Source organism: Salvelinus alpinus, chromosome 8, assembly GCF_045679555.1.
Source record: "Salvelinus alpinus chromosome 8, SLU_Salpinus.1, whole genome shotgun sequence".
NCBI lineage: Eukaryota > Metazoa > Chordata > Actinopteri > Salmoniformes > Salmonidae > Salvelinus > Salvelinus alpinus.
In genome coordinates, this window is record NC_092093.1 from 44,622,280 (window position 1) to 44,910,637 (window position 288,358).

The 288,358-nt window shown below is 42.9% G+C and overlaps 4 protein-coding genes across 6 annotated transcripts; 2 read left to right on the forward strand and 2 right to left on the reverse strand.

The window, feature by feature from the left end:
• The first annotated feature begins 15,327 nt into the window (after positions 1 to 15,327).
• On the forward strand, positions 15,328 to 72,903 carry LOC139583198 (radixin-like). 2 transcript variants are annotated; one of them, XM_071414029.1, is made up of 15 exons: positions 15,328 to 15,971; positions 20,750 to 20,855; positions 33,950 to 34,033; positions 51,882 to 51,977; positions 54,933 to 55,055; positions 55,138 to 55,289; positions 55,717 to 55,800; positions 56,106 to 56,252; positions 62,391 to 62,487; positions 63,893 to 64,056; positions 64,998 to 65,128; positions 66,545 to 66,705; positions 70,015 to 70,107; positions 70,351 to 70,635; positions 70,924 to 72,903. In XM_071414029.1, the coding sequence occupies exons 2-15, from the start codon at positions 20,844 to 20,846 to the stop codon at positions 71,086 to 71,088; spliced, it is 1,794 nt and encodes a 597-aa protein (XP_071270130.1). In that variant the 5' UTR covers positions 15,328 to 15,971; positions 20,750 to 20,843; the 3' UTR covers positions 71,089 to 72,903. The 2 variants fall into 2 exon arrangements, with proteins under 2 accessions (XP_071270130.1, XP_071270129.1); XM_071414028.1 differs by lacking the exon at positions 15,328 to 15,971 and adding an exon at positions 19,449 to 19,609.
• Positions 72,904 to 73,104: 201 nt separating this feature from the next.
• LOC139583199 (synaptotagmin-like protein 3) lies at positions 73,105 to 95,100 on the reverse strand. The gene is made up of 16 exons (XM_071414030.1): positions 94,978 to 95,100; positions 87,013 to 87,587; positions 86,484 to 86,699; positions 86,182 to 86,249; positions 79,957 to 80,008; positions 79,117 to 79,183; positions 78,931 to 79,009; positions 78,437 to 78,558; positions 77,946 to 78,068; positions 77,472 to 77,644; positions 76,789 to 76,891; positions 76,490 to 76,657; positions 76,244 to 76,352; positions 76,026 to 76,131; positions 75,466 to 75,671; positions 73,105 to 73,363 (listed from the first exon to the last, which is right to left on the reverse strand). Exons 2-16 carry the CDS (start codon positions 87,108 to 87,110, stop codon positions 73,275 to 73,277), a joined length of 1,779 nt encoding a protein of 592 aa, XP_071270131.1. The 5' UTR covers positions 87,111 to 87,587; positions 94,978 to 95,100; the 3' UTR covers positions 73,105 to 73,274.
• A 732-nt stretch (positions 95,101 to 95,832) lies between these two features.
• Positions 95,833 to 163,375, reverse strand: LOC139583200 (ectonucleotide pyrophosphatase/phosphodiesterase family member 1-like). Of its 2 annotated transcripts, none has more exons than XM_071414031.1 (25): positions 162,997 to 163,375; positions 152,207 to 152,279; positions 151,715 to 151,840; positions 150,471 to 150,596; positions 149,419 to 149,482; positions 148,086 to 148,183; positions 145,155 to 145,234; positions 144,582 to 144,701; positions 138,217 to 138,326; positions 137,947 to 138,012; positions 136,133 to 136,205; positions 128,240 to 128,348; positions 126,618 to 126,749; positions 122,299 to 122,330; positions 122,035 to 122,162; positions 118,613 to 118,682; positions 112,803 to 112,890; positions 112,163 to 112,347; positions 111,884 to 111,923; positions 111,637 to 111,791; positions 109,932 to 110,067; positions 109,609 to 109,683; positions 97,766 to 97,898; positions 97,438 to 97,582; positions 95,833 to 96,797 (listed from the first exon to the last, which is right to left on the reverse strand). In XM_071414031.1, exons 1-25 carry the CDS (start codon positions 163,132 to 163,134, stop codon positions 96,645 to 96,647), a joined length of 2,655 nt encoding a protein of 884 aa, XP_071270132.1. In that variant the 5' UTR covers positions 163,135 to 163,375; the 3' UTR covers positions 95,833 to 96,644. The 2 variants fall into 2 exon arrangements, with proteins under 2 accessions (XP_071270132.1, XP_071270133.1); XM_071414032.1 differs by lacking the exon at positions 162,997 to 163,375 and adding an exon at positions 162,481 to 162,704.
• Positions 163,376 to 232,725: 69,350 nt separating this feature from the next.
• On the forward strand, positions 232,726 to 280,298 carry LOC139583202 (potassium channel subfamily K member 3-like). The gene is made up of 2 exons (XM_071414033.1): positions 232,726 to 233,222; positions 277,677 to 280,298. The coding sequence occupies exons 1-2, from the start codon at positions 232,940 to 232,942 to the stop codon at positions 278,612 to 278,614; spliced, it is 1,221 nt and encodes a 406-aa protein (XP_071270134.1). The 5' UTR covers positions 232,726 to 232,939; the 3' UTR covers positions 278,615 to 280,298.
• Positions 280,299 to 288,358: the final 8,060 nt, after the last annotated feature.

Sequence of the window (288,358 nt, forward strand, 5' to 3'; positions counted from 1 at the left end):
AATTGCACAACAATTCCATGTGAATCTGACAACTATAATGTGTAGACTTTCCACTGTACCGTTTATGTTATCCTATCATTGATGAGAATGTCTCAGATGAAAACCGAACTGACATCATATTCATTAAGTACCAACGCATATGTTCAACTGGTTGGATTCCCAAAATATGGTTCATTTCCCCCCACCTTCTGATATTCCCAGAATCTCTGTTTAACAAAGGCTATTCAAGAGTCCCTCTGTAGACTCAAGAGAGAGGGAAGGGAGAAAGGTATTTATGGGGAGGGTCATAAACCTTACCCACAGGCCAACGTCATGACACTGCTATGAAAGTATCTGCCTGTCCATATTTCGCGTTTGCCTTCTGTGTGAGCGAGCCACTCACCCCCTCTCTCCACTGTGCGCATGGAGGAGGGAGAGATGCATTCTGATAAGCACAAGCATACACAGTACCAGTCAAAAGTTTGGACACACCTACTCATTCAAGGGTTTTTCTTTATTTTTACTATTTTTTACATTGTATAATATGGAATCATGTAGTAACCAAAAAATGGTTAAACAAATCAATATGGAATCATGTAGTAAGCAAAAAAGTGTTAAACAAATCAAAATATATTTGAGATTTGAGATTTTTCAAAGTAGCCACGCTTTGCCTTGATGACAGATTTGCACACTCTTGGCATTCTCTCAACCAGCTTCATGAGGTAGTCACCTGGAATGCATTTCAATTAACAGGTGTGCCTTGTTAAAAGTTCATTTGTGGAATTTCTTTCCAACTTAATGAGTTTGAGCCAATCAGTTGTGTTGTGACAAGGTAGGGGTGGTATACAGAAGATAGCCCTATTTGGTAAAAGACAAAGTCCATATTTGTCAGAAGGTGAGTGTAGCTGGTGCATGACGTCAGGCGCAGGAGAGCAAAATGAGTGAGCAACGTACTTTACTCAAAAATCAAAAGGCACCAGGTAAACAAATACACTTGACCAAAATACCAACGGTAAATATTACGCACGGGTGAACACAGCACCCGTCGAAAAACCAGCCATCATAAACCGAACTGAACATAGAAATAATCACGGACAACAAACATGGGGGAAACAGAGGGTTAAATACATGAACATGTAAATGGATAATGAAAACCAGGTGTGTAGAAAATAAAGACAAAACCAATGGAAAATTAAAGATGGATCAGCGATGGCTAGAAGACCGGTGACGTCGACCGCCGAACGCCGCCCTTCCAAGGAGAGGGACCGACCTCGGCGGAAGTTGTGACAATATTATGGCAAGAACAGCTCAAATAAGCAAAGAGAAACAACAGTCCATCCTTTAAGACATTTATTTTATATTTAACCTTTATTTAACCAACCTTTATTTAAGAACAAATTCATATTTAAAATGACAGCCTACACGATGCTGGGCCAATTGTGCGCCACCCCATCAAGGCCAGTTGTGATACAGCCTGGATTTGAACCAGAGTCTCTATAATGATGCTTCAAGCACTGAGATTCAGTGCCTTAGACCGCTGCGCCACTGGGGAGCCCAGTTAGCATTGACTGACATGAAGGTCAGATAATTTGAAGGTCAGAAAATTTCAAGAACTTTGAAAGGTTCTTAAAGTGCAGTCGCAAAAACCATCAAGCGCTATAATGAAACTGACTCTGATGAGGACTGCCACAGGAAAGAAAGACCCAGAGTTACGTCTGCTGCAGAGGATAAGATCAGTAGAGTTACCAGCCTCAGAAATTGCAGCCCCAAAAAATGCTTCACAGAGTTCAAGTAACAGACACATCTCAACATCAACTGTTCAGAGGAGACTGCAGGAATCAGGCCTTCATGGTTTAATTGATGCAAAGAAACCACTACTAAAGGACACCAATAAGACGAAGAGACTTGCTTGGGCCAAGAAACACGAGCAATGGAAATTAGACTTGTGGAAATCTGATGAGTCCAAATTTGCGATTTTACCACGTGTCTTTGTGAGATGCAGAGTAGGTGAACGGATGATCTCTGCATGTGTGGTTCCCACCGTGAAGCATGGAGGAAGAGGTGTGATAGTTTGGGGGTGCTTTGCTGGTGACACTGTTGGTGATTTATTTAGAATTCAACGCACACTTAACCAGCACGGCTACCACAGCATTCTGCAGCGATACGCCATCCCATCTGGTTTGCCCTTAGTGGGACTATCATTTGTTTTTCAACAGGACAATGACCCAACACACCTCCAGGCTGTGTAAGGGCTATTTGACCAATACGGAGAGTGACGGAATGCTGCATCAGATGACCTGGCCTCCACAATCACCCAACCTCAACCCAATTGAGATGGTTTGGGATGAGTTGGACAGCAGAGAGAAGGAAAAGCAGCCAATAAGTGCTCAGCATATGTGGGAACTCCTTCAAGACTGCTGTAAAAGCATTCCTCATGAAGGAATCCCGAGTGGCGCAGCGGTTTAAGGCACTTCATCTCAGTGCTAGATGGGTGTCACTACAGGGTGTCACTACATACACTCTGGTTTGATTCCAAATGGCCGTGATTGGGAGTCCCATAGGGCGGCGCACAATTGTCCCAGAGTTGTCCGGGTTTGGCCGGGGTAGTCCGTCATTTTAAATAAGAATTTGTTCTTAACTTCTCTGCGCTACGGATCCCTTTTACGGGATAATTTTCCTAAACAACCGCTGAATTGCAGGGCGCAAAATATTACTAAAAATATTTATAATCATGCAATCACAAGTGAAATATACCAAAACACAGCTTAGCTTGTTGTTAATCCACCTATGGTGTCAGATTTTGAAAATATGCTTTACAGCGAAAGAAATCCAAGCTTTTGTGAGTGTATCAATCAATGCTAGAACAGCTAGCCCCAAATTAGCATGGTCACGAAAGTCAGAAAAGCAATAAAATTAATCGCTTACCTTTGATAATCTTCGGATGTTTGCACTCACGAGACTCCCAGTTACACAACAAATGTTCTTTTTGTTCAATAAATATTACTTTTATAACAAAAAAAAGCCATTTGGGTTGCACGTTATGTTCAGAAAACCAAAGCCTCGTTCCGTTCGACAAAAATTCCAAAAAGTATCTGTAATGGTCGTAGAAACATGTCAAATGTTTTTATAATCAATCCTCAGGTTGTTTTTAACAAACATAATCGATAATATTTCAACCGGACCGTAACCTATTCAAAAAGAGAGAAAAAGAAAATGGAGAGCTACCTCTCGCGTGCAGAAACTAATCAGAGGACACCTGACTAGTTTTGAAAAATCTCGCTCATTTTTCAAAATAAAAGCCTGAAACTATGTCTAAAGCCTGGTCACAGCCTGAGGAAGCCATTGGAAAAGGAATCTGGTTGATACCCCTTTAAATGGAAGAAAGACGGGCCAGGAAACACAGATAAAAAATTAATAATTACTTCCGGGTTAGATTTTCTCAGGTTTTCGCCTGCAGAATCAGTTTTGTTATACTCACAGACAATATGTTGACAGTTTTGGAAACTTCGGAGTGTTTTCTATCCTAATCTGTAAATTATATGCATATTCTACAATCTGGACCTGAGAAATAGTCAGTTTACCTTGGGAACGTTATTTAAAAAAAAAAAAATAAATCTGACCCCTAGCGTCAAGAGGTTAACCTCTAACGAGCCTCAACCCCGGATCCGGGATCACCCCCCACCCCCCCCCCACACTGATTAGCATCGCTAGCATAGCGTCACAATTAAATAGTAGCATCTAAATATCATTAAATCACAAGTCCAAGACACCTAATGAAAGATACAGATCTTGTGAATAAAGCCACCATTTCAGATTTTTAAAATGTTTTACAGGGAAGACACAATATGTAAATCTATTAGCTAAACACGTTAGCAAAATACACAATTTCTTTGTCCACCATTTTTTCTCTCCACCAGTAGCTATCACCAATTCGGCTAAACTAAGATATTGATAGCCAATAACCAAGAACAAACCTCATCAGATGACAGTCTGATAACATATTTATGGTATAGGATAGGTTTTGTTAGAAAATGTGCATATTTCAGGTATAAATCATAGTTTGCCATTGCAGCCACCATCACAAATCTCACCAAAGCGACTAGAATTACTACAGAGAGCAACGTGTATTACCAATTTACTCATCATAAAACATTTCTTAAAAATAGACAAAGCATAGCATTGGAAAGACACAGATCTTGTGAATTCAGACAATATTTCAGATTTTCTAAGTGTTTTACGGCGAAAACACAATAAATCGTTATATTAGCATACCACATATGCAAACGTTACCCCAGCATGAATTCAAGCTAAAGAGAGCGATATCGTTATCATCGCCAAAATATATTAATTTTTTCACTAACCTTCTCAGAATTCTTCCGATGACACTCCAGTAACATCATTTTACAACATACATATAGAGTTTGTTCGAAAATGTGCATATTTAGCCATAAAAAAACGTGGTTATACAATGAAAATAGTAGCAAAACAAGCCTGGAAATGTCGGTCGCCATCTTTTAGTGATCTAGTTTAATCAAAAGCTAATCATATACTTGACTAAAAAATACAGGGTTGACAGGAATCGAAAGACAAATTAGTTCTTAATGCAATCGCTGATTTACATTTTTTAAATTATCCTTACTTTTCAATACAGGTTGCGCCAAGCGAAGCTATACAAAACAAAATGGCGACATAAGCGTTTAACATTTTTCGACAGAAACACGATTTATCATCATAAATTGTTCTTACTGTGAGCTGTTCTTCCATCAGAATCTTGGGCAAAGAATCCTTTCTTGGGTCTAATCGTCTTTTGGTCGAAAGCTGTCCTCTTGCCATGTGGAAATGCCCACTAACGTTCGGCATGAACTGGAAACGTGCCCAGCTGTTCAAAGTGCCTCAGAAATAAATGGGTCAAAATCGCACTAAACGGATATAAATTGCTATAAAACGGTTTAAATTAACTACCTTATGATGTTTTTAACACCTCTAACGAGTAAAAACATGACCAGAGAAATATTACTGGCTAAACAAACGCTTGGAAGGAGGCGAGTCCGACGTCCTCCGTGCGCAAGACGCAGGCAGCAAAGGGATGCTACTTCCGGTATTTGCTCTTTTATGCAGCCCCTGATTGCGCAATCGACTCCATTCAAAGCGTCATCACGTACTGACATCCAGGGGAAGACGTAAGACGTGTCTGTTTCTCCATAGCATTTACAGGGACCTTTAAACTGACTCCAGATCAGGGGCCAGGATGTCTGAAATCTGACTCCCTATCATGAAAAGTGCTGTAGATTGAGTTCTGTACCACTCAGAGACAAAATTCCAACGGCTATAGAAACTAGAGAGTGTTTTCTATCCAATAATAACAATAATATGCATATTGTACGAGCAAGAATTTATTAGGAAGCCGTTTAATCTGTTGAGCAAATTATGCTAATGCGAAACAGCACCCCCTATAGTGGCAAGATTAACTGACTCGCCTAGTTAAATTAATTAAGGTACAAAGCTGGTTGAAAGAATGTCAAGAGTGTGCAAAGCTGTCTTCAAGGCAAATGGTGGCTACTTTGAAGAATCTAAAATATATTTTGATTTGTTTTACACTTTTTTGGTTACTCCATGATTCCATATATGTTATTTCATAGTTTTGATGTCTTCTTCACTATTATTCTACAATGTAGAAAATAGTAAAAATAAAGAACAATCCTTGAATGAGAAGGTGTGTCCAAAATTATCTCTCTCTCTTTATATACAGTGGGGAGAACAAGTATTTGATACACTGCCGATTTTGAAGGTTTTCCTACTTACAAAGCATGTAGAGGTCTGTAATTTTTATCATAGGTACACTTCAACTGTGAGAGACGGAATCTAAAACAAAAATCCAGAAAATCACATTGTATGATTTTTAAGTAATTAAATTGCATTTTATTGCGTGACATAAGTATTTGATCACCTACCAACCAGTAAGAATTCCGGCTCTCACAGACCTGTTAGTTTTTCTTTTAGAAGCCCTCCTGTTCTCCACTCATTACCTGTATTAACTGCACCTGTTTGAACTTGTTACCTGTATAAAAGACACCTGTACACACACTCAATCAAACAGACTCCAATCTCTCCACAATGGCCAAGACCAGAGAGCTGTGTAAGGACATCAGGGATAAAATTGTAGACCTGCACAAGGCTGGGATGGGCTACAGGACAATAGGCAAGCAGCTTGGTGAGAAGGCAACAACTGTTGGCGCAATTATTAGAAAATGGAAGATGTTCAAGATGACGGTCAATCACCCTCGGTCTGGGGCTCCATGCAAGATCTCACCTCGTGGGGCATCAATGATCATGAGGAATGTGAGGGATCAGCCCAGAACTACACGGCAGGACCTGGTCAATGACCTGAAGAGAGCTGGGACCACAGTCTCAAAGAAAACCATTAGTAACACACTACGCCGTCATGGATTAAAATCCTGCAGCGCACGCAAGGTCCCCCTGCTCAAGCCAGCGCATGTCCAGGCCCGTCTGAAGTTTGCCAATGACCATCTGGATGATCCAGAGGAGGAATGGGAGAAGGTCATGTGGTCTGATGAGACAAAAATAGAGCTTTTTGCTCTAAACTCCACTCGCCGTGTTTGGAGGAATAGAAGGATGAGTACAACCCCAAGAACACCATCCCAACCGTGAAGCATGGAGGTGGAAACATCATTCTTTGGGGATGCTTTTCTGCAAAGGGGACAGGACGACTGCACCGTATTGAGGGGAGGATGGATGGGGCCATGTATCGCGAGATCTTGACCAACAACCTCCTTCCCTCAGTAAGAGCATTGAAGATGGGTCGTGGCTGGGTCTTCCAGCATGACAACGACCCGAAACACACAGCCAGGGCAACTAAGGAGTGGCTCCGTAAGAAGCATCTCAAGGTCCTGGAGTGGCCTAGCCAGTCTCCAGACCTGAACCCAATAGAAAATCTTTGGAGGGAGCCGAAAGTCCGTATTGCCCAGCGACAGCCCCGAAACCTGAAGGATCTGGAGAAGGTCTGTATGGAGGAGTGGGCCAAAATCCCTGCTGCAGTGTGTGCAAACCTGGTCAAGAACTACAGGAAACGTATGATCTCTGTAATTGCAAACTAAGGTTTCTGTACCAAATATTCAGTTCTGCTTTTCTGATGTATCAAATACTTATGTCAGGCAATAAAATGCAATTTAATTACTTAAAAATCATACAATGTGATTTTCTGGATTTTTGTTTTAGATTCCGTCTCTCACAGTTGAAGTGTACCTATGATAAAAATTACAGACCTCTACATGCTTTGTAAGTAGGAAAACCTTCAAAATCGGCAGTGTATCAAATACTTGTTCTCCCCACTGTATATATATATATATATATATATATTTGACTGTTGCTCAAATTGCAATTGCGGGAAAAATAAAATTTTCAAAGCAACCACTATTGTTCCAATTACAGAGAGGAGAGGCACAGATTTCTGTGGGTATATCATTTATTTCTTACCTTTATTTTGTATTGAGTTCATGGCACCACTTCACTGGCACCCCTTTCTACCGGTGTAGGCTATATAGTATGGTTTTGATGCACCCTCGGAGCCGAGCAGAGCGGCTATTTGCCGTGAATAGGCCATCAAGTAGCCTAGGACTGGCTCTGGAAAGATACATTTACTGATAGATTAGTCAATTAGCCTATTCATGGCTATCTAGCAAAAATATCATCTAGCTAAATGTTTTGAGTTCCCACTTCCTCAGGTGGTGAATAATAGGCTATAGCCTAGACAGTGGTGGAAAAAGTCCTCAATTGTCATACTTGAGTAAAAGTAAATATAAATATTTAATATAAAATTACTCAAGTAAAAGAGAAAGTCACCCAGTAAAATACTACTTGAGTAAAAGTCTAAAGTAAATGGAATTGCTCAAATGTACTTAAGTATCAAAAGTAAAAGTATAAATCATTTCAAATTCCTTATATTAACCAAACCAGAAGGCACAATTTTCTAGTTTTATTTTTTATTGACTGACGGATAGCCAGGGGCACACTCCAACACTCAGACATAATTTACAAACAAAGCATTTGTGTTTAGTGAGTCTGCCAGATCAGATGCAGTAGGGATGACCAGGGATGTTCTCTTGATAAGTGTGTGAATTGGACCATTTTCCTGTCAAAATGTAATGAGTACTTTTGGGTGTCAGGGAAAATGTATGGAGTAAAAAGCACATTATTTTCTTTAAGAATGTAGTGAAGTAAAAGTAAAAGTTGGCAAAAGTAAAGTACAGATAACTTTAAAAAACTACTTAACTAGTACTTTAAAGTATTTTTACTTAAGTACTTTAAACCACTGAGCCTAGGCCAATATGCACAAAGATGCCGGAAAATTAATATTTGATAAGCTAAAAATGAATCTGATAGCCTAATTTTGGATCCTATTTTGACAGGTTCCTTTTTAAATCATAGGCCAGGGTTTCCCAAACTCGGTCCTTGGGCATCGCCTGGGTGCTCGTTTTGGTTTTCGCCTTAGGACTACACAGCTGATTCAAATAACCAACTCATCACCAAGCTTTGATTTTTTAAATCAGCTGTGTAGTGCTAGGGCAAAAAACTAAACATGTACCCAGGGAGGCCCAGGACCGAGTTTGGGAAACCCTGTGACATAGGCTACCATCTGAGTTGTCTTACTTGACACGGGAAAAAATGGTCTATAGAGCCCTGCTGCTAATGTAAAGTAACTGTCCCTAAAAACATTTTATTGTTGCATTTATTGTTATCGAGCAATATAGTTACATTTATTGCAATATTACTTTTGGTCCATAACGGCCAGCCCTACAAGAGGTTGTTCAGTTTTAGCGAATCATTGAAATGCTGACCTTTGACTCCCCAGCCCAGACTGAGCTTGAAGATCCATGTATAGTTCAATATTGTCCAAGTACCAAAATACCAAATATTTTGTTCTCAAGATACATGGATATTTGCAGGGTTTAATATTCAATGTGCTTTTTGTGTGCGTGTCCTCTTATTATCTCCAGATATTGAGACTGGCTTCCTCCTGTGGCTGATGGCTCATGCCGGTAACACTTTGGAGAAGACCTAAGTGGCCAGAGCAGTAGTAAGTCGATGGAGGCACTTCTGAGATTTTTCAAAGATCAATACTTGACACGTCCAACCTGTGCAGTTATCATAGGCCTACCATGAAAGTGCATTTGCTGTGAGGCCCTCTGAGATTTAACTGGCCATAAACATTATTTTAGCACCATCTAATGGTCATTGTTTAATACTACAGAGGCCATTGTAAGTTAGAGAACCAGCCACCCTGGCATTGACATTGCTGCAGTGCTGAACTCAAATATCCTACAAAGACCACGATGCAGAAGCAACATATAACATGCCATTTTAAAGACATGTGTTATACCTATTTAATATCTGTGTGAAACCCACAAGAGTGCTAGACCCACAGGGGTTAAACCCACCAAGGTACTCATATGCAGACCAACATAGTTATAACATACAGCATAGAACAGAACTGAACCTCTTCGTCTTGGTTACAGTGCTCATCCATGATGTCACCCAGAAGAGGCTGGAGCTGTTCAAGCAGGTGGAGCCCCAGGACCCCTCGTTCCAATGAGAGCCTGTACCACTATGGTGGGACATACAGGTAATATCAGCAAATCCAAAATAACCAGCAATGGTATAAAAGCATGAATAAATCCACTGTCTGTATACTTATGTTAGTTATTTGTTTTAGTTTAGTTATTTGATATTGGAGCCAGAACCATTGATGCTGTGAGGGTGTTTTTGTTTTTTAAATGAAAGAGAGCTCCCCATTCTGTCAGGCCTGAATAACTCGAGTTTTCATACACATTTTTCATTCGTGATACATGCAAAAGTCAGACTTAAGAGCGCCCATCTCAAGTTTGGATTCAGCCGAACGACGGACGACAATGTTTCTCATGCTGGCCTACACCACTCAACAGCACCTCCCTCAAGAGTTGCAATCAAACTGATGATCGTAGGACGACATATATAGCTGTCTGAAATCACAGCCATGCATTTAGAGTTGGGCCATTGGGGTTTCTGCATTATGATGCATTTACACAAAACTGTATAAAGAATTCCATATGGAAGCCATTCTACTGGGCACAAACTGGTTAAATCAACCTTGTTTCAAGGTACATTTGTCAATGTATTGTGATGTGGACTCTACGTGGAAAATACATTGGATTTGAAAAAAGTAATCAATGTAAACTGTTTTGAGGGTAAAATTTAGTAGGTGGACACCCCAAAAGTAGGTGGACACCCCTTCTAATTAGAGGATTCGGTTATTTCAGCCACACCCGTTGCTGACAGGTGTATAAAATCGAGGACACCACCATGCAATCTCCATAGACAAACATTGGCAGTAGAATGGCCACATTGAAGAGCTCAGTGACTTGGCACCGTCATAGGACACCACCTTTCCAACAAGTCAGTTCGTCAAATTTTTGCCCTGCTAGAGCTGCCCCGGTCAACTGTAAGTGAGGTTATTGTGAAGTGTAAACAAACGTTTTGGAGCAACAACGGCTCAGCCGCGAAGTGGTAGGCCACACAAGGTCACAGAACGGGACCGCCGACTGCTGAAGTGCGTAAAAATCCTCTGTCCTCGGTTGCAACACTCACTACCGAGTTCTAAACTGCCTCTGGAAGCAACGTCAGCACAAGAACTGTTCGACAGGAACTTCATGAAATGGGTTTTCATGGCTGAGCAGCCGCACACTAGCCTAAGATCACCATGCGCAATGCCAAGCATCGGCTGAAGTGGTGTAAAGCTCGCAGCCATTGGACTCTGGAGCAGTGGAAACTCGTTCTCTGGGATGTTTGCTCCCCATGGCAAATATTGACCAATAGCAGATCATGCCATTTTCATGTGTAACTAAATTAGAATCCAAATTAGAGCCCTGCACGTGAATGAATTTTTAGCCCTACCCTACCCAGGCACGCTTGCTTCTGCCAAATTTAAGGCCTGGTCCTGCCTGAAGTACAAAATCAAAAATAACTTCCTCCATTAGTAAACCCATTAGCTGCTCCTCTCTGTCGGTCACTCGCTCTCTGCGTGAAGCTCGCTCTGCATGCGCTCTGCTCATGGCGGCTCTGAGCCTGAGTATCCATAGCAACGGCTCCGCTTGGAATGCTCTGCTCAATGAAGAGACATGAGACAGCATTTAGCTGTTAGCTACTTTTCATCACTCAACTCCGACAAAACTCAAGGAACATTATTTTCTGTGAAATAATCTCTCCTATCTTGTATTTTACGAGGGTGAAGCACTTCTGGCACCATGTTATGATCCTAGTCAGATATGACTAGACTGCACAGCAGAGCACGTGCAAATGGCTCAGCTTCAAAATGTTAGTGATCAATGTAGTAATACCCAAGCACTGCCCGTACCCTAGTTATTGATGGAAAAAACAGGACCTACCCGGGCCTAACCCGATGTATAATGTAGGGCTCGGGTCAGATAGCAGTGCTAATCTAAATCAAAGTTTTTAACCACACAATTCTGTAAAAAGTGGGGGAGGCTTTACAGCAGTCTTTACACCTGACAACACATGACAACTTTGCTATTGCATATACATAAACCATACTATTATAGCCATTCTAGTCTGCTCCTAGATCTGTTTGTGCTATCTAAAGCCTCAGTATTTTTGTATCTATTTGTATCAGCATGTTAATCCAAGGGTCCTGGCTAAATGCAAAAACACATCAGGATTACTGATTGAGCATTCCACTCCATTCAGACAATTCCATCACTCCTGTCTGCCCTTTTTACAAACAGAATTTAATTACATTATTGGTTGATATCCTGAATGAACACCATTGGATTATTACGGATCACTGAATGTTCCCTTTTTCAATGTTTAATCTAACCCAGGCAGCACAGCACCTTTTTAATGATATGCACCATACGTAATGTAATCCATTACAAAGTTAATCTCTGCTTCTGTGACCTGAATGTTAACACAAACCATTTGTTTTTTGTCCGTTTTCTTTACAGGGAATGGATTTCTATACTAAATATTTGTATTTTCTATTATGTTTAGATTCGATTTTTTTAGCTAGGCAAGTCAGTTAAGAACACATTCTTATTTAAATTGACGGCCTACCCCGGCCAAACCCGGATCACAGCTGGTTGTGATACAGCCTGGAATCAAACCAGGGTCTGTAATGACACCTCTTGCACTGAGATGAAGTGCCTTAGACCGCTGCGCCACTCGGGAGATTTAACTCTTACTTTTTTAAACAAATCCCATTAATCTATGGATTCGTGTACAGTGCTTTTATACTAGTTTCTTATCCTTACCCAAATCAAACTTTATTTGTCACATGCACCGAATACAACAAGTGTAGACCTTACCGTGAAATGCTTACTTACAAGCCCTTAACCAACAGTGCAGTTCAAGAAAGAGTTAAGAAAATATTTACCAAATAAAACGAGACTTTATTCAGGGAGTACCGGTACAGAGTCAATGTGCGGGGGTACAGGTTAACTTGTACATGTAGGTCGGGTTGAAGTGACTACGCATAGTTAATAAACAGCTCCTAGCAGCAGTGTAAAAAACAATGTAAATAGTCCGGTGGCCATTTGATTAATTGTTCAGCAGTCTTATTGTCACGCCCTGATCTGTTTCACCTGACCTTGTTCTTGTCTTCACCCCCCTCCAGGTGTCATCAATCTTCCCCACTTATCCCCTGGGTATTTATACCTGTGTTTTCTGTCTGTCTGTGCCAGTTCGTCTTATTTGTTCAAGTCAACCAGCGGGTTGTGTCTCAGGCTGCCTGACCCTGAGCATGCCTGTCACCTTTGCTGCTACTCTGGATTATTGACCCCTGCCTGCCTTGACCTGTCGTTTGCCTGCCCCTCTTGCAATAAACATTGTTTCTTCAAGTCTTACCTGAAACCTGATACTTATGGCTTGGGGGTTGAAGCTGTTAAGGAGCTTTTTTTGTCCTAGACTTGGTGCTCCGGTACCGCTTCCCGTGCGGTAGCAGAGAGAAGTCTATGACTTGGGTGACTGGAGTCTTTGATAATTTTTTGGGCTTTCCTCTGACACAGCCTAGTACAGTATATAGGTCCTGGATGGCAGGAAGCTTGGCCCCAGTGATGTACAGGGCCGTACACACTACCCTCTGTAGAGCCTTATGGTCAGAAACCCGAACAGTTGCCATACCAGGCGGTGATGCACCCGGTCAGGATGCTCTCGCTGGTGTAGCTGTATAACTTGGTGTTTTTGGACCATGATAGTTAGTTGGTGATTTGGACACCAAGGAACTTAACTCTCGACCCGCTCCGTTAATGTTTATGGGGCCTGTTTGGCCAGCCATTTCCTATAGTCCACGATCAGCTTTTTTTGTCTAGCTCACATTGAGGGAGAGGTTGTTGTCCTGGCACCACACTGCCAGGTCTCTGACCTCCTCCCTATAGGCTGTCTCATTGTTGTCGGTGATCAGGCCTACCACTGCTGTGTTGTCAGAATTTAATGTTGGTTTTGGAATCATGTTTGGTCGTGGGTGAACAGGAAGTACAGTAGGGACAAAGCACACACCTGAGGGGCCCCAGTGTTGACATGTTGCCTGATTTGTTGTAGGCTCATGTTTCAGTAGCCTATCATCTGCAACTGGTTGCTTGTTTTATTTTCCCACTGTTAGTCATTTTACCAAAATGCTGTTTGTATGTCTCTTTAAATGATGCTGGTGTTCAATCACTCAATTCCTGTTTCTTTTCACAACAGGTCTGTAAAACTTTAATTTTATAATTTCTCATACATCCTCAACAACTCTATTTGTACTAGCCTAGAGTTGAACGTTATCTGCTACCCTTTGCATTGATGAAAAGTAATGTTAAGGCCTACAGTGCTTGACATGGTCAGGAGCTCACTGGAGCTGAGTACCATCACCTCAAAGTGTCTACTGCTTGAGCTCCTGTTCCTCTTATCGAATATTAGCTCAAAGGTATTGTGGAGCTTCTGCTCCTAAATGTAAACAGTACCAGCACCCAAAATTAGTTCAGCCAACTATTTTAGTCCAAGTCAAGCACTGGATGTTTAAAACAAAATACAGTATGCTATATTTTAAAATGATAACAAAACCTTAGCCTTGGTCAGTCATTATGCTAAATCGTTTTTTTGGTCTTTTTCAAAACCGTAAGACATTTGCTGGAAAGTACATCTGGTTTCAGGACACATGTAGAGTATCTGTTTAAGAGAGTGCATCACTGCAATTTCTTCTTTACAAGTGGCCGTTTCTGTACATCAGACTACATGTGATGCGCTCTGACCTGTAGTTTCACTTCAGGATTTAACTCCGATATATAGTGTTCTATTTTAATCCTGCTCAACTATTGGTCGGTGTACAGTTATGAAACCTCCCCAACCCCGTTCACTGCGCCTCCTAGGTTGAGTTTATACAATGACGTGTGATTCTGACGCGCGCTATTCCTCAACTACACAAATAGAAACGAATGTCTGGTAATGCAAATATACACGTGCATTTAATATTTTGCTTTTGTTTTGGTTATGACACCCTGGCTATTTTGTTATGCCCCGTTTGTACTAGGAAGGGGCATTGCGCGGTGAAACATTGTAAACCATTGGGCTTGTTCAGCCCACGAAGTGAAGAATTTGTGTATGGAGGTCAATGATTGTTGAATTTGGTAAACAATTTTTTTTATTTCTCATTAGCTACGTGAGGCTTATTTGATCGAATAAAAGTTTGGTAATGGTTGGGTAGTTACAAATGCACTGATATAGGTGGACGCGCGTGTCATTTCGGCAACTTTGAAAAAACAACTGAGTTGTGCCGTTGTCAGAGAGAGGTCTCATGGATATAACCCGTATTAGCGTGGAGAATTCCCATTTAAGGGCTTCCATCATTTTATAGTAGTCAACTAGTTCAGGATTCCTATGAGTTTGGAGCAATCAACCAATTAAGAAGAAAATGGACTAGTTGAAAATGGAGATTGCCTTAATGGCACTTGCCCATGCTGTCACAGACGCTACAATAGCACAGATACAAAGATTAATCCTCTGTCTCTATGGTCTGTTTTTCACTCGGGTATCTGCCCTGTCATTGGCTAGAACTGTCCCACCTGATCTTGCCTCCTCCTGTCTGCCTTCCATCATTCAGGGCATATATTTCCATTGTTGAGCGGTCACGCGAATATCTTGTCAATATAATAGACCATCTTTGACTTGTTTTGTTGAATGAAGCAACCGACTGCAGACGAAAGTCGAGGAGTGAAGTCTGGGGAGGTGCGTCTGCTACAGCCGAAAGTCGGAGACTGTTGTGAGTTTTCCAACATCAAGGCTCAGTGCAACATGGCAGTGTTGCCATTGTTTCTAAAAATGTTTATTTGTAATGCCGAAATAAACATGTCTCCAACTACCATATCACACACACCATTTGTAAATATGTGTTTACATTGTACTACCAATTGGGGAGAGACTCATATCACATTCAATTTACATATCCACTGTATACATATGAATCGCAGCAAAGTTGCTTCCTGTTTCATTCACATCGTTGGTCCCGTTTGCATGGGTCAAACAAAAACACTAATGATTGGTTGAAAATGTGTGCCTACCAGAATGCAGGCGATGGCTGAGGGGCAACTGCAAAAAAATTGAAGTCAACTGCAGTTGAAACTAAATTACATTTGATCGCATGGATGTCATGCAGTCGACATGTAGGCACATTTCGGCCAATTGTTATCCCCATAATGTAACGAACTTTGAAAGGTGGCGACCAACGATGGTCACAGAGTTGACAAAAGTATCCGCTCGAACACACCCATTCACTTTCAATGGAAGGAAAGCAAGAGAAGCGGAGTGGGCGGGGACCATTGACAGAAGGTTTTCACCAACAACTAATTTGGCAGGAGAATTTACACCCCCATTCATTTTCAACAAGGGCACACGGAGAAATGTGCAGGGGATTATGGGAAGGTGAGCGGGAACCCTGCTAGCTGTAGAAAAAGGTGAGCTCTGCTCTATTTCATGCAAATTTCAAGCGAAGCATTGGTGCAAAGCATTTGTCAAGAGGAGGCCGCCTCTGGTCAAAACCCACTGTGGGCGATGCGAACAGGGGCGAGGGAACTGAACAGGGTGGGACTAAAGTTGGGAAAGCTGAACGTTATCTTCCTTAATATTGCGATGCTAGTGACCAATCGAAGCAAACCATAGATTCCAAACCCTACCTGATTTGTTGACACGTAGCACAGCCTAACATACTTGTTGATACCCACATGAGGGAGACTAGCAAAGCGAGTGGCGCTTCTGAGCATGATGAGCGAGAGGGCAGGACTAAAGTTGCAGAAAGCTGAACTTCATTCAAATCCTCTGCAATGTTGAGACGGAAGTTACCAATCATAGCTCACCATAGCTTCCAACCCCGACTGGATTGGCTGACAATGTTTGTTGACACTACCTAACTCGCTTACACAATATATACAGTGCATTCGGAAAGTATTCAGACCCCTTGAATTTTCCACATTTTGTTATGTTACAGCCTTATTCTAAAATGGATTCAATAGTTTTTCCCCTTTATCAATGTACACACAATACCCCATAATGACAAAGCAAAAACAGGTTTAGACATTTTTGCACATTTATTAAAAATAAAAAACTGATATCACATCTACATAAGTATTCAGACCCTTTACTATGATGTGCTCAGGTGCATCCTGTTTCCATTGAACATCTTTGAGATGTTTCTACAACTTGATTGGAGTCCACCTGTGGGGAATTCAGTTGATTGAACATGATTTTGAAAGGCACACACCTGTATATAGGGTCCCACAGTTGACAGTGCATGTCAGAGCGGAAACCAAGCCATGAGGTCGAAGGAATTGTCCGTAGAGCTCCGAGACAGGATTGTGTTGAGGCACAGATCTGAGGAAGGGTACCCAAAAAATTCTGCAGCATTGAAGGTCCCCAACAACACAGTGGCCTCCATCATTCTTAAATGGAAGAAGTTTGGAACCACCAAGACTCTTCCAAGAGCTGGCCACCCGGCCAAACTAAGCAATCGGGGGAGATGGGCCTTGGTCTGGGAGGTGATCAAGAACCTGATGGTCATTCTAACAGAGCTCCAGAGTTCCTCTTTGGAGATGGGAGAACCTTCCAGAAGGACAACCATCAGGCCTTTATGGTAGAGTGGCCAGACGGAAGCCAGTACTCAGTGGAGTTTGCCAAAAGACTCCTAAAGGACTCTCAGACCATGAGAAACAAGATTCTCTGGTCTGAAGAAACCAACATGGAACTCTTTGGCCTGAATGCCAAGCGTCACATCTGGAGGAAACCTGGCACCATCCCAAGCGGTGAAGCATGGTGGTGGCAGCAGCATGCTGTTGGGATGTTTTTTGGCGACAGAGACTGGGAGACTAGTCAGGATTAATGGAAAGGTGAACGGAGCAAAGTACAGAGAGATCCTTGATGAAAACCTGCTCCAGAACGCTCAGGACCTCAGACTGGTGTGATGGTTCATCTTCTATCAGGACAACGACCCCAAGCACACAGCCAAGACAACACGGGATTGGCTTCAGGACAAGTCTCTGAATGTCCTTGAGTGGCCCAGCCAGAGCCCGGACTTGAACCAAATCGAACATCTCTGGAGAGACCTGAAAATAGATATGTATCGAAGCGCCCCATCCAAGCTGCCAGAGCTTGAGAGGATCTGCAGAGAAGAATGGGAGAAACTCCCCAAATACAGGTGTGCCAAGCATGTAGCGTCATACCCAAGAACACTTGAGGCTGTAATCATGCCAAAGGTGCTTCATCAAAGTACTGAGTAAAGGGTCTGAATACTTACGTAAATGTGATATTTCAGTTTTTTGTTATTAATTCATTTGGAAATATTTCGCCAAACCAGTTTTTGCTTTGTTATTATGGGTTATTGTGTGTAGATTGACGAGGGGGAAAGCCCCCATTTAATCAATTTTAGAAAAAGGCTGTAACGTAACAAAATGTAGAAAAAGTCAAGCGGTCTGAATACTTTCCGAATGCACTGTATCACTCTTTGCCCTATCCCTCTGTACTGGTACAGATCTACTACTCACACCACTCCTTTAAGGATCCCTCCACCTTGACACATCTTTCTCTACTTTCTTCACTGTCTCAGCATACAACAATTTCTGCACAACTCTATAACCTTGAAACTCAATCTTCCTCTCTCGCACTGGACATTTCTGATCCCCAACCTCATGGGCACTCTTACAGTTAACACATACCACTACTTTCCCCAATGCTACACATTCCTTTGTCATGCCCTTTTATACACTTCTCACACCTAGGATCCTCCCTCCTACACACTGCTGCCACATTCCCATAAGCTTGACATCTGTAACAACGTAATTCCGGAACAAACGCTCGTACGGGATAACTTATATATCCTAACATCACTTTGGCGGGCAAAGACTCAACATCAAAACTCAAAAGAACAGACGACTTTTGTTTCACTACTCACGCTACCCTATCTGCGTTGCACTAAACGACGAGTATCATCTCCCCCTTCAGTTGATCAGCTTTCACATTTACAGCTACCCCAGTAATCACTCCTTTTCTTGAGAGCAAAACAATTCACATCTCTTGTCCCCATTTGTTTAACGCAGAGCACCTGCTCCCTCTGACCAGCAGAAACACAACAAATTATCACCAGACCACCTCTGGTTGCCTTCACCATTCCACAGCACCCAACTTTGTTTTCACCCACCATGAAACCACAAATGGATCAGCTGAAAGGCAAGGGTCCACTTTTTCAAAAAATGGCACTCCTCCCGTCACAGACTCATCTTTATCCTGACGCTCTGTGCAAGCCTCGGAACTTCATCACACCTACCCCTTCCAATCTCTTCCATCACACCTACCCCTCACTCACTCTCATTTCTCCTCCTGTCTTCGATCCGGCGTGCAGCTCACTCTGCTTAAACTTTCTACCATTCTTCTTTAACAAACCATCTCCCATTTTCCCACCATTTTTAACCGATTCAAGCTCACCCTCTTCCTCCCTCTCTCTCTTCGACCTCCTCTGCCTTTCTTTTCCCCACCATTCCTCCTCCATATTCCAAGAATTTGTCTCCTTATGATAATACTGCACTTCTCCTGACATACATCTTGTTATTGCCCTCTCAAGGGATGCAATTTTTTTGTGCTCAGCTCCTACTGTCTTTGCTAAGGCTAACGTCTGCCGGACTTTGTGGTTCATTATGAGCAGACATACACAGGTAGTCGAAACTTTGCGATTCTACCAGTGAAATGAAAATGTGCTAGTTCTAGCTTGTGGTTTGGATAATTCTAGGATAAAAACGTCTATGATAAACAGAGCCAGGCTGAAAATCCCCATTAAAAAAAAAAATGGAGTTGTTGGCATATCCCTACTGTAAATCATTTATGCACTTTTCTACAAGCTTGCATGACTTCAGTTCTTAGTACGTGTCATTGATGGGAGTTGCTGGAGTACGAATGACAAACAGGAACTCATGCAAGCAGGCGTTAATAGTGAGTGAGCGCTGAGGTGAGCGGTGCAGCCATATTGCCGCGCTTCGAGTTCAGCAGAGGGGAGTAACCGCGGCTGCAGCCTTGCCATAGAACCATCTCATCTCAAATCCCACTTGCTCTGGTAAGACATTCTACAAAGTAACAATGTATAGCGTTATCTATACATCGAATATTTATGTGAACGCGAGGCTGTTGAGCAGAATAGGGATGCTCACTACTTTGTTTCCGCACTTGTTGCAGTACTTCTGCTGCCTCTTCGCTATAAGGGGAAAAACATCTCCAACAGGTGTCTGGGATTATTATAGTGGGGATGTGGCTTGGTAGAAGGCTAGTAGTTGAAGGTTATATCGATTGCATGTGTAAAAATGTATCCTTGGTGTAACGGTTACATTTTTGTCGTATTTGTCCTCCAGAAGCCTATTCGAGTCATGTCAAATAATTCACTTTTCGATAATATCATGACATTTTACAAATAAGTGGCTATGCCAAATTCACTGATTAACCGAGTAAACCAGCTGTAGATTTGGGTTTGGTAGGTGGACTCAACATGTTTTCTTTGAACAGAACAAGCAAAAAAATCCCTACCATACGCGTTGAACATTGTATCTATTTTAACACACGTCGTGTAGCCTAACCGAGTCGGGTTTGTTACTTTTGAAATAGCTTAAACAGTTTTGGCTATTATTAAATACCCTAATATGCGTATCTTCTTCAGAAGTGAATCAAGCTCCTGGCTATCTTGTGATTCCAACTGATCAAGTTGTTACATTTGTAACAGACCCTAATCGCAACAAGTAGTTTTGTAAGTGTCTGTCCCTGGCGGATAGACCACTTTGTATCCACGTTACACCCAGTAGTAGCCAAGATGAAATTGGGAAATGTATCTGTTGTACACGGTGCAACATATAGGCTACATCGAACGTCCCCCCTCATCATTTTATCCAAGCAAGGTTCACACATTGATACAGTTGTGGTGCTGAAGTAAGGATCACACCTTGATGTAGTATTGGTGCTCAAGTAAGATATTTAGCGAGAAGGGTGGAGACTCCCAATGTATTACGGTGTTTTTGAGATTTATGGGATAGGCTCGTTTAATCTAAACAGCCATGTTTATTCATAATAATGACTCGTACGGCTGTACAAGGGCTGCGTCAACCAATCTATTTCGCAGCAGCGTTTCAAGAAGGAAGGGTAGTCCCATTTGACTAAGTATCACCCGGGTGGCTGAAACTCGTTTTTCCTCTTTCGCTCCCTCTGACAGGAAGGCACTGTGGAAACGTCATCTCGTAGGCTATCCGAGGTATTTGGAAACCAAAGGTACAGCTCCGCGCACAGACCCAGGAGAAGGAAACAAAATGCCTAAAGCTGTAAGTATTGCTGTAGTTTTATTTCAAAGCTTTTCATGTATTCCGAGTATTTCTGAGTTGCCTGAAACTATGCTTGGTAACTATGATACGTCGCCAGTCATGAGTCGAGATGGGAGTAACCCAGGCAAGCAAGAGACTTATTGCCACGATGTCTACACGTGATGAGAGGAGGTATTCATGGCAGTCTAGAGATACGGGCTATTTGTGCTGTAAACATGTATAATGTTTCTATTATTTAATTTGTAGTGTCACTTGTTGATGAAAATGAAAACGTTGTGCTCACTTACAGAAATACATTCTCCCGAATTGAGGATATTGAATATGCGAATAAGAATTTGGCCTCTTGTAAGTGATCACACTGTCTGAATATGTGGTTTCTCACATGAAGTTGAGTCATTTTTCACTAGTCTTACTCTCACAACCTCTTTATTTGACCTAATGTAATATCTTAGCAGTGACCTACCTAGGTACCTAGGTATACAACTGCCCAGCTTTTTGTTGAAAATGTGCCTTTGAAAGCAATTCCCACAAGTGTAGCAACACAATGGACTTTCATTACTTTAGCTAGAGAGGAAGTAAAGGATCATCTGACCATAATGGCCAGAGAAATAAAAAGTTTATTTGATTTCTATGGAATATCACACCAGCCTCTAAAATCACGTGCTGTGTTTCAACTGAGACATTTCTACTTTGCTTTTCCTGGAGTGCTAATAGCCGTAATGGTGTGCGATCCAGAGAGACGTTGATAGTTGAACAGTACACTGTATTGTATTCACAGTTAGTCCCCCACTTGTCCAAGACACCCCCTAGTCGAAGACTCGAGGAGTAATAAAGAGTGTTGGTTTGTTTTGCCCTGGGGTTGTTAAGAGCGTCACACTAAACTGGGAAGTAGTGACATCATCAGTGTGGTGCTGGCTGCATGACAGTTGCACTTTCTGTCACTCCTCTGTTAGGCAAGGTTTTCAAGTTTTGTGCCTAATGGCAGATTGTTTTCTTTTCCATGATTTCAATGAGGCGTAATCATTGATTTACTGCCACTGGCTCACTTCTCTCAACACGAATAACTGAAACTTAAGAGTTGGAGCAAGGCATTAAATATTACAATGGCAAGTTATTACTAAGTTTTAAGTCTGTTTTTAATGAACTTGGTCTTGCATTTTTTTTCTTTTGACGTCAATCGTTTTGCAACTCAAATTAATCCTCAAAATGCTGAGTTGTTTAATTCATAGCGTTGGTTGGTCAACATAGGTGTTTGTGTTTTGGCTGTGGCTGCTACACACTGACTGGAAGGGCTTTTGGGAAAACTGACAGGTAGAGTTTCACTGACATGATCTTATTGAGATTCTGTATTGTGCTTTGTGACACAAAATCCTTTTTACTGTGAAAGGTACACGTTAAACATTTCTCTATTATATAGAGCTAGTAGAGTAGGCCAGAGTTAATTTGGTTAAGAAGAGAAAGAAATCGGACAAAAGAAAGTTGAGCAGCTGAGATTGAGATCCTGGTTTGGTCTCACCTCTCTCTGGCTCGAGTTACACTTGTTAGAATAACACATTATCACCAAGTGTGGGACGGTGTTCACTCCTTGGCTTTCCCTAAATCCTCTTTCTGTGCAGTCGCGGCCCCCTTGAACGTCCATGTGACAGTCAGACAACACAGCCACGCAAGCCATGGCCATAACCAACGCATACTGTATGGGTGTTCCCTCCTCCTGTCCGAAACCCATTTCTAACAATGATTGATAATTCAATGATATAATGATGCCTGCTGTTACACCCTCTAGGCATGTCACTCTGAATAGTCGTCATGTTAGCACTTACCACATCATTATATATTTAGACATTATATCGTATTTAGTTCCTAATAGAAGTTAATACACTGTTTAGTCAACAAGTTGGCCAAGCTGAGATACTGGTCCCGGGTCTACAAAACGTATCCACATATTAGAGGTTTCAGTCCTAAATACCCTAATGAAAGGAGTGCAGTAGGCGTTTATACCACCCCCCCCTCGCCAGTCTCCATGGGACCTAGTGCAGGGAGGTAGTGCACTGCACGTCAGCAGGTTGCAACCAGCACATTGGTTGTTTATGGCTATATGGCTCCCATGACAACCCCACATTGCAACAGTCTCCTGTAAAGCAATGCAAACCATGCACGTGGTCGAATATTGAATGGTTCACAGCACAGGGGAATGCAGGTGGTGATCACCATTCGGGACCAACTCATTAACCAGTGAAGGGTGTTATATACTAGACAGTGGGGAAGTGAGAGCCACTGTAGTTACTTAATGGAGTGTTTGCTCCTGTAGGGCTATGCAGATGCAAACTGGTACTTGTTAGTTTGTTATAGGCAGGCAGGCATAGTTAAAAAGTTGGATAGCTCTTTGCATACAATATTAGTTGATTAATATATTTAGGTCCGTTTCGAGTCAGTTAGGAAGTTTGCTGTCATCAGCCTACTTCTCTTGTGGTTTCAGAATAAGAATTCAAATGTGGGTCTTTGTCCAGTTTATTTTTAGCATTAATGTCATGTTTTCTGGTAACGTTCTGAGTAGAGGTCGACCGATTATGATTTTTCAATGCCGATACCGATTATTGGAGTACCAAAAAAAGCCAATACCGATTTAATCGGACGATTGTTATTTGTAATAATGACAATTACAACAATACTGAATGAACACTTTTATTTTAACTTAATATAATACATAAATAAAATCAATTTAGTCTCAAATAAATAATGAAACATGTTCAATTTGGTTTAAATAATGCAAAAACACAGTGTTGGAGAAGAAAGTAAAAGTGCAATATGTGCCATGTAAAAAAGGCTAACGTTTAAGTTTCTTGCTTAGAACATATGAAAGCTGGTGGTTCCTTTTAACATGAGTCTTCAATATTCCCAGTTAAGAAGTATTAGGTTGTAGTTATTATGGGAATTATAGGACTATTTCTCTCTATACCATTTGTATTTCATATACCTTTGACTATTGGATGTTCTTATAGGCACTATAGTATTGCCAGCCTAATCTCGGGAGTTGATAGGCTTGAAGTCATAAACATAGTTATAGTTCTCTCACGTCACCCCGCTCCTCCGCTCTCTCCACTGGCTTCCAGTTGAAGCTCGCATCCGCTACAAGACCATGGTGCTTGCCTACGGAGCTGTGAGGGGAACGGCACCTCCGTACCTTCAGGCTCTGATCAGGCCCTACACCCAAACAAGGGCACTGCGTTCATCCACCTCTGGCCTGCTCGCCTCCCTACCTCTGAGGAAGTACAGTTCCCGCTCAGCCCAGTCAAAACTGTTCGCTGCTCTGGCACCCCAATGGTGGAACAAACTCCCTCACGACGCCAGGTCAGCGGAGTCAATCACCACCTTCCGGAGACACCTGAAACCCCACCTCTTTAAGGAATACCTAGGATAGGATAAAGTAATCCTTCTAATCCCCCCTTAAAAGAGTTAGATGCACTATTGTAAAGTGGTTGTTCCACTGGATATCATAAGGTGAATGCACCAATTTGTAAGTCGCTCTGGATAAGAGCGTCTGCTAAATGACTTAAATGTAATGTAAATGTAATAAACAGCTCAATGCTTGAAGCACAGCGAAGAGCTGCTGGCAAACGCAGGAAAGTGCTGTTTGAATGAATGCTTACGAGCCTGCTGCTGCCTACCACTGCTCAGTCAGACTGCTCTATCAAATATCAAATCATAGACTTAATTATAATATAATAAACACACAGAAATACCAGCTTTTGGTCATTAATATGGTAAAATCCGGAAACTATCATTTCGAAAACAAAATGTTTATTCTTTCAGTGAAATACGGAACCGTTCTGTATTTTATCGAACGGGTGGCATCCATAAGTCTAAATATTGCTGTTACATTGCACAACCTTCAATGTTATGTCATAATTATGTAAAATTCTGGCAAATTAATTAGGTCTTTGTTAGTAAGAAATGGTCTTCACACAGTTCGCAACAAGCCAGGCGGCCCAAACTGCAGCATATATCCTGACTCTGCTTGCAAGAGAAGTGACACAATTTCCCTAGTTAATATTGCCTGCTAACATGAATTTCTTTTAACTAAATATGCAGGTTTAAAAAAATACACTTGTGTATTGATTTTAAGAAAGGCATTGATGTTTATGGTTAGGTACATTGGTGCAACGATAGTGCTTTTTTCGCAAATGCGCTTTTGTTAAATCATCACCCTTCTGGCGAAGTAGGCTGTTATTCGATGATAAATTAACAGGCACCGCATTGATTGTATGCAACGCAGGACAAGCTACTTAAACTAGTAATATCATCAACCATGTGTAGTTAACTAGTGATTATGTTAAGATTCTTTGTTTTCTATAAGATAAGTTTAACGCTCGCTAGCAACTTACCTTGGCTCCTTGCTGCACTCGCGTAACAGGTGGTCAGCCTGCCACGCAGTCTCCTCGTGGATTGCAATGTTATCGGCCATAATCGGCATCCAAAAATGCTGATTTACCAATTGTTATGAAAATTTGAAATCATCCCTAATTAATCGGCCATGCCAATTAATCGGTCAACCTCTAGTTCTGGCTGAATGCCTTCACTGACTTGCATGAGATCAGATGTCAGTTTCAGTTTGCCTGTGTGTGCATGCATACGTACGTGTGTGTAGTGGTTCCCACTCGTTCCACTCTCTGTTAGTCTGGGCGTGTTATCTTAGGGTTTCCATGGCCGAGCAGCCGCACACAAGCTTAAGATGCACAATGCCAAACGTCAGCTGGAGTGGTGTAAAGCTCACAGCCATTGGACTCTGGAAACGTGTTCTCTGGAGTGATGAATCACTCTTCATCAAATGTTATCGGTCACATACATGTGTTTAGCAGACGTTATTGCGGGTGTAGCGAAATGCTTGTGTTTCTATCTCCAACAGTGCAGTAATATCTAACAATTTCACAACAGTAAACACAAATCTAAAGGAATGGAACTTTGTGGCAACAGTTTGGGGAAGGCCCTTTCCTGTCTCAGCATGACAATGCCCCTGTGCACAAAGCGAGATCCATACAGAAATGGCTTGTCGAGATTGGTGTGGAAGAACTTGACTGGCCAGCACAAAGCCATGACCTCAACCCCATCGAACAGCTTGGGATGAATTGGAACACCGACTGCGAGCCAGGCCTAGTCACCCAACATCAGTGCCCGACCTCACTGATGCTCTTGTGGCTGAATGGAAGCAAGTCCCCGCAGCAATCAGGGATGCACCGATATGACATTTTTTTTGTCCAATACTGACATCGGATATTTTCCTTGCCAAAAAAAACGATGCCGATAACCGATTATTTAACATTTTAGCATTCTTTTTTTAAGCTTTATAGTACAGTTAAATAGTTGAAACAAACAAAGTGTAATTTGTTCAGTTAGGAACAGATTGTTTAATAACTTGTAAATTAGAAAATCTACACATCATGAATGTGTTTTATCGCACAACAGATATTCCTGACACACATAGTTGAGCTGCCCCGCATTACAAAGATGGTTAAGTTGCTGGTGGCTCTTCTTACTATCCAATCTTGACTGTAAGGAGAAACTTAAATGATTTGAAATAAATATTGGTTTAAACTAAAATGCAGTTAATCATTTTAGCTTTAACTGTTTGAAAAAAATTCTGTCTCTAGGCTGTCATAAGCTGCTATAAATGGCACAACTTGCTCAACTGACGTGACTAGTAAAATGAAAGCAAAATTTCAACACCATTTCATCTTTCATTTAGGAAAAAAAAGACACAAAAAACACCTGCTTTGTTTTACATTAAATTAAAATCTTGACCTATACCGGCCATGAATGACTGTGGCCTCTTCTGTTGTGGGTCCTCTTCTTTAGTGCGCACTGTCGCTGTGTCTGTTTCCATCATGTCCAGCTGTGTCTGTTTCCATCATGTCCAGCTGTGTCTGTTTCCATCATGTCCAGCTGTGTCTGTTTCCATCATGTCCAGCTGTGTCTGTTTCCATCATGTCCAGCTGTGTCTGTTTCCATCATGTCCAGCTGTGTCTGTTTCCATCATGTCCAGCTGTGTCTGTTTCCATCATGTCCAGCTGTGTCTGTTTCCATCATGTCCAGCTGTGTCTGTTTCCATCATGTCCAGCTGTGTCTGTTTCCATCATGTCCAGCTGTGTCTGTTTCCATCATGTCCAGCTGTGTCTGTTTCCATCATGTCCAGCTGTGTCTGTTTCCATCATGTCCAGCTGTGTCTGTTTCCATCATGTCCAGCTGTGTCTGTTTCCATCATGTCCAGCTGTGTCTGTTTCCATCATGTCCAGCTGTGTCTGTTTCCATCATGTCCAGCTGTGTCTAACATTTCACGTAAACCTTTTCTTGTCTGCATGGAAGTAGCGATCCTTGTACCTAGCATCGATCCTTGTACCTAGCATCGATCCTTGTACCTAGCATCGATCCTTGTACCTAGCATCGATCCTTGTACCTAGCATCGAGCAGTAAAGAGGCTCAGAGAGAATGCCACCCAATCACTTGTTCACAGCGTCTAGTAGAGTACTTTTGCAAGTTTTAATCCCACGGTCTGTGTCGGCAGTTTTGCTGAGAAGGCGTTTCAATGCCATGACAGAGGGTATCACGTCTGCTGCAGATGCAGTTGAAGAGCTTATTTCTCGAGTCAGTTGTTCGAATGGAGCTAGGAGTGTGTTCATGTTTTCAATGAGAGTCCACTGATTTGTACTGATTGTTGCAGGTAACTCATAGTCAGCTGCGTACACGCCAAGCACTCGTTTTCGTTCCAGCAGGCTCTCTATGTAAAAAGTACTGATCCATCTGGTGGAAACGTCTTACTTAAGCCTTTTCGTCTTCACTCCAAGCTGCTCCTGTATTGCTTGCAGGCGGCTGTATGCTGAGTGTTTTTAAAATGACCCACTATCTTCCTACCTGTTGCCGCTCTGTCAGCTATGCTGCGTTGGGCCAAAACACCTTAAGTTCACAGCCAGTTGCAGCGTGTGTGCCATGCATGGCAAACTGGCGACTCCGCATTCTTCCAAAGCCTTTGTCATGTTACGCGCATTATCACGTAGCACAGCGTGTACTTTGTTCTTGGGGATTTTCCAAGTTTCAGACATTTTCTCAAATGCCATTTTAAATGGCAGCAGTGGTATGCGAACCAGCACATTCTTGAGCATGCAAAAGTTTTAGAACACCTACTTGTTCAAGGGTTTTTCTTTTGTTTTTACTATTTTCTACATTGTAGAATAAAGTGAAGACATCAAACTATGAAATAACACATACTGTATGGAATCATGTAGTAATCAAAGTGTTAAACAAATCAAAATGTATTTGAGATTCTAGAAGTAGCCACCCTTTGCCTTGATGGCAGCTTTGCACACCCTTGGCATTCTCTCAACCAGCTTCACCTGGAATGCTTTTCCAACTGTCTTGAAGGAGTTCCCACATATGCTGAGCACTTGTTGGCTGCTTTTCCTTCACTCTGCGGTCCAACTCATCCCAAACCATCTCAATTGGGTTGAGGTCTGGTGATTGTGGAGGCCAGGCCATCTGATGCAGCACTCCATCACTCTCCTTCTTGGTCAAATAGCTTTTACACAGCCTGGTTGTGTGTTTTGGGTCATTGTCCTGTTGAAAAACAAACGATAGTCCCACAAAATGCAAATGTTGAGATGTGTCTGTTACTTGAACTCTGTGAAGCATTTATTTGGGCTGCAATTTGAGACTGGTAATTCTAATTAACTTATCCTCTGCAGCAGAGGTAACTCTGGGTCTTACATTCCTGTAGCCGTCCTCATGAGAGCCAGTTTCATCATAGCGCTTGATCGTTTTTGCGACTACATTTTGAAGAAACTTTCAAAGCTCGAAAGGAAAGAAATTCCACAAATGTACTTTTAACAAGGCACACCTGTTAATTGAAATGCATTCCAGGTGACTACCTCATGAAGCTGGTTGAGAGAATGCCAAGAGTGTGCAAAGCTGTCATGGCAAAGGATGACTATTTTGAAGAACATCAAATATGAAAAAGATTTAGATTCGTTTAACACCTTTTTTGGTTACTACATGATTCCATATGTGTCATTTCATTTCATAGTTTTGATGTCTTCATTATTATTTTACAATGTAGAAATTAGTAAAAATAAAGAAACCCTTGAATGAGTAGGTGTGTCCGAACTTGACTAGTACTGTGTGTGTGTTATATTTATTTAAATTTTAGTCATTTGCAGATGGTCTTATCCAGAGCGACTTACATGAGTGAGTGCATACCTTGTCATACTTTTTTTTTTGTACTTGTCCCCCGTGGGAATCAAATACAGAACCCTGGCGCTGCAATTGCCATGTTCTACCAACTGAGCTAAACGGTACCGGATTTCAGTCCATTTCCCCCACTTAGCTGATCCGGTGTCAGTTGAACTTTGTCGTCACATGGAAGATTACGTTCTGGCTCCTTTACACAGCTGACCTGGAGTCAGTTTGACTCTGCAGTCTGGGAGCTGGGGTCCATTAAAATTCATAGTGGTGCAGGAGAGGGACCACTGGGGAGGCCCAGCTAAAAAGAGATCTTTGTTTTGCTGTGTAAATAGTTTTTTTCTTTTCCCCTCTCTTTTCCATTGCTATTTTGGATGCTGTTTCCCATAGGAGCTCCTCCCCTCCAGGTTTGGTGGTGATGATATCAGTCCTGGGTTGTGTTCAATATGGAAAAAAGCATTTTGAAATGGAGTGAAATGAGTAGGTACTTGCTAAATTTGTCTAACATGTTAATTTTCGGTTGCAACGCATTTTGCTAGTTTGCCCTACTGAACAACCCTTGAACTTCTACCACTCCTATTGTTTGGACTCCTACATGCAGACTAGCCCAGTCACAACTGCAAAATGGGGCTGCCCACAACAACAAAAAGAAACAACCATTTCATGCGCTTTTCTCTTGTAGTCAATTCACGTTCACTTTGAATTGTTCTTTTCTATGGAGTAATTCATTTGGCCATATCTACTGCCATAGTCAAGTCAGATATTATGTATAGGCTCAGTATGTAGCCTGAGGCAGCTAAACGTCATGGCAGTGAGTAAACAGTCCAGTCAGTCAGTTAGAGCCCAGGCCCCAGCCCAGAAGACATCCCGTCAGGACAGTTCCAGTGGGCGTCATTGAGTTTGCTCACTTCAATTTCACCAGACCAGCTGCTCGAGGAGGAAATGGTAGACTGCAGGCCTTGAGGCGAGTAGAGTACTGCCGAGGCGAACCATACTCCCTTGGCCTGCAGCCATCCTCCCTTGCCTCCTCCCTTGCCGCCGCCGAACACACTAGTACCACCTGGAGCAGATCAACAGAAAGAGACCAGACCATCACCACCAGAGGAGTGGAGGAAGGACCAAAGACACCAACCTACACCTGGAGTGAGCATCCCACAGAGGGGTGCCTCCATTAAGCTCTGTCACGGGCTACCAGGTGTGTCTGCTTGCTCTGAGGTTGTCCATCCTCCCCCTGCAGGACCGGAGCAGACCAGTGATCAGACAACCCCCAAGACCCAAACACTCAAACCGGACAGTTTTATCTCCATCTCGTCATTCAATGACTCAATCATGGACACTCTTACTGACAGTTGTGGCTGCTTCACGTGATATATTGTTGTCTCTACCTTCTTGCCCTTTGTGCTGTTGTCTGTGCCCAATAATGTTTGTACAATGTTTTGTGCTGCTACCGTGTTGTGCTGCTACCATGCTGTGTTGTCATGTGTTGCTGCCATGCTACTTACTGTATGTTATCCTAGGTTTCTCTTTATTTAGTGTTGTGGTGTCTCTTGTTGTGGTGTGTTTTGTTATGTATTTTTATTTTATTCTTAATTCCAGCCCCCGTCCCCGTAGGAGGCCCTTTGGCAGGTCGTCATAGTAAATAATAATTTGTTCTTAACTGATTTGCCTAGATAAATAAATAAAAAGAGCCTCAATGGCATTCACAATGGCCAGGAGATGACAGAATACACCAAAGACTCTGCTAGCAGCAGTCTCCCTCATTCCGGAGTCCACACACATCTCTATAGGGTTGTCAGTGCACACCAATAACCTGGGTAAATACTGTAGGCCTCGTTTTCTCAACTGAAACATTAGACCTAGAAGCGAAAGGTGTAGGACTAAGGTTTGTTAGTGAGCTTACAATGCTGATATTGTAATGAATATTATATATTGTAGCAGGAATTTAATAATGTGATGAGAACTAACCTACATGGAATTGAGTCTTTGAAAGACTACAATCTTGACGTCATGCCTGATTCATGGAAATCAGAGGGCACTCTCATTGCGACATACTATATTTAAAAAACGATTTACCTCAGTGGACCTCCTTAAGCAGGCAGTCATGCCAGGTTTTTTTCTGGGTCAAAAATGGGTATAGGTGGTGGGTGTGGCAATGGGCTCGCTGTATTTAAACATATTTTTTAATCCTGCAATTCTACACATTTCTCCATGAAGCTGAGATGCATTTTAGCATTTTTTAAGCTAATTTCCTGCAATTCTATGCATTCTGCCATGGAGCAGAAAAATGTTGCCGTTTTAAAGCAATTTTCCTGCGTTTTTATTTTTTATTTATTTATTTATTTATTTAAATTTATTTTTGCATTTTGCCATGACTTTGTTATTTTGCTTTAACATATAACAAAATCAGTACTGCTAAATTCATTGTTTTACAGACCGAAATAGCTCATGAAACATGTAACCAACACTTTACATGTAGCGTTTTATATTTTTGTTCAGTATCATTTATTTTATGTTTGTATCATTTATTTTATGACTTAGGAGTCCATAAACATTCCTGCATGCTCACCTCATAAGGCAGGCCTAAAAAATAAGGACTTGCCATGTTTGTGCGGCATACAGTAGGTCAGTCTTATCAATTATTAACCAAAGAACGGAATGGCATTTTCTCTCAAAACGGAAGTGAATGGATGGCCATTGTCAATACAGGCTTAACTCCTGTATCTCCACCTATCGCTATCTCCGTTAGGGATTCCCTTCTAAAATCAACCATGTTCCTTTCTACTGTAACTAACTACAGCTGCTATGGCACCCCTCAGAGCCGGTTTCCTCTCTCTAGGTTTCTTTCAATGTTCCTGCCTTCTAGGGAATTTTTCCTAGCCACTGTGCCGATACTCTGAGGTTTTAGGCTGGGTATCTGTGTAATGAACTTTGTGACAACTGCTGATGTAAAAAGGGCTTTATAAAATACATTTGATTGAATTTGACTATAGGCCTTCATGTGCAGTAGGGGTTTTCACAACCATACACCAGTTTACCACACTAGGTTAGTGTAAAATCTGAAGCAAGAGCCCAGGAGTAAGTATTTAAAGTGAAACGCCTTCGTGATTTTCACACTTAGTTCCCTCTGATCAGTCTTTCTGTCTATTACGAGGCACAGACCTTTTGTTTATTTATTTTAATTTGATTTAACTAGGCAAATAAACACATGGTCTGTTTAGTCTGTACATATCATCCCTTTTGAAGTACAGTACATTTATTTTTTTGTACATTACTCTACAGCTGCTCATTCATTGTTACTTCCTAAAGCATTTGAACACCTACAGTTGAAGTCGGAAGTTTACGTACACTTAGGTCGGAGTCATTAAAACTCGTTTTTCAACCACTCCACACATTTCTTGCTAACAAACTATAGATTTGGCAAGTCGGTTAGGACATCTACTTTGTGCATGACACAGGTCATTTTTCCAACAATTGTTTACAGACAGATTATTTCACTTATAATTCACTGTATCACAATTCCAGTAGGTCAGAAGTTCACATACACTAAGTTGACTGTGCCTTTAAACAACTTGGGAAATTCCAGAAAATGATGTTATGACTTTAGAAGCTTCTGATAGGCTAATTGACATAATTTGAGTCAATTGGAGGTGTACCTGTGGATGTATTTCAAGGCCTACCTTCAAACTCAATGCCTCTTTGTTTGACATCATGGGAAAATCAAAAGAAATGAGCCAAGACCTCAGAATTTTTGGGGGGACCTCGACAAGTCTGGTTCATCCTTGAGAGCAATTTCCAAACGCCTGAAGGTACCACGTTCATCTGTACAAACAATAGTGACAAGTATAAACACCATGGGACCATGCAGCCGTCATACCGCTCAGGAAGGAGACGTGTTCTGTCTCCTAGAGCTGATTGTACTTTGGTGTGAAAAGTGCAAATCAATCCCAGAACAACAGCAAAGGACCTTGTGAAGATGCTGGAGGAAACGGGTACAAAAGTATCTTTTATCCACAGTAAAACAAGTCCTATATCGACTTAACCTGAAAGGCCGCTCAGCAAGGAAGAAGCCACTGTTCCAAAACTGCCATAAAAAAGCCAGACTACGGTTTGCAACTGCACATGGGGACAAAGATCGTACTTTTTGGAGAAATGTCTTCTGGTCTGATGAAACAAAAACAGAACTGTTTCACCATAATGACCATTGTTATGTTTGGAGGAAAAAGGGTGAGGATTGCAAGCTGAAGAACACCATCCCAACTGTGAAGCACGGGGGTGGCAGCATCATGTTGTGGGGGTGCTTTGCTGCAGGAGGGACTGGTGCACTTCACAAAATGGATGGCATCATGAAGGAAAATTGTGGTTATATTGAAGCAACATAGAACATTTGTGGGCAGAACTGAAAAAGCAAGCGTGTGCACGCAAGGAGGCCTACAAACCTGACTCAGTTACACCAGCTCTGTCAGGACGAATGGGCCAAAACTTATTGTGGGAAGCTTGTTGAAGGCTACCCAAAACGTTTGACCCAAGTTAAACAATTTAAAGGCAATGCTACTAAATACTAATTGAGTGTATGTAAACTTCTGACCAACTGGGAATGTGATGAAATGAATAAAAGCTGAATTAAATCATTCCCTCTACTATTATTTTGACATTTGACATTCCTAAAATGAAGTGGTGATCCTAACTGACCTAAAACCTAAAACAATTTTTCCTTGGATTAAATGTCAGGAATTGTGAAACACCTTAGCCAAATACATTTCAACTCAGTTTATGTAAACTTCCAACTTCAACTGTATCTCTCTTTTACTAAATAGTAAATACTAATGTTTTTGTGTTACTAATGTCTTTCTGTCATGTCTCTCTCTCCTCAGGTCAATGTTCGCGTCACCACCATGGACGCTGAGCTGGAGTTTGCCGTTCAGCCCAGCACCACTGGCAAACAGCTCTTTGACCAGGTCAGGGTTAACAGTACACTAATGACTGTCATATTAACACAGATGTAGGATCTTAATTTGAGCCAGTTTGCTACAGCAGGGCAATAACCTTGCAGAAATGTGAATTATAATGTGGATTATAATTAATGGACTTTTATTTTAGGGGTCGATCATTTTCTTTCTTAAGGTAAAATCAAGTCTGAAATATCAAAGTGGAAATTACATACTACATGTTTTAAATGTCCTGCATTGCAGGAAAGTTCTCCTGCAACAGGGTAATCAAATTAAGATCCTACATCTGTAGCCATACGTTTAGTATTGTTATCAGTACTAACAAAACCCATACCAACACCACAAGTATGTATAGCAGGTTTCTGCTTTTGCAATAATTCTCCATTACTGTAATAAGACAATCCATTTAGTGAGGCTTTCTAGGTTGTGTGTGTGTGTGTGTTGGTCCTGCTCCAGTGACCCACCCTGAACCCTACTCCCCCACCTCTGTCTTCATACCTCCAGGCATGTCTTTCCCCACACACACTCATTAGTATGTTATCTCAAGGAAGGTTTCAAGAGATTTGAACTGTAACTGTTCTTATCAGACCTTCCCTTCTCTCCTGGAGCTATGACGACCATGACCAGGAATGGTGCTGTGCTAAGAGCCAAGAGTTTACTGGAAACTGATTAACGGTAGTGTGAGAAAATGGAGTATGATGGTCTTTATTTGGATCAGATTACAATATATCTGACAATATGATTGCCAAGTTGACAATATTTATGAAAGTGAATCTTCCCAACCATTGTCCTTCCTACGGAAGCCAGAAATATACCGTATCTGTTTGAGTCAGTTCCTGAACATCAAAGTCAGTTGACTTTGTACAGCATGTTTTCTGTACAACTTTTTGGAGTACAGCGTGTTTGTACGGTAAGTTCAGAGGGACAATAGGATAATGATGTATTGTCATCAGATTGCTGAGTACTGTGCCTTTTAGAAAGTATTCATACCCCTTGATTTATTCCACGTGTGACTCACCACCTGGATTTGGTCTTATGTAGCAAAATTAGATTTTTTTTTTTTTTTTTTACATTGGTAGGAAGTAGAGACTCAGAGCTACAAAATGGTATATCATATACTGCATTTTTTAGGAACAATGGGAAAGTAATTCTGCTTTGAAAGTTGATATACTTGTAACCTCACTTTTGAGAAAAGGGCCTTTTGAATGTTTTGGTACTTACTGGAGAGCCCTTTGTCTACAGCCATTCAGCATTGTTCACACCCTCTTAAGCCAGCCCCACACATCTCTTTAAGGATCCACATGTGAGGTCGTGTGCTGAACAGTGAGTAGTGTAGTAAAGATTAAGACTAAAAGTGGTAGTAGCCTACAATAAGGAACAATTCCAGGTCAACAGTGTCCAGATGTAAAGATACTTTTACTTCAGTCATTTTCTATGAAGGTAAGTCACCCATTAAAATACTACTTGAGTAAAAGTATTTGGTTTTAAAAATACTTAACTATCAAAAGTAAATGGAATTGCTAAAATGTACTTAAGTATCAAAAGTATAAATAATTTCAAATTCCTTAGACCAGACAGCCCAACTTTTTAAAAATATTTTTTTATTTATGGATAGCAAGGGGCACACTCCAACACTCAGACATAATTTACAAACAAAGCATTTGTATTTAGTGAGTCTGTGTGGTGTATGTCACAAAATAATGTTAAGACCACACATCAATATTCATTTTATATAATACTATTTTGCTAAGTGGATGGGTCTCTGCAGAAGGTGTCAACTGTACCGCCTATGGTTACTTGCATAGTAGCAATATCAGAAAGTGTTAATATAAATAAAATAATATACAGTATGTACATGAACAATATCAGTAATGATAGTGATAGATGAGGTAGTTGTATGCATACAATCAGGGGTAAAGTGGCTGAGCAGCAGGATAAAAAATGAATAGTAGCAGCAACGTATGGCGTGTGTGTATTAGGAGAGAGTCGTTTGAATAGAGGGACTGCAGATAGTGCTGATGACTGGTCCGTCCAAACCACGCATGAACAAGGGAATCTATATTCGGAGAGCCTGTTTCACTCCCGCCCTTGACTTTGGTGCAGGGCATGTGATGTCCATAGCCTCTTCGTCCCTGACCTCCCTGATCTTCTCAAAAATATAAACGTTCGTCTAGCTGTGTCCAGTCCAGGTGGTGCTTGTACAAGCAGACCATCTATGGGAGGAGGGATGTCAGCATTGCGCAGCAGCTGAAACCTGGTTCCGACCGAGTCGGAACGCTCCTTGGCGACAAAACCAGGCTCCAGGCATCAAAGCTGTTAAACAGGAAATAACAAAACAAAAATGGAAGACATTACAACTTTGCACAACATCAATTCACCTCCCAAGTTTAAAAGAAGAATAACCGCATAAAATGAAAATGTATTCACCTGAAGTGCTAGTAATGCTTGATCTGAAGCAGTGTCCTGAAGTACGGAGTCAGGTGTTGTTGCCAGCCATAGCTTTCCACCAGCACCGTACCATCCTCCAGTCCAACCAGCTGTGGGATGTTGACCCCTGTCACAGTGCTGTCCTTCACAACACCAGCTATCTCAGACAAGGTGTTCACTCTGGTCTTTCTGAAGCGCTGCTTGATGCGGCCGAAGCACAAGTTGGGGGGAAAACTTGGTGTGGCCTGTGATCAGGAAGTGAAGGTCTGGACTGTGGTGAAGCTTGTGCATGGTCCGCCAGGCACAATACCAGAGCACAAACTTGTTCTTGTTTTGGCCACTGCAGTTATCACAATTCAGGTCCACACGTGTTTCCCCAACTCCGTAGTTGGTGAAGAAATGGTGCATGTAGTTGACTGCGCTGGATGACATTCCTTCATCAATCAAGTAGTTGACTTGTTGTGGTATTCCTTCACAGCAGACACCAAACAAGCTACACTTGCGAGGAGTTAAAAAGTAGATGGGACCTGGCTGCATAGGGTCAGAAGGATAGTGCACCTGCAAACAACAAAGTAACATTAAGATAAATTACAACTAATTGTCTCACCCCTGTCAATCTGTCTTTACACCATTCAGTGAAATGTATTTGTTGCCTCCCATCCATCCATATATATATATATATCTCTTTCTCTCTCTCGGTCAAATGTTTTAGAACACATACTTGTTCAAGGGTTTTTCTTTATTTTTTACTATTTTCTACATTGTAGAATAATAGTGAAGACATCAAAACTATGAAATAAAGCATATGGAATTATGTAGTAACCAAAAAACTGTTAAACAAATCAAAATATATGAGATTCTTCAAATAGTCACCTTTTCCTTGATGACAGCTTGGCATTCTCTCAACCAGCTTCATTAGGTAGTCACCTGTAATGCATTTCAATTAACAGGTGTACCTTCTTAAAAGTGAATGTGTGGAATGTCTTTCCTTAATGCGTTTGAGCCAGTCAGTTGTGTTGTGACAAGGGTGGGATGGCGTATCGCTACAGAATGCTGTGGTAGCCATGCTGGTTAAGTATACACCCTTGGGGGTGTATACAGAAGATAGCCAGCCCTATTTGGTAAAATACCAAGTCCATATTATGGAAAGAACAGTTCAAATAAGCAAAAAGAAATGACAGGCCAACATTACTTTAAGACATGAAGGTCAGTCAATCTGGAACATTTCAAGAACTTTGAAATGTTCTTCAAGTGCAGTCGCAAAAACCATCAAGCGCTATGATGGAACAGGCTCTCATGAGGATCGCCACAGGAATGAAAGACCCAGAGTTACCTCTGCAGAGGATACGTTCATTAGAGTTACCAGCCTCAGAAATTGCAGCCAAGTAAATGCTTCAGAGTTCAAGTAACAGACACATCTCAACATCAACTGCTCAGAGGAGACTGGATCAGGCCTTCATGGTCGAATTGCTGCAAAGAAACCACTACTAAAGGACACCAATAAGAAGAAGAGACTTGCTTGGGCCAAGGAACACAAGCAATGGAAATTAGACCAGTGGAAATTTGTAATTTGGTCTGGAGTCCAAATTGGAGATTTTTGGTTCCAACCGACGTGTCTTTGTGAGACGCGGTGTGGGTGAACGGATGAACTCTGCATGTGTATTTCCCTACCGTAAAGCATGGAGGAGGAGGTGTTATGGTGTGGGGGTTCTTTGCTGGTGACACTTTCTGTGATTTATTTAGAATTCAAGGCACACTTAACCAGCATGGCTACCACAGCATTCTGTAGCGATACGCCATCCCATCTGGTTTGCCCTTAGTGGGACTATCATTTGTTTTTCAATGACCCAACACATCCTCAGGCTGTGTAAGGGCTATTTTACCAAGGAGAGTGATGGAGTGCTGCATCTAATGACCTGACCTCCACAATCCCCCGACCTCAACCAAATTGAGATGGTTTGGGATGAGTTGGACCGCAGAGTGAAGGAAAAGCAGCCAACAAGTGCTCAGCATATGTGGGAACTCCTTTAGGACTGTTGGAAAAGCATTCCAGGTGAAGCTGGTTGAGGGAATGCCAAGCGTGTGCAAAGCTGTCAAGGCAAAGGGTTTGTTTTGATTTGTTTAATACTTTTTTTGATTACTACATGATTCCATATGTGTTATTTCATAGTTTTGATGTCTTCACTATTTGTTTTGTTGAGTGTATATGTCCTTAATCAGTATAAAGGAGGAAATGTTGCTTACGTGTTGAGCAAAATCAAAGCTGTAGTCTATCCTGATGTCTTTGCTTGCTGGTTGTGGGGGCCCCCAGAGACAACTGCAGGTCTTGACAGGTGGTCTTGCAGTCAGCAACCATCTTCTGGTAGACAGACCGCTCACTCTGATCAAGCAGGAGATGCTGCTCTTGCTTCTTCAGCTTGGCTGACCTAACAGCTTCTGGCAGATTGGCAGATCTGAAGAGCCGATAGCACTTGTCTGTCCTCGGCTTGAGATCTGGGGCAGCAATTTTCTCCACAGATTCCTGAAGGAAGACAGCCCGACTACACGTACCTCTGGAAAATACAGAAAAAATGTGAGATCAATAAAAGTAGTGCCAATCATGTTGGAGGTCAATTAAATAGTCAAATGTGTTTATGCTTTACATACCAAGTGTTGTCATCGATTCCTTGTAGAGACGCCACAACGCTGCTTTTGTCACACGGGATGGCAGCAGCTTTCCACCAAAAGTGTTTGTCTTGGGTGGCATCCTGGTAATACTATTGCATTAACCTCTGTGTAGTTGAAGTTCACCACTAGCTGCAAGTCCTCATGCTTCAGGTGTAACCTGTGCTTGCTTGGGCCAGCTTTCTTTTTAGATGGGAGTCATTAGACCGTTCTCCTTGTATGACTGGTAGAGGAGAGTCGGGCGTGTTCTACTGATGCTGAAAGACAAATTCCAGATACAAACGTTACACACACACTTCATACATTAAGTTAATGTTAGCTAGCATGCCAGCCATCTAACGTTATCTAGCTAACAGCAAGCTTTAACTTGGGGTCTTTTGTTTAGACATGTAGCGTTAGCTAGCTAAAAAAATGAACTAAAATCCCAATCCATAGAGTAACATTAGCAAGCTAGCCATCGAACTCCAGCTGGGTTCAGCAATACAAACCGATTGTCATAGCTAGCTAAAGTTAACCAAAATGGGTTCAATGATAGATTCTTACCCGTATACATGGATGAAAGCTTCACGGCAGACTGCAACCCATTTTATTAAGACATCCTGTGTCTTTTCCCTTTAGTTTGAACAGCGTCTTTGGCCCATTGTGTCAAGTCACCCTGGTTCACACTGACCGTGTGCAATGCCATAAGAATCATCAGATCTTTCTCCCTCCGTCACCGATGCCATGGGGGTTTCCCCTCAGTCAACTTCTTCCGTGACAACAGCACTGTTGATTGTCACCTTTTCTTCTCCATCACTGTCATCAGAAGACTCTACAATGTCTTCTTCAATGAAAATGTTTTAACCTAAATCAGGGATTTCCTCATCGTCTGATTCATTTTCAGAGTCCAGAGAGAGTCAGCATGGCACGGTCGTCCTCCAGAAAGTAGTCCATCACAACTTTTTCCCACTGACCTTTGTCGATAGCGCCTGATTAAATTCAGGGCAGCAATGTTATTGAGAGCAGTAGCAACATATTTGCAGTTCTCCATGGCTAACGTTATATCTTTAAGAAACACTGCAGTAGAAAGGATTATCTACGCATTACGAGCAGCTCATTTTATAGACACAAGGTGCTACACCTCAGACCAATTCAAACTCATCTCTCGGAATGTTCAGCCCACTTATCTCTGCCAATCATGGTCGCTGTCTTTTTCTGTGGCTAAACCAACTAGGCTCATAGTTTTAAGTGTTTTATTCGTATTGACAGATGGCATACAAGTTTGATATTAAGGCACATGAAAGTTCACATGTTCGAGAAAGCATTTCTGCCAAAGAATGCATTTTGATTTTATTTTTTTTTTACGTTGAAACGGCTCTCCTGTGAAGTCGTGACTTGCGACATATGCCTAGTTTCCTGAATCGGGTCACATTTTGTTGTTACAGCCTGAATTCAAAATGGATTCAATAAAAACAAATCTCACCCATCTACACACAATACCCCATAATAACAAAGTGAAAACATGTTTTTAGAAAGTTTAGCAAATTTATTGAAAATGAAATGTAGAAATATCGAATTTACATAAGTATTCACATCCTTGAGTCAATACTTTGTAGATGCATCTTTGGCAATTATTACAGCTGTGAGTCTGGGTAAGTCTAAGAGCTTTCCACACTTGGATTGTGAAACATTTGCCCATTTATTATTTTCTAGATTATTTTAAGCTCTGTCAAATTGGTTGTTGATCATTGCTAGACAACCAATTTCAGGTTTTGCCATATTTCAAGTAGATTTAAGTCAAAACTGTAACTCGGCTGTTTAGGAACAATCATTATCTTCTTGGTAAGCAACTCCAGTGTAGATTTGGCTTTGTGTTTTAGGTTATTGTCCTGCTGAAAGGTGAATTCATTGCCCAGTGTCTGGTGGAAAGCAGACTGAACCAGGTTTTCCTGTAAAATTTGGTCTATGCTTGGCTCTGTTTCTTTTTTTTATCCTGAAAAACTCCCCAGTCCTTAATGATTACAAGCATACCCATAACATGATGCAACCACCACTGTGCTTGAAAATATGGAGAGTGGTACTCAATGTGCTGTATTGGATTTGCACCAAACATAACACTTTGTATTCAGGACAAAAAGTTAAATGCTTTGCCACATTTTTTTGCGGTATTACTTTAGTGCCATGCAAACAGGATGCATGTTTTGGAATATTTGTAATCTGTTCAGGTTTCCCTTTTCACTCTGCTGTGAGCGGACCAAGTAATTGGGCATCACTCTAAAGCGGAAAGGTGGAACAAACGAGTCAGTAGGTTTTCTTAATTGAACACAGTTCTCTATTGAGGGCATTTGGTCACCACAAACACTCCAACATAATCAATGAAAATCCCCCAAGGAAAAAAACATCTTCTTCTCCAGATCAACCAGGAACACAATATGATTATCTTTAAACTACAACAAAAGTCACGGGATTGTCACCGTCTTAGTGGTTCTTCATGGATAGATCCTCTGTCTCAGTGGCCATATTCCAGAGATAGTATTTTCCCCTGGTCTGCTGGTTCCATACTCTCTCTTATAGGGGAAGGAGAATATCTCATTAGTACCGTCAGCTGTGCTTGATTGCCTCTGGTTACCTTGTCTCCCATGCCTTGTTGGGCTACTATCCGTGAGCCCAGCCTGCCCTCTGGTGGTCCTTCCACACCGCCAATTAGGTTAGTATTGAGGAGTAACTACAATGTTGTTGATCCATCCTCAGTTTTCTCGTATTACAGCCATTCAACTATGACTCTTTTTAGAGTCACCATTGGTATCATGGTGAAATCCCTGAGCGGTTTCCATCCTCTCCGGCAACTGAGTTAGGAAGGAAGCCTGTATCTTTGTGGTGACTGGGTGTATTGATACTCCATCCAAAGTGTAATTAATAACTTCACCATGCTCAAAGGGATACTCAATGTATTTAAAAGAAAATGTTTTACCCATCTACCAATAAGTGCCCTTTGCGAGGCACTGGAAAACCACCCTGGTCTTTGTGGTTGAAACTGTGTTTGAAATTCACTGCTTGACTGAGGCACCTTACAGATAATTGTGTATATATGGGGTACAGAGATTAGGTAGTCATTTTAAAAATCATGTTAAACATTAAACACTATGTCACTGAGTGAGTCCATACAACTTATTATGTGACTTGTTAAGCACATTTTTACTCCTGAACTTATTTAGGCTTGCAATAGCAAAGGGGTTAAGTAATTGACTCAAGATATTTTAAATTCTTAATTTGTCTGAATTTTGAAAAACATGATTGCGCTTTAACATTATGGGGAGTATTGTGTGTGTGTGTGTGTAGGCCAGTGATGACAAATCAAGGGGTGTGAAGACTTTCTGAAGGCACAAGATCTTGTAGTATGTTGCTGGAACCTCTTATTGGTCAATCGGTGTACTATACTGTATGTTCTTATCTAATGGTTGAGTCCCATGGTGTCACATTCTGTAGCTACAGCGTGGACTGGATTCCAAAGGCACCATGGGATGTAGCAAGCCTCTAGTCCACCACGCAACGGGGAGAGGAAAGGCATTGTTTTGGCTTGCCATTTCCTGAATAACTTGTTTGTCAGTTGTGTGTACGTGCGTGGAAACATGACTAGGGAATTTGACCTTCAGGCCCTCTGCAGCGATATTAGCATTAGATTCTGTTGTTCAGGATTGTCAGCATTAGATTCAGACGTTCCACTTTAGTGTCACTAAGAATTCCTTTGTCTTGGCAATTTTCCATCTGGTAACCACCAGTAACCACAGGTGAAGTCCACTGACGTCTACTTCCTCTAGGTAGCAGTGTGTTTGTCAGCAGCCTGTGACCTAATTAGAAACCTGGCCTGGACGGCTGAAGTCGGTAGCAGAAATACCCTGCAGACACAGACGCACAGACTGACAGATAGGCACACACACACAGTCAGACTGGCGGTTGGAAATGCTGAGTAATACCAGTGGTGAGCTCATCCCTGGGGTGTTCCCCTGTTAAAGTGGCCTGGCTTGGGGCCCTTTCTGTGGTGGTCCCTGATCATAGCCTCGCTGCCTTAGGGCTGCACGTCGCTAACGGGACGAATTGCTTCTGGCCTGCCACTCTTCAACTCATACCCACTTTGATTTCCCATAGAAGTACTCAAAGGCTTTTTCCTTTTATATTTTCTCAGGATACTTTACAAATGTAACCATATTGTGGGCCCTGGTCAAAAGTAGTGCACTGAAAACATTTACAATGTAGTCATATAGCAGACTCTCTTAACCCTAATTCCTCCTGTAAGTCACTTTGGATAAGTGCCTTGTTCAAGCATATAATAGGGAATAGGGTGTGATTTGGAACACAACCTTAGATACTGTGTATGTCTACTTCCAGGACAGGCCACCTAAATAGAGGAAGGGGTAGTTCAATAGGTGGCACACTCATGCAGTAATAACACAATACCAGAAGACGGACTCGTCTTCAAACTGAGGATTTTAGTTGGTATCTCTGTCTCCACTCAATGCATGTGTGGTCAGGATAAATAGCTATACATTAGCCATTTATCCTTTGGCCTCTCTCTCTCACTGCCCATGTCTGAGTGTGCCCCTTCCCCTGAGTAATCTGGAACAATTAGTTGGAACTTTACGTGAGTCAGCGGATGCAGTGAGTAATGCCGTTTCGGAATGGTTGCATTCCTCTCTCTCTTTCATCACAGGGCTTGGGCCCTCATAAACACTTGGAAGACGGGCAGGCGTGGCGGCATTTGCGGCCCTGTATCACTGTTACGATACAGAGTACGGGATTCTTAAAAGGGATTCTCAATCGTTTTTGTATCCTCCAGTTTTATATACATCCTTTTGATAATACTGCACATTTTTATTGATGATCTGCACCCCAAAGCTAAAAAATGAGAGATTCTTTAGACGTCCTCCTGCGTGAAATAATTCTAGGACCCAGGTAACCTAGGTCTTTTGTGTTAGGTGAGAACAGGTAATCTACAGTTTGAGCTTACTTGACTCAACTGCAAATGTTTGTTTTAGATATGTTCAATGATTGGCTGATTTTGAAGTGGCCTGGCAGTGAGTGGCACACCTAGTTTGTAACTCTTTGGTGCGGCCTCTACTCAAAACAAAAGCCTTTTAACTCTTGGAATGTTGATTAGTTCATTCCAGTACTCACAGTGGGGATTAGCCCTTTCCCTTAAATACTGGTATTGTCCTCGATCAAAAATACTCTGATTTGATTAAATGCCGTTTCACCCATTCGTAGAGGGACATTTTCTGGCCTCAAAGGCCTCTCGTTGTACCAGAACTCCTGTAGCTTATCCCCCCTGGGAAAAGGAATCTTTCATTTAGAATCCCCCCCTTGTGTGGTTCCTGGATGCAAAAACACCATGAAAGGGTCTGTTTGTGTCCTGAAACCCTCAGGACTTTCATTCCAGGCGAGACAACACTGTCATAAACACTCTCTCGTTTCAGGCCCGACCACTCGGTGCTCGTTGTTGTAATGCAGCCCCGTCGGGTTACCCGGACCCGTATTAGGTGGCGGCTAAGTAAGTGCGGGGGCGCTTGATTTAATTTTAACCTTGGCCACTGCTTATTGGATAGGAATGGGCTTGGCCTGAGTGCCTGCTGTGCGTGTTGTTGACTGAAACGGCTTCACCCAGGCAGCTAAGCACCTGATGATTGGGTGGGGAATTTAGCAGTAGCACAAGCAGAACAGCGCCTGGCGACTGGTGAGAGTTTTTCCATCCTAAATGCCCGGGTTATAGACTCTGTAACCCATATAGAACTTATAGGTAAGGTTTCCCAAACACCGATTTTAATCCTAGCCCCGAATTCAGAATCATTCTCAATTGGAGGCACTTTTTAGTCCAGGGGTAGGCTTATTTCGTGTCCAGGAAACCTACCTGTAGGTTTTGTCAGAATTGTGCACCATAGTCCATATACAGGGTATCATAAGTATTCACCACCCTTGGATTTCTTAATGTTTATTGTGTTACAAAGTGGGATTAAAATGTATTTAATTGTCTTTTTTTTGTAAACGATCTACACAAAACACCATCAGTGGAAGATTTTTTGTTTGTTTTGATGAATGAAAAATCAAACACTAATATATTCACCCCTCTAAGTCGATGCATGTTACAAACACCTTTGTCAGCGATTTATAGCTGTGAGTCTTCTTGGGTAAGTCTCTAAGAGCTGAATACCTATTGACTCAACATTTCAGCTTTTCATTTTTTTTATTAGTTAGCAAAAAATCTGAAAAGCATAATTCCACTTTGAGATCATGGGGTATTGTGTGTAGGCCAGTGACAAATCTCAATCAGTTGTAAATTCAGGCTGTATGCAAAATGTGGACAAAGTCAAGTGGTGTGAATACTTTCTAAAGGCACTGTATGACTCCTCAGTAATAAAACAATCGAGACGTATTGTTTAAGACCATTCCTTCTGGTTGTCCCCGTGTGTGTGTGTGTGGAGGTTTATATGCCGGTCAGACACTAAAAAGAGACCATACGAAGCTCATGGAAGGAAATCTGAATGACGTGTCAGGAAACCGTGATCGAAAAGTTCAGATCACACACTATCTACTGTAGCTCTCGCCTTTCTTGTCAGAAATCGTCCGCCTGCGAATTTTACTGTATTTTCTGATTCTATTGGAACAACTGAAAATATATGATGTTGTTGTGGCTAGTTACTCGCTGCCTTCATTCAGCGTGGATTTCATCTGCACTGACTAACTGCTTTTTCCATTACATCTCCTGTAGAGCAGGAGCCTGGTCCCAGATTTGTTTGTGCTGTCTTTCCACCAACTCTTGCAAGGCTGCACAAACCGGTATTGGACCAATAGGAGTTGGCAAGACAGTCCAAATGGATCTGGGACCGTAGGGCCGGGTCTGGGAAAGATGTAATCCTATGAGGCCTGCCCAGATTAAGCCTAGTACCTGAGTATGCCATTAACGATCGTCGCTCCCGGCCATGCCGACATTAATGCCACTGGCCTCAAAGGTCTGTTTATACAAGATGCTGTACTCTGCTGGTGGTCATGCCGCATTGGTGGCACAATGTTGTTTATTTCATACAGATGACTCATTGTTTTTTTACGGTGTGAACGAATGCTGGTTTGAGTGGTTTCGGTTGATTACTGTGCCGAATGTTATCTCATCTCTGAGAAAAAGAATGTGCGTTGGTGATAAAAGCCACTTCTGGGTTCTAAGATGTTCTCGAATGTGTACATTACTGCGTGACAGTTGTGTAAATTAGAGAGTTGAATACACAGAGGAAATATGCAGTGCCTTCAAAGTATTCACACCCCTTGAATTTTCCACATATTTTTGTTTTGTAACATACTGAATTTAAAAATTGTATTCAATTGAGAGTTTGTTACTGTCCTACACACCATAATGTCAAAGTGGAATTATGTTTCTGGAAATGTTTACAAATTAATTTTAAAAAAAATGAAAAGCTGAAATGTCTTTAGGCAATAAGTATTCAACCCCTTTGTTAAGGTAATCGTAAAGTTCAGGAGTAAAAAAAAAAAGAAAAGACAAGTTGCATGAATAATAGTGTTTGACATGATTTTTTTATGACTATACCTGTACCCCACACAAACAATTATCTGTAAGTTCCCTCAGTTGAGCAGTGAATTTGGAACACAGATTGAACCACAAAGACCAGGGATGTTTTCCAGTGCCTCGCAAAGAAAGGGAAAGGGGGATACCTAGTCAGTTGTGCACCTGAATGCATTCAACTGAAATGTGTCTTCCGCGTTTAACCCAATCCCTCTGAATCAGAGAGGTGCGGGGGGCTGCCATAATTGACATTCTACGTCTTCGGTGCCCAGGGAACAGTGGGTTAACTGCCTTGCTCAGGGGCAAAACGTCAGATTTTTACCTTGTCAGCTCGGGGATTCAATCCAGCAACCTTTCAATTACTGGCCCAATGCTTGAACCATTAGGCTAAGTAGTGGTTCAAGGGACCTATTTGGTAGATGGATAAAAATGTTAAATAGCAGACATTGAATATCCCCTTTGAGTATGCTGAAGTTATTAATGACACTTTGGATGGTGTATTAATACACCCAGTCACTACAAAGATACAAGTTTCCTTCCTAACTCAGTTGCCGGAGAGGAAGGAAACCGCTCAGGGAATTCAACATGAGGCCAATGGTGACTTTAAAACAGTTAGACTTTAATGACTGGGATAGGAGAAGGATGGATCAACAACATTGTAGTTACTCCTCAATACTAACCTAATTGGCAGAGTGAAAAGAAGGAAGCCTCTACAGCATGGGTGTCAAACTCTGGCCCGCGGGCCAAATTTGGCCCACGGGGTAATTATATTTGGCCCGCGAGACAATACCAAATTACTACTAGAGCTGGCCCGCCGGTATTATACAGCGCATTCACCGCTAATACTACGAATCCCATAATGCTCTGCTGTTGTTTTCGCGCGCCAATCAGGACAGGACCCAGAAACGCCCTCTCCTCTGTGACAGTAGTCATAGCAACATAGACGCTACAACTGTCAGCGCGCTATCCCTTCCCAAAAATGGCGAAAAGAAAGGCAGAAAACAGGAGCTTTCTGGACAAGTGGGAGGCAGAATATCTGTTTACATATGTAAAAGACAAACCTGTTTGTCTTGTTTGTGGAGTCAACGTGGCTGTAAGTAAGGAGTACAACATTAGACGACACTATGAAACGAAACACCATGACAAATACAAGGACCTGGACATGACTCAAAGGAGCCAGAAAGTAGAGGAGATGAAAAGAAGTTTGGTTTCACAACAGAATATGTTCAAAAAAGCCACATCACAAAGTGAGGCTGCTGTAAAGGCTAGTTAAATCAGAAGGCTGCAAATAGAAAAGAGGCATACGATTTTTATTTAAATTTTATTTATTTAATAAATTAATGCCATTGATGTGTTTTTTCATTTGAAATTCGATTTTGCATGTCTCCACTATTAAATTATATATTGTATGGTAATAAGCGATGCTTGTTCCATATTCAATGTTAAAGCAAAACTTGTTTGGGTCCATATTAAAAGGTTCAATGTTGGCCCGCGACTTTGTTCAGGTTTTACATTTTGGCCCACTGGGTATTTGAGTTTGACACCCCTGCTCTACAGAATACAAATATTCTAAAACATGCATCCTGTTTGCAACACGGCACTAAAGTAAAACTGCAAAAAATGTGAGAAAGCAATTAACTTTTTGTCAACATAGTGTTATGTTTGGGCACATCCAACACAACACTGAGTACCACTCTCCATATTTTCAAGAATAGTTGTGGTTGCATCACGTTATGAGCAATGTTCCCTCAGAAAAAATTGGTCACAGAGCAAATTTCAGGTCTGCTGAGCGCAAACTTGAACGTTGTGAAAATTCTGTGCAACTTCCGGCACGCGTTTACTGTGAACATGGAGGCTGTACCCGCTTTAAGTTAGTTTTAACAGTGGTCAAGTAGGCTACTGTGGCTATTTGATCATAATGTAGACCTACCAGAGTGGTCTACAATCAAAAACAATGCATCCCATAACATTTTAACATGGAAATAGTTGTTCTCTCATTCAGCCTACAGTAGAGGCCAATGTGTGGTGTTCAATGTAGGCCTACATGAGACTTTTGAAAAAGCATGCAGGGTTTGTGGTGCTGACCCCAATTAGTCGTCTGGTTGATTTTGTCGACCGAGATTTGTTTTAGTCGAGTAGTAATGTGTGTGTGTGTACACTAACGTTCAAAAGTTTGGGATCACTTAAATGTCCTTGTTTTTGAAAGAAAAGCTAATTCTTTTGTCCATTTAAAATAACATTAAATTGATCAGAAATACAGTGTAGACATTGTTAATGTTGTAAATGACTATTACAGCTGATTTTAAAACCTTTTTTTTTTTTATATTAAAAAAAATATCTACAGAGGCCCATTATCAGCAAACGTCACTCCTGTGTTCCAATGGCACGTTGTGTTAGCTAATCCAAGTTAATCATTTTAAAAGGATAATTGATCATTAGAAGAGTTCCTCTGACCAGTGTCTGTGTTCCTTTGTCCATCTTACTCTTTTGTTTTTATTGGCCAGTCTGAGATGTGGCTTTTTCTTTGCAACTCTGCCTAGAAGGCCAGCATCCCAGAGTCGCCTCTTCACTGTTGACATTTTTTTCGGGTACTATTTAATGAAGCTGCCAGTTGAGGACTTGTGAGGTGTCTGTTTCTCAAACTAAACACTAATGTACTTGTCCTCTTGCTCAGTTGTGCACCGGGGCCTCCCACTCCTCTTTCTATTCTGGTTAGGGACAGTTTGCACTGTTCTGTGAAGGGAGTAGTACACAGCGTTGTACGAGATCTTCAGTTTCTTGGCAATTTCGCATGGAGTAGCCTTAATTTCTCAGAACAAGAATAGACTGAAGAGTATCAGGAGAAAGTTATTTGTTTCTGGCCATTTTGAGCCTGTAATCGAACCCACAAATGCTGATGCTCCAGATAATCAACTAGTCTAAAGAAGGCCAGTTTTATTGCTTCTTTAATCAGAACAACAGTTTAAAGTTGTGCTAACATAATTGCAAAAGGGTTTTCTAATGATCAATTAGCCTTTTAAAATTATAAACTTGGATTAGCTAACACAACGTGCCATTGGACCACAGGAGTGATGGTTGCTGATAATGGGCCTCTGTACGTCTATGTAGATATTCCATTAAAAATCTGCCGTTTTCAGCTCCAATAGTCATTTCCAACAACAACAATGTCTACGCTGTATTTCTGATCAATTTGATGTTAATGGACAAAAAAAGGTGCTTTTCTTTCAAAAACAAGGGCATTTCTAAGTGACCCCAAACTTTTGAACGCTATTGTATTTAGTACCAGTCAAAAGTTTGGACCCACCTCCTCATTCAAGGGTTTTTCTTTATTTTTACTATTTTCTTAATTGTAGAATAATAGTGAAGACATCAAAATTAATGAAATAACACATATGGAATCATGTAGTAACCAAAAAAGTTTTAAACAAATCAAAGTATATTTTATATTTGAGGTTCTTCAAATTGCCAACCCTTTGCCTTGATTACAGCTTTGCACACGCTTGGCATTCTCTCAACCAGCTTCACCAGGAGTGCTTTTCCAACAGTCCTAAAGGAGTTCCCACATAGGCTGCTTTCCCTTCACTTTCTGGTCTGACTCATCCCAAACCATCTCCATTTGGTTGAAGTTGGAAGATTGTGGGGGCCAGGTCATCTGATGCAGCACTCCATCACTCTCCTTTTTGGTAAAATAGCCCTTACACAGTCTGGATGTGTGTTGGGTCATTGTCCTTTTGAAAAACAAATGATATTCCAACTAAGTCCAAACCATATTGGATGGCTTATCGCTGCAGAATGCTGTCGTAGCCATGCTGGTCCTTGAATTCTTAGTAAATCACAGACATCGTCACCAGCAAAGCATCCCCACACCATAACACCACCTCCTGCCATGCTTTACGGTGGGAACCACACATGCGGAGATCATCCTTTCACCTACTCTGCGTCTCACAAAGACAGTGGTTGGAACCAAAAATCTCAAATCTGGACTCATCAGACCAAAGGACAGATTTCCACCGGTCTAATTTCCATTGCTCGTGTCTCTTGGCCCAAGCAAGTCTCTTCTTATTGGTGTCCTTTAGCAGTGGTTTCTTTGCAACAATTCAACCATGAAGGTCTGATTTGCGCGGTCTCCTCTGAACAGTTGATGTGTCTGTTACTTGAACTCTGAAGCATTTATTTGGGCTGCAATCGGGAGTCTGGTAACTCTAGTGAACTTATCCTCTGCAGAGGTAACTCTGGGTCTTCCTTTCCTGTGGTGGTCCTCATGAGAGCCAGTTTCATCATAGCACTTGATGGTTTTTGCAACTGCACTTGAAGAAACTTTTAAAGTTCTTGACATTTTCTGTATTGACTGACCTTCATGTCTTAAAGTATTGCTGGACTGTCATTTCTCTTTGCTTATTTGAGATGTTCTTGCCATAATATTGACCTTGTCTTTTACCAAATAGGGCTGGCTATATTCTGTATACCACCCCTACCATGTCACACCACAACTGATTGGCTCAAACGCATTAAGAAGGAAAGAAATTCCACAAATTAATTTTAGAAAGGCACACCTGTTGATTGAAATGCATTCCAGGTGACTACCTCATGAAGCTGGTTTAGAGAATGCGAAGAATGTGCAAAGCTGTCATCAAGGCAAAGGGTGGCTACTTTGAAGAATCTCAAATATAAAATATATTTTGATTTGTTTAACACTCTTTTGGTTACTACATGATTCCATGTGTTATTTCATAGTTTTGTTGTCTTCTATTATTCAACATTGTAGAAAATAATTCAAATAAAGAAAAACCCTGGAATGAGTAGGTGTCCACTTTTGACTGGTACTGTATGTAAATGAGATGTCTGTATTTAATTTTCAAAAAACATGTTTTCACTTTGTCATTATGGGATGTTGTGTGTAAATGGGTGAAAAACATTTCATCAATTTTGAATTCAGGCTGTAACACAACAAAATGTGTAATAAGTCAAGGGGTATGAATACTTTCTGAAGGCACTTATTGTATTCATTAATTTAGGCCAGAATCCTAACTTGATGCTGCGCACGTAACTACATTTTTCACAAAAAACTTTCATTGACATCGATACACGATTTTTAAATTCACACATTTCAAGGATTCTGCCCGTGTGATATATTAAATTTTTTTGTGGCTTGTGTACAGTTGTCACAGTTTGTTTTTCTGACAGAGTTGATTTACTTTTATGTACTTTCTTTGCCGTCCACAGGTGGTAAAGACCATTGGCTTGAGGGAAGTCTGGTACTTTGGCCTTCAGTATATGGACGCCAAAGGATACCATACCTGGCTGAAGCTTGACAAAAAGGTAAGGTTAATGTAATCTAATGGTACCTTTTAACAAATATTTGTTTTTCTGCTCAGGAATTCTCAAACCTTTTCCCACTGTATTCATTCTTAAATTGCATATTTTTTTGCAATACCATTCTACAGTAAACAAAACCAAATGGGCCATACAATCTTTAGAGAGGCAGGTCAAATCACTCCACACTATTTGCCTACCACTCACTCAGTCAATTAGTAGCCACTCACTCACTGCATTATGGGCACCCTCTCTCACTCCTACTTCCTGTGCAGACCAGTGGCTAATTGTAATCTCCCTTCATTTCAGTCCCTTTTTTCAGATAATTGTCATTTTTTAAATGGGATTTTAGTTGTTATTATGCCCCCCCCCCAAAAAAAAACGATGTGCCCCATGGCGCTCTGGTGAAACGTAGTGCACTAAATAGGGAATAGGGTGCCATTTGGGACGCAGACAAATCCAGTCCCCCTGAGGTTTTCATAATCAGCTGGTAGTGTGAACTCTCAGTGAACCACTAGATAAGATACTACTTCTCTGGGGGAGCGAGTGCTGTGTACCCAATGCAGTATGTATCGACAGTATAGTTAAAGCACAACCACCTGTGTCCGTGGAATGGAGATGTGCCTGTTTTTGATTTGCAGAATTTCCAAATGCATCAATGGTTCTCACCAGAGCTGTATATACAGTCGTGGCCAAAAGTTTTGAGAATGACACAAATATTAATTTTCACAACGTCTGCTGCCTCAGTGTCTTTAGATATTTTTGTCAGATGTTACTATGGAATACTGAAGTATAATTAGAAGCATTTCATAAGCGTCAAAGGCTTTTATTGACAATTACATTAAGTTGATGCAAAGAGTCAATATTTTCAGTGTTGACCATCCTTTTTCAAGACTTCTGCAATTTGCCCTGGCATGCTGTCAATTAACTTCTGGGCCACATCCTGACTGATGGCAGCCAATTCTTGCATAATCAATGCTTTGAGTTTGTCAGAATTTGTGTTTTTTTCACCCGCCTCTTGAGGATTGACCACAAGTTCTCAATGGGATTAAGGTCTGGGGAGTTTCCTGGCCATGGACCCAAAATATCGATGTTTTGTTCCCCGTGCCACTTTTGCCTTATGGCAAGGTGCTCCATCATGCTGGAAAAGGCATTGTTCGTCACAAAACTGTTCCTGGATGGTTGGGAGAAGTTGCTCTCGGAGGATGTATTGGTACCATTCTTTATTCATGGCTGTGTTCTTAGGCAAAATTGTGAGTGAGCCCACTCCCTTGGCTGAGAAGCAACCCCACACATGAATGGTCTCAGGATGCTTTACTTTACTGTTGGCATGACACAGGACTGATGGTAGCGCTCACCTCGTCTTCTCCGGACAAGCTTTTATCCGGATGCCCCAAACAATCGGAAAGGGGATTCATCAGAGAAAATTACTTAACCCCAGTCCTCAGCAGTCCAATCCCTGTACTTTTTGCAGAAAATCTGTCCCTGATGTTTTTCCTGGAGAGAAGTGGCTTCTTTTCTGCCCTTCTTGACACCAGGCCATCCTCCAAAAGTCTTCCCCTCACTGTGCGTGCAGATGCACTCACACCTACCTGCTACCATTCCTGAGCAAGCTCTGTACTGGTTGTGCCCCGATCCCGCAACTGAATCAACTTCAGGAGACGGTCCTGGCGCTTGCTGGTCTTTCTTGGGTGCCCTGAAGCCTTCTTCACAACAATTGAACCGCTCTCCTTGAAGTTCTTGATGATCTGATAAATGGTTGATTTAGGTGCAATCTTACTGGCAGCAATATCCTTGCCTGTGAAGCCCTTTTTGTGCAAAGCAATGATGATGGCACGTGTTTCCTTGGTTGACAGAGGAAGAACAATGATTCCAAGCACCACCCTCCTTTTGAAGCTTCCAGTCTGTAATTCAAACTCAATCAGCATGACAGAGTGATCTCCAGCCTTGTCCTCATCAACACTCACACCTGTGTTAACGAGAGAATCACTGACATGTCAGCTGGTCCTTTTGTGGCAGGGCTGAAATGCAGTGGAAATGTTTTTTGGGGATTCAGTTCATTTGCATGGCAAATTCATCTGATTACTCTTCATAACATTCTGGAGTATATGCAAATTGCCATCATACAAACTGAGGCAGCAGACTTTGTGAAAATTAATATTTGTGTAATTCTCTCAACTTTTGGCCATGGCTGTAGACACGTACAGGTATGCACTGTATATAATGGCTGTGGTTATTACGTCATGGAGGTCACATAAACCCACCAACTTCACCTTACTTGCAGTGTTTGGGTTGGGCTGGTTTCTATTGCGTGGCTAATAAACTGTTTATTCTTGCATGTGAGGAGTGAGGAGCTAGACTATTAGCATGAGTGTATACTTAGTGACGTAAGGGTAGTATAGTAACTTTAATTAGTTTACAGCGAAAGGTGTTAAGCCGGTTGTGGTTTCACTAGGACGTTTGAAGTAGAATATTATAATGTACTGACAACCCAGTGGTCCATACCTATACATAAGGGAGATAGAGGCCAGTTGGAGTGCAGTGAGATAGCTGTGTGCTGACTCTGCGCAGCTCTACTATACAGTAGCTCTTTCAGCACACATTCCCCCGCCACATTTGCTTCCCATTCGCCTCAAGACATTTTGGTTCCTGTTTTGGAGCGAACACAGAGGAAGAGGCCAAAGTCAGTAAATAAACACGTTTATCAGCCCATGCATTTTATACATCCTCTTTTACAGAGGAATACGACAGTGCATTTTTTTTTTTTATGCAGCACTGTGCATCCAAGACAATTGAACTCCTCGGGTACAATAATGTTTATCCAATCCAATCATCCATTCCTACTCGTGAAACTGGTAGCCCAAATGGCACCCTATTTCACTAAAATCATGTGAAAACGTGTTTTTGGAACACTTCACGCGTGCTATTTTTGAATGAATGAATCCTCTCTCTCCAACCCAGGTGTCGTCCCAGGATGTGAAGAAGGAGAACCCGCTGCAGTTCAAGTTCCGCGCCAAGTTCTTCCCCGAGGACGTCTCTGAGGAGCTGATCCAGGACATCACCCAGAAGCTGTTTTTCATGCAGGTAACACACACGCGCACCAAGGCACACGAGCACACACACACGCACACACATACACATGTATGTTTTTTTTGTGTGTGTCCAGGTGAAGGAGGGCATCCTAAGCGATGAGGTCTACTGCCCCCCAGAGACCGCCGTGCTGCTGGCCTCCTACTCCGTCCAGGCCAAGTTCGGAGACTTCACCCGGGACCTCCACCGGCCCGGCTACCTCACCTCAGACCACCTGCTGCCCCAGCGGTAAGCGTCGGTCCACTCCCAGTCCCTATGGGCCCTGGTCAAAAGTAGTGCACTACATGGGGAATATGGTGCCATTTAGGAAACAACCAAGAGCTTTTTTCTAATAGCTACACTAGCATGAAGCACTCGACTTTCTTCATATGCAGCAATGTATTGGGGCCATGCATTCTAAGTGGTATGCTAGTATAGACATTGGAACTTAGCCAGGAGTCCAGCCACCAGACAATAGCTTACAGTATTGCTGTGATTGACAGGATCAGGATCACGTTTTGTGTTCGGATAGACCACAAGAAATCCATGCCATGACAAATCCAATATTGATCATAACATCAGTACTCTTTCTTCATTGTACCTCCTCTCTGTTTGCCCCTTTCTATTCGTCCTCTATTCTTCCTTTCTGCCCTCCCTCATTCTCTCCCTCTCCCAGTGTTCTGGAGCAGCATAAGTTGTCCAGGGAGCAGTGGGAGGAGAGGATCCAGGTGTGGCACGAGGAACACCGTGGAATGCTCAAGTGAGTTCCTCTCTGTGTTGGTTTGTACGAGTCTGTATGTTGGTGTCCCTGTCATAATAAAACAGGTTCCCCTGATTTGCTCTACCTCAGATGGCAATCAGTTTTTATTTATATTAATTTATGAAGATGCCTATTAGTTGATCAGGTCTTATCTTCCTGGGTTCATTCATACACAAACATACGATACATGATGCAATACAATAATACAACACACCACAGTACCTTACACAAGGACACAATAATAAAAAAATATCAAATCCCTAATCTCAAACCATTGCTTTATTTCTCCATGTCTGATCCTGCAGAGAGGATGCCATGCTGGAGTACCTGAAGATCGCCCAGGACCTGGAGATGTACGGCGTCAACTACTTTGACATCAAAAACAAGAAGGGGACCGAGCTGTGGCTGGGTGTGGACGCCCTTGGACTCAACATCTACGAGAAGGAAGACAAGTAAGAAATAGCCTTCAGGGTTGTGTTCAGTAGGTCACACTGTAGCAACATTTTTTTTAGCAAATAACAATTTTAAATGAGCATTTCTTTTTGGACAAGTCCAGATAGTCCCTCCCTGTTTGTCTGTTTCAAAACATTTTCTCCCTACTGGACACCACCCAGGTTCCCTCACTGAACTGACCACTTGTGCAGTGTTTCTCAATCCTGGTCCAGGGGACCCAAAAGGGTGCACATTTTAGTTTTTCCTCTAGCAGTAACACATTCAAATACACAAAGGTTTGATGATGAGTTGATTACTTGAATCAAGTGTGTTAGTGCTGGGGCAAAAACAAAAATGCATCCCTTTGGGTGTCCAGGACGAGGATTGAGACTGCAGAGGGTCAAGTCATGCAAAACTGTGTTCAAATAGTATTTGATTGCTGCTGCCTGGGGTGCCACTGACACTTATCCATGACTTCCATTGAGCCAGGCAAGCTCAATCAAACACAGCTAAAGATTTAAAATACTACTTGAGCCCAGGTTTAAAGTCATGTAGTCCGTCTACCCATTCTTGTTCTGCTTGACAACGATACCGGGTTGTTTTCCGGCCTTCGCTACAGTTCTGTTCCAGACATTGTAGCCTCATTCCAATGGACTTCCGTCCAGGTGAACCCACGTCTTTAGTTAATCAGTACCAACGAAGAACATTCTTACCACAGCGTTTTTTCCTTTCAACTGTCTCTCTCCTTTTTGATGAGCTGTTACTGGTCCGTCGTACCCAAGGTTGTTATGCGAGTCTGCGGGCCACCAAATACTTTGCGAAAGCTCAAAATAAAGATACAGATTTGATCAGATCCCTCACGCGATACAAGCGGTAACTGCATACTTATTTGGTAAGTACTTGTTCCCGGTCAGTTAAATTACTGGGTTAAAGTAGATTACGACGTAATATAAGTATATATAAATATAAGCTACATAGTCGATAGCCCTGCAGTCACTGACCCTCTGGCAGCAACACTGGCTGAGTGACATCAGACCCGGGTTCAAATAGTTGTTTCCTTTCAAGATGGGCTGGGTTTGCAGTTGACACTTTTGGGACTACTCCGTTGGCTCCATCGGGCCAGACAAACGCAATTAAGCACAGCAAAGTAGATCATGAAATACTATTTGAACCAATGTCTGGCAGCAGTGTTTTGAGTGCAGTGCACTAACCTATTGCTGGGTTGTGTTGTTGACAACGGCCGTTGCTCCCTTAAGAGCTCCATGCCCTGTTTGAATTCTCCATGCCAAAAGTCTATTCAAAGCAGCGTGAATACGGCTCCTTGGGCGGTTAATGAGAAAATGTAACGACTCAGCCGCCCCCCACAGGGAACTCTGTCTGGCCGACATTTGGTAGTGCTTTAACTCTAACTTGACTGTGTCTTTTTGGGATTTCCCGTTGTCTTACACTCTACCCACATTTATTGTGGTTTGTGTCCAAATGCTTAGCTCTGAATCCACACGAAGCACAAATGGATAGATGTGTGAGTGTTTATTTACGACTACAATTGTTCCATAGAATGGGTTTAAAGTGAATCTAACACTCTTATTTAAACTTGAGTGTAGTGTAGTCTGATACCTGTAAATCTGGTGAAGCAAGTAGAAAATGGGACGAGAGAGACACACAAACACAGGGCTATGTGTCTGTGTAAGGCTCCGAGTGTCCTTGAATATGTGGGTGTGTTTGTGTTTGTGCACTCTGGGGCTCGGCAACAGAAATGACTCTCTGCTGCAGTGCACGTTGCTGTAACCATGGTGACACCTACTGGTTTTTCAAGCTGTGCGGGACTTAAGAATGTCAGGCTGACCTAGAGTGCATGCCCCTCAATGGAGGCGGCAGGCTACAGACAATACATAGCACTACTACTGCCAAGGCCTCTGAGACACACAGTGTAGACTCCTTAGACCCTGCTGAGACACACACACACACACAAACATACACTAGCACACCATTGATCCTTTATATGTCAGATATGGCCATCATGCCAACGTTTTACTCCTTAGGCCATTTGTCAAGCAAACGCACACACCCTCATTCAGTATAAGACATATACAGTGAGGGAAAAAAGTATTTGATCCCCTGCTGATTTTGTACATTTGCCCACTGACAAAGAAATTATCAGTCTATAATTTTAATGGTAGGTTTATTTGAACAGTGAGAGACAGAATAACAACAAAAATATCCAGAAAAATGCATGTCAAAAATGTTATAAATTGATTTGCATTTTAATGAGGGAAATAAGTATTTGACCCCTTCTCAATCAAAAAGATTTCTGGCTCCCAGGTGTCTTTCATACAGGTAACGAACGGAGATTAGGAGCACACTCTTAAAGGGAGTGCTCCTAATCTCAGTTTCTTACCTGTATAAAAGATACCTGTCCACAGAAGCAATCAATCAATCAGATTCCAAACTCTCCACCATGGCCAAGACCAAAGAGCTCTCCAAGGATGTCAGGGACAAGATTGTAGACCTACACAAGGCTGGAATGGGCTACAAGACCATTGCCAAGCAGCTTGGTGAGAAGGTGACAACAGTTTCTGTGATTATTCGCAAATGGAAGAAACACAAAAGAACTGTCAATCTCCCTCAGCCTGGGGCTCCATGCAAGATCTCACCTCGTGGAGTTGCAATGATCATGAGAACGGTGAGGAATCAGCCCAGAACTACACAGGAGGATCTTGTCAATGATCTCAAGGCAGCTGGGACCATAGTCATCAAGAAAACAATTGGTAACACACTATGCCGTGAAGGACTGAAATCCTGCAGCGCCCGCAAGGTCCCCCTGCTCAAGAAAGCACATATACATGCCCGTCTGAAGTTTGCCAATGAACATCTGAATGATTCAGAGGACAACTGGGTGAACGTGTTGTGGTCAGATGAGACCAAAATGGAGTTCTTTGGCATCAACCCAACTTGCCGTGTTTGGAGGAGGAGGAATGCTGCCTATGACCCCAAGAAACCATCCCCACCGTCAAACATGGAGGTGGAAACATTATGCTTTGCGGGTGTTTTTCTGCTAAAGGGACAGGACAACTTCACCGCATCAAAGGGACGATGGACGGGGCCATGTACCGTCAAATCTTGGGTGAAAACCTCCTTCCCTCAGCCAGGGTATTGAAAATGGGTCGTGGATGGGTATTCCAGCATGACAATGACCCAAAACACACGGCCAAGGAAACAAAGGAGTGGCTCAAGAAGAAGCACATTAAGGTCCTGGAGTGGCCTAGCCAGTCTCCAGACCTTAATCCCATAGAAAATCTGTGGAGGGAGCTGAAGGTTCGAGTTGCCAAACGTCAGCCTCGAAACCTTAATGACTTGAAGAAGATCTGCAAAGAGGAGTGGGACAAAATCCCTGCTGAGATGTGTGCAAACCTGGTGGCCAACTACAAGAAACATCTGACCTCTGTGATTGCCAACAAGGGTTTTGCCACCAAGTACTAAGTCATGTTTGCAGAGGGGTCAAATACTTATTTCCCTCATTAAAATGCAAATCAATTCATAACATTTTTGACATGCGTTTTTCTGGATTTTTTTGTTGATATTCTGTCTCTCTCTGTTCAAATAAACCTACCATTAAAATTATAGACTGATCATTTCTTTGTCAGTGGGCAAACGTACAAAATCAGCAGGGGATCAAATACTTTTTTCCCTCACTGTAGCTAGCTATCAGGACAGGGTTCCATTTTGCCCCTATACCAGAAAGGAGGGTATTTGATGTGTATGGTGTCCTATATTGTCCCTGATTGCTGAATAAATCCATCCAAATACATGTTGACGTTTCTATGAGATTCTACATAACCCAGAACACACCATGTACAGTTGATGTTTGGTAGCCTTGCCTTTAAATTGTTTAACTTGGGTCAAACATTTTGGGTAGGCTTCCACAAGCTTCCCACAATAAGTTGGGTGAATTTTGGCCCATTCCTCCTGACAGAGCTGGTGTAACTGAGTCAGGTTTGTAGGCCTCCTTGCTCGCACACGCCTTTTTCAGTTCTGCCCACAAATGTTCCATAGGATTGAGGTCAGGGCTTTGTGATGGCCACTCCAATACCTTGACTTTGTTGTCCTTAAGCCATTTTGCCACAACTTTGTAAGTATGCTTGGGGTCATTGTCCATTTGGAAGACCCATTTGCGACCAAGCTTTAACTTCCTGACGTCTTGAGATGTTGCTTCATTATATCCACAAAATTTCTTTCCTGATCTATTTTGTGAAGTGCACCAGTCCTTCCTGCAGCAAAGCACCCCCACAACATGATGCTGCCACCCCGTGCTTCACGGTTGGGTTGGTGTTCTTCGGCTTGCAAGCCTCCCCCTTTTTCCTCCTAACGACGGTCATTATGGCCAAACAGTTCTATTTTTGTTCCATCAGACCAGAGGACATTTCTCCAAAAAGTACGATCTTTGTCCCCATGTGCAGTTGCAAACCGTAGTCTGGCTTTTTTTTATGGCGGTTTTGGAGCAGTGGCTTCTTCCTTGCTGATGGGCCTTTCAGGTTATGTTGATATAGGACTTGTTTTACTGTGGATATAGATACTTTTGTACCTGTTTCCTCCAGCATCTTCACAAGGTCCGTTGCTGCTGTTCTGGGATTGATTAGCACTTTTCTCACCAAAGTACGTTCATCTCTAGGAGACAGAACGCGTCTCCTTCCTGAGCGGTATGACGGCTGCGTGGTCCCATGGTGTTTATACTTGCGTACTATTGTTTGTACAGATGAACGTCGTACATTCAGGCGTTTGGAAATTGCTCCCAAGGATGAACCAGACTTGTGGAGGTCTACAATTTTTTTTCTGAGATCTTGGCTGATTTCTTTTGAATTTCCCATGATGTCAAGCAAAGAGGCACTGAGTTTGAAGGTAGGCTTTGAAATACGTCCACAGGTACACCTCCATTTGACTCAAATTATGTCAATTAGCCTATCAGAAGCTTCTAAAGTCATGACATCATTTTCTGGATTTTTCCAAGCTGATTTAAAGGCACAGTCAACTTAGTGTATGTGAACTTCTGACCCACTGGAGTTGTGATACAGTGAATGATAAGTGAAATAATCTGTCTGTAAACAATTGTTGGAAAAATGACTTGTGTCATGCACAAAGTAGATGTCCTAACCGACTTGCCGAAACTATAGTTTGTTAACAAGAAATGTGTGGATTGGTTGAAAAACTAGTTTTAATGACTCCAACCTAAGTGTATGTAAACTTCCGACTTCAACTGTAAGTCAAATCTTTAGAACGGGCTTAGAGCCTTTGACCGTAGCAATTTGACTGGTAAAATCATAATTTTTCTATGAAACACACCTCTGGATAAGTCATTGGGAGATGCTGCCTTATACAGCACCTAACCTTTCGTTTAGAGATGACTCTAAACAAGAGTCCTTTACATTCCTCATGTGTATGTCAGAACGGGTCTGTAATTGATTGAAATACCAATTCAGGCAGCAGCAGGGTTTCCAGTGTGTCACTGTAAGGCAGTTCAGACAACATTCTCCGTATGGCCTACTGTATGTGTGTGCATTTTATATTTATCAGATGCTATTATCCAGAGTGACTTACAGTAAGTGGTGAGTGTATACATTTTCATACTGGTCCCATGTGGGAATCGAACCCGCAATTCTGGCATCGCAAGCACCATTCTCTACCAACTCAGCCACACGGGACCAAGTACAGAACCAGTCAATGTTTCTTTCTCCGGCACACAATGGACGAGCCCCGCCCGAAATTCCTCACACCTAGCCCGATTGAGACAGAGGCCAACATGTACAATGCAGTAGTACGCACAGTCCTGCCTCAGACATGTACATGGAATGAATCCTATCCTATTTGAACTTGTTTCCTACAACAGATCCCATGCTGTGTCCCAAATGGCAACATTTCCCCTATATATTGCATAGCCTATAAGGAATATGGTGCCATTTGAGACAGCCCCAGTGTTTCCACTAACATTAAAATAATTTGGCTTCGGTTGGTTTCAATTACAATATTTGGCTACCAATACCCTGGATTTTGATTTGGGATATAATCTGTAATACATCTACAGAAAATGAACTGTAATGTCCACTATTAAGCCATGTAAAAACATGTACAATACTAACACTGGTTTGCCTCATTTCCTGCATCAGACTGACCCCGAAGATTGGCTTCCCCTGGAGCGAGATCAGAAACATCTCCTTCAACGACAAGAAGTTCATCATCAAGCCCATTGACAAGAAGGCCCCGGTGAGTTAGGCCTCAACGCTATAGATTCACACAAATAAGGCCATGCCAGGCTAAGCCCAACTGTACCGGGCTAGCCTGGTTATGCATCCCAGCATAGTTTCTGGAACTCTGCTGGAAAGGACAATGTGAAAAGAAAATATCCACGCCAACACAGTACAGTGTGAATCAAGCATCGGACACAGGTCTCCCATGACGCAGGGTCACAACAACACTGTTTTGGTGATCGATACTATACACCAAATCACACGCCACATTTAACATCACAATGAAAACAATCTGAAAGCGTTAGCAAACAGCTGCAGCAGATGTCACGATGGACCAATATAAAACCCAGTTATCCTGGTCCCAGGTCTGTTTGTGCTGTATAGCCAACTTCTGTGGTCGGTGCTGTATAGCCAACTTCTGTGGTCGGTGTTATGAAAAACAAAAGTTGGCTATACAGGATAACTGGGTTTTATATTGGTCCGTCGTAACATCTGCTGCAGCTGTTTGCTAACGCTTTCAGATTGTTTTCATTGTGATGTTAAATGTGGCGTGTGATTCGGTGAATAGTATCGATCGTCAAAAGTGTTGTTGTGATCCTGCGTCATGGAGACCTGTGTCCGACGCTACAGGGAGATGTCTTACTTTGCATTTACTGTAGGTAAAGTTAGTGTGTGTTGACTACCTCACCTCCCATGTTCCCAGCTCGGCCTGCTTGCATCCTCTCTCCTCTCCTGCTCTGTTTCCATGGGGCTATCCTCAATCCCATCTCCCATTGTCAACGGAACCCTGGCTCCAGCCCCTGCTTGCACACATAGGGAGAAACACAGACACACAAAAGTCGGCGAGGACACACGTGCGCACACACATACACGTGCACAAAGACCCCGAGTGCTCTTCTAATGTTCATCAAGCCTCTACGCTCAACAGACCTCTTCTGCTCAAGCCAGTATTTGGCCTCTGTGTGTGTGTGTGTGTGTGTGTGTGTGTGTGTGAGCATGCGTGTGTGAGCATGCGTGTATGTGGTCCGGCTAACTGGTCAGTAAGCGCATATGGGCAGTGTCTCCTTCAACTGAAAGGTTAAGTCATTCCTACTGCTTCCTTCAGCTGCCATTTCCACTTTCCATCCAAAGCAAATGGTCACTGTGCGCGTTGTCACACAGAGGTGTAAGACTCTAGCACAGAAGACATGCTGTCTGCAAAACTGTTTTGTCTGACCTGAGTTGTTCTTTGCTCCACCCTCCTCCACCTCTTTTCCCCCACATCTCCCTATTTCGCACCTCTGTCTCTCTCTCTCTCTCTCTCTCTCCGACAAATCTCCCCCACCACCTTTTTATTTCTGCCACCCCCCCCCCTCTCTGTCTCGTGGTCTCTTTCGCCCACTCTCATCCTCCCTCTCTCTCTCGCGCTCTCCTTCTCTCAGGACTTTGTGTTCTACGCCCCTCGCCTGCGCATCAACAAGCGCATCCTGCAGCTGTGCATGGGCAACCACGAGCTGTACATGCGCCGCCGCAAGCCCGACACCATCGAGGTGCAGCAGATGAAGGCCCAGGCCAGCGAGGAGAAACACCAGAAACAGTTGGAGAGGTGTGTGAGAGTTTAGAATAGGGATGGTCAACACTCCTGGAGAACAACTGGATGTGCATGCTTTTGCTCCATCCCTACCCAAACACCTGATCAGATTCAGAATATCACTCACAAAAAGAGATCTATTGTATCAAATTGTATTGGTCACATACGCAGGGTTAGCAGATGTTATTATGAGAGTTGTCCGGAGGAGCAAATATATGCCGTTATTCATATCCTAGAATGAATCTCTTGCTCTAAAGCTTAGCATGCTCTTCATTACAGCAAGACGTGCTCAGCACCTTTTTGTAGGCCTCACAGGTATTTGAAGTACCGCGGCGCTGGGTGCTGATGCTTCAATAGCATGACCTCATTCTGTGAGTGAAGCAACGTTGAGACAAAGTTGTGGGAGCTGGCTAGTGTTATCTGGACAGTATCGCCTCTGCACAGCTGTTCAAGCAACATGATGTAACGGCCATTCGTGACGCTCTACACGGCCGAGGTTTGCCACATACAAAATCGCCTGTAGGACTTTCCCGACACTGCCAACCCCACACAATACAAGGGAAAGGGGGATTATCGGTTGGAGAATGTTCCTTGTGTTTTTGGTCTAGATTGTTATCCATTACAATGTAATGTACATGTGTACACTAGAGGTATACAGGCTGCATTGTATGATGAAAGTGAACCACCTTATTTAAAATCACAGTACAAACTACAAAGGGTATGTGTAGAATTACAGTTTGTCTGCTACACTGTCCCCCCCGAAATGTGTTTGCTTGCTTTTGTGTGCGTGCGTGCGTGCCCATGTGATTGTGTGTACGACGTGTGTGTGTCTACTCAATGTGTTTTAAAATCAGTGTGTGCCCTCACACACTCCGAGAGGGGCCAGTTTAATAGTTTATTAGCCAGCACACGTCATCCCTTCTTTGTGTCTCACACTGGGCCTCCCTTATCTGCAGGGCCCAGCTGGAGAACGAGAAGAAGAAGAGGGAGGCCATCGAGTTAGAGAAGGAGCAGATGGAGAGAGAGAAGCAGGAGCTAATGATGAGGCTCTACCAGTTTGAGGAGAAGACCAAGAAGGCAGAGAAAGGTAGGACTGGGGAAAATAGGGTCTGACTGGGAGGTCACTAGGGTCACCCAGAGCACATTTATCACCTAAATGTGGAGAGGTGGGTATGAGAAAGAGAGAGACGGGGGGGAGAGAGTGTGTGTACCTGTAGAATTTGAGTGTGTGTTGGTGTGCATTCATACTTTGTGCGCGCATAATTTTTATGCTGCATAAAAAAGAGCGCCTAAAACAGTAATGATATTTGAGAAAATTGCTCTCAGTTGACGACAATTTGTATTTCAACAGTTTTACTACTGTGGATGTTTCAATTCAGAGGTAATAAACAGGTGGCCTTGTGCTATGTGTGACTTTGTCACTGTGGACCTTAGATAGCCCGGCGGTACCGTTTTTACAGGGTTAGATATCAGCAATCGGCTGATAAGGCATTTCTCATCGACCTTTGTTTGTAACCCTCTATTCGGTGTTCATCGCCATTGTCTTTACCATATAGTGCGGTCTCTCGGATTTACGTGGCACACAGGATTAGTATTTCCATGAATATAGCTGTGGAAAGGTTTTATAAACCATGGAAGTAGAGCAGCCGTGTAACTACAGTAAGTGCCGGATGGTTTGATAGTAGTGCGTTTAGCAATCGTAAGTTTGTAGTATTTTGTACTTCGTTTTGAAGGCCTGCTTCAGAGGTCGGTCCTTTGTCCTTTTTTGCAGGCAATTTTTTTTAACAGCAGTTTGCAGTACTGGATATGTAGTGTAATTTGGTTTCTGCAGAGCAGAATTTTCACTTGGTCATTAGTCTATCACCCTCAAATTCAAATCTGGATAACTGCTTTTTTCCCCCATTCTTCCCCTCTAATCAGGAACTGTGTTGGACCTGGGACACCAAGTGGGTGCAATTCATGATCAGGTAGAACAGAAACAGCAGTACTTAGGACCTTGTAGGGTAAGATTTAAAACCCCTGGTGTGTCAGTTAGTAATCCAGGGAGCTGTTTAGCATTACACAGAGAGAATTGTAGAGAGTTGTTAGGAAACTCATGTTTGCTACATGTGTTTGTCTTGTTCTGTATGTTTCTCGGTGTCGCTATGTAGTGTGCATCTGTGTGCCTCGCACTTTATGTATATTTGGTTATAAATACCTCTGTCTCAGAGGTGTATCTGTCTATTCCGGTCAGTGTCACTCTTATCTCTTTGAGGCTCTCTCTCTGTCTGACCTGCATGAGTAGCACGTGTGTTTGTGTGCTTTCCAGGTCTTCTTTATTGCCCCTAATAGTGTAACACGTTGCAGAAATATTTTATTTTATTTTTATTTAACCTTTATTTAACCAGGTAGGCAAATTGAGAACACGTTCTCATTTACAATTGCGACCTGGCCATATATAAAATATCACAACGCACGTGTGTCATTGTGTGTGTGTGTGTATCTCACCGCTCTGTCTCTCCAGACCTTCAGGAGCAGATGCAACGTGCCATGCAGCTGGAGGTGGAGAGGAGGAAGGCGGAGGACGAGGCTACCCGCCTGGAGGCTGAGCGTCAGGCCGCCCTGCTGGCCAAGGAGGAGCTGGCCCGTCACGCCCAGGACCAGATGCACAACCAGGAGCAGCTGGTGAGAACCAACCAACAACCATGTTACAAACGTGTCACGACCCCCTTATAACCTCGCTAAGCTGTCCTTTAACACTACCATGTCACAGCCAATTGAAACCCAACTATAACCCTACTATACTGTACGTGCTGAAATGGACTTATGTATCTATATGTGACTGACCAGAGTTCGAACTCTGGTCTTCTCCTGCACGCCGCAAGACTGTTAGCCCACTGAGCTAAAGCCTAGGCACCATCTCTTTAACATATACAACTCTGAACTACACCTCACTGCAGCGAATTGTGTCGAGCTGAAATAACCTGTTCAGTACTGAAGAGCAAGCAAAACCTGTACCAGACTGCTCCTTAAAGACACCGTAGTAATGTCCTTCACCACCGTATAACTGGACCGCATCCCATTATGCCAGACAGTGCCCGCCCTGCTCTGCACCAGACCACCCACAGGGTCACTATAACAGGCCTGACAGTAAACTTGTAGACCAGTGTGCTCTCACTAGGCTATTGACAGTGGAACACTGAGTCTGTTTTTATAGGGGCAAGTTGGACAACATGGAAACCGCTGCACACTGCTGCTCATGCACCCAGGTGATATTTTTTCGACCCTCAGGTCTTCATCAGGCAACAGCCGCACGTTGGACAACAGCCACTCTGAACAAACCCCATAACAGAGCCCTTTGTCATGATAAACAGATATGCACCAGATAAATACACGATGAGTAACGATAACTTGGCTATATACACGGGGGGTGCCAGTACTGAGTCGATGTGTGGGGGTACGAGGTAGTTGAGGTAGATTTGTGCATATAGGTAGGGATAAAGTGACTAGGCAACAGGATGGATAATAAACAGTAATGTAGGCTACAGTGTATAAATAAATACAACATTTAAATCAATCAAAAGTATTTATAAAGCCATTTTTCCATCAGCAGATGTCACCAAGTGCTTATACAGAAACCCAGCCTAAAACCCCAAACAGCAAACAATGAATATGTAGACGCTAGGATTTATTTGCTCTGCTACGGCTTTCCTCAAACATGTGATGCATCGTCATGACCCCTATAGGCCCTACTAGTATGAACATTGCAACATTATCATGTGTTTTTCCTCAATCTCCTCAGCTTTAATTAGGTAGACTGGAAGCTCCAGTGACTAAGCACCAGTCTAGCTTAGCAACCCATTTCAGTGTTTTCAATGGTGGCTGTGTTGGGCCTTTTCAACCAGCCACCAATTTTACAGCTGAGCACACTTCAGAGGTTTTTTTTATGGTCAAAACATCCACACTGTGTGTGTCGTGCTTTTGTGCTGGGCTTTGTGTGTGTGTGTGTGTGCAGTATTTACAATCCTAGACTTCACACACACACACTGCAAACAATAGATGCAGGTTACTCAGAACCCTTTACAATGGAGTGTGATGTTCTGTTTTCTCTTTTCAAAACTGGTTGAATGGCTATTTTTACCCTGTAAGCACCTGCAATTTACCATGGGTGAGAAATTACACAGGAAATGAGAATTACCTGCCTCCAACCAAATTCATTTGAATCGAAATTTAAGTTTCGGTTTTGTATTTCTTGGTCCTGAGCAGTTGTAAATCAAACAATACACGTGTAAACACCAAACCTTTTTCATTTTCAACTTATTTGAGAAGAAATTCTGAATAGTGCAAGGGTGCCAATATATTTGACCATAACTGTAGGTCTCTCCACTCTGGTGCACCCAATGTGTACTGCACTGACACAAATGACTGCTCATTGGTTGAAAACAATGTAATAAGAAGAAGATTGTGGGAGCTGTACTGTTAGATTTCAGTGCAGCTTTTGATGTTATTGACCATAACCTGTTGTTGAGAACTTGTAGTTTTTCAACCTCTGCCATTTTGTGGATTCAGAGCTATATCTCAAAGAAAACCCTCTGTTCTATTAAATGGAAGCTTCTCTAATGTCAAACATGTAAAGTGTGGTTTACCACAGGGCAGCTCTCTAGGTCCTCTACTCTTTTCTGTTTTTACCAATGACCTACCACTGGCATTAAACAAAGCATGTGTGTCCATGTATGCTGATGATTCAGCCATATACACATCAGCAAGCAGATGTTGAAACTTGTTTTTGAGTTACAGTATGTTTTGGAATGGGTGGCCAGTAATAAACTGGTCTTGAACATCTCTAAAACTAAGAACATTGTATTTTGTACAAATCATTCCGTAAGTTCTAGAACTCAGCTGAATCTACTAATGAATGGTGTGGCTGTTGAATAAGTTGAGGTGACTAAATTACTAGGTGTTACCTTAGATTGTAAACTGTCATGGTCAAAACATATAGATTCAATGGTCGTAAAGATGGAGAAAGGTCTATCCATCATAAAGAGACGCTCTGCTTTTTTGACACTATACGCCACAAAGCAAGTTCTCACAGTTCCTAAGAGTTGAGGAAAGACTGACCGCTTCACTTCTTGTTTTGATAAGAAGCATTGTGTTTGAAATTCCAAATTGTTCGCATAGTCAACTTACACACAGCACTGCCACACACACTTACCCCCCCGGACATGCCACCAGGGGTCTTTTCACAGTCCCCAGGTCCAGAACAAATTTCAAGGAAACGTACAGTATTATACAGCACCATGAATGCACGGAACTCCCTTCCATCTTATATAGTGCAAGTGAACAGCAAACCTGGTTTAAAAAAACAAAGCAACACCTCACTGCACAACGCCGCTCCCCCATGTGACCCACTTGTGTGTGTATGTACTGACGTATGTGTAACTGATAGATGCACACACACTACATGCAAATGTTTTTACATGTATATACATTTTAGTCTTTTGTCTGCAATGTATTTCTCGTTGTCTCTCCCCAGTAAGACTATCTGTCGCCATTTGCCGTCGACCAATGGGGGTCCTAGTAAATCACATCAAACGACGGTGGCACACACTGAAAACATTATACCTCATCACCAGATTATTAGCCCCAGCACATGTTGAGACAGACTGGCCTACTCACTCTACTGCACCACAGTACTCTCAGCTTCTCTTTTCTCTCTTCTGGAAGGTGACTTATACACTCCCCACACAGTGTCCATCCATCTCTATCCTACTATTCACCTTTTACTCCAAATGTCTAGCCCTTCCTAAAACGTGTAGTCCTCCTCCACACTCTCCTACACCCCTCTTTCTCTCCATCCCCTCCCACAGACCTGTAGTCCTTTGTCTACTGTATCCTGACTGTCCGTGGCCTGTAGCCCTCCTCCGTCGTCCTCCTTCTCTCTCCCAGATGTTTAAGTCCTCTCCCTCCTCTCCTGTCTTCTGTTCTCTCCATCAGGCCGCGGAGCTGGCCGAGCACACGGCTAAGATCGCCCTGCTGGAGGAGGCCAAGAGACGCAAGGAGGAAGAGGCCGACACGTGGCAGCACAGGGTGAGTCGCCCACACACACACACACACACACACACACGTGCACGCGTGAACAAACGCATGCACACCTATGTATGCACCCACAAGCACGCACAATTGGATGTGCAAACACGCTCGCAGGTGCCACCACACCACACACACACACACACAGTCACTTAATATTGAAGGTTGCATTGTAATGTGGGGCATTCTAGGGTGTTCTGTATTAATAACTTCTGTGACCACCATCCCTCTCCCTTCCCGCAGGCCCAGGAGGCCCAGGAGGACCTGCTGAAGACCAAGGAGGAGCTGCACATGGTGATGACGGCTCCTCCTCCTCCGCCCCCTCCCCCCATGTTTGTGGAGGAGCCCATGTTCGTGGACAACCACGAGGTGACGACTCCGGCAGAGGAGCAGAACGACCACGACAGCGAAGAGAACAACAGCACATACAGCGCTGACCTGCAGAACGAGGGCTTCAACGACCACCGCCTGGAGGAGGAGCGTCTCACTGAGGCCGAGAAGAATGAGCGCGTGCAGAAACAGCTTATGGTAAGAGAGAGGAGTTCGCAAAAGAGCTGTGTGAGTCTGCAGGGATCGGCTGGTTGGTTGAGAGGTTGAGTGATCGATTTGATTCGCTCATTAAATCATTGTCTTGAGTTTTGTATTACTAGTAGCACATCAACGTATCTGCTGTGCTAGACCCACCCTATTCCCAGGGTGAGCTTTCCCCTCTAACTCTGAGTACCGAGTTAACTTGTTGTCCTCTTGTTGACTTAAAGTATGTCCTTGGTTTGTTCCTACCTTGTTTACTTCTTGTTGACTTATTCCTCCTTGCAGGCCCTGAGCTCGGAGCTGGCCCAGGCGCGTGACGACACTAAGCATACCCAGAACGACCTGCTCCACACAGAGAATGTGCGCGCCGGCCGGGACAAATACAAGACCCTGCGGCAGATCCGATCGGGCAACACCAAGCAGAGGATCGACGAGTTTGAGGCCTTATAAGAGGGCCCTTCCTTCCCAGGCCACGAGGGCCTCACAGCCACGTACCCTTTCTGAATAGTGTCTGAACTCATCCCCTCCACTGCTACACGCACACACAGACACAGACACACACACGCGCAGACACGGAGACAGACACACGTGCACAAACATTTGACATTTTAGTCATTTAGCAGACGTCCTTATCCAGAGCGACTTACATTTAGTGAATTCATCACACCTACAAGAGCAGTATAAAGAGTGAGTGACACACTTTTACTACAGTAGTTACTCCTTAGCTCCCTAACTTACTTCTTTAATAAACTGTCAGGCGGGGGGGGGGCTTTTCAAATTCGTGTGTGAAAACTTACTAATGCCAAATCTTCTTTCCTTTTAGCATAACAAATCTTCTTTGTGTTTTGATTGTAATGTAATTTGATGCGATCAAATCAATCACCATTGTTTTTAACCAAAGGTGTGATAATGAGTAGTGGCACTAAACCCTCACTTTTGATGTTTCGTAAATGTTGTGTGAATGTTGAAAAAGAGCAATATGTTGTTTTTCAAAGGGACCACTCGGAAAGGGGGAAAATACAGTATAATGAAACTCTTACTCTCAGAAAAGTGTACTATGTTCTGTTTTTCCATTATATTTTGAACACTTCATTTATGTTTAATATTGTAGCTTGCAAATCATGAATAGTTTAATATTTATACGGTATATGGATCATTTAATCTTGGTTTGTATATTTTTGCTATTCTAATGATCATGAGAACATTTTACATGTATCAAAGGTTCTATATCGACCAAAATAATTGTTTCATAAGGTTTTCTTTTAGATCATTAAATTAAAGAGATTTATTTGTATATTATTACAACTTTTTCTTCTTAAATGGCTGCATTGGACCTTTTTATCTCAATCAAATTATTTCTGGGTATCAATTAAGACTGTGATTGTTTTAAATTAATATGGTCAAAAATAGCTTCAAAGATCAATTTCTCAAGCAACAATTTTGCTAGGACTGTCTGGGAGTGGTCTGAGTGGAGACCGAAAACTAGCTTTTGGTTTGGAACTCTTTCTTATTGGTCTATTAACTAATTTACTGCATGGTGATGTCACCATGGAAAGGCCAAAGCTCCATCCCACCAAAATAGGCTGAAATTTCAGATGGTCTTTTCAAACTGCTTTTACACTAAAAGGGTATTATCATTTTCACAGTATTATTCCAACCTCCGTGTGGAAATATATATTTAAAACACAGGGAAATCACATTTTTGACTGCACTGGGTCTTTAATTAAATATTCTGTTGCATGTCATCAAATCAGGATAAGGAGATCCTATAGGTACTTTAGATTTTTGCCATGCAGTTCACGGTAGCTAGCAGAATTTCAGAGGCATAGATGCATCTTCTCCAGGAGCACTGTGCTTATACAAAAACATTTACATTTATCCTTTTTTCCCCCAATCACGCCACTCTTTAAGTGAGGGATGAGAGGATGACATGTTTTTAGTCAGTATGTTATGACATCACCCAAAACTGGTTGAAACAATGTCATTACAACCAGAAACTAGTTGAAATGAAGTTGACATTTCAACCTGTTCAGCAAATGGTGGTGGTTGTAGCCCCACTAGAGGCCTTTTTTCTATTGGATGTTCCGCTTGAGGCTTCAGTCCCGTCTCGCCATTGACTCTCCTTTCTCTGGATGTGTACTAGACTAGTTTTTACTGACCTTGTAACCGATGACGATTCACAATGCTGCCGCTGTCCTTTATTTAAACTGGATTTTAAAACGAGGTGTTCAACATATTGGCAATAAAGATTATGATTACAGCGTCGTACTGTGATTTCACTTTCTGATTTTTTTGAGGCAAATGTTCCACTTTATTATCACAAACTCATAAATAGAAAGGACAAGAAGATAAGGGAAGTACAGTCACCTCACAATGACGCATGAAAGAAATGAGGTGAGCATGCTTAAAGCACAAGGCATATTCCAATCAAATACAATAAACATAGAAATATAAAAACAATAGGTTTCATTTTGAGTGGAACATCCCTTTAATACATAAGTCATCAAATGGTACATAAATATCTAACTGGAGGGACTTTCACAAAGCGAAGGCCTGGTAGTCAGTGCAAATGGAGTTAAAGGTAGCGTTAAAGTACTGAGACTGTTCATATGGGGCGACGGGCTTTTCTGTTGACATCATGTTCTCCTGTTGACATTGGCTTGCATGGGTAAACTGAAGTCATGCCACATGTTGGGCCTCTGCAGCACCAGTTGCCATGACGACCCTGGGAGACACAGGGTTAACAGAGTGCAAGGTCAGTGACATCAGTCCTTCCTAGCTTCTCACAAACAGGGAGAATCTCAATTGCATACTCCTCACCTTCTCAAAACCCATTGGGGAAGGTCAGAGGGGAGAGACCTCTAGCTTCCTCATCCACTGGGCTTTTAGAAAGAGGCAAGAGGTACAGTGCATTCGAAAGGTATTCAGACCCCTTGACTTTTTCCACATTTTGTTACGTTACAGCCTTATTCCAAAATGGATTTTAAAAAATGTAATCAATCTACACAAGCAAAAATAGTTTTTTTTATACATTTTTGTAAATTCATAGAAATTAGCAGTATTCAGACCCTTTGCTATGAGACTCGAAATGGAGCTCTGGTGCATCCTGTTTCCATTGACCATCCTTGAGATGTTTCTACAATGTGATTGGAGTCCACCTGTGGTAATTTCAACTGATTGGACATGATTTGGAAAGGCACACACCTGTCTATATAAAAGGTCCCGCAGTTGACAGTGCATGTCAGAGCAAAAACCAAGCCATGAGGTTGAAGGAATTGTCCGTAGAGCTCCGAGACAGGATTGTGTCGAGGCACAGATCTGGCGAAGGGTACCCAACATTTTCTGCTACATTGAAGGTCTCCAAGAACACAGTGGCCTCCATCATTATTAAATGGAAGAAGTTTGGAACCACCAAGGCTCTTCCTAGAGCTGGCCGCCCAGTCAAACTGAGCAATCAGGGGAGAAGGGCCTTGGTCAGGGAGGTGACTAAGAAACTGATGATCTCTCTGACAGAGCTCCAGAGTTCCTCTGTGGAGATGGGAGAACCTTCCAGAAGGACAACCAGCTCTGCAGCACTCCACCAATCAGGTCTTTATGGTAGAGTGGCCAGACGGAAGCCACACCTTAGTAAAAGGCACATGACAGCCCGCTTGGAGTTTGTCAAAAGGCACCTAAAGGACTCTCAAATCATGAGAAACAAGATTTTCTGGTCTGATGAAACCAAGATTGAACTCTTTGGCCTGAATGCAAAGCGCCATGTCTGGAGGAAACCTGGCACCATCCCTACGGTGAAGCATGGTGGTGGCAGCAGCATCATGCTGGTGGGGATGTTTTTCAGCGGCAGGGACTGGGAGACTAGTCAGGATGGAGGGAAAGATGAACGGAGCAATGTACAGAGAGATCCTTGATGAAAACCTGTTCCAGAGTGCTCAGCATCTCAGACTGGGGTGAAGGTTCACCTTCCAACAGGACATCAACTCTAAGCACACAACCAAGACAAAGCAGGAGTGGCTTCGGTACAAGTCTCTGAGTGGCCCAGCCAGAGCATGGACTTGAACCCGATCGAACATCTCTGGAGAGACCTGGAAATAGCTGTGCAGCGATGCTCCCCATCTAACCTGACAGAGCTTGAGATGATCTGCATAGAAGAATGGGAGAAACTGCCCCAAAACAGGTGTGCCAAGCTTGTAGCATCATACCCAAGAAGACTCGAGGCTTTAATTACTGCCAAAGGTGCTTCAACAAAGTACTGAGTAAAGGGTCTGAATACTTGTGTAAATTTTATATTTCTGTTTTTTATTTATGATAAATGTGCAAACATTTCTAAAAAAATGTTTTTGCTTTGTCATTGTGGGGTATTGTGTGTAGATTGATAAGGGGGGAAAAAACAATCTAATCCATTTTAGAATAAGGCTGTAACGTAACAAAATGTGGATAAAAGTCAAGGGGTCTGAACGCTTTCAGAATGCACTGTATGCAATTGAGATTCTCCCATAGTTTTCTACATAGACTCCCCAGAGAGAGCGGGGGATGGATATGCAGAAGAGGGTTCCCTCAATACCTATAGAAATAGGTGAAACCCGTTTCCTCAGATGGCTTTTCTCTAAATTCTATTAGTGTGATTAATTCAATTCTCATTGATGTTTGACTCAGACTGTCTGACATTTTGGAGAACTGGAGTTGGTAACTTCTATTCGATTTCATCCCCTTGTATAGGCCTGGTCAAACTTTTCCAGTTAGGCCCTTTACTTTTCATGCAAACTGATTAAAATCTACTGTATAACTGTAAAGGTAAACCAGTCATTGACAGAAAGGTAGCCATCTTACCAGCTTCCATTCTAACCCAGCCCAGGAGACGGTCTGAGAAGGTGAAGGGGATATGGTTCCAGAGGTCCAGCTCCAGAGTGCAGATCTGGAGGTCGTAAGGTGTGACCCTGCTGAAGAGCAGCGGGTGAGACCACTCTGGACTGGGCTTCTTCTTCAGGACAGGGGTCCTCTGGACCAGCTCCCTGGAACCGGGGAGAGTCAAGCACCTAAAACACACACAATATAAAGATAAATATATAGATGAAAACATTTTGTTCCATCCTCAAAATCCGATTTCCTCTAACTCTAAACCTAATTCCTAACCACTAAACCCTTACGCTAACCTTAATTCTAACCCTAATTGCAACCCTAAACCTAACCAGTAAACTTAAAATAGCTTGTTTCCTCATTGGAATGTGGGAAATGTCCCCACGACTGAGAATTTTCCTTGTTTTACTCTCAACACACACACACACCTAACTGTATAGTAGATGAACGCACATAAGTAGAAACAAAAATACACCAGTACACACACAACGATATCGCACCCCAGCCAACCCACACACTAGTCATATATTTACCCTTTAACATAGGTGTTCTGACAGGTGTTTGCTTTAGTGGGTAGGTTTTTGACACCAGTGACGAGAACAGTCAGTTGGCCAACGTCATGTGGTCCAATGTGAACCTCTGTGTGGAGAAAGAAAGAAAACAAGCTAATTTCAATATAAGGGATCACCTGACCCCTACTGCTGTGAAAACACAAGCGTGTGAGGCAATGAATTGTAGAGAGCCAGCCTACCATCTGTGTGGCAAACCCAGGACGGCTGGGACATGGAGCTGAACTTCACTCTGACCAGGAGTTCTCCTGCTGTATCCTGCTCTACTCTACTCCTTTCTGGGCTCTCGGGCTATAGAGAGAGAGAAGAGACATACCTGTTTTTTCCCCCACCTAACCAACACTGCTAACCGTGTTTAAATACATTTATTTATAGATATCAAAGGGTATTTTGTGAACGTTGCTTAATGATCAGCAGTTATAACCTACCTTGGGACACAGGGGGTACCAGCTGGAGCCCTGGGTGGTGCTCTCCTCAAACATCCACCCCTCCAGAGGGACCAGAACCTCTCCCAGAAACACCTTCTTCAGAGTCCCAGAGTGCCACACAGACACCTGCAGAGTACTCCTGGACAACAGGGGGCGCTCCATCTGGCACTGTGTATCAGGGAATACAACACATCGGTGGGTGAAATACAGGGGATTCCTTAACAGTGCAGACTATTTCACTATTTTTACTATATTTTGTAGTGTTTCCTAATGAATATGACAGAGATTTTTCTCCTTACCTGTAAAACTTCATTATAAATGGGATCCGTCGTGTTCCTCTTGACAGTCGTCTTCAGTTTGCTGCTCGGAGACTTCTCCGGCAGTAGATACACTTTTACATACCTGCCCATGAGGGTTACATACAGTACAAGATAAGGAGATCTAATATGCTAATGGTTCACAATACAACAGAGAGTAATAATCTGGTATCATAGGCATAGAATTACTAGAATGTGCCTCCCCATTCAAGTCAACGTTCCCATGATGGGTAGACCATCTATTTCTATCACAGGAGGTTGGTGGCACCTTAATTGGGGAGGACGGGCTCATGGTAATGGCTGGAGCAAAATCAGGAGAATGGTATCAAATACATCAAACACATGATGCCATTCCATTCGCTCCGTTCCATCCATTATTATGAGCCGTCGTCCTCTCACCAGCCTCCTGTAATTTCTATGATGTAGTGCAGGGTTTCCCAAACTCGTTCCTGGGCCCCCCCCCCCCCCCCTGGGTGCACATTTTAGTTTTTGCCCTATTACTACACAGCTGATTCAAATAACCAACTCATCAGCAAACTTTGATTATCTGAATCAGCTGTGTAGTGCTATGTCAAAAACCAAAACGTGCACCGGGGTGGGGGGGGTGTTGCCCTGGACCCGAGTTTGGGAAACCCTGAACTAGTGTATTGAGTAATACTGCTTACGGATGACACTTCTTCCTCTTGACATCTCCGTGGGCCAAGTTTCTGCAGCCGTTGATTGTGATCTCCAGGCAGGAAGTGCTGTCGTTGAAGGCAATGGCGAGCTCTAGCTCTCCCATCACACTGCCGATCTCCAAGAGATCACAGTCTGTACCAGTGCTACTAGCACTACTACCCTGTAATACAGATGAAATGTCACATTACAGCTTTAAAAGAACGCTATGACAGCAGATAGGCTATGCAGGTCTATTCTGTAATTAAGCATGCGGATGTTTTGGATGCATTCCTCTCTCGCTTCTCTGCCAGATTTGCAAGATATGAAAAAGACATGGTAACCACATAACAAACAGTAACAACAATCTGTATCTGATCAAATGTCAAATAAATTGTGAAGTTACAGGATGTTTTGCATAAGCTGCTATGTCACAAGGTTTCATATTCATTTCTCTCTCTTCATCATTAGGCCACTCAACTGACCCTCTTTCCCTCTAAGTACTCTGAGCCGAGGGAAATGTCCTCATCAGCCCCCGATGAGGAACCGCTTTGGTCATCATTCCGGCTCTTCCTGAACAGGTTGGGAAGACTGGGGCCTTTGGTTAGCTGTGAGGAGAGAAGTTGTGTCTGTTATAAATTGCACACTTTTTTAATTCATATTGTGGTGAATTCGGGGGGTAGCGCCACCAGGACTTGAACCCGGGGACCTGCGTCTGTCAGCCCAACATCTGAGCCATTACACCAAGAGGTTTGAACCTCTTGATAAAGGTCACAAGGTGTCACAGTTGCTGCTTTCCTAAAGTCTCTCCTGTCTGAAATAATTGCCAGTGTCATAATATGATAAATATCTCACTCACATGTGTGTGGGGGGGGGGGGGGTCTTTTTGCTTCACCTCTTTTATGTGGACTCTTACAACAGAGTGTAATACTTTTACACACAGTTGAGGGGTTGATATTGATTTGGTTTCTCTTACATTGGTGGATTTGTTGATGTTCGTGTCAGAGAGGCTTTTCTGGCCAGCACTCTGTCCCCGGCCGTTGTACACTGTAAGCAGATCCTGTTCCACTCGCACATCCTCCTGTGATCTGGAGAACCCTGGAACCCGAAATGTAGGATAAATAACACACACAGACAGACCGTCTCCATGCATAATGTAGCACTTCTGACGTGCTGCTTGTGAACAAGCCACACTATAAATATCATACCTGATCTCGTTGCCTAGGTGCAGTTTCCTTAGCACCGTGACTATGCATAAGGATAGCTTATCAACATTACGATACGTTTTTGTGATAACGTTCAGAGGAAATGTGTCGTTGTTTTGACACCTCCTTTATTGGATCTTATTTTTCTCCCCAAGATGTACTTCAAATGACCTAACACAGATTCCAAGATCATTTCATCTCTTAGTAGAAAAGCCTTGTTCTGCCAGAGACCTTTCCTTCGTCGATACTGAAACGGATCACTTACTTCTCATGTGGCTGGTGAGGGAAACCATCAGATCCTCCATAGACTTGGTGAAGGGTTTTTTCATGGAGTTATTCAGTCCCTAGATATCATCAAATCACTAAATTATTGATAAAACATTTGACAGACCAAATCAGAATTGTGGTTTATGAAACAAAACAGAATTTGGATATCTTCATTTGACCTTACCCCTGATCTGCTAACGGATAGACCATCGTAATAGGGTGGAGGGGTTGGCGGCACGACTGCTATATAACTAGAAAATGAAACGCACACAGAGAATGCAATTTACAGTTATATGACACTGTATTCATTGTTTTCACCTGCCCCTATCCATACAATGCACTGTTTTCCCCACCAATTTCTAATGAAATTACATGTTTTTATTATTGGTCATGTACACTGAGTTCACAAAACATTAAGAATACCTGGTCTTTCCAAGACATAGAATGACCAGGTGAATCTAGATGAAAGCTATGATGGCTTATTGATGTCACTTGTTAAATCCACTTCAATTAGTGTAGATGAAGGTTAAACAAGTTAAAGAAGGATTTTTAAGGCTTGAGACAATTGAGACGTGTCTGTATGCCATTCAGAGGGTGAATGGCCAAGACAAAAGATTTAAGTGCCTTTGAACGGGGTATGGTAGTAGGCGCCAGGCGCACCGATTTGTGTCAAGAACTGCAACGCTGCTGGGTTTTTCACGCTCAACAGTCTCCCCGTATGTATCAAGAATCGTCCACAACCCAAAGGACATCCAGCCAACTTGACACAACTGTGGGAAGCATTGGAGACAACATGGGCCAGCATCCCTGTGGAACGCTTTCAACACCTTGTAGAGTCCATGCCCCGACAAAATAAGGCTGTTCTGAGGGCAAAAGGGGAAGGTGCTCCTAATGTTTGGTATACTTAGTGTACATATCTGCATCCATCTGTGTCTATATCTCTTCCAGACTGTATGGTCACATAATACAGCAGCATAGAATACGTTTGTGTAAATGAATAAATGAAGACCGCTCATCAACTTACCTCAACCTCTGGTAGGACTTCAGTAGTTTCTCCCCAATAGTCTCATGCATATCTGTAAAATATTAGAATATTGCTATAGCTGCCAACAGTAGTCCACAGATGGCTGTTTCTATCATCTTTTGCCATTCTACATATTTTGCCATGCGACAGAGAGAACATTTTTGCAGTTTTAAAACTAACTTCATGCAATTCTACTCATTTTGCTGCAGGGCCCTAAGCGACACATACAGTGCCTTCAGAAAGTATTCATACCCCTTTAATTTTTCCACATTTTGTCGTGATTAAAATGGATTTGTCATTTTTAGTCAATGGTCTTAACAATTTTTATTTGTTATTTTTATAAAACACCACTATATCTACGTTTTCAACCTCCTGAGTCAGTACGTGTTAGAATCATCTTTGGCAGCTATTACAGCTGTGTGTCTGTCTGGATTGTGCAACATTTGCCCATTTATACTTTACAAAATTCTTAAAGCTCTGTCAAATTGGTTGTTGATCATTGCTCGACAATCATTTTGAGGTCTTCTCATAGATTTTCAAGTAGATTTAAGTCAAAACTGTAACCTTTAGACTTTTACTCAAGTATAATTTTACTGGGTGACTTTTACTTTTACTTGAGTCATTTTCTATTAAGGTATCTTTACTTTTACTCAAGTATGACAGTTGAGTACTTTTCCCACCACTGCATATCAGTACATACTCTACACACAAGTAGGTCTCATGGGGGAGAGGCGTTGTGATGTGTTTCTTTAATAATTTCTAAACCATGTTTGCTATTCACTTGCACTATATAAGATGGAAGCGAGTTCCATGCACTCACGACTCTGTATAATACTGTACGTTTCCTTGAATTGGTTCTGGTCCTGGGGACTGTGAAAAGACCTCTGGTGGCATGTCTGGTGGGGTAAGTGTGTGTGGCAGTGCTGTGTGTAAGTTGACTATGCAAACAATTTGGAATTTCCAACACATTAATGTTTCTTATAAAAACAAGAAATTATGCAGTCAGTCTTTCCTCAACTCTCAGCCAAGAAAGACTGGCATGCATAGTATTAATATTAGCTCTCTGATTACAATGAAGAGCAATACACCCCACTCTGTTCTGGGCCAGCTACAGCTAAACTAGGTCTTTCCTTGCAGCACTCGACCACACGACTTGACAATATTCAAGATAAGACAAAACTAGAGCCTGCGGGACTTGGTTTTTGGAGTGTGGTGTCAAAATAGCAGAGCATCTCTTTGTTACGGACAGACCTCTCCCCATCTTTACAACCATTGAATCTATATGTTTTGACCATGGCAGTTTACAATCTAAGGTAACACCAAGTAATTTAGTCTCCTCAACTTGTTCAACAGCCAGACCATTCATTAGCAGATTCAGCTGAGGTCTAGAACTCAGGGAATGGTTTGTACGAAATACAATCCTCTTAGTTTTAGAGATGTTCAGGACCAGTTTATTACCGGCCACCCATTCCAAAAGGGATTAATTGACTTCATTAGCTGTGGTTGCTGATGCGTGTATGGTTGAATCATCAGCATACATGGACACACATGCTTTGTTTAATGCCAGTTGTAGGTCATTGGTAAAAATAGAAAAGAGTAGAGGCCCTAGAGAGCTGCCCTGTGGTACACCACACTTTTCATTTTTGACAATAGAGAAGCTTCCATTAAAGAAAACCCTCTGAGTTATATTAGAGAGATAGCTCTGAATCCACGATATGGCAGAGGTTGAAAAACCTTAACATGTTGTTGCGAAAACATATGTGTTATGGTCAATAATATCAAAGGCTGCCCTGAAATCTAACAGCACGGCTCCAATAAGGTTCTTATCAATTTATTTCATTTCAACCAATCATCAGTCATTTGTGTCATTGCAGTACATGTTGAGTGCCCTTCTCTTTAAGCATGCTGAAAGTCTGTTGTTAATTTGTTTACAGAGAAATAGCATTTCCAATGTTTCCAACAGTTTGCTAAGAGCTGGCAGCAAGCTGATAGGTCTGCTGTTAGAACCAGTAAAGGTCGCTTAACTACTCTTGGGTAGTGGAATGACTTTGGCTTCCCTCCAGGCCTGAGGACAAAAACTTTTACCTCTAGGCTCAGATTAAAGATTTGACAGATAGTTGACTCTGTAGACACTCCTACCATCCTCAGTAGCGTTCCATCTAAGTTGTCAATGCCAGGAGGTTTCTCATTATTGATCAATAACAATAATTTTCCCACCTCTCCACACTAACTACAAAAATCAAACTTACAATACAATGTTTTTTTATGCATGAGTATGATTCGTTGTTGGCATTTCCTGCCTAAGTTTACCCACTTTGCCAATTAAGTCATCATGAAAATAATTGGCAACATGAAATGGTTTTGTGATGAATATGCCATCTGATTTTATCTTTCTGAACCTAATTTCATTTAAAGTACTCCAAGTTTTTCCCATCATTCTTTATATAATTGATCTTGGCTTTCTAATACAGTTTCTTATTTTTGTTAAGTTAAGTCACAAAATGTCTCAATTTGCAGTAAGTCAACCAGTTAGATGTGCAGCCAGACTTAGCCACTCCTTTTGCCCCATCTCTTTCAACCATACAGTTTTTCAATTTTTCATCAATCCATGGAGCCTTATTCCGTATTTATGTGGAAAAATGTAAAAGGATTTGTCCGCCATTATTGCGGCACTGGTCTGGCTGTAACGCACACTGTATGTCTAGTAACGTTAATTTTAAAAATCTAACACAGCGGTTGCATTAATAACTAATGCATCTTTCATTTGCTGTCCAACCTGTATTTTTTAGTCAAGTTTACGATTAATTATCGATTAGATTAGGTGCCTCTCCAAGATGGCACCGGCCAGAATGCATGAAATGTTGCTACTGGTCACATTGTATAACCACGATTTGTGCTGCTAAATATGCAAATTTTCGAACAAAACCTATATGCATTGTGTAATATGATGTTACAGGACTGTCATCTGATGAAGTTTATCAAGGTTAGTCAAATTATATATCTTTTGCTGGATTGTTACAATCGCTAACATTTGCTGCTGGTAAATGCGGTTGTGTTTCTGGCTATTGTGGTAAGCTAATATAATGCTATATTGTGTTTTCGCTGTAAAACACTTAAAAAATCGGACATATTGGCTGGATTCACAAGATGTTGGGCTTTCATTTCCTGTACGCTGTGTATTTTTCAGAAATGTTTTATGATGAGTAATTAGGTATTTGACGGTCTCTGTAATTATTCTGCCTGCATCGACGCTATTTCAGATTGCAGCTGCAATGTAGAACTGTGATTTATACCTGAAATATGCACATTTCTCTAACAAAACATATGCTATACAATAAATATGTTATCAGACTGTCATCTGATGAAGTTTTTTCTTGGTTAGTGGCTATTTATATCTTTATTTGGTTGAATTAGTGATGGCTACCTATGCAGGAAAAAAATGGTGGGAAAAAAAAGTTGTGTCTTTTGCTATGGTGGTTAGCTAATAGAAATACATATTGTGTCTTCCCTGTAAAACATTTAAAAAATCGGAAATGATGGCTGGATTCACAAGATCTGTATCTTTCATCTGGTGTCTTGGACTTGTGATTTCATGAACATTTGATTATATGATATCCCTGTAGCTTTAGGCTAGGCTATGCTAGTCTGCTTTTTTGATGGGGGGGATCCCGGATCCGGGTTTGTGGCTAGTTAGAGGTTAACAGTTCTGACAGTCAGTTTCTTAACAGGTGCATGTTTATCAATAATTATAAGAAGTAATTTCATCATCCACAGAAGAGTCACAGCAAAATATTTTGTATGATCTCTTATACACTATTTTAGGCCTAGCTTTTGGAACTTTGACTTTCCTGGATATAGCCACCATATTGTGATCACTGCATCCAATGGGTACGGATACAGCTTTAGAACAAAGTTCTACAGTATTAGTAAAAATGTGATCAATACATGTGGATGATCTTGTTCCTGTAGTGTTAGTAAATACCCTGGCAGGTTGATTAATAACTTTTACCAGATTACAGGCACTGGTTGCGGTGAGAAGCTTCCTCTTGAGTGGACAGCTTGATGAAAACCACTCAATATTCAGGTCCCTGAGAAAGTAGACTTCTCTGTTTACATCACATACATGATCAAACATTTCACACATTCACTTGGTGGCCTATATAGCAACACCCCAAAAGAAAAGGCTTTAGATGTGCCAGGTGAACCTGCAAACACAACACTTCAATAACACTTGACATGAGATGTTCTCTAAGTATTACAGGGATATGGCTCTGAATATATAGAGCAACACTTCTCTCATAAGCATTCCTGTGTCTTCTATAGATGTTATATCCTTGTATTGCTACTGCTGTAACATCAACATTAATTATCTAAGTGAGACTCAGAAATGTATTATATATTCATGTTGTCTGATGAATCTCCACCTAAATCTTCCTGTGGTCCATCTTCAGTTTCTCCAAGATCATTCCCCTCACTTTGTCCTCAGACTCTGTCCAGGTCTCATGTGGAGATTCTGCAATTCCGTCCTCAACAATGTTGTTTCCGACTTGATTGTCCCTCGACATAGTCATGGATTCCCATACAGAACTGATGTCCTCTCTCAATGACTTACAGACTGTTGTCATCTTGCCATTCTGTTTAAACTCATCGAGCTGACCCTGGGAGAACTGCAAACTGTTCTTCAGGTCCTGGACCTCTTTGGTCACGTCGTCCATTCTTTTATTAGTTTATTAGTTGACACCAGTATTTGGACACAACACTTCAAGCTATTTTCTTGTTGTTGTAACAGCTGCTTGTGGAACTATTTTTGTTTGTTTAAAAGATACTTCACATGTGATAGATAGACACCATTGTCTTCAACGGTACTCCCACGGGTTTTGGTCATTGTCATGGTAGCAACGTAGGTTACGCTATTAATCCTCGCAGTTCCAGACCGTGTCGCGGTCTGCGTTCAAGCCCTCAAGAAAACCCAGCAAACTTGATAAGCAGCTAGCAAGCTGCTACGCCAAGCAGCTCCTCACATCCGGCCTTAGTCAGCAGGCTCACTGGACAGATAGTAGCAGTCCCAGCAACTGATGCCAACAGCATCATGGGATCCAAACTCAAAAGGTAGCTAGCTAGTAACTAAACTTTCTCAATAGACTTTCAAAACAACAAACCGAGCTCTTCCCCTAACATAAACCGAGCTTTTCCCCTAACATAACGCTTTGTATTCAGGACAAAGAAGTGTATTGCTTTGCCACATTTTTTAAATGTTTTACTTTAGTGCCTTCTTGCAAACAGGATGCATGCTTTGGAATATTTTTTATTCTGTACAGGCTTCCTTCTTTTCACTCTGTCAATTAGGTTAGTAATGTGGAGTAACTACCGTGTTGTTGATCCTGTAACTGTTTTAAAGTCACCATGCCTCATGCTGAAATCCCTGAGCGGTTTCCTTTGTAGTGACTGGGTGTATTGAGACACCATCCAAAGAGTAATTAAAAAATTCTTCATGCTCAAAGGGATATTCTATGTCTGTTTTTCTATTTGTACCCATCTACTAATAGGTGCCCTTCTTTGCATGGCATTGGAAAAACTCCCTGGTCTTTGTGGTTGAATCTGTGTTTGAAATTCCCTGCTCGACTAAGGGACCTTACAGATAATTGTATGTGTGGGGTACAGAGATGAGGTAGTCATTCAAAAATCACGAAAGACACTATTGTTGCACACAGAGTGAGTACATGCAACTTATTATGTGACTTAAGCACATTTTTCATTAATTTGTACAAATTCAGAAAAACGTCATTCCTCTTTGACATTATGGGGTAGGCCAGTGACAAAACCCCCCCCCCCCCCGCTGTTTAATACATTTTAAATTCAGGCTGTAACACAACACAATGTGGAAAAAGTCTAAGGGTGTGAATACTTTCTGAAGGCACTGTATGTTGCATATGTCTAGAAACAGCACTGAGTACACACACAATTTAATATTGCTGTTATGGACTTTCTCCCACTCTCCCAGGCGATGTCGTAGCAGAGAAGCAACAATGCATTATTTAGTCAAAGTCAGCTGATGTAGAAGATCACGAAGAAAACAACTGAAAATACGTCTTCCCGTATGAGGTATTATTTAACAAGTAATGTATAGCTGTATTTGTTGGTATATAAGGCATATTATTTATGAGTGAATTAGTATAGGAGGAGGAGTATAGGAGTATAGGAAGTATAGGAGTATAGGAAACAAACCTGCATCAGGTGGAAATTTCTTGGCCCTCTCTTCCACAAACCACTCCCCAGACCTGAACTTCACCTCTCTGAGAAGTGGATTTTAGATTAATTAACCTTTGTTTAGACTACAAAGGAAATACTGTACCTTTTGTCAGTTAATTCTCTTAACAAGTTAAAACGCCTTAATCATTGATAAGGATTAGAGGATAACAACAATATAAATGTTAGTCTATATTACAGTCAACCACGGTTATAGTGCTGACATTCTATGTTACGGCGCTGACATGACATCTATGCTATGGCATTGACATGCGTCCTACCTGTAGGCGTGGCAGACGGTGCACTTCCAGTCCAGCGCGGACACGCCCACGCGGCACTTGTTGCAGATGCGGTGACTGCAGCCTCGGCACACAGCGCCCGAGTTCCAGAACTTGCCCAGTGGCCTCTGACAACGGGCGCACGTCCTCTCGCTGTATTGCCGGGCAAAACTCTTTGCACCTTTCCTCCGGATGTCCTGTAGTTCCATCTTCAGCCTCCTGTAAAAGCAGATGGTGGCAGGTGGAGTTACAGTAGCAATGGCAGTGCTTTAACAACTGTACTTTACAGTCCTCTTTACATCCGTATTTTCTGTACATTTCTGAAGTAGCTGCTTTGCTGCATTCATTCAAATTGACTGCCTCATATCATTTCTAATAAACCATAAAACAACAACTATGAATCCTATTTTGAGGGGCACCATTGTTATTGTCACCACAGATCCTAAAAACCCCTCAAAGGGGAGTTGTTGTACAGTGTCCATGCAGTAAATGTGAAACACTTGGCTTAAGTAATGTGAATAATATTGCTTACCTGATCCTGTCCTCCTCCGTGCTGCGCAGAAGTTTGTCCCTCTGAAGAACCTCTAGAACCTTCTCTCGTTCCAGAGCCTTGAGCAGACTCAGATCCATCTCGAAAAATGGGTCTCTTTCTCTCTCTCACTTCCACTGTGTACTCTTCTTCTTTTTCTTCTTCTCTCTTCCCCACTCTACCTCTCTAGTCTCTCCTTTTCTCTCTCCTCCCTTTCTTCCACCTTCTGTTTCTTTCTATAGGGTACCGGATGCTTCTGCAAGCTGGACAAAGTCTTCACTTGTTACCAGACTGAGGGCAGAATGAAGGTCATGTTCATTTCGCTGCACAGTCAAAGACATCCCCTCTTCCGTCACGATATTCACAGAAGCTCTCTCCGCTTCGCATCACAGACCTCAATATGGATTGGTCCTCAATGTTTCCTCTCCGGTGACCCGCCCCACCTCTTACGCGCTGCTCTCTACCCCCTCCATAGTGTTGCACCCATCTAAAGAGTGACAGACAGGGAGCGTAAACTTTGACCTATAGTTGCAGGGATCCTCTTCTCAAAGTCCGATGGCTGATGTACACTTCGCTCACTAGGACAAGAAAAGAGCAACCAGTCAGTCAGTCATTGCAGTCCTCCCAATAACGGCCCACTCACTAAGGCAGAACAATGAAATACCAACAGAATTACAATGTCATATGATACACTTTAGAATTAGATGCTGTGCATAGAAAGTGCTACAGTATCAGACTCATTTGATAACCAATTGAACGTATCTCCCGACTCGCGACTCCTGTACATTCATTTCCTCCTACGACGTCAAAGTCACAGTGCTTTGCTCAGAATAGTAAATCACATTTGGTCCGGCCACAGGGCCCAGAACGCTCCTCTCACAGCAAGCTGCCTGCCGCTGTTACAGTACTGTAGCAATGCTTCATTGAAGGCAGCCCAAAGCAGGACCACACACACACACGTCAACCAAATGCCAACCGCTGCATTATTAACGATGCATCTATTTTATTTTCTCAGAGCGAGTATATTTTTGTTTGGAAGTGGGAATGTGAAGTATGGAGAGAAAGGGGGAAAGTGCTTATCAGTGACTGGATGCCACCCTGTGTTGGTAGATAAAGGTCTGTCTCTGCCATTTTCCAGGGCAGCAGAGGGCCACTGTAAACAATCAGTGTCAAATGTGATTAGGGCCCATAGGGGAAGCAGCAGTGTCTTTATGTCCAAAATGGCACCCTATTCCCTACATTGTTCACTACTTTTGACCAGAGCCATATGGGCTCTGTTCAAAAGAAGTGCACTATATAGGGAATAGGGTTCCATTTGGGAAGCTTTATCCTTATGTCTCAGAGAGGGAGTGGACAGGAGACTCTGACTAGTTATCAACCTTATATGCTTTTAAAGGCAGGCTGCACTTTGTCCATCAGTGGTCAAATAGGCCTTTAAAGTCTGTAGCAGAGAGCGTATAACAAATCAGTAGCAGCTTTGTTTTCTTCTATCAAATCATGTTTAATGATTGAGCATTATTTAAATGTTTCAAGACAGTCAATGGTATAATAATATAGTTATACTCCAGTTGTTGCTATGCAAACATATCTCCCACATTGTTTCTTTGGGGTGCAGGGTGTTCAAGTTGGGTTTGTAAAGTTCTTATGAGGCATTTTCAAGAGCCGCGGGAGAATGTAAAAAATACTAATAAATTCAAATAAAAAATATATATTCAGAACATATTCAGACCCCTTGACTTTTTCCACATTTTGTTACGTTACAGTCTTATTAAAAAATGGATTAAACCGTTTTTTCCCCTCATCAAACTACAAATAATACCCCCACAATGACAAAGCAAAAACAGGTTTTTAGAACTTTTATCAAATGTATTTTAAAAAATACAACTGAAATATCACATTTACATAAGTATTAAGACCCTTTACTCAGTACTTTATTGAAGCACCTTTGGCAGCGATTACAGCCTCGAGTCTCATGGGTATGACGGTGCCTGCTTGGCACACCTGAGTTTCTCCCATTCTTCTCTGCAGATACTCTCAAGCTTTGTCAGGTTAGATGGGGCGCATCGCTGCACAGCTTTTTTCAAGTCTCTCCAGAGATGTTCGATCTGATTCAAGTTCGGGCTTTGGCTGGGCCACTCAAGAACATTCAGAAACTTGTCCTAAAGCCACTCCAGTGTTGTCTTGGCTGTGTGCTTAGGTTCATAGTCCTGTTGGAACAATGACCCTTCTCCCAGTCTGAGGTCCTGAGCACTGTTGAGCAGGTTTTCATCAAGGATCACGCTGTATTTTGCTCCGTTCATCTTTCCCTCGATCCTGACTAGTCTCCCAGTCCATGCCGCTGAAAAACCTCCCAACATCATGATGCTGCCACCACCATGCTTCAACTGTAGGGGTGGTATTGGCCAGGTGATGAGCTGTGTCGGGTTTCCTCCAGACGTGACACATAGCATTCAGGCCAAAGAGTTCAATCTTGCTTTCATCAGACCTTGTTTCTCATCATCTGAAAGTCCTTTAGGTGCCTTTTGACAAACTCCAAGAGGGCTGTCATGTGCCTTTTACTAAGGAGTAGCTTCCGTCTGGCCACTCTACCATAAAGGCCTGATTGTTGGAGTGCTGCAGAGATGGTTGTCCTTCTGGAAGGTTCTCCCATCTCCACAGAGGAACTATGGAGCTCTGTCAGAGTGACCATTGGGTTCTTGGTCACCACCCTGACTAAGGCCCTTCTCCCCTGATTGCTCAGTTTGGCCAAGTGGCCAGGTGGCCAGCTCTAGTGTCTTGGTGGTTCCAAAATGATTCCATTTAAGAATGATGGAGGCCACTGTGCTCTTGGGGACCTTCAATGCTGTAGAAATGTGTTGGTACCCTTCCCCAGATCTGTGCGGCCAATTCTTTCGACCACATGGCTTGGTTTTTGCCTTGACATGCACTGGTGTGTGCCTTTCCAAATCATGTCCAATCAATTGAATATTTTTTATTTATTTTATTTCACCTTTATTTAACCAGGTAGGCTAGTTGAGAACAAGTTCTCATTTGCAACTGCGACCTGGCCAAGATAAAGCATAGCAGTGTGAACAGACAACAACACAGAGTTACACATGGAGTAAACAATAAACAAGTCAATAACATGGTAGAAAAAAAGAGAATCTATATACAATGTGTGCAAAAGGCATGAGGAGGTAGGCAATACATCGAATAATTACAATTTAGCAGATTAACACTGGAGTGATAAATCATCAGATGATCATGTGCAAGTAGAGATACTGGTGTGCAAAAGAGCAGAAAAGTAAATAAATAAAAGCAGTATGGGGGGTGAGGTAGGTAAATTGGGTGGGCTATATACCGATGGACTATGTACAGCTGCAGCGATCGGTTAGCTGCTCGGATAGCAGATGTTTAAAGTTGTTGAGGGAGATAAAAGTCTCCAACTTCAGAGATTTTTGCAATTCGTTCCAGTCGCAGGCAGCAGAGAACTGGAAGGAAAGGCGTCCAAATGAGGTTTTGGCTTTAGGGATGATCAGTGAGATACACCTGCTAGAGCGCGTGCTACGGGTGGGTGTAGCCATCGTGACCAGTGAACTGAGATAAGGCAGCACTTTACCTAGCATAGCCTTGTAGATGACCTGGAGCCAGTGGGTCTGACGACGAACATGTAGCGAGGGCCAGCCGACTAGGGCATACAGGTCGCAGTGGTGGGTCGTATAAGGTGCTTTAGTAACAAAACGGATGGCACTGTGATAAACTGCATCCAGTTTGCTGAGTAGAGTATTGGAAGCAATAATATGCCACAGGTGGACTCCAATCAAGTTGTAGCAAAATATCAAGGATGATCAATGGAACAGGATACACCAGAGCTCAATTTCGAGTCTCATAGCAGAAGTTCTGAATAGTTATGTAAATAAGGTATTTCTGTTTTTTAATACATTTGCAAACATTTCAAAACACCTGTTTTCACTTTGTCATAATGGGGTATTGTGCGTAGATTGATGAGGGAAAAAAAGTTATATAATCCATTTTAGAATAAGGCTGTAAAGTAACAAAATGTGGAAAAAGTGAAGGGGTCTGAATACTTTCTGAATGCACTATATATAACTATGTGTATACAGTTGAAGTCGTAAGTTTACATACACCTTAGCCAAATACATTTCAACTCAGTTTTTCACAATTCCTGACATTTAATCCTACTCAGAATTCCCTGTCTTAGGTCAGTTAGGATCACCACTTTATTTTAAAAATGTGAAATGTCAGAAAGATAGTAGAGAGAATGATTTATTTCAGATTTTATTTCTTTCATCACATTCCCAGTGGGTCAGAAGTTACGATACACTCAATTAGTATTTGGTAGCATTGTCTTTAAATGGTTTAACTTGGGTCAAACATTTTGGGTAGGCTTCCACAAGCTTCCTACAATAAGTTGGGTGAATTTTGGCCCATTCCTCCTGACAGAGCTGGTGTAACTGAGTCAGGTTTGTAGGCCTCCTTGCTCGCACACACTTTTCCAGTTTTGCCCACAAATTTTCTACAGGATTGAGGTCAGGGCTTTGTGATGGCCACTCCAATACCTTGACTTTGTTGTCCTTAAGCCATTTTGCCACAACTTTGTAGAATAATAGTGAAGAAATCAAAACTTTGAAATAACACATATGGATTCATGTAGTTACCAAAAAAGCGTTAAACAAATTTTTGAGATTCTTTTTATTCTTCAAAGTAGCCACCATTTGCCTTGATGACAGTTTTGCACACTCTTGGCATTCTCTTAATAATATCATCTTTGTATCTCAGAATCATTGTAATGTGGTTAACCTTAAAAGTCTAAATGAAAATTGTTAAAATCTAAAAGATAATATTCAACCAGAGAGTGCCCTTAGATCGTGGGAAAAAGCCGTACTTGACAGTTGCTCTTGAATCATTCCCACGGTGAATGGCTATGCCTGCTACGCTATGAAAACCCACACTCTTGCAGAGACTTTGATATCACCGTTGCAATTGATATGGTTAAAACGTGGGGCACAACTTTCACTGGGGACATGGGGGAAATGGCCCCCCCACACATTCTGAAATTGCATTTTTGTCCCCCCCAGTTTTATCATTGAAATGTGATACAAAATGAGGCAACGGTGTAGTTTAGGACCATGCGTACGTCTCCGAGCGGTCGGGTTAAATTATGTTCCCCCCCACTTCTAAAACCAAAGCTGCACCCCTGGTGAAAACAATGTCTATGTAGAGGCACAGAAAGAAGCACAGAAACTCACATCAGTACCTTTGTCAGATAACACTGTTAAACTTAGAATTCATGCTATTGCTAGCAATCAAGAGGAAACTGACTGAACGACTCAAAAACTCTCCAGCTTATGCTCTCCAAATTGCCTGTTAGCAAAACTATGTGGCGATGTGGGATCAGAGCATGACAATGTTCTATTTCACACCGAGGCTTGGTGGTTATTGAGGGGGAGTGTTGGAACAATTTTTTGCATTGATAGAGGAATGGTTGTCATTCACAATTGATGTAAAAAATAAATACATTTTTTAAAATAAAAAAATAAATTAAAGACTTGGTTGACTTTCTGTGTAATGAAAAGAAAATAACAGAAAACAGCATCAGTATGTGTCCCGCAAGAGTGATGACTGCTCACCTCCAATGCTTGGAAGAGCACTCTGGGAACTACTTCCCAATTCGTTTGACTGTGATCCTAGTTCAGTTGACATGCTGGTAAGTGGAATTGAACAGTTGATCGAGCTGTCATGTGACCAAATGCTGCAGACAACGAATTCCCGGGTCCTTACGAAGGAGTTTTGGTTCCTGACTCAAAGGGAATATACCCTGCCGTCTCCCTCTGATCATTAATGCAGAGTTCAAGACACCTGGGAACTCGGAACTGGGAACTCGGAAATCTCTAACTTCCGACTTTAGTGCGTTCAAGACAACTGGGAACTCGGAAAGAAACAAGCTCTGACTGGGAAGATTGTTTTGAAAGGTCATCCAACTCAGAATTCCAATTCGGGTACTCTGGCCTGTTTCTAGAGCTCTGCCTTTCCGACCTAAAGATCACTAAAGCCATGATTTGACCTCATATTTCTCAGAATTCCCAATTGTCTTGAAAGCACCATCAAACTCATGGTAGGCTAAACTTCGCCAGCTCATATCTGTGTGAAGCTGGACTCTGTGCTCGTGTCTGCATTAAAACTAAATATCGATTCAGGTCGGATGTGACTGCAGAGATGAGGTGTGCGCTGTCGACCACTTCCCCTAACTTTGTGAAGCTCCGACGTGACATGCATCAAGCACACCCATCTCATTGGTGGTAGTGAGCTAAGAGATATTATCTCAGACTCATTTGCAATTGACTGTCACAGCCCCACAATAAATGTATGTGATGGTGAGTTGAGAAGGCGATCAGAAGTACTGTTAGAATGTTTCCAATTGACTGCCATAGACACAAGTAAAAAAGTAAACTGTCTGTTAATAACATATTTTTTCACATGGTCGGGGTCGCAAGAATTTTCTGATTTCAAAATGGGGTCGAGGGCAAAGAAAACTTGGGAGCCCCTGCTTTAGTCTGACTTCAATGCCATTGGCAGTGCTACATTTGAGTGGCAAATGTCAGTCAGTTTCTGACTGACATTTTAACTGTCATGGTGAAGTGCACTAATTTCATGAATACAGGCACAAGTTAGACCACCATGATTCAGCTTAAGTGTGGTTAAACGGGGATGATGACTTCCCAGAAGTGACAGTGACCCGATCGCATACCACCACAGTAGTGACAGTAAGAGGACACCCCTGACTCTGTGTGTGTGTGTGTGTGTGTGTGTGTGTGTGTGTGTGTCTGCTGTGAGAACTGCACTAAATGCACATGGGGCCCTCTGACACATTTCCCTAGCAGATAGATGTTTCCTGGAAGCCCTGAGTTAGCTTGCTACTAACCAATACAGGCACCACTCAACTCTGCCAAAGATATGTACATAGCAACAGAGAACTCCACTCTTTCTACATATTCACAGATCACCATGGATTCCAAATAAAGATCCTCGGAATAGGTTGCATTTCTCACCCAGGGTTGGGGGAAATTCCTTTTCAATTCACTAATTTCCCACCAGGGAAATGGAATTGACCCCAACACAGTTCCTCCCACAAGAGGAGCTCCTAGCGCAGTATAGTCTGTCTCTGTCTGACCCTTAGTTAACCATTGCCTCATCACTATTGAACGCTCTTTGATCTCAAAGTCTGTACCTATTGTCTGGTCACACAGTCCAAACAGAGCTTTGTGACTGTGTTGTGACTGTGTGACCTGTCTGGTACTGCTAGTGTTTGGTCAGCTGAGGCAGTCCTGGTCACCTTCCCTTGCAGCGTCCTTTGTGAGCTTCGCAGATAGCCCCCACATTTCCACATACATTTACAATGATAACATTCACTCAACACTCATACAGAACTATGGCCATTGATCTCTGTGTACGCTAGACAATGGAAACATCTGATACCTAATAGTAACCTACCATTCAATAAAATAGTCAATCCTTTCCCCCATTGAAATGATTGATCGCTGGCATGCTTAAAGTGTTTAGTAGGACAATGGAGATATTTAATGGTATGACTTTGACAACACAAAGTGATATCAAATTTAACAAGCACAATAGAAATCTACGCATTGCTTTGCACCAGATTGAGAATAAAATAAAATGTCAAACACAATGCTCACAGCCATTAAGACAAATCCTTGCCCTTTAAATACTGTTGGTCATGTACCTCTTTAGCGTACTGCTGAACATTGCAATAACGAAATACACAGGAATGACAGTCAATCAATAGGCCTAAACTGTGGATGCCACTGGAAGGATTGACTTCAGCAAAGTTTAAGCAGACTACCAAGCTGAGGAGTTCACCTCAAGGAATAGGCTAATTTCTTTATTTTATCTACAAAATGCCATTATGGCAAACTAATCTAACAATACAAATCAAATGGTGGCACTTACTGAAGAACAGTTACCAGCTGCGTGAACCGTGTCCTCCTAAAACAGCATCTCCCCCAGAAAGTGAAACTGTCAGATGAAGACAGGGTCTTACCTCGGTGCAGCGTTGTGCTTATGAGTGGTCACCCTGAGAGAGACAGATTCTTATGAAGAGACAATCAAGGCAACAGTGGAAACACACATCACTTTTTGCTTCCTTCCTTCCTGCTGTCACACAACTGCAGCCTTTACAGAGCTGAGGTGAATGAGGTTTGTTGAAGTGGACGAGTGTGCAATTTCATCTTCCTTTTATTTTCTTTGAGTGCCAGGGGGCTGCTGAGTGTAGCAGTGGCAGACGTCAAATGACTCAGTGTCGTTGGAATCCCATTGTGAGATTATTTTGTTGTCTTGCTGTGTAAAATGACGCTTTGTGAGTCTCCAAGGTCATTCCTGCCCATTCTTTGTAGGGAACTGTGTACTGCGGTCAGTATAGCTGTCATTACCAGCAGATGTGTGAGAAATTCAATCTTCGTTGGCACTTAATTGGACAATAAGGAAGGTGTTTTAGGTTAACCCATGTCACAGTGCCCTTGACTTGTCAGTTGCTTGTGGTGGATGAATTAGTAGACACACTTCTGAAAAAGTGGTCGACATCTTCCAATTCTGAATGTCAATAGAAGACCAACTAACAGGAAGTGATTTTCCCTGTGACAGTGTTGCCCCCGAATGGAATGTTCGTTAACATCGGATTTTATGTACTGGATCTGTTGTGTTTTGTTGTGTATGTATTTTTTTAGAGTCATGCTTATTTTGGTAATACTTTCAGTTACTGTCATAGCACAAAGCACAAGCACATACAAACACATTCACAAACACTAGTCCGATCAATAATTTAATCCCAGTTGCCGACATCAAACTTCACAACCTTACATTTACAGAGCAATAAAAAACATCAATATTAACAAAAACTATAATCAAGTCAAACATACAATGACAACATTTGGCAAGTGCGAGCATAAACATTTTCTGTTATTTGTTCTCGTAGAACAAACACTTTTTACTTGTCACTAAATTCTCATTTTGGCGTAAATGCCATGTCTTTCAGGCAACTCCCCAAATCACATCTCAAGAGTAAAAAATTATGACAGTGTTTCAGTCCTTCTGCAAATGGCCGATACTAACGTTTCCATTCCAGAACGTCTCAGATTTCCTGAACATGTCCCAGCTATTATAATCACTTTGTCATATAAAATCCTATGGCATGAAAAGGTGTTTTCTAAGATGGTTCCCCTCTCTTTTCCCTGGGATGAACAAGTGGTGTTTGGGATTCAGCAGAGCAGTACATGACTTTTTGGTACAATGTTCTGGTAAAGTCCAAACTGACAAAGGTCTATTATATTAGACTCATAACATGGCTTCTTTCTTTTTGCCACACAAAGTCTTTATGTATGTTTAATGTTGCTGGTTTGAAGTTTGAGGGATTGAAGGCCAAATGACTTTCAGGCGGTTTCTGACTTAAACAGAACTCTTTACTCCTTTTTATGCACTTAAAAAGAAGGATTACACCTTTTTGTTTCATGGGATCCAGAACTACACGTTTAGCCCAAAATGTTTTACCTTCATATTTGTATAATAAGGCCCAATAATAAAATGATAGTACCAATACCCTCCTGACGTGACTTCATGGGATCTTAGAAAGTCTGTAAAAATGTCTTGAGCTGTAGTGTTTCCTCCACTGATATCCTGTCGTGGTAGAAGCCGAGTCCAGTAAGGAGCTCTACGTCTCGGACCCGGGCAGCGTGGAACTGGGCCCACTCCTGAACCCACTGGAAGTCTGAGCCATTCTGAGGAGACAGGGAGAGGAGGGCTTATTCACTGTAACAATGTTCATAGATTATAAGCATCTTTGCAAACATTACCTCCAGAACTAGGTCAAATACACATATACTTTCAAATACCTTAACATAATTGAGGTGCACTTGATTAAGTTCCGAATTTGCACTTCTGGGACCATTTCATTGGTTGAATTGTACAGGACAAACTAAATCAAGTGGTATTTAAAAGTGTTTTACATTTGCAACCGCTGTGAAATGGCTAGCTAGTTAGCGGTGCACACTAGTAGCATTTCAATCGATGAGTCATTCGCTCCGAGACCCTGAAGTAGTCCTTTCCCTTGCTCTGCAAGGACCGCTGCTTTTTTGGCGCTATAGGTAACATTGCTTCATGGGAGGCAGTTGTCAATGTGTTCAGAGGGTCCCTGGTTCAAGCCCAGAGGGTCCCTGGTTCAAGTCTGCTAAATGACTTAAATGTTAAGTGTAAATGTAAGCCCAGGTTGGGGCGAGGAAAGGGACAGAAGCAACACTGTTAAACATACAGCCTCTATTTGACCCGGTTCTGATCACATTAGATTTCCTCAAAAGGATTCCAGGTGACCCTACAGGAAACAATAAGAGGACAGCTAGACAGACAGCCGATGTGACTCACAGCACAGGTCTCAGTGTGGTCAGGTCTATGGGGGAGGATGAAGGATGTGGTCTCCAGACGACCCTGGCAGTCAGCAGGGGAGAAGGACGAGTTCCCACAGCTGGTCAGGATCACATAGAAGTGAGTGGGGACGGGAGCCTCGTGCCTGCAGGATGGAGAGAGATACGATTAGAGAGACGAATAGGCCATGGTCAATACTGTGTTATAGCATTGTATGATGCTAAATGAGTTAAATGTCAAATCTGAAATAAATAAATGTAATAGATTACAACTGCGAAAAAAAACAAAACACACCCACAAAAGAAACTCATGGTTGATGACCACTTACAGTGTGCTAACCGTGGGAGCATCAAAGTGTCCATCGTAGTGCTGGTCAAAGATAGGTCCACTGACAACATTGACCCCGTTCAGCTGCTGGGAATATTTCACCAGGAGGACATCATGGAAGTACATCCAAACATCTGAAAATATATGATCATATTTGTGAAGGCACGGATTTACAAGCCATATCGGACTGTCTGAGTAACTCAGTAATGTATTCAGGGCCTGTATTCACAAAATGTCTTAGAGTAGGAGTGCTGATCTAGAATAGGTTTTCCCTTTTAGATCATAATGAATGTGAATAAATGGACAGGGGGATCTGCACTCCAACTCTGAGATGCTACATGTTAGCATTTTCATTGTTCTGGAGGCAGCTCTGCAGAGTGGTCACTAGAGCCACAAAGTCATAAAATCTAACCCCACTGCTAACCCGAATGCCTAACCCTAATCTTAATTTAAGACCAAAAAGCACATTTTTGTTTTCATGAATTTTTACAATAGCCAATTTTATCTCAGGGGAAATCGCTCAGTTTTGCCTCCAGACAAAATACTTTTTACAATAAAAGTGAATCTGCATTACAATCCCAGATCTGTGTTGACTTCCACCATCTGCCACCAGAGCGCAGTGTCTGTAAAGTTATCAACAGAGTGCCTCTTCTTGGAGGCCAATTTATGGGGGAAATAAAGGTAATCATATATCATACTTCATAAACCACCTTTAATGATGGATTTGATTTCTCGGTGTCCACGGGCATCAACAACATTCAACACAACATCCAACACTCTCACTTTGATCACTATGGAATCCAGAGGGTGGCATCGTATTAAACAATCCTAACCACTAACATGTGATTAAAACTCTGTGCCTGCGTCCCAAATGGCACACGATCCCCTGCGTGGTGCACTACTTTTGACCAGAGCTCTATGGAAACGGATCAAAAGTAATGCACTATAAAGGGAATATAGTGCCATTTTTGGACGCAAGCCTGTGGTAATCTCAATTTCACGTCAACCAGAAGCACACACTTTCCCCTCTAGTAAGCAACACATTGATGGTTTATGATGCATTAGCCACAAGTTGTTACAGGAATGTAACGCCACAACAACTCAGGCACTCACAATCGGCGTTACATGCCAAAGCACAGAGTACAAAAAGGAGGGGGATTTTGAACATAAACATCTCCCTTATGTTACAATAGCATAGCAAGAACGTACTGCTGTCTAGACAGTTACACCGCATGGTAATTGAAGAATACAACACTAAAAGAGAGTTTTTAGGGAATGGGATGGGTTTTTAATCGTGACCTCTATCTGGTAAATAGCGTCGAAGCACCCTACTGCACTACTGTCCCCTAAACACAATGTAACAAGAGATCCTATGTCTACTGAATCAATGGCTCACTATGACCGCGGTCAGATTACGATCACAATTCACTGGGAAGCGTTTACGTAGAGACCAATCGGAGAACTCAATTGGGCTAGAAATAAGCCTCGAACACTGATCCTTAATCTACGGCTTGTTGGTAAGATTTTAAAATGTTCACTAGGGAGTCGGAGGATTCAGCAGATTCCTGCTATTCAACTAGAACCTCAGGGTGTAGTAAATATTGTAGGATGTCACAGGAGATGTATACTTTGTGATTAGAACAGGTCCTGGAATGTTCATGTTTTGAGTGAAAATTCGTACTTAATTGGCCGAGGCTAGTGCAGGCTGAGAACGTTCCATGCTTTAAGAGTACGCCTAATAGTAACTCTATTAGAAATGAGGTGGCAGCCTTGGATGATTGCTCCTATACATTTATTAGTTATTCACGGTTTTAAGTGTTTATGAATTTTATGAAGCATTTGATTTAGGAAGCTGATTAAGAATAGATTACTTTGATCTAGACATTTTGGACTTTGAGGGTAAATGATTTCCCTCCTTGATACCCTCTTGCGCCTCGACTCAGGGTCCTTGTTGACTTATTTTGTATACAAAGCCCACAGACAAGAACGGTACCCTACTGTACATGCCTCTAGTACGCACCCCACATTTCTGAAGAAGGGATTACCGTACACACAATTTCTAAGACCGAAGTGCCTTTGTACTGGTGAAACAGACTTTGAAAGTGAGGCTATGAAAATGTATAGACCGTTTGAAGCAAGCCACTCTCAGTAGAGTACGTACCATTGATGAGACCTCATCCAGAAGGGATAAAATAAAAAAAACATTCATGTTTCCTCACCGTTACATATTCTCCTTTGAGTTATGACATCAAGGTAGTGATTAAGAAACATTGGAATGTGCTCATGGCTGATCCTGCATACCAATTTTTTTTATTTTTCACTCTACAGGGCCAGGAATGTCAAGGAATTCATTGTTTGGGCTGACACTCATGTTCCCCCGAAAATAAAGGATGTAAGACTGTAACTGGTATATATTGCCTCTTATTTGTGTTCGATACCCCCATCTAGTGGTGTCTCTAGCTCCCTACTCGTACAATCCTGTCTGATTTATTCTGAGGAAATGTTCACATGGTATATGTAAAAGCAATAATTGAGGATTTCTCTGTCCTCTTTTGTATATAATCTAGATTATGCATTCTATTGTACTAGGTATAGTTAGCTAACCCACTTTAGTACATCGCACTGTATAAATGTACAATTTACCTTATTTTAGCGCCCCAAAAACGTAATACTTCCAGGTCAACTGTAATATGAATACCATTGTAAAGCACAGTTTCTCCCCTTTCCAGCAAAATCTATGATGAGACATTCATGCTGACCGTCTCTGCATGATTGAAGGAGGCAATGAGGTCCGTCAGGTCTTTTTAAAAACAAGCGAAACTTTCCGTATCACGAGAAATCTACTGCGTGATACGGAAAGGGGGAGATAAGCTGTGTGGGGGAAATGGCTTTTTTCACCCGATCTGTCCAACTTATCACCTCTAAAATGTAAATAAAACACTATAAAGAGTTTATATAATGTGTCATTACATACATATTTGAAGGTTTGTGTCAAATTTGAAATTGGGTTTTTAGGGCGGCACTAAAGTTATCTTCAGAAGTAAACAGCGGCTGTCACGGCTTTTGAGAGTCATGATTGCTTGCAGGAAGGGGAAGACCATCCTCCTCAGTGAAATTTCATTTAAAAATAGTGAAACATTTAAAAAAGTTATCCTTTTTAGATAAAACTATACTAAATATATTCATAGGTCACCAAATAATTGGTTAAAATACACTATTTTGTAATGAAGGTCTACAGTAACTTCAACAGCACTGTCTAGGCTATCACCATGGTGTAGCCGGAGGACAGCTTGCTTCCATCCTCCTCTGGCTACGTTGATTTCAATACAAAAACTAGGAGGCTGGTAGACATGCATGGTAATTATGACCACTTCCGGGGGATGTCCTCCAACCAATCAAAGCTTTTGCAGTATGAACTGACATGTCCATCCAATCATAGATGTAGGATCAGAGAATGAACCTATTGTATTGGGATTGTGCCACAGAGCATTATGGGGGTTCTATGTGTTAAGAACCCCTTTCATTATCTGGGGTACACGGAAAGGTGCGAATTAAAAGCGAAGGTAGACCTTTGTCTGAGATCAGTTTCATGAAGGATGAAAAGGTGAGGGCGTTCAATACCAACTGGTATCAAACGTATAGCTGGTTAACAGAGAGCCTATCATCAAGTTGCCTGTATTTGCACGTTAAGATTCTTTACATGCTGAACATCTTTTCTGGGATGTTGAAAACAATTCCGAATGATAGCTTCCATTGCATCATCCATTTTTTTAAAAAGTTAGATTTTTTGAGCGTGCGCTCAAGTAGGCTTTCCACTTTCCTCCGGTATTTCTTTTGCGAAAATAACACAATCACTCCGGACAGACACCAGCAAAAACTCATGACAAATGTTGCAGCAGCCTAGGCTACATCTAAACATTAGAAATCTGAAATGCTGTATGGGATGAAAACGAGATTTTTTTTCTCCATCTGATCAACTGTAGACTACTAATAAGAGCAGCTGCATACAGCCTATGCGCCCAGTCCGTCTGGTCAAGGTAACTAATTGGTCATTTATAGTCCATTTTGTGTGTCAGGAGAAAATGTGAATGTGATCAAATGTTGATTATATTCAAAATTGGGTTGGCAAGGCTGCCTATGATTAATTCTGGATTAAAAACGCAATCAACATAAGTGATGACAGATGTGAGTAAATGTTTTAAAAGGCCTACAGTTGTATAGGCCTGCATGATGCAAACATGCATAACGCAAGCTCAGCCCTGTGAGTTCTATTGTCTATCAGTTGTTGTCTATGTGTCTGGGTAGAGGAAATCCCCCTCCTTATCTAGTCTAAATATAATTTATATGAACAAATATAAGGTAGCTGCAGTTTGAATGGGTTCTTCCCCCCAGGGAAAGGAGTTTTTTCCAGGAGTTTAAAACCATGTGACCTGATTAGCAAAAACTGGTCCCGTCATAGCCCATATAAAACCTTTTTACAACTGAATAATCATGTCATACCTTATAGGGTTCAGAGTTTTCCTAGTTAGGTTAACATAAGGGAAAACTCCAGGCCCCAAGAGGTAAAAATTTCCCCACCGCTCTGGGACCTATGGTGCCACCAGTCTGCTTGCAGTTGACAGTTATTGTCAGGTATGTGAATGATCAGGGCTTTATTCAGGAATGTTTTTTGGGCTACTTTGATGTGTCAAGTGGGCGCCATGCGTTTGACTTTATGAATTTTGAGAACTTCATAGAGAAACTCGTTGTCCAAACCTACGATGGCTCCGCGTTAATGGAATGCATCTGCTATTTGTATTTACCGGCAAGTCCTCTCATGTTCCATGATTAAGAGGTGATGACCACTCCACTACCATTGTCAACTTTCTCCTGACATGAACTGAAGCCACGTCTCATGTACCTTCTCATCCACTGGCACATTAAATGTTTCCTCTCCAAGCACTGTGAGTAGACCTGTCAATTTTCTCTCATTACTATATGTACAGTCAATCACATACACAAACACATTATTACACATAAATGATTTTACTCCTTACTTGGACTAACTAATTCTTAGCTCTTTTGTCTAACTGTGTAGTGTCTTGTGTTATTGTCTTTTGTCTTCCCAGTAAAATCCTGTCCCGGTCAAGCCTCTGAACACCTCAACTCACGCCTCATACCCTCATTCAATCACTGCTGTGATCCCTTTCCAACACTGTAAGTAGCCTTCTCATTCCCATTCCCCATAATATTGTACTATAAATGTCTTTATTAAATGCTTTAGGTTAAAATTAAAATAAAATTTGATTTTTGAAACACACTTTGTGGTTTCCGTGTGTTCCGCGCCTATACCGTGAGTCTCCCATCCTCCTCAATTTGTCAAGTCACCAGCCTCCACAGATTCAGTTGTACAATTGACTAGGTATCCCACCTTACCCTGTTCCTGTCTCTTTCTTGTTTTTAATCTGCGAGAGAAGCGCTACACCTGGTGGTGAGAGGCTGTACGACACAATACAGATAGCCCGGTTAGCCAACGTGCAGGAGCACTGGTTGGTCGGCCCAATTGAGGTAGTATGTACATGAATGTATAGTTAAAGTGACTAAGCATATATGATAAACAGAGTAGCAGCAGCGCAAAAAAAGAGGGGTTGGGGGTGGCACACAATGCAAATAGTCCGGGTAGCCATTTGATTACCTGTTCAGGAGTCTTATGGCTTGGGGGTAAAAACTGTTGAGAAGCCTTTTTTTGTCCTAGACTTGGCACTCCGGTACCGCTTGCCATGCGGTAGTAGAGAGAACAGTCTATGACTGGGGTGGCTGGGGTCTTAGACAATTTTAAGGGCCTTCCTCTGACACCGCCTGGTGTAGAGGTCCTGAATGGCAGGCAACTTAGCCCCAGTGATGTACTGGGCGTACGCACTGCCCTCTGTTAGAGGTCGACCGATTAATCGGAATGGCCGATTTCAAGTTTCATAACAATCGGAAATCGGTATTTTTGGACACCGATTTGGCTGTTTTTTTTGTATTTTTTTTTACACCTTTATTTCATCTTTATTTAAACTAGGCAAGTCAGTTAAGAACACATTCTTATTTTCAATGATGGCCTAGGAACGGTGGGTTAACTGCCTCGTTCAGGGGCAGAACGACAGATTTTTACCTTGTCAGCTCGGGGGATTCAATCGTGCAACCTTACAGTTAACTAGTCCAACGCTCTAACCACCTGAGTACATTGCACTCCACGAGGAGCCTGCCTGTTACGCGAATGCAGTAGAAGCCAAGGTAAGTTGCTAGCTAGCATTAAACGTATCTTATAAAAAACAATCAATCAATCAATCATAATCACTAGTTAACGACACATGGTTGATGATATTACTAGTTTATCTAGCGTGTCCTGCGTTGCATATAATCGATGTGGTGCGTATCGTTGCTCCAATGTGTACCTAACCATAAACATCAATAACTTTCTTAAAATCAATACACAGAAGTATATATTTTTAACCCTGCATATTTAGCTAAAAGAAATCCAGGTTAGCAGGCAATATTAACCAGGTGAAATTGTGTCACTTCTCTTGCGTTCATTGCACGCAGAGTCAGTGTATATGCAACAGTTTGGGCCGCCTAATTTGCCAGAATTTTACGTAATTATGACATAACATTGAAGGTTGTGCAATGTAACAGGAATATTTAGACTTATGGATGCCACCCGTTAGATGACATACGGAACGGTTCCGTATTTCACTGAAAGAATAAACGTCTTGTTTTCGAGATGATAGTTTCCGGATTCGACCATATTAATGACCCAAGGCTCGTATTTCTGTGTGTTATTATGTTATAACTAAGTCTATGATTTGATAGAGCAGTCTGACTGAGCGGTGGTAGGCAGCAGCAGGCTCGTAAGCATTCATTCAAACAGCACTTTCCTGCGTTTTGCCAGAAGCTCTTCGCTGTGCTTCAAGCCTATCAACTCCCGAGATTAGGCTGGCGTAACCGATGTGAAATGGCTAGCTAGTTAGCGGGGTGCGCTCTAATAGCGTTTCAAACGTCACTCGCTCTGAGACTTGGAGTAGTTATTCCCCTTGCTCTGCATGGGTAACGCTGCTTCGAGGGTGGCTGTTGTCGTTGTGTTCCTGGTTCGAGCCCAGGTATGAGCGAGGAGAGGGATGGAAGCTATACTGTTACACTGGCAATACTAAAGTGCCTATAAGAACATCCAATAGTCAAAGGTTAATGAAATACAAATGGTATAGAGAGAAATAGTCCTATAATTCCTATAATAACTACAACCTAAAACTTCTTACCTGGGAATATTGAAGACTCATGTTAAAAGGAACCACCAGCTTTCATATGTTCTCATGTTCTGAGCAAGGAACTTAAACGTTAGCTTTCTTACATGGCACATATTGCACTTTTACTTTCTTCTCCAACACTTTGTTTTTGCATTATTTAAACCAAATTGAACATGTTTCATTATTTATTTGAGGCTAAATTGATTTTATTTATGTATTATATTAAGTTAAAATAAGTGTTCATTCAGTATTGTTGTAATTGTCATTACTACAAATAAATAAAATAAAAATTGTCCGATTAATCGGTATCGGCTTTTTTTGGTCCTCCAACAATCGGTATCGGCGTTGAAAAATCATAATCGGTCGACCTCTACCCTCTGTAGTGCCTTGTGGTCAGAGGCCGAGCAATTGCCGTACCAGGCAGTGATGCAACCAGTCAGGATGCTCTCGATGTTGCAGCTGTAGGACCTTTTGAGGATCTCAGGACCCATGCCAAATCTTTTTAGTTTCCTGAGGGGGAATATGCTTTGTCGTGCCCTCTTCACGACTGTCTTGGTGTGTTTGGACCATTCTAGTTTGTTGTTGATGTGGACACCAAGGAACTTGAAGCGCTCAACCTGCTCCACTACAGCCCCGTCGATGAGAATGGAGGCGTGCTCGGTCCTCATTTTCCTGTAGTCCACAATCATCTCCTTAGTCTTGGTTACATTGAGGGATAGGTTGTTATTCTGGCACCATAAAGGCTGTCTCGTCGTTGTCGGTGATCAGGCCTACCACTGTTGTGTTGACAGGCTATCTAGATCATACAATTTGACCACATCGGTGCATTTGTTACGATAATAATCCACATTAAGTACAATAATTTGTTAAATTAGAGGCATGTGTGAAAGTGAAACCTTTATTGAAATACTAAAAACAGACTTGATTTGGCACACGCTGCACTTTGCAGAGAGCGCGTTTTTAGAGATAGGCAGGATTTTTTGGTGCAGAAAGTACAGATGGCTCATCAGATATCATTTCCCAAAACCAATTTTATAGGATTTTTGGGAGGATTTGAGACCTGCTTTAAAAAGGCAAACACATGATTCAGATGTGCATCCAAGTGCTATCCACCCTAGGGTTTTTGGCAAAGGGCAATTTTCAACAGGAGCTTGCCGATTGGCATTTTGCAGCCCTTTGGATGCAATCATCAGCAAAACTAACAGAACACATACAATTTTCATACACCATCACACAACAGGTTGAAGTCAAGAGGGATTTCTTTGCCATGATGCCATCAATGGGTTCCCAAATACGAACGGAGGCATAGACGGCCCCCACGTCGCCATAAAACAACCATCCCAAAACGATTTCAACTATGTGAACAGAAAGGGCTTCCACTCTTAATGTTCAGGTGATAGGTTATGTGAAGCGCAAAAGACGCTGCTGAATATGGTGGCAAGGTGGCCAAGTGGAACGCACTACTCGTTCATTCTGCAGAACAGCAATGTTGGCCTATAAGCCTACAGGAGGGGGCCGTTGAGGATGGATGGCTTATTGGTGAGTGTTGCCTACTCATTTAAAGTATATTTGCGATTGCTAAAGCAACTTGAATTGTCCTAAATGGTCCTCTCTATGTTTTTATTTTTACTGGTCAAGGCACAACTGAGCGAATAAAACCTTTTGGTTGTACTCAATCTCTGACACTAGCACCTCTATTTCAGTCTCTAAAAAGTTTTTCTTTTCTGGTTGCGCCATTGTATTTCATGGTATGGCATTGTATATTCCCCACGGGCTTTCAAGGGAAGATTTTGACCATATATGGCTAATTAAAGGCATTTTGAAATGCAAATAGCCGAGGTCTTGCACGAGCACTGAGACCAATTGGTATTTATCAATCTCCTAACGGTGTGCGTAAAAAAAGAAGATTAGATTGTAGATTGTTTGATAAACCACACCTTTTCTATGTGTACCAACATTCCAAGTTCCATTCATAAGTAGTATTTTCGAATAATTTCTATGCAATATTGATAAATGAGGCCGCAAGTACGTGTGCCGACGATTTACACTGATCATGGCCTGAAGCCGAAATGTTTGTTTTCACATTTCGTTATGCACTTTTTGGGGCACCATGATGTTTTAATAAACATCTTTATTTTGCATTCAAATCTCAGTTTTGGATTTATTCCTGTTTTCAACAGCGTGAAGGTCACCATCTGTTCCATTGGCTTTCCCTCCATAAATGTCCGAAAGTAACACATGTGGAGAGCGCACAGCAGAAAACAGACAACTTCTAAAACACCCTGAATCACATCATTGCAGTTTACTTCCCAAAACAGGGGGTTAGGATGCATGCACAGCAGAGGATACTGGTGGTAGGAGCTATAAAAAGGACAGGCTAACTGTAATGGCATGAATAGAAAAGTACCAAACACATGTTTGACTCCGTTCCATTCCAGCCATTACAATGAGCCCATCCTCCTATAGCTCCGCCCACCAGCCTCCACTGATGTACAGGATAAGGAGTGGATTTCCCTTAGACTCAAAGAGCTGATTAAAAAGCAGACAGAAAGCCTTCAGTGGAAAAGACTTGCCTTCACAGCACACTGAGGAACAAAACCCAGAGAGATCAAAGCAGCAACATTCTACCACACCAAAATCCCCAAAAAACAAGAGGGAGATCCCATCCACATGTTACCATCAAATTAAATCCCTGACCAGCACTAAAAAGACAATCTCCATCGGGTTCAACCCAGACAACCATTCTGTCATTGCCAATGCTATATAAATGACACGTTTTCATCGGTCACCACATCATTACCACCACTAAACCTGTCAGACCTACCTGCATTCTTGCCAGCTATGCCACTCCCTACTGTTGAACAACAGGAAATGCACAGGAGACTACTCTCCGTTTCCAACCAGAAAAGCCACAGGTCCAGATTCATCAGGAAATTTGTAGTTGAAATATCCATCCCCCCTGACAGTCATCTTCAACACCTCCCTGTGTGAAGGATTAGTTCCACATCAATGGAAAGAGGCAATAGTGGACCCCTTGCCGAAAAGTAATCTACAGAGCCTTGGCCAGCTACGGCCCTTCTCACTCACGCCTCTTCTGGCAAAAATGTGTGAAGGTTTTGTTGCTGAATGGGCAACACAGGATACCCAAAAGAACCATCTCCAACCAACAGTTTGGCTGCCTCAAGGGATGCTCAACCACCCAGTGTCTTGTAAGCATTGCAGACTAGCTGCAGAACAGCACACACCAGAGGCACTTCCAGAACTCTCCTATGGCCTCCCCCAGGGCACACTACTTGGTCCAAATGTATTTGTGGCTCACGTCAATGGTGCGTCAGATGATACGCTATCCAACTCCTGGGCCTTTGTGGATGACCTGAACCTCATCGAATCAAGACACATACAGTTGAAGTCGGAAGTTTACATACACTTAGGTTGGAGCCGTTAAAACTCGTTTTTCCAAACACTCCACAAATTTCTTGTTAACAAACTATAGTTTTGGCAAGTGGGTTAGGACATCTACTTTGTGCATGACACAAGTAATTTTTCCAACAATTGTTCACAGACAAATTATTTCACTTATAATTCACTGTATTACAATTCCAGTGGGTCAGAAGTTTACATACACTAAGTTGACTGTGCCTTTAAACAGCTTGGAAAATTCCAGAAAATGATGTCATGGCTTTAGAAGCTTCTGACAGGCTAATTGATATCATTTGAGTCAATTGGAGGTGCACCTGTGAATGTATTTCAAGGCCTACCTTCAAACTCAGTGCCTCTTTTCTTGACATCATGGGAAAATCAAAAGAAATCAGCCAAGACCTCAGAAAAAAAATTGTAGACCTCCACAAGTCTGGTTCATCCTTGGGAGTAATTTCCAAATGCCTGAAGGTACGACGTTCAGCTGTACAAACAATAGTATGCAAGTATAAACACCATGGGACCTCGGAGCCATCATTACCGCTCAGGAAGGAGATGTATTCTGTCTCCTAGAGATGAACGTACTTTGGTGCGAAAAGTGCAAATCAATCCCAGAACAACAGCAAAGGACCTTGTGAAGATGCTGGAGGAAACAGTTACAAAATTATCTATATCCACAGTAAAACGAGTCCTATATGAACATAACCTGAAAGGCCGCTCAGCAAGGAAGAAGCCACCGCTCCAAAACCGCCATAAAAAAGCCAGACTATGGTTTGCAACTGCATATGGGGACAAAGATTGTACTTTTTGGAGAAATGTCCTCTGGTCTGATGAAACAAGTTTAATGCTAGCTAGCAACTTACCTTGGCTCCTTGCTGCACTCACATAACAGGTGGTCAGCCTGCCACGCAGTCTCCTCGTGGAGTGCAATGTAATCGGCCATAACCAGTGTCCAAAAATGCTGATTACCGATTGTTATGAAAACTTGAAAATCGGACCTAATTAAATCGGTCAACCTCTAATACATACATCCCTTATGTGGAAAGTTATTTCCTGAAGCTTCATCTCCATAAGAAAATAAAAATACCCTATTGAGTGTTTGAGCTATTGCATAGCACTGGAGACTTTTCTGTCTCTTTGCCAGCTAGCCTGACCTGCTCACCTTTAAAGGCAGGATACATGGGCACCATGTTGCTGGTAAGTAATGACTCTGCCTCTGTTCCATTGGCACCCAGATCTGCATATAGAAACATTAACATAAAATCTCTAACTTAAATAAACAGATAAACACAGACACTTTAAAAACTTCAATTGATTTTAATTATCAACTGGTCTTTAAACATTTTATGGGACATTCCTGATCAAGCATTGGCAGCTGCTGCACAGCTGGCTACGCATGTACACTAATGTGGTACAGGCATTTAGCAAAGGGTGTGGGGGAGGTGATAGGGGTGTAACAAACAAAAAACGTCCTTATGTACTTACTGGGTGGATGCAGCAGGCCGTAGGACAGGGCAGGGTTATCCCTGTATCTGACACAGTTCTGACTAGAGAGCGGTGCCACACGGACGTCTGTACGGACACATGCCTCCGCTACTGGACTCAGTGGCTGGACATTGTTCTGATAGGAGAGACGGGGAGAGAGAGACATAGAAAGAGGTTGTGTTAGAGCCACTATTTCTGCTTAATGATTCCAGTTCTTGAGATCATGTACAAGTTGTGTGGACTTGGTTTCTTTCGTCACGGCCTTTTTGCCCTATACAAGGTGTCGAAAGTATTCCACAGGGATTCTGCCCCATGTCGACTCCAATGCTTCTCCCAGTTGTGTCATGTTGGTTATGTCCTTTGGGTTGTGGACCATTCTTGATATACATGGGAAACTGTTGAGCTTTAATAACCCAGTAGCGTTGCAGTTCTTGACACAAACCAGTGCGCCTGGCACCTAATACCATACCCATTTTAAAAGGCATTTAAATATTTTGTCTGGCCCATTCACCATCTGAATGGCACAGATACAAAATCCATGTCTATGGTCTAAAGTCTTAAAAATCTTTCTTTAACCTGTCTCCTCCCCTTCATCTACACGGATTGAAGTGGATTTAACAAGTGACATCAATAAGGGTTCATAGCTTTCACCTGGTCAGTCTATGCCATGGAACGAGCAGGTGTTCTTAAAACCTCTAAAAGTACTAAGATAACATATTGAATTGTTTTAGGATGGTCATACAATGGATAATTTAGCTATTTGATTTAGAATTTTAGGAACCTTTTAGGTATCAAAACAATACCTATCGCCCATGGAAACGCATTTAATAACACATTCATAAATGCCAAAAAAGACAAGTCAAAACAAATCCTAAGGAATAAGGTTTTGAAGTGTCTGTCCTATATCTTCCCTCTGTTTGTCTACCTTCAGAAGAGTCCCGTGACATTTGTGGAAGGCCGACGTTGGCAGATGCAGTGGATTGAGACGTAGCCCATGCAAAAATATCTCTAGCTTATACTGATGGATTTATGGAGATTTTCTTTATTATGCTACTTATGGTGTGTCAATAGACTTTTAAGGATTCGTGTTTTATATACTCAGCGTATGATAGTGTTTTTCTGCTTGCTTAGTTAAAAAATAAAAACATACATCATGTAGTTGTTTCCTTCCTTTTACTAGCTTTTAGACAGAAAGTAAATGGAATAAAAGGAGGATGTTGCGAAAGCCTGAGACAGTTAAAGGAAAATATATACCATAGAGAGACGTCCTCTCTCCGTTAAAACCAGCTCTCTCAGTACTGATTTATGGTGAGGTTCTCGCCACATAATGAGTAACACGAGATGCTGTGAAAGCCAGCACGAGTGGAGAAGATCTACAGCCAGCTAGCAGGGTCTGGGCGGCAGCTCAGCACTTCACACACAGCTTTACAACCTCTTTCATGTCCTGGCCAAAACACTAACAAGAGAGCAGCAAATACAGCCAATGGCATCTCCAACACGACACGCTATCTATCTTTAGACATAAAAGAAAGTGTAATGGTTCAGAGATGGTTCAGAACTACGCTCGCATGATGGGAAACATTTGTTAAGATTCTGAAGACTCGCATTAGCTCCCCGGAGCTAATACCATGGGTTTAGTTTAGCAGGCTAACACACACCTTGGTATGAACACCGGGTCGCTCACACAAGAAGAAAAACGTCTCACCAGTGGGTTAATTGTATAGGCGACCCATAAGGGCATGAGAATATCTTTGCTGTAACCGTTGACGTAGTCGGCGTGGTGAAGGACGCAGTAGTCTGCATTCTCCTGGAGAACCCGAGGGATTCCATATGGTAGGTGAAGGGCCTTGGCTCCGGAATCTGAGGGAGGGGAGGGCTTGATTAAAAATGAAATCTATGACAAAATAGATCCATGATTACGCTATTGAAAATAGACATCGGTGTGTACTCACTGGAATTAGCCTTGATGAGTTGCCTATTCATAGTCTTCTCCTGAAACAGGAATTTTCAGCATGTTAGTGGGTCTCCTGTGTTTCAATTAGTCAACTTCTGTCCTTCTAATGAGTGCTGCTGGGTTATCAATCATACAAAGTGAGGATAAATATGATTCATACTGAGGATTTGGAGCATTAATGACAGGACAGACCCTCTGACCCCTCCCATCCCAGCCCTGCTCCATTAGGGAGGATGCGAGTTTGATTACCACCCCCGACTGTACTCCCTGGTCGTACCGCTGCTTTGGTGCGGGCGCTGCAGCTGCAGCCCAGATTGTCAGAGGGGGCGGGGCCACTCGCCTCACAGGTGGAGTCAGAGGAGAGCTCAGCTGGGTACACAGGGAGGTGGGGAGGGTTCTTCAGCAGGTGGTTCAGACTCCCGTGGGTCCCGTTGTTAGGAGCAGGGGGAATGTCCAACAAATCTGACAGGCAGACAGAGAAAGAAGGAGGAAAAAGAGATTAGACTTGAAAAGGTATTTTCTTTAACTTAGTTAAGCTAACTGTACATAACAGCTGTGTGTCTTGCAGAGGGCAGGTGCAGTGTTAGGACTATGGACTATGCACTCACACCTGCTGAACTGGTACATCCTCTTTGAAACTTATCACAATGTTGAGAAATAGAAAAGTGGACTCTGAGTTCTGCATAAAAGTTGTTGAAATTACGTCATAATGAGTGTAAAAGCAGATTGGCTGCTGGAATGTTTTAACTTTAGAAAAGCAATCCTTTCTTAGCCTGGTTACCAGTATGTTTAGATATTGTTCCACTCCGTTAGCAAGAGAAGAAACAGCCTGGCACCCAGGCTAATCTTTTCTAGTTATGCAACAGGACATTGCCCCCTGCTCCCATGTTAAACGGTCCATTGACTAACAGGCTTACCACACAGGAGGTTGTAGACTTCAATGTTTTCAAAAGGTGCAACGTTAGTCTTGTATTTCAGCCCTGGTCCATAACCGATGAAAATGGTCTAAAAAAAATACAAAAACAAAATGAATGCACTTTCACAAGAATAATTTACATGGAGTAAACATGTGTAATGTATATAGCGAAAAAAAAAAAACACTGAACCAAAGAAACACAATTTAACCTTTTGCATGTGCTACATTTTTATTTCCGCCTAAATTTATGAGAGCCATAAACAATAACTGGTAATGTTGCATAGTTTTACAAAGGTCTGAAACTCACCCTTCTGGATAAAAAAAATATGAATTGCTGAGGACACAAGCTCAAGTACATAGTCCAAATGTTATGAAAATAAGATTTTTTTTCCCTATTTAACAAAAGTGGGGCAATAGGGCTTGAATTGCCTTAAAGTCTTTCTAAATATAGTCTCTACACAATGAGGAGAGCATTTACAGCAGATACTGTTTGCTGTGAATTATTAGTAACCTTGTGACCCATTCCATACATCTGTTGTTTGTCATGTAGACTGAAGGGGGTGTGTCTTTGCTATAAAAGGCCATGGTATCTTTTGTCGTTGGGCTCTCAACGAATGAAGCAAAAACTTTTTTTTTTAATGTTTGCAAATGTATAAAAAAACATTTACTAAGTACTTTGTTGAAGCACATTTGGCAGCGATTACGGCCTTCAGTCTATACTAAATATATTTATAAGTCACCAAATAATTGATTAAAATATAGTAGACCATTGCAAAACAGTGTAACTTCAACAACACTGTCTGGGCTAGCACCATGGTTTAGACGGAGGAGAGCTAGCTTCCGTCCTCCTCTGGCAACATTGACTTCAATACAAAACCTAGGAGGCTCGTAGGCCTCACCCCCTTGAGACATACATGGTAATTATAACCACTTCCGGAGGACGTCCTCCAACCAATCAAAGCTTTTGCAATATGAACGGACATGTTTTCCATTCAATCATAGAATTAGGATCAGAGAACGAGTGAATGTGTTGTGTTGGGATTGTGCCACAGAGCATTATGGGGGTTCTATTTGTTGAGAAACTGGATGACATTGCTGGACAGAGATTAAGAGTGAAGAGTGATAGTTGAGCATTTTGGGGATATTATTGTTCTTTATTTATGTGTCCAGTTAGTGCAATTATTTAAAGGTTTATTTTATTTAACCATTATTTAACTAGGCAAGTCAGTTAAGAACAAATTCAAATTTACAAATGTGTCTTGCTAACTTCAGTAGCTAGCTAGCTATCAGCGCAAGTGTGTAGTTTTCTCCACCAGAGTGGCCAATGTTGCCGAAAATGTTGCAAACTTTTTGTTAAAGAACCCTTTTCATTCTCTGGAGTTTACGGAAAAGGTGTGAATTAAAAGTGAGGGTCGACCTCTGCCTGAGATCAGTATCATTAAGGATGAAAAGGTGAGGGCGTTCATTACCAACTGGTATCAAAAGTATAGCTGGTTAACAGGGAGCCTTTCATCAAGCCGCCTGTATTGCTGGCCTTGCCTGCTTTTTGGAAAGTCTGCGCCTTGGTCGAAAGGTAGGTACAGTGACCTGAAGAACATCGACCGTTAAGCAAACGGCAGAACAAAAGAAGGGAGCATATAAATGCCCACATCCGATTCAAACTGCATCGACGACGAAGGTCTGCGGGTTTAAACTGCGCAACACAACAAGAAAGTGATAAGACGCAGCAATGTTTTGAAGCGGTTTATCAACGCCACTCCGTTTTTGGGCATGCAATTACGTGCTTTTAGAGGACACGGCGAGGGGGAAAGTTCCGCCAACAAGGGCAATTACAATCAGCTTGCAGAGGTAATTGCACGTTACGATGCCTTACTTGCTGAACATATTGAACTTTTGATTGTCTTTTCTGGGATGTCGAAAATAATTCCTAATGATTTGATAGCTACAATCGCATCATCTATTAAAAGTTAGATTAAAAGAGAGAGGTTGACGCAGCGCATTTTTTCGCGTGCGCTCAAGTAGGCTTTCTACTTTCCTCCGGTATTTATTTTGCGAAGATAACACAATCACTCCGGACAGACACAAGCAAAAACTCATGACAAATGTTGCAAGAGCCTAGGCCATACCTAAACATTAGAAATCTGACATGCTGTATGGGATGAAAACGAGACAATTTCCCCATCTGATCAACTGTAGACTACTAATAAGAGCAGCTGCATACAGCCTATGCGCCCAGTCCGTCTGGTCAAGGTAACTAATTGGTCATTTATAGTCCATTTTGTGTGTCAGGAAAAAATGTGAATGTGATCAAATTTGGTTTATATTCAAAATTGGGCTGGCAAGGCTGCCTATACGTTTTTAAATCCAAAATTAATCAATCAACATAAGTGATGACATGTATGTAAATGTTTTATAAGGCCTACAGTTGTATAGGCCTGCATGATGCAAACATGCATAATGCAAGCTCAACCCTGTGAGTTCTATTGTCTATCAGTTGTTGTCTATGTGTCTGGGTAGAGGAAATCCCCCTCCTTATCTAGTCTAAATATAATTTATATGAACAAATATAAGGTAGCTGCAGTTTGAATGGGTTCATTGCTGATTAGGAAAAACCAGTCCCATCATAGCCCATATAAAACCTTTAAAAGGTTCTGACCATTTGAGCAGACACATGCACATTTGTGGCCTGCTGGAGGTCATTTTGCAGGGCTCTGGCAGTGCTCCTCCTTGCACAAAGGCGGAGGTAGCGGTCCTGCTGCTGGGTTGTTGCCCTCCTACGGCCTCCTCCATGTCTCCTGATGTACTGGCCTGTCTCCTGGTAGTGCCTCCATGCTCTGGACACTACGCTGACAGACACAGCAAACCTTCTTGCCACAGCTCGCATTGATGTGCCATCCTGGATGAGCTGCACTACCTGAGCCACTTGTGTGGGTTGTAGACTCCGTCTCATGCTACCACTAGAGTGAAAGCACTGCCAGCATTCAAAAGTGACCAAAACATCAGCCAGGAAGCATAGGAACTGAGAAGTGGTCTGTGGTCACCACCTGAAGAACCACTCCTTTATTGGGGGTGTCTTGCTAATTGCCTATAATTTCCACCTTTTGTCTATTCCATTTGCACAACAGCATGTGAAATTTATTGTCAATCAGTGTTGCTTCCTAAGTGGACAGTTTGATTTCACAGAAGTGTGATTGACTTGGAGTTACATTGTGTTGTTTAAGTGTTCCCTTTATTTTTTTGAGCAGTGTATATATTTTCAGCACAGACTTTAATTTGACTCATTCACCTGTTTTTTCCCCGAGTGAGTGAGTGAAGTCGCAGGGATAATTATAACGACAACACATTCCAGGCGTGACCACGTCTGGAAAGATACGCATACCTATCAAACATATATAGACTAACACAGAGATGGCAGGGAGCAATCTAGTAAACATAGCCATGGAAGAACAATACAACCCACACGGGAACAAAGCATACTGTTTAAAGTGATGGTATTGGCTTATTTTGAAAAAGATTTTCTAAGGCTGGAAACATACACAGACAAATCATAAAAACGAACTAGGAGATGCCAGGGAGAAATCGAGTAAAACCTAACATAATAAAAATGTCTCCGGCACGACAACACAACCCAAATGGGAGGACATTGTACTGTTATAGGTGATGGTATTTCATTGGGCTTATTTTGGGAGAGACTCGCTAGTAGGAGAAATCTAAACATGGGAAAATAACACACCCCGAATGGAAGGACAGTGAACTGGTACAGGCCTACGTGATGGTATTTCAGCTGATTTATTTTGGGAGAGACTTACTAAGGCTCAGTCTGGGGGGAGACTAGATGGTCTGATCTCTTCAGAAAGGCATATACAGGTGAAGTCGGAAGTTTACATACACCTTAGCCAAAATACATTTAAACTCAGTTTTCACAATTCCTGACATTTAATCCTAGTAAAAATTCCCTGTCTTAGGTCAGTTAGGATCACCACTTTATTTTAAGAATGTGAAATGTCAGAATAATAGTAGAGGGAATGATTTATTTCTGATTTTATTTATTTCGTCACATTCTCAGTGGGTCAGAAGTTACACTCAATTTGTATTTGGTAGCATTGCCTTTAAAATGTTTAACTTGGGTCAAACATTTTGGGTAGCCTTCCACAAGCTTCCCACAATAAGTTTGGTGAATTTTGTCCCATTCCTCCTGACAGAGCTGGTGTAACTGAGTCAGGTTTGTAGGCCTCCTTGCTCGCACACACTTTTCCAGTTTTGCCCACAAATTTTCTACAGGATTGAGGTCAGGGCTTTGTGATGGCCACTCCAATACCTTGACTTTGTTGTCCTTAAGCCATTTTGCCATAACTATGCTTGGGGTCATTGTCCATTTGGAAGACCAAGCTTTAACTTCCTGACTAATGTCTTGAGATCTTGCTTCATATATCCACAATTTTCATTCCTCATGATTCCATCTATTTTGTGAAGTGCACCAGTCCCTCCTGCAGCAAAGCACCCCCACAACATGATGCTGCCACCCCCGTGCTTCACGGTTGGGATGGCGCTCCTCGGCTTGCAGGCCTCCCCCTTTTTCCTCCAAACATAACGATGGTCTTTATGGCCAAACTGTTCAATTTTTGTTTCATCAGACCAGAGGACATTTCTCCAAAAAGTACAATCTTTGTCCCCATATGCAGTTGCAAACCATAGTCTGGCTTTTTTATGGCGGTTTTGGTTAAGTGGCTTCTTCCTTGCTGAGCGGCCTTTCAGGTTATGTCGATATAGGACTTGTTTTACTGTGGATATAGATACTTTTGTACCTGTTTCCTCCAGCATCTTCACAAGGTCCTTTGCTGTTGTTCTGGGATTGATTTGCACTTTTCGCACCAAAGTACGTTCATCTCTAGGAGACAGAATACATCTCCTTCCTGAGCGGTATGACGGCTGCGTCCTCCCATGGTGTTTATACTTTTGTTTGTACAGATGAACGTGGTACCTTCAGGCGTTTGGAACCAGACTTACAATATTTTTTCTGAGGTCTTGGCTGATTTCTTTTGATTTTCTCATGATGTCAAGCAAAGAGGCACTGAGTTTGAAGGTAGGCCTTGAAATACATCCACAGGTACACCTCCAATTGACTCAAATTATGTCAATTAGCCTATCAGAAGCTTCTACAGCCAGGACATCATTTTCTGGAATTTTCCAAGCTGTTTAAAGGGACAGTCAACTTAGTGTACGTAAACTTGTGTCATGCACAAGTAGATGTCCTAACCGACTTACCAAAACTTTAACAAGAAATTTAGGGAGTTGAAAAACTAGTTTTAATGACTCCAACCTAAGTGTATGTAAACTTCCGACTTCAACTGTATGTTCCCTCTGGGTTCAGCAACAATAGCATGATTTAACCTAAAGAATCTCTGACATAATTCAACCAACTGAGGCTCCTCAGTAGTAGCCTGGTCCCAGATCTGTTTGGAACATTTGGCATGATAATGACCATAGGAGTTGGCAAGACAGCTCAAACATATATGGGACCAGGCTAGGCTACCTCTGTAGTACTTCATCATAGAACCTTGTCACGTCCAAATAAAAATTGCATGGATCGTGCAGTGTTAATTAATCCTGGTCCTGGGGACCCAAAGGGGCACAGATTTTTGTTTTTACCATAGCACTACACAGCCGATTCAAATGAGCAACTCATCCACAAACTTTGCCGATTTAAACCAGGTGTGTATACTAAGGCAAAAACAAAAAATGTTTTCAATTCACTGCATTAATTTCACACTGTATCGCTGACATACACGCATCCTTCTCTCCTCCCCTGACCTGCATGTTTTTGAAGACGTTATCCGAGCCGTGGAATCCACCACTGCAGTACTTGATTTCTTTAGGCTGGCTGTGGAGGAAGAGATGAAAAACCATTATTCCATTCATAGAAAAGGACATCACACCTCCACAGAGTTATACACGGAGTGTAAAAAACATTAGGAACAGCTTCTTAATATTGAGTTGCACCCCCTTTTGCCCTCAGAACAGCCTCAATTCGGCAGGTACCCTAGTGGTTAGAGCATTAGGCCAGTAACCGAAAGGTTGCTAGATCGAATCCCCGAGCTGACAAGGTAAACATCTGTCGTTCTGCCCCTGAACAAGGCAGTTAACCCACTGTTCCTAGGCTGTCATTGTAAATAAGAATTTATTTTTAACTGACTTGCCTAGTTAAATAAAGGTTAAATCCCCAAAATATAATAAAACATTGGGGCATGCACTCTACAAGGTGTCGAAAGCGTTCCACAGGGATGCTGGCCCATGTTGACTCCAATGCTTCCCACAGTTGTGTCAAGTTGGCTGGATGTCCTTTGGGTGGTGGACCATTCTTGATACACACAGTAAACTATTGAGTGTGAAAAACCCAGTAGCGCTACAGTTCTTGACACACTCAAACCAGTGCGCCTGGCACCTACTACCATACACCGTTCAAAGGCACTTAAATATTTTGTCTTGGCCATTCACCCTCTGAATCTCGAGGCTTAAAAATCCTTCTTTAACCCGTCTCCTCCCCTTCATCTTAACTGATTGAATGGATTTAACAAGTGACATCAATAAGGAATCATAATTTTATTTTATTTAACTAGGCAAGTCAATTAAGATCAAATTCTTATTTACAATGGCGGCCTACCAAAAGGCCTCCTGCGGGGATGGGGCTGGGATTAAAAATAAATTATATCAAAATATAGGGGGAAAAAACATCACGACGAGACAACACAACATAAAGAGAGACCTAAGACGACAACATAGCATGGCAGCAACACATGACAACAACATGGTAGCAAGAATCATAGCTTATTCCCCTGGTCAGTCTACAGTGGCTTGCGAAAGTATTCACCCCCTTGGCATTTTTCCTATTTTGTTGCCTTACAACCTGGAATTAAAATCGATTTTTTGGGGGGGGTTTGTATCATTTGATTTACATAACATGCCTACCACTTTGAAGATGCAAAATAGTTTTTATTGTGAAACACAAAAAAAAACAGAACTTGAGCGTGGATAACTATTCACCCCCCCAGAGTCAATACTTTGTAGAGCCACCTTATGCAGCAATTACAGCTGCAGGTCTCTTGGGGTATGTCTCTATAAGCTTGGCACATCTAGCCACTGGGATTTTTGCCCATTCTTCAAGGCAAAACTGCTCCAGCTCCTTCAAGTTGGATGGGTTCCGCGTGTACAGCAATCTAAGTCATACCACAGATACTCAATTGGATTGAGGTCTGGGCTTTGACTAGGCCATTCCAAGACATTTAAATGTTTTCCCTTAAACCACTCGAGTGTTGCTTTATCAGTATGCTTAGGGTCATTGTCCTTCTGGAAGGTGAACCTCCATCTCAGTCTCAAATCTCTGGAAGACTGAAACAGGTTTTCCTCAAGAATTTCCCTGTATTTAGCACCATCCATCATTCCTTTAATTCTGACCAGTTTCCCAGTCCCTGCCGATGAAAAACATCCCCACAACATGATGCTGCCACCACCATGCTTCACTGTGGGGATGGTGTTCTCAGGTTGATGAGAGGTGTTGGGTTTGCGCCAGACATAGCGTTTTCCTTGATGGCCAAAAAGCTCCATTTTAGTCTCATCTGACCAGAGTACCTTCTTCCATATGTTTGTGGAGTCTCCCACATGCCTTTTGGTGAACACCAAACATGTGTGCTTATTTTTTTTCTTTAAGCAACAGCTTTTTTTCTGGCCCCTCTTCCGTAAATCCCAGCTCTGTGGAGTGTACGGCTTAAAGTGGTCCTATGGACAGATACTCCAATCTCCGCTGTGGAGCTTTGCAGCTCCTTCAGGGTTATCTTTGGTCTCTTTGTTGCCTCTCTGATTAATGCCCTCCGTGCCTGGTCCGTGCGTTTTGGTGGGTGGCCCCCTCTTGGCAAGTTTGTTGTGGTGCCATATTCTTTACATTTTTTAATAATGGATTTAATGGTGCTCCTTGGGATGTTAAAAGTTTCAGATATTTTTTTTTATAACCCAACCCTGACCTGTTAGGAGAGCTCCTTGGTGTTCATGGTGCCGCTTGCTTGGTGGTGTTGCAAACTCTGGGGCCTTTCAGAACAGTTGTGTGTGTATATATATATATACACACACTGAGATCATGTGACACTTGAATAAAGTCCACCTGTGTGCAATCTAACTAATTCTGTGACTTCTGAAGGTAATTGGTTGCACCAGATCTTATTTAGGGGCTTCATAGCAAAGGGGGTGAATACATATGCACGCACTACTTTTCCGTCTTTTTTTTTTTTTTTAACAAGTTTTTTTTTCTCATTTCACTTCACCAATTTGGACTATTTTGTGTATGTCCATTACATGAACTCCAAATAAAAATCTATTTAAATTACAGGTTGTAATGAAACAAAATAGGAAAGAACGCCAAGGGGGATGAATACTTTTGCAAGGCACTGTATGTCATGGAAATAGCAGGTGTTCTGTACACTCTGTGTACATCTGCCATACAGTGTGTATACAACACTCAAATAGAGGGATTATCAATTGGACAGCTGTATAAACCAACCAATCTAAAATAGCCTCTCACATCCTCAGTTGTGGCAACCTGATCAACAGGAAAAAGCTTTCCATTCCTATTTCAGAAATCCCTAAATTCTGCCGAAACATCGGCAAAAAAACTAATCATGTGTCCATGGCAACCACTTTGCCCACATCTAATTTCTGGTATGCTAATACGCATTCTGTTAAGATAAGCTATCACTTAGAATTTGTGGCAGCTGTTGAAAATGTCAGGGTCATTGTTTCCAAGTCGTCTTGTCGAATATTGTCTCTTTGCAACAGACAGTTGAACCTAACAAGAATGAAATATAAAGTGGGATGACATTTTGCAAGTACCTGTAACTACTTTCAAAGTGCATGTAGGCACAACGTTTAAAGTGAAGGACACAAGTAGTTCTAATTAGTACTGATTAAATTGAGCCGTGAGTAGGCTAAGTCAAGTAACTTTGAAAGGGTACTTATTTACTTAGGTTAGTAAACAGTAACAGTTACTTTGGCTTAATGCCAGAGTCAAGTCAAAAGTGCAGTTAAGGTTCTGTGATCACCCTAAATGTCCTGTTTAAGAAAACATAACACATCTCATATAGATTATGATATAATACATTATATTGGGGTAAGGGATTTGGGAGAATCAGGCATAGACTTCAGAGAAAGAGAAACAGAAAAAAATATATAGCTGGATTGTGACATACAGTGCTGCCTGCCAACCAGGCTTCATGTAGAGATGGGCCCTCTCGATGCGCACGTTGTTCGCGAAGTGCATCCGTTTGGGGAGGTGCTCTTTCAGGTAGGGCCTCATGGGCTGGTCAGGGATCCTGCACTTCAAAATGCACAGCAAGAGGAGAGTGGAGAGTCAATGAAGGGGCAGAGGGAGAGGCCTGTCTGACATGAGTTAAGGCAAGCAGATACTTTTCAATTCATCTTATGAACACAGAAATCAATGGGGCTTCACATACCGACAGATTCTTCACCAGGCCTTCATAGTCGACTGAGGGAATGAAAACAGACACGGTTGTTAACCCAAGGGTCATTCCCCATCTCAAAACGTGTTTTACGCCTTCCCCTTGGCCCCAACGTTCTTATGTTTGCAGATCTGGAAGGTTTTCACTAAGTGGGATTTCATCTCTGCTCAAACAGATTCTCCCCAATTTCGTAGTATCCAATTGGTAGTAGTTACTCGGGAGAGGCGAAGGTCGAGCGCCATGCGTCCTCCGAAACACACCCCAACCAAGCCGCACTGCTTGACACAACGCACATCCAACCCGGAAGCCAGCCGCACCAATGTTTCGGGGGAAACACCACAGGAGACGCTCGTGCGCGACGAAACAAGGATATCCCTGCCGGCCAAACCCTGCCTAACCCGGACGACGCTGGGCCAATTGTGCGCCGGCCCATTGGCCTCCCGGTCGCGGCTGGCTGTGACAGAGCCTGGGCTCGAACCCAGAGTCTCTGGTGGCACAGCTAGCACTACGATGCAGTGCCTTAGACCACTGTGCCACCCGGGAGGCCTAGATTTACATATTTAGACCGAGGGATTTAAAATTGCTTACAGATCTGCAAACATCAAATTTTATTGGTCGCATACACCTATTTAGCAGTTGGTTTGTGGGCGTGGTGACTATTTATCAGTTTGATGGCTTTGAGATCGAGAGACTGAAAAACAGCTTCTGTCCCAGCTTTGATGCACCTGTACTGACCTAGCGGGGTGAACAGGCCAAGGCTTGTGTGGCTGAGGTCCCTGATGATCTTCTTGGCCTTCCGGTGACACTGGGTGCTGTAGATTTCCTAGAGGGCAGGCAGTGTGCCGCCGGCGATGTGTTGGGCAGACCACACCACCCTCTGCAGAGCCCTGCGGTTGCGGATGGTGCAGTTGTCGTACCAGGCGGTGATACAGCCCGACAGGATGCTCTCGATCTGTACAAGTTTGTGAGGGTCTTAGGGGCCAAGCCACATTTCTTCAGCCTCCTGAGGTTGAAGAGGCGCTGTCGCGGCTTCTTCACCACACTTGTCTGTGTGGGTGGACCATTTCTGATTGTCAGTGATGTGCATGCCAAAGAACTTGAAGATTTTCACCTTCTCCACTGTGGCCCGTCGTTGTGAATGGGGGCGTGCTCCCTCTGCTGTCTCCTGAAGTCCACAATCAGCTCCTTCGTTTTGTTGATGGAGAGGTTATTTTCCTGGGACACTCCACCACGTCCCTCACCCCCTCCCTGTAGGCTGTCTCGTCATTGTTGGTAATCAGGCCTACCATAGTTGTGTCGTCTGCAAATTTGATGATTGAGTTGGAGACGTGCATGACCACGCAGTCATGGGTGAACAGGGAGTGGGGATGAGTACGCACCCTTGTGGGGCCCCTGTGTTGAGGATCAGCACAGTGGAGGTGTTGTTTCCTACCTCACCAAATGGGGCGGCCTGTCAGGAAGTCCAGGACCCAGTTGTACAGGACGGGGTTCCAACACAAGGCCCAGAGCTTAGAGGGTACTATGGTGTTGAAGACTGAGCTGTAGTCAATGAACAGCATTCTTATATAGGAATTCCTCTTGTCCAGATAGGATAGGGCAGTGCGATGCCGTTGTCCATGGATCTATTTGGGCGGTATGCAAATTGCAGTGGGTCTAGGGTGTTGGATAAGGTGGAGGTGATATGATCCTTAACTAGCCTCTCAAAGCACTTCATGACAGAAGTGAATGCTACGGGGCAATAGTAATTTAGTTCAGTTACCTTTGTTTTTTGGGTACAGGAACAATGGTGGACATCTTGAAGCAAGTGGGGACAACAGACTGGTATAGGGAGAGATTGAATATGTCCGTAAACACTCCAGCCAGCTGGTCTGCACATGCTCTGAGGACGCGGCTAGGGATTTGGGTTGTATACCAGGGTATTTGGAAATAGCCACTGGATGTTCAAAAACTTTTGACCGGTAGTGTATGTATAACTTTATCAGCTGGATTGCCCGTCTTTGCAATTTGTTTATCTTTGTTTACGCTCATTAGCATATTTAGCTAGCAGCTACCATGGAAATTCGCTATTAATTGTGCTAATTTTGTCAGCATTCTGGTAATGGCCTTTTTTGCTTTATTTGGCGCCCCCTTGTGTACTAAACCAGTAATATCGTATATTCTGGGGTGAGAGAAGGACGGTATGACAATATGAAAATCTGGATACCGCCCAACCCTAATAGGGAGGCCTTCAGCCTTGCAAGAGTTAACACGCTTAAATGTCCGACTCACGTCGGCACAGAGAACGAGAGCTCACAATCCACGAGAGGGGTGGTGGCCTGCATCGGCGGCACTGTGTTTCCTTCGAAGCGGGCAAAGGAGGTGTTTAGCTTGTCTGGGATGAGGACGTCAGTGTCCGCGATGTGGCTGGTTTTCCCCTTTATAATCCGCGATTGTCTAGAGTCCCTGCCACATACAGTACCAGTCAAAAGTTGACACCTCCTCATTCAAGGATTTTTCTTTATTTTTACTATTTTCTACAATGTAGAATAATAGTGAAGACATCAAAACTATGAAATAACACATATGAAATCATGTAGTAACCAAAAAGTGTTTAAACTATTAAAATATATTACATTTTGGGGATTCTTCATAGTAACCACCTTTTGCCTTGATGACAGCTTTGCACACTTGGTATTCTCTTCACCTGGAATGCTTTTCCAACAGTCTTGAAAGAGTTTCCACATATCCTGAGCACTTGTTGGCTGCTTTTCCTTCACTCTGCGGTCCAACTCATCCTAAATCATCTCAATTTGGGTTGAGGTCGGGTGATTGTGGAGGCCAGGTCACCTGATGCAGCACTCCATCACTCTCCTTCTTGGTCAAATAGCCTTTACACAGCCTGGAGGTGTGTTTTGGGTCATTGTCCTGTTGAAAAACAAATGATAGCGCAAACCAGATGGGATGGCGTATCGCTGCAGAATGCTGTGGTAGCCATGCTGGTTAAGTGTGAATTCGAAATAAATCACAGAAAGTGTCACCAACAAAGCACCCCCACACCTCTATGCTTCATGGTGGGAACCACACATGTGGTTCACCTACTCTGCGTCTCACAAAAACACGGCAGTTGGAATCAAAAATCTCAAATTTGGACTCATCATACCAAAGGACAGATTTCCACCGGTCTAATGTCCATTGCTCGTGTTTCTTGGCCCAAGCAAGTCTCTTTTAGTAGTGGTTTCTTTGCAGCAATTGACCATGAAGGCCTGATTCACGCAGACTTCTCTGAACAGTTGATGTTGAGATGTGTGTTACTTGAACCTTGAAGCATTTATTTGGGCTGCAATTTCTGAGGCTGGTAACTAATGAATTGAACCTCTGCAACATAACTCTGGATCTTCATTTCCTGTGGCGGTCCTCAAGAGAGCCAGTTTCATCATAGGGCTTGATGGATTTTGCGACTGCACTTGAAGAAACTTTCAAAGTTCTTGAAATGTTCCGGATTGATTGACCTTCATGTCTTAAAGTAATGATGGACTGTCGTTTCTCTTTGCTTATTTGAGCTGTTCCTGCCATAATATGGACTTGGTCTTTTACCAAATAGGGCTATCTTCTGTATACCAACCCTACCTTGTCACACCACAACTGACTGGCTCAAACGCATTAAGAAGGAAGTCATTTTCACAAATTAACTTAACAAGGCACACCTGTTAATTGAAATGCATTCCAGGTGACTACTCCTTGAAGCTGGTTGAGAGAATGCCAAGGGTGTGCAAAGCTGTCATCAAGGCAAAGGGTGGCTACTTTGAAGAATCTCAACTATAAAAAAAAATATTTGGATTTGTTTAACACTTTTTTGGTTACTATACGATTCCAATATACTCGGAAGCGGTGGGTGGTGTGAGAGTCGGACTACCTCGTCTCCGCCGGCTGTCTTGGAGCAGTCTCTGTGATAAGTGGAATTGCCTTGGGGGGGGGGGGGGGGGGTACGAACGAACGAAGAATCCAATTCAGGAAAGTCATATTTCTGATCGAAATGCCAGTGAGTTACCGCCGCTCTAATATCCAAGTTATTTCTGGCTGTATATAATAATGCAAAGGACATTCTGAGCTAATAAGGTGAGAAATAACACAAAAAAACAATACGTAATGCAAAGTTGCTTAGGAGCCATGAACAGGGTGACCATGTCTATCGGCACCATCTTGTTATATATCATCAAAGGGTAAGGGCCAAGTGGAAGGAAGCAAATTGGAACCAGCTGTAACACTGGATGGAATTGAAATGTAAGGGCAGGAAGACAGTTGAAAGTGACACGTTATCATCAACAAAAACTCACAGGAGTAGAAGTCTTCAGGGACTCTCTTGGGTCGGATTCGTGCAGCAGGGCCTTGGACAACAGTGAAGTCATCCACGTTGTCCTGGTACGAGTTCACGAATGCAGCCTTCTTGCAGGACGCTTCCTCCATTCCTGCAATTACAGTACATGCGCACACACACACACAGGTCAACAGTAAAAAAAAACAGTCACTGTTGTTTGTATTGTTGTTCCTGGCAACTGGGCAGTCAGAGCAATAGCAAGCAGAGTGAAATGGAGGACGAGAAACAACAGTATAGGACTTCAAACGGCACCATAATTACACGGTCTTATCTGTACCAGATTTCAGAGAGAGAACAAAGCTGCAACAGAGGAAGTTCATATACAGTATGTCAGCATACTATATACTTGAAATTGTTTACACTGACTATTGATACTAGGATTCCATCCTCATTTCATAATCAATGAATTTCAAAAGCAGATGTGAAAACGACAACCTTTTCATGACAAAAAATAAATAAAAGCCTAAATAAAAGGATATTCCCATATGCTGTATATCACCCACCAACCAACAAACCCAACATCAAAATTACAACCCTGCAACGTGGAGCTTATTACAAGGCCAGTTGAGCGGCCAGCAGCTATCGGCTCATCCTTTACATGCGTAATTACAAGACTAGCCACGTCACATGTAATGCAGATGTTGCGTGCATCTTCTTCACAGACCTCTCCCCTGTGAACCTCCCTGGCTTCCTCACGCTCAGCTCACAGTCATGGTGTTTCAACGTTCACACTGACCTCGTTTTTCAACGGTTTCCGCTCTGGCATGCGATTTCCACGCATCAGGTGCTAGGTCTCAGCAAAGGCTGAGTATGTATGGCAGACAGTAAACATTCAAACTCCCCCCCACAATGGAGGGCCCCAGAGCAGAGGCTATAGCTTAGAGAACAATATGGTAATATAGAAGAGTTCTACAAAAATATTGTGGGTCTTGTGGTAATATGCAAATATTGACTACGATGCTAAGTGCTATGTCATTTGTGCTACTAGTACAATAAAAGCTGTTGCATGTAAATTAAATGACTCAATAAGCCAGTTTGATAGTGGATTACTAGGTTATGAGGACAGTAATGTAGCCATTATATAATAGCTAAGGGATGTTTGTCATCATTCTCCTGGCAGATACTGACTTGCGATATGAGCTCATTGTTTTTATGGTTCACTAAGGAATGGAGGAAAATCTTTACTTCATCTCTTCTTCCCTAGACCTCTTTCATGTTGAGTAGTAGCAGATCCTCACGATTGCATCCCTTCAGATTTACAGCAGAGCCATAAAATGAAGTACTTCAACACTTATCTTTCACGTCAAAAGACGTTAAATGAGTCCATTTCCTCCGCCTCCCTGGCTTCCACATTGTTTTCTAGTGCTTTTGTCCTGTACTGTACTTTTCCTTTCCGAGGCCCTTTGCGCCACAAGGAATAAGTCTATTCACTTTCCCATCCTACAGTATCTACCGTTAAATCTGAATGCTGTGTATAAATTAAGGATGCTGAATCTACTTTTGATCGCAGTGACCACAGACTAATACAGTACTGTCTGTGTACAGTGGGATCTGACTGTGTGTTGTGGCAACACTGCTCACCGTGGTCAGACAGGAGCACCAGGTTGACACAGTGGTGTAGGTTCTTCTGTTTCAGGCCGTCCATTAGAAATCCCAACAACCTGTCTACGTTCAGCAGGGCCTCAATCACCTGCAAACACAGTCATTCAATTCAAATAACATTTATTTTCTCCCACCTGAAAAAAAAAATACTATAGTATATTATATTTATATACTACAGTATTCACTGTAGTGTTTTTACAGACTTTTACAGACTACTGTAGTATTAGGTGTAGTGTTTTTGCGGATGACTGTAGTATGCTTCCCCTGCTGCTATTGGACCAGGTCTCTCTTGGAAAAGAGACATTATCTCAATGAGAAAAACCTGTATAAATTAAGGTAAAAACATTTTTAAAGTACTCAATGTAGTGTTTTTGCGAATCTGACTGTAGTACACTAGTATTCACTGTAGTGTTTTTGTGGACATGACTAGTATATTGTAATAAGACCTGCAGACTAGGGTTAGCTAAAATGGCAAAACTACCAGATTACGCCAATTACTGTTTAATGAGAACACCTCAACCAGAACATAAGACAGGTTCGTGACAGACCACCTATTGAGTTGGGTCAACAGTTCTGAGCAATGCAACGGATGAGACAACACCTTAGCAATTTTATTTTTATTTTATTACAATTGTAACATCTAAACGTTAGACAGGTTCTAGGCCAGGGTTTCCCAAACTCGGTCCTCGGGACCCTAAGGGGTGCACATTTTGGTTTTTGCCCTAGCACTACACAGCTGAGTGAGTGAGAGGTGCTTCGGAACAGCCGCGAGAAGGGAATTATAATATTCAGCCCAAGGGCACAGCGGCCATTGGCCGCGAAAGGCATTACGGCCACACTAGGGGGATGCCGCTGGGAAATTCGAGGCATTATCAAGTGCTTGTCAAATTGGGAATGAGAGATGGATGAAGTATGTACAGCCTACGCAACAAACAAAGCAGAGCTCATGCCTTCCATGTGACTTTTTTCAAATCAGCATTGGAGTTGCATCATGCAGCCTTAGAATGTATTAAAAAAAAATCGAAACATATAGCCTAACGTTTGTATCACAACTATAGTTGCATAAATAACTCTAAATTAAGCATATATACAACTGGTCAAAGGTTTTAGAACACCTACTTATTCAAGGGTTTTTCCTTTATTTGTACTATTTCCCACATTGTAAAATAATAGTGAAGACATCAAAACTATGAAATAACACATATGGAATCATGTGGTAACCAAAAAAGTGTTAGACAAATCATAATCTATTTTATATTTGAGATTCTTCAAAGTAGCCAACCTTTGCAATGATAAATAAATAAAAGTACGTGGACACCCCTTCAAAATAGTGGATTTGGCTATTTCAGCCACACCGTTGCTGACAGGTGTATAAAATCGAGCACACAGCCATGCAATCTCCATAGACAAACATTGGCAGTAGAATGGCCTTACTGAAGAGCTCAGTGACTTTCAATATGGCACCGTCATAGGATGCCACCTTTCCAACAAGTCCTCAAATTTCTGCCCTGCTAGAGCTGCCCCGGTCAACTGTAAGTGCTGTTATTGTGAAGTGTAAACGTCTAGGAGCAACAACGGCTCAGCCGTGAAGTGGTAGGCCACACAAGTAACCAGAACGGAACCGCTGAAGTACGGGTCTGGGCTGTTTTTCATGGTTCTGGCTAGGCCCCTTAGTTCCAGTGAAGGGAAATCTTAACGCTACAGCATACAATGACATTCTAGACAATTCTGGGTTTCCAACTTTGTGGCAACAGTTTGGGGAAGGCCCTTTCCTGTTTCAACATGACAATGCCCCGTGCACAAAGAGAGGTCCATACAGAAATGGTTTGTTAAGATCGGTGTGGAAGAACTTGGCTGGCCTGCACCGAGCCCGGACCTCAACTCCATGGAACACCTTTGGGATGAATTGGAACCCCGACTGAGAGCCAGGCCTAAAAATCGCCCAACATCAGTTCCCAATCTCACTAATGCTCGTGTCTGAATGGAAGCAAGCCCCGTCTAATAGAAAGCCTTTCCAGAAGAGTGGAGGCTGTTATAGGAGCAAAAGGGGGGACCAACTCCATATTAATGCCCATGATTTTGGAATTAAACATTTGACAAGCAGGCGTCCACATACTTTTGGTCATTTCGTGTATCTAGTGGAAGTAACTGATCTAAGAAGTAATTTTGGTGTACTCTTGTACAGGCCAGGCATCACAGGCTGAAATGACATTTTTGCATCTACCTATCCATTTTGAGTTAGCATTTTGGTCCATTAATTAGTATTTTCAAAAAGCTAACATAGAAATGTCAAACTTGATAAATGTATACTTTCTTTAGTTTATCATACTACCATCAACATTTTAATGAATTTTAACCACAGTAAAATGGACATACACTACCGTTCAAATGTTTGGGGTCACTTCAAAATGTCCTTGTTTTTGAAAGAAAAGCAAAATTTTTGTCCATTAAAATAACATAAAATTGATCAGAAATACAGTGAGGCCACTATTAATGTTGGAAATGACTATTGTAGCTGGAAATGGCAGATTTTAATGGAATATCTACATAGGCGTACAGAGGCCCATTATCAGCAACCATGACTCCTGTGTTCCAATGGCACGTTGTGTTAGCTATTCCAAGCTCATTTTAAAAGGCTAATTGATCATTAGAACACTCTTTTGCAAGTATGTTAGCACAGCTGAAAACTGTTCTTCTGATTAAAGAAGCAATAAAACTGGTCTTCTTTAGACTAGTTGAGTATCTGGAGGGAGCATCAGCATTTGTGGGCTCGATTACAGGCTCAAAATGGCCAGAAACAAAGACTTTCTTCTGAAACTCGTCAGTCTATTCTTGTTCTGAGAAATTAAGGCTATTCCATGCGAGAAATTGCCAAGAAACTGAAGATCTCGTACAACGCTGTGTACTACTCCCTTCACAGAACACAAACTGTCTCTAACCAGAATAAAAAAGAGGAGTGGGAGGCCCCGGTGCACAACTGACCAAGAGGACAAGTACATTAGAGTGTCTAGTAGGGCTGGGCGATATGGCCAAAATATTATATCACAGTATTTTAAAAACATTGGACGGTATTTTAGTTTTTTAATAATAAAAGTTCTACATTTGCTTTACGAGTAGTGAGTGATCCTAGGGTGGCAACACATACATTCTAAGTGATTTCAATGAGTCTTTCTCCATTATGATTGTTTTATACTGTTCAAATCAACTTGAACTAGGGCTGGGCGATATATTGAGTTTTTTCCCCCCGATATATTCGAGTTTATGTTTTAGAGGCTTTTTCCATATCGCACTATCGCAAGAATTGAGGTTCTGTTATAATGTTGTAACGTTTTACAAATGCAGCATTTCACTGTCTCTTCTCTGTCAGCCCAATGTTGAATCATGTCCTAATTGCGTGCCAACACGTGCAGAGGTTGTCCACCATCACAAGCTTAGACAGCCTTTCACAAATCGTATCCACGCCGGAGAAGTGTAGCGGCGGTAAGAGTTCCACCAAAATCGAAAGTGAGGAAGCCAGCTCAAATCAAATCAAATGTTATTGGTCACATACACAGATGTTAATACAGCAGATGTTAATGCGAGTGTAGCGAAATGCTTGCAGCTCAGCATCTCTTGAGGATGAAATCACCCCCAAAAAGGGCAGCAATGTTTTTTCAGTAATATGGAAGTGGTTCGGGTTTAAGAGGTCTGATATTCAGCAAACGAATGTCCTGTGTGTCGAAAGACAATTGCTACGAAAAGCAACAACACAACCAACCTCTTCCATCACCTGCAGCTGAAACACGCAGTGAAATGGGAGGAATGCGTGAGACTAACATGCTGACCAGACACGTCGCAAAATAAATTTAGAAATCCATGTTATTCAATTATTGCACCCACACTGCTCGTGCACGCCAACAAGCATCTGCGTTGCCAAGGGCTAAAATAGAAGTCATTCCTATTTCTGACGCAGATCGCGCTGCAAGTCCTGCCTCTCCCATCTCCTCATTGGTTTATAGATGCAGGCACCCATGTGCCATCTCCTCATTGGTTATACCCACGTGGGTGATTGAAAGACAAAATGTTTTGCCGGTCGTCGTGGTAATACTATGAAAGTGTAGATGCCAATCACCATATAAATTCAAAGATGAAAAAGCCTGGGAGGAGAGATGACTAGAAACGATTCGGTTGGCCTTTTTATGTGTGGAGTAATTGTCGGAGTAGAGGACCTTGTGCATTTCATGTAAAATAACAACTCAATGTTTATATCCCAGGACAAATTAGCTAGCAACAGCAAGCTAGCTAAATAGGACAAATTAGCTAGCAAGTGCAAGCTAACTAGCTAAATTGCCATACACGTTTAATGCTTTTCGACCTGTCCCCAAATTAATGTCATTGGTTCAGAGTTCGTTTTGATATTTTAACCTGCTTGTTGTGATCGCGTTTGGTGTAGCGAGATAATAAAAAAAAAATGTATGCACGATAGCGCACGCGCGCAGCCGGTTTGGGTTCCGTGTAAGCAATTCCGATTCCAGTCGCCCGATTCCCAAAACGTCTGCTAAAAGACAACCATAGCCGCATCCTTTTCAAACGTAATCCCTTATTACAAGAAAAGTTTGAGGTGGAAGGAGATAACGGATGCAGTGACCTATTACATAGCGAAATATATAGTTCCAATCTTTACAGCAGAAAAGCCAGGCTTTAAAAAGCTGCTAGGTACAGTTGACCACATATCAACTGCCAAGCCGCAAGTATTTCACGAACGAAGCCCTGCTGCGATTATACACTGCTACACGCGAAAGAGTCGCAGAGAAGCTGGCTAGTGTTTCTTATTTTTCCACAACAGCCGATCTATGGTCTGCCAATCCAAAAGCAAATAACCACAGGCTGTTTTAATCATAACAAATTAGCATTTTCAAACAAAATTATTATATAAATGACTAATTCAAACAGCTAGTAGTCAAACATTCCTAAAAAATAGAATAGATGTGTGGAGGTCATTTGTTTTGCACAAATAGGCCTCGAGGCTTTGTATATTTTTTAAATTTTAATAAAGAAAATTCAATTAAGAATTATGTCATGGCCTTTTTTGATTTGTTTAGAGAAAAACAAGAAATTGAGAGATTTTTGGACGATTCACGATAAATGTTTTTGTTGTTGTTGAGATATTACTTTTAGGCCATATCGCACAGCCCTAACTTCAACCAAAACAAATTTCTGCACTTATCATTTCTGCATTTCCTGAACTCATTTGCAGTGGTGGAAAAAGTAACAAATTGTCATACTTGAGTAAAAGCAAAGATATGTTAATAGAAAATTACTCAAGTAAATGTCACCCAGGAAAATACTACTTGAGTAAAAGTTAAGTATTTGGTTTTAAATATACTTAAGTATCAAAAGTAAATGTAATTGATAAAAATGTACTTAAGTATCAAAAGTAAAAACTATAAATAATTAATTTCAGATCACACCATTGTCTTGTTTTTATTTACGTATAGCCAGGGGTACACTCCAACACTCAGACCTAATTTACAAACAAAGCATTTGTGTTTAGTGAGTCCTCCAGATCAGAGGCAGTAGATGACCAGGGATGTTCTCTTGACAAGTGCGCGAATTGGAACATTTTCCTGTCCTGCTAAGCATTCAAAATGTAACGAGTACTTTTAAGTGTCAGGGAAAATGTATGGAGTAAAAAGTACAGTATTTTCTTGAGGAATGTAGTGGAGTAAAAGTTGTCAAAAATAAAAATAGTAAAGTAAAGTACAGATACAAAGAAATAAAAAGACTTAAGTAGTACTTGAAAGTATTTTTACATACGTACTTTACACCACTGCTCAATTGAGATCATTTCCACACTGTCATGTAGGGCTGCACGATATGGGCAAATAATCTAGGACTTATTTTAAACCAAATCTTGCAACTGCAATTTGACTTGTGAATTAGAGCAAAACTGTTGGAATCATGGAAATAGAATGACTATTGCAATTCTATAGTTAGAATATAATAGTGGGCATTTTGAATAGTGTTGATTGAGATGACAACAAATTAAAGTGCCAGGGAGGAGTTATTGTGACAGGGTAGGAACTAAAGTGTTGATAAGTGTTTCCTAGGGGATCCTATAATCTTTGGCTACATTGCATGTTCTCTTAGCTACTTCATGTAGCTAACATATTCTTGCTTTGCATATTCCTCTTTGATTTAGAAGATACTGTTGCACAAACAACATGCTGATTTAGGTCTACACCATCACTGGTATTATCAGGCTGTATTAGCTAGCTACGTTTGCTCTGACTCAGTACATTTATTAGCTAGTTATTAGCATTAGCGGCTAACAATTAGCATCTCACAAGATTTAGGGCAACTTGCTAAGAAAAGACAAACTTGTTGTTTGCTGATGTAAGAAACACAAACTAACAGTGTCATTATAGAACACTAGTGGATTTATATTAAGAAGCAAAGTGAAAACAGCATTGTTGTCATCGACATTGTATGTGCTGCGTTGACCATGCAGACTGAACGCAAGTGTCTCTTGGTTGAGGAACATCAAATGCGCTCCTTGAGTGACAGGGTGCGTGGCTAGGCCTGTGTAGAAAGTGGCACGGAGCGAGAGCGGAGAGAGATGACTCAAGTAGTGAAGTAAACTATAAAAATTGACATTACCCATGGCATATCACATTTAACAAACCAAACATTCAAATACCGGTATAGAAATTAAAGTAAAAACCCAAACCGGTCCCTGCATCAATACCGGTATATCATAAAATACGGTATACCGCCCTGCCCTAGTGTCTAGTTTGAGAAACAGACTCCTCACAAGTCCTCAACTGGCAGCTTCATTAAATAGTACCCGCAAAACACAAGTCTCATAGTCAACAGTGAAGAGGCGACTCCGGGATGCTGGCCTTCTAGAAAGAGTGGGAGGCTCAGATCGATGGATACTAAACTACATGATCGAGGGATACTACAGTGTGTAGTATAGTATTCTCCAGGATACTGCAAAATTCTATAGAAGGACTATACGATCGAGGGACACTAGTGTGGAGTATAGAATTCTACAGTTTACTACAGATTTCAATTGGAAGTACGATAGTATTCTTTAGTAAACTGTACTATTTTTTATGCGGGCCGAGGGGGAACTTTTTGTGGTGACGGATACATACAAGACTAATAACAACATAGAACACAACAACACGTTATAGACGGGTTAGCTAACAATGTCACAAAAACAATGTGCACGCTTCAATGGGGAAGAAGGCCATATGTTGTTGTGATTCTGGAGGCTAGGTGTTGTGATTCCAGATAGCAAGCAACAATTGACAAGAAACTACAATGTGGGGAATCGTAGGTGGCTAATTTCAGATAGTTTTTATCTTGTTCTTGATAACATGTCTTGTTTTGACTGATGTCACTGTGTCGCCTTTGTCGTAACCTAACATAGCAGGCGTTCTGAGCAGCGTTTTCTTTCTGGTCCTTAAGAGAAAAAAAATACTATTGGGGGAGGTTATCTTTTGCACCGTTGTACCAATCCAGTAAATGTGGAGGAGGAGTTAAGATGGAGTGTCGCCTTGTTAAAGTCCAAAAGTGGAAGTCCAAAAGATAACCGCGACTTCCATCTTAACTCCTCCTCCACATTTACTGGATTGGTACAACGGTGCAAAAGATAACCTCCCCCAATAGTATTTTTTTTCTCTTAAGGACCAGAAAGAAAACGCTGCTCAGAACGCCTGCTATGTTAGGTTACGACAAAGGCGACACACAGGCTTTCTTTCCATTTCCCCTGAAAACCTGTTGTTTCAGACAGCACAGAGGGTGCCTTTGCTGGGCCTGTTTTGATTGGTTATGAATTACTTCCTCAATGGATTGGTCGGTTTAATGAGTAGAGCTGGATCCTACCTGACTGCTCATTGGTCCGTATCGATGGCCAGCAGAGTCTGGTTCCTCCAGGTACAGAGTGTAGAAATCAGGCCTACGAGAGGGAAAAAAAAGGGACACAGATTACACACTCGGGTAAAAGAGTCATCTCAAAAGATGTACAGTGGGGAGAACAAGTATTTGATACACTGCCGATTTTTCAGGTTGTCCTACTTACAAAGCATGTAGAGGTCTGTAATTTTTATCATAGGTACACTTCAACTGTGAGAGACGTAATCTAAAACAAAAATCCAGAAAATCACATTGTATGATTTTTAAGTAATTAATTTGCATTTTATTGCATGACATAAGTATTTGATACATCAGAAAAGCAGAACTTAATATTTGGTACAGAAACCTTTGTTTGCAATTACAGAGATCATACGTTTCCTGTAGTTCTTGACCAGGTTTGCACACACTGCAGCAGGGATTTTGGCCCACTCCTCCATACAGACCTTCTCCAGATCCTTCAGGTTTCGGGGCTGTCGCTGGGCAATACGGACTTTCAGCTCCCTCCAAAGATTTTCTATTGGGTTCAGGTCTGGAGACTGGCTAGGCCACTCCAGGACCTTGAGATGCTTCTTACGGAGCCACTCCTTAGTTGCCCTGGCTGTGTGTTTTGGGTCGTTGTCATGCTGGAAGACCCAGCCACGACCCATCTTCAATGCTCTTACTGAGGGAAGGAGGCTGTTGGCCAAGATCTTGTGATACATGGCCCCATCCATCCTCCCCTCAATACGGTGTAGTCGTCCTGTCCCCTTTGCAGAAAAGCATCCCCAAAGAATGATGTTTCCATCTCCATGCTTCACGGTTGGGATGGTGTTCTTGGGGTTGTACTCATCCTTCTTCTTCCTCCAAACACCGCGAGTGGAGTTTAGACCAAAAAGCTCTATTTTTGTCTCATCAGACCACATGACCTTCTCCCATTCCTCCTCTGGATCATCCAGATGGTCATTGGCAAACTTCAGACGGGCCTGGACATGCGCTGGCTTGAGCAGGGGGACCTTGCGTGCGCTGCAGGATTTTAATCCATGACGGCGTAGTGTGTTACTAATGGTTTTCTTTGAGACTGTGGTCCCAGCTCTCTTCAGGTCATTGACCAGGTCCTGCTGTGTAGTTCTGGGCTGATCCCTCACCTTCCTCATGATCATTGATGCCCCACGAGGTGAGATCTTGCATGGAGCCCCAGACCGAGGGTGATTGACCATCATCTTGAACTTCTTCCATTTTCTAATAATTGCGCCAACAGTTGTTGCCTTCTCACCAAGCTGCTTCCCTATTGTCCTGTAGCCCATCCCAGCCTTGTGCAGGTCTACAATTTTATCCTTGATGTCCCTACACAGCTCTCTGGTCTTGGCCATTGTGGAGAGGTTGGAGTCTGTTTGATTGAGTGTGTGGACAGGTGTCTTTTATACAGGTAACGAGTTCAAACAGGTGCAGTTAATACAGGTAATGAGTGGAGAACAGGAGGGCTTCTTAAAGAAAAACGAACAGGTCTGTGAGAGCCGGAATTCTTACTGGTTGGTAGGTGATCAAATACTTATGTCATGCAATAAAATGCAAATGAATTACTTAAAAATCATACAATGTGATTTTCTGGATTTTTGTTTTAGATTACGTCTCTCACAGTTGAAGTGTACCTATGATACAAAGCATGTAGAGGTCTGTAATTTGTAAGTAGGAAAACCTGCAAAATCGGCAGTGTATCAAATACTTGTTCTCCCCACTGTAAGTGTTTGGTCTGTCCTTCAAAATTAGGATTACAGTATATAATGGTTATGAGATGCATAATATACCTTTCCCCTTGAGGCAAATTCAGCCATTGAAATATGGTTGAGATTCTCTCCTCGAATGGGATGTTCCTGGTAGAAAGAAACACTTTTATTCTTAGTATCACTATGGATAGCTTGAACACACTACATTGCAGAAAAATGCTCCAAATAACAGTCATATTTTATATAAAAAATTTAAAAAATGGTATTCGTTATAGGATCATTAGCTATCTTATTAGATACTCCTCTTTATTGTGCCCACAAACAGGACATATCATTATGCAAGTCTCTCACCTGTCATACATCTTCCAGAAGTCGGGCAATCTTCCGTTGATGGCCACATCAGCACCCGGCCAGAAGAATGTGGCTGACTTCAGCTTATTGTACATGGCAGTGAGCCAAACCTACAGAGAGAGCAAGAGTGCGAGGGAGATAGAGGTGAACTTGTAGTCAAAAGAGCATCAGAGTCCTATACACAGCTAATTTCTCATTCATTCTAATACATCAAAATAAGCAATACCTAATCCATTAAGCTAAAGATTTTTCCCCCCAATAAACGTATCAAAACTGACCTACATATGGTTCATTACATACTGTATATCATTAAATGATGTTCATTTGATCAGACCAAGCAGTACTATCCATTACAGCTTAAGATTTTTCCTAACGAGTGATATAGAATTGGCCTACTTACTGTATATGTTAATCAATAACACTATTTATGGTAATCTTCCTGACTGCGTTCACACATGGATAATTACAGTCATGAGCATGTTTCAAGTTGTATTAGTCATATGGATACACACGTGGTATACTGTACACCGTCCAGCAAAATGTTTACTCGCAAGGTCCTTCTCGACAATGCAACAACAAGAAATAATAAAAGATGATACAAACATAACGTAACTGGCTCAGTAGAATATAACAAACATTTGAGCATAAGTATACTACAGGAGGGCACAATTTCATAGTCCAATATTTACACGTGTTTTGGGGAACATTTTGGGATTTTTTAAAAAAATTATTCAGTATTTAGCAATGATAATAAGAGTCTGGTAGCAGCAGTTGCAATGTGTGTGAGCATGAATGTATATACACACACACACAGAGTACAAAACCTTAGCAACACATTCCTAATATTGAGTTGCACCCACTTTTGCCCTCAGAACAGCCTCAATCTGTCAAGGTATGGACTCTACAAGATGTTGAAAGCATTCCATAGGGGTGCTGGCCCATGTTGACTCCAATGCTTCCCACGGTTATGTCAAGTTGGCTGGTTGTCCTTTGGGTGGTGGACCATTCTTGATACACACGGGAAACTGTTGAGCATGAAAATCCCAGCAACTTTGGCGTTCCTGACACACTCAAACCGGTGCGCCTGGCACCTACTACCTTTCCCCGTTCAAAGGCACTTAAATATTTTGTCTTGTCCATTCACCCTCAGAATGGCATACACAAACCATGTCTCAATTGCCTTAAATATCCTCTTAAGGCTAGGAGGCGCTATTTTCACGACGAGATGAAAAGTGTGCCCAAAGTAAACTGCCTGCTACTCAGGCCCAGAAGCTAGGATATGCATATATTTGGATAGAAAACACTAAAGTTCCTAAAACTGTTAAAATTATGTCTGTGAGTATAACAGAACTTATTTGGCAGGCGAAACCCCGAGGATAAACCATCCAGGATTTCTTTTTTTGAGGTCACTCTCCTTTCAATGGGTTTTCTATGTGGATCTAGATTTCTAAGGCACTTGCTTGCAGTTCCTATCGCTTCAGGATTGTGTCTGGGGAACAATACCAAAACATTTCTGCAGCATTGAAGGTCCGCAAGAACACAGCGGCCTCCATCATTCTTAAATGGAAGAAGTTTGGAACCACTCAGACTCTTCCTTGAGCTGGCCGCCTGGCCAAACTGCAATCGGGGGAGAGGCGCCTTGGTCAGGGAAGTGACCAAAAACCCAATGGTCACTGACAGAGCACCAGATTTCCTCTGTGGAGATGGTAGAACCTTCCAATAGAACAACCATCTCTGCAGCACTCCACCAAATCAGGCCTTTATGGTAGAGTGGCCAGACGAAGCCACTCCCCCGTAAAAGGCACATGACAGCCCGCTTGTAGTTTGCCAAAAGGCACCAAGACTGAAGTCTTTGGCCTGAATGCCTACGGTGAAGCATGGTGGTGGCGGCATCATGCTGTGGGGATGTTTTTCAGCGGGGAGACTAGTAAGGATCGAGGGAAAGATGAACGGAGCAAAGTACAGAGAGATCCTTGATGAAAACCTGCTCCAAAGCGCTCAGGACCTCAGACTGGGGTGAAGGTTCACCTTCCAACAGGACAAAGACCCTAAGCACACAGCAGAGACAACGCAGGAGTGGCTTTGGGACAAGTCTCTGAATGTCCTGGAGTGGCCCAGCCAGAGCCCAGACTTGAACCCAATCGAACATCTTTGGAGAGACTTGAAAATAGCTGTGCAGCGACGCTCCCCATCCAACCTGACAGAGCTTGAGAGGATCTGCAGAGAAGAATGGGAGAAACTACCCAAATACAGGTATGCCAAGCTTTTAGCGGCAAACCCAAGAAGACTCGAGGCTGTAATCGCTGCCAAAGGCGCTTCAACAAAGTACTGAGTAAAGGGTCTGAATACTTATGTAAATGTGTAAATTTCTGTTTATTTTTAATACACTTGCAAAAAAATCTAAAACGGGTTTTTGCTTTGTCATTATGGTTTATTGTGTGTAGGTTGATGAGGGTAAAAAACAATTTATTCCATTTTAGAATAAAGCTGCAACAAAACGTGGAAAAAGTCAAGGGGTCTGAATACTTTCCAAATGCACTGTATGCGAGTGTACGTCTGTGTGATTGCGTGAGTGCATGTGTGCTAAGGTGCGGAGAATCGGAGCAGGTGGTCAAGTCCAGTTCAAGTGTTCAGCAGTCTGATGGCTTGTAGATAGAAACTGTCTCTGAGCTGGTTGGTATCAGACCTCTTGCTCTGATACTGTCTGCCCAACAGTAAGGGAGTGGACAGCTTGTGGCTGGGGTGTGTGGGGTCCTTCATGATGCTGTGGCCTTCCTCAGGCACCGCTTCGAGTAGATCTCCTGGATGGGTGGGAGCACGGTCCCAGTGATGTACTGTGCCGTCTTCACCACATGCTGGAGGGCCTTGCGGTTGTGGACGGAGCGATTCCCGTACCTGGCCGTGATGCAACCGCTTAGGACGCGCTCGATGGTGCAGCAGTAGTATTTGGAGAGGACCCGGTGTGGCATGTCGAATGTCTTCAGCCGCCTTAAGTAGAAGAGACAATGTTGCACCCTCTTGACAAGAGTGGTGGTGCTGGTCCATGACAAGTCCTCGGTGATGTGGATGCAGTGGAACTTAAATCTGCTGACTCTCTCTACTGCAGTCCCATTGATGTGGATGTTCCCTCTTCTACTTCCTGTAGTTAACAATTAACTCATTTACTTTGCTGATGTTGAGGGAGAGGTTGTTGTCCCGCCACAATGCCAGTTCAATTACCTCCACCCTATTGGCTGACTTGTCGTTGTTGGCTGTCAGGCCTAGAACCATGGTGTCGTCTGCAAACTTGATGGAGTTGGTGTTGTGCAAAGCCACGCAGTCATAGGTGAACAGGGAGTACAGCAGAGAACTGAGGACACAATCCTCACAGCCTATGGTCTGCCCATCAGGAAGTCCAGGATCCGTGCTTGGAGGGAACAATAGTGTTGAATACTGTGGTCAATGAACAGCATTCTCACATAGGTGTTCCTCTTGTACAGTTACGGCTGTGTGAATAGCGATGGAAATGTAATCTTCTGTGTATCTGTTAGACCAGTAGGCAAATTGGAGTGGGTCCAGTGTGCCTAGCATGCTGGCCTTTGTGGGCCATGACCAGCCTCTCGAAGCACTTCATGATGACCGGGGTGAGTACGACGGGCGATATTCATTTGGGAATGTCACCTTGGAAGCACAGCCGCGAGCTGCCCAGTGAAACGGGCCTACTAGACAAGCTAAATTACTTCTATGCTCGCATCAAAGCAAGCGACACTGAAACATGCATGACAGCATCAGATGTTCTTGACTACTGTGTGATCACGTTCTCCGTAGCCGATGTGAGTAAGACCTTTTAAAACAGGTCAACATGCACAAGGCAACAGGGCCAGACGGATTACCAGAATGAGTACTCCGAGCATACCCTGACCAACTGGCAAGTGTCTTCACTGACATTTTCTACCTGTCCCTGACCGACTCTGTAATACCAACATGTTTCAAGCAAACCACCATAGTCCCTGTGCCCAAGAACACGAAGTTAACCTGCCTAAATGACTACCGACCTGTAGCGCTCACGTCTGTAGCCATGAAGTGCTTTGAAAGGCTGGTCATGGCTCACATCAACACCATTATCCCAGAAACCCTAGACCCACTCCAATTTGCATACCGCCCCAACAGATCCACAGATGATGCAATCTCTATTGCACTCCACACTGCCCTTTCCCACCTGGACAAAAGGAACACCTATGGTAGAATGCTATTCATTGACAACAGCTCAGCGTTCAACACCATAGTGCCCTCAAAGCTCATCACTAAGCTTAGGACCCTGGGACTAAACACCTCCCTCTACAACTGTATCCTGGACTTCCCGACAGGCCGCCCCCAGGTGAAAAGGGTAGGTAACAACACATCCGCCACACTGATCCTCAACACGGGGGCCCCTTAGGGGTGCATGCTCAGTCCCCTCCTGTACTCCCTGCTCACTCATGACTGCATGGCCAGGCACGACTCCAACACCATCATTAAGTTTGCCGATGACAATGGCTGTCACCGACAACGATGAGACAGCCTATAGGGAGGAGATCAGAGACCTGGCCGTGTGGTGCCAGGATAACAACCTCTCCCTCAACGTGATCAAGACAAAGGAGATGAATGTCGACTACAGGAAAAGGAGGATCGAGCACGGCCCCATTCTCATCGACGTGGCTGTGGTGGAGCAGGTTGAGAGCGTCAAGTTCCTTGGTGTCCACATCACCAACAAACTATCATGGTTCAAACACACCAAGACAGTCGTGAAGAGGGCACTACAAAACCTTTTCCCCCTCAAGAGACTGAAATGATTTGGCATGGGTCCTCAGATCCTCAAAAAGTTTTACGGCTGCACCGTCGAGAGCATTCTGACTTGTTGCATCACTGCATGGTATGGCAACTGCTCAGCCTCCGACCGCAAGGCACTACAGAGGGTATTGTGTACGGCCCAGTACATCACTGGGGCCAAGCTTCCTGCCATCCAGGACCTCTATTTTCTTTTTACCTTTATTTAACTAGGCAAGTCAGTTAAGAACAAATTCTTATTTTCAATGACGGCCTAGGAACAGTGGGTTAACTGCCTTGTTCAGGGGCAGAACGACAGAATTGTACCTTATCAGCTCAGGGATTCGAACTTGCAACCTTTCGGGTACTAGCCCAACGCTCTAACCACTAGGCTACCCTGCCGCCCTATACCAGGCCGTGTCAGAGGAAGGCCCTAAAAAAATTGTCAAAGACTCCAGCCACCCTAGTCATAGACTGTTCTCTCTGCTACCGATGCACTATTGTAAAGTGGTTGTTCCACTGGATATCATAAGGTGAATGCACCAATTTGTAAGTTGCTCTGGATAAGAGCGTCTGCTAAATGACTTAAATGTAAATGTTAAATGTACCGCACGGCAAGCGGTACCAGAGCGCCAAGTCTAGGTCCAAAAGGCTTCTTAACAGCTTCTACCCCAAAGCCATAAGACTCCTGAACAGCTAATCAAATGGCTACCCCCCAGCCCCTCTTTTACTCTGCTGCTACTCTCTGTTTATGATCTATACATAGTCACTTTAACTCTACCTTCATGTACATATTACCTACATGTACATTGACTCTGTACCGGTACCCCCTGTAGGGTATATACTGTTATTTTACCGCCACTCTTTAATTATTTGTTACTTTTGTTTATTTTCAAAACTGCATTGTTGGTTAAGGGCTTGTAAGTAAGCATTTCACTGTAAGGTCTACCTACACCTGTTGTATTCGGCACGTGACAAATAAAATGTGCTATTATGTGGAGCTGAGCAATTCGGCCACCTCAGAGAGATAAAGAGGAGAACTGTCACTGAAAACAACTGCCTAACACACTTTTTTCATAGAAAGCTCATTAGAGTGCATCATGATCAAAGACCCATAACTACTGTTCTCACTCAATACTTTATATATCATTATATCCAGTGTGTTGTGACAAGGCTGAGACTTTGTATGAGCGCCATTTTCTCCTCGTCAGTTGGTATTTCTCAGTCGATGTTTAGATGTGTGCAATAAGTATACAGAATGTTATTATTTGGCACAGTTCTGTAATGTCATTATGTCCTATCATTAGGGTTTTTAGTAAACACAGTACAGGGGAACTGTAGTTCAGGGAAACTTCCTCAATAACATTCATCTTCCTCATCCATTTTTCCAGCTCCATGTTTTGCAGAGGAAAAGTTCACTAATCCCTGTCTGTGGCTCCTTGTCTAAGAGTACGCATGTCATCCCAAGGCCCCCTCTTCAGGTCACAAGTTCAATTTCACAAAACACTAGGGCCACATTGCTAAAAACAATAAGCTGTACCAATAAACAAATGTATTCGTATTCCAATGTATTCACTCACTGGTTCTCCTTGGTACCATTTGGCGTTGAATTTCTCTGCCACTTTCAGACTGAAGGAGGCGTTGCGGGTCACATCGTACATCTTGTTGTCCACGATCCCATGGGACTCTGGGTAGAGACCCTGTGGGAGTAACACACACAGCGGTTTACACACCCGGTGCTTTGACAGCTGCAGGGCTAAGTGGGCTTGTCCTCTTTATTTTTACATCTACCGTTGAACTGACTTCATCATTTCATCACACGGAGCCACAACACTGCGTGTCTGGTGGTTAACTGAAAGGGTTGGGTAAACCAGTAGAGCTAAAAATCACTGCCCAGAGTTGCACATTCGAACCACAGTTTCTCAACAGAAGCAGCATGTGCGAGCCATCAAGCCACTAGAGGAGTTTTTGGGGGGGATCATTCGTGGTAAGTGACTGTACTAAGATGGATAAGGTGATTTAAAAAAAGAAAAGAAAAGTGGATTCCAAAGAGTGAAGCAATTTTCAAATAAACAAGTTGTGTATACAATACTTTACCAAAGTAACTGATGCCTGACTGGTTACATATAAACTAAGAGGAGCGAGACCCTTACAGTCACAATGGTGTAGTGGTTGGGGAAGGTCTTGGTGGGATAGGCAGGTCTCATGTACGGGGTAGTGGTGCCACAGTTGCCTGAAATAGAATGAAGTCAAATCAAATAAAAAAGAAAAGCTGCCAAAGAAACAGCTGTGATAGGATCATTTACCTAAACAGAATAACTTCCCTGAAATTGTTTGAAAGGATGTCAGACTGCCAAACACGCAAGTAGCCAAAGAAACAAGGAGCGCGTTCCTCAGCCCAGGCGTTGCCGACGTCTGCCAGATCTTACAAAGCCTGGATAGGTATTTTATGTATCAGCTAACCACATATGTTATAGCAATCTGCCAGTCAATAATGTGGCACGCAACCATTGGTTGATGCATACAACGTCTGAGCCGGGGGAACACAACCAAGCTCATGACTGGCTGAGTTCAAACCGGGTCTCATGCATGTCACAAGACTGTTTCAACTAGAGAGATGTTTTTTTGTTGCATGGGCTGCATCTCATTCCACTGCATCTGCCGGCTTTACGCATCTGTGGTGGAAGGTGGCCGAGCTACAGTTGTGTTTGTCAGACCAGGAGATCCGGGAACCAGTTTTTAAAAAATCTATCATTTAAGTACTTTAGTGCCCATCCCCAAAAATCTTATACTGTATATAGGGGAGAGTGGGTAAGTTGAGCCACCCTCGTTTCTAGGAAACCATACGCAAAATGAATTATTTAATTTTGTGTAAATATTTAGGAAGAGGTCATACACTCAATGTACAGTGCATTCGGCAGACCCCTTGACTTTTTCCACATTGTTAAGTTACAGCCTTATTCTAAAATTGATTCAATTGTTTTCCCCCCCTCATCAATCTACATACAATACCCCATAATGACAAAGTAAAAACAGGTTTGCAGAAATTGTTGCCAATTTATTTAAAAATAAAAAACTGAAATAACACATTTACATAAGTATTCAGACTGTTTACTCAGTACTTTGTTGAAGCACCTTTGGCAGCGATTACAGCATCGAGTCTTCTTGGGTATGACACTACAAGCTTGGCACACCTGTATTTGGGGAGTTTCTCCCATTCTTCTCTGCACATCCTCTCAAGGTCTGTCAGGTTAGATGGGGAGTGTTGCTGCACAGCTATTTTCCGGTCCCTCCAGAGATGTTCCATTGGGTTCAAATCGGGCTCTGGTTGGGCTACTCAAGGACATTCAGAGACTTGTTCTGAAGCCACTCCTGCATTGTCTTGGCTGTGTGCTTAGGGAACGTTGTCCTGTTGGAAGGTGAACCTTCACCCCCAGTCTGAGGTCCTGAGTGCTCTCGAGCAGGTTTTCATCAAGGATCTCTCTGTACTTCGCTCCGTTCATCTTTCTCTCAATCCTGACTAGTCTCCCAGTCCCTGCCGCTGAAAAACATCCCCACAGCATGATGCTGCCACCACCATGCTTCACCGTAGGGATGGTGCCAGGTTTCCTCCAGACGTGATGCTTGGCATTCAGGCCAAATAGTTCAATCTTGGTTTCATTAGACCAGAGAATCTTGTTTCTCATGGTCTGAGAGTCCTTTAGGTGCCTTTTGGCAAACTCCAAGCGGGCTGTCATGTGCCTTTTTACTGAGGAGTGGTTTCCGTCTGGCCACTCTACAATAAAGGCCTGATTGGTGGAGTGCTGCAGAGATGGTTGTCCTTCTGGAAGGTTTGTACCATCTCCACAGAGGAAGTCTAGAGCACTGTCAGAGTGACCATCGAAGATTCTCCCCCGATTGCTCAGCTTGGCCAGGCGGCCAGCTCTAGGAAGAGTCTTGGTGGTCCCAAACTTCTTCCATTTAAGAATGATGGAGGCCACTGTGTTCTTGGGAATCTTCAATGCTGCAGACATTTTTTGGTACCCTTCCCCAGTGCCTTGACACAACCCTGTCTCAGTGCTCTACGGAAAATTCCTTCGACCTCATGGCTTGGTTTTTGCTCTGAAATGCACTGTCAACTGTGGGACCTTATATAGACAGGTGTGTGCCTTTCCAAATCATGTTCAATCAATTGAATTTATCACAGGTGGACTCCGATCAAGTTGTAGAAACAGCTCAAGGATGATCAATGGATAACAGGATGCACCTGAGCTCAATTTCGAGTCTCATAGAACAGGGGCTGAATACTTATGTAAATAAGGCATTTCTGTTTTTTTATAAATGTCTAAAAAACGGTTTGTCATTATGGGGTATTGTGTGTAGATTGCTGAGCAACATTTTTTATTTAATCCATTTTAGAATAAGGCTGTAAAATGTGGAAAAAGTAAAGGCGTCTCAATACTTTCCGAAGGCACTGTATGTATACAGATGTTTGTTAGAAAGAATACTATATTTCCTCTGAAGGAGTGATGTAAAAAATGGCTCAACTTACCCCACTCTATCCTACGACAGACACTTCAAAGCAGACTTCCTTTTGATGTACGTTTTGACTATCAGTTATGCTATTCGATACTTTCTATGAGCCAATAGCAGTAAGGCCAAATTCTATCTTTCATCAAATGATTTATTTATTCTAAATCAAATAGCTAAATGATCCTTGGTATGATCATCTTAAAACAATTCCAAATGTTAGCCCGGTATAAACCCAGGCTCGGGTACGATAGGAGAATCATTTTACAAGGACGGCTCGTAGTAATATCTGGAACGGAGTGAATGAAATGGCATCAGACCATGTGTTTGATGCATTTGATACCGTTTGCGCTCATCACGCTCCAGTCATTACCACGAGCCCATCTTCCCCAATTAAAGGCGCCACCGACCTCCTGTGATTTATTGTGACCAGAAAGAGACATCTCTAGTTGCTTGTAATCGGACTTCACTTCAACCGGAAACCACATTTGTACCAGAAAAATCATTACAACGTCTCATTCCAAATGTTGCCCTCTACGCCAGAAAACAATGGTGTGCTTGGGGGACCGACTTACGTAATTTGTTGATGACTGGAAGAAGACTGCCATAGGCCTTTAAATAACCTGCCCGGAAGCCATCCATAGACACCAGGATCAGAGGGGGTTTGGAAAAACTGGAGGACACAAACAAAGCCAGAGAATGAGCTGTATTGAGGTTACATTTAGAAACTTTTCTAGGGGGAAACAGAATATACATTTTCCCTGGAAAGCATGAATCTAAAACCGTCTAAGTCTGGCACAGTGGAGATGTTTACAGTGGAAACAGTTCCAGTAGCTGTGCTGTGACTTTGTGGGGGAACACAAAGCAGCCCTTTGTTTGGGGGGGGAACTGACGTGAATGGACTGGGTGGGGAGAGGCAGGATGGATTCAGGCGCACACAGACACACAGCGAGAGGAGGGGAGGGGCAGGGGAGGAAGAGGCATGTGGCTAGATGGCTGCATCCAAGATGAATCAGATTAAGCCTGTGGGTTACACTGGGTTCCCCCTTTCCCTTAAACTGAAACTTTCCCCTTCCCTTTTTGAACAGAAATACAATGCAGGATAAAGACAAATATCTGTTGGAACACAACTGTTGCTCTTTCTTTCCCCCTCTTTTCTTCCACATAACAGATAACTGAGGCAGGGGTAAGTGATATATTATAGTTATTTAAGTCTCTCTGTGGTTCTGTAATAGGCGTATTAAACTTATCTATACATCATGACAGAGAGGGTCATACCAGGGTCCTATAAACACTTATACAATTAGAAAACCACTAATTATAAAACCACTAATAAAATAAACCCTAAATTGAAGTTACAGCCAAATAGAAACATCTTAAAATGAAATAACAGTCATAAAAATAAAATTTTAAAAACGATCAAAAGAAAAACAACGTTCATTAGTTCAAAGCCCTTTGGAACGGACTTAATTAAGACTAAAAATGCACTCGAGACAAAACCAGACATTTACTTTTCCATAGTCTAACAGGTCTGGGCTCACAGCCTTACTACTCAGCGTGCGCGTACACACACTGGGTTAATCCTGTTTTGTCTCACACTTAAAAGTACTTTTTGTCTCACATCTATAGTAGTATTTACAAGTAGAGCAAATGGCCTCAAATTGTGTACAGTACATTGGCGTCATAATGTGCTGTGTTGCCTGTAGTACCCACAGATTGTAATGTGACTTCAGCTAAGTAACAACAGTACTCTATGTGTACAGTATATACTATCAAGCCATCTCAATCAAGGACTATGTGCTGTGCACCACAGGAGGACCTTCAAGTTCAACATTAGATACTATCTTCAGACTGTGGTGTATAAAAGTGTTTCTCACAGAGAAAGCATAGCAGTGGAAAACTACTTACCTGGCAGGACATTGGGGCGTTTGAATGTCCTCGCACTCCTCTTCTATCCAGGACTTCACTCCCACTAGAAAATATCATCATCAACCATACTATCTTCACGGAGGATAATTTGAGGCTAATGTGGCTAACTACCAAACACATGAAATCTACAGTATATCTACCAGTCTAAAATCTAATATGTGCTTGCAAGCGTTGTGCTTGGATTGCGTAGGCTAATGCAAGCTATGGAATGGTGAATGATAGCTGAAATGACCATGAGTTAAAGCCTTATTAGGGTAGTTAGAGTGAGAAGTAAGCCAGTGTTTCTCAACCTTTGGTTCCCGGTCCGAGACTGGTCCTTGAGATGTTTCTGACCGGTCCCTCAGATGGTTAACTCTCTTGACACCCAATTGAATCAGTTCTAGAAGTGCTAGATGTCAAAAGGAAGGACCCTAGTTTGTTCGTCCCTGGTACAAAAAGGTGGAGAAACACTGGTCTAAGCATTAAACACTGTCAAGGATAGGGAAAGATCGAGGGCCTTATGTTGGGGAATTCCTTCCACCACACAGGAGGAGCTAGAAAAGAGAAATACCAATAAGCAAAAATCACACACAATCTCAAAGCGCATATAGGAACTATAGGGAAAACAATGTTTTACAATCCGAGGTGTGGTATTCACACTGTGTATATTCAGCGGCAAATGTACATCTTGAAATCCCTTAACGCAAAGTCCTAACATATGGTATGCGTCACTTTACTTGGGCACACAACCCTACCAACTCTAAACAAACAACTCTCTGAGGGAAATCATAATTAAACCACGTGCAGTGAGGAGGGCCATCACCGGACAGCACTAGGTACACTGTTTGAGTATAGGCCTTTATGTAAGATTGCACAACAGACCTGCGCCAAATACTTAGAAATATTTGAGGTGCCTTTGATATGGTGTGGAGCTTGTACTTTCGGGACTATAAAAGCATTAGATAGAAACATTTGATGAAGGTCTGTTGAACACACAGATGTAGTTTTGGGGCTGCAACCCATACAGGGTCAGTTTAGTCTATGGCCTTTACCTTTGCAGGAGCTGTAGTAATTTGCACAGCAGTTCCCTGCTTTCACACAGTCATCCGAGCATGAGCACAGGCTATCGACCAACCTTTGCTCGCCACAGCGGAATCTGGAGCAGGTCCAGCTCTGACCTGGAGGGGGGAGAGAGAGAGAAATAATTATGACGGAGAAAAAGTGTGAAAATATGTGAGTGTGAGGAAGAGAGAGTGAGGGAAGGAGAGAGAGAGTTTATGACAGCGAAAAGGGGGAGCACGTGTGAGAGAATGTACGTGTGTGTATGCTTAGGAGAGTCACCTAAGGACAAACTCCGAGAGACAGCAGTAGCTGAGGAGTTGGTCATTACTCCTACCACTGTCTGGGACTACCCTGTATCCAAACATTTCATCAATGAGTGAACTACAGTTTCTCATCATCGAATATTCTCACAAAGCACTACACTAAAGAAAGTGAGTGATACCCATTAGAACAGACAGACCAACATTCTCTCTCTGACCGCGGTCAAGTGGACAGTCTATAAGAGGGATGCTAATCTCAGTCTCAGGAGACATGCTTCAGTGTTACAGCAATCATGGGGAAAATCAAAACAAATTCTGATTTACCATCCCTTCACTATAAATGGGCCTCGCTCCTCTCTGGAGGAAGTAGAGGAAACACACGAGTCCCATGTTGATTGGGTGGCAAAATTTTAGCCACATAGTGTGGGGGAACAACACTGCCCAGATTGTCACACCACACCCAAGCTAGGGGACGGCTGGCCACAGTGACCAGCAAGGACGGTAAAATGGAAGAGGGGTATTTTGGGGATGCTGGAATGGTCAGCCTCTTCCCAGAGTCAACATTGCATCCGAAGTGAACATTCCAGTCCACATAAAACATGTTTTTGTAATCTGTAGAGGAGTCTATCCACCCACACACACACACACACCAGTGGAGGCTGCTGAGGGGAGGACAGCTCATAATAATGGCTGGAATGGAGTCAATGGAATCAAACACATCAACAACGTGGTTTCCGTATGGTGGATACCATTCCATTGACTCCATTCCAGCCATTATTAAGAGCCGTCCTCCCCTCAGTAGCCTCCACTAACACACATGAACACTCCTCCTCCTCCACACACACACACACACATAAAGAAGACGAACAACATCAAAGTAGCGCTGGTGGGTAACCTGACCCGTGCTCTCCTGCTCTACATACCTCTGGCAGTGTAGTGTTGCGGTAACACGTGATGTAGGCTGTTGGACTTACCAGGGTCTACGCACACCGCAGTGTAATCCAGACAGCAGTTTCCCTCTTTCTCACAAGACAGGTCACAGTGGCACGACGCAGACTTGTCACTGCTCCCCGTCACACACCTGTTCTTACAGCTCGTCACTATAGGGGATGAGAAGAGTTTTAGTATGTTACTCAGGACGTCAACAACGTTACTCAGAATGTAATTTAAGTTACTCAGAATATCATGATGTTACTCAGAATTGGTATCATTTGACAGATTTAAAAAAAGGAATCAGTACATCTGATTGGTTTGTTATGGATGTTTAAGCTAACCCTTAGCAGTTTTGTTTCTTTTCTCAAAAGAGAGAATAGAAACTGGACAGGGAATGCATTAAATTACAGACTAGAAATGTATTTCTATTTTTAGCTGAAAAGCGTTTATGTACTGACGGTTTTCTTTCTGTGTTATAATTGGTTCGTTTTGCACAGTGGCCAATAGGACAGAAGATAGATTGTAAACCATACCTTTAACATTGCAGTGCTGTTTCAAGGCAAATATAACTGTGACGGCGGTGATCAACACACACAGCAACATTACCTATTGGTGAGAAGAGAGACATTTGAAAAGTTCCCATGTGTACATATCAATCAAGCACATTTTGTTATAGTCCATTTTACATCAGCAGTTGTCAAAGTGCTTCACAGTAACCCAGCCTAGAACTCAAAGAGCAATACAAGCGGAAGAGTACAGTGGCCAGGAAAAACTCTAGAAGGAAGAAACTTTGAGAGGAAGAGAGATAGCAAACGTATGTGTCTTGTATAGTCCACTATTACCCTTTTCACAGTATCCTGCTGACCCAAACAGTACAGTGCTAGCTTGGATATTTTCTTTTCACATAGTCCTTTCCAGCACGGTTCCAGTATGGTGGATGCCCCACCAGGCCAGCACGGTACAGCTTGGCCCAGCTCGGTTTAGTAGTGTGAAAGGGTTATACGATGCATAGCATCCTGATGAACCATCATAAATGAAGTGCTGTATGACCCTTCGATATCTTCTCATTCAATTAAAACTATTATCCCGATTGTGAGTGTACTCTACTAGCCTGGTTAAACCGGACTGAACACTAGGTAGCACTCAGTCCGATCTAACCAGACTACTATTCTACTTACTCTGCAACAAGATTTAGGATAACCCTGTTCTATTTCACCCAAGTATTCAATCTTCTGGAGCTTATTTTGTGGCTTTTTTAATATTGTGTACATGGGATTTTAAATCACGTTCACTGTTAGTAAGGTCAGTAAATCGAGGGACATCGCATAACACAAAAAAGTATTGTGTCCGGAAAATTATGAAGAGAAGCTTGGCAGCAGTCTTTGCTTGCTGCTTCCTTGAGAAACACCATTGTAGCTAGAACTGTACATTGTTTGGGTCTAGAGTGCATCAGAAAAAACATCTCCGCTGGACTTAGGTTGAACGAAACCACAGAAACTCAATTTCGAAAATGTGACAAAATTCCTAGAAATAAAAAACAACCAAAACGATTTGATTTAAATATAAACTATATCCCCCATTTATTATTTTAGAAAATTAGTCATATGACTCTTTCGTTTCCATTCTAACGTAGGACTCTATTCTGTTCGGTGCACAAATAAAAAAAAAAAAGTTGAATTCTCCACATCGGGGTCTTGGCCCTCTCTATTAGAGAAGTAAAAGCAGGTCATAAACGAGCTCCCCTCCTCCTAGCTGCCTGGTGAGCTGCTCTGCCTGGCCCCTTTTGCCCAGGGAAGGGTGAATAGCTGGGGCATTGTAATTAGTGGGGAGTATCAAAGACTGGATCTCAGGGGTTTAAAGTTTCAACTAAGTCAGCTAATGATAAAGGGAAGATATCCAGCAGTCTTATCAACACGGCTTAAAGATGGTCTCAATAGGGGCTAACAGGACATGTCAGGATTAGTACTGAGGTCTAATTGGCATGGAGTTCTCTCATTAAAACCAAGTACCAGTAATAAAGAGCTTGACGTAAAGAAGACAGGTCATCACCTTGAAGTGCTTTGAAAACGAATCAAATGCTGTACAATGTGTGATCTGTCAGGTGTAGCTTGTGTGTGTGAGAGTGTGAGTGTGTGAGTGAGTGAGACCTGGCTGGTGTCCTGAGAAGCCAGGACTACAGTGCAGTACCTAACCGAGTTCTAGGGAAAGCAAACACACTGTCTGGTGGAAACTACTGCAGGCGCCTGAGGACACTATACTGGGGTACAGCGTAAATCTCACTACCCCATGTTGGGACTACATACACACACACCTCAAAATTTGTAGTTGGGAAAAAAGGATCTAAAATTACAAAACATCTCCAGGTTTATTGAGCAACACTCAACCCTTAACTACTCAAAAATGTAAATATATACACGTTTGATTCCCATGTGCTTTGACTCTTAGTGCCTTGCTATATGCTCAGCATCCTATAAGGAATCCTGATTTTGGTAGAATTCATGGCAACACGCTCTAATACTGTCATGTGTTGTACTATTTCACAACTCTAAACCAACGTTCGCATAATGATTCCTGTGGAAAATGAACTCATGTTTGACGAGACATGTTGTCCAAGTGCACACGCACACCGATTATTGAGACATTGTTGTGGACTGAGCCATTCCTGAATTGAAGGACACAGTAATTACAGGTCAATATACAGTACCAGTCAAAAGTTTGGACACACCTTCTCAGGGTTTTTCTTTATTTTTACTATTTTCAACATTGTAGAACAATAGTGAAGACATCAACACTATCAAATAAACACGTGGAATAATGAGGTAACCAAAAAAGTTAACAAATCAAAATGTATTTTGCATTTGAGATTCTTCAAAGTAGCCACTCTTTGCCTTGATGACAGCTTTGCACACTCTTGGCATTCTCTCAACCAGCTTCACCTGGAATGCTTTTCCAACAGTCTTATGGGAACTCCATATGCTGAGCACTTGTTGCCTGCTTTTCCTTCACTCTGCAGTCCAACTCATCCCAAAACATCTCAATTGTGTTGAGGTCAGGTGATTGTGGAGGCCAGGTCATCTGATGCAGCACTCATTACTCTCCTTTGTGGTCAAATAGCCCTTACACAGCCTGGAGGTGTGTTGTGTCATTTTCCTGTTGAAAAACAAATGATTGTCCCACTAAGCGCAAACCAGATGGGATGGCGTATCACTGCGGAATGTTGTGGTAGCCATGCTGGTTAAGTGTGCCTTGAATTCTAAATAAATCACAGACTGTCACCTGCAAAGCACTCCTACACCATCACACTTCCATGCTTCACGGTGGGAACCACACATGCGGAGATCATCCGTTCACCTACTCTGCGTCTCAGAAAGACACGGCAGTCGGCGGTCTAATGTCCTTTGCTCATGTTTCTTGGCACAAGCAAGTCTTCTTATTATTGGTGTCCTTTAGTAGTGGTTTCTTTGCAGCAATTCGACCATGAAGGCCTGATTCACACAGTCTCCTCTGAACAGTTGATATTGACATTTGCCTGTTACTTGAACTCTGAAGCATTTATTTGGGCTGCAATCTGGAGGTGCAGTTAACTCTAAATGAACTTATCCTCTGCAGCAGAGGTAACTCTGGGTCTTCCTTTCCTGTGGCGGTCCTCATGAGAGCCAGTTTCATCATAGCGCTTGATGGTTTTTCGAACGGCACTTGAAGAAACTTTCAACGTTCTTGAAATTTTCTGGATTGACTGAGCTTCATGTCTTAAAGTAATGATGGACTATCATTTCACTTTGCTTATTTGAGCTTTTCTTGCCATAATATGGACTTGGTCTTTTACCAAATAGGGCTGTCTTCTGTATACCACCCCTACCTTGTTACGACACAACTGATTGGCTCAAACGCATTAAGAAAGAAAACAATTCCAGAAATTAACAAGGCACACCTGTTAATTCAAATGCATTCCAGGTGACTACCTAAAGAAGCTGGTTGAGAGAATGCCAAGAGTGTGCAAAGCTGTCAAGGCAAAGGGTGGCTACTTTGAAGAATCGCAAATATATTTTGATTTGTTCATACTTTTTTTGTTACTACATGATTCCATATGTGATATTTCAGTTTTGATGTCTTCACTATTATTTTACAATGTAGAAAATAGTAAATATAAAGAAAAACCCTTGAATGAGTAGGTGTGTCCAAACTTTTGACTGGTACTGCATAACCCCAGAGTCAATGGCTGGCATAGGAAGGCTGGCACGCTGCGCTCGGGCTTTAGGTGGGATAACCACACAGGTCGTCGGAGTGCGCCTGCTTTGTTTATTTTAAAAAGTCTGAGCTGAGTGGACATGCAGTGTCACATGGTGTGTTCCTTGGCAGGAGTTGTCCACTGTATTTTCAATTTTATGAAGGACATTGAACTAAGCCAGTTGTTGAAAATTAAAGGGCAATCTAAATTGATGATCTTGCAGCTAACGACGGGACAGGGAAGCAAACCTGGGTCGCTGGCATGAAAGGCAAACACTACGGATTAACTGACTTGGTGGGTAAAGCGGCTCAAATAGCAAGAACGCTACAATAGCCATTGATTATTGACGACTATAAACTGGGTAGTTTGGGTCCTGAATGCTGATTGGCTGACACAGCATTCCAGACGTGTATAACAGACAATATTGCGTTCGTAATCAAGTGGGAAGTGGGAATTTACCACATAAGAATAGGAAAGCGTCTACTTGAACAACCCACCAACTGGTACTAGTGGGAAACTAGTCTATCATCCTGAGTTCCCACTTCTCCGACATGCTGACCTCTGATGTCACGTACTAAGGAAATTACCTTGAACAGCCTTTTCTGCAATTAAATGCAACAAAACATGAATAAAAATAAAATTAGTATATTTTTAACACTATAACTTGTTTACAAGCATGATAGCTGTACTTTTAGTTTATGGTTTATGCAGCTTGTTGGTCATTAGCCAATCTGCATTTCTCAACGAGTTCAAAGCACGTGAATGCATCCAACTTGACTTCAGAACTTGTAAATTTCCACCTCCCACTTGATTACGATCAGAGGATATTAGAGGTCGACCGATTAATCGGAATGGCCGATTAATTAGGGCCGATTTCAAGTTTTCATAACAATCGGAAATCGTTTTTTTACACCTTTATTTAACTAGGCAAGTCAGTTAAGAACACATTCTTATTTTCAATGACGGCCTAGGAACGGTGGGTTAACTGCCTCGTTCAGGGGCAGAACGACAGATTTTTACCTTGTCAGCTCGGGGGATTCAATCTTGCAACCTTACAGTTAACTAGTCCAACGCTCTAACCACCGGAGTACATTGCACTCCACGAGGAGCCTGCCTGTTACGCGAATGCAGTAGAAGCCAAGGTAAGTTGCTAGCTAGCATTAAACTTATCTTATAAAAAACGTATCATAAATCACTAGTTAACTACACATGGTTGATGATATTACTAGTTTATCTAGCGTGTCCTGCATTGCATATAATCAATGCGGTGCGTATCGTTGCTCCAATGTGTACCTAACCATAAACATCAATAACTTTCTTAAAATCAATACACAGAAGTATATATTTTTAAACCTGCATATTTAGTTAAAAGAAATCCAGGATAGCAGGCAATATTAACCAGGTGAAATTATGTCACTTCTCTTGCGTTCATTGCACGCAGAGTCAGTGTATATGCAACAGTTTGGGCCGCCTAATTTGCCAGAATTTTACGTAATTATGACATAACATTGAAGGTTGTGCAATGTAACAGGAATATTTAGACTTATGGATGCCACCCGTTAGATAAAATACGGAACGGTTCCGTATTTCACTGAAAGAATAAACGTCTTGTTTTCGAGATGATAGTTTCCAGATTCGACCATATTTATGACCTAAGGCTTGTATTTCTGTGTGTTATTATGTTATAACTAAGTCTATGATTTGATAGAGCAGTCTGACTGAGCGGTGGTAGGCAGAAGCAGGCTCGTAAGCACTTTCCTGCGTTTTGCCAGAAGCTCTTCGCTGTGCTTCAAGCCTATCAACTCCCGAGATTAGGCTGGTGTAACCGATGTGAAATGGCTAGCTAGTTAGCGGGGTGCGCGCTAATAGCGTTTCAAACGTCACTCGCTCTGAGACTTGGAGTAGTTATTCCCCTTGCTCTGCATGGGTAACGCTGCTTCGAGGGTGGCTGTTGTCGTTGTGTTCCTGTTTCGAGTCCAGGTAGGAGCGAGGAGAGGGATGGAAGCTATACTGTTACACTGGCAATACTAAAGTGCCTATAAGAACATCCAATAGTCAAAGGTTAATGAAATACAAATGGTATAGAGAGAAATAGTCCTATAATTCCTATAATAACTACAACCTAAAACTTCTTACCTGGGAATTGAAGACTCATGTTAAAAAGGAACCACCAGCTTTCATATGTTCTCATGTTCTGAGCAAGGAACTTAAACGTTAGCTTTCTTACAATGGCACATATTGCACTTTTACTTTCTTCTCCAACACTTTGTTTTTGCATTATTTAAACCAAATTGAACATGTTTCATTATTTATTTGAGGCTAAATTGATTTTATTGATGTATTATATTAAGTTAAAATAAGTGTTCATTCAGTATTGTTGTAATTGTCATTATTACAAATAAAAACTTTTTTATTTAAAAATCGGCCGATTAATCGGTATCGGCTTTTTTGGTCCTACAATAATCGGTATCGGTGTTGAAAAATGATAATCGGTCGACCTCTAGAGCATATACCACGGTATGATGCAAAACTACTTGTTTAATGTGATATTTATGTTGGTAATCAGTTTATATAAGTAACTTCATTGAGTTGCACAATCAAGTTAGGATACTTTAGGATGAAGTGCAAAAATGCTAATATGAGTACCATTGACTTGCATTGGATTGTGCCACAAATGCAAAAAAGTTTGCATTTAAATCAGTGGCCAGGTAAACATATTGCTGTCATACCTTCTCCATAGACGGCTTACAAAGTAGTTAACTATCCCTTTAAAAAAGGCCCAGTGAAGTCAAAAACGTGGTTTTCTGTGTTTTATATACAGTGGGGAGAACAAGTATTTGATACACTGCCGATTTTGCAGGTTTTCCTACTTACAAAGCATGTAGAGGTCTGTAATTTTTATTATAGGTACACTTCAACTGCGAGAGACGGAATCTAAAACAAAAATCCAGAAAATCACATTGTATGATTTTTAAGTAAATAATTTGCATTTTATTGCATGACATAAGTATTTGATACATCAGAAAAGCAGAACTTAATATTTGGTACAGAAACCTTTGTGTGCAATTACAGAGATCATACGTTTCCTGTAGTTCTTGACCAGGTTTGCACACACTGCAGCAGGGATTTTGGCCCACTCCTCCATACAGACCTTCTCCAGATCCTTCAGGTTTCGGGGCTGTCGCTGGGCAATACGGACTTTCAGCTCCCTCCAAAGATTTTCTATTGGGTTCAGGTCTGGAGACTGGCTAGGCCACTCCAGGACCTTGAGATGCTTCTTACGGAGCCACTACTTAGTTGCCCTGGCTGTGTGTTTCGGGTCGTTGTCATGCTGGAAGAACCAGCCACGACCCATCTTCAATGCTCTTACTGAGGGAAGGAGGTTGTTGGCCAAGATCTCGCGATACATGGCCCCATCCATCCTCCCCTCAATACGGTGCAGTCGTCCTGTCCCCTTTGCAGAAAAGCATCCCCAAAGAATGATGTTTCCACCTCCATGCTTCACGGTTGGGATGGTGTTCTTGGGGTTGTACTCATCCTTCTTCTTCCTCCAAACACGGCGAGTGGAGTTTAGACCAAAAAGCTCTATTTTTGTCTCATCAGACCACATGACCTTCTCCCATTCCTCCTCTGGATCATCCAGATGGTCATTGGCAAACTTCAGACGGGCCTGGACATGCGCTGGCTTGAGCAGGGGGATCTTGCGTGCGCTGCAGGATTTTAATCCATGACGGCATGGTGTGTTACTAATGGTTGTCTTTGAGACTGTGGTCCCAGCTCTCTTCAGGTCATTGACCAGGTCCTGCCGTGTAGTTCTGGGCTGATCCCTCACCTTCCTCATGATCATTGATGCCCCACGAGGTGAGATCTTGCATGGAGCCCCAGACCGAGGGTGATTGACCGTCATCTTGAACTTCCTCCATTTTCTAATAATTGCGCCAACAGTTGTTGCCTTCTCACCAAGCTGCTTGCCTATTGTCCTGTAGCCCATCCCAGCCTTGTGCAGGTCTACAATTGTATCCCTGATGTCCTTACACAGCTCTCTGGTCTTGGCCATTGTGGAGAGGTTGGAGTCTGTTTGATTGAGTGTGTGGACAGGTGTCTTTTATACAGGTAACGAGTTCAAACAGGTGCAGTTAATACAGGTAATGAGTGAAGAACAGGAGGGCTTCTTAAAGAAAAACTAACAGGTCTGTGAGAGCCGGAATTCTTACTGGTTGGTAGGTGATCAAATACTTATGTCATGCAATAAAATGCAAATTAATTACTTAAAAATCATACAATGTGATTTTCTGGATTTTTGTTTTAGATTCCGTCTCTCACAGTTGAAGTGTACCTATGATAAAAATTACAGACCTCTACATGCTTTGTAAGTAGGAAAACTTGCAAAATCGGCAGTGTATCAAATACTTGTTCTCCCCACTGTATGTTTCCACATTATGAGGTTGGAATAATACTGTGAAGTTATGAAAATTATTAAGTGTAATATTATATATTTTTTAAGACCGCCTGAAATTTCAGCCCGTTTTGGTGGGATGGAGTTTTGGCCTGCCTGGTGTAAATTAGTTAAAAGACCAATAAGAAAGAGAGTTCAAAATCTCTCTTAACAATAACAGCTAGATTTCATTTTCCCCTCCCCACTCAGACCACCCCCAGAGGTGTCCTTTTTGTCCACGCCAAACTTGGTGCAAAACGAATCCCACCGTACCTTCTCCACTATGCAATCTGGTTTCCAAGTTGGTCATGGGTGTACCTCAGCCACGCTCAAGGTCCTAAACGATATCATAACCACCATCGATAAAAGACAGTACAGTCTTCATCGACCTGGCCAAGGCTTTCAACTCTGTCAATCACTGCATTCTTATCGGCAGACTCAATAGCCTTGGTTTCTCAAATGACTGCCTCGCCTGGTTCACCAACTACTTCTCAGATAGAGTTAAGTGTGTCAAATCGGAGGGCCTGTTGTCCGGACCTCTGGCAGTATCTATGGGGGTGCCACAGGGTTAAATTCTCGGGCCTACTCCTTTCTCTGTATATATATCAATGATGTTGCTCTTGCTGCTGGTGATTCTCTGATCCACTTCTACGCAGATGACACCATTCTGTATACATCTGGCCCTTCTTTGGACACTGTTAACAAACCTCCAGACGAGCTTCAATGCCATACAACACTCCTTCCGTGGCCTCCAAATGCTTTTAAATGCTAGTAAAACTAAATGCATGCTCTTCAACCGATTGCTGGCAGCACCTGCCCGCCCGACTAGCATCACTACTCTGGACGGTTCTGACTTAGAATATGTGGACAACTACAAATACCTAGTTAGACTGTAAACTCTCCTTCCAGACTCACATTAATAAGCATCTCCAATCCAAAATTAAATCTAGAATCGGCTTCCTATTTTGCAAACAATGCCTCCTTCACTCATGCTGCCAAACATACCCTCGTAAAACTGACTATACTACCGATCCTTGACTTTGGCGATGTCATTTACAAAATAGCCTCCAACACTCTACCCAGAAAACTGGATGTAGTATATCACAGTGCCATCCGTTTTGTCACCAAAGCCCCATATACTACCCACCACTGCGACCTGTATGCTCTCATTGGCTGGCCCTCGCTACATATTCGTCGCCAAACCCACTGGCTCCAGGTCATCTATAAGTCTTTGCTAGGTAAAGCCCCACCTTATCTCAGCTCACTGGTCACCATAGCAACACCCACCCACCCAATTCGTTCCATGACTGGAACGAATTGCAAAAATAACTGAAGCTGGAGACTTATATCTCCCTCTCTAACTTTAAGCATCAGCTGTCAAAGCAGCTTACTGATCACTGTACCTGTACACAGCCAATCTGTAAATAGCACACCCAACTACCTCATCCCCAAATTGTTATATTTTTGCACTCCAGTATCACCACTTGCACATCATCATCTGCACATCTGTCACTCCAGTGTTAATGCTAAATTGTAAGTATTCGTCTCTATGGACTATTTATTGCCTTACCTCCCTAATCTTCTACATTTGCACACACTGTACATAGTTTTTTTCAGATTGTGTTATTGACTGTACGTTTGTTTATGTGTAACTGTGTTGTATTTTGTCACACTGCTTTGCTTTATCTTGGCCAGGTCGCAGTTATAAATGAGAACTTGTTCTCAACTGGCCTACCTGGTTAAATAAAAAAAATACGCCCATGAGTAACCTAGCAACATTCAAAGCCATGCTAATTGGTCAGAGTTTGGACGTTCCCTGTGACGAAGTGAGAGGGAGTTTGCTCGTGCCTGCCATGAACTGCACAGTTTCACGGCAGGCGACTGTAGATAGCTAACATTACATGATTGTCATTAATAGTGAATCAATGGAGCTAGCTTTGCCCATTCAGCTAGAGCTAGCTACGCAGCATATTTTAGTTGCCAACTAGCAGAAATGTCATGTAGCTAAGTATCCCAATAGTCCTTTCGTAAACACTTAGATAACCGCACTAAGCTAACGCTAGACAACGCAAAATACTAGATAGCATCAGCCCAATCGGCGTTGTAAAATAGCGAAAACATTAGTTATAATTCAGTTTACTTACCTCCAAAAACAATGCAGCTATCCATCTGTTCAGTCAGGCTTGCTGCATTCACTCACGAAAAAAGCTACATAGTTTAATGCAACTTCATATCCAGATTCGGGAAAATGCAAGGTATGGATGGCAGTGTTTTGTTTTGGAGATTCCGTCTCTATAGCATTCTTTCTTCTCTCACACACCTTTAATTCTCACAGGGAACAACCGAACTCTGACCAGTCAGCGGGGCTTTGAAAGTTGCTAGCTTTCTTATGGGCATGGTTTCGCAACAAGTTTGGCTGGATAAAACCCGATGCCCCCCAGACAGTCCTAGCGAAATTCTTGCTTGAGAAATTGCTCTTTGCTAACAAGTTATGTTTATTTACCTTTTTAAATTGAAAAACAAATCACAGTAAGTTGCTTAATTGTTACCTAGAAATGATTTGGATTTTAAGATAAAGGCTGCATTGGACTTTGAAGTAATAATTCAATAGCCTATACAATTAGATTACAGTAACGAAAAGTTACAATAATGCCACTCACCACAACGATTACCATGCGGTTGTTCGACCTCTTCTTGTGGACCTGTCCACTGTGTCTCATCTGAATGTCTCGACCAGGTGAACCTAGTAAATTGGCAGCATGCTCAGTCGAATGTTCATCCCCTTTGGATATTTCCATTCTGCAGCGTTGGTCACGACAGTTTTTTCCCCCAGGAGTTTGTGACCGAAATTATTTGCCGTTTTAAGAGAATAATCTGGTCCCCTTTTTGCCTTCAGATTTTGTAGGTCTCAATGAAGAACCGCCTTCTTTTTATCTTGACTCTCAAAGTTTGTATTGTAATTCTTTCACCATGCGCAGCCAGGGTGAAATAGGGTATTGGAGTAGTAGCCTATAATAGTCAAGTGTGAGCCAAGACCACGCGCGCTCAAGTCTGCCCTCTTCACGCTACCCTCACGCTAGAGGAAATATCTCAAATAGACGCCACCATACATAGTTAGAGCTAAAGTTGCAACAAGTGTGTTGTTGTTTTCAAACAGAACATGTAATATTACATGAATTTAGTATACAATAATAACTGCCCAGATAACACATTTTGTTTCTAAGAACATTCTTGGAACGTTCCCTGAACGTTGCACCAATGTTCCCTAAGGGTTTAATGCTATTTGAACGCTCTCTTTTGGTTGTATGAAGGTAATGGGGAACGTTCTCTGAAGGTTATAAAGTTGGAAACGTTCTCTGACGGTTACAAAGTTGGGATCACACACAACCAGGATTACACAATTAAATATGAACAATTAACATAATTATAATTTCAGTCATCGATTTGTTTTATAAAACGGGTTTGAAGAAATCTACTATCTGATTGGCACACACACATGCTGGCACAATTAAATATGAACAGTTAGTTCTGATATTTATTCTCGGTAATACCAATTACCCCACTGAAGACATTTTTTTATATACTCGGTTGATATGGGCAAATAAAACTAATGGAATAAAAAGGAAAGTTTTAAGTTTTCCAAGACTTAAAAATAACTGATATTGGCACAAGATGGAGGGAATATTGGAACATCACTAATGATATTTAAGTTAACAAAATGTCCTCTTAATCCAGTATACACGATTGTATATATTTTATTATACAAGAGAAAAATCACAAATTCTACAGCACAACGGTAGAGTCATGTCTTAAATGTAAAACTAACAATGACTCAATAATCCATGAGTTCTGCGATTGCTATAAAGTCCAAAAGTTATGGGCGGAGTTGTATGTCAGAAGTATCACAATGTAAATGTACTTTTAATCTGTTTGTCTGCATATTTCAAGACATGGTATGAGTGAGCAGTGATGGGTTGGACAATACTTTTCTCAACAATCATCTTGAAGAAATGCACACTTAACTGGAAATCAACCAATCCTCCATCGCTAACACAATGGACAGGTTACATACTTTATTTTCTAAATGTTGAAAGTGCATGGGTGACAGAGAAAAACGAAATGGTACAGTTTGAGGCCATGTGGCAGAGAGTGATGCTGGTGCTGGAGATGGATGGGAGTGGGAGCAGGTGGGTCTGGCCAGGTGTGATGTCGCTGATGTTTGTGTGCGTTTGTATGTGCATGTTTTGTATTGTTTGAAAAAAATCTATACAATCTTACCAAAAAATACAATATTAACATTTAACACATTTATAATTTTTGTAAAAAATTGAGGAACGTGCAATCTGATTGGCACACACATACACATAACACACAGGATTACACAATTGTCTTGTCTGAACACGGTCTATGGTACAGGGGCGTCAAGGGCTCACTCCTCCACAACCTCCTCTGCAACCTATAAAACAAATGAAATACTATTGTCAGGGTTCTTAAGGATATTGTGTCCTTCCTAAAAGTTTAGCATTATACATTGGTAGTTCATTGGTATTTAACTTATGTTTAAAAACATTTCAGTGCTTTGACCAGAAAAATCAGAAATCATATGCATTTTCTGGATTTTAAATCCAAATCAGAATGGAAAAATAAAACAAGACTCAATCAAATGCTTTAATGAGAGGTGCAATTGGTAGACATGTAGGGAGGTAGATCAGAGTTTCTTAAACTATGGCTCAGGACCCAAAGTGGTCCCTGGGTGGGCATGTGAGAGGTGTGTCGTAAGTTAATACATTTATAATCACATACAATACAATTTCTTCTTAATTTGGGTTGTTGGAGTACAGTTAATTCCTAATTTGGTTCATGAGCAAGAACCCCTGAGGTAGAGAATCGGGACATAACACAAATCATGTCACATACAAACAAAGGTGATGAGAGAGAGAATGCTCTATTGGTCAGAATGCAGACTGGGAGCAGGACCTTAGCAGAACTCTGACCGGGAAAGACAGTCACCACCTGGGACAAATTATTGTCACTGACTGTTGGTGTACTTTGTAAGAGCCATTTTGCCAGTCTGTGGTTGGGATTCAAGAAAACTGCACAGTGTAGAAAGCGCACTGATTACTTTCTGTGTAGCAGAGACTTTGGTTGTGATGGCAGTGCGTCACATTCTGTAAATAAAACCCAAACTCTCATTCCATGTCACACATTCAGAATCTGCAGCCTAAGGATAGGATATACACACAGGAGGACCCAGAAGGACATTATTAATCCTCCTCCAGACCCCAATAAATGTTTGGGTTCAACCATGTACAGTTGAAGTCGGAAGTTTACATACATCTTAGCCAAATACATTTAAACTCAGTTTTTCACAATTCCTGACATTTAATCCTAGTAAAAATCCCCTGTCAGGTCAGTTAGGATCACCACTTCATTTTAAGAATGTGAAATGTCAGAATAATAGTAGAGAGAATAGGTATAGGTATATTGTCTATATCAGTGTATACTCATGATTGTATTTTCCTTCCTTTTTAGTCCACATAGGCCTAATAAAATGTTGTGTAGTGGCTTTCCTGGCAAGCATCTACATTTTCTTAGCTTTTTTGCTTCCAACCATCTCTGATAAAACATTTTCCAGCAGACTGTCACAATGTACTGTAACGTATACGCTGGGAGTCGGAAAGCAAGTGCAGGTGGTGAGTTTAATAATAAACAGAATATAGCACAATATAAGAAACACGAGTCGCGTACAGACATGAAACACATAGACAATACTGCCTAGGGCATTGAACTAAGCGAGTGACAGATATAGGGGAGGTAGGTAATCAGTGAAGTGATGGAGTCCAGGTGTTCCTATTGATGAAGTGCAGGTGCGAGTAATGATGAATGCCAGGTGCGCGTAATGATGAATGCCAGGACCGGTGGTTAATAAACCGGTGACATCGAACGCTGGAGGGGAGGGAGTAGATGTGACATGTACTGTTTTATTGATAAGTTTGATTTATTTTAAGCAATTGGCAAGTGTCTCAGTATTATGTGATTGAGATTTGCATGTTAATTAAAAAAGTGTAGATGAGTGAGTGAAATGTGCAGCTGATGGGATGTGAATCGTGGTCTTTCACTTATCAAACAATTGGATGTGGAATTGCATTTTTATGAAATGCAATGTGGATGGATGATCCAAATCATTTCACAATTATAGACATAAGATGAGGGTGTTTTCCACCATATTCAATAGCTTTGTTACAAATCCATGAAGGAAAGTGAACAAATGTCCACTTCAGGGGAAAGGACAAATTAATTGGACAAAAGCAGAGGCATTTTGGAGTCGACCCAGACTAATGACTATCAAATTTCATGAGTTTTTTAAAAAGTGCCAGGGTTGGAATACTGTAGCTGGTGTAATTTGTGGTCTTTGATATGCTGATTTATCTCTCTTAACTATTATCTAAGGGATAGAGATGTGCTTGAGCCCACCCGGTTGTGTCTGATTCACCAATGCCCTCCCTTCCTGTGACCTGACTTCAACTGTATCCGCACAGCATCTCCTTCCCTGTTTGGCACCACTGAGAGCATCTTGACTGGCTGCATCACCGCTTGGTATGGCAACTGCTCGCATCCGGCTGCAAGGCGCTACAGAGGGTAGTGTGTACGACCCAGTACATCACTGGGGCCGAGCTCCCTGTCATTCAGGACCTCTATACCGGGCGGTGTCAGAGGAATGCCCTAAAGATTGCGAAAGACTTCAGCCACCCAAATCACAGTCTGTTCTCTCTGCTACTGCACAGTAAGCGGTACCAGTGCACCAAGTCTGTAAACAAAAGGCCCATGAACAGCTTCTACCCCAAAGCCATAAGACTGCTGAACAGTTAATCACTCCTACCTACATGTGCATAGTACTTCAATCACCTAACCAAACCTACGTAAACATATTACCTCAATCAATAAACCCAACTACCTCGTACCCCAGTAGACTAACTATGTACCGGTACTCCTTCTGTATAGCCTCTCATGGCTCAGGATAAGACCCAGATGCAGACACAGGAGGCGGATAGTTCGAATCTCAGATATTTATTATAACACGTGCAGACAAACGGCAGGTCGAGGGCAAGCAGAGGTTCGTAATCCAGGTCAGAGTCAGGCAGGTAATGGACGGCAGGCAGGCTCAGGGTCAGGGCAGGCAGAAAGGTCAGAACCGGGAAGACTAAGAACAAAACTTGAGAACAGGAAAACGAGAAGCATGCTTGTACGACCTGACAAGACAAGACGAACTGGCAACAGACAAACAGAACACGTAAGTATAATACACAGAAGAAAATGGGGAAAAATGGGAGACACTTGGTGTGGGGTGGAGGCAAGCACAAGACAGGTGAAACAGATTAAGATGTGACAGTCTCGTTATTGTTATTTCATTGTGTTACTATTTTTTTAATCTATTGTTAATTTTCTTAATTTTTAACTGCATTGTTGGGAAAGGGCTCATATGTAAGCATTTCATGGTAAACTCTACACACGTGTTGTATTTGGCGCAGGTGACAAATACATTTGATTTGATTTGTATTACCTTTTTTAAAGTTAAGTTTGCACGCTTCTATAGTAACAACATACATGACAGGCCAATCCCTCAGCGTGTTGGACGCTTACTGTTCCTGTAGACTTCTAGTCATTGCGCTCACGCTAGTTAGCATTGGCTCATGAAACTACCTCTGACTTTCTTCATACTGAGCGCAGAGACGTAAAAATGGTATCCACAGTGGTATTATTTTGTAGCTAGAGATATTCATAAAAAGTAAAAAAAAATCACATAGAATTTTTTTACAAAAACGTTATATATATATATATTTTTTAATCGTGGTCCCCTTTCAGTACTTCAGCTGACCCTCGTTTGAAAACCCCTGTACTAGCTGATCTCAGACATGCAGGGTCACACATAGACCTTTCAGGGGGCAGGTGCTCAAAATGAAAAAAGAGCACCCCACCCCCCTTGCTTGAATTTTCTATATATTTTCTTCAGAATTCATATCTCGAAACTCGTAACATTCCAAATACCTCTGTAACAAACATTTCTACATTTAGCATAGGCTTATTTATTTCTGCAATGACACACTCACTCATCATCACAAACTGTAAGCAAGCTAGTTACAGTGCCTCCTAAAGACATGATTGACATCGGGTAAAGAGGGTGGGCTATCAGCTGGTCATTGATGTTGATGGATGTAAATCTAGTAGTTTAGCTAGCTCAATTTCTTTTACTGATCGTGATGTACCTTGCTATGTCTTTCTGCCTCTCTCTGCTGCGTGCGTCAGCCAACCGGACCAAATATTGACGATGATGTAGGCTAAGTCAAGTGTTATCAAGTGTTAATCAAATGGTATGCTGCTGTGACAGTACTGTTGACATTTAAACTAGGTAGCTAAATACACACACTTGACCGGTGACCGCATGTCTCAGTACAGGCAGACTGGGAAAAAGGCTCAAATGGGCACACACAAGCTCAGTACAGTGCAGATCAACAGGCGCAACCAACAGACAGGGTGGGGGTTGGCGAACTTGACCATTTGCGGACAAGTGGGTTCTGAACAAAATGTATACATTTTTTAAATGGAGACTGGGAAGCAAAGGGGCATGTGCAGGTGCGGACTGGGACCAGAAATCAGCCAGGGCAGTTCTAACACACCAGCCCACTCTACCTGCCAGATGGCCAGGTAGAGCACTATCTGTGCACCCATACCTGCAGACACGTATATAAAGACAGCTAAACACTACAGTTTGAAGATGGTGTGTACACATCTCAACATGTGACACACAAGCAGCATGACTAATTCAAAAAAGTTCTACAAGTTCAGCTAATGCAGCACTGTCGACACTTTTTGGTTATCATTAAGCTTGCAACCAGAAGGCCTGCAAGTAAGATAGGGGAATACACTCCTATGGCTACTACAGTTGAAGTTGGAAATGTACATACACTTAGGTTGGAGTCATTAAAACTCGTTTTTTAACCACTCCACAAATGTCTTGTTAACAAACTATAGTTTTGACAAGTCGGTTAGGACATCTACTTTGTGCAAGACACAAGTCATTTTTACAACAATTGTTTACAGACAGATTATTTCACTTATCATTCACTGTATCACAATTCCAGTGGGTCAGAAGTTGACATACACTCAATTAGTATTTAGTAGCATTGCATTTAAATTGTTTAACTTGGGTCAAATGTTTCAGGTAGCCTTCAGGCACAGTCAACTTAGTGTATGTAAACTTCTGACCCACTGGAATTGTGATGAAAGAAATAAAAGCTGAAATAAATCATTCTCTCTACTATTATTCTGACATTTCACATTCTTAAAATAAAGTGGTGATCCTAACTGACCTAAGACAGGGAATTTTTACTAGGATTAAATGTCAGGAATTGTGGAAAAAACTGAGTTTAAATGTATTTGGCTAAGGTGTATGTAAACTTCCGACTTCAACTGTACATGTCATCATAGCTTATATGGCCAAAGCCTATCATATAGATCCGGGATGTGGATGGGCAACATAGTCCCCTTTTTATAGGCCTGCGGATCAATTTACAAAGTAAATAAATACATGTACAGTATATATATTGTTTAGGGACTCAGTCGAGGTCTGAACTTACTGTTGAGAATTAGAATATTAGAATACACAAGGTGCAATCTCAAAATGTGGTTGTGCATCAGCAGTTTTTCTCTTGTTAACTCACTGACAGTCACTCAATTAGTCCATGTCAGCTAACATTGTTTAGATTGGTAAGTTAGTTTAGTGGTCAGCTATCTAAACTTGTAGTAATCATTGTTGAATTACCGACCGGGGGTCCCCCATTGATTTTGTCACTCTCACTCAGATATCATATTAAAAACGGCAAACATTTCTCTACACCCCATGGCAAAATGTGTAGAATTTCAGGAAATTAGCTGTAAAACTGCAAACAAAATGTTGCTTAGGGCACCCAAAAGGCTAAGGCCGGCTCTGACTGCATGTACAAGTATGGATGTGGGTATGCAGACCCATGAGTCACTGTGGTCCCTTAATGACGAGTTCCTATTTTTTGTGGCCCCCACCCCATCAAAGTTGCCCCTCCCTGATATAGATATACTTTGTAAGTTCTAAGGTGAGATGAGGCCTCACTTCACCACCTACCAGCCCCTTACCCGTCAATAAAGGTAGTGTACCAAAACATTCCACGTTCCCTACCACCATGAACAAATCTAGGTCAAAACATCCGGCGCCGAAACGAGATGGCCGCCTCGCTTCGCGTTCCTTGGAAAATATGCAGTATTTTGTTTTTTTATGTGTTATTTTTTACATCGGTACCCCAGGTAATCTTAGGTTTCATTACATACAGTCGGGAGGAACTACTGAATATACGATTAACGTCAACTCATCATCGTTCCTACCAGGAATATGACTTTCCCGAAATGGATCCAGTGTTTTGCCTTCCACCCAATACAATGGATCTGATCCCAGCCGGCGACCCTGTGCGACGCCGTAAAAGGGGCAAACGAGGCGGTCTCCTGGCCAGGCTTCGGAGACGGGCACATCGCGCTACACTCCCTAGCATACTACTCGCCAATGTCCAGTCTCTTGACAATAAGGTTGATGAAATCCGAGCACGGGTAGCATTCCAGAGAGACATCAGGGATTGCAACGTGCTCTGCTTCACGGAAACATGGCTAACTCAAGAGACGCTAACGGAGTCGGTGCAGCCAGCTGGTTTCTTCATGCATCGCGCCGACAGAAACAAACATCTTTCTGGTAAGAAGAGGGGCGGGGGGGTATGCCTTATGATTAACGAGACGTGGTGTGATCATCATAACAACACACAGGAACTCAAGTCATTCTGTTCACCTGATCTAGAACTCCTCACAATAAAATGTCGACCGCATTATCTACCAAGGGAATTCTCTTCAATCATAATCACAGCCGTATATATTCCCCCCCAAGCAGACACATCGATGGCCCTGAACGAACTTTATCTGACTCTTTGTAAACTGGAAACCACACACCCTGAGGCTGCATTCATCGTAGCTGGGGATTTTAACAAGGCTAATCTAAAAACAAAACTCCCTAAATTCTATCAGCATATCGATTGTGCTACCAGGGCTGGAAAAACCCTAGATCATTGTTATACTAATTTCCGCGACGCATATAAGGCCCTCCCCCGCCCCCCTTTCGGAAAAGCTGACCACGACTCCATTTTGTTGATTCCAGCCTACAAACAGAAACTAAAACAACAAGCTCCCGCGCTCAGGTCTGTTCAACGCTGGTCCGACCAATCTGATTCCACGCTTCAAGACTGCTTCGATCACGCGGATTGGAATATGTTCCGCATTGCGTCCAACAACAATATTGACGAATATGCTGATTCGGTGAGCGAGTTCATTAGGAAGTGCATTGACGATGTCGTACCCACAGCAACGATTAAAACATTCCCAAACCAGAAACCGTGGATTGACGGCAGCATTCGCGTGAAACTGAAAGCGCGAACCACTGCTTTTAACCAGGGCAAGGTGACCGGAAGCATGACCGAATACAAACAGTGTAGCTATTCTCTCCGCAAGGCAATCAAACAGGCTAAGTCCCAGTACAGAGACAAAATCGAGTCGCAATTCAACAGCTCAGACACAAGAGGTATGTGGCAGGGTCTACAGTCAATCACGGATTACAAAAGGAAAACCAGCCCCGTCGCGGACCAGGATGTCTTGCTCCCAGACAGGCTAAACAACTTTTTTGCCCGCTTTGAGGACAATACAGTGCCACTGACACGGCCCCCTACCAAAACCTGCGGGCTCTCCTTCACTGCAGCCGAGGTGAGTAAAACATTTAAACGTGTTAACCCTCGCAAGGCTGCAGGCCCAGACGGCATTCCCAGCCGCGTCCTCAGAGCATGCGCAGACCAGCTGGCTGGTGTGTTTACGGACATATTCAATCAATCCTTATCCCAGTCTGCTGTTCCCACATGCTTCAAGAGGGCCACCATTGTTCCTGTTCCCAAGAAAGCTAAGGTAACTGAGCTAAACGACTACCGCCCCGTAGCACTCACTTCCGTCATCATGAAGTGCTTTGAGAGACTAGTCAAGGATCATATCACCTCCACCCTACCGGACACCCTAGACCCACTCCAATTTGCTTACCGACCCAATAGGTCCACAGACGACGCAATCGCAACCACACTGCACACTGCCCTAACCCATCTGGACAAGAGGAATACCCATGTGAGAATGCTGTTCATCGATTACAGCTCAGCATTTAACACCATAGTACCCTCCAAACTCGTCATCAAGCTCGAGACCCTGGGTCTCGACCCCGCCCTGTGCAACTGGGTCCTGGACTTCCTGACGGGCCGCCCCCAGGTGGTGAGGGTAGGTAACAGCATCTCCACCCCGCTGATCCTCAACACTGGGGCCCCACAAGGGTGCGTTCTGAGCCCTCTCCTGTACTCCCTGTTCACCCACGACTGCGTGGCCATGCACGCCTCCAACTCAATCATCAAGTTTGCGGATGACACTACAGTGGTAGGCTTGATTACCAACAACGACGAGACGGCCTACAGGGAGGAGGTGAGGGCCCTCGGAGTGTGGTGTCAGGAAAATAACCTCACACTCAACGTCAACAAAACAAAGGAGATGATTGTGGACTTCAGGAAACAGCAGAGGGAGCACCCCCCTATCCACATCGACGGGTCAGTAGTGGAGAAGGTGGAAAGTTTTAAGTTCCTCGGTGTACACATCACGGACAAACTGAATTGGTCCACCCACACAGACAGCGTCGTGAAGAAGGCGCAGCAGCGCCTCTTCAACCTCAGGAGGCTGAAGAAATTCGGCTTGTCACCAAAAGCACTCACAAACTTCTACAGATGCACAATCGAGAGCATCCTGTCGGGCTGTATCACCGCCTGGTACGGCAACTGCTCCGCCCACAACCGTAAGGCTCTCCAGAGGGTAGTGAGGTCTGCAGAACGCATCACCGGGGGCAAACTACCTGCCCTCCAGGACACCTACACCACCCGATGTCACAGGAAGGCCATAAAGATCATCAAGGACAACAACCACCCAAGCCACTGCCTGTTCACCCCGCTATCATCCAGAAGGCGAGGTCAGTACAGGTGCATCAAAGCAGGGACCGAGAGACTGAAAAACAGCTTCTATCTCAAGGCCATCAGACTGTTAAACAGCCACCACTAACATTTAGCGGCCGCTGCCAACATACTGACTCAACTCCAGCCACTTTAAAAATGGGAATTGATGGAAATTATGTAAAAATGTACCACTAGCCACTTTAAACAATGCCACTTAATATAATGTTTACATACCCTACATTACCCATCTCATATGTATATACTGTACTCTATATCATCTACTGCATCTTGCCATCTTTATGTAATACATGTACCACTAGCCACTTTAAACTATGCCACTTTATGTTTACATACCCTACAGTACTCATCTCATATGTATATACCGTACTCTATACCATCTACTGCATCTTGCCTATGCCGTTCTGTACCACCACTCATTCATATATCTTTATGTACATATTCTTTATCCCTTTACACTTGTGTGTGTATAAGGTAGTAGTTGTGGAATTGTTAGGTTAGATTACTTGTTGGTTATTACTGCATTGTCGGAACTAGAAGCACAAGCATTTCGCTACACTCGCATTAACATCTGCTAACCATGTGTATGTGACTAATAAAATTTGATTTGATTTGATTTGATTTGAAACCACCCACTGACTGAGGCCTGCTTAATTAACCACTTGAGCCAGTTATTGCAAGAAAAAAAATCAGAAGAGCCTTGGAAATAACTCTCTTAAAGTGTATCCATATGCGCAGCAATTATAGCTAATGAAGCCTTTGCTAATTACATCTAGGAAAATGCATCATGGTCTCCAGGGCTAGGCCTATTTACTGTATTCACCTGGGAGCAGTTGAACTACACAGTTTTGCCTTCTATCTACCTCCACAAGATGGCAGTGTTGTAACTGTCAATACTAGAGCCGCAGTGGGTGAGGCTACACTACTACAAAGTACAGTACCGTTTTTACAGCATTTTGTCTAACGACAGGCAGGCATATTTATTTTTTATTCAAATCCGTTTTCCGTAGCATCATACCGTGTTTGTTTTTACAGCATTGGGGTCCAATTATGATGTAGTTTGGGGTCCAGTATGATTAGAGTGTCCCACTGTCCCTTAGAGATAATTAGTGCTCATGGTGTGATGATGGGGATCACATGGCCAGAGCTGAGGCAGGAACACAGTTATCTCTCCCTCGTGTGACACTCAGGATTTACAGCATGCCTGGGGTTTACTTTTCCCAGTGCTGCGTGTTTATCTTTGTGTGTGTGTGTGTGTGTGTGTTTGTATCTGTGTGTATTTGCTGTCTGTATGTGTGCACATGAGTGTGTGTTTATTTACTGTGTGATGTGCAGTGTGTCCTATGCTCAGTGAACTGGTTGTGCCGCAGCAGTGTGTCTCAGCAGAGAGCCTACAGCTGTCCCCAACCCAGCTGGCTATTAGAATATGACCTTATTTGTGACCCAAACATTTAGCACTTAGTGTCTCCATTGCACATTCTCCCTTATTCTTAGAATCTGCTCCCACATTTTGTTTTTGAAAATGACTATAATGTCAATTGCATGGGATGGAGATTCACGGTAAGAGCCATACAATTATATTGCTATCAGGGTTCAATGGTTGTGTCCTAATTGCACTCTATTCCCCCTATGGGCCCTGGTCAAAACAAATGCGCTATATAAAAAAAATAGGGTGCCATTTGGACCACAGATTGACTAAGGCAGAAACATACCAGTCAAATCCATTAGGGAAAGTAGTCATTGATGGCCAACATGAGCAGAAATAGATAAGCAACAAGTGACAGCGTAACCTCCCCTGGTCTCATACTGCTGATACCACAATGATTCATGGGTAATGATGTAACGAATAAGGTCAGAATGCCCTAACTTTATCTCAGAGCTTGTTGTTTCTGTTTCTTCTGAGTGTTTGGAATTTGAAATAAAATGTACTAGCTTAGCGGCATCGTGTTTGAACAATCAAACCACCTCAGAGGTACTTGAAGGGAGGTCGAGTGGCTCCTCCATCCCAGACGAACAACGACACAAATCATCTGTTAGGAAGTGGTGGGAGGCCCAGCTAACAACAAACATTCCCACAACTTTAGAGTCTCATTAGGTCACTACCTAACGTTTTCATAGGAATGTTCTAACGACGAGCAAGGACTTTTCCCAACAGACTATTCCCTTAATGTCAAACAAAACTTACCCAGAACGCAATTTCCATGATCTCAGAATAATTTAAATTAATGTTCTAGACACGCTTCATGGGAATGTTGCAAGAACATTCCTGTGTCCAGTTTTCTAAGGGTTAGGAAAATATCCATCAAAGTCCCACCAAACTTACACAGAATATGGTTGCCATGGTCTCAAAATATAATATAATATTAATGTTCTAGACAGGTTTCATGAACATTCCTGTTTAGAAGTTGTGAGGACTTCGCTTGATGGTCCCAAAGAAACATTCTCCCCCCCATTTTTTTTCATCATTACACATCACCCCTCGTTACTGTGGCCAAGCACATCAAGGCTTTAATTGGTGAACCACTGATACATTCACAGCGCTTTGTCTGTTGGCAAGGTTAGGGACACTCACACAACGCTTTTAACATCGTGTTTTCAAATGACATATTTGGCACACTGTGACATCCATGATTACATTGTGCATGTTCATTTATACAACCATTATTATGCAACATGTCCTCCCCTGGGAGGTTCCCGGCATTTCGATCATGTCTTTCTCAGTTATCAGTTAATCTGAATATTCTCTCATCATTGATTAGATTTTCTTATTTTTGCCATTTTATGGCTTTTTATATAGTTGTCTAATGTTGGTGGGGCATATCCCTTTTTGGGACAGTGGTTAGGGTGTTCATCGTTGATGCTGGTGGCATTGGTTTGAGACCTGCTAGGGGAGTCACACTACTCTCACGTTCTTAGCAATATACAGTATCTTAATGTCAGTATTTGGCAACATTTATAACACCCCTAACTGATCTATTTAACCTTTTATTTAACTTGGCAAGTCAGTTAATAAGAGCAAATTCTTATTTACAAATGGCGGCCTACCAGAAGGCAAAAGGCCTCCTGCGGGGACGGGGACTGGGATTAAAAATAAAATACAAAAATGTAGGACAAAACACACATCACGACAAGAGAGACACTACAACACTACATAAAGAGAGACCTAAGACAACAACATAGCATGGCAGCAACACATGAAAGCACAGCATGGTAGCAACACAACATGGCAGCAGCACAACATGGTAGCAGCACAAAACATGGTACAAATATTACCATGTTCTAATTAAAATCAGTTTCTCATTGAAAATGGGACTCTGTAGGATTACCGCTTGGGCGCAAATTTTGACCACATTTCACTACCTCTCATAAATGATCAATATCTATTCATTCTATATAGCTGAGCATCTCTCCCTTGTCTTCTTCAAATGTACTTTGAAGTCAATCTCAGCTCTGTTAAGGCCAGGAACTACAACCTAATATGGATTTTTCCCCCTTTATCATATCACAATAAACTTTTACCAGTTGAGTGTGGACACAAATATACGACTTATTATAAGACTTTTGGATTTAACATTTGGGGAAATATTGTCTTATAATATGCAAATTAGGTGATATTTTATTGAATGTTTTATTAATGTTTGCCTTATTTTACCAGGTAAATTGACTCTCATTTACAGCAACGACCTGGGGAATAGTTACAAGGGAGGGCATATCTCATTAAATATGTGCATGCCAAGCAAATACATTTTTCTGGACACTGGATGAAGTCAGGCTAAAAATGTTTGTTTTATTTTGTTAAGACACTCCAAGACCGGACTTACAGTGCATTTGGAATGTATTCAGACCCCTTGACTTTTCCCACATTTTGTTACGATACAGCCTTATTCTGAAATTGATTAAATAAAACATTTTCCTCATCAATCTACACCCAATACCCCACAATGACAAAGCGAAAACAGCTTTTTAGACATTTTTGCAAATTTCTTAAAAATAGAAAACTGAAATATCACATTTACTTTAGAATTTAGACCCTTTACTCAGTACTTTGTTGAAGCACCTTTGGCAGCGATTACAGCCTTGAGTCTACTTGGGTATGACGCTACAAGCTTGGCATACATATATTTGGGGAGTTTCTCGCATTTTTCTCTGCAGATCCTCTCAATCTCTGTCAGGTTGAATGGGGAGCATCGCTGCACAGCTTTTTCCAGGTCTCTCCACAGATGTTCGATTGGGTTCAAGTCTGGGCTTTGGCTGGTCCACTCAAGGACAATCAGAGACTTGTCCCGAAGCCAATCTTGCGTTGTCTTGGCTGTGTGCTTAGGGTCGTTGTCCTGTTGGAAACTGAACCTTCATCCCAGTCTGAGGTCCTGAGTGCTCTGGAGCAGGTTTTCATCAATAATCTCCCATTACTTTTCTCAGTTCGTATTTTTCTCAATCCTGACTAGTCTCCCAGTCCCTGCCAATGAAAAACATCACCACAGCATTATGCTGCCACCACCATGCTTCACCGTAGGAATGGTGCCATATTTCCTCCAGACATGACACTTGGCATTCAGGCCAAAGAGTTCAATCTTGGTTTCATCAGACCAGATAATCTTGTTTCTCATGGTCTGAGAGTCCTTTAGGTGCCTTTTGACAAACTCCAAGCGGGCTGTCATCTACCTTTCCCTGAGGAGTGGCTTCGTGTAGCCACTCTACCATAAAGGCCTGATTGGTGGAGTGCTGCAGAGATGGCTGTCCTTCTGGAAGGTTCTCCCATTGCCACAGCGGAACTTTGGAGCTCTGTCAAAGTGACCATCGGGTTCTTGGTCACCCTCCTGATCAAGGCCCTTCTCCCTCAATTGCTCAGCTTGGTCGGGCGGGAAGTTCTAGGAAGAGTCTTGGTAGTTCCAAACTTCTTCCATTTAAGAATGATGGAGGCCACTGTGTTCTTGGGGACCTTCAATGCTGTAGACATTTTTTGGTACCCTTCCTCAGATCTGTGCCTCGACACAATCCTGTCTCGGAGCTCTACGGACAATTCCTTCCATCTCATGGCTTGATCTTTGCTCTGACATGTACTGTCCACTTTGGGAACTTATATAGACCAGTGTGTGCCATTCCAAATCATGTCCAATCAATTGAATTTACCACAGGTGGACTTCAATCAAGTTGTAGAAACCTCTTAAGGATGATCAATGGAAACAGGATGCACCTGAGCTCAATTTTGAGTCTCATAGCAAAGGGTCTGAATACTTATGTAAATAAGGTATTTCAGTGTTGTATTTGTAATAAATGTGCAAAAATGTCTAAAAACCTGTTTTCTCTTTGTTATAATGGGGTATTGTGTGTAGATTGATGATTATATTTCACCAATTTTCGAATAAGGCTGTAACGTAACTAAATGTTGAAAAAGTCAAGGGGTCTGAATACTTTCCGAATGCACTATACTGTACATAGCAGATTGTGGATAAATACTTTTTTCATTTTACTATTTGTAAAATAGAGAAAGCAGTGTTGGGGAGTTGTGAGCTACACGTAGTTAAACTAATGATTGAATTACATTTTTTCAGTAGCTTGGTGGTAGTTGAACTAAATTTGAATCTTGTTAATGTTTTCAGTAGTTAATAACTTTTTTGCGATTAAGCGGTTTAGCTAACTCCTGTTAACTACACACTACATTTTTGGCAAAATTCTAATAAAATATGGGTAAGTAGGCAATAATTTTCTTTCTTTTTCAGCAATCAGACCTGCCTAATTCTAATTTATAAGATAAATTACATCTTCTGTTAATATCTGACTCCAGAGTGATCTGTTCTTGCAATTTGTAGTCTATGACATTTCAGATTTAGATAAGAAGAATTTTCACGAAGTAATTTGTTTTTCAAATGAACTTCAGTTAAGTAAACTCTATTTTTATTAAATGGAGCTTAACTTCTCCGTTGTGAATTAATTGGTAGCTTGGTAAACTATATTTTGAGTAGTTTTTCCAACACTGAAAGAAAGGTACTGTACGTAAAATGAATTTGCAGAAGTAAATGTCATCTCGAATAAAAAACACTATGTTTTAAAAGCACCGTGTGTGTCCCTAACCTTGCCAACAGACAAAGAGCTGTGAATGGATTAGCTCTTCACCAATCAGGGCCTTGATGGGCCCGGCAACATTAACAACGCTTGTAATGAAACCATATTTTTTGGGGAGAACATTTCTGTGGGACTGATACACATAAAGGCTCCTGCAACATTCCCATGAAATGTGTCTAGAACATGAATATATTATATTCTGAGAACATGGAAATCATGTTCTGTGTATGTTTGGTGGGACGTTGATGGCATATTCTCCTAAAACTTTGACATATTGAAATCGTCCTTCTTTTCAGCAGTATCCGTCCCAGATGTCATATACTGTACATCAGCCATCAAGACTATCCAAACCAATGAGAGGTTGATTTTGCAGGAGTACCCTAGCTGGTTGTTTACACTATTTGTGTTTTGGAGGAGGACAACCTGAGATAACTAGCAACTTGAAATGCTCGCTTTGTGTGTATCAAAGAGACCTCTGGTAGCGTTATTCTTGTTCACAACAATGTTGTTAACATGAAGAGTGGACCCTCCTGGCCGTCACTACACAAACATAGTACAATGCTGGAGGGACTTGTTTGAAGCTGCTCCTCCTCAGTGGCTGTGCTGGGGTTTTGAAGTCGTGGAGGCAGCTCGGCTGGCGTCCCCCCCTCCTCTCTCACTATGCGTCATGTATCCCCACTAGTTCTCACTGTTGGGGAGTAGTGAACTGCATCTAGTTTAACAAGTCATTTAACTACACTTTTTAGTAGCTTGGTAGTTTAACTCAATTCAAATCTTGGTAGTGTTTTGAGTAGTTAATAACTTTTTTGTTATGTAGCGGTGAAGGCAGCTAACTACAGGAACTACACACTACTTTTTTTAAAGAAAATACAATATGGTAAAGTAGGCAAGAATTTCCTGTCTTTTTCAACATCAGACCTGCCTATTCTTCCCCGAAACAAAGTTTTTGTGTTTAATAGGCTAAATTACACATTCTGTTAACATCTCCAAAGTGATTTGTTCTTGCAATTTGTATTCTATGACAGATCAGATTTAGACATGATAATGTAATGTATCACGAAGTAGATTGGATGTAGTTAGTTAAGTAAACTATACATTTTACATACATTTTTTTGTCATTTAGCAGACGCTCTTATCCAGAGCGACTTACAGTTAGTGCATTCATCTTAAGATAGCTAGGTGGAACAACCACATATCACAGTCATAGTAAGTGCACTATTCCTGAATAAAGTAGTTATCAGCAAAGTCAGATCTATAAGGGGAGGGGGGAGGGTCGAGGGTCAAGTGCATGTGTTGGTTCAGGAAAGTTTATTTAATTAGATTTTTGGGTCGGATGGATCGAGTATTATTTAAGATACTCTTTGAAGAGGTAGTTTCAGGTTCTTTCGGAAGATGGGCAGGGACTCTGCTGTCCTAGCTTCAGGGGGAAGCTGGTTCCACCATTGGGGTGCCAGGACAGAGAAGAGCTTGGACTGGGCTGAGTGGGAGCTGCCTTCCTGTAGGCGTGAGAGGGCCAAGAGACCAGAGGTGGTAGAACCCAGTGCTCAGGTTGGGTTGTAGGGTTTGAGCATACATAGGCGGCTTGTGAGTTTCAAATTTGGGGAAAATAATACAAATGCACCTTTATAATGAAGCATTACATGCATAATCGCATTTGCAGTCACTTTTGAGAACAGTATTTTCACACTAATTGATTGCATTTTGATATGTGTTTGTCCCACCTAGCTATCTTAAGATGAATGCACTAACTGTAAGTCGCTCTGGATAATGTGCAGTCTCTCCAGTCTCCAGCAACGGTTCCGGCACCAGCCCCCACACCACTACCTGCCTCCGTCCCATCTGAGCCGGCCCGCGAAATACCCCTGTCCCTTCCGGAGCGCTTTGACGGCGTGCCAGCGAGATGCAAGGGATTCCTTCTAGAATGCGACCTGTACCTCGCTCGCTATGCCGAGGCTGTTTCAGGGAGAGACAAGGTTGCCACCGTCATCTCGGCACTGACCGGACAGGCCCTGGACTGGGTGCCGCGGTCTGAGAAACGGGCGGACCCGAGGTTGAGTCCTACGAGCGCATCACCCTCCTCTTCCGCTCAGTGTTTGATCATCCTGTGGAGGGCAGAGAGGGGGGTGAGCGCCTACTCTGACTATGCCAGCAATCTAGGACCGCCTCGGAGTTCGCCCTGGAGTTCCGATCCACCGTGGCCTCCACCAGATGGAACGAGTCGGCTCTGGTCAAATGTTCTGCGGCGGACTGCGGGAGGAGGTACAGATGGAGTTAGCCTGTCGTGATGACAACCTGTCACTCAACCAGCTCATCAGTATGGTGATTCGTTTGGACAAACTCCTGCGGTCCCGATGAAGACCTGCGAGGAATTTGGAGCCCATGGCTACACTTGCTCTGTGTCCAGAGCCGATGGAGGTGGGCTCTGCATGTTTGCCCGAGGCAGAGCGTAGGAGGAGGAGGAATCTGGGCATCTGCTCCTATTGTGGGGAAAGGGGTCATTTCTCCCCGACCTGCCCTCTATCCACAAATAGGCGAGGAGGTGACAAGCCAGGGAATTCTCCTGCTCCAACCCAGGTAGGATGCAAGGTAGGATGAAAGATCTCCCCTCCTTTTCTGTCAACTCCAGTGTGTTTTCCCATTAAATTCCTTGAATACCCTAGCCCCTCGCTCCCGTTAGCCCCTCGCTCCCGTTAGATTCCGGAACTGCCGGGAATCTTTTAGATAGCACACTGGCCTTTGGTTCCCCTACAGTCGAGACCTGGATAATCGTCCTATAGGGACAGGGCTCATACATCACATCACTGTCCCCGTGTCTCTGCTGACCCATGACACTCATTTAGAACAGATCACCTTTTTGATTATAGGCACCACATTGTTTTATGTCTCCCCTGGTTGAGTTGGCATAACCCTGTTATTTCCTGGTCCGAGAGGAGACTGCTGGGTTGGTTGCAGAGTGTCAGGGGATGTGTCTCGAAGTGTCTGTCAACACCACTACGGTGGAAAGTCCCGGATCTGGACTGGGTTTTCTCTAAGACCCAGGCTACACGCCTGCCTCCTCCTCGCCCCTGGGACTGTGCCATTGACCTGCTGTCTGATGCAGCCCTCCCGGGAGGACAATTCTATCCCCTCTCCTATGCGGAGACCGAGGCCATGGAGACCTATGTACAGGATAGCCTCCAGCAGGGTTTTATCCACCCCTCTAACTCACCTGCCTCCTTGAGCTTCTTTTTTGTTAAAAAGAAAGATGGGGAACTGCGCCCCTGCATTGATTATTGAACTCTGAATAAAGCCACCATTAAGTTCAGCTATCCTTTACACCTGATCCCAACCATCATCGAACAAATGCACGGGGCACAGTACTTCACGAAACTGGACTTGAGGAGCGCCTACAATCTGGTGCGCATTCGTGCAGGCGACAAATGGAAAACGGCCACGGGCCGTTTACGAGTATCTCGTAATGCTTTTTGGCCTGTCTAATGACCCTTCAGTCTTCCAGGCCTTTATTAACGAAGTATTTTGGGACATGCTGGGACGGGGCGTAGTGGTTTGTATAGACAACATTTTGGACTATTCTGCTGACCACGCCCAGCATGTCTTGTTAGTTAGGTCTGTGCTGGGAAGACTGTTGGAACATGATCTATATGTTAAACAAGAGAAGTGTTTGTTTTTCCAGCGGTTTGTGTCCTTTTTGGGCTACCTCATATCCACGGAGGGAGTGGAGATGGAGGAGCAACGCATCAGCACAGTCAGGTCATGGCCCATCCCCAACTCTGTGAAAGCAGTCCAGCAATTCCTGGGGTTCACCAACTATTTCCAGAGGTTCATCCGGGGCTTCAGCGCCTCTTGGGCTTACCTCCCTGCTGAGAGGAGGTCCCCAGCGGCTTCGTTGGACTGCGGAGGCAGAGAGGGGATGTTGGAGACACTGAAGGCATGCTTCACCACTGCTCCCTTGCTGGCACATCCCGACACATCACTTCCCTTCATTGTCAAGGTGGATGCCTCCGAAGTAGGAGTCGGGGCAGTGCTGTCCCAGTGCACTGGAACCCCTCCAAAGCTGCGACCCTGTGCCTTCTACTCCAAGCAGCTGAGCCCCACCCAGAGGAACTACGACGTAGGGGACCAGGAACTCTTGGCGGTCAAGAAGGCTCTGAAGGTGTGGAGGCACTGGCTGGAGGGGTTCAAATACCCTTTTCTGGTGTGGACAGACCACCGCAACCTGGAGTACATCAGAGAAGCGAAGAGGCTAAACCTGAGACAGGCCAGGTGGGCTCTATTCTTTGCCAGGTTCCAATTCACACTTTCTTATAGGCAAGGCTCGAAGAACGTGAAGGCAGACACCCTGTCTCACCTCTGACGCAGAGGAGAGAGAGGAAGAGGAGACCCCCATCATCCCTCCATCCTGTATCATCGCAGCAGTGGTGTGGGACGTGGACGCCGACATACGGCAGGCCCTGTGCATGGAACCCACACCTGCACAGTGCACGGAGAACCGTGCCTACATGCCCACGGGTGTGCAGGACCGCCTCCTTACCTGGGCGCACACGGCGCCTGTGTCGGGTCATCCTGGGATAAGCTCTACCATCACCTGTTTGATTGAGAAGTACTGGTGACCCACCTTGGCTAGGGACGCCCCCGTGTTTACGTCTCTTCCTGCTCCATCTGTGCCCAGTCAAAGACACCCAGACACCTCCCGTATGGAAAGCTCATTCCCCTGCCGGTTCCACAACGACCCTGGTCTCACCTCTCGTGGACTTTGTCACTGACCTTCCCCCCCTCCCAGGTGAACACCACTGTTCTCGTCGTTGTGGACCAGTTTTCAAAAGCTTGTCGCCTCCTTTCTCTGCCTGGGCTCACGTCGGCCATGCAAACCGCGGAAGCTTTTTTATGCACGTCTTCCGGCACTACGGGATCCCGGAGGACATTGAGTCAGACTTTGGCCCTCAGTTCACCTTATGCGTATGGAAAGCATTCATGGAACCCCTGGGGGTCACGGTCAGTCTCACCTCTGGGTACCGTCCTTAAGCTAATGGGCAGGTGGAGAGGGTCAATCAGGAGGTGGGCAGGTTCCTGAGGTGTTACTGTCAGGACCGGCCGGGGGAGTGGGCGGATTTTCTACCTTGGGCTGAGTACGCACAGAATTCCCTCTGCCACTAACCTCACTCCTTTCCAGTGCATGTTGGGGTATCAGCTGGCCCTGGCACCTTGGCATCCAAGCCAGACTGAGGCCCCTGTGGTGGAAGAGTGCTTTCGGCGTGCTGAGGAGACCTGGAACGCTGCGCAGACTCGTCTCCAGCGGGCCGCACGTTGGCACAAGGAACAGGCCGACCGCCACCCCAGTGAGCCGCCTGTCTTCTCTCCAAGCAACCGGGTCTGGCTCTCTACCCGGAACCTGCCCTTCCACCTGCCCTGCCGGAAGCTGAGCCCGCGGTTTGTGGAGCTGTTTAAAGTCCTGAGTAGAGTTAATATAATAATAGGTAATATACCGTTAATAGGTTAATAGGTAATATACCGTTTGCAACTCCCTGCTGTTTACCACATTAACCCAACTTTTCATGTCTCTCTCCTCAGGCCAGTGGTGCCTGGTACCCTCGCTGAGGCTGGATCCAGTGATGCCCTGCCTCCTCCTCTGGACATCGAGGGAGGTCCGGCGTACTCGGTCCGTGAAGTCCTGGATTCGAGGTGTCAGGCGGGGTGTCTCCAGTACCTTATCGACTGGGAGGTGTACGGGCCAGAGGAGCGGTGCTGGGTACCTGTGGTGGACATCCTGGACGCTTTGCCGACCAGGGATTTTCATCGTTGGTGCCCTGACCGACCCGTGTCCCTGTGGTCGTCCCCGAGGCCGGTGTCTTCCCGCTGCACCAGTACCGCAGCAGTACCGGTGTCTTCCCAGTGCAGCGTCATTCCGTTCACCAGCTCCGGAGGTCTACGTCACCGGCCTTCAAGGCATCACTGAACTGGATTCATTACCACCAACCCCGGACTGTCTTGTCTCATTACGCACACCTGGTTCCCAATCCCCCAGATTAGTATGTTATATATGTGTCCTCTGTTCCCCATTGTCTTTGTTGGTTATTGTTACCATGTCCGTTGGTCTTGTGAGTACCTGTGCTGTTGTATCGGCTTCCATGCTACGTGTTATAGTGCACTTGTTTTACAGGTCTTGTCCCATGTATTATTTTGAGGTTTACATCTCACTCTTTTGTTTGGGTGGAGAAAATAAAACCCCCCATTATGTATTCCTGCGCTAGTCTCCAATCATTATACAGCGTGACATTTTGGAACATTTGTGCTTATAGCCTACTGCTGTGTACGCATTGCTGCGCTTATAATGTGAAGAAATAGCCTAATAGTTTATCAACATTTTAAGCTAAACGTTCTGATCTGTTGCATCAGCCTAATTGCTTTAAAAAATGTCAATTATGCAAGTAGTTGTATTCATTTGGGATCTATTGCATCCCACAACTGTCCCAGAGTAGGTTTGGGGTTTATTGCACAGAAGGACAAGTTGACCAATAGAATAGGTAAACTTTTGTAGTATGGTGGATATTAGATTAACATAAGCTAGTGCTTTTGCTGTTCGTTAGAATTACTTGTCTTATTGGCTGATTAAAAGTAGACTAAATGTGGACAGTTCTTCTAACATCTTCCATACGCGCCTCGGAATTTGAAAAGAGGGACGCTCGCAGTTGCGTCCCCGATGTGTCTGTCTTCACTTGTAGCCTACTTCTTAGCTGAGGTGCCTGTGAGAAGGACCCGATCACATGATGGGCAATGGCTAACAAGAATTGAGATATCTGAGAGAGCCATGTGAATGAGAGGTGCTTTGGAGCATGGCAGCCGGGAGAAGGAAATTATAATTAGTATATTAATTCGGCCCAAGGGCACGATGGCCACAAAGGCATGGATTTTTTAGGTGGCATTATGGCTACACAAGGGGGATGCCACCGGGAAATTCAAGGCCTGATGAGAATATTATCATGTGCTTGTCAAATTGTGAATGAGAGACTGATGAAGTGTGTACAGAAACAAATCAGAGCTCATGCCTTTCATGCAACTTTTTTCAAATCATCAGCCTTAGAATGTATTAAAAATCAAAACATATAGCCCAACATTTGTATCACAAGTGAAGTTGCATAAATAACTCTAAATTAAGCATATAGGAGGACCTGTTTCTTTGTTAGCCACTCAACACAGAATAGTGCTCACTTCCTTGGAAATCTTTTGGAGAAAAGATCCTTTCTATTTTATTCAGCCATGTTCAATTGTATTATTCATACTATAAAATACAAAAAAAGAATCCCACAGAATTCTAAGCAAATCTTGTCTGCTGAATGAACTAGTGTAGCCCACAGCCATATGGCATAGCCATGTCAGGGCCTAGCATAAGGAGTATACTATTATGTTCTTCTGAAATAGATGACATTTTCTTCCTATCATGTTTCTTTAGACCTGTCTAAAATAAATAATGGATTTATTGTGATGGTGCAGACTATATTAAATTGATTTATTATGCTTTTTAAGAACGTAGGCTATGTGAGGAAGCCAGGAGATTTTAACAGTCAATTACTGTGAGACAGACAGTTTTTTGCTTGACAATCACCGGCTGACAGAATTTCATGACTGCCACAGCTCAAGCTGTGACCCCACTCCCTGCCGGTGTCTCAGGGGGAGTTGGGAAATGCAAGAAACACATTTCCATTTCACACTTGTGTGTAACAGGACAAATATAAGCACCCCGCAACTTATTATTATTGGAAAAGCTTTTAGTACGACTATTTGTGAAGTAGACAATCGTCGGAGAAGCTTGCTTCAAAATAATGTGAACACCATTTGTGTTGTGCCATCCTTCATATCATATATCTTACAAAACATATACAGTACTGCAAGGACCATTAGTAAATCCCAACAAACACGTTGAGAAAAACCTTGTTTTGCTGAGTGAAGGTTATTGGCCAGAAGGCACAGGCAGACGGACAAACTGAGAAACGAACAGGCATGTGTTCAGACAACTGTGTGAGACACAACTGTAGTGCTAAAGATGAAAAGCCTTATCACTTGTGGTAGGATTCACAAAGATCCAACATTACCCAAACTGTGACCTCACAAACAATGGAAAAACTGAGAGAACAGCTAAACTAACCTTTACATTAATAGTTGGGTACATATGACATCCTTTTACTTGCGTTCATGGATGTGGTTCGGTGGGAAAATATATATGCAATAAAAACGAATTGTTACCAAAAACCAAAATGTTGGTCCCAAAAACAATGGATAAAACGGCCACTAAATATGTACAAATGTACAGGAGCTCTCTGTCTAGGCTGCTACCAGGGCATCATGACAACTATCAAATTATATGGTCCTCATATTTGCCTTTCATTTGAGGTTGTGGCAGACAGGTGGATCTACAAAATAGATGGATCTACAAAAGAAATGCCTGGGACATTGATTTATCTCAACAAAGACCACATTGAGGTTTGAAAACATTTGACAAACTTTGATTTTGGAGTGTAATGTCTCTTTAAGAAGTTTAACGGCAAGCACGTGTTAATTTGAAGAGGATTTACATTCAGATGGTGTTTGGGAATGGTCAGTTGGATGCAACCAGCTTGAAGTGTTTAATCAGTCAAGGTAGTACTTAATTAGACATGAAATGCATGCCAGCTCCTAAATGAGGTAATCAATTTCAGTAATTATACTATTTCATGGGGAATGATTATACTTTGACACAGAACTCAGTGGTCAATCGCACCACTCTACCATTGCAATATGTCAAGAGGTCTTTGGGCAGAACAGAGGGCACGTACACAGTAACGTACACGTGACTCCTTTCTCACAGGTTGGGTATGATTCATACAATACAGCATTGAGGGCCTATTTCCTACTATAATGACATGAGAGGCAGGCAAGAAGCCAGCAAGGGGCAAGTGTTTCTTACCCACCGCAGCGGCATGGTTCATAAATATATTCAACGATCGGAAGGACATAGTTCGGAATAATTACCCAACAACAGCGGGCCGCGGCGGGGAGGGAGAGTGGCGGAGAGCAGAGCAAACAACTGGCAAATTAAAGGCTTTAATTGAATGTCAGCAGGAGGCTGAAGGCCAGGATGAACTTCATGTAATGAGACGCAGACGGCTGATGGGCACCCCTCTCAGGCTGCTGGAGCTGGTGGAGGGAGGGGGACATGGGAGTGACGACTTCTTCTCTCCCTGGCTGGCATTGGGGTAATGATGTCCTGATGCCCTTATGTAATGTGCTCTCCCTTAACATTAAGTCATCCTTGCACCCTCAAGCCTTTCCATCTATGGTAAGGAGCAGGGGGAACATATTGGTGGAGGGGGGAAAAGTGGGGGGAAAACAACACTAGCTTCTATCTAATTGGCAACAGATTTTAATGTTCTAAAATCTGCATAAAGAAAATATGTGCATTTTCCCACTGGTTGTGTGTTTCCAGCAAACCAACTTGTTCAGGATAAAAATCAGGTCATGTTGATGTAGTGCACAGAAAATGTACTTTTTCACTTAAGTTTTCATCTACCGAATAAAAATCTAAAGTTCAATGTGTTCTCATCGCATTTTCCACTCGACCGATAGTTTTGTCACAGAAAACTGTCGTGTTAAATATCAAATGTAGTCTGGACTTGGCACGTGCACTCTAGTCAACAGCTGGCAGATACAATGTGGGTAAGCTAGTCTACATGATGACATTATTATATGGATAAGAGTGAAAATATTTGTATTTGTCAAAATGGCAGTCAAGCGTTGATCATCATGTCACCAGAATAAGAGCCTCAATATTGATTGGAAAAGAGCATCAAGCTCATCACTGTGCACTTTCACAACCTTGTGAAGTTCATCATTACTCATGTAATCTAGAGGCCCAATGAACTGCATGGTTTCCCGAGTCGTACTGGGAGGACCACACACCATATCATCGCATAACTCCAAGTTTATATCGATATGATGGTTATTATATCAATATTTGCGCATAAAAGGTGTTCCCACCATAATTTCTCGTGTAATTAATGAATTAAACAACATGTCAGATCCCACCATGTCGAACGGACAAATTATTTGTCTGCATTTAGAAAATCTTACCGAAACTTCCTGTTTCCATCACAGCTGTTGTGATTTTTATTTATACGGTATGACTTTACTTGCACAAAACTGTGGATGGAAACGTGGTAAGTAAGATGCATTGCACCATATCACGTTAGCTTGCGCTAAATTACAGTGCCGAAGCCCATCCCTAGATAGACCATGAAATGACAAGAACATCCAGAAAGTGGGTGGGCCTATGCCCTCCAAGACCCACCCATGGCTGCATCCCTGCCCAGTCATGTGAAATCCATAGATTTGGGCCTAATGTATTTATTAGAATTGATTGATTTCCTATTATGAACTGTAAAATTGGCTACACAAAATCAGTAAAATCTTTGAAATTGTTGCATGTTGCATTTATATTTTTGTTCAGTATAAATGTTTATGAGCAGTTGCTGACGCCTATGTCATGCATGATAATGCATTCTGCATAGCTTATAATGCATAATAAACCAGTGGAGGGAAATGCGTATGGAACATTTCAGGGATTTTTTATTTCGGCTCATGAAACATGGGACCAAAACTCTACATGTTGCATTTATATTTTTGTTCAGTGTATGACTACACTCATTGAGCCGTATGACCAAGTTTGTATAACGCATTTATGTAGCATGTTTTTACAACTTTTTTGTAAGGTCACGACCCTCACAAAACCAAACTTCACATGGGGTCACATGCAGCGCCCGGTGACTCCCCAGCCAGTGGCTGAGTTGCCTTTGCATATCTCAAAGGATATGCTTCAAAGTATGTGCCATCAAAGGCCTGCTCATGTGAAGGGAAAATGAATCACTCTTTCTCCACATTTTAAAGGGACACGCTACAAATACAGTGCCGCAGTCTGCTAACCACCGGTCCTGGAAACCCACATTGAGCACACCTGACAACCATCTTTGCACACACTTGCTCCCCATTGTTACGCACACCTGGGCTTCATCACCACCCTGATTACTCTTCCTTCACATAGCCCTCTGTAGCCTTAGTCATCAGGCAGTATTGGTTTTGGTTACGTTCAGTACGCTTCTCCTCTTTTGTATTTTCTTCATGTTTATTATTATTAAACACACCATCTGCACCTGCTTCCTGACTCCCTGCGTATACGTGACAGAATACTGCCTCTAAATATGGAAGCAGCAGAAGAGAAAGACATCTCCCAGACGATCGATGAACAGGGTCACCTACTTTGCCAACACCACAATCAGCTGGCGCAACTGGGTGCGGCTATGGATGAGGTCCTCCGCGTCCTCCACCGCCTCAACACCACTAAAGAGGATTCACCTTTAAATCGTGAAGGGCCTTCTACCACGAGTCGTCCCAGCGAGTCAGTCCCCCAGCCTACCCAGCAGTCCGCCCAGGTCAGCGATGCCCAACTGTCCCTCCCGGATAAATATGACGGGACTCCATCCAAATGCCGTGTCTTCCTACTCCAGTGCTCCCTCTGTTTCGCCCATCAGACGGGAGCCACGGTCATTTCCCTGCTGACTGGGTTGGGTGTTGGAGTGGGCTACGGCCATCTGGGAGAGAGGAGGGGTTCATGGCTCTGTTCAGGGCGGTCTTCGACCATCCACCGGAGGGTAGAGCGGGAGGTGAGTGACTTTTCCAACTCTGGCAGGGTGCCCAGACTGGTGTGGAGTACGCCGTCACCTTCCGGACCGTGGCAGCCTCCAGCGGATTGGGATGATCCGGTGCTCCGCACCCTATTCCGAAGAGGACTGCGCAAGAAGATCCAGATGGAGTTGGCATGCCGGGACGACATCCTTTCCCTGGACTCGCTCATCGCGATGGCCATCCGTCTGGACAACCTTCTTTGCGAGCGCCAGTGCACCCCTCGTCCTCCTCCTTTGGCCGTCCTGAGGCAGAGACTGAACCCATGGAGATAGGGGTCACACACCCTTCCGTGGCAGAGTGACGTTGCTGGAGACGGCTGGGGCTGTGTCCATATTGCGGCGAGGAGGGTCAACAGCTCCAGCGGTGTCCGATACGGCCCATCCCGAAGTCCACTGGGGCAGAGGGACGGCCCCGCGATCATCCATCTCCCAGGGTAGGCATGAGTATTCCTTCATCATCGTTTTCCGCCAAACCCTTCCTGGTTTCCATTTCTCTGGCTGGCTGTCCCTCAGGTATTGTCTCTACGACTCTAATGGACTCCGGTGCTGCAGGGCATTTCATCGACCAGGCCATCGTCTCCCTGAACATCACTGCGCATCCTCCTCTCCTTTTCCGGTCCAAGCCTTGGATAAACGATCTTTGGGATCCGGCACTATCACAGCACCAGTCACCCTCACCATGGGAACCTTGGTGCAATCCCTTCCTCATCACTGCTCCCGTACAAAGTCCTACTTGGTATCCCGTGGTTCCAACGTCCTGACCCCACCATCTTCTGGTCAAGGATTAAAATCCCTGCATGGTCACCCGGATTTCGGAAGACCTGCTTTCCCTTACCTTGTTGTTCCACGTTGGTTGAGAATCCTGTGAGTGCCCCCCCAGCCCATCATTACGTCCACCCATACCACTGGGCCTGTGTTTTGGGACGTACAGTGGTTCTTCCTTTAAAAGTTTTGAGGTTATGCTGCGACCGTTTGTGGTCGATGGTGGCAGATTGTGGTAAATTGCATCATTCTTAAATAACGTGCCATTGAATTCTGCGGCACTCCGCAAGCTGTGCTGCAATACGCCACAACTTTTAAAGGAAGAACCACTGTAGATGTGGACATCTGCCAGGCTCTGTCATTTTATCCCTTTCTCTGGTCTCCCTACCGCTCTCCAGGTTGCTGAGGCACTGTTCCAGCAGGTCTTCTGGCACTATGGCCTTCCGGAGGACATCGTCTCTGACCGTGGCCCCCAATTCACTTCACGTCTATGGAAAGCTTTCCCGGAGAATCTGGGGGCCATGGCCAGCCTAACATCTGGGTACTGGTCCAATGGGCAGGTGGAGAGGACCAACCAGAAGCTGGGGAGGTTCCTTAGGAATCACTGCTAGGACTGGCAGGGGAAGTGGGCCGGTTCCTTCCCTGGGCGGAGTATGACCAGAAGTCACTTTGTCACACCTACACTGGGCTGACTACCTTCCAGTGCATCCTGGGGTATCAGCCGGCCCTGGTCCCATGGACTCTGAGCCGGACCGAAGCCCCTGCAGTGGACAAGTGGTTTCGAACGCTGCCCACGTGAGGCTCCAGTGAGCCGTCCACCACCAGAAGGGCAGGTGGATCGCCACCGCAGTGAGGCTCCTGTGTTCCAACCTGGTGATCGCGTCTGGCTCTCCACCAGGAGCCTCCCGCTCTGCCTTCCCTGCCGGAAGCCTGGTCCCCTGGCTGGTGCCGTCCCCTGTGACACCCCTCCACCTCCCCTGGACATCGATGAGACTCCCGACGTCAAGTCCCTCCTGCACTCCCGACATCGTGGGTGTTGGCTCCAGTACCTGGTAGACTGAGAGAGGTACAGTCCTGAGGAGCGCTGTTGGGTCCCGGTGGCGGACATCCTGGACCCTAATATCATTCGGGATTTCCATCTCCACCGTCCGAACCGGCCCGCTCCTCGCCCTCGGGGCCGTCCTCCTGGCCGGCGTCATCCTGTGGCTGGATACGCGCATCCAGGGGGTAGTGTCACGCTTTCTCCTGCTGCCTCCCTCCGGTGCTCAACGTCGCCAGTCTACTAACCGGTCCTGGCAACCCACATTGTGCACACCTTCAATTTTCGCCTAAAATGACATACCCAAATCTAACTGCCTGTAGCTCAGGACCTGAAGCAAGGATATACATTTGGTACCATTTGAAAGGAAACACTTTGTAGTTTGTAGAAATGTAAGAGAATGTAGGAGAATATAACACAGATCTGGTAAAAGATAATACAAAAAAAATATATATATCTTTTTTGTACCATCATCTTTGAGATGCAAGAGAAAGGCCATAATCTATTATACCAGCCCAGGTGCAATTTAGATTTTGGCCACTAAATGGCAGCAGTGTATGTGCAAAGCTTCAGACTGATCCAATAAACCATTGAATTTCTGTTCCAAATTTTGTATCAAGACTGCCCAAATGTGCCTAATTTGTTTATTAAATAACTTTTCACGTTCAAAACTGTGCACTCTCCTCAAACAATAGCATGGTATTCTTTCACTGTAATAGCTACTCTAAATTGGACGGTGCAGTTAGATTAACACGAATTTAAGCTTTCTGCCAATATCAGATACGTCTATGTTCTGGGAAATTGTCTTGCTACTTACAACCTCTTGCTAATCACATTAGTCTACGTTAGCTCAACCGTTCGCAGGGGGCCCACCAATCCTGAAGAAGTTTTAAAGCACTATCCAAATCCATAGGATGTAGTGATCACAATATAATAGCCATTTCTAGGAAAACCAAAATTCAAAAGGCTGGGCCTAATATTGTGTATAAGAGGTCATACAAGAAGTTTTGTAATGATTCATATGTTGATGATTTAAAAAATATTTGCTGGTCTGTGGTGTGTAATGAGGAGCAACCAGACGCTGCACTTGACGCATTTATGAAACTACTTAGTCCAGTTACTAATAAGCACGCACCCATTAAGAAAATGACTGTAAAAACGGTTAAATCCCCTTGGATTGATGAGGAATTTAAAAATTGTATGGTTGAGAGGAATTAGGCATAAGGTATGGCAATTCAGTCTGGCAGCCCAACTGATTGGCAAACGTACTGCAAATTAAGAAATCATGTGACTACACAAACTACACTACAAAACAAAGATAAATTATATAAAGAATGATAGCAAAAAGCTTTGGGGTACCTTAAATGACATTTTGGGAAAAAAAGCCAACTTGGCGCCTTCATTTATTTAATCAGATGCCTCGTTCATCACAAAGCCCACTGATATTTCAAACTACTTTAATGACTTTTTCATTGGCAAGATAAGGAAACTTAGGGATGACAGGCCAGCAACAAACGCTGACACTACACATCCAAGTATATCGGATCAAATTATGAAAGACAAGAATTGTACTTTTGAATTCTGTAAAGTCAGTGTGGAAGAGGTGAAAAAATGATTGTTGTCTATCAACAATGACAAGCCACCAGGGTCTGACAATCTAGATGGAAAATTACTGAGGATAATAGCAGACGATATTGCCATTCCTATTTGCCACATCTTCAATTTAAGCCTACTAGAGAGTGTGTGCCGTCAGGCCTGGAGGGAAGCTAAAGACATTCCGCTACCCAAGAATAGTAAAGCCCCCTTTACTGGCTCAAATAGCCAACCAACCAGCCTGTTACCAACCCTTAGTAAACTTCTGGGAAAAAATTGTGTTTGACCAGAAACAATGCTATTTTACAGTAAACAAATTGACAACAGAATTTCACCATGCTTATAGGGAAGGACACTCAACAAGCACAGCACTTACACAAATGACTGATGATTGGCTGAGAGAAATTGATGATAAAATTATTGTGGGGGCTGTCTTGTTAGACTTCAGTGCAGCTTTTGACATTATTGATCATAGTCTGCTGCTGGAAAAACATATGTGTTATGGCTTTACACCCCCTGCTATATTGTGGATAAAGAGTTACTTGTCTAACAGAACACAGAAGGTGTACTTTAATGGAAGCCTATCAAATATAATCCAGTTAGAATCAGGAATTCCCCAGGGTAGCTGTTTAGGCCGCTTGCTTTTTCAATTTTTACTAACAACATGCCACTGACTTTGAGTAATGTCAGAGTTTCTATGTAAGCGGATGACTCAACACTATACACATCAGCTACTACAGCGACTGAAATGACTGCAACACTCAACAAAGAGTTGCAGTTAGTTTCAGAGTGGGTGGCAAAGAATAAGTTATCCCTAAATATTTCTAAAACTAAAAGCATTGTATTTGGAACAAAAACACTCACTAAACCCTAAACCTCAACTAAATCTTGTAATAAATCATGTGGAAATTGAGCAAGTTGAGATGACTAAACTGCTTGGAGTGGTCAAAACATATTGATGCAGTAGTACCTAAGATGGGGAGAAGTCTGTCTATAATAAAGCGATGCTCTTCCTTCTTAAAGCAAATATCTGCAGCGTTAGTAAAAATGTGATCAATACACGTTGATGATTTAATTCCTGTGCTGTTTGTAACTACCCTGGTAGGTTGACTGACTGGTTACAGTTTGACGTTTTTTCCTGAGTGGGCAGCTTGATGATAGCCAGTCAATATTTAAAATCACCCAGAAAATATACTTCTCTGTTGATATCACATACATTATCAAGCATTTCACACATTTTATCCAGATACTGACTGTTAGCACTTGGTGGTCTATAGCAGCTTCCCACAAGAATGGGCTTTAGGTGAGGCAGATGAACTTGTAGCCATATTACTTCAACAGTATTTAACATTAGATCGTTTCTAAGCTTTACAGGAATGTGGTTCCGAATATAGACCGCAACACCGCCTCCGTTGGCATTTCTGTCTTTTCAGTAGATGTTATAACCATGTATTGCTACCACTGTATCATCAAAGGTATTATTTAAGTGAGTTTCAGAGATAGTCAGAATATGAATGGCATGTGTTACAAGCAAGTTATTGACTTCATGGACCTTGTTTCTTAGGCTACATATGTTAATATGGGCTATTTTTAGCACTTTTCTGGAAGCTTATCAGAGGTAGACTTACTCATGTTATTGACATTGGAGCTGACAGTGCAGGGTGAGCTGCATAAAGTGGTCTTCCTACTATTGCACACCGCCTCAGTGCTAACAGTGTAACTCTGGTATATAGGCTCATGATTACTGCTTACAATAGCTGTAGGATAAATAGATGTATTCAGTGCAATTAGGGGTACATAAATTAAATGACTTACATTGTGTTTGCCAATGCCCCTAAGATCATGTACATTTGATGCAGCATTATGACGACTCATTGTCACAATGGTAGGGATTAACTGAGCTGGTCTTGGATCATTTACCAGTCATTGTTTCAACACAGCTACTGTATGTATGCAAGGACTGAGACATTGGTTCTAAATCGGTTCTAAATCAAATAATTGGTCTTTAAGGAGGCAGCGAAGGCTTGGGTGGATGGATAGAATGGAGGATAGTGTGCTTTGCTTTTCAAATGAGTGTAAAGTAGGCCTTTTTGTGGCTATGTGGTTCCACAGCCTTTAACTTGTATTTCTCTTGCGTCTGCTGTTTTGAGATTACCGAGCTCCTTTTTGTTGATGAATGACTGATAACCTGAGCAAACTTTGTGATTTCAAACTTGCACAAATATAGATAAGAACAGAGCAATAAGATGGTATCTTAGAAATAAATAATGCTATTTTGACGAGTTATTTCCTCCTTTCCCAGGAGCGGGCTCCTGCTGACCTCATCATTAGAATATACTGGAGTGTCAATCACCTCATTTTAGAAACCTATGACACAACAACACAACTTCTCACTTTTGAAGGCATTTGAGTGGCCAAAATAAAACATATTTAAACTAAAACAATAATTGTGGGTAAGCTCATGACATCATTTTCATACAGCTTCACACTACAGTGGATCATTTAAACATTGACTGAAACGAGATGCAAACAAATGTGACTATCTTACGTACTGCAACTAATACAATCTCATCTTACCGTGTTCCCTTACCACTTCCAAAGACTTGACTGCACGATACATTTGGGAGGTATTGCATAATGAAAACATGCATAAGCTGTAGTCTTGTTTTCCTAGTAAAGTCATTGATATTCATGTACTGTCCTATTTATCATTCAAAAGGGTCCCTTGAGGTAACAGAGGAGTGTTTGTGTCCAGAGGCCAATCGACAAAATTACAAAGTTACACTTCCTTAATTCTCCCATGAGTGTGTCTCTACTGTACTTCTACAGTTTGTGTTGTCTTTATCTACAGTAATACACTCCCAAGAGTGAAGTCTCTGGGTCATTGGCTTTCCCCGCCTCACTGCCTCTACTTCTTGTCCCCTGCCCAAATTGTAGTAATGAAGGGTCCCGGACAACCCTTATCGCCCCAGCCAGGGGTCAAGCTTGGTCACTGACGTATGGCCACGGCCCAGGACATGACCCCCCATCCACAGTGCTTGGGGCCTGAAGACTCGAGCTTGGTGTTTGGAGCATAATGTATCCAGAATAAATGTGAAGTGCGCCAGAATAAAAGGTTATGGATGTATTCCTAAGTTAAAAAAATACAAAAATAAGCTAATTGAATGTGCACATACAAATTTTCTATAGGCTTGAGGTCAGGGCTTGGTGTTGGCCACTCCAATACCTTGACTTTGTTGTCCTTAAGCCATAACTTTGGAAGTATGCTTTGTTTCATTGTCCATTTGGAAGACCCATTTGCGACCAAGCTTTAACTTCCTGACTGATATCTTGAGATGTTGCTTCAATATATCCACATAATTTCCCTTCCTCATGATGCCATCTATTTTGTGAAGTGCACCTGTTCCTCCTGCAGCAAAGTACTCCCACAACATGATGCTGCCACCCCCGTGCTTCACGGTTGGGATGGTGTTCTTCGGCTTGCAAGCCTCCCCCTTTTTCCTCCAAACATAACAATGGTCATTATGGCTTTTTTTGTTTCATCAGACCAGAGGACATTTCTCCAAAAAGTACGATCTTTGTCCCCACGTGCAGTTGCAAACCGTAGTCTGGCTTTTTTATGGCGGATTTGGAGAAGTGGTTTCTTCTTTGCTGAGCAGCCTTTCAGCTTATGTCGATATAAGACTTGTTTTACTGTGGATATAGATACCTTTGTACCTGTTTCCTCCAGCATCTTCACAAGGTCCTTTGCTGTTGTTCTGGGATTGATTAGCACTTTTCGCACCAAAGTACGTTCATCTCTAGGAGACAGAACGCATCTCCTTCCTGAGCGATGTGACGGCTGCATGGTCCCATGGTGTTTATACTTGCGTGCTATTGTTTGTACAGATGAACGTGGTACTTGAAATAATCAAAAAGTTTATTGAAAAGTGAAAGACTAAAGTTAGATACATGGGATGCTTTAGTGAATTTCAGAATGTCTGGAATAGAAAAGGCAGAAATAAAACAATTCAAAAAGCATTCGCAGCCAGTCATCCAAAACATAGTCCTATGCAGTCGTTAAATTCCTATAGAAGGCTGAGGATGTGTGGAAATTGCTCCCAAGGATGAGCCAGACTTGTGAAGGTCTACCATTGTTTTCTGAGGTCTTGGCTGATTTCTTTTGATTTTCCCATGATGTCAAGCAAAGAGGCACTGAGTTTGAAGGTAGGCCTTAAAATACATCCACAGGTACACCTCCAATTGACTCAAAGTATGTCAATTAGCTTATCAGAAGCTTCTAAAGCCATGGCATCATTTTCTGGAATTTTCCGAGCTGTTTAAAGGCACAGTCAACTTAGTGTATGTAAAATTCTGGAATTGTGATACAGTGAGTTAATAAGTGAAATAATCTGTCTGTAAACAATTGTCTGAAAAATTACTTGTGTCATGCACAAAGTAGATGTCCTAACCAATTTGCAAAAACTAGTCTGTTAAAACCTCTTAGGGATCCCTTAACGCTCCAATTCCTTTAGCGGGATCGATTTCACATCCAGTGAAATTGCAGAGCGCCAAATTCAAACAAAATAAATATATTTATTCAACATTTACGAAAATATAAGTGTAATACATCATAAAGCTTAACTTCTTGTTAATCCAGCCGCGGTGTCAGAATTCAAAAAGGCTTTACGGCGAAAGCAGACCATGTGATTATCTGAGGACAGCGCCCCGCGTACAAAATGACAACATTCAACTTTCAACCAGCCAGGTGTGACACGAAAGTCAGAAATAGCCATATAATAAATGCCTTACCTTTGAAGATCTTCATCTTTTTGCAATCTCAAATGTCTCCGTGACACAATGAATGGCCATTTTGTTCGATAAATTCCTTCTTTATATCCCCAAAATTTCCATTTTTTTGGCGTGTTTGATTCAGAAATACACCGGTTCCAGCTCGCCCAACATGACTACAAAGTATCTCATAAGTTACCTGTAAACTTGGTCCAAACATTTCAAACAACGTTCCTAATCCAATTTCAGGTATCCTAAAACGTAAATAATCGATAAAATTTAAGATGGGATAATCTGTTTTCAATACCGAAGAAAAATACCACGGAGCGCGCTCCTGTGTACGTGCAACGTGCAACAAAAGGACTTGAGTCCTTCAGAGTGACACGTACAAAGAACAGCCGTACTTCTTCATTCTTCAAAATAAAAACATCAACCAATTTCTAAAGACTGTTGACATCTAGTGGAAGCCATAGGAACTACAACCATGGCCCTTATAAATCAGCAATCCCTAAGAAACCCATTGGAAAACACAATGAGCTCAACATTTTTTTTTCCCTGGATGGATTGTGCTCGGGGTTTCCAAATCAGTTCTGTTATACTCACAGACATTATTCTCACAGTTTTAGAAACTTCAGAGTGTTTCTATCCAAATCCACTCATTATATGCATATTCTAGCTTCTGGGCCTGAGGAACAGGCAGTTTACTTTGGACACGCTTTTCATCCTGACGTGAAAATACCACCACCTATCCCGAAGAAGTTTTAATGGGGCATTGGGCCACCACGAGCCACCAAAACAGCTTTAATGTGCCTTGGCATAGACTCTACAAGTGTCGGGAACTCTATTGGAGGGATGCAACACCACTCTTTTATGAAACGTTCGATAATTTGGTGTTTTGTTGATGGTGGTGGAAAATGATGTCTCAGGTGTTGTTCCACAATCTCCCATAAGTGTTCAATTGGGTTGGGATCTGATGACTGACACACGCAGAGAGAGAAAATAGCAGAGAGAGAAAATAATGAAACGATGCAGAGTATTTTTGGCTGCGAAAGCTCGTTCCATGAAGTGCTGTGAAACTGAGGATATTGGAGATGTGGCTGTGCTGACATGTTTGCAGAATGTTTTTCTGCTGTGTTCTTATGTTCTGTTGTTTTAATGGAAAAGGACTGCTTGTTAACCTTGCTAAACAAAACATTATTGTGTTCATTCATAAGATGATAAGCTAGCGGGATCTGGTCAGCTTTAAACTATACAAAATAGGATCCAAATCCCTCTATGAGACATTCACAAATTCAGGTTCAATCCAAGGGATAAGTAAATACAATGCACCATCTGCAGAGTCCGGCAAATCAACTTCATATTGTCGTTTTCGACCCCACCAGTTCAGTCTGTTTGGTTTGCCATGTGGCGTTTTCTGAATGAAACAATGGACATAATCTCATGTACCCAGAATATTGAATTATGGGCCGCTCGTCTACCCAGAGCTTGTACAGACAGACAGACACACACACACACTCACCACACAGACACAGACACACACTATAAACCCCCTATGCTCCTTTGAGACCACTTGTTCAAAGTCATTGAGATCTCTTCTTCTAGCCATGGTAGCCAAACTAATGGGCAACCGGGCATTTTTATACATGACCATAAGGATGATTGGATCTTAATTGCTTAATTAACTCAGGAACCACACCTGTGTGGAAGCACCTGCTTTCAATATACTTTGTATGCCTCATTTACTCAAGTTCATTTTGGCAGTTACCTTTATGTCTTGATTCATATGCCACTGGGTTGAAATTCTGTTGATTAGTCAAAATGATACCTGTCACTTTAATTATGTGGTCATGTGATTAGGAAGGAGGTCATTTCCATGTAAAAGGCCCCATGAGCACCAATATGTGAAGTTCATAGAAGCATGTCAAATTGGGTGTCAAATGATATCTATATTTTAGAGAAATTAAGGCATAAAGTATGTAAATTTTTCAACAATTTTCCATCCTAAACATTAGGAGTAAGCAAAGGCTTTGATTTCTTGTCAAACAGATGGAAAAAGGGGTAATATACCAGAAAAAGTATTACAGGTCAAATGCAGCTGTTTTGTCTCAAAAGCAAACCATTTCTGTGTAGCAGTAGAGGAAAATTCCACCCCAAAACTATATTTTGGTATTTGTTTCATTAGTCCAGTGTTGACATAGTCCCAAATTATTTTGCTTGTCAGCAATCAAGTGTTCATCCTGTAAGTTTAAGAAACATTTCCATGAAATTCCATTACCAAAAAAAATAAAATAAAAATTCTCTCCCTCATAAGGAGGGAGGATAATGAAAGTTCACAGAAGTAAAAAGTAAAGGTAGACCTATCAATAAGTTATCGTGTTTTTACTGATATCAAGTTTGTTTAAGTGATTAAGACTTAAAATCCTGTTAACCAATCATTAAATTAGCTACAATGGGAAATCATGGTAGTCACAAACCACCGTTGGTTCACCTGCAACTGTCCTCCCTTCTACTGGCATACTGTTATATTCAGCTGATAACTGTTATCTTTCTATTGTCTGGTGGTCCAAGCAAGAGTCTGAAAAGTATGCACAACCCCTCCCTCCACTTATTTGCCAAGCCAGAGATCAAATAACCAAATATAGCACACAGACAGAGTCCCCACGCTTGTCTCAAACCAGCGTGATGGCATTGTCCCAATCAAAACTGAAATTATAGTTGACAACACACGGCTACTGCTTCAAATTATCCAAAACGGTTAGATGATTTTTAGTAAGTAACAATTTGATACTTTGCATTGCATTAGCCTACTTTATTCCAATATCATTCAGTGATATTAATTCCCACAGTAATTATTCATTGATCCATCCATCCAGTTGTGATTAAGAAAATGTGAATGCATAGGGGTGGGCTTTGCGAAGTGATGGGCGAAGTGACATGCCTCAAACTCCAGAACTGCCACGAGGATGGTAACAGCCTAGTAATGGCCGCTGCCTAGCAACCATCATTATGAAGTATCAAATCTCATGAACACGCATTGCTTACGCCTAACTTAGCTACGATCAATGGTTCCTCTAACTGTTTTCGGTACTGGGCGAAGTGCAAACTTTAACATTGTGAACAACGTTGTGCTTCCAGCGCACATTTATTGTGAGCACTGAGGCTGTTCCATGCTTTAAAATAAAGTTTTAACAGTGGCCAAGTAGGCTACTGTGGCTATTTGATCACAATGTAGGCCTACCAGAGTGGCCTACCATCAAAAACAATGGAGAAAATTAATCCCATAACATTTTAACATGGAAATAGCTGTTCTGTCACAACCTATGATACCAGCCAATGTGTGGTGTTCAATGTAGGCCTACATTCCATGGGACAAGCAGGGCTTGATAATAAGCTAATTACCTTATTCAAACCTGTCTCAAAATACAATACTGCCTCTTTAAGACAAAAAAAAGCTCTTTACCTGTCTCCCTTTTCAAAGATGTCTAGAAATGTACACATTTTGTGCTCTTGTAGGAAGTAATCACTCCCCTATTGTAGACTACAAATGATCTGAAACCGGGCTAATAACTCAATAAATAGCAGAGGATATGAACAAAATGTAAACACGTGGCCACATGCAGCTCTGGCTTTGATCTCAAAATAAGTGCATCTACTCATGTTGTAAACACAGTCCAGTTCAAACTAACTGGCACTGATCCATATATGGGAATGGTCTATTTGCATATAGTGCCTTCGGAAAGTTTTCAGACCCCTTGACTTTTGTTACATTACAGCCTTATTCTAAAATTGATTGAATAAATATTTTTACTCATCAATCTACACACAATACCCATAATGACAAAATGTATTACAAATAAAAAACAGACATATCTTATTTACATAAGTATTCAGACACTTTGCTATGAGATTCAACATTGAGCTCAGGTGTTTCCATTGATCATCCTTGAGAAGTTTCTAAAACTTGAATGGAGTCCACCTGTGGTTTGGACATTGGACATGATTTGAAAAGGCACACACCTGTCTATATAAGGTCCCGCGGTTGACAGTGGATATCAGAACAAAAACCAAGCCATGAGGTCGAAGGAATTGTCCATAGAGCTCTGAGACAGGATAATGTCGAGGCACAGACCTGGAGAAGGGTACCAAAACATTTCTGCGGCATTGACAGTCCAAGAACACAGTGGCCTGCATCATTCTTAAATGGAAGAAGTTTGACACCACCAAGACTCTTCCTAGAGCTGGATGCCAGGCCAAACTGAGCAATTGGGGGAGAAGGGCCTTGGTCAGGGAGGTGATCAAGAACCCAACAGTCACTCTGAGAGAGCTCCAGAGTTACTCTGTGAAGATGGGAGAACTTTCCAGAAGGACAACCATCTCTGCAGCACTCCACCAATCAGGCCTTTATGGTAGAGTGGCCAGACGGAAGCCATTCCTCAGTAAAAGGCACATGATAGCCCGCTTGGAGTTTGCCAAATGGTAAAGTACAGAGAGATCGTTGATGAAAACCTGCTCCACAGCGCTCAGGACCTCAGACTGGGGTGAAAGTTCACCTTCCAACAAGACAACGACCCTAAGTACACAGCCAAGACAACGTAGGAGTGGCTTCAGGACAAGTCTCTGAATGTCCTTGAGTGGCCCAGCCAGAGCCCAGACTTGAACCCGATCGAACATCTCTGGAGAGACCTGAAAATACTGGGCCGAGGTTATGCTGACCTCTTCCTCTTGTTCCGGGAAGAGTGGAGGTTGTTACCCCAAAGAACCCTCAAATGGAGAGAGTCCCGTGGCCGAACAGGGAAGGGTGTTCCGGGCATACTCCACCCAGACCAGTTGTCGGCTCCAGGTAGTGGGATTGGTTGAGACCAGTCATCTCAGGGTGGTTTCCAGGTCGTGGTTGGCTCGCTCTGACTGACCGTTGGTTTGGGGATGGAATCCGGATGAAATGCTGGCCGAAGACCCAATAAGGGTGCAGAAGCCTTCCAGAACTGAGACGAGAACTGAGTACTCCGATCAGAGACCATATCTACCTGGAGTCCATGAATCCGGAAGACATGCTGCACCATAAACTGGGCCGTCTCCTTGGCAGAAGGTAGTTTAGGGAGAGGGATGAAATGGGCGGCCTTGGAGAACCGATCGACTACCGTCAGAATGACAGTGTTGCCATCAGACGGAGGGAGCCCAGTGACAAAGTTCAGAGATATATGAGACCAGGGACGATGAGGAACCAGTAGTGGCTGAAGGAGACCAGAAGGAGCTTGCCGTAGAGTCTTGTTCTGAGCACACACTGTGCATGCGGCGACGAAGGCAGAGACGTCAGGAACCATTGTGGTCCACCCGAAATGTTGTCGGAGGAAGGCTAGTGTCCAACGGGACCCTGGATGACAGGTCAGCCTGAAGGAATGAGCCCATTCCAGGACCCGGACCGGACTGGTTTAGGGACAAAAAGCCGGTTAGCAGGGCCCCCTTCAGCGTTGCGCCTCGCGAACCAGGTTCTCAATACCCCAATCCGCAGTGGCAGCAAGGCATGAGGTAGGGAGAATGGTTTCGGAGGTCAAGGGTGTGGCAGAGGAACTGTATAGGTGGGAGAGAGTATCAGGCTTCACATTTTTTGACCCTGGGAGGTAGGAAATGGTGAAGTTGAATCTGGTAAACAGATTCAACTTGCAGCCCAAAGAAGTTAACATGTCCCGGAGCACATCATTTACCAAAGCCTGGAAAACAGCGTTGGTGAGTCTAAATTGCATGACCTGGTACTCATAATGTCCACTGGCTGTGTTGAAGGCTGTCTTCCACTCACCCCCCTCGCGTATCCGAACCAGGTGGTAGGCATTCCGAAGGTCCAACTTGGAAAACATGGTTGCCCCCTGGAGAGGTTCAAACGCCGAGGAGAGGAGAGGTAAGGGGTAACAATTTTTAACAGTAATGTCGTTAAGTCTCTGGTAGTCAATGCTCGGACGCAGGGTCTTGTCCTTCTTCTCCACAAAGAAAACTCCTGCTCCGGCAGGAGATGCAGACAAACGGACGGCCCCAGTGGCCAGAGGCTCCTTCATGTGCACCTCCATAGCTTTGGTCTCAGGTCCGGACAGAGAATACAACCGACCCCGAGGTGGTGTAGTGCCTGGGAGAAGATCAACGGCACAATCATAAGGACGGTGCGGGGGAAGGGAAGTAGCACGTGCCTTACTGAACACTTCCAGGAGGTCATGGTATTCAGTGGGAATAGCAGAGACATCCACAGTCTTGCTAACATCCCGAGGAGGACTACTTGGGGAAGGCTGTGCTGGTTGAAGTAAGTGGGAATGGCAAAATGGGCTCCAACCCAGGATGGAGCTTCTGGCCCAGTCAATCACAGGATTGTGCTTTTGTAGCCAGGAAAATCCCAAAATAACCGGAACATGGGGAGATGCAATGAGGAGGAACTGTATGGTCTCACTGTGGTTACCAGAAACCTGTAATTGAACGGACACAGTACTATGGGTGACTTCCCCTATAGAGCGGCCGTCCAGTGCCCTAGCATCCATGGGCACAGAGAGGCTGAGTGGGAATACCAAGCTCCGAAGCTATCGTGGCATCCATAAGACATTCATCAGCCCCAGAGTCAATGAGCACTCAGAGAGACTTAGATTGGTCTCCCCACAGCACAAGAGCAAAAAGGGGTGTGCGGGTGATGGGAATTAGGGAACTCCCAGTCTGACTCACCATAGTACTGGTATCCACTAGAGACAAGAGTTTCCTAACAGGGCAGGTAGCTATAAAATGTCCTGCCTCTCCACAGTACAGACAACAGTTACTATTCATCCTCCGTGAGCATTCCCCAACTAATAACCTAGCTCTTCCCAACTGCATAGGCTCAGGAGTATCCAACTCACCCGTTGCAGATTCACGAGAGGGCTCGGGTGGCCTCGAATCCTCTCGGAAAAGCTGCCTTCGGAAACTTCCGGATTCCCTCAAAGGTGAACGAGCCATAGCGGGTGCACGAGTGTGCCCAAGACCAGACCTCCTCTCACTTAGGCGTCCATCGATTTTAATGGTTAGAGCGATAAGGGAGTCGAGGTCCACCGGCAATTCCCAAGCAGCTAGCTCATCCTTAACCTCCTCAGATAATCCGTGCAGAAAAGTATTGAAGAGAGACTCCGGATTCCAGGCACTCTCGGTGGCCAACATGCAAAAATCAAACGCGTAGTCACACTACGGGAGTTTTGACGTGAGTCAAGCAGTTTACTGGCCGCCTTTCTCCCGGATACTGGAGACTCAAATAGGTTTCTCACCTCTGCCATAAATTCCTCCAGATTCCTACCATAGACCAGGAGAGCGCCCTTCCTAACATTAACGGAATAATATACGCTATCTTCGATCGGTCTGAAGGAAATTAAGATGGCTGTAGATCAAAAATAAGTGAGCACTGAGAAAGAAAACCCCAGGTACCATGATTCCCCGAATATCGCTCTGGAGGAGGTAAGCAGGGTTCACAGGGAGCCGGGATTGGCTGTACAAACTCACCACAGATAGGGAAAAAATTACTGGGTGATTGTTTTTTTCCCAGATGTGGCAGGCAGCCTCTGAGCTAACTCCCTGATTTTCTCCCTAATAGCCTTTAACCCATGGTCGTGGCATTCCGTCAAGGAACTGAGCCCTTCAAAAGGGCCCTGCAACAACTCCTAATGTCTCCCAATGGTGGCTCCATGCAGGGAGACAGCTTGGCGGAACTGGTCCAAGTCTGCTGGGTCTGTCATTGCCGTGGACAGGCAAAAGGTCAAAACCAGTTCAGAGTTCAGGAGGTACCGAAGGGCAGGCAGGCTCAAGGTCAGGGCAGGCAGAATGGTCAGGCAGGCGGGCATGGAGTCCAGAAAAACAAGCAAGGGTCAGAACCGGGAGGACTAGCAAAAGGAGAAAAAGGCAAAGCAGGAAAACGGGAAAACCGCTGGTAGGCTTGGATAAGACGAACTGGCACAGAGAGACAGGAAACACAGGGATAAATACACTGGGGAAAACAAGCGACACCTGGAGGGGGTGGAGACAATAACGAGGACAGGTGAAACAGATCAGGGTGTGACACATAGACTATTCTCTCTGCTACCGCACGGCAATGTAACGAACGTCGTCGGGAGAAGTAGAAGAGGACCAAGGTGCAGCGTGGTAAGTATTCATAATACTGTTAATAAATACGATCACTTGAACAAAAACAACAAAACGACAAACGAACAGTTCTGCAAGGTGCAATACACAAACCAGAAAACTACCCACAAACACAGGTGGGAACAGGGTACCTAAGTATGGTTCTCAATCAGAAACAACGATTGACAGCTGCCTCTGATTGGGAACCATACCAGGCCAAACACCTAGAAATACAAAACATAGAACAAAACATAGAATGCCCACCCCAACTCACGCCCTGACCAAACCAAAATAGAGACATAAACAAGGAACTAAGGTCATGACAGGCAAGCGGTACTGGAGCGCCAAGTCTAGGTCCAAGAGGCTTCTAAACAGCTTCTACCTCCAAGACATAAGACTCCTGAACATCTAATCAAATGGCTACCCAGACTATTTGCATTGCCCCCCCCCCCCCCCTTCTACGCTGCTGCTACTCTCTGTTATTATCTATGCATAGTCACTTTAATAACTCTACCTACATGTACATATTACCTCTATTACATCGACCAACCCGTGCCCCCACACCGCACATTGACTCTGCACAGGTAGCCCTTGTATATAGCTTCGCTATTGTTATTTTACTGCTGCTGTTTAATAATTTGTTACTTTTATTTCTTACCTTTTTTTAGGTATTTTCTTAAAACTGCATTGTTGGTTAAGGGATTGAAAGTAAACATTTCACTGTAAGGTCTACACCTGTTGTATTCGGTGCATGTGACAAATACAATTTGATTTGATTTTGTAGTTCACATGGAGCCTGCTGTCCGCCATACCATCAGCTGAGAACCCAAGACGGGGATCAGCTGTAAGCCACCTTGGGCGCTCTTGGGTTCTCGAGAGCTAAGCGTTCATCTGATGTGCCTTGTATTTTGCTGTTTGCGTATATGCATACGCTTACTGCCAGAACACTGCAGAAAGGTTTAGGGGTCAAATGATATGCTACACGGTTCTCAATCCTGGTTTTATATAGCACATCTGTTCAGGAAAGGATAGGTGATTGTTCTACTTGTGGAGTGTTCGAATGACCCCCACAAGAGCTTGGCCCTTGTTACACTTTATCTTTGCCAAAATACAACCCTGTAAATGCCATGTTACTTCTAAGACATTTCATGCCTGTTTTTTGCACGACAGCACTATCACTAATGTGAAATGATTTACTGCTTTGTGGACATTCTTCTAGTTTCGACTTATCGCAACCGACAGGGCTATGTGTGAGAAGCATTTTTAAGAGGCACGTTTTTTGGAATTAAATGTAATTGATTCAATGATCGTGTCAACCGTTTCAGAGCCTGTGGGTCTTTGGACCACAATGGCAGGGTTTAGGAAAGGGCTCAGTCTCGGTTCAATAGATTGACCTGAATATGGAAGATACAGCTATTTCTAACATGCCCCACAGTGTAAAACAAATCACAAACAGAACCAGGAACTGCCACAATGTTACAAAGACTGACACAGCGCCATAGAGAATCATCTAAGTTTAAAGGAAAAATCTACCAAAAAACTATATTTTTTAGTCCACTGTTGATACAGTCTCAAAAATGGTTTGCTTGTCAACAGTCAGGTTTTCAAGAGCCAAAGTTTCACTGGTCACATCATCATGAAGTCCAATATCTTGAAAACTTGACTGCTGACATGCAAAACATTTGGGACTGTATCAACAGTGGACTAATGAAAAAAAAATATATATATATTGTTTTGAGTGTATTTTCCCTTTAAGATTATGTTTTAATATTCTCTTCCATTTTTATGTATTCAGATTTATTCCTGTTGCATTCCTTATGTACTGTGCGTGATTCATGATTTTTCATGAAATGCCTTCTGACTGTCTAAATTCTAGGCAATGACACAGCTGAGAAAAAAAGTGTTTGCAAGTTATTATTCACTCAAGACTTATCTGTGCACACGTCGTAATCACCAACATCACAGGATGAGATGCATGTCCTTATCTTAGCGGTACCAACACTATGTCAAAAGGAGGACCAACAGGAAATCATGACAGCTGATAAAGATCGCCTTGTCTCTAAGCACTCAGTCAGCACTCCTTTGTAGACTTGGGTTGAAATACCATTTGATATCATTACAAATACTTTAGCTGTGCTTATTTGATTTTGCTTGTTGCAACCAATAAAAGGTATCTAAAAAGAAAAATAATAAAGGAAAATATTTATATTTTTTAAATATACATATATTTAAAATAATATATATATATATATATATATATATTATTTTAAATATATGTATATTTAAAAAATATATTTGGAAATGATGCAGACAATTATATTGTTAGAAGACACAATCTATTTTCAATATTAAACCTGATCCACCCCTTATTTTTTTCGTCATATATTTAAAAAATACTGAGCTATATTGTAAATATAAGAACATTAAAAAATGTGTACAAATTTATACAATTGAAAAAAATGAAGGGATTTTGTTTAACAGTTAATAAAAAAACTATAATGGTGGATCTTGATTTATGGGTCTACTTTGCTTCCACTGGTCATGGGGCCCTTGTGAAGGGCAATGGCATCATGAACTTTACCCACTACCAGGACATTTTGACAAAAACCTTGTTGCCTCAGCCAGGAGGCTGAAACTTGACCGCAAGTGGATCTTCCACCTTGACAATAATCCCAAGATCACATCAAAATCCATAAAGAAATGGTTAATTGACCAAGTCTCTGGACTTGAACTGCATTAAAAACGTGTGGGCCCTCATTCCCGTCATTCGCAGGAGGAAAATACAGAAATATCGTGGACGACGGTCCGGGTGCCTTGTAAGGATCCGTTGCCGAGAGGGTAATCTACCTTTACCATCGGTGCTATTAGCCAACGTACAATCAATCGCTAATAAAATAGACGAACTACGAGCACATATATCCAACGAGACATTAAAAACTGTAATATCTTGTTTCACTGAGTCGTGGCTGAACGACGACATTATTAACATACAGCTGGCAGGTTGTACGTTTTTTCGGCAGGATAGAACAGCGGCCTCTGGTAAGACAAGGAGTGGCAGCCTATGTATATTTGTGAACAACAGCTGGTGCATGAAATCTAAGGAAGTCTCAAGGTTTTTCTCTCCTGAGGTAGAGTAACTCATGATAAGCTGTAGACCAGCAACTATTAAAACATAGGTTCTAACACAAAAGAGACAGTTAAGGTTGTTTTGGGGAATAGATTAAAAAATTTAAGTGATGAAAAGACAAAATTTCACATTGAGAATAGCCCCCTCACTTCTCCTCAGCTCCATCCCTCCATTCTCTCCCTCCAACTCTATGAGGCTTTGGCTTTTCTCACACGGGGTGACGTTGACTATTTACCAAGAGAGTTTACATCTATATTTTTCGTAGCTGTCTATATACCACCGCAGACCGCACTCAATGAGCATACATACGGACATAAGCAAACAGGAAAACGTTCATCCAGAGGCGGCGCTCCTAGAGGCCATGGACTTAATGCAGGGAAACTCAAATCAGTTGTACCTACTTTCTATCAGCATGTTAAATGTGCAACCAGAGGGTAAAAACTCTAGACCACCTTTACTCCACACACAGAGATGCGTACAAAGCTCTCCCTCGCCCTCCATTTGGCAAATCTGACCAGAATTCTATCCTCCAGATTCCTGCTTAAAAGCAAAAACTAAATCAGGAAGCACCAGTGACTCGGGCAATAAGAAAGTGGTCAGATGAAGCAGATGCTAAGCTACAGGACTGTTTTGCTAGCACAGACTGGAATATGTTCCGGGATTCTTCCAAAGGCATTGAGGAGTACACCACATCAGTCACTGGCTTCATCAATAAGTGCCTCGATGACGTCGTCAGCCACAGTGACTGTACATATATACCCAACCGGGAGCCATGGATTACAGGCAACACCCGCACTGAGCTAAAGGGTAGAGCTGCCGCTTTCAAGGAGCGGGACTCTAACCCGGAAGCTTATAAGAAATCCCGCTATGCCCCCCCCGACGAACCATCAAGCAGGCAAATCGTCAATACAGGACTAAGATTGAATCGTACTACAAACAATTACAGACTACAAAGGGAAGCACAGCCACGAGCTGCCCAGTGACACGAACCTACCAGATGAGATAAATTACTTCTATGCTCGCTTCGAGGCAAGTAACACTGAAACATGCTTTAGAACACCAGCTGTTCCCGGACGACTATGTGATCACGCTCTCCGTAGCCAATGTGAGTAAGACCTTGAAACAGGTCAACATCCGCAGGGCCAGACGGATTACCAGGATGTGTACTCCGAGCATGCGCTGACCAACTGACAAGCGTCTTCACTGACATTTTCAACCTGTCCCTGACTGAGCCTGTATGTTTCAAGCAGACCACCATAGTCCCTGTGCCCAAGAACACTAAGATAACCTGCCTAAATGACTACCCATCCGTAGCACTCACGTCTGTAGCAATGAAGTGCTTTGATAGACTGGTCATGGCTCACATCAACACTATTATCCCAGAAACCCTAAACCCACTCCAATTCGCATACCGCCCCAACAGATCCACAGATGATGCAATCTCAATTGCACTCAACACTTCCCTTTCCCACCTGGATAAAAGTAACACCTATGTGAGAATGCTATTCATTGACTACAGCTCAGCGTTCAACACCATAGTGCCCTCAAAGCTCATCACTAAGCTAAGGTGCCTGGGAATAAACACCCCCCTCTGCAACTGGATCCTGGACTTCCTGACGGGCCGCCACCAGGTGGTAAGGGTAGGGAGCAACACGGGAGCCCCTCAGGGGTGCGTGCTCAGGTCCCTCCTGTACTCCCTGTTCACTCATGACTGATTGGCCAGGCACGACTCCAACACCATCAAGTTTGCTGATGACACAACAGTGGTAGGCCTGATCACCGACAACGATGAGACAGCCTATAGGGAGGTTAGAGACCTGGTCATATGGTGCCAGGACAACAACCTCTCCCTCAATGTGATCAAGACAGGAGATAATCGTGGACAACAGGAAAAGGAGGATCGAGCACGCCCCCATTCCCATCAACGGGGCTGTAGTGGAACAGGTTGAGCGCTTCAAGTTCCTTGGTGTCCATATCACTAACAAACTATCATGGTCCAAACACACCAAGACAGTCGTGAAGAGGGCACGACAATACCTCCCTCTCAGGATACTGAAAAGATTTGGCATGGGGTCCCCAGTTCTACAGCTGCACCATCGAGAGCATCCTGACTGGTTGCATCACTGCCTGGTATGGCAACTGCTCGGCCTCCGATCACAAGGCACTACAGAGGGTAGTGCGTACGGCCCAGTACATCACCGGGGCCAAGCTTCCTACCATCCAGGACCTCTATACCAAGCGGTGTCAGTGGAAGGCCCTAAACATTGGCGCCGAAACGAGATGGCCGCCTCGCTTCGCGTTCCTTGGAAAATATGCAGTATTTTGTTTTTTTATGTGTTATTTCTTACATCGGTACCCCAGGTAATCTTAGGTTTCATTACATACAGTCGGGAGGAACTACTGAATATACGATTAACGTCAACTCATCATCGTTCCTACCAGGAATATGACTTTCCCGAAACGGATCCAGTGTTTTGCCTTCCACCCAATACAATGGATCTGATCCCAGCCAGCGACCCTGTGCGACGCCGTAAAAGGGGCAAACGAGGCGGTCTCCTGGTCAGGCTTCGGAGACGGGCACATCGCGCTCCACTCCCTAGCATACTACTCGCCAATGTCCAGTCTCTTGACAATAAGGTTGATGAAATCCGAGCACGGGTAGCATTCCAGAGAGACATCAGGGATTGCAACGTGCTCTGCTTCACGGAAACATGGCTAACTCAAGAGACGCTAACGGAGTCGGTGCAGCCAGCTGGTTTCTTCATGCATCGCGCCGACAGAAACAAACATCTTTCTGGTAAGAAGAGGGGCGGGGGGGTATGCCTTATGATTAACGAGACGTGGTGTGATCATCATAACAACACACAGGAACTCAAGTCATTCTGTTCACCTGATCTAGAACTCCTCACAATCAAATGTCGACCGCATTATCTACCAAGGGAATTCTCTTCGATCATAATCACAGCCGTATATATTCCCCCCCAAGCAGACACATCGATGGCCCTGAACGAACTTTATCTGACTCTTTGTAAACTGGAAACCACACACCCTGAGGCTGCATTCATCGTAGCTGGGGATTTTAACAAGGCTAATCTAAAAACAAAACTCCCTAAATTCTATCAGCATATCGATTGTGCTACCAGGGCTGGAAAAACCCTAGATCATTGTTATACTAATTTCCGCGACGCATATAAGGCCCTCCCCCGCCCCCCTTTCGGAAAAGCTGACCACGACTCCATTTTGTTGATTCCAGCCTACAAACAGAAACTAAAACAACAAGCTCCCGCGCTCAGGTCTGTTCAACGCTGGTCCGACCAATCTGATTCCACGCTTCAAGACTGCTTCGATCACGCGGATTGGAATATGTTCCGCATTGCGTCCAACAACAATATTGACGAATATGCTGATTCGGTGAGCGAGTTCATTAGGAAGTGCATTGACGATGTCGTACCCACAGCAACGATTAAAACATTCCCAAACCAGAAACCGTGGATTGACGGCAGCATTCGCGTGAAACTGAAAGCGCGAACCACTGCTTTTAACCAGGGCAAGGTGACCGGAAGCATGACCGAATACAAACAGTGTAGCTATTCTCTCCGCAAGGCAATCAAACAGGCTAAGTCCCAGTACAGAGACAAAATCGAGTCGCAATTCAACAGCTCAGACACAAGAGGTATGTGGCAGGGTCTACAGTCAATCACGGATTACAAAAAGAAAACCAGCCCCGTCGCGGACCAGGATGTCTTGCTCCCAGACAGGCTAAACAACTTTTTTGCCCGCTTTGAGGACAATACAGTGCCACTGACACGGCCCCCTACCAAAACCTGCGGGCTCTCCTTCACTGCAGCCGAGGTGAGTAAAACATTTAAACGTGTTAACCCTCGCAAGGCTGCAGGCCCAGACGGCATTCCCAGCCGCGTCCTCAGAGCATGCGCAGACCAGCTGGCTGGTGTGTTTACGGACATATTCAATCAATCCTTATCCCAGTCTGCTGTTCCCACATGCTTCAAGAGGGCCACCATTGTTCCTGTTCCCAAGAAAGCTAAGGTAACTGAGCTAAACGACTACCGCTCCGTAGCACTCACTTCCGTCATCATGAAGTGCTTTGAGAGACTAGTCAAGGACCATATCACCTCCACCCTACCGGACACCCTAGACCCACTCCAATTTGCTTACCGACCCAATAGGTCCACAGACGACGCAATCGCAACCACACTGCACACTGCCCTAACCCATCTGGACAAGAGGAATACCCATGTGAGAATGCTGTTCATCGATTACAGCTCAGCATTTAACACCATAGTACCCTCCAAACTCGTCATCAAGCTCGAGACCCTGGGTCTCGACCCCGCCCTGTGCAACTGGGTCCTGGACTTCCTGACGGGCCGCCCCCAGGTGGTGAGGGTAGGTAACAACATCTCCACCCCGCTGATCCTCAACACTGGGGCCCCACAAGGGTGCGTTCTGAGCCCTCTCCTGTACTCCCTGTTCACCCACGACTGCGTGGCCATGCACGCCTCCAACTCAATCATCAAGTTTGCGGATGACACTACAGTGGTAGGCTTGATTACCAACAACGACGAGACGGCCTACAGGGAGGAGGTGAGGGCCCTCGGAGTGTGGTGTCAGGAAAATAACCTCACACTCAACGTCAACAAAACAAAGGAGATGATTGTGGACTTCAGGAAACAGCAGAGGGAGCACCCCCCTATCCACATCGACGGGTCAGTAGTGGAGAAGGTGGAAAGTTTTAAGTTCCTCGGTGTACACATCACGGACAAACTGAATTGGTCCACCCACACAGACAGCGTCGTGAAGAAGGCGCAGCAGCGCCTCTTCAACCTCAGGAGGCTGAAGAAATTCGGCTTGTCACCAAAAGCACTCACAAACTTCTACAGATGCACAATCGAGAGCATCCTGTCGGGCTGTATCACCGCCTGGTACGGCAACTGCTCCGCCCACAACCGTAAGGCTCTCCAGAGGGTAGTGAGGTCTGCAGAACGCATCACCGGGGGCAAACTACCTGCCCTCCAGGACACCTACACCACCCGATGTCACAGGAAGGCCATAAAGATCATCAAGGACAACAACCACCCAAGCCACTGCCTGTTCACCCCGCTATCATCCAGAAGGCGAGGTCAGTACAGGTGCATCAAAGCAGGGACCGAGAGACTGAAAAACAGCTTCTATCTCAAGGCCATCAGACTGTTAAACAGCCACCACTAACATTTAGCGGCCGCTGCCAACATACTGACTCAACTCCAGCCACTTTAAAAATGGGAATTGATGGAAATTATGTAAAAATGTACCACTAGCCACTTTAAACAATGCCACTTAATATAATGTTTACATACCCTACATTACCCATCTCATATGTATATACTGTACTCTATATCATCTACTGCATCTTGCCATCTTTATGTAATACATGTACCACTAGCCACTTTAAACTATGCCACTTTATGTTTACATACCCTACAGTACTCATCTCATATGTATATACCGTACTCTATACCATCTACTGCATCTTGCCTATGCCGTTCTGTACCACCACTCATTCATATATCTTTATGTACATATTCTTTATCCCTTTACACTTGTGTGTGTATAAGGTAGTAGTTGTGGAATTGTTAGGTTAGATTACTTGTTGGTTATTACTGCATTGTCGGAACTAGAAGCACAAGCATTTCGCTACACTCGCATTAACATCTGCTAACCATGTGTATGTGACTAATAAAATTTGATTTGATTTGATTTGAAAATTGCCAACGACTCCAGCCACCCTAGTCATAGACTGTTCTCTCTGCTACTGCATGGCAGAGGTACTGGAGCGCCAAGTCGAGGTCCAAAAGGCTTCTTAACAGCTTCTACCCCCAAGCCATTAGACTCCTGAACAGCTAATCAAAGGGCTACCCAGACCTCTCTTACGCTGCTGCTACTCTCAGTTTTTAATCTATGCATAATCACTTTAACTCTACCTACATGTACATATTACCTCAATTGCCTCGACTAACCAGTGCTCCCTCACATTGACTCTGTACCGTTATCCCCTGTATAGAGCTTCGCTTGTTCTTTTACTGATGCTGTTTATTTATTTGTTACTTTTATTTTCTGCTTTTTACTTAACATTTATTTGATTTTTTCTTAACTTCTTAAAGCATTGTTGGTTAAGGGCTTGTAAGTAAGCATTTCACTGTAAGGTCTACCTACACCTGTTGTATTCGGCGCATGTGACAAATACAATTTGATTTGATTGGAAAGGTATTGAAAACAGGGGTGGCAAGTATTTTGACATATCTTTTCGAGAATCTTTTTTATATAACATAATGTCCCTTTTTTTGCAACTTTTTTGCTACAATATAGTTCAGGATTTGTATTATTTATTTTATATGGTATTTTTTGCTCATCTTTATCAAGGGTGCCAATAATTTTGGACCTGACTGTATCTAAGCAAACATACACTTTTTTATATACTGTGTCATCCCCACTGTCTGAAAATTGAATTGTTCAGGGTCCAGTCATTTACATTTTACATTTTAAGTCATTTAGCAGACGCTCTTATCCAGAGCGACTTACAAATTGGAAAGTTCATACATATTCATCCTGGTCCCCCCGTGGGAATTGCAACGCCAAGCACCCATGGTGCTTGCACCATGCTCTACCAACTGAGCCACACGGGACCACAACAGTCATGTTGAAATTAAACAGGCAAACTACATATTGAACATAATGTATTTTCAAAAGATTTGAGGCCTGATTGCGCTTATCAATCATTTTTTCCCCAAGTTTGAGTAATGACCTCTTATAAAGAGAATTGGTATTTTATAAAGGGAAAATGGAAAGTGTCTTCTGAATGGGAGGTCAAAGAGTATACAGAACTTTGCTCAATGGAAAAAAATACTTTATGTCACAGTGTTTGTTAGTAGTCAATCTAGAGCTTGCCATGTTTACTTTAAACTGAACCCTCATAAATGTGATTGATGATCCGAATATCTTAGGAGCGGCGTCTCATTGTTGGCTGATGCTTGTAGATGTACCTTTATTTGGTTTATAGACAACCCGCCAAGTACACATCTTCAACTTCCATAAATTATAAATGAAACAGGGTGGGGCAAACATTTATATCCCAGTGAGCAAAATGACATTGAGAAGTACATTTTTTAAATCTTTAACATTTTCGGTTCTGAATGAAAGTTGAAAAGATGTTGAAAAGATGTTTTTTCCGGATGTTGAAAATACATATTTTACAGAAATTGAAAATACAATCTCTTTCTGTCATTGTTTCTATGGCAGCATTTCAACCATACATCAAAAGCTTTAAACTGCACCTGTTGGTTGGCCTCGTTTTGTTTGGCTTGCTCCTTAAGAAATGCTGGCGACCATGACAGAAGCCAAACGTGAGTTGGCTTGGGGGTGTGGTTTGATGTGGCCTTTTCTTGCGTGTGTTCTTGCCATCCCCAAGACACACCCATCTGTAGAACCTTGCCATCAGCTGTTTCCCCCCACTAAATCACAACAAACAAACCTCCTGCACTTTCAGTTCAATAACTACAGGCAGATGTATGGTGAGCTGCCAGAGGAAGCTTTAAATAGGTCTCTAGCATACAGAGTAATTTGAGAAGAATGCAATTGCTGAATTTATGTAGATATTCTACTTAAATAAGTGTTTTGATAACTTTCAAATGTAGTAGCAAGTCCATGTAGAATAAACAACCCTTTACATAATGCCATAGAAGCAGTGTTCTGTTAATATAACAACGTGCACCTTTCATGTTTCTTTGTCATTGTAATACAGATACTTTGCCAATCAGCATTTTGTCTGGTGGTAATGGGGCTGCCTTGGCAAACATGTTAGAGTGGTCATACCTTCCTGTGTAGTGTCCCATATACAACAAGAGTTCCCTGATCCTGGTGCAGAATACACAGGGTTTCTCCCTCCCCATATTGTCTGATAACGTGTAATAAATAATAATTTAATAAAAGATAATACAAGTAAAAGTTGTGTCTAGTAAAATGTTTATGCCAAGTGCCACGTCTCAGTATCAAGCCTGTCTATTAGTCTGGACTCCAACACATCATCCTGCAAGTCTCCAAGTGCTGTCTCCATAGATGCATCTGTGAACACATACACGGTCACTGTTCTATTACCAATGGCAGATAGTATAGGTGACATCTGACAAACAAACATATACTATGTTGAAGTTTGAACAGGTCAGATTAAACATAGCTAACTCTGCTTTCCCCATCGATGACCGTTGGTGGGCAAGCAAGAGGTGAGGCTGGAGGTAAGGTCTTTGCCATCACCGCTTTGATGGGCATGGCAGAGTAGATAAGCTCCTGGCCCCTCATCAAAGATACTGGTCGGTCACACACAGAGCACTGATTACATTATCAGTGGTGGTTATTATTAGCATGATGGAACCAACCTGATCACCGCATTCACCTTTAATAACCTAGCCTGGTGGTGCCAACGAACTTCGACCAGGTCAAATGTCACCAAACTGATTCAAGTGTCCTGCCTGTTCCATTTATGCTCCAGAGTGGCGCAGCGGTCTAAGGCACTGCATCTCAGTGCTAGATGCGCCACTACAGACCCTGGTTTGATCCCAGGCTGTATCACAACCGGCTGTGATCGGGAGTCCCATAGGGTGGCGCACAATTGGCCTAGTGTCGTCTGAGTTAGTGTTGATTACATCAGGAGGTGCTTGACCTGAGATGTTTGGATTTTCTTGTTGAGGTGCAGCGTTCACCTCTAGGTTGTGTTCAGCACCCTGCTGGGCGTCAGCTGGTGCTCTGTTTACTGGCTCTGTGCCAGGCTCCTCAACAGTGGGGAAATCCTCCTCTATTTCTCTGCTCTTCCTCAGGTGTCGCCTTTTCCTCCTGAAGACTTGTCCCTGTTCTGTCTTTACCTCGTAGGACCTTTGCTCCACAGGTCTGACTACTGTGGCCCTCTGCCACCACTGTTTCTGTCCTGTGAGTTGCTGAACTCTCCCCCTGTCATCTCGTTGCAGCTCTGTGAGATCCTTAGCAGAGGTGTCGTAGTACTTTGCCTGTTTCTGTTGTCTTTCTTTGAACTTCTCCAGTTGAAAGTTTGCCATCCCCGGTCTCAGAAGATTTTCACTCATTATAAGTAGTGTCTTTGTACGTCTCCCCATGAGCACCATTGCAGGGCTGTTGTCTGTTCCTTGTGACAGGGTTTTTCTGTGATCCAGCATGGCCAGATATGGGTCAGCAGCACCTGCTCTCCTTGCTTTTGCCATCAGTCTTTTGGCTGTTTTCACTGCCGATTCCAGTTTCCCATTACTTTGCGGGTATCCTGGAGACGATGTTTTGTGTGTAAAGTCCCAAGCCTTACTGAAACTTCGGAACTCGTCTGAAGAGTACTGGGGACCATTGTCTGAGTAAAGGATTTCAGGTATCCCATAGCTTGCAAAGTGTGTCTTTAGTTTTCGAATGACCGTTTTGTCTGTGTGTTTTCCAAATGGTCCACTTCCCAGAAGTTGGAGAGATAATCAACTGTGACCATGTAGTCTCTGTCATTGAACTGGAACAGGTCAGTCCCTATTTTTTTCCCAGGGATGCTTTGGTGCTTCATGTGGCCTCAACGTTTCTTTCTGCTGCTTCATACCCCATGCAGTGCAGGTGCTACATTGTGCCATGTATGTTCTCAGCTGTGCATTCATGCCTGGCCAGTAGACACACTCGCAAGCTCTTCTCAGACATCCCTCTGTTCCTATGTGTGACGAATGGATTCTCTGCATTATCTCTGACCCGAGGGCAGTAGGCACAACGGCTCGCTCACCTCTGAAGAGAACTCCATTTTGCACACTCAGCTCATCTCTGTTGTGAAAATACATGGCTACTTCCAAGGGTACATGTCCTTTCACTTCAGGCCACCCCTAAAGGATCACATTTTTCAGTGTCTGGAACTCCCGGTCCAGCTCAGTGGCTCTCTGGATGTCCTTTAGTCTCTCGCTTGATTGATTCCACTTCGACCTCCACAGGGCCTCTGTAGTCTTGTTCTGTGAGGTTCTCTCTGCTCAGGGTGTCGGCCAGCACCACATGTTTTCCTGGAATGTATTGGAGACTAACCTTGTAGCTTTGGAGTCTCATGAGCATGCGTTGTAGTCTTTTTGGTGCGCTGAGGAGAGGCTTTCTCATGATGCCCTCTAGAGGCTTGTGATCTGACTGCACTTCCACAGTTCATCCATATGTGAATTGGTAGAACTTCTCCATGCCAGACACCACTGCAAGCAGCTCCTTCTCTATCTGTGCATACCCTTTTTCAGTCTCTGTCAGGGCTCTGCAAGCAGCTCCTTCTCTATCTGTGCATACCCTTTTTCAGTCTCTGTCAGGGCTCTGCTGGCGTATGCTATTGGTTGTCCTCCCTGCATCAAGGCCGCTCCTAACCCACTCTCTGAAGCATCACACTGTAGTACAAGCTGCTCTGTTGGGTTGTAGTATTTCAGCACAGGGGTCTGTGCAATGGTATCCCTGATTTTATTGAAAGCCTGCCCATGTCTCTCTGACCACTCCCACAGTGAGTCCTTGTGTGTTAGCTGTCGCAGTGGCTCGCAGATCTCTGTGGCGTGGCTGCAGAACTTGGCTAGGTAGTTTACCATGCCCAGGAAGCGCTGCACCCCTTGCACATCTGTAGGCCTAGGCATCTGTTTGATGGCTGTCACTTTTCCTGGGTCCACTTTCAACCCCTCTGATGTTAGCAGGTGGCCAATGTGGGGCACTTCCCTCAGCCTGAGCTGCAGCTTCTCCGGATTCAGCTTGATATCGAGCTTCCTGCATCTGTCCAGGAGCATTTTCAGGTTTTTGTCATGGTCCAGAGTAGCCGCTTCATCATTGTCTCCTTCTCCCACAATCAGGATGACATCTGCAATGATTTGGACTCCTGGAAAACCTTCAATTGCCTGGTTCAACTTCCTCTGAAAGATCTCTGGGGCTGGACTGATTCCCATTGGCATGCGCAGCCACCTGTAGTGTCCCATGGGAGTAGAGAATGTGGTGAGATAGCTGGATTCCTCCTCCAGTTCCACATGCCAAAATCCATTTTTTACATCACAAACAGAGAACACGCGTGCTCTGTTCAGATCTGGCAGCACATCTTCAATAGTGGGAAGTGGGTAATGGCTCCTCTTGAGCGCCTTGTTGAGAGGTTTCGGATCAATGCACACTAGTTTTCCAGACGGTTTCTTCACTACGATCAGGCTGCTAATCCAATCTGTGCTTTTTTCAACTGCTTTTATCCATCTTTTCTCTAGACCTCTGAGCTCCTCTTTGAGTGGTTTATATAGTGCTACTGGCACTTCTCTTTGGCAGCTGGACGGGCTCCACTCGCTCATCCACTTCCAGCTTCAGTTCGCCGGGTAGGCATCCATCTCCCTGGAATACATCAGAGTACTCCTGTTTCATTTGCTCTTTAGTCCAGGATCCTGTTGTTTTCTCGATGGCCAGGATGTTGTGATGTTGCACAGTAATCAACTCCATTGCCTGGATAGCCTTACTGCCTAGATTTGGCATGTGCACATTCTTGTTGACTACGATGAACTCAACTCGGTAGGTTTTTTTATTGTGTGGATTGATCACTTTAAGTGTGCACTTCCCCAGTGGTGTCTGAGTACTCTTGTTATACATCACCAATACCTGACTGCAGGGCTCTAGGTGACAGGCTTGCATGGATAACATTACAACTAGCACCACAATCTAGCTGAAATTATGTTGACCAGCATGGTTGCAAAGAGAGCTGCACTGGGGTCTGTGGTTTTCTCCTGCACCACGTTGATGCTCTCTGACTTTGGCCCTAGTGTGATGCACAGAACATCCTCACCGCTCTGATTCAGCTGACGCATTTTCCATTGCCAGGACTCTGTTTCTCTTGCTGGTCCCTGCACTTTTGCAAACCGTAGAGAAGTGATTGTTTTTTCCACAGGATTTACATTTTTGTCCATATTAGGGCATTTTTCCTTTTTTCTCTCATTTGTCCGTCCACAGTATCTGCATTGTATAATGCTCTGTCCCTCTGTAGGGTCTCCTCTATTGCATGCACTTCTACAGGGCCCTGCACATTTATGACTTTAGCTCTGTCTGGACAGTTCTACAGCTCTTCCAATCTGTATGCATTTCTCTAAACTGAGATCAGTCTCTCTGAGTAAGCACTCTCTTAAGTGTGGGTCACACGTGCCACACACAATCCTGTCCCTGATAAGAGAGTCTGTGATTACTCCGAAGTTACAGGTGGTCACTAGAGTCCTCAATTCAGGGAGATATTTGTCTAAACTCTCGTCTTGGCCCTGACTTCGCATGAAAAAAAGTATATCTCTCAATTGTTTCATTTTTCTTGGGATCACAAAATTCATCCAATGCTGCAATTACTTCAACAGAGTCTTTTGTACTGCCCACACATAGGGTCTCACAAATCTCTCTGCCTTTTTCCCCCAATGGGATAATACAGTAGCTTCACTTTGTAGTCATCAGGTTTTTCTCTCACTGTAAGAGCCATGTACAATTCCTCTTTCCATCTTTTCCAGGTCAGTGCTAAATTACAATCATCAAAGTCTATTTTTCCCGGAGGTTTCAGTGCATTTTCCATAGCGATTTTGTTGTAGAATGGAACGTTAGCTACTCACGAATCTGCTTGTATACAATAGCCAGCTAGCTTTTAGCATAGAGTCTCTCACGATAGCCAGCTAACGTAGACATTCGGCACGATGACTAGCTTGTAAACGCGGCACTTTTTCAAACTGCTGCCTGGGATGTTTTCTTCATTTACATTGATGGTAATGAAGGTCCTTTTGAGTACCGCTGCCACCATGTTTCAATATGCTTTGTGTTGTAGTCACGACAGACAAAGATATATAGTTAAGCGACCTTTACCTGGCATGTTGTCGACCAGCACATTAATAAAGTAAATAACAACTGGTTTCCGTTTCATGTGTAACATCAATATGAGTAACATCAATATTGCTACAACAGGGAGATATAATAGACAGCCAAGTGGTAAATTGCATTTTGTTATGAAGAAAGGACAAAGCTTATTGATAATGAACTTCACAACCAAAATGACTCTACTACTTGCATCTGCTTGGCTGAGTAATTAATTAACCTACTAGATTATCAAATCAGGTATTTTTTTATACAACTTTTCACATTACCGTTGTTGATTAAGTCGTCTGTGTCATCAGGGCAGTAGCTCGGGTCAAGCTAATTCTAGGTGGTTACCACAGCCACAAAGTCATAAAACCCACCTATTTCTACAATTTCTCCTCTTAAAATGTATTTTAAACCTAACCTTAAATTAAGACCAAAAAGCAAATGTTTATCATGTATTTTTATAGCCAATTTGGCCTTTGTGGCTGTGGTAATCCTAATTCTATGCTTTACAGATGTAGACTGACTGTAGCTCCAGGTTGTATTAGATTCACACCGTTACAGTTTGTTGCTCCAAATGCACTGTATTAGTCAGACTCAGACGTGCGTTAGCTACCACTATAGCTGCACCCATTATTTAGTTTGCCCTATACAATACAGAATAGACTTGTATGAGCTACGAACTAATTTACAAATCCTACTTGTAGGCTAACGTTAGCTAGCCTGTAGCTAGCTAGCCGTTTTCACTAGCGTTATCAAATGATAACCTTACATAGCTAACCAGCAGTATCTACAATACACAATAACCGTGTATGAGCTAGCTACACTAACGTTAGCTAGCCTGCCTCGCTAGCCAGCCTCACTTTATTAAAAGATAGCTACCAGCAGTCACGTTATCAAGCTAACTTTGTTAGCTAAATTATACCAGAGAGGTCATTAGCTATATTTCATTATCTCTGGTTATACTCACCACAATCGTTGCACACTAGCTAGCATTACTGGTGCAGATTTGGAGACCGACAAACTCCAAGCACCTATTCCACATACTAGCTAGCACACCAACTAACTTTGGTGTGCTAGCTAGCATGGTTAATCCGTATAGGCCCCGTGATCCTTTGAACGCGTTGGGGGCGATGAAACAACAGAGCCCCCATTCAATGAAGGGAGTTTGGCAAAAGGGAGCATGATTTGTTGACATATTGTAATCCAAACCCAACCTTCATTTACTCATCATTGTGACACACTGAGGTTCTAAACTCAGTTGTAGATGAGACTGGCTTTATGATCAAAATTAACCTATTTACACATTGTAGTAAATTGTGATACTAGAATACATTTTTGACTCATATCGATGCCACATTGTGTCACGTTCCTGACCTGTTTTCTGTTGTTTTGTATGTGTTTAGTCGGTCAGGGCGTGAGTTGGGGTGGGCATTCTATGTTATGTGTATCTATGTTGGTTAATGGGTTACCTGATATGGTTCTCAATTAGAGGCAGGTGGTTTACGTTTCCTCTGATTGAGAACCATATTAAGGTAGGTTGTTTCACATTGTTTGTTGTGGGTGGTTGTCTTCTGTGTCTGTGTCTGTTTGCACCACACGGGACTGTTTCGTTTGTTCGTTCGGTTTTTGGGTAGTCTATTTTCCTGTTTGTGCGTTCTTCGTGTTATGTAAGTTCGTTTGTTCAGGTCTGTTGACTCCGTTTATTATTTTGTAAATTCTCAAGTGTTTTTTGTGTTCGTCTTTATTCTTTTATAAACATTGTTATGTCAAATTACCACGCTGCATATTGGTCATCTGATCCTTCTCGCCTCTCCTCGTCTGAGGAGGAGGACGAAGACGACAGCCGTTACAGAACCACCCACCCAACCCGGACCAAGCAGCGTGAGTACGGGCAGTGGCCCACTACACAGGAATCCTGGACATGGGAGGAAATAATCGAGGGAAAAGGACACTGGGCTCACATTGGGGAATATCGCCGCGCTCGTGAGGAGATGGAGGCAGCGAGAGCCCAAGATCGGTGGTATGAGGAGGCAGCATGGAGACGTGGCTGGAAGCCCGTGAAGAAACCCCAAACATTTCTTGGGGGGGGGGCTAAAGGGTAGTGTGGCGAGGGCAGGTAGGAGACCTGCGCCCACTTCCCAGGCTTACCGTGGAGAGCGGGAGTACGGGCAGACACCGTGTTACGCAGTAGAGCGCACGGTGTCTCCTGTACGTGTTCATAGCCCGGTGCGGGTTATTCCACCTCCCCGCACTGGCAGGGCTAGATTGGGCATTGAGCCAGGTGCCATGAAGCCGGCTCAACGCGTCTGGTCTCCAGTGCGTCTCCTCGGGCCGGCATACATGGCATCAGCCTTACGCATGGTGTCCCCGGTTCGCCTACATAGCCCGGTGCGGGTTATTCCACCTCCCCGCACTGGTCGGGCGACGGGGAGCATACAACCAGGTAAGGTTGGGCAGGCTCAGTGCTCAAGGGAGCCAGTACGCCTGCACGGTCCGGTATATCCGGCGCCACCTTCCCGCCCCAGTCCAGTACCACCAGTGCCTACACCACGCACCAGGCTTCCAGTGCGTCTCCAGAGCCATGTTCCCCGCACTAGCTTGAAGGTGCGTGTCCTTAGCCCGGTACCTCCAGTTCCGGTACCACGCACCAGGCCTACAGTGCGCCTCATCCGGCCAGAGCTGCCCGTCTGCCAAGCGCCATCTGAGCCATCCGTCTGCCCAGTGCCATCTGAGCCATCCGTCTGCCCAGTGCCATCTGAGCCATCCTTCTGCCCAGTGCCATCTGAGCCATCCGTCTACCCAGTGCCATCTGAGCCATCCGTCTGCCCAGCACCGTCTGAGCCATCCGTCTGTCCCGAGCCATTAGAGCCGCCCGTCTGTCCCGAGCCGTCAGAGCCGTTTGTCAGTCAGGAGCCGCTAGAGCCATTCGTCAGTCAGGATCTGCCAGAGCCGCCAGTCAGCCAGGATCTGCCAGAGCCGCCAGTCAGCCAGGATCTGCCAGAGCCGCCAGTCAGCCAGGATCTGCCAGAGCCGCCAGTCAGCCAGGATCTGCCAGAGCCGCCAGCGAGCCATGAGCAGCCAGAGCCGTCAGCGAGCCATGAGCAGCCAGAGCCGTCAGCGAGCCATGAGCAGCCAGAGCCGTCAGCGAGCCATGAGCAGCCAGAGCCGTCAGCGAGCCATGAGCAGCCAGAGCCGTCAGCAAGCCATGAGCAGCCAGAGCCGTCAGCCAGTCCGGAGCTGCCGTTCTTCAGTCCGGAGCTGCCGTCCTTCAGTCCGGAGCTGCCCCTCAGTCCGGAGCTACCGTCCTTCAGTCCGGAGCTGCCGTCCTTCAGTCCGGAGCTGCCCCTCAGTCCGGAGCTGCCGTCCTTCAGTCCGGCGCTGCAGTCCTTCAGTCCGGAACACATTGGCCATTTTCAAAGGGATTAGTTGCCCCTCAGTCCGGAGCTGCCGTCCTTCAGTCCGGAGCTGCCCCTCAGTCCGGAGCTGCCGTCCTTCAGTCCGGAGCTGCCCCTCAGTCCGGAGCTGCCGTCCTTCAGTCCGGAGCTGCCGTCCTTCAGTCCGGCGCTGCAGTCCTTCAGTCCGGAACACATTGGCCATTTTCAAAGGGATTAGTTGCCTTTTAGGAGCAGTTAACGTTGAACTCTGCCAGTTTAAAGTTTTTCTGAAGACAAAAAACAACAGAACAATTCAACTATAGTAGAGTAAAGTGCAGAGTACAGTATGGTACAAAGTGTCTTGTGGATTAAATAAAAGTTCAGTGACATTTTGGCAGGTGTGAAAATAGCCTTGAGCTAGAGCTAAACTGAGCAGCAAGTGTACGAGAGCAGAAATTACACCTTGCTTGTGAACAGGGACACAAGAAGGCCCTTGGACTGAAATGCCAGTGCTATTAGCCTAGAATGTTGTGTCTTAAACTCTACATGTACAGTCAGATTATTGGCACCCTAAAAAGGATGGGGGGACAAAGACTGTATAAAATATATAATACAATTACGGAGCTACAGTATATTGTATTCTCCCAAAAGTTGGGGAATTATATTATTTTATACTAATAACATTTTACAAAATAATTAGATTTTCTCAACAAAAAAAAGATTGGTGTCACGTTCCTGACCTGTTTTCTGTTAGTTTTTGTATGTGTTAGTTGGTCAGGACGTGAGTTTGGGTGGGCAGTCTATGTTTTGTGTTTCTATGTTGGTTTATGGGTACCTGATATGGTTCTCAATTAGAGGCAGGTGGTTTTCATCTCCTCTGATTGAGAATCATATTAAGGTAGGTGTTTTCACTTTGTTTGTCGTGGGTGGTTGTCTCCTGTGTCTGTGTATGTTGCGCCACACGGGACTGTTTCGGTTTGTTTGTTCGTTCGGTTTTTGTGTAGTCTGTTTTTCCTGTTCGTGCGTTCTTCGTGTTACATGTAAGTTCTTACGTTCAGGTCAGTCTACGTCGTTTGTTGTTTTGTAATTATTCAAGTATATTTTCGTGTTCGTTTTCGTCTTGTTTAATAAATTTCATGTCTACTAGAAACGCTGCGTTTTGGTTCAATCCCTGCTCCTCCTCTTCGGATGAAGAGGAGGAGGAACACCGTTACAATTGGGGTCAAAATTATTGGCACTCATTTTTAAATACCTTTCAATACCACACCTTGCAAGGATAACGGCACTGAGCCTTTTTCAAAAATATTTTATGAGATAGGAGAAGACATCGGGATGGTTCTTTGCCCATTCCTCCATACAGAATATTTCCTGATCCTTGATATCCTTCATCTGCGATTATGGATTGCCCTCTTCAATTCAAACCACAAGGTTTTCAATGGGGTTCACGTGCGGAGACTGAGATGGCAATTGCAAAATGTTGATTTGTTGTTCAATTGACCATTTCTTATTGGATGATTTTGATGTGTGCTTGGGGTTATTGTCTTGCTGGAAGATCCACTTGCGGCCAAGTTTCAGCCTCCTGGCAGAGGCAACCAGGAGTAACACGGCAAGTGGAGTTTAGACCAAAAAGCTCTATTTGTCTCATCAGACCACATGACCTTCTCCCATTCCTCCTCTGGATCATCCAGATGGTCATTGGCAAATTTCAGACGGGCCTGTACATGCGCTGGCTTGAGCAGGGGGACCTTGCGTGCGCTGCAGGATTTTAATCCATGACGGCATAGTGTGTTACTAATGGTTTTCTTTGAGACTGTGGTCCCAGCTCTCTTCAGGTCATTGACCAGGTCCTGCCGTGTAGTTCTGGGCTGATCCCTTACCTTCCTCATGATCATTGATGCCCCACGAGGTGAGATCTTGCATGGAGCCCCAGACTGAGGGTGATTGACCGTCATCTTGAACTTCTTCCATTTTCTAATAATTGCGCCAACAGTTGTTGCCTTCTCACCAAGCTGCTTGCCTATTGTACTGTAGCCCATCCCAGCCTTGTGCAGGTCTACAATTTTATCCCTGATGTCCTTACACAGCTCTCTGGTCTTGGCCATTGTGGAGAGGTTGGAGTCTGTTTGATTGAGTGTGTGGACAGGTGTCTTTTATACAGGTAACGAGTTCAAACAGGTGCAGTTAATACAGGTAATGAGTGGAGAACAGGAGGGCTTCTTAAAGAAAAACTAACAGGTCTGTGAGAGGCGGAATTCTTACTGGTTGGTAGGTGATCAAATACTTATGTCATGCAATAAAATGCAAATGAATTACTTAAAAATCATACAATGTGATTTTCTGGATTTTTTGTTTTAGATTCCGTCTCTCACAGTTGAAGTGTACCTATGATAAAAATTACAGACCTCTACATACTTTGTAAGTAGGAAAACCTGCAAAATTGGCAGTGTATCAAATACTTGTTCTCCCCACTGTATATATTTATATAAGTATTCAGACCCTTTGCTTTGCCGCGAAATTGAGCTCAGGTGCATCTTGTTTCCATTGATCATCCTTGAGATGTTTCTACAACTTGATTCTATTCAATTGATTGGACATGATTTGGAAAGGCACACCGTTGTCTATAAAAGGTCACAGTTGACAATGCATGTTAGAGCAAAAACCAAGCCACGATGTTGAAGGAATTGTCCATAGAGCTCTGAGCTCCGAGATCTGGGGAAGGGTGCCAAAAAATGTCTGCATCACTGAAGGTCCCCAAGAACACAGTGGCCTCCATCATTCTTAAATGGAAGAAGTTTGGAACCACCAATACTCTTCTTAGAGCTGGCCGCCCGACCAAACTGAGCAATCGGGGGAGAAGGGTCTTGGTCAGGGAGGTGACCAAGAACCCAATAGTCACTCTGACAGAGCTCCAGAGTTCCTCTGTGGAGATGGGAGAACCTTCCAGAAGGACAACCATCTATGCAGCACTCCACCAATCAGGCCTTTATGGTAGAGTGGTTAGACGGAAACCACTCCTCAGTAAAAGGAACATGACCGCCAGATTCTCTGATCTGATGAAACCAAGATTGAACTCTTTGGCCTGAATGCCAAGCGTCACGTCTGGAGGGAACCTGGCACCATGCCTACGTTGAAGCATGGTGGTGGCACCATCATGCTGTGGGGATGTTTTTCAGTAGCAGGGACTGGGAGACTAGTCAGGATCGAGGGAAAGATGAACGGAGTAAAGTATAGAGAGATCTTTGATGGAAACCTGCTCCAGATCGAACGTCTCTGGAGAGACCTGAAAATAGCTGTGTAGTGACGCTCCACATCCAACCTGACAGTGCTTGAGAGGATCTACAGAGAAGAATGGGAGAAACTGCCAAATACAGGTGTGCCCTCCTTGTAGCGTCATACCCAAGAAGATTCAAAGGTGCTTCAATAAAGTACTGAGTAAAGGTTCTGAATACTTATGTAAATGTGATATGTCAGTTTTTTATATTTTATCATTATGGGGTATTGTGTGTAGATTTATGAGGAGAGAAAAAACTATTTAATTCATTTTAGAATAAAACTGTAACGTACTGTAACAAAATGTGATTAAAGTCAAAGGGTCTGAATGATACTATTCAATGATACTATTTAGGCCTATTTGCAAACTGATCAACAGCTATTGTTTCAATTAAACCTAGTTTTCAACTGAAATAAACAATACAAATAGTCCAAGGTTTTCAAGCTTTGGTTTATTTCAAAAGTAATCTTCAAGTGTATCATTAATATGTTGGATTCATGTCTCCATCTCAAAAATAATAGGACTAAATCAAATCAAACTTTATTTAAGTATATTTAAAGTTTGATTAGATTAGATTCCGTCCTATTCTTTAACTTTGATGTTTGGTTATGATAGAGACGTGAATCCAACATGTCAATGATTATTTTGTAGCAAACTGGATATTGAATTGTGGTTGGTTGTCAACGCAACCAAATATCAACATTTAAAGGAGATGTATATTATGTTTGGATAGTTCAATCTGTGCCACTGACTTAGTCTGGCTTTAATTCCAGTTTGACAATAAGAATTAATCATTGTTATGTTGGATTCATGTCTCCATCTCAACTAAATATCTGAGGGGTCACAGTTTAAGAATAGGACTAAATCAAATCAAACTTTAAATGCGCTTTAAATTCAGAGGCGACTATTTAATGAAGCTGCCAGTTGAGGACTTGTGAGGCACCTGTTTCTCAAACCAGACACTCTAATGTACTTGTCCTCTTGCTCAGTTGTGCACCGGGGCCTCTCACATGTGCTGTTCTGTGAAGGGAGTAGTACACAGCGTTGTACGAGATCTTTAGTTTCTTGCCAATTTGAGCCTGTAATCGAACCCACAAATGCTGATGCGGCAGATACTCAACTAGTCTAAAGAAGGCCAGTTTTATTACTTATTTAATCAGCACAACAGTTTTCAGCTGTGCTAACATAATTGCAAAAGGGTTTCCTAATGATCTGTTATCTTTTTAAAATGATAAACTTGGATTAGCTAACACAACGTGCCATTGGAACACAGGAGTGATATTCCATTAAAAGTCAGCCGTTTATAGCTACAATAGTCATTTACAACATTAACAATGTCTACACTGTATTTATGATCAATTTGATGTTATTTTAATGGACAGAAAATGTGCTTTTCTTTCAAAAACAAGGACATTTCTATGTGATCCCAAACTTTTGAACGGTAGTGTATATGTATTTATTTCTATGTGTATGTGTATGTGTATGTATATATATTAGCAAAATAATATATGGGGGATTGGAAGTGATGCAGAAAATTACATTGATTGAAGCTACAATCTATCTGCAATATTAAAGCTGATCTACCCCCTAAAAAATGTATAAAAATAAATAAATATAGATTTTATATTTCGCTGCGTCGTCAACTAAACACAATTCATGAATCTTTTTGTAATACAGTAACTAGCCTAAAGTTAAGGTTTTCTTACACACGAGTGTAACAGTTGTTATTCAACCCAATGGTTAACACATCCATGGACACATTTTGAGGTTAGCCTACTGTAACTGTAAGTGTCTTCTTATGTAATCATGTTCAAGATAGCATGCAAAGGTCACAGGTCTGTGGCAATCTTCACAATTGCTGTTAAAAAACTGTGCAGATTTTTTTATCAGCATTGATCACTTGCACAATGTACTTTTAATGTAATCTCAACTGCAATCCAGGTTATTTGGTTGTGCTATTATAGATGAACCACCGTGATAAGTAATATATTTTGCTTTTAAATTGTTGAAATTGCAGTGATAACACATTTACAATAGATGACAACAACACCAAAAATCAGAAATTGTTTTGCCGTTAGAATTTGTTTGTGTTGTTAGATGGTTGAAACCATAGTGATAACACATTGGGAATTCAACAAACTGCTGGATGTTTTCTTTAGTGGGTTAATAAAGGTTGACATCTCATGTTTTACCTTTATTTAACTAGGCAAGTGAGTTTAAGAACAAAATATTATTTTCAATGACGCCTACGAACTGCCTTGTTCAGGGGCAGAACGACATATCTTTACCTTGTCAGCTCGGGGATACGATCTTACAACATTTCGGTTACTAGTGCAATGCTCTAACAACTAGGCTACTTGACACCCTGCTCATTAATCAACGTCTCAACCAAATATCACCTTTCCGCGTTGAAATTAAGTTGTGGTGGGCAGTGGGATGTTTTTTCCTATCATGCAATGTCAAAAAACAGCACTATTTTGTCAAATGGTGATATAACCAAAAACTTGCCGTCTACAGTTGCCTACCTCCCGCTCTCTACAGACATACGCACAGACCCTGAGCACGCACACGCAGAAGGCACGCAGTGTGAGGGGGGTTCGCAATAGGAGTGGGTGGTGATGAAACGAACAGCTCCGCGAGTAAATGGGCGCTTCGGCAAATAAGGTAATCAGAGAGCTTTCATAGCGCCACTGTCCCTGTCTATAGAGACAGCCTAGCCATGAACCAGCCGAGCTCCCCATCCTCAAGATCTGCGTTCAAACTTTTGGAGCCCGTCTACTCACCCTGACCATGAAGAGACAAAACGTGAGGACCCTGTCGCTCATCATTTGCACGTTCACCTACCTGTTAGTCGGTGCGGCTGTCTTCGATGCCTTGGAATCTAAGAAGGAGAAGACCCAGAAGAAGAAAGTGTACGACCGAAAACAAGAGCTTATGAACACCTACAATCTCTCTCAATTCAACTTCGATGAGCTGGAGAGGGTGGTGCTGCAGCTGAAGCCTCACAAAGCCGGGGTACAGTGGAAATTCGCTGGATCTTTTTACTTTGCAATCACAGTGATCACGACCATAGGTAAGATTCGTTATACCAGTGACGTCTTGCATTTGAATGCGTTGCATTAGTCAAAGCAAACACCAAAATAGCCTAGGCAATGCGTAGACTATGTGCCATGGCCTTGCAAGTTGGAGAAGGGATTCATTCAAACTAGCCTTTATGACCTTGCTGAAGATTACATTTAGTCCATCACGTTTCATGCTATTTTTAGTTGACAAACAATCCCATTTGCATCAGTCTATTGGGTTATTATTATTATTAGCATAGGCTTTACTAAAGCAAACAGACATACAGACATATTTAAAATTAGTTTACACAATATTTCTAAATAGTTGCATTGGTATGGAACAGGGCTGGCCATAGCCTTTTGTGGACCCTAAGCGAAATTTTGTCCCGGTGGGCAAAACATTTTAGTGGCCCTCCTCTTTTGCAGCGGAGAGATTTTTTTGTTTTTGTTTTAGACAATTTTGTTTTTGCAATCATAATCTTTGCAAGAGGCGTTGGAATAATGGCTATTCAGAAGTATCAGGTGCAAATGTTGAGCTTAATCAAAGCGTGGTCTTGTAAAAATCTCAACAGATAATATTCTATATGTTAAACAAATTCATCTCCACATAATATTTAGGTTTGAAAGTGAAAGGTTTAAAAGGTTTGAAAGTTTCTACTGCCAAAAGAGAAATGTAGCCTACATGATGGAGGAAATAGACTGACCTAAATCCCTCAATCACACATTTCCCACTATCACCTTTTATATTAAGTAAATACAATGCACCTTCCTCCATACCATCACCCTCATCCCCAGCCTCATCTCTGGTCCCTACCTCTGGCTCGGCTCTGTATTGGGTGACATGGAGCAGTTGTGCCTGGTGACCCAAGGTGGTGATAACCCTATCACATGTAGAGTACTAATTGCATGCAAACCCGATCCAAGAAGCTGAAACCGCATGCTGTAATTGTGAGCCCACTGGCTGTCAGTGACACAGTGTTTGGCTGTTCAATTCACCATTAACTATTGATGGCAACACCAGAGTTTGCACTGTTCAACTGGCCTCTCATCCACACACCGACTCTTACAGTATATTGTATACTCTACACACACACACACACACACACACACACACACACACACACACACACACACACACACACACACACACACACACACACACACACACACACACACACACACAATCTCAAATACACACTCTAGATACTGTAGAAACGCAATTATACCAAGTCATAACCCCATGATAATGCATAACAGTGAAGTCACATCTCTGGCAGACACACAGCTACATCTCTTGAGAAACACACTGCGTAACCCGAAAACACTGACCATTTCTCAAAACGAGACCGAGTCAAGACCGGGAGGGGGACAAGGGGTCCGAGACAGAGTCAAGACCGAGATCAGTAAAATGTGAGTTCAATTCAAGACCGTGATTGTAATTTTGTCAAATCAAATCGTATTTGTCACATGCGCCGAATACAACAGATCCACCTTTCAGTGAAATGCTTACTTACAAGCCCTTAACCAACAATGCTTTAAGAAGTTTAAGTAAAAAATAGAAAATAAAAGTAACAAATAATAAAACAGCAGCAGTAAAATAACAATAGCGAGGCTATATACAGGGGGAACCGGTACAGAGTCAATGTGTGGGGGCACCGGTTAGTCGAGGTAATATGTACATGTATGTAGAGTTAAAGTGACTATGCATAGATAATAAATAGAGAGTAGCAGCAGTGTAAAAGAGGGGTCTGGGTAGCCCTTTGATTAGCTGTTCAGGAGTCTTATGGCTCGGGAGTAGAAGCTGTTAAGAAGCCTGCTGGACCTAGACTTGGCGCTCCGGTACCGCTTGCCGTGCGGTAGCAGAGACAACAGTCTATGACTAGGGTGGCTGGAGTCGTTGACAATTTTTAGGGCCTTCCTCTGACAGCGCCTGGTATAGAGGTTCTGGATGGCAGGCAGCTTAGCCCCAGTGATGTACTGGGCCGTACGCACTACCCTCTGTAGTGCCTTGCGGTCAGAGGCCAAGCAGTTGCCATACCATGCAGTGATGCAACCAGTCAGAATGCTCTTGATGGTGAAAATGTAGAACTTTTTGAGGATCTGAGGACCCATGCCAAATCTTTTCAGTCTCCTGAGGGGGAAAAGGTATTGTCATGCCCTCTTCACAACTGTCTTGGTGTGTTTGGACCATGATAGTTTGTTGGTGATGTGGACACTGTGCCTGGCCTTGCAGTCATGTGTGAACAGGGAGTACAGGAGGGGACTGAGCATGCACCCCTGAGGGGCCCCCGTGTTGAGGATCTACGTGGCGGATGTGTTGTTGCCTACCCTTATCACCTGGGGGCGGCCCATCAGGAAGTCCAGGATCCAGTTGCAGAGGGAGGTGTTCAGTCCCAGGGTCCTTAGCTTAGTGATGAGCTTTGAGGGCAGTATGGTGTTGAACGCTGAGCTAGTCAATTAATTGCATTCTCACATACACTACCGGTCAAAAGTTATAGAACACCTACTCATTCAAGGTTTATTTTTTATTTTTGGCAAGTGTGTGCAAAGCTGTCATCAAGGAAAAGGGTGGCGATTTGAAGAATCTCAAATATCAAATTTATTTAGATGTGTTTAACATTTTTTTGGTTACTACATGATTCCAAATGTTTTGATGTCTTCACTATTATTCTACAATCTAGAAAATAGTAAAAATAAAGAAAAAACCCTTGAATGAGTAGGTGTTCTCAAACTTTTGACCGGTAGTGTAGGTGTTTTTGTCCAGGTGGGAAAGGGCAGTGTTGAGTGCAATAGAGATTGCATCATCTGTGGATTTGTTGGGGCGGTATGCAATTTGGAGAGGGTCTAGAGTTTCTGAGATAATGGTGTTGAAATCACCAACATAATAAGAGTTCAAAATGTCCAATATTTCTGTGTTCATATTTCAGAACATATGGATTCTTTAGACATTCAAAATAGTGAAAAAACAGAGCCACTCTACAAATGATTACTTACCCAAACACAGTGGGGAACAATGGGCATTCTACTCCTTCAGAAAAGGGCAAAGGATTTCTAAAATAATTATAATAATAATATAATAATAACAATAATGATATTATTATTTTCAATCATGTTCTGATTTTATCTCTTCAATTTTTGTTAGAAAAGAAAGGGTTAACTCTGAAGAGAAAAAAAGATCCAATCACATTTTTCTTTTGTCTCTGGGGAGATAAATCTAGCCAAGTCAGCCATTGGCTAGGCCATCAGAAGCTAGGTAAAGGCATCCACCATTCAACCGTATTAGGGCAAAAATTTGGAGTGACAGTGGAATCAACTAATCACAGTTTGACTTAATGGGTAAGTAAGCATTAATAAGTAAGCATTTCACGGTTATTCGGCGCATGTTACAAATAAAATTAGGTTTGATTTTATTTTGTTTCTCAGTTTCTCATTCCCAGCTTTGATGCAACTGTACTGTCTCCGCCTTACAGATGGTAACGGTGTGAACAGGCCGTGGCTCTGGTGGCTGAGGTGCGTGAGGAAATCTTTGGCCTTCCTGTGACACCGGGTGCTGTAGATGTCTAGGAGGGTAGACAGTGTGCCCCCTGTGATGCGTTGGGCTGACCGCACCACCCTCTGGAGAGCCATGCAGTTGCAGATGGTGCAATTTCCATACCAGGCGGTCTGGTATGGACAACGCAAAGTTGTCCTGTTGGAAGGTGAACCTTCAGACCAGTCTGAGGTCCTGAGCACTCTGGAGCAGGTTTTCATCAAGGAGCTCTCTGTACTTTGCGCCGTTCATCTTTCCCTCGATCCTGACTAGTCTTTCATCAACTGCCGCTGCGAAAATTCCCACAGCATGATGCAGCCACCACCATGCTTCACCGTAGCGATGGTGCCAGGTTTCCTCCTGACATGACGCTTTGCATTCAGGCCAAAGAGTTCAATCTTGGTTTCATCAGACCAGAGAATCTTGTTTCTCCTTTAGGTGCCTTTTGGAAAACTCCAAGCAGGCTGTCATGTGCCTTTTACTTTGGAGTGGCTTTTGTCTGGACACTCTACCCTAAAGGCTTGATTGATGGATTGCTGCAGAGATGGAAGGTTCTCCCATCTCCACAGAGGAACTAGAGCTCTGTCAGAGTGACCATCGGGTTCTTGGTCACCTCGCTGACCAAGGAATCTGAAGTCAAATTGGTAAAACCATGAGATCTTGTTGGCCCACTTACATGTTCGGGCATTCAAAGCAGCCCTATCAAAGAACTGATGAGTAATCATTTTGATTTATTTCACCTTTATTTAACCAGGTAGGCTAGTTGAGAACAAGTTCTCATTTACAACTGCGACCTGGCCATAAAGCACAGCAGTTTGACACATAAAACAACACAGAGTTACACATGGAATAAACAAACATACAGTCAATAATACAGTAGAACAAGTCTATATACATTGTGTGCAAATGAGGTAAGATAAGGGAGGTAAGGCAATAAATAGGCCATGGTGGGGAAGTAATTACAATATACCAATTAAACACTGGAGTGATTGATGTGCAGAAGACGAATGTGCAAGTAGAGATACTTGTCACGTTCCTGACCTTATTTCCTTTGTTCAGTCTTTGTTTAGTTGGTCAGGACGTGAGCTGGGTGGGCATTCTATGTTATGTGTTTCTATGTTTGGTTTAGGGTTGTCTAACTAGCCTGATATGGTTCTCAATCAGAGGCAGGTGTTTTACGTTGTCTCTGATTGGGAACCATATTTAGGTAGGCTGTTCTCACTGTTTGTTTGTGGGTGATTGTTCCTGTTCGTTGCGTTCTTTGTTTTATAGGTTCACATGTTCAGGACTGTAGCGTCGTTGGTTTCGTTTTGTTTATTGTTTTTGTTCGTGTAAAAGAAGTATTCAAATAAATATGGATACATACCACGCTGCGATTTGGTCCTCCTCTCCTTCATCCAACGACGAGAGTCGTTACAATACTGGGGTGCAAAGGAGCAAGATAAAAAAAGAAATACAGTAAGGGGATGAGGTAGTTGGATGGTCTATTTACAGATGGGCTATGCACAGATATAGTGATCTGTGAGCTGCTCTGACAGCTGGTGCTTAAAGCTATTTAGGGAGATATGAGTCTCCAGCTTCAGTGATTTTTGCAGTTCGTTCCAGTCATTGGCAGCAGAGAACTGGAAGGAAAGGCGACCAAAGGAGGAATTGGCTTTGGGGGTGACCAGTGAGATATACCTGCTGGAGCGCGAAATACGGGCGGGTGCTGCTATGGTGACCAGTGAGCTGAGATAAGGCAGGCTTTACCTAGCAAAGACTTGTTGATGACTTGGAGCCAGTGGGTTTGACGACGAGTATGAAGCGAGGGCCAGCCAACGAGAGCGTACAGTTTTCAGTTGTGGGTAGTGTATGGGGCTTTGGTGACAAAGTGTGATAGACTGCATCCAATTTGGTGAGTAGAGTGTTGGAGACTATTTTGTAAATTACATCGCTGAAGTCGAGGATTGGTAGGATGGTGAGTTTTACGAGGGTATGTTTGGCAGGATGAGTGAAGGATGCTTTGTTGCGAAATAGGAAGCCGATTCTAGATTTCATTTTGGATTGGAGATGGTTAATGTGAGTCTGGAAGGAGAATTTATCATATCAATGAATGTAATCAGTTAATGAATGGCTGCAGCAACGGTCTGACAAACACAGCTGGCGCTGCATAACAAATGAGGACTAAGTAGACAAAAGAACAATTAAGTCATTTGAACGACATAGGGAAAAAGACTAAGTCGTTCAAACAAGACACTAAATCGTTCAAATGAGATTCTAAGTCGTTGGAACAAGATACTAAGTCATTTGGATGAGAATTCCAAGAGTCAATTTTTATAATTTTCTTTGCCCTGGGCATTAGGGCTTCCGTACTAACCGTAACCGTAGCAAGCGTTTGCTCGCGCAACAAGCAGTTGCCCCAATCCCTCCTGCTAATTAGGCAACTGTAGCACATTTTTTGTTGTCTGATTGAGGGAAATGCCGTTATTAAGAGGACTATGTATTTTGAAAGATGAGACGTTGAGGAGAACACCCAGGAGTCCAAATGTGCACTTCACATTTCCACTCATGTCATATACAGTGTCAACATTTATGATCACTATGTTTGATGTAAAGTTACCCTGGGTTATTCTGAATAGAATGATCCTAGGTTTGTCTATTGTGAAGAACATTTGCAGTAGAAACACGCACCAGAATGCACTCTTGTCTCCTTTCCATGCGCACCAAAATAATGATCTGTTTCCCTGAATTGCATCGTGAAAGCCTTACACTGTAATGCCATATTTATTTGTCATACTTAGCTAATCATGTTGGCAATAGTAAAGCGGTCAAATGATGCCTATCTGAGCCTGATTGCGATTTATAATGGGCCGTTTTTGGGGGATTGTGTAAACAACAGTAATTGTGTTATGGTGGGGATGAAGGGTTGTGTTCCAAACAAAACAACGATAAGTGTGCTTGCTAGGAGAGCTCATAAAAGCACCTTTTAGTTGAAGACTCTTCTTTGAGTCATAAAAGTGCATTGAAATGACTTAGGAACTGTGCACACTCTGGAGAGGCGTGTGGCCACTTCGAGGACCCCATTAGTTCTCTTACTCAAACCCTTGTAATTATTTTGTTTTATGTTGTACTTACCCCAGATTTTCGAGAAATATTTGTATCATGTTGCTGAAATGTATCCAGAGTATTAGGTGAACTGTTGTGTCCTGACCTTGGGTCTAATCGTTTTTCAATAATCTCCAAACTGTTCCCTTTCAGTTGCTAATACGGTTATGCACATGCTTTTCATATTTCTTCTGTAAGAAACATTTCAATTCAGCCATACCCATATATGCCAATTCCCTTGAGTAGAAAGGGTTAAAGGGATAGTTTAGCAAAATGACATATTTAGATTTTTGTTTCCTTACCTTGAAAGCAGTCATGGGCACGACATTTAAAACACGCTCAAAGGGCAATAGCTCCATTTTTTGGGCCTGAAAATGCTAGTAAGTACTGGCGTGTTTATCGAAACAAAGTGTGGATTGCAGTCAATCCTTGTCCATAGACTGCTTTCAAGGTAAAGAAACAAATACCGAAATATGTAATTTTGCCAAACTATCCCTTTAAAACATTCATATTCAAACACTCTTTGAACTATTCAAATGGGATGCCACCACCTCACCCCCATTGGCAGTACCCTCCTCTTTCACTCTGAATCAAAACAATACCTCCAAAAGATGACAAGGCACTTATCCTAATTTCAGAAAATAAAATAATAGCCATGAGTACTTGCGGAGGCATGATGAGTGAGCGTTATATTATCAACGGTATTATTAAGAGAGAATAGTGGCCTCCTAGCCCTAGCTTTCTCAAGCCCTTACATAAAGGAAACATAAAAACATAGATTCAAAGTGACAAGGAGCACTGGAGCCCTGAGTGTCAGTGGCACTATAGAACAACCAGTCAGAGCCAGGCAGTAGCCACTCCTACTATTGTACCAGCGACAAGCGGCTAGTGTCGAAATGAGTGTTGAAATGAAACATCTCTCATGTAACCCACAGAGATTAAAGGAAATTAATCCTTGTCAATTTGTCATCGGATTTGTCAAAATATTTAATGGATTTTCAGGATTTTTGTCAGGAAAGCAGAGAGAGAAAATAATGAAACGATGCAGAGTATTTTTGGCTGTGAAAGCTCGTTCCACGAAGTGCTGTGAAACTGAGGATATTGGAGATGTGGCTGTGCTCCTGACATGTTTGCAGAATGTTTTTCTGCTGTGTTCTTATGTTCTGTTGTTTTAATGGAAAAGGACTGCTTGTTAACCTTGCTAAACAAAACATTATTGTGTTCATTCATAAGATGATAAGCTAGCGGGATCTGGTCAGCTTTAAACTATACAAAATAGGATCCAAATCCCTCTATGAGACATTCACAAATTCAGGTTCAATCCAAGGGATAAGTAAATACAATGCACCATCTGCAGAGTCCGGCAAATCAACTTCATATTGTCGTTTTCGATCCCACCAGTTCAGTCTGTTTGGTTTGCCATGTGGCGTTTTCTGAATGAAACAATGGACATAATCTCATGTACCCAGAATATTGAATTATGGGCCGCTCGTCTACCCAGAGCTTGTACAGACAGACACACACTCACCACACACACACACACACACACACACACACACACACACACACACACACACACACACACACACACACACACACACACACACACACACACACACACACACACACACACACACACACACACGTTCCTCTCAGTGACTCATGGACAGGTATAGCAATATGATTTATGTGCTAATCCTTTGAGTGGAAATTTGTGATGAAGAGAGCGCAATCGCAGAAACAAGATACGTCTAGAAAACACAGGCCACAGAAACTCAGTAAAGTACACCACGCGTTGAATTGCTTTCTGGCAACGAGTAAAGCTTGTTGTCCAAAAATATGCTGAACATTTGATTGATTTTACGGAGGAAGAGTTTTTAGATACTTTACAATTGTTTTTGGCAGGTAATGTTCTCTATAAACTTTCCTTCATGGAACATAACTACACTCTACCTTGATGTACAGAGCATTTTAAAATGTTAAACCCGTATCTCAAACTCTCCTTTCGATTTGTGTCGTAGACATCAGGAGAAGGTTTTAGTGTAAGGATATCAGTAGCCATTGATTGAAAGCCACTGAACAGAAAATATGTCAGGGCTAGGCATTGTGAACCTTTTCTTGTCTGTCTGTTGAGGGATTGATTGGATGTAACACTTGCAATAATCAAATGGCTGTCTTTGGGATAAAGTTTGGTTCCTGGGTAAAGTTTTTCCTCCCATGACCTGAAAGGGAAAGATATTGGAAACGTGTACAGTAGCCTACAGCCAATAACGAATTGTAAGTAGCAATCCAAAACACCTTCTCGAGTACCCCCAGCAAGTTCCACTTTTTTTTTAACATATGAAGTATCAGCAGCACATCTGATTTAAGCTAATCAAGGGCTTGAGGATTAGTTAACCAGTTGAATCAGGTGTGCTTGTAATGGAACACATCAAATAAGTGTATTTGGCTGGGGGTACTTGGAAAGAGGTTTGTGAAACACTGGAGTAGGATAGATACTATGGAGATAGAGAGAGTCCATGTGTAGAGTGCTAGATTATATAAACGAAAAGGGAGATAATTACAAACTGCTTCTTTCTGTAGATGGTTTCAGAAACCACAGGCAATGCTAGTGTCACTATCACCTGAGTCTGTGTCCACAAGTTGTATGGCAACACCTGAGAGCGGTAATATACCCTACATATACATATTTAATCTCCAGCCCCTTGCTGGTAATTTTTCCAGACATGTTTAATTGCAGTTGATCTGAAATTCTGAATTATCTAAAGCAGTGGTTCCCAAATGTTTTATAGTCCCCTACCCCTTCAAACATTCAACCTCCAGCTGCGTACCCCCTCTAGCAACACGGTCAGCGCACTCTCAAATGTTGTTTTTTGCCGTCGTTGTAAGCCTGCCAAACACAAAACTATACATTTATTAAACATAAGAATTTGTGTTTTTGTCACAAGCAGGCTCATGGGAAGTGACAAAGAGCTCTTATAGGACCAGGGCACAAATATTAATATAATAATCAATAATTTGGCAATTTATTTAGCCATCTTAAATATAAAACTTTATTTGTTCATCGAAAATTGTAAATAACTCACCAAAGGTGAGAAGGGTGTGGTTGAAAGGATGCACATAACTCTGCAATGTTGTGTTGTATTGGAGAGAGTCTCAGTCTTAAATCATTTTCCACACACAGCCTGTGCCTGTATTTAGTTTTCATGCTACTGAGGAACCAGAATCCACTCTCACATAGGTATGTGCTTGCAAAGGGCATCCGTGTCTTTTCACAGTGATTTGCCAAGGCAGGATACTCTGAGCGCAGCCCAATCCAGAAATCTGGCAGTGGTTTCTGATTAAATTCAATTTTCACAGAACCACTTGTTGCAATTTCGATGAGGCTCTCTTGTTCAGATATCGGTAAGTGAACTGGAGGCAGGGCATAAAAGGGATAACGAATCCAGTTGTTTGTGTCATCCGTTTCGGGAAAGTACCTGCATAATTGCACACCCAACTCACTCAGGTGCTTCGCTATATCACATTTGACATTGTCCGTAAGCTTGAGTTTATTTGCACACAAAAAAATCATACAATGATGGAAAGACCTGTGTGTTGTCCTAGTTAATGCAGACAGAGAAGAGCTCCAACTTCTTAATCATATCCTCAATTTTGTCCTGCACATTGAAAATAGTTGCGGAGAGTCCCTGTAATCCTAGTTTCAGATCATTCAAGCGAGAAAAACATCACCCAGATAGGCCAGTCGCGTGAGAAACTGGCAAGCGGTCAGACAAGTGACAATTATGGTCAGTAAAGTAAACTTTAAGCTCGTCTCTCAATTCAAAAAAACATGTCAATACTTTGCCCCTTGATAACCAGTGCATTTCTGTATGTTGTAAAAGCGTTACATGGTCGCTGCCCATATCATTGCATAGTGCAGAAAATACATGACAGTTCAGGGGCCTTGCTTTAACAAAGTTAACCAGTTTCACTCTAGTGTCAAAAACGTCTTTCAAGCTGTCAGGCATTCCTTTGACAGCAAGAGTCTCTCGGTGGATGCTGCAGTGTACCCAAGTGGTGTTGAGAGGAACTGCTTGCGCTACCACTCCACTATGTCTCTCTGTCATGGCTTTTGCGCAATCAGTACAGAGACCAACACATCTTGACCACCAAAGTCCATTTGATGTCACAAAGCTGTCCAGTACTTTAAAAATATCCTCTCCTGTTGTCCTGGTTTCCAGTGGTTTGCAGAAGAGGATGTCTTCCTTAATTGACCCCCCATAAACTTAACAGACATATACCATGAGATGTGCCAGGCCCGCCACGTCTGTTGACGCATCCAGCTGTAATGCATAGAATTCACTGGCTTGTATGCGAAGCAGTAACTGTTTCACGACATCTCCTGCCATGTAACTGATGCGTCGTGAAACATTATTGTTTGATGAAGACATTGTCTATATAGTTTTTTTGGTCTTTTCCCCCAGCATTGTCCCAGCCATATGGGGCATGCCTGTCCTTGCCACTCGGTAGCTCACCAAATAAGACATTTCTAGCCCCTTCTTATTAATGGTATCTATTGTATTTATACATGACTTACTACTCGAAAGTCATCTTAATTCTCTCTCAATAAACTCTGTGGCTTATTTTTCAAATTGGCATGTTTTGTTTCTAATTGTCTGCGCAAGAGTGAAGGTTTCATAGAGTTGTGAGAGTACCTTTGCACATATAATACACTGTGGCTGAGGAAAGGCACTACTCCCAATATACACTACCGTTCAAAAGTTTGAGGTCACTTCGAAATGTCATTGTTTTTGAAAGAAAAGCCTTTTTTTTGTCCATTAAAAGAACATCAAATTGATCAGAAATACAGTTTAGACATTGTTAATGTTGTAAATGACTATTGTAGCTGGAAACGGCAGAATTTTTATGGAATAGCTACATAGCGTACAGAGGCCCATTATCAGCAACCATCACTCCTGTGTGGTAGTTCCGGTGATCAGGTCTGTACAGCGTTTGTCCGACCAATTAGAATTCATGCTCTTTTTTGATCACATGGACTGGAATATGTTCTGGGTTGCCTCTGGAGAAAATGTCAATGAATACGTCGACTCAGTCACCAGATTCATCAAGAAATGCATAGATGAAGTGATACCGATAGTATCTTTCAAAATGTACCAGACTCAAAAACGTGGATTGATAGCAGCCTTGTAGCAAAACTGAAAGAGAAAGATGCTGCTCATGAACAGATCAAGGTGACCTGGGACAAAACGTTGGTTAAGCAGTACAAATATGACTGACGCAGATGGATCAAGATGCCGAAACACAAGCATAGAGTCAAAGTGGAGGAGCAATTCAGTGGGTCGGACACAAGGCGTATGTGGCAGGGGCTCCTAACGCCCCTGCACTATGATATCATTACAAAAGCTCACTACCCTGGGTCTGGGTCTGAACTCCTCCCTATGCAACTGAGTCCTGGACTTCCTGATGGGCCGCCCCCAGGTGGTAAAGGTAGGCAACATTACCTCCTCGATACTGATCCTCAACACGGAGGCCCCACAAGGGTACATCCTCAGTCCCTGTATACAAATCAGGAGGAGATATCTGTTTAGCAGATGTTATTGCGGTTGTAGTGAAATGCTTGTGTTTCTAGCTCTAACAGTGCAGTAATATCTAACAGTAAAATCTAACAATTTCACAACAATACACACAAATCTAAAGTAAAGGAATAGAATTAAGAATATATAAATATTTGGGCGAGCAATGTCAGAGCGGCATAGACTAAGATACAGTACAATAGGATAGAATACAGTATATACAGTTGAAGTCGGAAGTTTACATACACTTAGGTTGGAGTCATTAAAACAAATTTTTCAAACACTCCACATTTCTTCTTAACAAACTACAGTTTTGGCAAGTCGGTTAGGACATCTACTTTGTGCAAGACACAAGTCATTTTTCCAACAATTGTTTACAGAGATTATTTCATTTATAATTCACTGTATCACAATTGCAGTGGGTTAGAAGTGTACATACACGAAGATGAATGTGCCTTTAAACAGCTTGGAAAATTCTAGAAAATTATGTCATGCCTTTAGAAGCATAATTTGAGTCAATTGGAGGTGTACCTGTGGATGTATTTCAAGGCCTACCTTCAACCTCAGTGCCTCTTTGCTTGACATCATGTGCAAAACAAAATAAATCAGCCAAGACCTCAGAAAAAATTGTAGACCTCCACAAGTCTGGTTCATCCTTGGGAGCAATTTCCAAACGCCTGAAGGTACCACGTTCATCTGTACAAACAATAGTACGCACGCAAGTATAAACACCATCACCATAGGACCACACAGCTGTCATACTGCTCAGGAAGGAGACGCGTTCTGTCTCCTAGAGATGAACGTACTTTGGTGCGAAAAGTGCAAATCAATCTCAGAACAACAGCAAAGGACCTTGTGAAGATGCTGGACGAAACAGGTACAAAAATATCTATTTCCAAAGTAAAACGATTCCTATATCAACATAACCTGAAAGGCCGCTCAGCAAGGAAGAAAATACTGCTCCAACACCAAACACCAAACCTCCAACACCAAAGCCAGACTACGGTTTGCAACTGCACATGGGGACAAGATTGTACTTTTTGGAGAAATGTCCTCTGGTCTGATGAAACAAAAATAGAACTGTTTGGCCATAATGACCATCGTTATATTTGGAGGACAAAAGGGGGAGGCTTGCAAGCCAAAGCACTCCATCCCAACCGTGAAGCACGGGGGTGGCAGCATCATGTTGTTGGGGTGCTTTGCTGCAGGAGAGACTGGTGCACTTCACAAAATAGATGGCATCATGAGGAATGGAAAATTATGTGGATATATTGAAGAAACATCTCATGACATCAGTCAGGAAGTTAAAGCTTGGTCGCAAATGCGTCTTCTAAATGGACAATGACCCAAGCGTAATTACAAAGTTGTGGCAAAATGGCTTAAGGACAACAAAGTCAAGGTATTGGAGTACCATCACAAAGCCTCAATCCTATAGAACATTTGTGGGCAGAACTGAAAAAGCGTGTGCGTGCAAGGAGGCCTACAAACCTGACTCAGTTACACCAGCTCTGTCAGGAGGAATGGGCCAAAATTCACCCAACTTATTGTATGAAGCTTGTTGAAGGCTATCTGAAACGTTTGACCCAAGTTAAACAATTTAAAGGCAATGCTACCAAATACTAATTTAGTGTATGTAAACTTCTGACCAACTGGGAATGTGATGAAAGAAATAAAAGCTGAAATAAATTATTCTTTCTACTATTAGAAATTATCACATTCTTAAAATAAAGTGGTGATCCGAACTGACCTAAGACAGGGAATTTTACTAGGATTAAATGTCAGGAATTGTGAAAGACTGAGTTTAAATGTATTTGGCTAAGGTGCATGTAAACTTCCAACTTCAACTGTATGAGATGAGTATTGCAAAATATGTAAATATTATTAAAGTGACTTGTGTTCCATTATTAAAGTGGACAGTGATTCCAAGTCTATGTATATAGGGCAGCAGCATCTAATGTGCTAGTGATGGCTATTTAACGGTTTTTAACAGTCTGATGGCCTTGAGATAGAAGCTGTTTTTCAGTCACTCGGTCCCAGCTTTGATGCACCTGTGCTGACCTCACCTTCTGGATGATAGCGGGGTGAACATGCAGTGTACTCGGGTGGTTGTTGTCCTTGATGATCTTTTTAGCCTTCCTGTCACATCGGGTGCTGTAGGTGTCCTGGAGGGCAGGTAGTTTTCCCCCAGTGATGCATTGGGTAGACCCTCTGGAGAGCCCTGCGGTTGCGGGCGGTGCAGTTGCCGTACCAGGCGGTGATACATCCCGACAGGATGCTCTCAATTGTGCATCTGCAAAGGTTTGTGAGGGTTTTCCGCCTTCTTCACCACACTGTCTGTGTGGGTGGACCATTTCAGTTTGTCAGTGATGTATACGCCGAGGAACTTGAAGCTTTCCACGTTTTCCACTGCGTATTCCGTTGATGTGGATAGTGGGGTGCTACCTCTGCTGTTTCCTGAAGTCTACAATCAGCTCCTTTGTTTTGTTGACATTGAGGGAGAGGTTATTTTCCTGGCACCACACTCTCAGGGCCCTCACCTCCTCCCTGTAGGCTGTCTCTTCATTGTTGGTAATCAGGCCTACTACTGTTGTGTCGTCTGCAAACTTGATGATTGAGTTGGAGGCGTGCGTGAACGCGCAGTCATGGGTGAACAAGGAGTACAAGAGGGAGCTGAGTGTGCATCCTTTTGGGGCCCCAGTGTTGAGGATCAGCGAAGTGGAGGTGTTTTATCCTAATTTCACCACCTGGGGGTGGCCCGTCAGGAACTCCAGGACCAAGTTGTACAGGTCGGGGTTCAGACCCAGGGCCCCAAGCTTAATGATGAGCTTGGAGGGTACTATGGTGTTGAATGCTGAGCTATAGTCAATGAACAGCATTCTTACATAGGTTTTCCTCTTATCCAGTTGGGATAGGGTAGTGTGCAGTGCGATGGTAATTGCATCGTCTGTGGATCTATTGGGGCGGAAAGCAAATTGAAGAGAGTCTAGGGTGTCAGGTAAGATAGAGGTGATATTATCCTTGACAAGTCTCTCAAAGCACTTCATGATGACAGAAGTGAGTGCTACGGGGCGATAGTCAATTAGTTAATTTACCTTTGCTTTCTTCGGTAAGGAACAATGGTGGACGTCTTGAAGCATGTGGTAGCATTCTATGTATACCCACGACTGCGTGGCCTCACACAGTTCCAACAGGGAGGAGGTAGGCACTTTTTTTTTATTGATGGCGTGGTGCCACGTAAACAACCTCTCGTAGGCAAAACAAAGGAGCTGATTGTGGACTTCAGGAGGAACGTATATGTTATGGCTTTACACCTCCTGCTATATTGTGGATAAAGAGTTACCTGTCTAACAGAACACAGAGGGTGTTTGTTAATGGAAGCCTCTCCAACATAATACAGGTAGAATCAGGTATTCCCCAGGGCAGCTGTCTAGGCCCCTTTGTCACGGCTGTTGAAAGGAGAGGACCAAGGTGCAGCGTGGTAAGCGTACATTTTCTCTTTATTTGGGAAAAAGACGCCGAACAAAAACAACAAACACTACAAAAAACAAACCGTGAAGCTGAAGGCTATGTGCCCTAAACAAAAGTCAACTTCCCACAAAGACAGGTGGAAAAAAGGGCTCCCTAAGTATGGTTCTCAATCAGAGACAACGATAGACAGCTGCCTCTGATTGAGAACCACACCCGGCCAAACACAAAGAAATACACAACATAGAACATAGAATACCCACCCCAACTCTGACCAAACCAAAATAGAGACATAAAAAGGATCTCTAAGGTCAGGGCGTGACACCCTTACGCTTTTCAATCTTTATTACCAACATGCCACTGGCTTTGAGTAAAGCCAGTGTGTCTATGTATGCGGAAGACTCAACAATATATACTTCAGAATGGGTGGCAAGGAATAGGTTAGTCCTAAGTATTTCAAAAATGAAACGCATTGTATTTGGGACAAATCATTCACTAAACCCTAAACCTCAAATAAATCTTGTAATGGATAATGTGGAAATGTAGCAAATTCAGGTAACTAAATTGCTTGGAATAATCCTGGATTGTCAACTGTCATGGTCAAAACATATTGATTCAACAGTAGCTAAGATGGAGGGACGTCTGTCTATAATAAAGCGCTGCTCTGCTTTCTTAACAACACTATCAACAAGGCGGGTCCTACAGGCCCTAGTTTTGTCGCACCTGTTCAGTTGTTTGGTCAGGTGTCACAAAGAGGGACTTACAATTGGCTCATAACAGGGCAGCACGGCTGTCCCTTAAAAGTACATGGAGAGCTAACTTTAATGATATGCAAGTCAATCTCTCATGGCTCAAAATGGAAGCGAGATTGACTTCATCACTTATTGTTTTTGTAAGAAGTGTTGACAAGCTGAAAGTACCGAGCTGTTTGTTTAAACTACAAGCATACAGCTCGGACACCCATGCATACCCCACAAGACATGCCATCAGTGGTCTCTTCACAATCCCCAAGTCCAGAACAGACTGGGAGGCGCACAGTACTACATAGAGCCATGACTACATGGAACTCTATTCCACATCAGGTATCTGATGCAAGCAGTAGAATCAGATCAAAAAACAGGTAAAAATACACCTTATGGAACAGCGGGGACTGTGAAGACTCACACAAAAGTACAGACACCTGCATATGTACACAAGCGCTAGCACGGTGGTATTATACATTTTGTATTGTAGATATGTAGTGCTGTAATAATGTTATATGATGTACTGTTTTATGTGTAATGTACATTCCTTAATGTGTTTAGAACCCAGGAAGAGTAGCTGCTGCCTTGGCAACAACTAATGGGAACCCCTAATAAATACAAATACTCCCCATATGGTCATTCCACTCCATCCCCTCAACAGCCTTTACTCTGCCTCCCCCGCAATGGACATTTATTTATTCATCATTGCCAATACACACTCTTATCAAGAGAACATCCCTGGTCATGCCTACTGATCACTAAACACACATGCTTTGTTTGTAAATTATGTCTGAGTGTTGGAGTGTGCCCCTGGCTATCCGTAAATGAAAAAAAACATGAAAATGGCGCCATATGGTTTGCTTAATATAAGGAATTTGAAATGATTTGTACTTGTACTTTTGATACTTCAGTATATTTTAGCAATTACATTTACTTTTGATACTTAAGTATATTTTAAACTAAATACTTTTAGACTTTAGACTTTACTGGGTGTCTTTCACTTTTACTTGAGTCATTTTCTATTAAGGTATCTTTACTTTAACTCAGGTATGACAATTTAGTATTTTTTCCACCACTGGTTACTTCTATTATTTTATTACCATTTTCATTATTTTATTTCACTAGTCCTGCATGTTGGAGCGCGAAGCCTAAGATGTTGACTGTACCCTGCAATCACACCTGCAACCCTGTACATTTGACTATTAAACAATCTGAATCTGAATCTATGGGTGTTGTTTGAGTCTGCGAGGCTCTGGATATCATCTGCCTTTGGACCCACCAGGTGTCCTTCATGGCACGGAGAGTATTTGTTTATGATTGTGTATTTTTTCAAATACTTTAGCTGCACTTGATTTAGCATGCTTGGCACAATGGAACACAATGGAATAATCCAAAAAGTGCAAACTCCAGCCACGTGGCATTCCAGGCAGGCTCAATAAAATTCTGAAAGTATTTGAAGGAGAATAAATACTATTTGAACCCAGATGTGGTGCTGGAGACCTCCATTAGATATCACTGTGATATCATGTCCATTCTTCTATTCCCTGCCTTTTTACACATTTGGACGTGTGATGGTGAAAAAAGGGTGTTAGGTTTTGTACCTGGCAATGTAAGACAAGGATCCTAGGATGCAGATCAGGTGGCAGTTTGGGCCTGCCAATGCCATCTCTCTTCCTCTCTGCCCATCCCCACTTGGCATATGGGTAGCCTGAGGCACTAGCTACATTGGCTACCTCATAGAGGTAAGATGGAGACTTCACAATGTAGTTTACTCGGGGCCACACATAGCGCTGGTTCAGGGCGTTAGTGCGGCTTGCTGACGCTGAGCCTTCCTGAACAGCAAGCCGTACCTACACCCTGGACCAGAGCTGGACCACACACACAACAAAATATCCCTTTCTTCGAAACAGATCGTTGTTCACCGCACATTATGTTCCTGATTGATCAGTTTCTTTAATGCCTTGTGAAATAGATCGAGAATATTTTGCATAAGATGAGGTTTCTTTTTTTTGGATAAGATGTACAAGATAGTAGAGAGGACACGAAAACCACAAGACAATCGGTAGCGAAGGAACAATGAATTTGGTTTGACATCACTGTATTATATCTTATTTTTATAGTTGCATAATGATATTAAAACTGATGTCAGAAAGGAAACAAAAGAGGACCCGGCATGTATTAGACTATTAACATAGGAGGAACAATTGCTCTTCATATAACGGCTAAATAAGATCCATTACGTGATTTAATTGGATCTGAAGTCACTAGTCATTATGCAGGATGCGTCTATAATAGGTTGTGCAACGCTATTGTGATAGCGTTTACATTTCACTCAAAGCCCAGTGTGAGAACAAGTGCAGAGAGGGTTTGGGTTTCCATGACTCTGATATAACCTTTGCCATAATACAGCATTGGCCAACTGTCATGGTTGAGTGTGTGTGTATATGTGGCTGCGTGCGTGCTTGCCAGTGGCAGCTTGCCTGCCTGCTGTCTGCGTGTGTGTATATAAGTGATGCGTCACCCGTGTGTGTGTTTGTGTTTGTTTTGGTACAGTAGATGCCCCGGGGCGGGTCCTACCCAAAGCCTGTAGCCCAACCAACTGTCATGGCTGTCTGTCTATGTGCTGATGCAAACCAAAGTATCAGCGAACTCATCCACTCCTGAAGAGACCTGCTGGCACTGATTCCAACCACTCAACCATTCACTCTGGGTCCATTTTCCATCCCAATCCCCAGACCGCCCTTACCCTGTCCCCACCACATCCAGTGAAGGTGTGAGAACTATTGGCTACATATCAACTTTGGAAACCATATCTACCTATTTTTCATCCAGGAGAGCTCTACATAGTTCTTTATTTTATTTTTGTGGTGAGAGTAAAGTGATCCGAGGGATCGGTGTGTGTCTCTCCTGTCAGTCTCTGCCAGTCTCTCCTTCAGTGCCTCCCCTCGCCTTTAGCAGATGTTGGTTTGCTACAGGCATCTGTTCCTGAAAGCGAAGTGACTCGTGACCGGCCCTGTGCCAGGGAGCATCCATCCCTTATCGCGCTCCCGTTCGTGTAAGAGTGTATCAGTGGAATCAGCTGGTGCAGCCGGATAACTGCGCTAGACACGCTGCAATAGAGCAAGGGCACAGCTCTCACCGAATAAGATGGGAGAGAGAGAGTTGGTGAGAGAGATAGAGGAGCTGAAGGGGGAGAGTAAGAGAACAGTGGAGAGAGAGAGAGAGAAAGGGGGAGTGAGTGAGAGATCATTGGAGAGAGAGAGAGAGAGAGAGCACGAGAGAGAGAGACGAGCAAAAGCTATTTTTGAAAAGAGCTTTCGACTGAATAAAACATTAACCGGCTGCACAGTGAAAATTACTCGATCACTAGGCAGGCATAAAATAACCATGTAAAATTACAGCTGGCCTGTCAAGATTGCTTCATTGCTTGGCTCCGTATATTTCCATATGCGTGACATGTTAGCAATCCTGTGTGCCACAGGCGGGTGTTCTCAGGTAGGCGCCTGCCATAAATAGCCTGCTGTATGCGTTCAAGTGTGCACATCACTGTTTAGCCCACATGTCATAAGTGACAGGGGTATGCTGACACTGCAGGAAGGCAGGGACAAGTGCTTATGACCACATTATAAAGCATTATAATACTTATCATAAGCACCTATGACCTCTCTATAATGTCAGGCAGTTAAAGTCGGTTAGGACATCTACTTTGTGCATGACACAAGTAATTTTTCCAACAATTGTTTACAGACAGATTATTTCACTTATAATTCACTGTATCATAATTCCAGTGGGTCAGAAGTGTACATACACTAAGTTGACTGTGCCTTTAAACATTTTTGGAAAAACTTTTTCCAGAAAATGATGTCATGGCTTTAGAAGCTTCTGACAGGCTAATTGACATATTTTGAGTCAATTGGAGGTGTACATGTGGATGTATTTCAAGGCCTACCTTCGATCTCAGTGCCTCTTTGCTTTACATCATTGGAAAATCAAAAGAAATAGCCAAGACAAAATTGTAGATCTCCACAAGTCTGGTTCATCCTTGGGAGCAATTTCAAACGCCTGAAGGTACCACGTTCATCTGTACAAACAATAATACTCAAGTATAAACACCATGGGACCACGCAGCCGTCATACCGCTCAAGAAGGAGACGCGTTCTGTCTCCTAGAGAAAAGTGCAAATCAATCCCAGAACAACAGCAAAGGACCTTGTGAAGATGCTGGAGGAAACAGGTACAAAAGTATCTATATCCACAGTGAAACGAGCCCTATATCGACATAACCTGAAGGCCGCTCAACAAGGAACAAGCCACTGCTCCAAAACCGCCATAAAAAAAGCCAGACTACATTTTGCAACTGCACATGGGGACAAAGATCGTACTTTTTGGAGAAATGTCCTCTGGTCTGATGAAACAAAAATAAAACTGTGTGGCCATAATGACCATCGTTATGTTTGGAGGAAAAAAGGGGGAGGCTTGCAAGCCGAAGAACCTCATCCTAACCGTGAAGCACGGGGGTGGCAGCATCATGTTGTTGGGGTGCTTTGCTGCAGGAGAGACTGGTGCACGTCACAAAATAGATGGCATCATGAGGAAAGACAATTATGTGGATATATTGAAGCAACATCTCAAGACATCAGTCAGGAAGTTAAAGCTTGGTCACAAATGCGTCTTACAAATGGACAATGACCCCAAGCATACTTACAAAGTTGTGGCAAAATGGCTTAAGGACAACAAAGTCAAGGTATTGGAGTGGCCATCACAAAGCCCTGACCTTAATCCTATAGAAAATTTGTTGGCAGAACTGAAAAAGCGTGTGCGAGCAAGGAGGCCTACAAACCTGACTCAGTTACACTAGCTCCGTCAGGAGGAATGGGTCAAAATTCACCCAACTTATTGTATGAAGCTTGTTGAAGGCTATCTGAAACGTTTGACCCAAGTTAAACAATTTAAAGGCAATGCTACCAAATACTAATTTAGTGTATGTAAACTTCTGACCAACTGGGAATGTGATGAAAGAAATAAAAGCTGAAATAAATAATTCTCTCTACTATTATTCTGACATTTCACATTCTTACAATAAAGTGGTGATCCTAACTGACCTAAGACAGGGAATTCTTACTAGGATTAAATGTCAGGAATTGTGAAAAACTGAGTTGAAATGTATTTGGCTAAGGTGTATGTAAACTTCGGACTTCAACTGTACGTGCTTATAAATAGTAATCAAGCATTTTATATTTCAGCTTTAACTAATGTGTTACCATGTCTTACTTTCATCTCATAGTGATCCTGACTAAATAACAGCTATGTTTAGATCATTGAGGAATTGCATAACATGTTTCAAGCCTTATAATAAGACAATATAAGGGCTCATAAATGCTTATAACAAGTGATGAAATATTATACCTGTCAACGTTAATTAAAGTGTTACCAAGTGTTTTTCCTGGTCAGACCCCATGACTTAGATATGTACTTTATGTCTGCTGACTTGTTTTGGAATATTCTGTCCAATATTGGGAATGCTAGTAGTGTGCCACAGGATTTACAATGGCCAGAAGACTTGGGGCTTTGCCAGCTCTTTACCACGAGGGATGGCTTTTAAACCCCAAGCAAAATAAAGTGACTTCATACTGAAATGTTATTCTGCAAATCTTTTATATGACAGTTTAATTTGACCGTGTCCATTAAATGTCCTTTAATGTCAAGCGTGTACATGTGCTTTCAAGTACATACCCAGTAACACACACTGTCACTGTGTCAGTGTCAGTCTCTCAACCTAAACAGAGTAGGTTGCATCTCTCGCTCTCTTGCTTTCTCACGCACGCTCCCACACGTTCCCACACACACACACAAACACACACACACACGAGGATTGCTCAGATGGGACACTTGATACGGAAGTGGCCGTCATTCTAGTTACCCCTCTAAAAGCCTGTATAGAAACCTCTACACAGAGTCAGTGAATAAGCAATGACAACAAATTTGAGCACTTGATTCTACTTACCCAGAGTCAGATGAACTCATGGATACCATTTGTATGTCTCTGCATGCTAGCTGCTTCTGTATACTTCCAGTCATTGCACTAACACTAGTTAGCAATGCCTCCAGGAACTACTTTCAACAGAGACATAAAAATGGTATCCATGAGTTCATCAGAAAAAAAGGCCTTATTTGTTAAAATGTTGAACTCTCCCTTTAAAGTAATTACTACTATTCCATTCTATGCAAATAGAAAAGAGGACTATAGAACATTATTATTTGGACTCTATTTTAGAATTGGTACTATATGTAATCAAACTGTGTCCACTTCTTGGACATTTTCTCCGTTCTCTTTTCTTTCAATATTTCTTCTTGTAACGGCTTTCCTCCTCCTCTTCATCCGAAGAGGAGGAGCAGGGATTGAACCAAAATGCAGCGTTGTGTGATGACATAATTTATTTAAACAAGACGAAAAAACAAACTATACTTGAATAATTAACAAAACAAATAAACGATGTAGACAGACCTGGACGACGAACTTACATGAAACACGAAGAACGCAATAACAGGAAAACTGACTACATAAAACGAACGAACAAACAAAACCGAAAACAGTCCCGTGTGGCGTAACATACAGACACTGACACAGGAGACAACCACCCACAAACAAACAGTGTGAAAACACCTACCTTAATATGGCTCTCAATCAGAGGAAATGAAAACCACCTGCCTCTAATTGAGAGCCATATCAGGTCACCCTTTAAACCAACATAGAAACAGAAAACATAGACTGCCCACCCAAACTCACGTCCTGACCAACTAACACATACAAAACTAACAGAAAACAGGTCAGGAACGTGACATAACCCCCCCCTCAAGGTGAGAACTCCAGGCGCACCAGCACAAAGTCTAGGGGAGGGTCTGGGTGGGCATCTGACCACGGTGGTGGCTCAGGCTCTGGGCGAGGTCCCCACCCCACCATAGTCAATCCCAGCTTACGTCTCCCCCTTAGAATGACCACCCTCATCTTACACCCACTTAATTTAAATGTTAACCTTAAGATAAGGGGCAGCACCAGGACAAGGGGCAGCACCGGGATAGAGAGATAGCTCCAGACCGAGAGGTAGGTCAGGATAGAGAGGTAGCTCAGGATAGAGGGGCAACTCCGGACTGAAAGACAGCTCCGGACAGAGAGACAGCTCTGGACTGAGGGGCAGTTCCGGATTACTGGCAACTCCGGACGCTCATGACTGGCGGACGGCTCTGGACGCTCATGGCAGGCTGACGGCTCTGGACGCTCATGGCAGGCTGACGGCTCTGGACGCTCATGGCTCACTGGCGGCTCTGGCAGATCCTGTCTGGCTGGCGGCTCTGGCAGATCCTGTCTGGTTGGCGGCTCTGGCAGATCCTGTCTGGTTGGCGGCTCTGGCAGATCCTGTCTGGTTGGCGGCTCTGGCAGATCCTGTCTGGTTGGCGGCTCTGGCAGATCCTGTCTGGTTGGCGGCTCTGGCAGATCCTGTCTGGTTGGCGGCTCTGGCAGATCCTGTCTGGTTGGCGGCTCTGGCAGATCCTGACTGACGAATGGCTCTAGCGGCTCCTGACTGACTAACGGCTCTGACGGCTCGGGACAGACGGGCGGCTCTAATGGCTCGGGACAGACGGATGGCTCAGACGGCGCTGGGGAGACGGATGGCTCAGACGGCGCTGGGGAGACGGATGGCTCAGACGGCGCTGGGGAGACGGATGGCTCAGACGGCGCTGGGGAGACGGATGGCTCAGACGGCGCTGCGGAGACGGATGGCTCAGACGGCGCTGCGGAGACGGATGGCTCTGGCTGATCCTGTCTGGTGGAAGGCTTTGGCTGCTCCTGTCTGGCGGAAGGCTCTAGCGGCTCCTGTCTGGCGGAAGGCTCTAGCGGCTCCTGTCTGGCGGAAGGCTCTGTAGGCTCATGGCAGACGGGCGGCTTTGCAGGCTCATGGCAGACGGGCGGCTTTGAAGGCTTAATACAGACGGGCAGTTCATGCGGCGCTTGGCAGACGGACAGTTCAGGCGCCGTTGGGCAGACGGCAGACTCTGGCCGGCTGAGACGCACTGTAGGCCTGGTGCGTGGTGCCGGAACTGGAGGCACCGGACTGGAGACACGCACTTCAAGCCTAGTGCGGGGAGCAGGGACAGGGCACACTGACCTCTCGAAGCGCACTATAGGCCTGGTGCGTGGTACCGGCACTGGTGGCACCGGGCTGAGTGCACGCACATCAGGACGAGTACGGGGAGAAGGAACAGTGCGTACAGGGCTCTGGAGACGCACAGGAGGCTTAGTGCGTGGTGCCGGAACTGGAGGCACTGGGCTGGAGACACGCACCATAGGGAGAGTGCGTGGAGGAGGAACAGGGCTCTGAAGACGCACTGGAAGCCTGGTGCGTGGTGTAGGCACTGGTGGTACTGGGCTGGGGCGGGGAGGTAGCGCCGGAAATACCGGACCGTGCAGGCGTACTGGCTCCCTTGAGCACCGAGCCTGCCCAACCTTACCTGGTTGAATACTCCCCGTCGCCCGACCAGTGCGGGGAGGTGGAATAACCCGCACCGGGCTATGTAGGCGAACCGGGGACACCATGCGTAAGGCTGGTGCCATGTAAGCCGGCCCGAGGAGACGCACTGGAGACCAGACGCGTTGAGCCGGCCTCATGACACCTGGCTCAATGCCCAATCTAGCCCTACCAGTGCGGGGAGGTGGAATAACCCGCACCGGGCTATGCACACGTACAGGAGACACCGTGCGCTCTACTGCGTAACACGGTGTCTGCCCGTACTCCCGCTCTCCACGGTAAGCCTGGGAAGTGGGTGCAGGTCTCCTACCTGCCCTTGGCCCAATACCTCTTAGCCTCCCCCAAGAAATTTTTGGGGTTTCTTCTCGGGCTTCCAGCCACGTCTCCTTGCTGCCTCCTCATACCACCGCTGTTGGGCTCTCGCTGCCTCCATCTCCTCACGAGCGCGGCGATATTCCCCAATGTGCGCCCAGTGTCCTTTTCCCTCTAATACTTCCTCCCAAGTCCATGAGTCCTGATCTCTTGGCCGCTGCTCGAATTTCCGCTGCTTGGTTCTGGATTGGTGGGTGGTTCTGTAACGGCTTTCCTCCTCCTCTTCATCCGAAGAGGAGGAGCAGGGATTGAACCAAAATGCAGCGTTGTGTGATGACATAATTTATTTAAACAAGACGAAAAAACAAACTATACTTGAATAATTAACAAAACAAATAAACGATGTAGACAGACCTGGACGACGAACTTACATGAAACACGAAGAACGCAATAACAGGAAAACTGACTACATAAAACGAACGAACAAACAAAACCGAAAACAGTCCCGTGTGGCGTAACATACAGACACTGACACAGGAGACAACCACCCACCAACAAACAGTGTGAAAACACCTACCTTAATATGGCTCTCAATCAGAGGAAATGAAAACCACCTGCCTCTAATTGAGAGCCATATCAGGTCACCCTTTAAACCAACATAGAAACAGAAAACATAGACTGCCCACCCAAACTCACGTCCTGACCAACTAACACATACAAAACTAACAGAAAACAGGTCAGGAACGTGACACTTCTCCTATCACCTCCTCTTACCTCCCCCTCTCTTACCCTTTCTTTCTACTGTCTTTACTCAACTCGTCCATGTACCTAAGCCCGTTAAATGTCAGCTGAACCCTATGCTGACAACATGTCCTTGTTGACTGTGTATCAGGTCTACAAACCATGTGACTGATTCATCTTCCTGGGATCTCACACTCGGTTTGGAACGCCTCGCTTGCTGCCAAGGTTTCTTCTCATATCCCCTAAAAAGGATCCTTGGGAAACAGTGTATGGAAATAGCCGCCTGTCATTATTTCTTTTTTTCCAAAGTGACTGCAGGAAATAATTGGCCTGATTACTCTATTGGTCTAGACTACTAGAGGACCAACTGACACAGCCTGTACATGCATGGGTTGAATTTGTTATTTTTTGAGCTGTTTGTCTGTGTGTGTGTGTGTGTGTGTGTGTGTGTGTAGATGTTTGCACAGATGTGTGTGGGGGTGGTAGAGGCGGGTGTGGACGGGGGTGCGCCAACCAAATCACGACTCTCTGATCTAACCGCCCCTCTCCTTCCTGTCTCTTTGGGGCTGTGATGAACATGATGACATTACTCAGCTGTGGGGTGGATGAGAGCAACATAGACACTGAAGGGCCCAGCATAGGAGCCCAGAGCCCGCAGGAGGGGTAACTGAGTTAAACCTAACCCAAACAGCGCCACTGCCAATGTGCTGTCTCTCCTCTGCCGTCACATCAGCTTACAGATAATAAATGGCCTGGTCTTTGTGCAAGACTGTGAGAGTCTGTGAGAGCTGGTGGACCTGCATGGGCCCCTGTGGCCAGAGATCACTGGCTGGCATAAACATGAGAGCCATTCGGCCCCTGGCCCCGGGCCCTTGACTCCCATCAGCTAAGGTCACTTCAATTTGTACCCGTGGAAAATGATGGGGCTTCGAAGCACTTGCTTCTAGCGTCAACTGATACATGCAAGAGGTTTGTTTTGTCATTGAAGGACCAAGTGTACAAAACTGGTTGTAACAGTTTCTGGTTTTAATGATGTCTTTTCAACCAGTTTTTCCCGCTGGGCTGATGTTTGTCATGTCTGGTTGTTTGAGGTTGAATGAGCTGAACCCAGGGAGTTGATGACGAAACAACTCAGTGGGATCCACAATTGATGGCTTAATTATTTTGTTTAGAGATGTGCCGATATGGAAATTCTGGGGGTTCTGATAACCCCTGTTTTCTTCCATAAGAGCTCCATAAGGACATCGAGAAAACAGTAAAGGCTTTCTATTTGCTACACTGGAAGAGTAACTTTTTGCTGGCATGGGCAGAGAACAAGCTACTTTGTCCTAATGTTCTTGGTCGTGAGTTGCATGTAGAAATCTTGAAATGGAAATAGAAACAAAAATATGATTTTTATGTTGCGCTGCGTAAGATTTTCATGCAGCCAAAGTGCCTACGCCCAGCTTTCATAGAAATTAATATGGGTGCCTCACACTCCGCAAAAGGTAGGTGTCCGGTCTTGCTGGCCAGTTAGCCGTTATGTCTGATCCCAAAACTGATATGGCATGGAATTTCTTATATAACTTTGATATTTATAAAAATATTGTCATGGTCCATGTCATGATCCACACATTTTCACACGCATGAGTGGCAGAATATCGGTAATTGAATACACTATCATATTTTTTTGCCATTGTAGCGAACAGAGGGAGAGTATTGTCCTAAACAGGGATGGAACCCAGGATGCTTTCATAACAGGCGAGGGTCGTTACACCATTATCAACCGATATCAATATGAAGGACAATAATAGCCTGCAATTTCAGTTAATCAAAAATCAACTGAATGAATGACGTTGGACTCAAGTTAAATAAATATTAATGTCAACGTTTTGTCCTGATCATTGTGGCCCCACTGTAGAAGTGCTCTAAATTGAAATTATATCACAAAAAATGCTTTTTTTCCCCTCACCAAAAGCTGTTTTCCTCTTTTAGCTGATTGAACATTAATGAAGCCAGTAAAAGTTAGTAAAAATTTTTTTCACTCAGGATACATTATTAAACTCTTTCATTGTCAAATGTAATTATTATTCCAACAAAACATCATTCTCAGCATTCTTGGTCTCACAGTGCAGATGTGGATACCACTGGAGAACCCTGTGAGAGCAGCTGTGTTGCAGGGGTCCCTTATAGGTCATAAGCTCGCTGGGCTAATGGAGAGAAGGGGAGGGGGAAGAGAGATGGCGAGAGTGATGGACCAGCGCCGTGTTGGAGTGCATGAATAAACAATCAGGGAGTCGTTTGGTGTTAGTATCAGAACTCAGGATATGACCCAGATGCAGACACAGGAGGCGGATAGTACGAGGCCCAGAGTTTACTATAGTACAAGGGGCAGGCAAAAGGTAAGTCAAGGCAGGCAAAGAGTCATAATCTAAATCAGAGTCAGGCAGATACAGGACGGGAGGCATGATGACGGTCAGGACAGGCAGAAAGGTCAGAACTGGTAAGACTAAGTAAAACAAAAACTAGAGCACTTGAAACAAAGGAACACGCTGTTAGGACTTGACGGACAAGACGAACCGGCAACAGACAAACAGAAAACTAAGGTATACAATGGGAGACACCTTCTGGGGGGAGGAGACAAGCACAAGACAGGTGAAATAGATCAGGGTGTGACAATACCCCCCCCCCCCCCCCCCCCTCTAGCGGAGCCACCTGGAGCCCCGGGCACATACCTGGTTGAACAGGGTGCCGGCGGCAGAACTCAGCGATGAGGGCTGGATCCAGGATATTCCTAGCGGGGACCCAGCACCTCTCCTCTGGGCTATAGCCCAGTCAACCAGGTACTGGAATCCCTTGCCCCGAGGTCAAACACTCAGGAGGCGCCTCACCGCATACGCCGGATGGCTGTCGATGAGACAGAGGAGAGGGGTGGGCCTGGAAACAGGAGACAAAGGGCTGTGAGACAGAGGTTTTAATCCTAGACACATGAAAGGTGGGATGTATACATAGGGTTGTGGGGCAACAGAAGAGGAACAGCAGAGGGGCTTAAGAATCTTAGAGATGGGAAAAGAGCTGATAAAACGGGGGAAAGTTTACAGGACTCTACCCAGAGGGGCAGATCTCAAGTGGACAGCCATACCCTTTGCCCGAGACGATAGCGGGGAGCAGTGGTCCGGTGGCGGTCCGCCTGTCGGCGATACCTGGAGGTGGTCTTGAGAAGAGTGGACTGGGTGGACTCTCTTCCAGGTAGAGCGACGGATGAACATCTGGGCCGAGGGTATGCTGACCTCTTCCTCTTCCTCTTGCTCAGGGAAGAGCGGGGGCTGATATCCCATGGAACACTCGAAAGGCGAGAGACCAGTGGCCGAGCAGGGAATGGTGTTGTGGGCGTATTCCAGTCACAGGAGTTGCTGGCTCCAGGTGGTGGGGTTGGCGGAGATGAGGCAATGAAGGCCGTTAGACTGGGGGTGAAAACCGGAAGACAGGCTGGCCGACAACCTAATGAGGGTGCAGAATGCCTTCCAGAACCGGGACGAGAACTGAGGACCACGTTCGGAGAACATGTCCCCCGGAAGTCCATGGATCTGGAAGAAATGCTGCACCATGTGCTGGGCTGTCTCCTTGACTCAGGGTAACTTGGGAAGCCGTGGTAGATTGGGGAGAACCGCCGCTGGTAGCGGGGTAACTGACAGTCTGGGGGGTTACTGTTGTTGCTTGCTGCTTAGTAGATAACCCGCGGAATTGCTCCAGCAATGCAGTGGAAGCGTGGTCATGGCATTCCGCCAAGGTCTGGGGTCTTTCCATAAGGTCTTGAAGTACTACCTCGTGTCTACCAATGGCGACTCCTTGGATGGAGACAGTGTTGCGGAACTGGTCCGAGTCTGCTGGGTCAGCCATGGCCCGTTCATACTATCAGACGTCAGGATAAGACCCAGATGCAGACACAAGAGGCGGATAGTACAAGTCTCAGAGTTTATTATAGTACAAGGGGCAGGCAAAAGGTTAATCAAGGCAGGCAAAGGGTCGTAATCCAAATCAGAGTCAGGCAGGTACAGGACAGCAGGATCAGGGTCAGGACAGGCAGAAAGGTCAGAACTGGGAAGACTAAGAAAAACTAGAGCACAGGAAACACAGGAATACGCTGGTAGGACTTGACGGGACAAGACAAACAGACGAACAGAAAACACAGGTATAAATACACAGGGGATAATGAGGGCAATAGGTGACACCTGGTGGGGGGTGGAGACAAGCACAAGACAGGTGAAACAGATCAGGGTGTGACAGTTTGAGGTGTATATGGTTTAAAGTAGTGCCAGGGAGACTGGCATTACGCCTGGGAATGCTACACTTAGCTTTAAATGGGCTTGGGGGGAGGGCAGAGAAGTCTTAGAGAAACCACCATAGAGCGATACAGTTCCTAGGCAGGCGCAACTAGCCTGGGTCCCATACGGTACATGCTGTAGACATTCTATCGTTGTCATACCATACTGTACATGTTTAGCATGGCACAATAAATTAGCACAAATAAATGAGTTGGCTAAAGCACAAACGGACTGTAGCACACAACGGTCTAAATGATACATTATAAGAGTTTAGAGATGGTTGAGGTTTGAAGAGAGGGTTGAGAACGTTTGTTAAATGGCTGTGCTGTTAAAAGATTCTAGATTACACTAAGTATTCCAGATAGAGTAGGTAATGTGGAAGCAGGTCACAGTGACAACCTAGCAAACAAATTTGGGTTCTGTGAAAGTTCCCAGAACATTCGTTAGGTTGTGGCAAATGCTCTCATAACCCAAAAACTGTCAAGTTATGTTTATAAAAACACAATTTGTCTAAAATATTCACCTGATGTTGCAAGAACGTTCCCAGAAGACATTTAGTCTGTTCTTTAATGTATCCAGAATGTTTTAATTGGTTGTGGAAACAATACGTTTCCTAAACATAAAAACTGTCCAGTTTCGTGGATAATTACACATTTCTTTTAGGGTGCAAAAAACATTCACCTGATGTTGCAAGAACAGTCCCAGAACACATTTTTTATACTCCTTAAAAATGTTGTATTTATTTGCACCAAAGAAAAAAAGTGATAGACAATAATACAGATAAAATCAAATGAAATTTAAACGGTGTGCAGGTGTGGTTGGAAGCCCAAGGGCTTATATAAAACCCACACCACAAAAAAACTATATACAGTGAATTCAGAAAGTACTCAGACCCTTTGACTTTTTCCACATTTTGATACGTTACAGCCTTATTCTAAAATGGATTAAATTAATGTTTTTTTCTCATTAATCTACATACAATAACCCATAAGTACAAAGCAAAAACAGGTTTTTAGACATTTTTGCTAATGTAAAAAAATTTAAGAAATACAGAAATACCTTATTTACATAAGTCTTCACACATTTTGCTATGAGACTCGATATTGAGATCAGGTGCATCCTATTTCCATTGATCATCTACCGGTGGTAAATTCAATTGATTATACATGATTTGGAAAGGCACACACCTGTATATATACGGTACCACAGTTGACAGTGCATGTCAGAGCAAAAACCAAGCCATGAGATCGAAAGAATTGTCCTTAGAGCTCCGAAACAGGATTGTATCGGGGCACAGATCTGGGGAATTGTACCAAAACATTTCAGCAGCATTGGAAAGATTGGAAAGAGGATGCACCTGATCATGTACAGTTGAAGTCGGAAGTTTACATACACTTAGGTTGGAGTCATTAAATCTCGTTTTTCAACCACCCCACAAATTTCTTGATAACAAACTATAGTTTTGGCATGTCGGTTAGGACATCTACCTTTTGCATGACACAAGTAATTTTCCCAACATTTGTTTACAGACAGATTATTTCAATTATAATTCACTGTATCACAATTCCAGTGGGTCAGAAGTTTATATACACTGAGTTGACTGTGCCGTTCAACAACTTGGAAAATTCCAGAAAATGATGTCATGGCTTTAGAAGCTTCTGACAGGCAAATTGACATCAATTGAGTCGATTGGAGGTGTACCTGTGGATGTTTTTCAAGGCCTACCTTCAAACTCAGTGACTCTTCGCTTGACATCATGGGAAAAAATCTAAAGAAATCATCCAAGACCTCTACAAGTCTGGTTCATCCTTGGGAGCAAACACCTGAAGGTACCACGCTTATCTGTACAAACAATAGTACGCAAGTATAAACACCATGGGACCACGCAGCTGTCATACCGCTCGGGAAGGAGACACGTTCTGTCTCCTTGAGATGAACGTACTTTGGTGCGAGAAGTGCAAATCAATCCCAGAACAACAGCAAAAGTATCTATAGCCACAAAAAAACAAATCTTATATCGACATAACCTGAAGGCCGCTCAGCAAGGAAGAAGCCACTGCTCCAAAACCGCCATAAAAAAGCCAGACTATGGTTTGCAACTGCACATGGGAACAAAGATCGTACTTTTTGGAGAAATGTCCTCTGGTCTGATGAAACAAAAATAGAACTGTTTGGCCATAATAACCATCGTTATGTTTGGAGGAAAAAGGGGGAGGCTTGCAAGCCGAAGAACACCATCCCAACCCGTGAAGCACGGGGGTGGCAGCATCATGTTGTGGGGGGCCTTTGCTGCATGAGGGACTGGTGCACTTCACAAAATAGATGGCATCATGAGGTAGGAAAATTGTGTAAATATATTGAAGCAACATCTCAAGACATCAGTCAGAAAGTTAAAGCTTGGTGGGAAATGGGTCTTCCAAATGGACAATGAACCCAAGCAAACTTACAAAGTTGTGGCAAAATGGCTTAAGGACAACAAACTCAAGGTATTGGAGTGGCCATCACAAAGCCCTGACCTCAATCCTATAGAAAATATGTGGGCAGAACTGAAAAAGTGTGTGCGAGCAAGGAGTCCTACAAACCTGACTCAGTTACACTAGCTCTGTCAGGAGGAATGGGCAAAAATTCACCCAACTTATTGTGGGAAGCTTGTGGAAGGCTACCCGAAACATTTAACCCAAGTTAAACAATTTTAAAGGCAATTGTGAACATTTTAGTGAACATTCCAAGGATATTTCATTTCAAACATTTTCTTGGAAAAAAATATTTGGTGCAAAAAAATAATTGTGGGACGTTTTATCATCCTAATGTTAGCTCAAATCCTAACTAGAACTTAATGGGAATGTTAGCTAATGTTCTGGAAATGTTCCTGGTTTGCTGGGCTGTTTGTGGTTATCAATACACATCATTGGGGAGGCAGGTAGCCTAGCGGTTAGAGCATTGGGCCAGTAACCGAAAGGTTGCTAGATCAAATGCCCGAGCTGACAAGGTAAAAATCTGTTGTTCTGCTCCTGAACAAGGCAGTTAACCCACTGTTCCTAGGCCATCATTGTAAATAAGAATTTGTTCTTAACTGACTTTCCTAGTTAAATAAAGGTTCAAAACAAATTTGGTTGTTAGGCCTTTACAGGATCTTGATTTGACCACCCTGTTGCAGGATAAATGTTCTTGCGCCACAGGAAATTAACATTTGTAGTGTATTCGAGGTTTAAAATTGTTTGTGATTTCCACTTAAAAATTTCAGACTTGATTTGCCCTTAATGGACCTTAATGCCCTTAATGGACAAAAATGTAAATTTCCAATTGCGGCAGGACTATTTTCCTGCTGTGAGAAAATTAAGATACCTGGGTTGGTGTCTCAAATCTCCATTAATTTTAGCGGAACATTCCAGTAATGTTTTCTCAAAACCAATCTAATTGACTCCAGACACGATTGCTGAAGAATGTTTAGGGAACTTTATTGGAACAATAATTTCATAACATCACACTTTAACTTTATAAGAGTATTGAGGGAATGTTCCCTGCTTCTTGTTATAGGTAGTGTAGTATGATTCGATCTTAGTCCTGTATTGACGGTTCGTCGGAGGGCAGAGCGGGATTTCTTCTAAGCTTCCGGGTTAGAGTCCTGCTCCTAGAAAGCAGTAGCTCTACCCTTTAGCTCAGTGCGAATGTTGCCGGTAATCTATGGCTTCTGGTTGGGGTATGTACGTATAGAGTTGGTTGATAGCGGTCTTAGTGCCAGCATCGGGTCTGTGGTGGTAAATAGACAGCTACGAATAATATAGATGAAAACTTGGTAGGTAGTGTGGTCTACAGCTTATCATAAGGTACTCTACCTCAGGCGAGCAATACCTCGAGACTTCTTTAATATTAGACATCACGCACCAGCTATTATTGACAAATAGACATACACCCCCACCCCTCGTCTTACCAGACGTAGCTTCTTCTCTGTTCTGCCGGTGCATGGAAAATCCCGCCAGCTCTATATTATCCATGTCGTCGTTCAGCCATGACTCGGTGAAACATAAGATATTACAGTTTTTAATATACCGTTGGTTGGATAATCGTAATCGTAGGTGATCAATTTTATTTTCCAATGATTGCATGTTAGTAAGTAGAACAGATGGCAGTGGGAGTTTACTCGCTCGCCTATGGATTCTCAGAAGGCAGCCCGACCTGCGCCCCCTTTTTCCTCTGTCTTTTCTTCACGCAAATGACATGGATTTGGGCCTGTTCCCGGGAAAGCAGTATATCCTTCTTGTCGGACTCATTAAAGGAAAAAGCTTATTCCAGTTCGTGGTGAGTATTCGCTGTTCTGATGTCCAGAAGTTATTTTCGGTCATAAGAGACGGTAGCGGCAACATTATGTACAAAATAAGTAAAAAAATAAGTGGAATCTTAGATAATGTTCTGGGAATTTTCCCAGTTTGCTTGGAATATGACTAGACTAGTTTAACGTGGCCATCAGTGCTGGAAAACTGGGCTAGCCAAATAAGGTTTAGCAGCATCGCAAAGCTATGGGACCTCCTAACAAACTCCATTGTCATTGATGCAGATGTTCTTTGCTTATTGAACCAGCAGGTGTCCCATATTTTACAGTCCATCTGATGTCTAGAGTTGAAGCCGCCACCCACAGATTATTTTTTGCTTCCTGCTGTGGCAGTTTAACATTCAGCATCTAGCCTGGCACATGTCTCCAGGGAGCTCCAGATGTCAGAGGACATCTAGTAAGGGATGAAACCCAGAGTCCATGACCACACCTAGTGCACTTCTGCTGTCATGGTCACCCTACTCTTGTCGCTTGTCTTCAGAGATAATAAAATTACTGTCAATTCCAATGTTAGGTAAATTCCAATTATTCATATCCCAATTAATTATTATCCCCAACAATTCCACAAATCTGCTACAATTTCAATACAACTTGAAATGTTTTAAAACTAATCCTGTAGTCAATTGTGTTTTCATGTGTTGCTGCCTATGCTATGTTGTTGTCTTAGATCTCTCTTTATGTAGTGTTGTGTCTCTTACTCTTGTCATAATGTGTGAAATTATGTAAATTAATTCCATTAACTTTGAAAATACTGAATTGCAATTAATTTCTAAAGATGAATTATTTGACCTTAACTTAAATTCCATACGAATTGAAAATCAACATACATTCTCCATTTCAATACAACATACATACAACATACATTCTCCATTTCATGAGTTAATTCAGGAATTTCATTAAAATTTCAAATTAAATTGGAATTAACGCCAACCCCGATGTGGGTATCATGTCTTGTTTCGTAATCTTTATACCGTTAGTCCTTTTCGAGTCCCATTTGTTTACATTGTTTACATTGTCATGTGAAAATAGCTAAGACGAAAGGCCTGTTAGACATTGCCTAATGCTTGCAATTGCATGTTATGTCTTGAACTCATGACCGTGGTTCTTTGATTTCCAGCTCTTTGCCAGACATGGGTCTGTCTACACTGCACCTCAGCCTTTCCACAAATTCCTTCTTTGATAGATTCACCCCCTTTGTGAATCCTGGCCCATTTGCAAGGTGATGTACTGTACGTGCTCTGCGGGTTGATAAATGGGTGGTGTTCCTCTTCTCTTTGGCGAGAACAAAATGTGCTCTGTAATCAATGGAAATGTAATAATGACAGAGACAGCGGGCCCTAACAGGCACATTATGCCATCCTTGATGTGTTTTCAAAGCCTCTTTATCTCCACCCAATTAATCAGGATAATCAAGATGGTTAACTGCATCAGGTGGGTGCCTCGGGAAGCACACGTCACGACGAGGGAAACTAGTCTATACACTCTCATCTGTACACAAGACTGAACCACTTACCACAAAACCGGCTGCCACAGCCATGAAGGTGACCAAACACAGATCATATTGTTTAAAACCCTGCTACAGGTTTTGTAAGAAAAACATTTGGGAGATATCAGGAATTTAATTTTGAAAATCTGTGTAAAGGTTAATATGGCTCAAAGCTGCGTAAAGCCGAGCACAGGCCTGGTAAAATGAATATGGGGGATTCAAAATTGTGAACACATTTTTTGAGGGAAAGATTGCATAACGACCAAAGTCCCTCTATGGTCTAGACTATGTTCAGGCCTTGGGGGGTTAACGGATAAAAGGTGGGGGGACTGAGAGAGGAATAAAGAGAGGGTTGTGTGTAGGGTGCACCTGTGTGCTTGTGAGTTTTATCAAGTCCTCTCTTCTCCTTAATCTGGGCCACTTTGCAAGTTTCCTATTTTCTTTCCACTATGGTAATTGTATTATCAAAAAAAATGTGCTCTGGTGCCACGTTTGTGGCATTTCTCATTGATGTGTCTTGTTTTGTTTCTAATTCAAAAACAAAATATATTTTTAATTTAGGACAAAGTGGCCTTTCTGTCACTGGTAATAAACATTCCCAGATGGTTATAAACTGAGTGTACAAAAACATTATGAACACCTGCTCTTTCCATGACATAGACTGACCAGGTGAATCCAGGTGAAAGCTATGATCCCTTATTGATGCCACCTCCACTTCCAATCCATCCACTTCAATCCATCCACCAATCCACTTCAATCCATGTAAATGAAGGGGGGAGACAGTTTAATATGGGATCGGTGTCCCTAAACTGGGATGGTTGTTGCTAATGTGCGCTAATGTGACTCGAATGACGTTGTATACAAAAGCCAACTTTTTGGGACATAGACATGTCTTATATGGGCAGAAAGCTTTAATTATTGTTAATCTAACTGTGGTACCCAATCAATAGTAGCTATTACAATGAAAAAATACCATGCTATTGTTTGAGGAGAGTACACAACAACAAGACACTTTTATCACGGCAACTGGTTTGATACATTCACCTCTGAAGATAAATAATGTACTTACATTCAGTAATCTTGCTCTGATTTGTCATCCTGAGGTTCCCAGAGATAAAATGTAGCATCATTTTGTTTGATAAACTCTATTTTTATGTTAAAATGTAGGATCTGGGGTCTACAGTTTGAACCCACTGCTGTCTTTGGCTCCACACCCACCCCGCCCAGCCATCTAGATGTGTGAAAGTTAGTGTATAAGCTAATGATTCATCATGTATGACATTCCTGGGAGTGTGTAAACCTACATTTTTTATTACCATAGCATTTGTGTATGTTCTCTATAGTTATGTATTTGAAAATGTATCAATTGACCAATTCGGCACATTTGGGCAAACACCTGCAAGACTTGATACAAAATATTGTGCAGTAATGTAATTCTTCACTGGATCAGTCTGAAGCGTTGCACACACACTGCTGCCATCTGCTGGCCAAAATCTAGATTTACACCTAAACTCCTATCTGAATGTATGGCCTTTCTCTTGCATTTCAAAGATGGAGAAAAAAACATAGAAAACGCATGTTTTTTTGTTTGTATTATCTTTTACCAGATCTAATGTGTTATATTCTCCTACATTAATTTCACATTTTCACAAACTTCAAAGTGTTTCCTTTTAAATGGTATCAAAAATATGCAAATCCTTTCTTCAGGTCCTGAGCTACAGGCAGGTAGATTTGGGTATGTCAGTTTAGGCAAGATTTTTTTTAAAGCGTCCGATCCTTAAGAGGTTTAAAGATTTTTATGCCTTGAGACAATTGAGACATGGATTGTGTACGTGTGCCATTCAGAGGGTGAATGGGCAAGAAAATATTTTAGTGCCTTTGAACAGGGTATGGTAGTAGGTGCCAGGAACACCAGTTTGTGTCAAGAACTGCAAATCTGCTGGGTCTTTCACACTCAACAGTTTCCTGTGTGTATCAAGAATGGTCCACCACACAAAGGACATCCAGCCAACCTGACACAACTGTGGGAGGAATTGGAGTCAACATGGGCCATCATTCCTGTGGAACACTTTCAACACCTTGTATTTTTATTTAACCTTTATTCAACTAGGCAAGTCAATTAAGAATACATTCTTATTTACATTGACGGCCAAACCCGGACGACGCTGGGCCAATTCTGCGCCGCCCTATGGGACTCACAATCACAGCCAGATGTTATGCAGCCTGGATTCAAACCAAGGACTGCAGTAACACCTCTTGCACTGAGATGCAGTGCCTTACACCACTGCGCCACTCCGGATTCTTAGACCACTGTGCAACTTATAGAGTCCATGCCCCAATAAATTGAAGTTGTTCTGGGGGCAAAAAGAGGAAGGGCGGGAGGTGTAACTCAATATTAGGAAGGTGTTCTTAATATTTTGGACACAGTGTACATCAAGAGTTAGAAGATGATGAATAATTTGTGATGAGTGAGTGTGTTTTTGCAGGAATAAATAGGCCTATGTTAAAAAACATGTTAAATATGTTAAGACTATGTTTAAAATATGTTTTTCTTCATTTTGAGCACCTGCCCCCTGAAAGGTCTGTGCACGGCCCTGAGTGGACTCTTTACCTGCCATAGAGGGTGATGGTACACTTCTCCACTTTTCCTCTCCCAGTGACTCTAATCATTTTGAACAGTGTGAGTGGCCCCTGGAGGAACAACTGCGTGCCAGCCAGAGCAACTGACACATCCTGACTCAGGAAGGCAAAGTCATCAGGTCGTGGCGAGGGGACACGGGGTAAAGGGCGGTGTTGTGTTGTCACAGGGGCCTCTCCACACTAACTGCTGGGGCTCCTGGAGTAGAGAGCACAGTTAGAGTAGTAGTGTCCTATCATAATATACCCAGACTGAAGGACTGCGTGCAGTGTGCAGTAAAGAGTGTACTTACTAACATAACCCAGGTCTGCACAGTCATTTACAGAGCAGTTCTACAGTCATCCGTAGCTTACAGTTTACTGTATATGTAGGGTGAAGGACCGCTTGCTTTTCAACAGTCTTGAAGGAGTTCCCAAATAAGCTGAGCACTTGTTGGCTTCTTTCCTTCACTCTGCAGTCCAACTCATCCCAAACCATCTCAATTGGGTTGAGGCCAGGTGATTGTGGAGGCCAGGTCATCTGATGCAGCACTCCATCACTCTCCTTAGTGGAGGTGTGTTTTGGGTCATTGTCCTGTTGTCCTGTTGAAAAAGAAATGATAGTCCCACTAACCGCAAACCAGATGGTATGGTATGGCGTATTGCTGCAGAATGCTACGGTAGCCGTTCTGGTTAAGTGTGCCTTGAATTCGAAATAAATAACAGACAGTGTCACCAGCAAAGCACCCCCACACCATCACATCTCCTCCTCCATGCTTCACGGTGGGAACCACACAAGCGGAGATCATCCGTTCACCAACTCTGCATCTCACAAAGACACAGCGGTTGGAACCAAGAATCTCAAATGTTGACTCATCAGACCAAAGGACATATTTCCACCGGTCTAATGTCCATTGCTCATGTTTCTTGGCCCAAGCAAGTTCTCTTCTTCTTCTTACTGGTGTCCTTTACTAGTGGTTCCTACGCAGCAATTTGACCATGAAGGCCTAATTCACTCAGTCTCCTCTGAACAGTTGATGTTGAGGTGTCTGTTACTTGAACTCTATGAAGCATTTATTTGGGCTACAATTTCTGGGGCTGATAACTTTAATGAACTTATCCTCTGTAGCAGAGGTATCTCTGGGTCTTCCTTTCCTGTGGCGGTCCTCACGAGAGACAGTTTTATCATAGTGCTGGATGGTTTTTGCGACGTTTCCGGATTGACTGACCTTCATGTCTTAAAGTAATGATGGACTGTCGTTTCTCTTTGCTTATTTGAGCTGTTCTTGCCATAATATGGAATTTGGTCTTTTACCAAACCACCCCTACCTTGTCACAACACAACTGATTGGCTCAAATGCATTAAGAAATTCCACAATTTAACTTTTGACAAGGCACACCTGTTAATTGAAATGCATTCAGGTGACTACCTCATGAAGCTGGTTGAGAGAATGCCAAGAGTGTGCAAAGCTGTCATGAAGGCAAAGGGTGGCTACTTTGAATAATTGCAAATATAAAATCTATTTGGATTTGTTTAACACTTTTTTGGTTACTACATGATTCTATGTGATACATGATTCATGTGTTATATCATAGTTTTGATGTCTTCACTTTTATTCACTTGTAGAAAATAGTAAAAATAAAAGAAAAACCCTTGAATGAGTAGGTGTCCACACTTTTGACTGGTACTGTATATATTTTTTAAATATTGTAAGAAAATATGCAAATGAGACAATATACATGTGCCTATACAGTAAATCCACTTTCTGCATACGCATCTTTCTTTCAATGCAAAACCACCACCCACCGTGGCTAAAGAGCTACATTTTTTACGTCATCCAATGTAAACCCCTTGAGTTTGCTAAATGGCATTGTCACTTAGATTTGAACTGGTGCTATGGTCAGATGACATGAAAATAGAGCTCGTTGCCCACACACACAATTGGTTGGTTTTTGCGTTGAAAGAAAGATTCATATGAAGAAAAAAAACATACCTACTGTAAAATATGGTGGTGGATCTTTGTTGTTAGTGCTCTCGAGTGGTGCAGCTGTCTAAGGCTCTGCATCTCAGTGCTAGAGGCGTCATGACAGACCCTGGTTTGATTCCAGGTTGTATCACAACCGGCCGTGATTGGGAGTCTCATACGATGGTTGGGAGTCTCATACGATTGGTCCAATGTCGTCCGGGTTAGTGTTTGGCTGTAACATTATTTTTTTTATTTTTTTCACGAAACATACGATATACTTGCAGTGAAGCCGCTCAACAACTACTCTACACCAGTCATCCAACAGACTCCCATTCAGAGCGACAGACAGAAGTATCCAGGGTCAATGCCCTGCTCAGGGGCATGTCGACAGATCTCCCACAAAGCCAAAAACCGTGACCCGGACCCTCCAAGATCCCAAAGGAAAACAGAAAAGAACCATGCAAAAAAACAAAGGACATCAAGGACAACTACAATCACAAGGGCAATGCCAACAAGTATATGTTCAGCACTACCTATTTGTGTGAAAGTGGCTTCTCTGCTATGGCCATGCTGAAAACTAAAAGCAGAAACAAACTGGACAGCGAGCGTGACCTCCGAGTTGTCCTGTCAACCATCACCCCAGACTTCAATAAACTTATCAAACTGAAGAAACATCCCCAGCTTTCCCACTGATAGGCCACACACGCGCGCACACAAACACAATAAATTAACAGGTTAATGAGTTATTGTTCACTAGGTTCATTATTGTTAATTAATTCTGACATGTATATTACATGCTATTGAACTGGTTAAAAACATGCACCTTTATTAAAACTTTACGGTTGTGAAAATATTCACATGGTAACTGATGATTAAGAATTCCTAATGATTGCTGTTTTTTTTATTTTAGAGACTGGTACGTGTTACTGTTTATTAACATTATTGGACTGGTACGTGTTACTGTTCATTAACATTATTGGACTGGTACGTGTTACTGTTTATTAACATTATTGGACTGGTACGTGTTACTGTTCATTAACATTATTGGACTGGTACGTGTTACTGTTCATTAACATTATTTGGCCTGGTACGTGTTATTGTTCATTAACATTATTGGACTGGTACGTGTTACTGTTCATTAACATGATTGGACTGGTACGTGTTACTGTTCATTAACATTATTGGACTGGTGTGTGTTACTGTTCATTAACATTATTGGACTGGTACGTGTTACTGTTCATTAACATTATTTGGCCTGGTACGTGTTACTGTTCATTAACATTATTTGGCCTGGTACGTGTTACTGTTCCTTAACATTATTGGACTGGTACGTGTTACTGTTTATTAACATTATTGGACTGGTACGTGTTACTGTTCATTAACATTATTGGACTGGTACGTGTTACTGTTCATTAACATTATTGGACTGGTACGTGTTACTGTTTATTAACATTATTGGACTGGTACGTGTTACTGTTCATTAACATTATTTGACTGGTACGTGTTACTGTTCATTAACATTATTGGACTGGTACGTGTTACTGTTTATTAACATTATTGGACTGGTACGTGTTACTGTTCATTAACATTATTGGACTGGTACGTGTTACTGTTCATTAACATTATTGGACTGGTACGTGTTACTGTTTATTAACATTATTGGACTGGTATGTGTTATTGAGACACACCCTTGTCTCGAGGAAACCATACACAACATTTTTTGGGATATATTTAGGAAGAGGTCATCATTTCACGGAGTCTGTCAAGTAAGAAACCAGATGGAAAACGTAGTAAGCAAGTTAGGTGCAAAAAACTGATTTTCCCCAAATTAATTGATAGTGTTTCATGGTGCTTGTATCTAAACTAAAGTTGATAATTTTAAGATTGAGAGAGAGAGAGCAAGACAGAGAGAGAGAGAGAGAGACAGAGAGAGAGGGGGAGATGGGACAGAGAGAGAGAGAGCGAGAGAGAGGGGGAGATGAGAGAGAGAGATATGAGAGAGACAGAAATATTGAAGGATGTTGAAAATGAGAATCGAGGCAATAAATCTCCTGCCACACTTGCGTCCTCGTAAGCACCGTGGACGAAGAGGTATATGCTGTAAATGATCTTAAAAGTATGTTCGTGTGGGACACCGTAACGCATCGTAATCTGCCCTATAGGACAAGGTGAAGAAAGATAGAGATGGAAAACTCATCTGAAAACAACATGACACGTCCCAGGATAGGAAGATGAATGCTTTAACGTACAGTAGATTAAGCTAGAAGTAGCTAAGTGTCATCAGGATGTTATTTCTTCTCACTTCGGAGAGGAAGAGCCAAAGCCCGGGGCTTTCAAGGCAGTGCGGCAGGGGTGAGATTTTAAACTGATTTGCCTTCAACGAGACAGATGAGTTAACCACACAGGTTGGTGAGGCAATAAAACCAGAGCCCTTGAAATGAAATCAAACAGCAAAGTAATTACATGCAAACAATTGGACAGTCTTTTCTGGCACCATTGTCATCTGACACCGGGTTGCAAGGATCTTGCATGCAACTGGTCCGCCGCACGTGGAAATATATTTCCCTTGACAACCATGTTAAAGTACACGTGTGGGGGACGGGATGTGTGTAGGATTGAGGTTGGCTGCACTTTTGATACATCGGTTAAAAGCTCGATTTTTCAGCCTGAATGATATTTCACCGCAAATGTGCCAGGGTGCATGGCAGATCACTCGTTCAGTGGATTAATCAGCATGGTCAGCTCAGCTGGTGTACCCATGGAATGAGTCATTTCTTCAGAACTGCTGTGAAGTGTTGAAAAACCCTTTATTCTATCATTCCAAGTGGTTTTAAGTGGCTCTATCAGTAAGTGCAATATCACCGAAACCTGTTTTCTCATCTCATATCAACCCGTTTAAAAAATAATGTAAGTTTTAAAAGTATTGCGTTAATCGTAAAATCATATTTCATTATTGCTTGGACTTGTGAAGTTGGGCTTTCTGCTTAAATTGGGTGTCTCTATTTTTTTAGACAGTCTTTGTTCTTTCTTTCCCTTGATCAATCATGTCAAAGCCTGTTCAGTTTGCCAGGTAACACCCTAGCATACTGAATACATTTTGTTTCCATTATGCAGTATCTGTGTACTGTAATTAATGATACAAACCTTGTACAATACACCTAGCAGAAAAAAATTCTAAAATAATACCCTTAACTGATCTTCCTTCAATAAGAGAGAGCATTCATATTGACAGCAAGTGCATCTCATCCAAAACAATGTAAGGGGCTAATTAGGAGCAACTGTCCTTAGTGGTCTATACTTGCCAAACCCGAGAGAGACCGACTCGTTATGAATAATTGAAGGCCTTTCTCCCCCACACAACATCAACACTGAACCATTCTCGCCACCACTACTGCTGCCCATTCATAACTCCCTTGCATTCTGCCAATGTCCATTGTGGAGCCCCTCAAAATGAAGAATATTAAATTGTGTTGAATTTCAGAACTGTGGCACTCTCGACCTTCATCCCCAGTTCAATTGACGAAGTAACTCAACTAAGTAACTCGACCAACTGACTAACTCAAAAGACTAACGACTATAGAAGAAACTCAACTGACGCGACTGACTAACTCAAAAGACTAACGACTATAGAAGAAACTCAACTGACGCGACTGACTGACTAACTAACTCAACTAACTCGCTCACTCACTAAACAAAGTAACTCAACAAACTCAATTGAACAACTCAACTGACTTCATTTTGTCTGTTCCACCCCACTGACTCTCTACTGCTGTCTCTCTCTGTCTTAGGGTACGGCCATGCGGCCCCCAGCACGGATGGAGGCAAGGTGTTCTGCATGCTCTACGCCCTGCTGGGCATCCCTCTCACCCTGGTCATGTTCCAGAGCCTGGGCGAGCGCATCAACACCCTGGTGCGCTACCTGCTGCACCGCCTGAAGAAGTGCCTTGGCATGCGGCGCACTGAGGTCTCCATGGTCAACATGGTGGCCATTGGCTTCATCTCCTGCATGAGCACGCTGTGCATTGGAGCACTCTCCTTCTCTTACTTCGAGGGATGGAGCTTCTTCCACGCCTACTACTACTGCTTCATCACTCTCACCACTATCGGCTTCGGGGACTATGTGGCACTGCAGAAGGATCACGCTCTACAGACCAACCCCAAGTACGTGGCCTTCTGCTTCATCTACATTCTCACTGGCCTGACCGTGATCGGAGCCTTCCTCAACCTGGTCGTGCTGCGCTTCATGACCATGAACGCGGAGGACGAGAAGCGGGACGCCGAGCAGCGCGCCCTCCTCTCCCGAAACGGCCAGGCGGGAGGGCACAACCACATGCGCTGCGCCCCCGACTTGCCCTCCTCCTCCTCAGCTGCCTCAGGGTGTGGTGGAGGATCAGGGAACAGTGGTGTGGGGGGAGCAGGGCGGGGGCTGCGGAACGTGTACGCGGAGGTGCTCCACTTCCAGTCCATGTGCTCCTGCCTGTGGTACAAGAGCAGGGAGAAGCTGCAGTACTCTATCCCCATGATCATCCCCCGGGACCTGTCCACCTCGGACACATACATGGAGCAGGGGGAGGCCTTTTCCTCCGACCCCCTCCACCCGCTTCACTCCAATGGCTGCGTCTGCGGCATGCACCATCCCCACTCCGCCATCAGCTCTGTGTCCACGGGCCTGCACAGTCTCACCCCATACAGACTAGGACACAGCAAGCGGCGAAGCTCCATATAGAGGCCTGGGTTAGGGTTAGGGTTAGGGTTAGGGTTAGGGTTAGCAAGAATAGACCGGAGTTTTGACCCTTGAACTATATCTGCTATATTTTCAGCATCCTTTCACATTTTGCCGTATTTAAGGTTGAAGTTCTTGATCTTCAATATTGGGAGATTGTTTGAATGATAAGAGGACATTGCACTATGAGAGACATACTTTTACGTGAAAGCGAGGATTATTAATTTTAAGAAACTGTGCATCATAAGCTACACTTGATTTTATGTTTGGTGAAGTGATACTATTATTTTTCACAAATAATATTATCACTTCAATATATCACAAGAGATATATAGAAGTGTTACTCTCAGTAATCATCAATAAAAACTCCCAGTAGTCATCAATAAAATAAATGTAAATATATTTCTCATGTGGATACAGTTTTTAACCAATGTACTTACTAGGGAAGAAGGTATATTTTCAGTTAAAGTATTCTAAAAACTCAGTCGACTCTTTTGATCTGCTTTAGTTACTTACTGTATCTTTCTCTCAATTCTCAAGACCTATCATACTTTGTAAAAAGTATTGTAATTTTCTTTCTAATGACTTTTTTTACATCCATATAATTGATTTACTGTATGTTTGTTATTAAGTTGTTTTATGTTTTCATGATAGGGTTTTACTGAGAGCATTTGGGCTCACTGTGTATACTGTAGTAGACAGTCTAATTTACTGCTGCACTTTATAACATTATTGTGTGCTTTAAGGCACTGGAATTTATGTTTACTCACCTGATTTTTTGGTACCTAAATAATTTATTCTTATAGGTGTAATGCTCTTAAATGTTGTCTAAGGGAGATTTATAATGCCCTATGAAAGTGACACACATTTTTACTTCTGGGATCCTTGTTTTGTAGGCTTAGAATTTGCTTCAAATTTGCATCGTCAAATTCATTTTAAAATGTATATGTATTTTCATATGAATTGACTTACCATATGGCGGTTTGTGTGTATCATCCAAGAAGAAGCACAAATCCAAAAAGTTACAGCTGTTTCAGTGGAACTAGACAGGGTATTGGTTCGGATGTCTTTTGTCTTTGGTTCAGTTGATTGAAATAGATTTCTAAATGCCTTTTTAGCATCCACAAAAATATGTCTACATCTGGCTGTCATAACAACCAAAATCTGAAGAAAAAAAACAAGTCTGTACTTGGTTTTAATCTGCTTATTTTCCATCTCCTCAACCAGAAAACCAATTTATAACCAGAAACCTACATCATTATGATGTCACATGGCACATTTTGTCGACTGGGAATGCACATCCTCAAGCAGATAGAGCGTCTTTGGTGAGGCTCATATGGATCACAAGTTAATGATTTACTGAATAATCTTTATGTTATGGAGAAATTAGATTTGTTTGAAACATCATGAGATGGTACTTTAAATGTTTAACAGATTTTAAAAACATTTCATGGAGTTCATTGAAACTCTTTTTGATTCAATCACTTCAGATTGATTTGAAGATTACCATTTCTTTGAGTTGGAATTATTAATCACATTTTCTTAATAAAGTATAGAAATTGGAAATTGAATACCAACATTTCTTTTTTTCATTTTTATATATTCTGATTGGGTGGTAATGGTAACCAAAGTGAAAGTTAAAATCTCAGTTCATCACAGCATTTTTCAACAGCTTGGTGAAACAAAACAGCGTGATTGTTGAGAAAAAAGAAGAAACCCGCACACTGCTCTTGCTAGTGTGGCCTCAAGGCCAATACGTAGGGCTTGGTGGGAAGCGGTGATACTAGCAGAAGCAGTGTGTGGGTTTCTTCTTTTTTCTCATCTTATTCAACTGTTTCCATGAACCTGCAACAAAGATAGCTCAGATTTGCGATTACCTTTTGAATTTTGAATTACAGTATGTAATTGTTGCCTGGTGGGGCATCAGTATGTATTTTAAATAGTTCAATAAAATAAAATAATAATAAAATCAAAATGCGCTTAATGATGTGATGCACATGTGGCTAAATTATGTTATGTGGTGTAGTATTTTCAAGGATTTCATTTATTTCTGAACAGACAGGAGTAATTATGTCATTTGATAAATTGATTTAAATTTATCAGGAGCACTTCCAACAACCCCTTCCTGCGGCTAATGATGAACACTTCTTATTATTCAATGGATTGTGGTGAGTAACCCCATATGATGTTATTGAGTAGGTAGGCCTACTGTTGCAATAATATTGAAAATAATCTATCAGCAAATAGCCTACAATTACAAGAGAATAATTTCAGTAAGTCAATGAACAAGTGTTTCTACCTAATCACTTATTTTGCATGTTTAGCAAAGTGGTTTTAGTACCTATAGAAAGTCTACGCCCCCCTTGGATTTCTTCAAATTGTATTGTGTTACAAAGTGCGATTAAAATTTTATTATATATTTTCTGTCAACGTACAAGACAAAATACGCTAATGTCAAAGTGGAAGATTTTTTTGGGGGGGATTAATGAAAAATAAAACACTAATACTGTATACCTTGATTATATATAATTATTCTCCCCCTGAGTCAATATATGTTATAAACACCTTACAGCTGAGCTGTAAATCTCATTAGAGCTTTGTACAACTGTACTGTGCAATATTCACCCATTATTCTTTTCAAAATTCTTTAAGCTCTGTCAAGGTATTGGAGATCATGGCTAGCCAGCAATTTTCAAGTCTTGCCATAGATTTTCAAGCAGTTTAATTAAAAACTGTAACTTCGTCACTGTCTTCTTGGTAAGCAACTCCAGTGTAGATTTGGATTTGTGTTGTAGGTTATGGTCCTACTGAAAGGTGAATTCCTCTCCCGGTGTCTGGTGTAAAGCAGACTGAAGCAGGTTTTACTCTAGGATTTAGCCTGTGCTTAGCTACATCCCATTTCTTTTCACCCTGAAAAACTCCCCAGTCTTTGCCAATGTCAAGAATACCCATACAAGGATGCAGCCACCACCATGCTTGAAAATAAGGAGGCAGTTACTCATTGAAGTGTTGTGTTGGATTTGCCCCAAACATAAGGCTTTGCATTTAGGCCCAAAAGTGTATTCCTTTGCAGTATTGTTTGCAATATTAGTTGAGTGATTTATTGGATACATATGCATCTGTATATCTTTATTCATCTTTTCACTGTAATTTAGATCATTATTTTAGAGTCACTACAATGTTGTTGATCCATCTTTAGTTTTCGTCCGTCAGAGCCATTGAACTCTGTAAGTGTTTAAAAATCACCAATGGCCTCAAGGTGAAATCCCTGACCAGTGTCCTTCCTGTCCTGTAGATCAATGACATAAAACTAGAACTGAATCTTAACTCAAGAAAACGTGAAAACTTTCAAGGGGGTGTAGACTTTCTATAGGCACTGCCTTGTTATAGAAACAACGTAGGCCTTATGACCTGTTTAACCATTGTAGCACAGTTCTATGTCCATAAGGCTAATAAGAAAACATGTCAAATGACTTGAATATCCTATGGGAAAAGTGTCAAAATGTGTATTCGCAGGAAAAATGACTGAAAGAGCAGAAAAGTATTAGAAAGTTCAGGAAAACATCAGGGAAGCTCATCTGGTAGGCTATATAGGCCTAGTGTGTGTGTGTTTTAGAGTAGATCTGCACTGCTTTAAATTCCTAGACTAATGACCATGTGCACTCACCATAACTTAGTTAACATTGCCAACCTAATTGTAACATTTCCAAATGGAGATTCAGTGAAAACAAAAATCTTACATTGATTGATTTATCAAGATGAGTTCCCATGCTTGTCTCAAAGCGGCGCAATGGCGCTGTCCCAATCAAAACGGTGCTGAAATGAGCATCTGACCACACACGGCAATTGCTTTACATTTATTACAATGGTTGGATGACTTTGGGAGTGTACGTAACCACAGCTCTACGAACTAAGCGGTGCATTCAGTTGATTATACATTTTTTGAACCATAGAAGATTCGGGCCTGACCCAAAATCATTCGGGGCAAAGCCCCAAAAGCCCAATCCTTCTATTACATTCGCAATTGCACTGCTCCTTCCCTATCCTGCCAGGAAACCCCCGGTCAAAAAAGTAGATAACAACACCTCCGCCACGCCGATCCTCAACACGGGGGCCCCACAGGGGTGCGTGCTCAGCCCCTACCTGTACTCCCTGTTCATCCATGACTGGATATGGTTGTAACACTTTACACCTTTTTGTCAATTTCTCAGAGATTGTTTGAGCTACAACATTCAACATTTGATACACACAACTTACATATGTGTGTTACAAATTGGTATTGGTGTTATCTCTATAAGTCAAACACCCAAGGTGTGATTTTGTCTCAAATACAAAGAGTGAAATGTTACAATCTACCCCACCTCCCGGGTCAGTTGTAACACTGCTTGGGGTGAAATGTTTTTTAAAATGCAAAAATCATAACCTGCTAACTTAGCAATTAAGGTCTTTATTGATAATTTGAACAAATATCAGAAGACCATTGTCATTTTTAACACATTGTGGCACTATTCTTAACCAAGAAACTACTTGACTCACAAACCTTATGAAACCATTTTTCAGTTGAAGTCTAATGAAACAAAAATGTTGTTATGCAAACAACTGAACGACACCAATCATTGTTATATTGTGTTTGTTTTCACACTTGACTTTGTAAGTCATACAACAACTAAAACAATAATTGTGTGCGTTGCGTGCATGTCAACGTACACATAGGAAGCTTTTTCAGTCAGATTCACAGTTGTGAAACATGTACACATGCATACTCCATTGTGGGCCTACAACTTTGTATGCTTCAAATCACATCTCACTTGGCAGCTATTACATTGCTCCACATGACCTGGATCCTTTGTTTGGATTTCCCGAGGCAGCCTGACCATCCCGTGTGCTCCACCAAAAGAACGACACCAGAAGAGAGGGAGGAGAGCTGTGGTTCTAGTCAGTTTCAGGCGGGCGGCGAGCAAACCATCCACCGCTTCCGAGTATATTACTCACTAATGTTTGGGCCCTGGACAATAACGTAGATGAGCTCAGTGCGAGGATCTCCTTTCAGAGAGACATAAGGGATTGCAACATACTCTGTTACACCCTAGACCCACTACAATTTGCATACCGCCCCAACAGATCCAGGGACTACGCAATCGCAATTGCACTGCTCCTTCCCTATCCTGCCAGGAAACCCCAGGTCAAAAAAGTAGATAACAACACCTCCGCCACGCCGATCCTCAACACGGGGCCCCCACAGGGGTGCGTGCTCAGCCCCTTCCTGTACTCCCTGTTCATCCATGACTGCGTGGCTACGCACTCCAAAGCAATCATCAAGTTTGCTGACAACACCAAAGTGGTAGGCCTGATCACCAAAAATGTTGAGACAGCCTACAGGGAGGAAGTGAGAGCCCTGGTGGAGTGGTGCCAGGAAAATTACCTCTCCATTAATGTCAACAAAATGAAGGAGCTGATCATGGACTACAGGATACAGCAGAGAGAGCACGCTCCAAATTGACGGGGCCGCAGTGGAGAGGGTCAAAAGATTAAAGTTCCTTGATGTTTACATCCTTGAGGGCCTGAAATGGTCCCTCCACACCAACACCGTAGTGAAGAAGTCGCAACAGGCTCTATTCAACCTCAAAGGTTGAAGAACTACTACAGATGCACCTTCGAGGGCATTCTGTCGGGATGTATCAACGCCTGGTACGACAACTGCACCCTCCTTAACCACAGTGCTCTACAGAGGATGGTGCGGTCAGCCCAACCCATCACCGGGGGATTAAAGACTGCTGCTCTATGTACAGTACCAGTCAAAAGTTTGGACACACCTACTCATTCAAGGGTTTTCCTTCATTTTTTCTATTTTCTTCATTGTAGAATAATAGGGAAGACGTTAAAACTATGACATTTTATTTCACCTTTATTTAGCCAGGTAGGCTAGTTGAGAACAAGTTCTCATTTGCAACTGCGACCTGGCCAAGATAAAGCATAGCAATTCGACACATACAAAAACACAGAGTAACACATAGAATAAACAAAACATACAGTAAATAATACAGTAGAAAAAAGAAAGCAAAAAAAGTCTATATACAGTGAGTGCAAATGAGGTAAGATAAGGGAGATAAGGCAATAAATAGGCCATGGTGGCAATGTAATTACAATATAGCAATTAAACACTGGAATGGTCGATGTGCAGAAGATGAATGTGCAAGTAGAGATACTGGGGTGCAAAGGAGCAAGATAAATAAATAAATACAGTATGGGGATGAGGTAGATAGACGGGCTGTTTACAGATGGGCTATGTACAGGTGCAGTGATCTGTGAGCTGCTCTGCTCGGAGATATGAGTCTCCAGCTTCAGTGATTTTTGCAGTTCGTTCCAGTCATTGGCAGCAGAAAACTCGAAGGATAGGCGACCAAAGGAGGAATTGGCTTTGGGGGTGACCAGTGAGATATACCTGCTGGGGTGCGTGCTATGAGTGGGTGCTGCTATGGTGACCAGTGAGCTGAGATAAGGCAGGGCTTTACCTAGCAGAGACATGTAGATAACCTGTAGCCAGTGGGTTTGGCGACGAGTATGAAGCGAGTGCCAAACAACGAGAGCGTACAGGTCGCAGTGGTGGGTAGTGTATGGGGCTTTGGTGACAAAACGGATGGCACTGTGATAGACTGCATCCAATTTGTTGAGTAGAGTGTTGGAGGCTATTTTATAGATGACATCGCCGAAGTCGAGGATCGGTAGGATGGTCAGTTTTACGAGGGTATGTTTGGCAGCATGAGTGAAGGATGCTTTGTTGCGATATAGGAAGCCGATTCTAGATTTAATTTTGGATTGGAGATGCTTAATGTGAGTCTGGAAGGAGAGTTTACAGTCTAACCAGACACCTAGGTATTTGTAGTTGTCCACGTATTCTAAGTCAGAGCCATCCAGAGTAGTGATGCTGGACGGGCGGGCAGGTGCGGGCAGTGATTGATTGAATAGCATGCATATAGTTTTGCTTGCATTTAAGAGCAGTTGGAGGCCACGGAATGACAGATGGACGGCATTGAAGGTATTTTTGAAGGTTAGTTAACACAGTGTCCAAAGAGGGGCCAGAAGTATATAGAATGGTGTCGTCTGCGTAGAGGTGGATCAGAGAATCACCAGCAGCAAGAGCGACATCATTGATGTATACAGAGAAGAGAGTCTGCCCGAGAAATGAACCCTGTGGCACCCCCATAGAGACTGCCAGAGGTCCGGACAACAGGCCCTCCAATTTGACACACTGAACTCTATCAGAGAAGTAGTTGGTAAACCAGATGAGGCAATCATTTGAGAAACCAAGGCTGTCGAGTCTGCCAAAAAGAAAGCCTTGGCCAGGTCGATGAATACGGCTGCACAGTAATGTCTCATATCGATGGCGGTCATGATGTCGTTTAGGACCTTGAGCGTGGCTGAGGTGCACCCATGACCAGCTCTGAAACCAGATTGCATAGCAGAGAAGGTACGGTGGGATTCGAAATGGTCGGTAATCTGTTGTTAACTTGGCTTTCGAAGACCTTAGAAAGACAGGGTAGGATAGATAAAGTCTGATTTGCACTTTTCGCACCAAAGTACGTTAATCTCTAGGAGACAGAACGTCTCGTTCAACACATATGGAGTCATGTAGTAACCAAAAAAGTGTTAAACAAATCAAATATATTTTATATTTGAGATTCTTCAATGTAGCCACCCGTTGTCTTGATGACAGCTTTGCACACTCTTGGCATTCTCTCAACCAGCTTCATGAGGTAGTCACCTGGAATGCATTTCAATTAACAATATCCAATTATCTCTGGCCTTGGTGCACACCATGCACTGCTCTACTTTTGAAGTTCCAATGAATAGCAAAGCCTCCCGTTACCGCATTGGTATTGTCAATCTCAGTAAGCATGGCTGTCTTTTTGCATGACCAGGTAAAAAAGTTATGAAAACTGGCAATGATACAAAAAAAATACTTTGCGTCTTGAGAATTGCTTGTCCCCTGTGCTAAAACTAAGTTTAGTTTGTGGGAATAACAATGAATGAGCAGGGCCTATTGACAGTAGGTTTTCACAAGTGCCTGAACCCCACCTAGCTGCCCATTCATGCAGCTTGCTTCGTCGTAAGGCTGGCAGATGAGTTTTGCTGCTGGATTGTATTTCCGATAGTTTCCATTACAACAGGTGAAGCTGGTTGAGAGAATGCCTAGAGTGTGCAAAGCTGTCATCAAGGCAAAGGGGGGCTACTTTGAAGAATCTATTTTGATTTGTTTAACAATTTTTTGGTTACTACATGATTCCATGTGTGTTATTTCATAGTTTGATGTCTTCACTATTATTCTACAATATAGAAAATAGTCAAACAAAGAAAAACCCTTGAATGAGTAGTAATGTCCAAACTTTTGACTGTTACTGTATTTCCACCGAATATTTCTTCATGCAGTTCATGCTTTACAATTGTTTATGCACTATTTATCAAGTCTTGGTGCTTATGTTTGCGTACTTTGCGGGTTGACATGCATCTGATGTGTATGCTAAATTGGACGCCAGGCAACTTTGTCAACTTTTATAGGCTGAAAGGCCAGGAGGTTCTAGTGTTAAAAGCTTGCCAGTCTGGGCCTAAGCCGGTGTTCCTGGCCTTGACCAAAGCCTTGTCTCTTTTATGAATAAGAATTACTTCTGATAATTCTGGAGTGTACCAGGCATTCAATCTACTTTCAACCCTTAATTTTTTGAAGGGAACATGATTATGTAAGATACTATTGAAGACATCTGCAAAGAGGCTCAAAGCTTAATCAGGTTCAGGTATAGCTGAAATACAATCAAGGACACTAAAATAAAGATAATGTCAAAAAGTCTGTTCACGGAAGTTTTTAAAGTTCCTCTTTGTGATGATACGAGGCTTAGATTTTTGTATTCTCACGTCTCTAACACAAACAATTGGGCAATGGTTACTAATGTGAAGACACCAACAGAAAGATATTATACTGCTGTTGTAAGGGGTGCGTACTGGCGGCAGAGAAGTCAGGCGCAGGAGAGCAAAAACTGTGTTACAACGGCGCAGTTTAATAATAAAATTCACCGTAAACAAAACAATCAAAATACAATGGGTACAAAACTCGTAGCACACCAGACATAACGTGCACCAGCACTTACAATAAAGACAAGACAGACAAGACAAATGGAAAATTAAAGTTGGATCTGCGATGGCTAGGAGACCGGTGACGTCGACCGCCGAACGCCGCCCGAACAAGGAGAGGGACCAACTTCGGCGGAAGTTGTGACAGTCCCCCCCTTGACGCGCGGCTCCAGCAGCACGCCGACACCGGCCTCGGGGACAACCCTGACGAAGATGGTGGAACTCCTGCATCATTGAAGGGTCCAACACGTCCTCGACCAAAACCCAGCACCTCTCCTTCAGACCGTACCTCTTCCACTCCACGAGATACTGAAGGCCCCTCGCCCGACGCCTCGAATCCAGTATGGAGCGAACGGAGTACGCCAGGACCCCCTCGATGTCCAGAGGGGGCGGAGGAACCTCCAGCACCTCAGACTCCTGGAGCGGGCCAGCCACCACCGGCCTGAGGAGAGACACATGGAACGAGGGGTTAATACGGTAAATCGGGGGAAGCTGTAACCTATAACAAACCTCGTTCACTCTCCTCAGGACTTTAAATGGCCCCACAAACCACGGACCCAGCTTCCAGCAGGGCAGGCGGAGGGGAAGATTTCGGGTCGAGAGCCAGACCCGGTCCCCTGGTGC

Coding starts and splice junctions, on each gene's coding strand:
- LOC139583198 (XM_071414029.1), top strand. Junction 56,253..62,390: donor ATCTACGAGAAGGAAGACAA/GTAAGAAATAGC, acceptor TTCCTGCATCAG/ACTGACCCCGAAGATTGGCT. Junction 65,129..66,544: donor GACCAAGAAGGCAGAGAAAG/GTAGGACTGGGG, acceptor CTGTCTCTCCAG/ACCTTCAGGAGCAGATGCAA.
- LOC139583199 (XM_071414030.1), bottom strand. CDS start 87,110: ATGGATCTGAGTCTGCTCAAGGCTCTGGAACGAGAGAAGGTTCTAGAG. Junction 86,250..86,483: donor ACCGTCTGCCACGCCTACAG/GTAGGACGCATG, acceptor TCCACTTCTCAG/AGAGGTGAAGTTCAGGTCTG. Junction 76,892..77,471: donor AAGAGGAAGAAGTGTCATCC/GTAAGCAGTATT, acceptor CCTCATGGGCAG/GTATGTAAAAGTGTATCTAC.
- LOC139583200 (XM_071414031.1), bottom strand. CDS start 163,134: ATGGAAATATCCAAAGGGGATGAACATTCGACTGAGCATGCTGCCAAT. Junction 149,483..150,470: donor TTACTACAGCTCCTGCAAAG/GTAAAGGCCATA, acceptor GATATTTTCTAG/TGGGAGTGAAGTCCTGGATA. Junction 144,702..145,154: donor ACCACTACACCATTGTGACT/GTAAGGGTCTCG, acceptor TTACTCCCACAG/GGTCTCTACCCAGAGTCCCA.
- LOC139583202 (XM_071414033.1), top strand. CDS start 232,940: ATGAAGAGACAAAACGTGAGGACCCTGTCGCTCATCATTTGCACGTTC. Junction 233,223..277,676: donor CACAGTGATCACGACCATAG/GTAAGATTCGTT, acceptor TCTCTGTCTTAG/GGTACGGCCATGCGGCCCCC.